The sequence below is a fragment of the Mixophyes fleayi genome, chromosome 11 (genome assembly GCF_038048845.1).
Source record: "Mixophyes fleayi isolate aMixFle1 chromosome 11, aMixFle1.hap1, whole genome shotgun sequence".
NCBI classification, from domain to species: Eukaryota; Metazoa; Chordata; class Amphibia; order Anura; family Limnodynastidae; genus Mixophyes; species Mixophyes fleayi.
In genome coordinates, this window is record NC_134412.1 from 28,257,522 (window position 1) to 28,526,077 (window position 268,556).

Here is a 268,556-nt window from a genome sequence, read left to right on the forward strand (position 1 = left end):
ATAGGCTGTTGAGTTGAGTCTTGCCCCCCCAGCTGTAATTTACCAGCCCTCCCCTGCTCATATTGCCCTGATGACGCCTATTTTCCCAAGAACAGAATTCGTCCCATCTCAACATTTAGCCTTTGTTTGTTCTAGATTGTTTAAACAGTAACACTAGATGGCAGCAAATACATTTATTTCATATCCATCTACTACTTTCCAAACTCTTGATGACCTTAAATTATTTTGTCCCAAATGTTGAGGAAAAACTCAAACATATATATAATAATCATGGCCATTTCTGTTCCTTATGGCACACATTCCAAATATTGAAAATTCACGACAAAAGTGTTACTGTCATATACAGTAGATCCCTATGCAAACAGACAGGATAGCACCTGGGATGGGTACTAAATTGTGACACTGAGATGTCAGCAGATAACCTGTCGACATGAAAATGTCGTCAGACTAAATGCCGACACTCCAATTCCGGGGACAGCTTGAACATGTCAAAAGTGTGATTGTCGACATTCACAATGTTGACAATCACAATGCTGACATTAAAAGGCCAATGCCGGTAGGCATTAAAACCACTGGATGAGTGACATTTTTCTTGGAAGCGGACAAGCTGTGGGAGGATAGCTTGGTCTCCCAGACAGTCCAAGAGAGTGAGCAAGTATGAGTTAATGACTTTTTGTGCATACTTACAACTACAAGCCACGATGTGGGTTGTCTGTGCAGTGCAAAGCCATCGCCAGTGGAAGTCACAGACACTCTGCATGACACTACATCACCAGACCCCAGTTTGGGTAGGGACCTGGCAATGGAGTACTAATCCCCCGTTCCCTCAACTCTGCTCTCAGTAAAGGACAGCGGGGGCCTCTTCTGAGCAAGCACTATCCGGGCGTACACCCAGGTTTCATGCGCTGATCAGGTCAGAAGAGGTAGGAGCTGCTTTGAAGTCTAGTGGCATTCTCCACCAGACACTGCAACGGGTAGGAGACGCACAAGTGGCAATGGTGAGAAAGGAGCTTATGTGACATGGGAGAGTGCCAATGCCACATGTACCCCCCCTCCCCCCATGTCATATATGTTCCCCAACATTCTCTCTTAGTCACATATAAGGGAGGCCTCTAGCGCTACTCTTATACACTGGCTCACTAACCTTATAAAATTACCTGGGTTTGAAGCTTTGTTTTCCATTGCATAACAAGTGCCTAGTGTGTAAGTAGGCCCCAATAGACAGGCCTTGGGAATTTCTTAAGTGGGATGATAACATTGCTATTTCTGCTAGAGCATTTTAGAATACAAACCCCTTCAGACCTTGACTCATATGGACGTCCCCGAACCTCTCCCCAGGACAGAAAAGCAGAAGTTTTCACATCAAATAGGCACCTTTTTCTGCACCTGTTCAGGGACTGCTGTAAACCTTTGGAGGATGTTGTCTTATGGCTTCTTTCAGTTTCATGGAAACAAACATGCTCATTTGCATATTATAGTGAAACCTCTTGATTCAGTAGCATCAGGTTTTCTGTCTTAGGGATGTTGGTGCGGCTGAACATTGTTGTGGAATCCTCAGCATCTCTTCTTCTGGATCCACCACGTACAGTCATGGCCAGAAGTTTTGAGAATGGCACAAATTTTGGTTTTCACAAAGTTTGCTGCTTCAGTGGTTTTAGACCCTTTTGTCAGATGTTGCTATGGTATACTGAAGTAAAATTACAAGCATTTCATAAGTGTCAAAGGCTTTTATTGATAATAACAGTAAGTTTATGCAAAGAGTCAATATTTGCAGTGTTGACCCTTCTTTTTGAAGACCTCTGCAATTCGCCCTGGCATGCTGTCAATCAACTTCTGGGCCACATACCGACTGATGCCCATCCATTCTTACTTAATGAATGCTTGGAGTTTGTCAGAATTTGTGGGTATTTGTTTGTCCACCTGCCTCTTGAGAATTGACCAAGTTCTCAATGGGATTAAGGTCTGGGGAGTTTCCTGGCCATGGACCCAAAATTTCAATGTTTTGATCCCCAAGCCACTTAGTTATCACTTTTGCCTTATGGCAAGGTGCTCCATCATGCTGGAAAAGGCATTGTACGTCAACAAACTGTTCTTGGATGGTTGGGAGAAGTTGCTGTTGGAGAATGTTTGGTACCATTCTTTATTCATCGCTGTGTTCTTAGGCAAAATTGTGTGAGTGTTGGAGGAAACTGGAGCACCTGGAAGAAACCCACACAGTTAGGACTCTGGCGGTTGGAATAGAACCCATGAAGCAAAAAAATTTGTACGTTTTCTCCTGGGCAAAACCATATTGCAATGCAAGGGGTGCAAATTAGTTTATCATTTTGCACATAAGTTAAATACTGGTTGTTTTTTCATTTAGCACACAAATACTTCATAGCTTCATTTTTACACTGACATTTGAAGTTGATCTAGGACATGCCTACCCCAATTATAAATCTTTAAATGTCCCTCCCCCTCCAATGCAACATGGTTTTGCCAAAGTGAAAAGTTACTCATTTTTTTTGCTTTCATTTCCTTAATGAATCAGGCCCCTTATCTCCCCGTCACGCCTCTTCAAACATAAGGAGTTGTAAATGCTAAAACTTTGCAGGCCTGAACAGCCACAGTTGCGTACATTCACTTTCTGAACATGCACATTGCAAGAAAAGCAAACACATGCTACACAGACGGGCATACATTATACGTTTCACTCTGAAACAGGCCCTATGCATTTAACTTGGGCATCCCGTCTGTTTTGAAAAAAATAAGTTTGCACAGTAGCATAAAAATGCCGGGAGTTCTTCACCCTTAGGACCTCAATTTTCTTTTTAAGAACACATGCAAATATTGTATGTTAATGAACAGGAATCAAAGGGAAGACAGGGTGCATTTTACATGGGCGTCTCCCCCAAACATCTTCATTTTTCAGAGCCTTAATAAGAAACGTTAGCGCCTCAGGCAAGAAGGAAATGTGATGGCTTCCAAACCCTCAATTGTAACCACATTAAAAAAAATATATTAATTCCCAGCTCACCCCTTCATATTTGTGCCTCTTTCGCACAGCGCTGGTTAATGTTTATATTTCCTCGGATGTGACCAATAAGCCTTGAGTATACTATCAATAGGGCACCGTTTGTAACTTGCAGATGCACATTATATGGGAAAGCTCATTCATAGGTGCATTTCTACCAATGTAACAAAAACCTTTATATGTTCAGTGGTAACGTATATAGCAAAGGCAGACCCAGTGTCCCATCACTTACATGATTTATTTGAAACATAAATGAAGCTTGACTAAGTAGTAGTTTAAGAGTAAAGTTGAATAGTTATGGGCAGCACGGTGGCTTAGTAGTTAGCACTTCTGCCGCACAGCACTGGAGTCATGAGTTTCATTTCTGACCATGGCCTTATCTGTGTGGAGTTTGTATGTTCTCCCCGTGTTTCCGTGGATTTCCTGAGGGTGCTCCAGTTTCCTCCCACACTCCAAAAACATACTAGTAGGTTAATTGGCTGCTATTAAATTGACCTTAGTCTCTCTCGGTCTGTGTGTGTGTGAATATTAGGGAATTTAGACTGTAAGCTCCAATAGGTCAGGGACTGATGTGAGTGAGTTCTCTGTACAGTGCTAATGGCGCTATATAAATAGCTGCTGCTGCTGAAAGATCAGGAAAGGATAGATAGATTTGTGTATCATCCGCATAGAGATGATACTGAAATCCAAAGGAGCTTATTAGTTTTCCAAGAGAAGTGGTGTAGATAGAGAATAGCAGAGGACCTAGGACTGAGCCTTGTGGTAGACAACTGATAAAGGAAGCGGAGCAGAGGTGGATCCAGAGAAATTAACACTGAAAGAGTGATTAGATAGGTAGGTTGAGAACCAGGATAGGACAGTGCCTTCAAGATCTAAGGATTATAGCGTTTGTATGAGAAGAGAGTGGTCAACAGTGTGAAATGCAGCAGAGAGGTCTAGGAGAATTAGAAGAGAGTAATGGCCTTCAGTTTTTGCTGTGATCAAATCATTGACAACCTTGGTCAGCGCAGTCTCTGTGGAGTGTTGAGAGCAAAAGCCTGACTGAAGGGAATCCAGTAGGTTGTTGTAACAAAGTGTGTGAGCCGAGTGTAGGCTATTCTCTCGAGAAACTTGAAGGGACACGGGAGCTGACAGATGAGGCGGTATTTTGAGAGAGAGTTTGGGTCAGAATTTAGTTTTTTCAAAATAGGGGTAATCACTGCATGCTTGAATAGTGATGGAAAAATACCAGTAGTGAGAGAGATTACAGATTTTAGTTAGAGGTATAATGAGCACAGGAGACAGGGACCTACCAATTTGTGAAGGTAAAGGATCAGGATGACAGGAGGTAAAGTAGGAAGATGAGAAGAGAGTAAAAACTTCATTTGTGGGATCAAATGAAGAGAGAGTGTCAGAGGGTGCTACAAAGGAATTGAGCTGATTGCTTGTCGAGGGAGATGATACCATTTCAAGTTGGATCTCATCGATCTTGTCCATGAAATAGGAAGCAAGATCCTGGGCATTGATTGTAGTGGGAGGGTTTGGGGTGGGAGGGTTTAGAAGAGATTTAAATTTGTTAAAAAAGACATTTGGGGTTAGAAGCCTGAGCATAGATGAGAGACTGAAAGTAGGTTTGTTTTGCAGTGTCCAGAGCATTTCTATAGGAGTGATAGATACCAGTATATGCACTGAAATCATTAGCGGTACAAGATTTACGCCAGTGACGTTCTGCTTTATGAGAAAGTTTTTGTAGAGTTTGTGTTACTTTAGTGTGCCACGGTTGGGAACGAAGTCTACGCGAAGTATGTAGAGTCGCTGGAGCCACTTGAACAAGGGCAGTTGCTAGGGTTTGGTGAAAATGAGGTATTGCCCTATCAGGGGAAGAGAATGTAGAAATTGGGGAGAGAAGGTGTAGAATAGAGGTGGAAAACTGTTGAGAATCAATAGAGTTAATATTCCTGTGGGTGTGAGGAGGCTGGGAAGAGTTTGACAATGGGGAGGGTAAAGAACTGGGGGCGAGCAAGTAGCTGATAAGGTGATGATCCGAGAGGGGGAAAGGAGTGTTAAGGAAATGAGAAACTGAGCATAGTCTAGAGAAAACAAGATAAAGACAGTGGCCATCCTACTGAGTAGCAGATTCAATCCACTTGGAGAGGTCAAGTGAGGATGTTACCATCATACATTAACATGTGGATCCACAATCCTGCAAAAGTCGGTGCAAACCCCATTTTCCATGGGCAGTTCCAGAAAACCAGATTGTGTGCATACATCTGTGTTTGCCAGTGGAAATTGAAATACACAGCAGGAGCACGCTTTTTCCAGTGGGTAAGTGGTCTCCACTCTGTTGTATCCTATTCCCTATTCATGCTGCATAAAAAATAATAACAGCAAAATATACATCAGTCTTTGTGCTAATTTATCTTTCAGAATTAGAGGTGACAGATGCACTTTTCCACATTTTATTTTTTTTATGTAAAACCTAAAATGCAGAATGTTCTTAACTCAGGCCTCGCTCCTCAGCAGGTAATCGTTGCCACACATGGAACCACGCAGAGCGTTCACTTGACGCCTGCTGAGAACAAACACATCAAAGCAATCCTTTGGCTTCAGAGCTCTTGTTCAGAAGGAAATATGATGTGACATTGTGAGCACAAGAAAATCACAAAACGTGTTTCCGGATGTTTCCCTTCTAGTAGGGCTGGATCAAAGCTTTATTGTTCAATACATAAACACCACTTTGAAACAGAAGGAACAAAAACAATTACATGTTTGAAAATCTAAGGTCAAAAAGTATCTTGTTAACAAAGTATCTTGTTCTGTAAAGACACAGAAAACTAGGATGAGAAAAATGCCTTTATTGAATTAAGTTACTGTAAAGAGTAGGGAGTACCCTAAATAAGGAGATCCTACCAGGCGCTGGCTGTGCTGGGGGTATCTGCCCCTCCCCCTGCAGGGGCGCACGCAGGATTTTTAAGGCGGGGTTTCCCCCCCCAAAAGAACTATAGAGAGCTGCTGCGCATGCGGCCGCGTCATTGGGCTACCTGCATTATATTTTCTTTAAAATGTTCCTAAATAGACTGCTGAGCCGAGTCTCACCCCCAGGCTAAAATTTGCCAGTCGTCCCCTGCATCCTACAAAGAAATAGAATATGTTTTTTCTTTAACTATTAGCCACAGACTACAGGGGAATTGTGGGACTGTTCTCATTTGGGACCTGCTCTGCAACACCCTGGCCCACATCTTCTTAGATAAAATAATACAGGGGTCTGTCTCCTTCCACTTCCAATGTGAAGCCTTGGTGCTCTACATAGGTGGGTATTATGATGCACAATGCTTCAGATGGGGGCTTCTTTGGGTGCAGTAATCAACCACAGCAACATAATAATCAGCTAATCATTGCTTCATTGCTATAATTGACATCCTGTACAAGCAATTTATTTGTATTGTTTGTGAACAGCAACATATACATGTGTTATAGTGCATACAATATACAAACAGCAATATGCTGATCCATTTAAAATATTTAAGAATTTAATGGATTAAAAAAGTCACCTGTCACGATAGATAGATATGAGTCCCCATTGACTGCTGCACATCTGGGCACATTTCATAAAATATATATAATAAAGACACTTGAAAGCAGCCATTTTGTTTGACTGCAAATTTCCACCATTAAAAACAAATTATTTTAAAACAGAAGTGTAGAAGTTTAATAATTGTGTGAAAGTGGTAATCAATATTTTCTGTACGCTAATATTTGTTGCGATGCGATTAATATGCAATTGAATAATTATTTTAACAAATAACAACATGCAAATAAGTTTAATTTATTTATTTTAGTTAATATAAAATATAATGTGGTGAAAAAGTTAATTAATGTTTCCAACATATTAATTGCATAACTTTTTTCATACACCAAATAATCATTTCACAGGGATGATAAAAGCCAATTTATACAGGTCTAGAGGAGGGAATCTTGATAATTTTGTCACCTGTCAGTCCCAATTCTTCTCCACTGACCTCTCCTTCCTCACCCTGTTTGACAATAACATAACAATTAAAATTCCCACCAACTTTGCTGCCTCCTAACTTCTCTTCCTCATTTTGTCTCCAACAATGGACTTCTCCCTCCCACTCCCTTAGTCTTGCCTTTTCCACCTTTATGCTATCTCTTTACCAACTCTCCCTTCCCTCTCTGGTCATCATCCCCTCTCATTTATCCTCATCACCTCCATGCTCACCCAAAGCTACCCTCACTAAGCATAACCTTGATGCCCTTGACCCTACCATCTTACCTCCCTTACAGACTAGCTTCTCTCTCCCATCACCAACCTTTCCTGCTCCGATCAAGCCATCTCCCTCTACAACTACACGTTTACCTCTGGCTTGGATTCTGCTGCCCCAGTTGTCAAGTTTAGCCTTCAAAGGGCCACAACTGACTCGCTACCTGCAATGATGTTTGTTTATAATGTCATTTGTAGATGTTCTGCCCTACTTGTAGCTGTTTGTTCATTGTGTAATTTGTGTACCCCCATTGTACAGCACTACAGACCATTTGCTAATATATCTGACAGCCTCCATATGCTTCTATTTGTATCGCAACACAGTGATACCTCAGATATATCACAGACGCCATATAAGTATATCATACACATCCATATGCAGCCATGTGTTCCCCAATGCAGCCATATCTACCATATGTACCCACATGCAGCAATATGTATCCCTAGTATTAGCCATAATTGTTCCAGACATTTTGCTGTTCAATAGAATGCTCACATAGTCTCCAATAATGGAAATGTACTTGATGTTCCTTGTGTTCTACGCAGGGCTGCCAAGAGAAATTCAGGCCCCCCCCCCCCCCCACCTTATAGTTGAGTATGCCCCAAAAAATATTTCAGGGGTGTGGTCACACGATTGGGGGCGTAGCAATGCGCCATTGGGGGCGTGGCCAGCACATCAACATTACTAGGTCCTGAATTCACTGTAGCGTGACATTTGTCCAAGCACTCCTGACTTTCAGGACACCTAGCACCCTTGTGTAGTATAGGAAGAATGCGGTGTGTACAGAAAGAGTTCAGTCTTGGCTTGCGCCCACTGGGCTCACCAAACACTCACCAAACATTGGCATTGTCCCTACTAGAATCACAACATTTCACACACTATGCTGCCCTGTCCTACCTGTTCTTCTCACTTTTACCACATGTGGCTGCTGGTTTCTTTAGTTGCGGCTTCTCCGGATCCTGGATTGTTGGAGGACCCATTTGGAAAAAAAATGGCTACATTTAGAAAATTACAGCCAGCCCCACCTTTAAATCAATAGCATCCATGATTAATATTTAGGCCTTCCTCCAGCACCAACATTAAAATAGTATTCCCATTACCCCGCAAACAAAATAGCAACCATTAGCCACCATCTACCTCACACACACTACATTGCCAAAAGCTCCGTGCCATCACACACACATTACTGTGCCCCTTTATCATCACCAGGCTATGCTCCCTTTTGATCACACTGCACCCTTGTCACTCACCGGACTGTGAGTGCTTCTTCCCGGACATTTAGGAACCGTGGCCGTCCTCCATCCTGAGGGACTGCGCATGCGCAGCCCTTTCTATACCTCCAGTGTATGTTCCTTTAACTTAATTGGCAGATCAGGCAACCTCCCTATATTAAGCACCTGTGGTCATCACCACATGGCCTGATCTTGGAGTCTCATTCCCCATGAGTCTCTGAAGGTGTTCCTGTGTTTCCTCGTTTATTCAGCCCAGCTGATTCCTGTGGTTTCCTAACCACTTCTACCTCTGTGGTTTCCAAACCACTTCTGCTACTGTGGTTCCCATACCACTTCTACCATCTACTGTATCATCGTGACTGTGAGCTGATTCCTATCCGCTGCCTCCGTGCACTACAGTCTTCTAACCACTTCAACTCTACCATGTATTATTGGGACTGTTAGCTGATGCCTATCCGCTGCCTCCGTGCACTACAGTCTTTCATTCACTTCCACTCACCTGTTCATGATTGTGACTGCCAGCTGATTCCTATCCGCTGCCTCCGTGCACTACAGTCTTCAACCTGCAACTCGTCTGTGTTTCATCATCGTGACTGCTAGCTGATTCCTATCCGCTGCCTCCGTGCACTACAGTCTTCAACCTGCAACTCGTCTGTGTTTCATCATCGTGACTGCTAGCTGATTCCTATCCGCTGCCTCCGTGCACTACAGTCTTCAACCTGCAACTCGTCTGTGTTTCATCATCGTGACTGTTAGCTGATTCCTATCCGCTGCCTCCGTGCACTACAGTCTTCAACCTGCAACCCGTCTGTGTTTCATCGTGACTGTTTGGCTGATTCCTATCCGCTGCCTCTGTGCGCTTCAGTCTTCAGTCCTTGTCAGCTCTCCCGTGTTTCCTTGAGTCTGCTGCCACTATTGCTACCCGCTACTCTCCGTGATCAACTGTTCCAGTTCAACTCTGCTCTGGTGTCCTATCGTTACTGCACCTGCTGGTTGCTATTGGCTACCTCCGTGTTCCCGCAGAGACCCGCTGCTGTTACTTCTCAGCGCTACGCATCCATCTACTGCTGATCCGCTCTCCACGCCTTCCTGGATTCCCTGCTGGTCTACCTACCTGTGCGCTGCACCTGCTAGACCACCGCTTCACCCATCCAGGGACTTTGCATCCTGCCGGCCTCCTGCCGTTCAGGTATCTCTGCACTTCTGTCTGACTGCCTTCTCCTGAACCACGGTATGCATACTTCCCATTGACTGTGCTGTGTATTGCATACCTTGCTGGACTGTGTTGGTTCTCCTCTGGAGTGTACTATCCGCTGAGTCTATTGCCATCATTGACTGTGTTATCTCATGCTGGATTACTTCAAGAGACTTTCTATATTGGCAGTGTTGTTCAGTCATTTATACATTTATATTGTGCATATTACTGTGGATCAAAGTCAAGGTGCCCGTGTATATATTGTGTTGCAGTCTCTCCCCGTGCACCTCCTCACATATATATTCAGTGGTACAACTTGCTAGTGGCAGACCACTGACCCCTGTTTCCAGTTTCACCTGCTCCAGTATCCTCTCACATAGCAGTGGTACAACTTGCTAACGCAGACCACTGACTCTCCGGATACCTCCACTTGGATTCCATTCCTTCACTCAGACAGCGGTACAACTTGCTATCCGCAGACCGCTGACTCTCATCACCTCCTCGTTTCTGTTGGACATTCCTCCTCACTATAGCAGTGGTACAACTTGCTACCGCAGACCACTGACTACCTTCACGTGTCCTTTGTCCATACAGTTCCTCGTGTATTACTACCTCCATATTGCCAGTGCTGCTAGTCATAGACTTTCCTGAGCATCTCATCATCTGCTATTTCCTGTTCCGTGATCACCCTGCTACCAGAGTACCATATTACCACCTATACTGCTCTGGTAAGCCTATCACCTGGTGATCCCTGGGTAAAGACTCCTAGTGCCCGTGACAGTAAGATCAGGCCATGACAGACCCAGATTCGGAACCAACAGCTATAGAGATGCTGCGGTATCTGGTTACCCGTATGGAACAACAAGATGTTCGTCAACAACAGTTGCTGCAATGTTATCAGACGTTAGTCGCCCAAGTAACTTCTGTGCCAAAGGTAGCAGCCACTGTTGATCCTTCTGTGTCGTCATCTTCTTCCCCTGTGCCATCCCAGGTGTCTACTGCTTCCACGCTACACCTGCCTACTCCGTCAAAATATGATGGAGACCCCAAAACCTGTAGGGGTTTTCTTACTCAATGCTCAGTTCATTTTGAGCTCCAACCTCAAAATTTTTCTACCCATCGTTCCAGAGTGGCCTATCTTATTTCATTGTTTTCTGGACAAGCTCTCGCATGGGCTTCCCCTCTGTGGGAAAGAAACGATCCATTGTTACAGGATAGTGCCGAGTTTATTTCCACGTTCCGAAGTGTATTCGATGAACCAGGTCGTGTCATTTCCGCTGCATCCAGCATTCTCCGTCTTCGCCAAGGATCTCGCACTGTGGCTCAGTACGTCATTCGATTTAGGATCTTAGCCTCTGAACTTCAGTGGAACACTGAAGCACTAGTTGCCGCCTTCTGGCAGGGGCTTTCCGATAAAATTAAAAACGCACTGACTTCACAAGAACTACCCTCCTCTTTAGAAGATTTGATCTCTCTTTGCCATCGGGTAGACCTGAGGTTTCGTGAAAGAGAACCTGAGAAAACAACTTCGGTTAAAACACCTCCTCTCTCAAATCCTCAATTTCACCCAGCTTCATCTCCGGTGATACCCATGGAGATAGGTCGCTCCAAATTAACTTTAGAGGAGAGGGACCGAAGAATAAAGAATAGACTTTGTATCTATTGTGCCGATTCTACGCATATGCTCAATTCTTGTCCCAGGAGATGCCGGGCTCTAACCAATACTGGGGAGATAAGGTTAGGGTTCCTGCAGTCCTCTCCATCGTCTATGAAATCTAAAGTCTGCGCTTTTGATGTGACTATTTCCTTTGCTACCAAAACCTTTGAGTCACAGGCATTGATTGATTCCGGAGCAGCAGGAAATTTTATTTCCAAATCATTAGTAAATCAATGGTCTCTACCAGTGATTACCTTAAAAACACCCATTACTGTGACGGCTATAGATGGATCACGTCTCATCAACGGTCTCATCACCCAGAGTACGTCTCCAGTAACCCTTCAGATTGGTGCCCTGCATCATGAAGAAATATCGTTTTTGATCCTTCCTGTTACGACAAGTCCGATTGTCTTAGGCCTTCCATGGCTTCAGTGTCACTCTCCCCAGATTGACTGGCGCACTCCTCGAGTTACATCTTGGGGAACTGAATGTCATCATCGTTGTCTCTCCCAAGTGGTTTCATTCAAAAGACAGCATTCGTCTATTCCACCAGGTCCTCCTCCACAAGATCCTTCATCTACGGATCTGTGTGATAAAGGTCAGTCTGAACGCCTTCCTCCTCATCGGGCGTTCATGACGTCATCGGACGTTGAAGATGGATCTCAGGAGTCATCTTCAAAAAGTCAAGTGCTGGTGGTTCACGGTCACCATCCGTCTTTTCCGGAATTTCCTGCCCTCCCGCCCACCCAAGTTCCTGCGGTGGAAACTGTTTGTCAGACCTTTAAAAATATCTGGTCTCAGGTCAGAACCTGTTTAAAGAAGACATCTGTCAAATATAAATCTTTCGCTGATAAGAAGAGGAGGGCTATTCCACCACTAAAAATTGGAGATCGTGTCTGGTTATCCACAAAAAATATTCGTTTGAAGGTTCCATCCATGAAATTCGCCCCTCGTTTTATTGGTCCATATAGGATCATTCAAGTTATCAATCCAGTATGTGTTAAACTTCTTCTTCCTAAGAATCTTCGGATCTCCAATGCCTTCCATGTGTCCTTGCTCAAACCTCTCATCATCAACCGTTTCTCGACTCCTTCCTCAGCACCGCAGCCAGTTCAAGTTCATCAGGAGGAGGATTTCGAGATTACTGAGGTATTGGATGCAAAAATTTCGCGAGGAGTCCTCCGTTTCCTCGTTCATTGGAAGGGCTTTGGTCCTGAGGAGCGTTCATGGATCAAAGCTGAAGATCTTAATGCTCCTGCCCTTCTGAAGAAGTTTTATTCCAAAAATCCGGACAAGCCCGGTTCCAGGCGTTCTGTGCCCACCTTTAAAAGGGGGGGTACTGTCACTCACCGGACTGTGAGTGCTTCTTCCCGGACATTTAGGAACCGTGGCCGTCCTCCATCCTGAGGGACTGCGCATGCGCAGCCCTTTCTATACCTCCAGTGTATGTTCCTTTAACTTAATTGGCAGATCAGGCAACCTCCCTATATTAAGCACCTGTGGTCATCACCACATGGCCTGATCTTGGAGTCTCATTCCCCATGAGTCTCTGAAGGTGTTCCTGTGTTTCCTCGTTTATTCAGCCCAGCTGATTCCTGTGGTTTCCTAACCACTTCTACCTCTGTGGTTTCCAAACCACTTCTGCTACTGTGGTTCCCATACCACTTCTACCATCTACTGTATCATCGTGACTGTGAGCTGATTCCTATCCGCTGCCTCCGTGCACTACAGTCTTCTAACCACTTCAACTCTACCATGTATTATTGGGACTGTTAGCTGATGCCTATCCGCTGCCTCCGTGCACTACAGTCTTTCATTCACTTCCACTCACCTGTTCATGATTGTGACTGCCAGCTGATTCCTATCCGCTGCCTCCGTGCACTACAGTCTTCAACCTGCAACTCGTCTGTGTTTCATCATCGTGACTGCTAGCTGATTCCTATCCGCTGCCTCCGTGCACTACAGTCTTCAACCTGCAACTCGTCTGTGTTTCATCATCGTGACTGCTAGCTGATTCCTATCCGCTGCCTCCGTGCACTACAGTCTTCAACCTGCAACTCGTCTGTGTTTCATCATCGTGACTGTTAGCTGATTCCTATCCGCTGCCTCCGTGCACTACAGTCTTCAACCTGCAACCCGTCTGTGTTTCATCGTGACTGTTTGGCTGATTCCTATCCGCTGCCTCTGTGCGCTTCAGTCTTCAGTCCTTGTCAGCTCTCCCGTGTTTCCTTGAGTCTGCTGCCACTATTGCTACCCGCTACTCTCCGTGATCAACTGTTCCAGTTCAACTCTGCTCTGGTGTCCTATCGTTACTGCACCTGCTGGTTGCTATTGGCTACCTCCGTGTTCCCGCAGAGACCCGCTGCTGTTACTTCTCAGCGCTACGCATCCATCTACTGCTGATCCGCTCTCCACGCCTTCCTGGATTCCCTGCTGGTCTACCTACCTGTGCGCTGCACCTGCTAGACCACCGCTTCACCCATCCAGGGACTTTGCATCCTGCCGGCCTCCTGCCGTTCAGGTATCTCTGCACTTCTGTCTGACTGCCTTCTCCTGAACCACGGTATGCATACTTCCCATTGACTGTGCTGTGTATTGCATACCTTGCTGGACTGTGTTGGTTCTCCTCTGGAGTGTACTATCCGCTGAGTCTATTGCCATCATTGACTGTGTTATCTCATGCTGGATTACTTCAAGAGACTTTCTATATTGGCAGTGTTGTTCAGTCATTTATACATTTATATTGTGCATATTACTGTGGATCAAAGTCAAGGTGCCCGTGTATATATTGTGTTGCAGTCTCTCCCCGTGCACCTCCTCACATATATATTCAGTGGTACAACTTGCTAGTGGCAGACCACTGACCCCTGTTTCCAGTTTCACCTGCTCCAGTATCCTCTCACATAGCAGTGGTACAACTTGCTAACGCAGACCACTGACTCTCCGGATACCTCCACTTGGATTCCATTCCTTCACTCAGACAGCGGTACAACTTGCTATCCGCAGACCGCTGACTCTCATCACCTCCTCGTTTCTGTTGGACATTCCTCCTCACTATAGCAGTGGTACAACTTGCTACCGCAGACCACTGACTACCTTCACGTGTCCTTTGTCCATACAGTTCCTCGTGTATTACTACCTCCATATTGCCAGTGCTGCTAGTCATAGACTTTCCTGAGCATCTCATCATCTGCTATTTCCTGTTCCGTGATCACCCTGCTACCAGAGTACCATATTACCACCTATACTGCTCTGGTAAGCCTATCACCTGGTGATCCCTGGGTAAAGACTCCTAGTGCCCGTGACAACCCTCCATGCTGCCTTTGCCCCTTTCTTCATCCCCCTGTGCCATGCTGCCTTTGCCCCCTCCTTTCTTCATCCCCCTGTGCCATGCTGCCTTTGTCCCTCTTTTCGTTATCCCCCTGTGCCATTCTGCCTTTGTCCCTCTTTTCTTTATCCCCCTGTCCCATGCTGCCTTTGTCCCTCTTCTCTTTATCCCCCTGTTTTTTAACCCCTTTGTGCAAAGCCCCCCCCTCGTTTTATAACCCCTTTGTGCAAAGCCCCCCTCATTTTTTAACCCTTTTGTGCAAAGCACCCCCCCTCGTTTTTTCACCCCTTCGTGCAAAGCCCCCCCTCATTTTTTAACCCCTTCGTGCAAAGCCCCCCCATTTTTTAACCCCTTTCTGCAAAGCCCTCCCTCATTTTTTAACCCCTTTGTGCAAAGCCTAACCCCCCGCCCCCCCCCCCCCCCCCCCCCGTTTTCCTCCCTTTACTTACCTTTTCCTTTTCTTCTCTCTTGGTCTTCTCTGCTGCTCTGTGCTCCATTGCTCCAGACTGACTGAATGCTGGGTGTGACATGATGATGTCACGCCCGGCATTCAGTCTGTGTGGAGCAGAGAGGAGGGAGGCCGGCGCTGCGATCACGTGAGTATGTTTTGTTTTGTTTATTTAACTACCCTGCTCCCCCCACCAACGATCGAGCCCCCCCCGCCAAAAAAAAAAAAGCAAAGCAACAAAAAAAAAAATGAAAAAAATCGTCGGCGCGAGGGCCTGACCCGGGCCCCCTGGCAGGCCCGGGCCTGGGTAATTGGTACCCGCCTTCCCCCCCTCTCGGCAGCCCTGGTTCTACGAGGATAAGAGAGCATGCAGCACCAGGCCCGGCTTAATAAAGCCTGGCATTCCCATGATCCTCTGCACCCATGTGTGCATGTGGACATAAATATAGTTGTTTTCTTTTCTTGCAGGTACCACTATCAATCTACTTTGCAAATACTGGAAAGAGAAGAAGAAGACAGAATCGTAGGCTGGTTAGGAGTGGCTTTAGAGGCACTGAGCACCGTGATTCAGGATTATGATCTGGAGCGGTTGCTATAACGGTTGTTCCCAGAGGTAAGGAATCAAGCTGACAAGCTGTCCTTTCTTGGCCTCTTCCATTGTCCTCTGGTGACAGTGGAAGAGTCCCTTTGAGTGGCCAGGATGAGGTCACCCCAAGCAAGGAGATTGATATCGAGAGAGATTTCAGACCTTAGATGATGAAAAGGGGTGGAGGGTTCAGAGCCGATCCTCATCAAATAAAAGGCCAAGAGCAAGCAAGGAGCATTACAAGAGAATCAAGGCAACTGCTACTCTGGTCTGGGGTGCAATTTTATCATAAAAAGTTGGCAACTGAGAGTGTCTTTCTATTTATGGGTGAAGTAGACTCAAGTTAAACAGCAGTTCTTGATTCAACTCACAAAGGGAACATGTTGAGAGAAGGACAAATTAAGAGTAGGACAATGGTGGGTTCAAATAAATGCTGGTTTATGGTCCTTTCAGTAAGGTCATCAGATGGCACACAGCAGGGTCATGCACCACACCCCACACATTCAAAGAGGCAATCTTTGCATTGTTGGCACTGCAGGAGGTGGTAGGCGAATGTGGTCCTCTATCTGTAGCACATTCATTTCCAGAAAGTGGACCTGGAGCTGGGAAAGGAAATGCAGCAGACATTTATGGGGAAACAAGTATAATCCAGACGCAATTATTCAAGGTGCCTCCTGAGAGTCCCATTGAATGCGCTGTGTTGAATACACAGAAGGCATAGCTATAGGAAACATCTCAACTTTTTCAAACTCGCAGTTTGGTAAGTAAAACCCCTAAGTCCTATAATAATGACAGAAATGCAGAAGCAGCAGGAGGGAGTAATTCCAAACTATGCTCACCAAGCCAGGCAGGGGCTGGATGGTTATGATCTGGTTTAGTTGTACCGGTGGCAGAGCCATAACTAAGGCTGCGAGAGAAGGGCAGCCGCCCAGGCAGCAGATTTAAGAGAGCCGCAGGGCATTAATATTTTGTTAGTTTGGTTACAAATAAAGGTTTGGGGGGGGGGGGGGGGAGGGCATCGCATTTCCTTCTTGCCCTAGGTACTAACATTTCTAGCTCTGGTCTTGGGTAGAGAGCACAGAGCACAAGTGTCAGGTGATAACTATAGGGGGGCATATATGTGTGCTTAGCTCCACCACTGGGATTGCATTTAACAACAGTAATGAAAGAAACGATATGGAGGGGATAGTATATAGATATTGGCATATTATCACATTACACCTAACCTTTAAAGACTTTTAAAATTGTACAAAAGGATTGAATAATAAAGGAGAGGAATGAGCCAGGAATCAGGTGCCAAAGACGTTTGCAATAATAGCCAGTATTATCCTGGAAACTCCCCCACAATATTTAAATATCTATAATATAAATGTCTAGTGGCGTGTGTTAGTCTGTGTGTGTGTGTGTGTGTGTGTGTAAAAAATAAAACCAAGCTGCAGCGCCACCTGCTGGGCGGAGTTATACACTGACCTTCTAAATTCTTAGTGTGTGTGGAGAAAAAAATTCAGAAAGGGCTGAAATTTGGTATACTAAGATGTTTTTAATTTGTTAATTTAATTTGTTAATTGTTAAAAGTGTTTATAAAGATTTTAAAAATATATATATATATTTCTTGAAGGAGAAGTGACAGTTGGGAGTGGTTGGTGGTTGCCGGGGGTGACAGTGGGGAGTGGTTGCCAGGGGTGACAGAGTGAGAGGAGTGTGATACTCAGGACCGCTGAGAGAGATCCCTGTGTCTGGATAGACATCTGGATAGATGTGGCGATGAAAATGAAGGATGAGGTGATGGAGAAGAATGATGAGGTGGTGACATGTGGACAAAACCACGTTAAAAAAGGACGCTTACGTCGGGAAGTAACGCTCTTCCCCTGAGGAGGCCTGGGCTAGGCCCAAATGCATGACAAGAACCTTTTTAACACCTTAAGTAGCTTGATTTGACTAGAATGCATGAGTATCATGCACGGGTTAACTTGTACAGTATATGCATTATTCCCGAGGCATACAAGGATTACAGAGGGTTAGCTGGGTGGTATAATGATGAAGCATTTCGGCATGAATATGGATTTCAGAAGCACAATAAATAAAATTTACTGTCATCTCTACTTAGAAAGATTTACTTACTAACTTTGTGCAAATGAGCAAATTTCCACTAAAGCTATGGCAACTATTTGCTTTAAATTGTTGATAGCTTGCTGTGGTTTCAGAACAAATTTGCATCTCTAAGCAATGTAAGTGAGTGACGGTCATCTGTCTGAACTTCCATCCACATGATACCGACCACTAAAGCTGTGGGATGGAAGAAGAAACAGCGGGTGATGTATTCGGTTTAGATTTTTCTGGGAGCAGACAGTTCAGTTATAGACATTGTGTAACCCAAGTCACTGATTGTGCAGTTTCTGACATCTTTGACCACTCAGCCAGTGGGAGAAGTGTAGAAATTACTTGCCGCATATATGTCACATGTTCCATTCAGACGCTTTGGCCCTGAGACAGAGGAAAGTCACAACTTTTTGCTACCACTAGTGAAAAATAATATATAGAAAGTAAAGGTTCATCTAGCTGTGTGGAAATGTTTCTTTACACCATTTCCAGTCATCTTAGATGACTCAACGAGTTGTGCAATTTACCGAGCTTTGTGAGGGCGATAGAATCTAAACTACCCTTACTGATTTTGCCCAAAGGAGACCTCTGAGCTATTTTTAGACTTTACACAACACACATAAATCTTTTTTTCTTTTTATTATTATGAGAAATAATGTTACTTATGCATCCTTTTTTTTTTAGTTTGATTTTGATTGACTTTTAATAAACCACTATCAACTCAAATATGAGCGGTGTATCCTTAATATGTTACATATAAACTGCACAAAAGCCTGCACGTAATGTAACTGATCAAGTTTCTACTTCAGTCTTTTCTGTACAGCCACCTAAACCACTTTTCTCTCTACTCACTCCCTCCTCTACCTTCTGCCATTGCTTTTTTTTTATATCCAATGACCTAGTCACAGACAAAGGGTCACGTCTCCATACTCATTGAACTTTTGACCCCTCTGCAGCTTTCAACCTCTCAGCCTCCATTATCATCTCCATGCAGATGACACCCAAATATACTTCTCCTCCACTGACCTCTCCCCTATTTTTAAGGCTCAGCCTGTCCAAAGCTGAGCTCATCGCCTTCCCTCCTTCCAGTATCACTATACCTTCAAGTCTGCCTCACCATTGACTAATCATGCTGTTCTCCATGCCCTCTATCGAAACATCGGCAGAATATGCCCCTTTCTCATTCAGGACATTACCAAAGCCCTTATACATTCTCTTATTATTAGAGATGCTCACTGACCCCCGTGTTTTGGTTTTGCTTTTGGTTTTGGATCTGGATTACCGTGGGGTTTTGGTTTTGGTTTTGCCAAACCGCCATTGCGTGATTTGGTTTTGGTTTTGTTTGGTTTTGTTTTGCATTTTGTTAAAAAAAAATATTTTTTTTGGCCTAAAGAAACATAATTTAGGTATTATTTTGTACCTACATTATTATTACCCTCACTAACCCTAATTTCCATCATCATCACAATTTATTTATATAGCGCCACTAATTCCGCAGCGCTGTACAGAGAACTCATTCACATCAGTCCCTGCACCATTGGGGCGTACAGTCTAAAATCCCTAACACACAGACAGAGAGAGACACACACACAGATAGACACAGACTAGGGTCAATTTGTTAGCAGCCAATTAACCTACAAGTATGTTTTTTGGAGTGTGGGAGGAAACTGGAGCACCCGGAGGTAACCCACACAAACATGGGGAGAACATACAAACTCCTTAAGGCCATGGTTGGGAATTGAACTCATGACCCCAGTGCTGCAAGGCAGATGTGCTAACCACTATGCCACCGTGCTGCCCCAGTCATTTCCATTCAATTTTGACCACCTCCTAGCTCACAATATGATTTTTATATACTTTCAAATAAAAATTGCTGCAGTTCTTGCCAGTGAAAAGAAAAAGGCCATTGTCATGCCTGGGCATAAGACCAAAAATCCACGTCTTAAGTGTGGAATTATTTTTACAGAAATCTTGACAACAGTTGTCTAGCCATTTGTAGCGTTTTTAAAGGCACACTCAGTAGAGGTAGGGACCTTAACCATCTGGGATCCTCATCCATGTTACGTCATTTTTCAGCGAGTTCTTGGAAAGCTGTTGGGAAAATTAGAAACTTAGGTAAAAAAAAATAACAACAAGCAGTCCAGCATAATCTACCTCCCTTCTCTCATCTACATCCCAGCACCTGCAATCTACCCCCCCAAGACCTTCATCATCAATATCCCCAGAACCAATAATTTACAGTTAAACAATCCTTTGCAAGAGGAAGCAAGTATGAAATCTGTCACCCAGACGCAAAGCGGATCACAGACGCCATAAGGACTATGCTAGTATTAGACCAGCGTCCAATGTCCATTTTTAATGCAGCTAGTTTTAGACAGTTACTTGAGGTCTTCTGTCCCTTTTACCAAATTCCAACACGACACCATTTTACTAGAAAAGGTATTACTCACCTCTACCAGAAAGTTCTTAAAAATGTACTTATTGGGCTACAAAATGCCATTCTACCCACTGTACACTTAACCACAGATATGTGAACAAGCGGAACTGGACAAAGTAAAGATTATATGATTGTGAAAGCCCACTGGGTTGTTCATTGCCTTCACCACCAGGGACAGCAGCAGCATGTACCCAAGTACGTCACATTTTCAGAAGTAGGCTGTGTATCAGCAGCTTCACTAAGAGGCATACAGCTGACAATCTGTTCCAAAAACTAAGGGATGTCATTGAAAGATGGCTAATCCTGCTTGGACTCTCCTGAGGATATGTCATTTCTGATTACGACCCCAATATTGGTCAAGCATTACAGCGGGGTTGAATTCCATCACATTTCCTGTTTTGCACACACAATCAACTTGGTGTTACAGAACTTTTAAAAAATTACATGCAGGAGATGCTGTTTGTATGCGGAAAAATTTAGGGTCAATTTCTGTTTTCTACAACAGCATGTAGGAGAATGCAGCAGCTGCAAGAAGACTAGCATTTGAGGGGAATGTACTTTAGTCCAGCGAAGTAGTCACCTGTGAAGAGAGTGCAGACACGGTTAGCTTGAGTCAAGTGATTGCCTTAATAATACATTTTGTCAAGGAGCTACAAAAATTTAACGTGTGAAATAAAACAAAGTAAATATGCTAACTATATTTTAATTGTAGATTTAATACTTAATTTGCTTCGCAAGGATCCAGCTATCAATACTTAATTTGCTTCGCAAGGATCCAGCTATCAACATCTTGTTTTGACGTCTTCTCCTTCAGTTTCTCTGGCAACTGCTTGTTGTACCAAAATTGCTTTCCCAAGACACCCGATGGTGATGCAGATGATTCCGCACAATATTTTGATATTTGCTCTGCTGTAAAAAATCGTGACAGCTCTGCCCTAAAATGAACTACTAATTCCATTTGGAAGGCCATTATCGGCAATTACATCATAGTACACAGACTTCTATGATGGTGGGATGAATTAGTATTGTTTGAGGAAGATTAGCACTAGAGATGGGCGGGCTCAGTTCCCCGAGAACCGAACCCGCCCGAACTTTGCCTATCCGAGTACCGAGCCGAGCTCTCCCGCCCGCTCGGATTCCAAATCGAGGCAAAACGTCATTGTGACGTCATCGGATCTCGGGGCTCGGTTCTCGCGATAATTGAAATTATAAATACCTGCCTCCAGAGCAATCCATCGCTATTTGACAGAGGGAGAGAGTCACAGGCTGATTAGAGCAGGGACAGGGAATATACCTTATTCTTCATCCAATTCTGATAACAATTCTGATTACAATTCTGATAACAATTCTGATAACAATTCTGATTACAATTCTGATAACAATTGATAGAGAAGAGAAGAGGATAGAGGAGTCTTTTTTTTTCAATATTTGGCACTACAAGTGCTTTGGGGTGTCCCCCATTCTTTTGCATTAATATTTCTGGCTGTCAAAAGTCCTATTTGTCAGCAGTCTCCCAAAATAATTTTTAGCACTCCCATTTGTTTTTGGGGTGTCCCCCATTCTTTTGCAGAAATTTATCTTGCTGTGCAAAAAGTCCTATTTTGCAGGAGTGTCAAAATAATATATTTAGCACTCCCAATTGCTGTTGGGGTGTCCCCCATTCTTTTGTAGAAATTTATCTGGCTGTGCAAAAAGTCCTAAAAAATATTGCCAACATGCCATTCTACACACGCAGTGGCAAAGAGAGAATGAGGCCTTCGCCTTTCTCTATTAGTGGCAGATCCAAAAAGGTTACCCAGCCTACAAGTGCTGCACAACTACTGTTACGCGTCAAAGCCGAGCTGCAAGATAACAGTAAGGCATTAGAGGATAATGTTTGCTCTGAATCAGAAATGACACCAATCCCTGTGGAGAGTCCATCCAACAGTGGGATGTCTAATTGTGAGCATTCTGTTAGTGTACCCATAAAGAGGGGCCCTTTTAGCAGTTCTGCTGATGTGTGCCTGAACAGCCCGAGTGTAGCCGGTGATACACAAATTGAGGATGCCACTTTGGAATTAGAAGAGGATGAGGGGGAGATTTGTGTAGGCGACAAGGGCGCTAATGATAATGTTGATGATTATGATGCAGACAGATACCAAATTGCCTTTCTCAATTTCTATTTATATTCTAGATTATATAACGGCTGAATAGTTTTCTATTTTACTACAAGTGGATGGGGGGGGGGGGGGGGCTGATGCAGACAGATACCAAACTGCCTTTGTCCATTTATTTTTATATTCTAGTTCTACAGTCTATGCAGGCAGCTTTTTTTCTATTTTACTACAAGTGGATGGGGGGGGGGGGGGGGAGGGGGGGCTGATGCAGACAGATACCAAACTGCCTTTGTCCATTTCTTTAGATATTTAACTAGAAGTGGAGGGTTTACCCAAAGGCGATGGCTGCATTGCCAATAGGCTAAGATGGAGAGGAAGACAATCAGGTTCGTGTGCAGAATTAAGGACGGCCTACCAGGGATTAAACTGTTTTCTTCCTAATTTATTAGCTTTAGAATTGCCTTACGTATCCAAGAAACAGGTGGAGCACTAAATTTGGTTAGTTTATGCCCAAAAACATTGATTTTCCAACAAAATAGCAAAACAAAACCAAAAACAAAACACGCAATGGCGGTTTTGCAAAACCAAAACACGAAGGTAATCCAGATCCAAAACCAAAACACGGGGGTCAGTGACCATCTCTAGTTACAGCATACATCTCCTTTCTCCCGGAGCACAGATCATAAGCATTTCTCAGAATACAACTAAGACAGTTCACATCTCCTCTCTCTCCTGCACCTCTCTTAGACTGCTGGTATAGTTACAGTCACAGAATAAACAGTTCAATTGCACAACATCAATGTTACATTACATACCAGATTCTTCTGATCATAGTAGTTCCACAGCTACCACCAGTTTAGCCACTCTCCGTTCTCTTTCTGCAGGTATATTTCAGGCTGTCTCTTCTGCCTCCTACACACGCAGGCTTCTTACACTCCAGCCGTCAGCTGGATTTCACCCTCTCATTTTTTCAGAGCACTCGCTTAGATGCTGACATGCAGGGGCGGGGTGGGGGGGGGGTACAAATTACCCGGGCCCAGACCTGCCTGGGGGGCCCGGGGGCCCACTGGAGCTCTATAGTTAAAAAAAATAATTAAAAATTATTATTTTTTTTTTGCTTGCGGGAGTACCAGGGTGGCCAGGTACCAGCGGAGAGAATGAACAGATCTAGACCTGTGCTGTGCAGTGGAGAAAAGGTAAGAAGATGTGACCACAATCTATAGTGTGCCTCATACTTTGGAGAAAAATTTATTTTATTCCGGAAACCTAGGAGTTGCTTCACTAAATAGGCCAATAACGGCAGAAACTGAGCTGCAGAAGCCCCGTTTCACCCTTCATCGGCTGCTTTATTGTAGCAGCTGCGGAGCGCCGGCTTCCCAGACAAAAGTGGTCTGCGTGCCATTTCCAGCATGCGTGCTGGGAGTTGCCGACCCTTGCTCTAGGATATGATTGGCCAAATTAGAATTCTCTCCCTCTCTTCCTCTTGATGCAGGGTTCTGCTTTTCAGGCTTGTGGATTGGTGGCAGATTTGGCACACTGATGTTGTAAATCTGTATGTAAATTAATTTGTAATAATTTTAAGTAACTTAATTTCTTACTGGTCATAATTACATTTTAATTAATGGATTAAAGGTTTTCTTATATTAACTGAAGCCAGTCCTTCCATTTTGTTAAGTTGAAATGTGACCCCCATATTGTTTTTATCTTTTTGTTCTGTAAATGTGTTGTTCCAACTTAAGGGACGGTTGGGACATATTTCCCTCTCTTCATTTTCCTTGAGTGCTTCATGTTAGGGAAGATGGGAGGAGTATGTAGGTGGTTGGAGGGAGGAGCTAGCTATGTACTCCATGGCCACACCCCTTCTGTTGGGACTGAGCTTCTCACAATAGGCCCTTCAGAATTTCCAACTCCAGACCCATGTGGCCCTTCAGTTGGCCCTGAGTGTGTTGTTTTTGTGTGCCTGTGATAGAGAAATTGTGCACTTTAGTGGTGTAGAGTAGCGGTGGCCAACCTGTGGCTCTAGAGCTACATGTGGCTCTTTGAGTCTTGAAATGTGGCTCCTGTCTAGGAGCATCAACAAGTGAAGTTGTCCAGGCGCCGACAGGGGTAGATTGGAAAATATACAGCTGCTCGACTGACCGAGAGCAGCCACGTCTTGGTACTTCCTCTGGAAAATGCAGAGAGGCCCCAGTGTCACAGACAATCCAATCAGGGAAGGAGGAGGAAAGAGTGTAGTGTGCTCTTCCTCCTTCCTCTGTGCAGGCAAGTAAGGGCACGTGAGATCTGGTGGCATGTGAAGAGGCTGAGGGGCATGTAAGGAGATGTGATGGCATATGTGTAGTTCTGTAGACAAGGGGGGGGGGGGGTTGATTGGCATCTATGGAGTATATGAGAAGGACTGATGTCATGTATGGGTATTTAAGGGGCATGTGGTGAGATCTAGTGGCACATGGGAAGGATTTTATGATTATTCTGAGCATTTTGGCAATGTGTTGGATATTTTGTTTTTTTGCAACATACTGTAAACTATGTTATATTTTCGATGTATTTGTTTACGGTATGTATGCGCATGTTTATACTGGGTAGATGTATATGCACAGACATAGAAAAGGTAAAGTTGGCTCTTTGCAGTACCTATAGATATTGTTTGGCTCTTGGCCCAGTGTCGGACTGGCCCACAGGACTACCGGAAAAATCACCGGTAGGCCCCTCTGCCTTACGGCCACACCCCCTTCTAGAAGTGGGCGGAGCCCATTCAGCTCACATGTTCGGTATCCCTGCTGCCCTCCCCGGCGTCCCTGCTGCTGTGTGTACAGAGTTCATATCGTCTGCTTATTATAAACCTTTGTAATCATTCTCGCTGCCGGCCTGGTGTGGAGAGTTCCCCAATCACCATCCTGATATCACCCGTGTTACACGCAGTACGTGTGCCCAGATCCTGCCAGCGTGTTAGACAGAGGAGCGTGTGCCTGCTGGGAGACCAGGTCCAGGGATTCTTGTCAGATATTTCCAGATAAGGTTTGACCACAGGGAACAGTTCCCCCTACGCACATCAGACTTCTTGTCAGTAAGTGTGTTACACACAAACTGTCTGAGCGTGAGCGGAATAATAAAGGGAATACTCGTAGAATATGGTGATCGGCGTCCCTGCTGCTACAGATGACTGGCCGCAGTCATCTTTCAAATGCGATCGCAGCTGCGATCATGTGACCTGCCCCCTCCCCCCCTCCTGTCAGCTGACTGTCTTATGCTCCCGCCACCGCTGAAGGACTAAGTAGCAGAGGCTGCATCAATCAAAACATGGGTAAGTAGATTTTCTTATTTTTATTTAATATTATTGGATATGTCTTTCAATTTCCTCCAAATTCCAGGACTTTCACTTGACACAGAATTATCTTATATATATATATATATATATATATATATATATATATATGTGTGCGCGGATTGAGAGAGCACTATTCCATGGCATATGTGAATTGGGGGGCACTATTGAGGGTATAATTTGAATTGGGGACACTATTGTGGGCATAATATGAATTGGGGACAGTATTACGTGGCATATGTGAATTTCGGGTACTACTGTGTGGCATAACATTGTTTGGGGGCACTACTGTGTGGAGTAACATTGTTTGGGGCACTACTGTGTGGCATAATATTGTTTTGGGGGCACCACTATGTGGCATAGGGGGGCTGCCTATCTATACTAAACTATAGTGAGGGGGGGGGGGCTGCCTTTGCTAAACTATGGGGAGGGGGGCTGTACAGAGAACACTATAGGGAGGGGGTGATGGGACCTTTAATTTAATGCTGGGGTGGTTTGTGTCTATAATTGAATGTAGGGCTGAGTGTGGGGAGGAGGGCTATCTATTAAATGTGAATATTAATATTTAATGTGGGAAATGGATGTATTAAACGTAAATGCTATTAATTTCTTGCTGGGGCTGTTTGGAGGGAGGGTAATAGGTTTATTTATTAAATGGGAATAGTATGAATTTAATGTTGGGGTCGTTTGGAGGGAAATAGATCTATTTATCAAATGTGAGTACTATTACTTTAATGTTGGAGCTGGAGAGAGGCCTATTTATTAAATGTGGGTGCTGTTGATTTAATAGCGGGGATGGTTGGTGTTTTCTAAATGTATCCATTATTTTTTCCAAATAGGACCCTCAACATTCCAGGATACACACAAGCCGCAACTAAAGAAACCAGCAGCCACAGGTGGTAAAAGTGACAACAACAGGTAGGACAGTCTGTCAAATGTTCTGAGTCTAGTGCAAGCTTAGCTAACCTGTGGCACTCCAAGTGTTGTGAAACTACAAGTTCCAGCATACCCTTCCAGCAATAAGCTGCTATATATTGGCAAATCATGCTGGGGCTTGTAGTTTCACAACACCTGGAGTGCCACAGGTTAGCCAAACCTGATTTACTGGAACAATCCCAATTTTTGGTGACTGTTCTACCCAATCTAAGGGGCAGGTCAAGAATGTGTACTCTATATACACACTGCATTCTTTATATACTACACTATGGTACTAGCTGTCCTTTATGAGCTGACCACTCCCCCTCTAGTGTCTGGTCCCGCCTCTATGATGGCCGGCCACACCCCCACTGGTGGGCCCCTAGCGTTGCAGTCCCCCGGTGGGCCCTTCATGCCCCAGTCCGACACTGTCTTGGCCTATGACTGGTTGGTCACCCCTGGTGTCGAGACTGTGGAGAGTGTGTCAAAATTCTCTGTACAGTTGATGTGTAAAATGTTTGTGCTATATAAATAAAGAGAAATAATAATAAAATGAGAGAAAATTCCTCATGGCACATGTGAATTTACACTTATTTGCATAAGTTGCCATGTATGTTGTCATGCTTGATTCTACTAATGTGTACTATTAATGGAGATGGCTGAGTTAAATGCCTGAATTGTATATATTTGCAACATTTCCCAGATAATAAATGCTATTCTTAAAATCCAGTTACATCGTTGCTGTAAAGTCCATGCTAGTCAAACTGGAGTTTGGTCAAGCGTTTGCTGGGTTGATGCTTTTAAGGTCCTATACCCACTGGAGTTTGATTTGCCTTAAAAAATGCCAATAAAACTAAATGTCAAACTAACGCATTTGATCTGCAGTTGTAATTGCTGTTTTACTCTCGTTGAGGAGGTTATTGCAGGATGATTAGGCTTCCTCAATGCATTGATTTGTGGTAAAAACAATTGAATTGTGCAGGAAGCTTTTGGAAAAACGAAACAATGCTGTATGCTAACAGATGAGAGTAATGGTGGTTTCTAGGTTCAAACCCTATACCATGTGTTCCACTAGAATTAGAAATTCTAGTACAATGCACAAATTGACACCAGTAGATATGAGCTCGAGTTTAACTGCTTCCCATCCCACTCAATGGTCAGCATTGCTGCTGGGGTCATGCGTTTAATGCTGTGTAGACTTTGTACATTCTCCCTTTGTGTGTGTGGGTTTCCTTCCTTAATACAAAAACATAATGATAGGTTAATTGGCTGCTGACTACAATGTAAACTCCAATGGGGACTGATGTGAATGATAAATATTCTCTGTACACTGCTGTGTAATATGGTGGTACTGTAAACATAAACAATGATGATAATAATAAGAACAACTCAATATTTTACCAGATTTCATACACATAGGGGCATATTCAATTGACGGAGGGATCGCCGAAAACCCCGTGCTCGAAAAATATTACCGTTAATACGGTAATCCTGCGTGTAAATACCATTAATACGGTAATTTACTCGCTGAAATCCAGCGAGATATTACCGTATTAACGGTAATATTTTTGGAGCGCGGGATTTTTGGCGATCCCGCCGTCAATTGAATATGCCCCATAGAGCAAATGTACTTATTGTATTATACTTTATATAACGCCAACAGTAGAGGGTATTTCTGAGTAAACTAAAGGGTTAAGATAAATGATATAACCTTTACAGTTTTCACAGACACTGAAAACATGCCAGATAAAACCTTAATATAATGTATGCATTTCAATTTCAACTGGTATTAGTAGCCTGTTATTTTACTCTCAACTAATATTTATAAAATGTAATCTAAGTACTCATAAAACACAATAAAGGGACCACATCTATTTGACATTGGAAGTGACCCCACCCCTATGACTAAATTGGGCACGCCCAAATGAAAAGTTAAAAAGACCACACCCATTTAACCAGACCACACCCAAACCCTGCCCATATGACTTCATAAACCTGTCAATCACATGACACAGTAGTCTCAGGATATAAAAAAAGGGACTGGGAGCCCACAAGTCATTTGCCTACAGCCAGGGGCAGAGGGGCCTGAGGGCAGAGGGGCCTGAGGGCAGGGGGGGGGTGAGTGAATTGCCTTCAGCCAGGAGCAGAGGGGACGGGGAATGCACAAAAAAAATTGCCTTCAGCCAGGAGCAGAGGGGACGGGGAATGCACAAAAAAAATTGCCTTCAGCCAGGAGCAGAGGGGACGGGGAATGCACAAAAAAAATTGCCTTCAGCCAGGAGCAGAGGGGACGGGGAATACACAAAAAAAATTGCCTTCAGCCAGGGGCAGAGGGGACGAGGAGCTCAATACTCTTTTGCCTTCAGCCAGGAGCAGAGGGGACGGGGAATGCACAAAAAAAATTGCCTTCAGCCAGGAGCAGAGGGGACAGGGAATGCACAAAAAAAATTGCCTTCAGCCAGGAGCAGAGGGGACGGGGAATACACAAAAAAAATTGCCTTCAGCCAGGGGCAGAGGGGACGAGGAGCTCAATACTCTTTTGCCTTCAGCCAGGAGCAGAGGGGACGGGGAGCACAAAAAAGAATTGCCTTCAGCCGGGAACAGAGGGGATTGGGGGTCAACACCTCAATTGCCGTCAGCCAGGAGCCGAGGGTACTGGGCGCCCACAAGAAAATTGCACAGGCACAATGAGAGGTAAATATACATGTTCCAGCTACTTTTTGTACACTATAGTCTTGACCAATGATGCACAAGACTTACATGTGGCTATAGACAATATAGATGCAATCTAATAACCTCTTATTTTTCATTGCTGCAGGTTACAGACGCAGACGTGACCTCCCATGGCTACTAGTGGACCTGCCCATAGAAAAATAGGATAAGCTGATAAGTTAGGATAACATAGATCATTAAGATAAGTCAACAAAATAAATAGAAGAAACAGAATTTCGTCTCCTGTGATCTTTTATTAGTTAAGGGGGTCATTTAATGTACATGAAAAATGCACGTGTAGTGGTTAGGAAACAGCAAGCAAAATCACCTTAAAATGATTTGGTGAATGAGCCCACCCCTTAAGTTTTATTCTTGTTTGGTGTCGTCATACCACATTTTGTTATTGGTGAAGCATAATTAAAACCACTGGCTGTTTGTGGAGGGGTCGGTTGGTGTGTGTCTCTGTGTGTCTGTGTCTGTGTCTGTGTGTGTGTCTGTGTCTGTGTGTGTGTCTGTGTGTCTGTGTTTATAGCAGATTGGACAACCTTTGCGTGTGTGTGTCTGTGTGTGTGTGCCTGTGTGTGTGTGTGTCTGTGTGTGTGTCTGTGTCTGTGTGTATAGCAGATTGTTCTGGACAACCTTCGTGTCTGTGTCTGTGTGTATAGCAGATTGTTCTGGACAACCTTTGTGTGTGTGTATGTGTGTGTGTATTATTATCATGAATTTCAATTTAATTGTGTGTGTGTATGTGTGCTGTAATTGTACAATTGACTAACCTAAATATAGCAACAAGGATCAGTAATATAGAATATCATAATCATAATACTAAAGACGCTTGATACGCTCTTTAAGATGTCAATTAAATTCAGAGATGATAATTGGCTGAAAGTACTATAAAAAGGTATCATTACCTACAATCAGGTTACCCCTTTGACCAAGCCTTCTTGGCGAAATGTACGTTGGGTATGACGGCTGTTTGCCGCCTATCGCTTGTATATTTAGAATGTTTGTTCCACTAAAACAGCTTTTATATTAGCATTTGGGCGGGATAAGAACTGAATCTATTTTACCTGTAGAGAGAGTCTAGTGAGTGTATTGAGAGACAGACACAAAATATTAGAGCCTGATTATCCAATTGGCTGCCTAGGCTGCCTCCTAGTGCATGAAACTTGTTTGGGGGGCGCAACATTTTTTGGGGTGCAAAATTGTGAATGGAAGAGGTCTAAATTGAAAATAATTTTAAAGTAAAAGAGAATTGTTCTTCTCCAGAGTGAAAAGAAAACATGAAAGAAAAATGCAGTAAGGTTTTAATCTTGACATATTCCCATGGTAAAGACTGAAGACAATGAGCGCTGAGGATAATCAAGTAGGAGAGACAAGGACATCTTCACCCTCAGTAGCGCTCGTTCATGCCACTATCCTGTTATACAGTTCTGGTTTTGATGAAAATAAAACAAGTGACAAAGATTGCAGAGGATGAGTTCGTTTTTACTAGAGATGGGCGGGCTCGCTTCCCCGAGATCCGAATTCAACCGAATTCAGGGTATCCGAGTACCGAGCCGAGTACGCTCGGTACTCTCCTGCCCATTCGATTTGGAAATCGAGGCAAAATGTCATCGTGACGTATTCATTTTTCTGAGCTCGAATCTCGCGAGATTTAAAAAGCATAAATACCGCCTCCACAGCAATCCATCGCCATTTGACAGGGAGAGAGCAGGGTTAGGTCACACTGGCTATATCAGCGCAGGGACAGTGATTGATTGCATTAAACAGCATTGAAAGCTTAATACCAGATTGTTACAGAGGAGAAGAGAGGAGGGTTTTTTGTTCAGTTTCTGGCACTCCAAGTGCTATTGGGGTGTCCCCCATTCTTTTGTTGAAATTTATCTGGCTGTGAAAAAAGAACTATATTGCAGCACTTTAATAATAAATATATTTATATATTTAGCACTTTCATTTGCTTTTGTGGTGTCCCCATTCTTTTGCTGAAATTTATCTGGCTGTGAAAAAAGAACTATATTGCAGCAGTGTCAAAAACAATTTGTAGCACTACAAGTGCTTTGGGCTCAGAATGGATTCAAAGCAATCCACATATGAGCAAAATGAGCAACCAGGTTCTGTCACCAGTCCTGATGGTAGTGTTCCCAGTACGTCATCTGGGAAAGGCAATGTCAAACTACACCGTCTTTTGAAATCATCCAAAAAAACACATCCTAAAAAAAAAATTACGGTGTTGAAGCGAAAACAAAGTCTAACTGAGGAAAAGTTAAGTGACGATAAAAAAAAATTGCCAACATGCCATTCTACACACGCAGTGGCAAAGAGAGAATGAGGCCTTCGCCTTTCTCTATTAGTGGCAGATCCAAAAATGTTACCGAGCCTACAAGTGGTGCACAACTACTGTTACTCTTCAAAGCCGAGCTGCAAGATTACAGTAAGGCATTAGAAGATAATGTTTGCTCTGAATCAGAAATGACACCAATCGCTGTGGAGAGTCCATAAAACAGTGGGATGTCTAATCGTGAGCATTCTGTTAGTGTACCCATAAAGAGGGGCCCTTTCAGCAGTTCTGCTGATGTGTGCCTGAACAGCCCGAGTGTAGCCGGTAATACACCAATTGAGGATGCCACTTTGGAATTAGAGGAGGATGAGGGGGAGATTTGTGTAGGCAACGAGGGCGCTTATGAGGATGTTGATGAGGATGAGGTTGTTTGTGTAAGTCCTGCACCAGTGGCAGCAGTTCTGGTACGTGACAAGAAAAAGGCCAATGTCATGCCTGGCCATAAAACCAAAAAATCCACCTCTTATGTGTGGAATTATTTCTACCCCAAACCAGACAACAATTGTATAGCCATTTGTAGTGTATGTCAAGCCACAGCGAGTCGAGGGAGGGACCTTAACCATCTTCGAACCTCGTCTATGTTACGCCATTTGACGAGAGTTCATGGCAAAGTGTTGGGAAAAGCTGAAAGTTTTTCCAAAAAAAATACCAGCACTCCATCAGCAGCTAAGACCCTCCGCTCACCGACATCCCGACGGCTACAAAATACACCCACCACACCATCCTCATCAATATCCTCAGTTGCGCTCGGAGTTAGCCCGGACTGGCCATCTGGCACTTCTGGCAAATGCCAGAAGGGCTGATGGGCAGATGGGCCGGTCTGATCTGTCAGTGCACTGCACAATGTGTGCACTGACACTTCCTGGTCACATGTGCCGCGCGCTGTCAGCCCTATTATTTCTATTTCAGCAATTACAATTAGCAATGGAGCAATGGAGCTCTTCTCTTTGGGTGTTACCTATATAACGCAGTAGAATTTGCCTGCAAATTCTATAGACAAGCCTGCTTGTCTTCCTCTTCATCAATGACTCTTAGCAATTGAGCTCTCGTCTTTGGGTGTATATTACACCCAAACCTTATTAGTGCAAATTAGGAAAAATACAGTTTAATCCCTGATAGACCCTCCACCATCCTTTGCATGTTAATAGTAGGATTGGTTGGAGTTATGGTCAAGGTCCAGATGTCATACTGTTGTGGTCTGCCACATGCGTCATCCCTGATTGTGTTTGGAAAGTGCAAATTGGTGCCAGAACCTCACGTGCCAGAACTGCTGCCACTGGTGCCACACTGCTTCCTCTGGTGCAGGACTTACACAATCAACCGCATCATCATCAGCGCCCTCGTCGGCTACCCAAATCTCACCCTTATCCTCTTCTAATTCCAAAGTGTCATCCTCACTTGGTGTATCACCGGCTACACTCGGGCTGTTCAGGCACACATCAGCAGAACTGCTGAAAGGGCCCTTCTTTATGGGTACATTATCAGAATGCTGACGATTAGACATACCACTGGTGGATGGACTCTCCACAGGGATTGGTGTCATTTCTGATTCAGAGCATACATTATCCTCTAATGCCTTACTGCTTTCTTGCAGCTTGGCTTTCCCGCGTAACAGTAGTTGTGCACCACTTTTAGACTGCAAATTACTTGGTCTTGCTTGCTCACGAGTGACCTTACAAGAAGAAGGCTCAGTAATATTTTTAGATCTGTCAGTAATAGAGAAAAGCGAAGGCCTCATTCTTTCTTTGCCACTGCGTGTGTAGAATGGCATGTTGGCAATTATTTTTTTTCGGCACTTAACTTTTCCTCAGTTACACTTCTTTTTCGCTTCAACACGGTAAATTTTTTTTTGGTGTGTGTTTTTTTCCCAGATTTAAAAAGACTATTTACTTTGACATCACCTTTCCCAGATGACGTACTGGGAACACTACCATCAGGACTGGTGACAGAACCTGGTTGCTGATTCTGCTCATATGTGGACTGCTTTGAATCCATTTTAATTAGCCTAGAGCACTTGTAGTGCCAAAAATTGTATAATATAGATACTGCTGACAAATATGATTTTTTTTGACAGCCAGAAAAATTAGTGTAAAACACTGGGGAGTATTGGACACCCCAAATCACTTGTAGTGCAAAATATTGTATAAGATAGTTATTGCTGACAAACATGACTTTTTTTGACAGCCACAAAAGTTAGTGTAAAACACTGGGGAATATTGCACACCCCAAATCACTTGTAGTGCAAAATATTGTATTAGATAGATATTGCTGCCAAAGATGATCTTTTTTTTGACAGCCAGAAAAATTTAGTGAGAAACACTGAGGAATATGAGACACCCCAAAAGCACTTGGAGTGCCTAAAAAAGAAAAAAAAAAACTACTCTATCCTCCTCTATTACTGCTCTAATAATTGAAAATGGTATTAATATTATAATTGAAGAGATTAGTATAGACCCACTTATGTGTACACTACTTGTTCTGTCCCTGCGTTAATATGGCCTGTGACCTAACTCTGCTCTCTCCCTCTGTCAAATGGCGATGGATTGCTGTGGAGGCGGGTATTTATGCTTTTCAAATCTCGCGAGAACCGAGCTCCGAAATACGAATACGTCACGATGACGTTTTGCCTCGATTTCGATTCCGAATGGGCGGGAGAGTACCGAGCCGAGTAGGTAGGCTCGGATAGGCGATATTCGGATGGATTCGGATCTCAGGGAACCGAGCCCGCCCATCTCTACTTATTATATTCAGCCTTGACTACTGCTGATGTAGCCTATCTGGCCTTCCCCTCATCTCTATCATCTCTATCAACTAGAGATGTTTAGGGTAGGTTTTTCTGAAAACCGAGCCCATCCGAACTTATTGGATCCGAGTAGGGTCACGAGCCGGCTCGTTACTTTCGCGCATCCTCAGATCTGAATCGAGGCAAAACGTCATTGTTACGTTGATGGATCTTGCGTGTTTTGGATTCCATAAGTACCTCTCTCCCCAGGAGATCCAGCGCCATTGCTCACACAGAAACAGGGGTACCAGTGTTCTTGTCACTCTCCAGTCTCCAGTGCCATTGCTCAGTGCCATTGCACATACAGAAACATGAGGGGTAGCAGTGTTCTTGTCACTTGACAAAAAGTGACTGGCAATGACTGGAAATGAATGTTATTGAGGTTAATAATAATGTAGGGATTAAAAGAAGCCTAGAAAAAAAAAAATCGGGATCCAAAAGCAAAACACACGAGGGCAGTTTTGCCAAAACCAAAACCAAAACACAGAGGTCAGTGAACATCTCTAGTAACAACTCTCCGTAGTACATTTCTGACTTTGTCAAGAGATAGTCACCCTCCCTCCCTTTTAGACCTCACCTCTCTGATTATTACCACCTCTCCTTCTTGCTTCCTAGACTTCTTCCATGATGCTCTCAACTTGTGGAACTTCCTATCCAGCTTGACCAGACTATCCTCCAATCTCTGGAAACCCAACTCTTCTCCTACCTCACCCGATACTACTCACTCAGGGTATACTACCAGCTGCCCTCCCGATCTCTACTCAGAGTCCCACCAGTAACTATTCCCTCAGTATCGACCTCTCACCTCTACAATGTAAGCTCTCTCCAGCCTCTGTTTCACATCAACACCTTCTTCATCAACACCTACTTCTGTTGTATGTATGATTTGCTTTCATGTATAATTTGTTATTTGTGTTGTAGCGCTCTACAACTAAACAATGATGATGACCATAGCGTAGCACAACTTCATTGAGATGTAGCACAGGCATCCTGCCATGTCTGGAAATGATGGATCAAGCAGAACAGTAAAACGTTTTAGTTTTAAAACAATGACAGCTAGGCTACTATGTGAGAATAATATGTACCAAGAGGAGTACATGACAAGAATGTGACAAGAATATGTGATGGATGGTACCACTAGATTGAGTGTATCTCCAGCAGACACCCCTTAGAAAGGCATTGAATGTGGGGCCATATGAGGGATCAACAAGTCTTTAAACGTCACCTAATAGGTATATGGGATGCTATAGGAGTCTTTACCTAGCAGCATGTCTTTCAAGGTGTCTACTACTGTCACGAATCAATATAGAAATACAGCTAAGGAGCCATGGATAAGGTGAAAAAACAAACAATGTTTATTGCTGGAGAGTATGAACAGATGATGAAATAATGAGCTTGCAGAAATTACCAGATATACAGCAGTTGCAGGTAAATGGTAGGTGAGGAAAGATTCCTGGCAGCATGTACAGGGAAATGCACAGGTAAGTCCCAGGTTCACATAAGAAACAGGTCAGCAGAATGTATGTTGAAAAAGATCTCCAGCAGCATAAATCCAGGAGCACACAAGGAGGAAGTGACCACAGAGTATAACACCAGGATGTGACAAAAATAACCAGCAGTGTATGCTGGGAATGACAGGTTTAAGAAGGGACACACCCAGGTGCAAGGAATAATTACAGGGCAGGTCATAACCCCCTGATACAAACAAGTAAGGCACAATAGCAGCACCTCTGGTGAATAGAGGTACTGCTGCAACACATAAAAGAACCACAAATAATAAAGTCCAAAAGTCCAGAAGGCAGGTCGTTACAACTACCTCATATAAGTCCTCCATGTTCAATATCTCCAAATCAGGCCGCTTTCCAACCCTTTTCTATCCTCGTCAAATGCTGTGTGCACTATTATTTGGTGCACGCAGCTCCCCCTTCATGAGCAGAGCAGTGTGAAGCGGGACTTACCTCCCAACTGTTGCCGTTGGGACAAAGTCCTGACTGAGCAGGACAGTCACTCAATATTGAGACTCCCCCAGGACAGTTTACAGACAATCCTGCTCTCTCCTACCTCTTAAAGCTTTTACTACCTACTGCTGCTCATGTCTTAAGCTCAGTTGCTGCTTATCTGTATCCTGGAATGTTAGGCCCTCTTTGGAAAAATCATAGGTACGTGAAATATGAAAAGCCTAGCAACGAGTGAACACTCTAGGCCTTCCTCCCCCAAAACCAGCTCTGATGTTAAATTAATAGCACCCACATGCAGGGCCACCTTAACTACTTTATGGGCCCCCGGGCAATGCAGTGTACCGGGCCCCTAAAAAAAAAAAAAAATATATATATATATATATATATATATATAAATAGTGTGTGTGTGTGTGTAAAAAAAAAATATATGTATGTAAAAAAAAATGTGGTTATATACATAATCACTTTTTTTTTACATATATATATATATAGGGGCCCCCTTAACTTACCTTAAGTCCGATCCTCTTCTTTTTTCCACGCCGCTGAGTCTCTTCTGCCCTCTTCTGTGCTGTGGTTACAGTGAATGCTGGATGTGACATCACGCCCAGCAGTCACTGCGAGCACAGCACGGAAGAGGGGACCAGGGAGGGAGCCGGATCACCGCTGATGTGACCGCAAGGTAAGTATTTGAAAAAAATTTTTTTTTTTATTTTTTTTTAGGATTTGGACGGTACCCCCTTGCCTGCAGGGCCCCCGGGCACCTGCCCATCATGCCCAATGGAAGAGACGGCCCTGCCCACATGTAGTAATTAGGTCTTCCACCCTGCAACTAGCCCCAACATTAAATTAGTAACAATTGACATTTCATTAATAAACATGTTTCCCTCCAACCAGCCCTGACATTAAATGAATAGTATTCACAATTAATAAATAAAAAATATGGAAAAATATTACAGCACTAAAGGTCAAAATTGAATTGTATAAACACCACAATAAAAATTAATTTGTCTGGGAATAACTATAGCGAACACAAATTTATTAACAATACAAAATATATAAATATAAAACTTAACTGTTCTCTATGCACCAAATATGGGAAAATTAAAATGGGTGTCAGGAAAGACCTACAACATTATTACCAAGGTCAAATCCCAAATGGTGATTGTATTTATTTATCTGATCTATGAACAAGTATTCATAGAGATCGATGAAATTTGTAAATATTCTGGTCGGTTAGATGAGATTGTTTAATGCTATATGGTACTTCCACACATAAAAACATCTATTACATTTTATTTAGACTGACCAAGTTGGATAATGAAATCAGTATGTGGTTGGGTACGATGAACAATTGTTGAAAAAAAAGACATGTTGTTTCAAATATAAAAACAATTTGCAGGAATTTGTTAAAGCTGCACTACCACCAAGGTACATAGAAACCTACTTTTCAAAATGACTGAGGGCGCTCAAGTTAAAACGGGTGTATATATAGTCATACCAATGCATGTGTTACATTGGAGGCACTGCTGAGATTCGATTGACCAGCTCAGGGTTGCTTACAAGAAGACAAGCGCAATGGCAAGGTTGTCACAAGAGGAGATATACAGCTGGTGTGAACAGCTCTCTAGAGATGCAGAAAGTTGCTTTGCACTCAGCTGAGAGTTGTCTGAAATTAGAGATGCAGAGATCACTAAAATAACTGCAGAAAGGGCATGGATGCTTTGATGATTATTTATTATTGTTATTTGCCCTTAACAATCAGGTATGACAATGTATATTGTATGTAACCTTGTAATGTAATCTCAACGTGTGCTTTGCTAAATTACATGAGTCTGAACCTATGCAAATGTCAATAATCTTTTGAACTTAACCAGAAAGAGATAGATAAGCATCTCTGAGTTTTTTTGGTACGCAGAGGGTGTGGACCTGACTAGCCAAGCCGAATGAGCAGAGGTGGGAACTTAGGCCCTGTGAACATTCCAGATCTCAGGACATCCCTAGCTCACTTCTCAAGCCCTGTGACATATGGGAGATCAATCTCTCCTTATTGACAGCTAAACTCCAAAAGTGGGGGTGAGAGCTATGTGAAAAAAGGTTTAAAATCTTCTGCCTTAGACAATAATATGAGCATTTTCATGACGGGGTCTATCAAGACCGAAATGTCCCATATTTCTCAATTGCGTTCCCTCAGACACCAAATCTTAACTATTAAGTAGTGACTGGTTTTATTTCCTCTTTTATCTCTGAAACTTATCTGTGCAATTGATTGTATGTCATTAACTTTTTTGTTACTATGCCTTGGAAACATTTTTCGGATTAAAATACATTCTTTGTGAATTTACGAAGCCCAGGGAGGCTCATGTTACATGTGTATGTGATTTAAGTGTGAAACCTTAACACATACTGTGCTACTGGAGGGTCAATAAAGGTTAGATAAAGAGTTACTCCCTGGCTCTATTTCAGATGGGGAAGGACGTCATTGGAGAGTGGGGTGGGGTACATATTGGCGATGACTACAATAATGACAAGAAGTACACTGACATAAAAATCACAATGAGCATTAAGTCGACAGTCAATAAATATCTACACATCATTATTTAGATGAACTGTCTCTCCGGCACCCGTTATACCAGTCAGCTGTAAATTGCGAATAGAGAAAATCTGGCCACTGCTAACCTCGTCATTTACAATGGTCACAGTGCGATTGGCGGTTTTAAGGCGGCGATGGGTGGACCCGGCGCTAGAATACATTTTAGAGGCGTCATGAAAATCCAGGCCTGCAAATGAAAACAGAAGCTGGCAAATATATGGAGAAAACATCTTTACGAAGTGGTGTCAAAGGTGTCTGGGTCACCTGTATATAGAATAAAGTCATAAGGACAGACAGGATCAATAAAAACCCACCAAAGGCAACACCTAAGGCGCATTGGTAAAGATGTAAGATCCAGAGGTGACCAAGAGGTTGAAAGTGTTCCACTGCCCAGTGGAAACAACCAGGTAGACTGAGAGCTTAGCAAAAAGGAAGGAGTTGTCGAGCCGATGAGGAGGAGGAATGCAAAAAGGGTGATTGGCATTTTTGATCAGGGATCTGTTCGGCACCCCAAGTCTACTGAGAGGGCTTTGGGAAAGCCAACAAAGGAGACGCGAAGATTGGAGAGCTCGGGTCCAGAAGCTGAAATGCCAAGTGGGTAATTACCACTGGAAGAAAGCAATGTTGGGGGGAAAACAATCAAACATCCAGGAGGGGTGTCAGGGGGAGATCAGGAACACCTCTGAGTTCCTAATCAACCCAGGCGAAACACCAGGGCAACCATGATGCTAACGTATGACCAATAAGGAAGAGCCACTGAAGTGCCCCATGTAGTACACCCATATTGGGCTTACCCATAGTCATACTTTGGGCCTCCTACTGTTAACATTGTCCCAGGTCAGAAGCAGTGTTGATGTGTTAATTGACAGGATGTATTAACTTGTATTCCTTTTCAGAGTGTGGAACACACTCATCAACTGGTCAGTGGAGTGAAAATCCCACAGGGTGAGAGTGTAGCAATGGCAACCCCAGGAGGTCACACAAGCACTTTGAATACCTCTCCTGCAGACAGAGAACAGCATCTCCCAGAATGCAGTGGGGTAAAGGTGCTTGTAAAGAAGCAGTTGAAAAACGGCAGTTAGAGAGCTTAGGGGGAGAGCAGTTAGAGAGCTTAGGGGGAGAGCAGTTAGAGAGGCTAGGGGGAGAGCAGTTAGAGAGGCTAGGGGGAGAGCAGTTAGAGAGCTTAGGGGGAGAGCAGTTAGAGAGGCAAGGGGGAGAGTAGTTAGAGAGCTTAGGGGGAGAGCAGTTAGAGAGGCTAGGGGGAGAGTAGTTAGAGAGCTTAGGGGGAGAGCAGTTAGAGAGGCTAGGGGGAGAGCAGTTAGAGAGGCTAGGGGGAGAGCAGTTAGAGAAGCTAGGGGGAGAGCAGTTAGAGAGCTTAGGGGGATAGCAGTTAGAGAGCTTAGGGGGAGAGCAGTTAGAGAGGCTAGGTAGAGAGCAGTTAGAGAGGCTAGGGGAAGAGCAGTTAGAGAGCTTAGGGGGAGAGCAGTTAGAGAGGCTAGGTAGAGAGCAGTTAGAGAGCTTAGGGGGAGAGCAGTTAGAGAGGCTAGGGGGAGAGCAGTTAGAGAGCTTAGGGGGAGAGCAGTTAGAGAGGCTAGGGGGAGAGCAGTTAGAGAGGCTAGGGGGAGAACAGTTAGAGAGCTGAGGGAGAGAGCAGTTAGAGAGGCTAGGGGGAGAGCAGTTAGAGAGGCTAAGGGGAGAGCAGTTAGAGAGGCTAGGGGGAGAGCAGTTAGAGAGCTTAGGGGGAGAGCAGTTAGAGAGGCTAGGGGGAGAGCAGTTAGAGAGCTTAGGGGGAGAGCAGTTAGAGAGGCTAGGGGGAGAGCAGTTAGAGAGGCTAGGGGGAGAGCAGTTAGAGAGCTTAGGGGGAGAGCAGTTAGAGAGGCTAGGGGGAGAGCAGTTAGAGAGCTTAGGGGGAGAGCAGTTAGAGAGCTTAGGGGGAGAGCAGTTAGAGAGGCTAGGGGGAGAGCAGTTAGAGAGGCTAGGGGGAGAGCAGTTAGAGAGCTTAGGGGGAGAGCAGTTAGAGAGCTTAGGGGGAGAGCAGTTAGAGAGGCTAGGGGGAGAGCAGTTAGAGAGGCTAGGGGGAGAGCAGTTAGAGAGGCTAGGGGGAGAGCAGTTAGAGAGCTTAGGGGGAGAGCAGTTAGAGAGGCTATGGGGAGAGCAGTTAGAGAGCTTAGGGGGAGAGCAGTTAGAGAGGCTAGGGGGAGAGCAGTTAGAGAGGCTAGGGGGAGAGCAGTTGGAAGAGGAGTAGAAGGATGGAGAGGCGAGTGTGTGATGGTAGGCCAGGGCTGCTGGTGTAGCTATTCTTTATTAGTAAGTTAGGGAACTTTTGGGAAGACATGAAGAATACTGTGTTCTGCCCTTTTGCTGGACTGAGATATAATAAGAAGGGTGAAGTGAAGGGACATTAACTGGGGAAAGAGACTGAGTTATATTGGTGAGGAGCTGCATACATTGTATGTGAAAGGCCCATGTGTCTGCATGGTGAGGAACCTGTGTTACCAAAGGGACTACATGATCGTGTACAGGGGAGAGAGGATGTAACAAAAGTGTAAAGTATTGGCCACCTTTACTATGGAGTAACGACAGTCTGCAGGAACCAAGGGGTATATAATTACTAAACTGCGGGTTTGAAAAAGTGGAGATGTTGCCTATAGCAACCAATCAGATTCTAGCTGTCATTTTGTAGAATGCACTAAATAAATAAAAGCTAGAATCTGATTGGTTGCTATAGGCAACATCTCCACTTTTCCAAACCCGCAGTTTAGTAAATCTAGCCCTTAGTGTTGTTTGAGGAGGGTGATATAACGCAGAGCCTAGGGGACCAAGACAGTGCTTTGTTCTAACTGGTTGCTAAATGCCTGCTCAAATTAAGAAAGTGAAGGAGAGAATTGTGTTGAAACTACCTAATGGCAGAAACTGCATAGTTACCTGTATTTGCCTGATTTACAAATGTATTTCTGTGTTATGTGTTTATAAAGTTAAAGTATCTGTGACAGAACTGTGTATGTAGCACTGGCATTAGTTATTCTTGCTAGATAGATATTGTGAAACAGTGCATAGGCAAACCGAGGGGGGGGGGATCCTAGTGCCTGGAAACCCCCTCCAAGCCGGGGGGCACTGTGTAATTGAGGTGGATGGATCCTGCCCCCACTTCTCATGGCTCTGCTTGAAAAGGGAGAGCTGCGTGCACCTAACAGTAGGGCATGCAGCATTGCCCATGTATATTACGGGGATAGGAGGAGTTGGAGAGCAGCCAAGCACTGTCTAAATTTATAGCCACACCCCCATGCATGTTGGTCACGCCTATTGGCGGCGTGGTGTGGAAACCCCCCCTCTACAAATCCTGCCTTTGCCCCTGCAGTGTTAGAGGGTAAAGAGGTACCTCTTAGTTACTGTAAACCTGCGGACCATATATATAGAATATTAGTTTGAGCATGTGTTTATATAACTGGTTCGATTTCATGATATCATATGCTATTTATAGTTTGTTTTTTTTACTCTTAATATAGTTGTATTGAATGAGAAAATACTCTGAGAAACTACTATGCTTTGCATCTGTTTTCTTTTTTGTGCATTTAATATTGCAGAGCCCTCTGGCAGAAGCTGAGCTGTTCATCTTTACTTGTTATATTATACATTTATGTAGCACCAAACAGGTTTTTCCTGTGTATCTGACCAAATTACCCTATTTGTGCACAACATTATAATGTAGTAGAAGGTGTTTTCATTACATAGTTTTTGTTGTGAACAAACAGAAAATACTATCATTTGAATCTGAAAACTGATATGTAGCAGTTCTCAAACCGCATACTAAACTGGCCCTTAGTAAATTTCGGCACTCAAGCTCCTTCTAGATGAGAGGGTCACCTCATTTCTGAGTTAGATTCCTCCCTCCATACATGATACAAGGTAGTATTGGGAATTGAGCAGTGTACAAGCATGCTGAAGTGAAAACACGGGTGTCCCAAAGCGGGAGATTAGGGAGGTTAATGCGTGGCTGAAAGATTGGTGTAGGAAGGAGGGTTTTGGATTCTTAGAGCACTGGGCTGATTTCTCGGTCAGTTGCCATCTTTATTGTCGTGATGGATTGCACCTGAATGAGGAGGGGGCTGCAGTGCTAGGGGAGAGGATGGTTAGAAGGTTGGAGGATATTTTAAACTAGGCTCCGGGGGGGAGGGGCAAGCAAGTATTTATGGGATAGACATTGAGAGTAGTAAGGAGGAATTTAACAAGAGTAAAGGGGGTGGAGAGGGGGGAAAGGGAAGCATAGCCGATAAGGAGCGGCCCTTTTTAAAGCAAAAAGAAATACCTAAGGGAGCCAATAGACTTAAGTGTATGCTTGCAAATGCAAGAAGCCTGACAGGTAAAATGGGGGAGTTAGAACTAGTAGCAATGAATGAGCAGTATGATATTATAGATATTACTGAGACCTGGTGGGATGATACACATGACTGGGCAGTCAACTTGGAAGGCTATTCTCTCTTCAGGAGGGATAGGGTAAATAAAAGGGGAGGAGGAGTATGTCTTTATATTAAGCCAGAATTAAAACCAAGTATTCAGGAAGTTATATACGAGAATATTGGTGATAATATAGAGGCATTGTGGGTGGAAATATCCAGCGGAGGAAAAAGTTCAGAGAAGTTTCTGATAGGGATATGCTATAAACCGCCAGATATTAGTACGATTGAGGAAGCCCAACTTCTACAGCAAATTGAAAAGGCTACACAACTAGGTCAAATTTTAATTATGGGGGATTTTAATTATCCGGACATTGATTGGAGTACTGAGACCTGCGGTACAGCTAGGGGAAATAGGTTTCTGAGCACGCTAAAAGACCATTACATGTCCCAATTAGTTGAGGAACCAACTAGGAACCGGACTATACTGGACCTAGTAATAACAAACAATGTAGACGTAATATTCAAGTAAAGGAGCACTTGGGAAACAGTGATCATAATATGGTCTCATTTGAAATTAGTTTCCAGAAACAACAGTATAAGGGATCAACTAGGACTTTAAACTTTAAAAAGGCAAATTTTAATATGCTAAAGGAGTCTATAAAGAGCATAGACTGGGACAAAGCCTTTGAAGGAAAAAATACGGAAGAAATGTGGGCTGTCTTTAAAATGTTGTTGGAAACATACACGTATAAGTTCATTCCTATGGGAAATAAATGTAAAAGAATTAAGTCTAAACCAATGTGGCTAAATAAAAAGGTAAGAGAAGAAATGCAAAGGAAGAAGCGTGCATTTAAATTGTTTAAGTCTGAAGGGTCAGAGGAGTCCTTCCATAGGTACAAGGAATGTAATAAAACATGCAAAAAGGAAATTAGATTGGCTAAATTAGAAAATGAAAGGCACGTTGCAAAAGAAAGTAAGACAAACCCCAAAAAGTTTTTTAAGTATATAAATGGCAAAAGGATTAAAAAAGATAATATAGGACCACTAAGAAGTGAGATGGGTGAATTGATAAATGATACTAAGGAAAAAGCAGAGATATTAAACACGTTCTTTTCTTCAGTATTTACCAGAGAGGAACAAATGGCAGGAGTAATACATAAAAATGGAAATGAAACCATGCCATTAATTAATACTTGGTTGTCAGAGGAAGAAGTCCAAAGGCGACTGAAGAATATTAAGATAAATAAAGCTCCAGGTCCAGGTGGCATACACCCAAGGGTCCTTATGGAATTAAACTCGGAAATAGCTAGACCGCTATTCTTAATTTTCAGAGATTCAATCTCATCAGGCTCAGTACCAAGGGATTGGCGAATAGCAGATGTGGTGCCGTTGTTTAAAAAGGGGACGAGATCACAACCAGAGAATTATAGACCTGTAAGCCTGACATCAATAGTGGGGAAACTACTGGAAGGTATTTTAAGGGACAGTATTCAGGATTACTTGGTACGCAATAAAATTATTAGTGGGAATCAACATGGATTTGTGAGGGATAGGTCATGTCAAACTAATCTAATTAGTTTCTACGAGGAAGTTAGTGGGAACTTAGACCAGGGCAGGACAGTAGATGTGGTCTACTTAGATTTTGCAAAGGCCTTTGATACAGTGCCACACAAGAGGTTGGTTTACAAAATAAGGGAACTGGGTCTAGAAATCAAAATTTGTACTTGGATCGAAAACTGGTTAGAGAATAGGGAACAGAGAGTTGTGATAAATGGAACATTTTCTAATTGGTCAAAGGTCTTAAGTGGAGTTCCTCAAGGTTCCGTGCTGGGACCACTCCTTTTTAATATATTTATTAATGACCTTGGTGATGGTTTAGAGAGTAAAGTTTCTATTTTTGCAGATGACACTAAACTCTGTAAGGTAATAAAATCAGAGCAAGATGTAGCTTCTCTACAGAGGGACTTAAATAAACTGGAGGATTGGGTGGCTAAATGGAATATGAGGTTTAACACAGATAAATGTAAGGTTATGCATTCAGGGATCAAAAACAAGAACGCAATCTATAAATTAAATGGAATTAATTTGGGAGAATCTATAATGGAAAAGGATTTGGGAGTGCTCGTAGACAGTAGACTTAGCAATAGTGCTCAATGTCAAGCAGCAGCTGCAAGGGCAAACAAAGTATTGGCATGCATAAAAAGGGGCATAGATGCAAGGGAAGACAGTGTAATTTTGCCACTGTATAAATCATTGGTAAGACCTCATCTTGAATATGCAGTACAGTTCTGGGCACCACTCTAGAAAAAAGATAATTTGGAACTAGAAAGGGTTCAGAGAAGGGCGACAAAATTGATAAAGGGTATGGAGTCATTAAGTTATGAGGAAAGGTTAGCCAGTTTAGGCATGTTTACTTTAGAAAAGAGGCGCCTAAGGGGAGATATGATTACTATGTACAAATACATTAGGGGTCAATACAGAGAGCTTTCATGGGAACTTTTTACCCCAAGGACCATACACAGGACATGTGGTCATCCCCTAAGGTTAGAGGAGAGGAAATTTCACAACCAGCAAAGGAAGGGGTTCTTTACAGTAAGGGCAGTCAAGATATGGAATTCATTGCCAGGGAAGGTTGTGATGGCAGATTCAATAGATATGTTTAAGAAAGGGTTAGACAAATTTTTAGCGGAAAGGTGTATCCAGGGATACGACCGTTAATTTGAAATAAAGGATACTAGTGGATATAGGGTAAAAATTGGATTGCAATATTGAGTCTGGGGGGATTTTCAAAATTGAAACTGATGGGCGGTTGCCTACTCTGGATGAATTTCAAATATAAGTGCAGGATCGCAGGAGATCCAAAATAGGTTGAACTTGATGGACTGGTGTCTTTTTTCAACCACATCAACTATGTTACTATGTAAAGCTTCTCTTATCACTACATGTTATGTCATGTGACAGTGGCTGTCATGGTGATGGCATAACACTTGCAGAAAACTGTAAATCATTAACAGCAGTTTGAAAGATAGTTAGGCAGAGCGATATATGTAAAAAACAAAACAGATCATGTTTTTCCTGGGATTGCAGCTTTAAGTGCAATAACAATCTGCAAATGACCACAAAACATTAAAGAGTCATACTATAGAACAGTAACTTTCTGATTGTATTGTAAAAAATAAAATTGTGCCAATTCCTGAAACTAGGGCAGATATCCACTTTCTGTTCCAACACTTCTGTTTTTCCAATATGTTAATCAGTAACAACAGTAACGAAAGCTCATTTATGGTAATTTGTAATAGTCATAGTTGATGTAACTGATATACTAATTTAATATGTCTGGTGGAATGTACATCCAGACCTACATGTAACCCAGTGGTTCCCAAACTTTTGCAGTTTGCGGCACCCTTAGAGTCTCCATAATTTTTTCAAGGCACCCCTCCAAAATAATTACCGAGCAGTTCCGTTTTATAAGTAGTCAAAAAGACGTAATAAGTATTTAGGTCAGAACAGAAATACTTATTTAGTTGTATACAAAAATAATACACATAAATCCAAGGGAAAAGAATTTATTTATGTATATTTTTTCAATTATATTTCTGTCAAAGAATAATTTACAGCTAACACACTCTGTGTCCCCTGCATCCACACACACCGTGCCCCCTGCATCCACACACTCTGTGCCCCCTGCATCCACACACTCTGTGCCCCCTGCATCCACACACTCTGTGCCCCCTGCATCCACACACTCTGTGCCCCCTGCATCCACACACTCTGTGCCCCCTGCATCCACACACTCTGTGCCCCCTGCATCCACACACTCTGTGCCCCCTGCATCCACACACTCTGTGCCCCCTGCATCCACACACTCTGTGCCCCCTGCATCCACACACTCTGTGCCCCCTGCATCCACACACTCTGTGCCCCCTGCATCCACACACTCAGTGCCCCCTGCATCCACACACTCTGTGCCCCCTGCATCCACACACTCTGTGCCCCCTGCATCCACACACTCTGTGCCCCCTGCATCCACACACTCTGTGCCCCCTGCATCCACACACTCTGTGCCCCCTGCATCCACACACTCTGTGCCCCCTGCATCCACACACACTGTGCCCCCTGCATCCACACACACTGTGCCCCCTGCATCCACACACACTGTGCCCCCTGCATCCACACACTCTGTGCCCCCTGCATCCACACACTCTGTGCCCCCTGCATCCACACACACTGTGCCCCCTGCATCCACACACACTGTGCCCCCTGCATCCACACACACTGTGCCCCCTGCATCCACACACACTGTGCCCCCTGCATCCACACCGGGCATTCAGTGAGAAGCGAGGGAGGAGGAGGATGCTGGGTTCTGGGCGCCGCCGGATTGGTAAGTAGTTTTTTGGGGTTTTTTTTCTTCTTCCTGTCCACGGAGGGGCACACCGAGGGGCAGAGGCTGAGGAAGGAGGAGGATGCTGGGTCCCGGGCGCCGCCGGATTGGTAAGTAGTTTTTTTTGGGTTTTTTTCTTTTTCCTTCCTCTTCTTTTTCCTGTCCACGGCACCCCTGTGACAGCGCCGCGGCACCCAGTTTGGGAACCTAGGATGTAACGTTTCAATAATGATGTATTATATCAACAATGTATTTCAAGATATACAATATTTATCAAAAAAGATAAATGGAATGTAAATATATATATTTCCTCTTGTTTGCCAGGCTCCCCTCGCCTACCATTGTCAATACTTCTCTTTGTCTTAAATTATAACAGGTATTACTTAATACTAGCTCCATTCTTATTCTCTGGAAATTGCAGATTGCTAAATCCCTGATGCGATTGCACAGTGGCTCAGTGGTTAGCACCTCTGCCTCCCAGCACTGGGATCATGAGTTTGATTCCCAACCATGACCTTATCTGTGAAGAGTTTGTATGTTCTCCCCGTGTTTGCGTGGGTTTCCTCCAGGTGCTCCGGTTTCCCCCCACACTCCAAAAACATACTGGTAGGTTAATTGGCTGCTATCAAAATTGACCCTAGTGTGGGACTGATGTGACTTCTCTGTACAGCACTGTGGAATTAGTGGCGCTATATAAATAAATAAATGATGATGATATCTGTACATATCACAATTCAAATTACTTATTTAATGATAACAAATAATTTAAAACCTAATGCATCTATTTCTATAAAACATACATTTCAATTGCAAGCAATAAAGGCCTTCGTGAATTTATAACTTATCCTGAGATGATTAAAGACCTCATTTTAATGTAGAAGCAAATTAACGTAAAGGGTGCAAATATGCTCCTGGACAAACCACATGGCGATGCAATGGGTACAAATGCATTTTTTTTGCTTTCCGGTAAAATAGTGGCTGTTTTTGTATGTAACACGCAAACACTGGGTAGCTTTATTTTTACACTGCAGTTTAGAGTCAACTGAGGTGGTGCTCCCCCCCCCCCCCAACACTAAATCTCTCTGTATATTTTAGATTAGCACACCTGCAGCACAACAATGGTTTTGTCAAAATGCTAAATTGCACCATAGATTTAAGCTGGGTACACACTATGGGCCTCATTCATTAAGGAAAGTAAAGCAAAAAAATGAGTAAGTTTGCTCCTGGACAAAACCATGTTACAATGCAAGGGGTGCAAATGAGTGTTCTGTTTTGCACATAAGTTAAATACTGTTTATTTTTTTCATGTAGCACACAAATACTTGATAGCTTATTGGTATACTGAAATTTAAAGTTGATCTAGGACTCAGAGTTACAGTCTCTTATTTCTAAATTCCGATTTAATCCAATGTCTCCTGTCTAAGTTACTAGTTAGATCAGGGTGTGTGCTGTAGGTTTAATTGTTAGTGTTGCCAACTTTAAGCCCATAGCAAGCCAAGTGATTTGGTCAAAGAGTGTGACGTTTAACATGGTGTTGGTAACAGCCATATTTTTAAAGAACTTAAATAGTTACTGTCTGAGTAATCATCAGTAATTTACAGGGAGTAGGGCATAGGTTTTTCGTGTCAACTATTGGTAGACCTTGCCAAGATTTTCAACCCGAAAGAACAAACATGGCTGGGTGAAAGCACTTTATTTGAGAAATTGAGAATAAGGTTAGATTACCCTAACCATGAGATTTACAGCCCCTCCAGGTACGCTGAGGTATCGGTAGAGAAGGTGATACTCTCTGCCTTGCCCTACACTGGCTCCCCATCCCCTACAGAATCCTTTTCAAACTCCTCACCACCACGTACAAGGCACTCTCCCAGTCTACTGCCCCTTATATCTCTAACCTCCTCTCCATTCACACTCCTGCCCACTCCATGCGCTCGGCCAATGACCGTCGCCTCTCCTCCACTCTGGTCACCTCTTCCCACTCCAGAATCCAAGACTTTTCCTGTGCAGCCCCCCTTCACTGGAATGACCTCCCTCGCTCCATCCATCTCTCTCCCACTCTAAGCTCCTTCAAATGGGCACTAAAAACCCACCTGTTCCTCAAAGCCTACCAACCTTCCACCTAACCCATTCTCCCCTCCCTCCTCCCGGCCCTTTTCTCTCCCTTATACGTCAACTGGCTCCCTTTGTACCTGAGTTTTGTTCACCCTCCCTTAGGATGTAAGCTCATGTGAGCAGGGCCCTCTTCCCTCCTGTGTCCATACCTGTTCTTCTGCATCGTCTTTACTGCATCATCCTGCCTGGAGTCTCTGAAGTTTTGCTATTTTGGTTTACTGTTCAGTAATGTTTTACCCTGTATAGTCTACTGTTTGTACTGTGTACGGCGCTGCGGAACTCTTGTGGTGCCTAACAAATAAAGGATAATAATATTAATAATAATACAGTGGGGGCACTGCTAACATGAAAGCAGCCTCTCAGGAATTCGCATCTGTTATTAAGGTGGTCAAATTGCTGGTGAGGAGTCCCAGGACTGGTGTGAGGCCAGATCCATTGCTATCAAACATAGTGTCATGATACATCTAAGACTAGGGACATGTCAGATGATCGTAATATACAGATGCTTCAGAAGCTGTCACCACGGGGGGATGCGGAGTTACCAGCGCTGGATCGGAGTTCTGGTGAGTTGATGTCTCTTCTATTCTTCACCCTCTTCACGGACACCGATACAGGGGAACACACTTCTTACCCAGTAAAGGTAAGCCACCCCCCCCCTACAAACACACAAGAACATTATTACTCCACGGATTCCCAAAGCACTACATAACAATAGGACCTGGAACTTTGAACAACGACCTGTGCTTGGATGTAGCTCTTCTCCAGATGTTCAGAGGTAATCTGTTTCATATCCAGTGAGCTGATAATTGACTTTGGAGTTGGTAGACCCCTGCATAGAGAAGCATAGACAAGATTCAGACAGTTTTCATGGTAAAGACATTTCCTTAGAGAATATGTATAAACGGGATCACATTTTCTCACAGTTGACCAGTGTAAGGCATATAGAAATATAAGGATGAATGATCCGATCCCAGTTTTAAACACAGAAGTTGGTACATAGAAAAGACATGTGTGTGCTAGATGTTTAATGTGCTACGTGCTACAGTACAGTGGTGTAAGTTGATAATTTGATTGTGGTCACAGTCATCATGTGGTCCAAATAATGTGCAGAGGATGTGGGGAGACTATATCTATCCAATTTCATACAAGTGTTGTCTTATTACAAGTGGTGTGACAGTTTATATGAGATACATTTGCATCTCTAAAATAAATTTTAACACATTACCAAATTAACTTTTTCAGCAATCTCTTCCAAACTTCTCCATCACCTTTTACACCAGAACTAGTTACCCAAAACAACACAGGATAAACAGTTAAATGGCTATGTTTACTAAACTGCGGATTTGAAAAAGTGGAGATATTGCCTATAGCAACCAATCAGATTGTAGTTATGCTTTATTTAGTACATTCCACAAACTGACAGCTAGAATCTGATTGGTTGCTATAGGCAACATCTCCACTTTTTGAAACCCACAGTTTAGTGTATATACCCCAAAGAATCAGTTAAATAATTACAAATAGGTCTGCAAAATGTTTGGTTAACATGGGAGTTGTTGGTAACAAATTGTAGCTGGTTTATTTCTCCCCCCATTCGCTCTATACGCTGCTGATTTCTTCAACATTCCACTTGTGTAACTCATACTTGCCAACTCCCGGAAACTTGCTTCCGGTAGTTGGGGGATGTGACTGGAGGGCGGGAGGGGGTGGGGCAAGGCAAATCGCGTCATTTTGGCCCCGCCCCCCGCAAAACAGCACTGTATGTCGTGGGAGGCGGGGCCAAAATGACGCGATTGACCTCGCCCCACCCCCTCCCGCCCTCCAAAATGGCGTGATTCACCAAGAATCGCGTTAAATGACGCGATTCTCAGTGAAATCTTGGATCCGGGAGAAATGCCAGCTCCCCCGGGAGCCCGGGAGACTGACCCGAATTTCGGGAGTCTCCCGGACTTTCCGGGAGAGTTGGCAAGTATGGTGTAACTTCAATCTTGTTTCGGCCACTTCTTTTTCTCGTCTCACAAATCTGAGACATTCTATGACTTACTCCTGAGACTTTCCTTCCTCACTGATAGAGACATTAGGCCTGAGTCTTTAAGGAGAGCAAAGTAAAAAATAAGGAGTAAGTATGCTCCTGGACAAACCATGTTACAATGTAAGGGGTGTAAGCAGAAATATATACTTGACACTGACAAAGTTTAACTCCTCTTAAATCTTGATGTATGCAGCAGGCACTCTGTTTAAACATTGCTTCATAGCTCATAGCAGGATTTGTCGCTCATATCCATGTGATTTTCCGCTTTCCACTGTTGCTGTGCACGAACAACCCAGTTTTTAGTTGCTGATATCCACATAACATGCACAGACCTTTATATGTAAGCCTTTCTCCGCTATTTCTGTCACTTTAAATTTTCCATGCACATATAGACCTGCATCCTGCAGGTTTCTCAAGGCTGCTGTTGCTCCCAATGGGCCTGAGTCATTAAGGAGCGTATCTGCCGGGAGTAGTACAATTCCCCACAAAGAGGCTCCGCATACACCTGTAGCAACAAGGAACCAATCTCAACATACGTTCCTTGTTGACTACAGATGTATCTTGACTCAACTCAGTTCTACTACATAGGATGCTGCAGGATACGTACCTGTCAGCTTGTGGGTCTGGCGGTTATCCGACGGCTCAATACAGTTGTTTTAATAAATAATAAAAAAAATGTAAAAAACAGTGTGCCCCCCCTACCTCCCAATCAGATTAACCTTTGTGTTGCCAACCTAGTGCTCAGAGTCGCAAAATCGGGGGGGGGGACAAAAAGCGCGGGCTCCACCCGATTTTATGATAACCAGCTCTAGGCTTAGCCAGAGCTGGTGGCACTATAGCAGGGGAACCCAACAGTGGGGTTCCCCAGCCAGGATGCCAACCAGCCCCAGGTTGGTGAGCATGGGGTTAAATTCCCTAGGGAAGGGTAACCAGCCCCGTGCTGAAAAGTACTAGGGCTCTTCCCGCAGCCCTTGGCCGTGGGTCTTGGCCAATAAAAGTGTTATTTTAAATGCAGACACCGTTTTCTTTTGTTGGACTACAGGTCCCAGCAAGCCCAGGCTACCATTAACAGTCTGGACATGCTGGTGCTTGTATTACTACAAGCACCAGCATACCTATGGCAGCCAGGGCATGCTGGCACTTGGGGAACTGCAAGTTCCAGCATGTCCTGGCACCAAGGGCACGATGTGCAAAATAACAAAATTTAAAAACACACATTTCGTTCAAACCACATTATTTTAATACAAAATGCACAAACCCAGTAATACTTACCAACATCTGTGTTCTTCATCTGTGCGATCCAAATCTGGTAAGCTTTTAATCTAATTTGCATGTAAAAAATAAAACCCCAAAATATATTCCAAACTTGTTTAAAAAAAATAATTCTTCTTTTCTTCTTGCTTGAAACCACCAAAATATTCCACAGGAACGAGCTTGGCAAAAAGATAAACCATGTCAGATTCAGCCGCTGCATAATGAAGAAATGTACGGGGGTCTTTTATAACCTAGGGGCTGTCTCACGGGTATCAGAAAGAGGTAGAAATACTCTCCTTTATGTCAGACATCTAAAATAATTTTCTTCTAATTCTAAAATACCTGCTGTAAATTCTTTGTCAATAATCCAAATCTGGAGAAAAATTTAACCATATTCTTCCAAGAAATTTTGCTAATAAAAATTATTCAAAGGCTCCACAATATCAAGTTGGAGACACAGGGGTAAATGTATTATGCCCCGTTTTTTTCATCTCGCGGGAGATCGGCGACTTTGCATGTAAAATTTAAAGCGGCGTTGGCTTGTAAGGGCAACTTGCCCAAAAATACTGGTAGGTTAATTGGCTGCTAACAAATTGACCCTAGTCTGTGTCTGTCTGTCTGTCTGTGTGTGTGTGGGAATTTAGACTGTAAGCCCCAATGGGGCAGGGACTGATGTGAGTGAGTTCTCTGTACAGCGCTGCGGAATTAGTGGCGCTATTATTAATTATTATTATTATTATTAATTTTTATTTATAGGGCGCTACAAGGTGTCCGTGGCCCCGTACAGGGACAAAACAAATTACAATACGAGGTGAGACAGCACAGTACAGTAAACAGTAAGCACAGTAACTCAGTAGGCTCAATGCACAGCTAGAGAGGGCGGGGAAAGGGGGAGGGAGCTATATGAATAAATGGTGATGATGAAGATCCCGAGGAGCATTCTTGGGTGACTGCCAATGACATACACAGCAGCTGCCTAGTCAAGAAACGCCATTCTGTATAAACCAAGTAATTTGTATAAACCAAGTAATTTGGGTCCTAATGCCCTTCCTTGAGTAGTGGTGACGTAGTGTAAGGTCTGAATGTTCTGCATGAATTGATACTTCAGTCTGGATCTATCATCCTCAATGTGTAGAGCACCTGTGCGGCTGCATACAAGTGCTGTGTTGTTGTGACGGTATTGGCAGGCCCGGCGCTCCCATTAGGCAACCTTAGGCAGTTGCCTAGGGCGCCGGGACCTGCAGGGCGCCGCTACCGCTGACTAGATTTAAAAATCTAGTCAGCGGAGAGAAGTGGGAGAGAGGTGCAGCGGCGGCGGGGTGCCGCCGCTGTTTTTTCCAACGTCCGCCGTCAGTGTGTATTTATTCAGATGCGCCCGGGCGCCTGCTGTATTATCACACTGTCTGTCAGTGACAGACAGTGTGAATAAAGTTCTTTCCCCCTCCCCTCCCCTCCCAGCATACATCGCTCCGCCTCCTGTGTGAAGGCAAGGAGCAGCCATAGGACAGAGAAGAGAAGTGAAGAGAAGAGAAGAGAAGTGAAGAAAAGAAAAGAGGTTTGAAGAGCCCCCCTGCATCTACAGACCAGGTAAATAAAATGTAATCATTTATTTATTTATTTATTGGGAGGGGGGGGGGGCGGCGGCGGCGGGGCAGGAAGGGGGGGGGGTGTTGAAATTTTGCCTAGGGCGCCAAAAACCCTAGCACCGGCCCTGGGTATTGGTGTGCCCAGCCGTAATGGTTAGCTCCTGGATGGTGTTTGGCCGATGTCTGTGATAGGTTAGGTTTTTATTACCTGCATTGTTCTTTGTCTGTCTTGGACATTGTTTGCCTTCAGCCTTCCTTGACCTCAGTGTGTATTTGACAACTCATTCGAATTGACTTTTGTTTTCTTGCTGTCTGACCAGTTGCCAATGTATCTTAAATTTTGACCTAGTGCTTTCCTGCTGATTTGGTGCCTTACTACCTAGTGTTGAGCAACTCAGACTCTTATAGCTTTCCATTACCTCTGCCAGTAGAATTGTTTCATGCCTTCCTAAATTATAAATTTCTCTCACTAAGGCACAAGACCAGGGGGCACTGCAGAAGGGGCCCTTTTTAAATGAACAAAAGGCTGTACTTTGGGAAACTTATCTGGAGCACAGTGATTTTCTCTGATGGGCTACTGTGATCAGTCCTTCCACCAATCATCCAGTACAGAAAGCCTCTATGTGCTTATATACTTACATTATATTGTTATGTCTGCTGATTAGCAGTGATTGCCCAGTTTGGGACGTAATCCCTGAGCTTTCCAGGGGTTCCCTCCCCTCAATATGGGGGTCTTTCCAAGGGGGCTATTACAAGGGGTACCTGGTGGAGGGCCCTGCAAGACTCTTACTGCCTTTCTCCCTGTGGTGCCAACCTGTGTCTGCTGCAACAAGTTCTATTGGCTAGGAGCGGTCAATACACTCTCAGCCTATCGGAGTCTTTATTAACAGTCTTCAGCCAATCAGCCGCTAATCCCCTACTTCATTCATGTCACAGCTGTTAGGAGCAGGTTGCAGGAGTGTGTGACTGCGCTCTACACATCCCTAGTGTGAGCGAGGTTGGAGTCAAGGGCCCCAGGTGGTTCACCTATTTGTCTCAATTATAAATTACCACTGCCTGGCCCTCAAGGCAGCATTGGTCACGATAAATTTTACACCTCCCTTCTAAGCACTCCTCACACAAGGGGCCTGATTCATCAAGGCGCGTATCTGCTGATTTTCAGCCTATTGTACGCAAAATCCCTCTGTTCGGAGATAAGTAAACGCAGCCCTGTCTGCTACATATTCTGACGAAATGGACACTTACTACAGCCTACTATTTCGTGGAGTGAACTGAGCGGGAAAGGGCGCTTTGTCGTAATCAATGTACAGTAAGGGCGTGCCAATCTCACACGCACACAGCTACGTCCGAATCCAGCTCTGACCCTCTCAAAGTTACTTGTTTTTCTACCCTATATCCTGCTCCAGCTACAGGGCTAGTCTAAGTCCTGATCAGTAGTGATGACAGTCTTGTATGCATGCGTATGCACCTGGTTACAATCATGAGCAACTGTAAAAATATATTTTACTTTCAGTAGATATTAACAACATCCTAATAAATCTATTTCATGCAAAAAAAAATATTAAACTGTTTTATTAATAATGTCTATATTATTAATATTAATTGAAAAAAAAAAAATCTGTGCGTTCTTTGACAAATTTATGACCCACATAGGTATTGGATGTATCCTGCAGCGTCTTGTGTAGTACAGCACAGCAGAATAGCCCCCGATTTCAACAGCGCTCATATCTTGAGATCCTTGCCATGATGAATTCGGGAGTATGCAAAGCCTAAATACATGCGTTCAATGCTAAATGCAGGTTGCACATAGAATGTATGCCTTCATGATTCAGGGTCAAGGTGTCTAGACACTTTAGTTTAAATAAGTGGAGCTTGTATTGTCATCAACTGAATTAATGCATTATGAATAAAATAACACTGTAATATAAAAGCATACCTGCCAAATTGATTAGTAGTTCCATAACATCTGGAGAACCACAGGCTGTCTATTGCTGGTCTGTGTACTGGATTGTTTACTAGTTTCCATAAATTGAGTGTTATGGCATCTTTCACATATATTCATAATAAATACATAGAACTGTTAAATACGTTGAAACCTACTAAACTGATGTAAGTCTTGTATCTTTAACTGCACAACTCTAATACTACATTTTCCAAGCTTGGGCACCTTCTTGCTTTCTGGTCTTTGCCATTATAGCATAACACTTGTAGCCCTCCATCTATTTGTCTGCTATGTTCCATTAAACTGAGATTATAGGGGGGTAAAATGTATCAATGTGCGGTTTCGATTAACTGCGAATTGCAAAAACCGCAGATTGATACATTAACTCCCTAAAGGAATGGACGCGCGATCTTCCAGTGTAGGAGTCACATTGCGCTTTCTGTAGGCTCAGAACATGTGACAATCATGCTGAACCGCTTGTAAAACAAACCACCTTAAAGGAAACTGATGGAAACTAAGCAGTATTCGGTCACAGCAGACACCCCCCGTTTTGCATATCCCCCTCCCTATTGGGGAGGCAGCCGGAGGCAACCAGTGACATTTGGAAGGGGCAGGTCTGCTCCTGTGAATGAGTGAACACAGAGGGAGAAGTCTCAAAGTTTAACAGAGACCCGAGACAGAGGCAGCTGCTTCATTGTTGAAATTTATCCCTTCTCAATTACCTGTTGTGTTACCAGGAAGGTTATTATACTCTGGTGAGTAAATAATAGTTTACAGTGTGATTCCTGCACAGTAAATGATGCAATATCTTTACTCAAGTCAAAGGACTTTACTACCACTGCCCAAGTGTGTCTTGTGTAATGTGTGTTAACCTCATTCATGGGGGCAATTCTGTAATATTCCGAGCAGTGTATGAATATTATTTATTATTATTATTATTATAATAATAATATTATTATTATTATTATTATTATTATTATTATTATACAGAAATGATGTCAAGTGAAAGTTAAAACATATTGCACAGAAACGACTTCACTAACACAGGTAGAATTACTTTTTGTTTGTATACATTATATATATGTTTTTGTTTGATTTTGAGGTGTCTTTATCACTGTGCCTGGTGGTTTGTAATAATCATGCAAATATCTAGATAGTAAGGCACAGAGAGGAGAGCTATGGGTCTGTCACTTAGGGGGGCTTTTGCAAATCTGCTCCTAAAACCCCCCACAGACCAAGATTTGTGACATGTATTATACACAACCAGTAAGTGAGGATGTGAGTGTGTGTGTGTGTGGACTAGTAAGTGCATGCAGATGTATTCATTATTTAAATGGTTTCCTGAGTTATAGAATGTACTGATAACATATGCCTGGCAGATATTCACAATTTGTGTGGGTTCCTGCGGAGATAACGGTAAATCAGTCAAGAGAGTAACCATGAGCTGTATCAGAACTGAGAACCAACCTCTGTATTATAATATTATATTAAAATCTGCTTTGGTTTGTATGGAGTAACCTCTTGCTAAATAACTGCTTAATGTACAGCTTCCTTCCTGAATTAAGTAGATATGCAGAAACTATAAGTCCATCTGCGCTTCAGGAAGCTGTGCTAGTTGTGAGCGTTTTCACAGAGAGACACATGGTTTTATTGTATGCTAAATAGAAAAAGAAAAACAAAGAGAAAGAGATAATACAACTTTTCACCATTGAAATAATACTACTCGATGTGTGTTGCATAAACAAGGATTTTTTTTTAGCAAATACTTTTTTTTAGCAGTGATATTGAATTGTGTAGGCAACATAGTACAGTGTAGAGGATGGACAACATTGTGAGACTATAAGTGGAACCTAGCAATAGCGGTTTATCAGAGTGAATCAGGGAGACAGGTGGGCTGTATGGAAACATGGGTCTGCAGACCTGTCAAACGCTTTCCATGTAGATTTATTAAATTGGTTGGATAACCCCTGGTCAGACAAACATATTATTATGTTCTATGTACCTTTACATGACATCATCATCATCATTTGATTATATAGCACCACAGTGGCGGATCTGGGGGGTAGGGGGGGCCGATCGGGGAAATCACCCCTCTAGCAGCAGAAAGCCTTCCTTTAAAATGGGTCCTAGACGCCGATCAAAACAGGGAGGGGGTGGGGCAAATCGTGGATGGGGCCAAACAGGGGCCAGCCAATCAGAGTAAAGGAGGGGCATGATTATGCAAAATCGCCTCCCCCCCCAAAAAAAAATAAAAAATAAATAAATAAAATAAATAAATAAAGTTTAGGTCCGCCCCTGTAGTGCCAGCATATTCAGTAGTGCTTCACAATTTCGGAACATACACAGTAATAAAACAATACTGGCTAATACAGACAGAGAGGTAAGAGGGCCCTGCTCGCAAGCTTATAATCTATAGGACAATCGGAGTTTCATACATGAGGTTAAGACCAGGTCTAACACATCTACAACTATACACTCTTTGCTGAATTACCACTTAACGGTATACTATAGGGGTTGTAGGTAAGATCTGTAGGTTTCCTTTACTTTTATATTAAAAGGAGAAGTGTCCATATACCGAGATAAACATCCCTGTGAGATGAAACCAAACCAGTAGGTGTACACACTTCCTCTGTAGTCATCTGTGAGACATACCTGGAAATGACTTGTAAGAGAGCGAATGAGAGGTCTGTCTCCTAAGAGATTCATGCAGAATTTCTACAGAACGCGTTCAATTGCTAAATGTTCATTGTGTCACAGATGTTAAAGTAGTTAGAAGAAAACATGTATAGTCTCTACAGATGACTAATGTGTAGTGGAAAGTAGCCGTTCATATGCCTACCCACAGGTTTCCCAGTGAGACACTCATCTATCTGTAGTAATTAGGGTGAGCCGTTCATTTTTTCATACTTGATTACCATCTATCCATATTGTGCATTCTCCAGGCACTACCCAAAGAATTCAGATTTTGTTTGTTCTTTTTAAATGTACACATCACATTCAATAACGCAGGCTACCAAGGCACGAGAGACTTAACTGAGGCACGAGGCACCCTGAGTTGCTATTTTTCAGATTGCTTAGCAGGAGATTATTTTCTACATTTGTGCCTCTCTCTGTAAGGGGGGAAAGTCTTCAACTTATTAAACAACTAACAGATGTGATATCACTCACTGTCTTTTGAAGAAGATAGTGATTAATATCACATATGTTGTCTGACTGAATTGCTGAAGTTTCAAAGATCAAACATGCCCTTGAGGTGTACCTCTGTCCTATTCACAGTGGAGGAGGCCATTATATTTTCTGAAGCAATACTAAGGTCTCAGTAATACAGAGGGGCAGGCTGGGCTGTTGGGGGGGGGGGGGGGGCATCTGCCCCCCAGGGCCGGTCCCATAGTGGGCTACCTTGGGCTTGGTCACTGGGCCACTAATAGGCCTCTGCGTTGAATCTTGCCCCCCCCCCCAGGCTAAAATTTGCCAGCCCTCCCCTGGTAATACCATTAATTTCTAGTGAATGTATAGAATTAACATAGTCTCAGACCCCAAAATGGCTGCCTCCACGTTGTGTTGGTGATGGATACATTTAAATTTAGGCTTTAGAGACGGCCCCACTTTTTTTGACAATACAGGCCAGTGTATCCCATTTTGGATCTCTGGGACAATTGTTCCGTGATATATTACACCCCTATAGCAGGACAAGAATTAAATTGATTAGAGAAGGACATGGATGCTTATTAGGGGTGTAACTAGATTTTTCACTTCAAACTTAGTCATGTTGAAAAATGTCTGAACTTCAATTATGAGGGATGCTTTTTCTTCTGATCCATTCCGCTTTAGTCATCACGGTACAAGTGGCATCCATTTTAAAGCAGCAATCCTGCATAGAAGACTTTTTTCTTTATATAGAAAGTCAAGTACCCTTTAAGAATGCATCTGATGGTCATTTTTCTTAGCTGTCCTTCTGCAAATCATTATCTCCTTTTTTAAATCCTCTCTGGAGGATACGAAATATATCAGCCACAGTCAATCTGCTACACAGACACAGGCTCACAGCTCTCAGCGTGTCATGTGAAGGCAGAGGGGAAAAAGAAAGGGAAGGATTATACATTACACAGAGCAGACAGAGCTCAGTGGGGTGTTTCAAAGCGCCTCTGCTCACTACATCATGTGGCTGTGGTTGCCATGGAAGTCCATGACACTAAGCTGAATTGTAAATCGTTACTAGCAGCCTGAAGAAACAATGTGATTGCCGCTTTGAATCCAATTATAATATATTAGCAGTGTTATTCATGGGTTAAGCGTTTGTCATCCAAAGTCACCAGCACTGTCTTATAGTTTGAGTTATTCCAACGCATTATTCTACAATTGTGACATTTCTCTAGAGTCAAGGTTGCTAGGAGAACTGATTCAAACCAGATGTTGTGGAAAAGTTTACTTTTAAAAGTAACAGCTATAATTCGTGATTCATGCCCTAATACAAGGAATTTTAGATGATTGTGCATGATGTGAGTCATATGTTTCTGATTTATGTATGAGCACGCATGGTATTGTGGCAGAAGTGGAGTAATTGTAAAGAGGGCGTTTATACATGCTGGATTCCTGTCAGAGTTATGTTTGGAGATTTGTTCTACATATTTTCTGATATTGTCTAATAGTTATTAAAATTGGAAGGGAAAAGAGTGAATTGTGCATCCATATAATCTGTCCAGTTAACACACTAACTTCATATTGCACATAAGTGCCTTGTGTGGGAAGTCAGGTAATGTCATACTGATTAAGTCACTTATGCCTGTTATCTACATACAGTAGAAGCAGCCATTTTGGCAGCAGACTATTGACTAAGAACTAGTAGCATCACTGAGGAAGAAACTGACTGCCTTCACTGGACCTCATCCCAAATTTTTAGGAGTTTTTCCGGACTCCCGGGAGAGCAGGACAACATCCCAGGTCCAGCTCACCTCGTATGTGAAGCGGGTGGGGGCGGGGCTAAACGTGTCATCCTGGCCCGCCCCCACCCACCGACAGGCTGAAATGGGCTAAGATTGACAGGGGGCATGGGCTATCGGCGCGATTCACGTGGCCACGCCCCCAAGATGGAGCCCCCTCCCGGACGGCTGGCTGCAAAAGTTGGCAAGTATGTTATAGCTTAGAAGTGCACCTAGGGTTGATGGAAGGTGCAAAATTCTCAAGCGGCGCACTGTGCAAAAGTATAACTGACACATAAAAAGTCCAGCCTGCAACCACTTCAGATTTTCCTCTAAAATTCTGCTGTGTTTAGTCTCATTAATTGTAAAGCGCAAATTCCGTTGCGCTATATAAATAAATGTTATTGATGATGATTATTATTTATGGCACAAATGAACCATGAATAAGGATTGTACATTGAATTGCGATTCTCCACTGAAGTGAAGATGAAGACATTGGGCTGGATTTACTAAACTGCGGGTTTGAAAAAGTGGAGATGTTGCCTATAGCAACCAATCAGATTCTAGCTGTCATTTATTTAGTACAATCTACAAAATGACAGCTAGAACCTGATTGGTTGCTATAGACAACATCTCCACTTTCTCAAAACCGCAGTTTAGTAAATATACCCCATTGTCTCTTTCTTTTTTTTAGGCTGGTGCAAAAAATAAAAAAGTGCTTTTAAGGAGAAGAAATTACCCTAAAAATGAAATCTCGTGTTTGCACTCCAGAAAACTTACCATGAATAATGTGCCTATTCCATGCTTAGTAATGCGGTTAGTTTGCCCACCTCCACCCACCTCCTCTCCTCTGCTGCTGCAAACGTCTGCACCTCCGCAAATGCCGCAATCTTGTTTTGCAACTCATATTACCACATAGTTCCATGTTTGTTCTTTAAAACAAATTCACTTGTACATTTCTACCTTTAGGGCTAGATTTACTAAGCCGCGGGTTTGAAAAAGTGGGGATGTTGCCTATAGCAACCAATCAGATTCTAGCTTTCATTTATTTAGTACCTTCTACAAAATGACAGCTAGAATCTGATTGGTTGCTACAGGCAACATCCCCACTTTTTCAAACCCGCAGCTTAGTAAATCTAGCCCTTAGACTTTAGAGAGAACCGGTCACTAGGATCTGGATTCCCACTATGTTTATACATTGCACAGTGCATTATGCATTTACAAAATAAATGGTGTTCTGCCCCAGTTTCGCTTGTATAGTAACCTGACTTGGATCCCAATTAACACTGCTTTATGCTCTATGCATAGAGGTGGTGATGCAGGGAACTGTGATCTATGAGCCAGCTGCCCAGGAGAACGCATAGTGCCTTACGCAGCTCAACATAGAAGCCAAGTTGGGCTATTATGTAAGTGTTCTCCTAGGCAAATGGGGCCACAGCAGAACACCATTCCTTGTACCTGCATAGTGCAAAAAGCGTTACGCCGTGAAAAAGTAAAATGGGATTCTAGAACCTGGTGAATGGTTCGTTAAATTTTGTAGGTTTATTAACAACTATTGGTTGGTTGTGTTAGGGCTACCAAGCTTTAATAACGTGCGCCAGTTGTAAGACAGAGCAGGTGGGCCCATAAGATGCTGTGTGTTATATTATTGAGAGACTGATCTTACATGTTCATTACCAATGGTTACATGTGATGAATCGTGGGTCAAAACAATCCATATAACCCCAGCCTCATTTATGTTTTTTGGCTTGATGTTGTCAAATGAACATTGAAACCAATCTTGTATAGAGCAATGCACTCATCTGTGGATATTGACATATATCTAATATACTTCAAAAGTATTTATTTGTCACTAAATATGTATAGAATGTTGTCTCCCTGCTGATTTGTACAACGCAGTGAAGGAGGATTGAGCTGCATTGTTATAGGATCAGGTTGTCCTGGTGATCGTGTCCTTCAATTATGAATCTTGCTACCGCATAACACTTCCGCAATCAACCCTCTATAACAGCAGCTCTCTATGACCTATCAGGCCATGTGCAGTCACTTGCGTTATGATCACACGGTAATATCACAATTACAACCAAACCCTTAAACCCCAAGCCACAGTCAATTAAGTCTAATAGGCATCAGAGTCTTTTAATGAGCCAGGGGAATATGTGGCAACAACAACGACTCCCAGCAGTCATTTTCAGGTCTGAATGTTTGTCTTGCAGTTTAATATCAATAACAGTAACCAAATAATCAACTGAACAATCAATCAAATTGGCTACATGCAAGGTCTATAGGGGTCATCTTCTGATCACACCCCGTTGATAATTTCATCAATTTGAGATTATTATCCAGCATGTTTTGGACCCACATACTCTCATACCTCCCAAGATTTGGGTATACGTAATCGTGACAGGGGGCGTGGCCACATCACAGACCCACCCAGGGGGCGTGCCTAGCGCTTTTGTAGTGCTAGGCTGTCCTGTACTCTCCTCCCTGTGCGCACCCATTCATCGCTTCTCAGAGCAGCAATGAATGAGACTAAGCTGTCCTGATCGGGGTGGCGGTACAGGGTCCTCAAATCGTCACACCTAATTTGGGATGTCTGGGATGGTTTATTCACTTTGCACAATCAGACCAATTGGCTGATATTGCTGCAGAGCGTGTCATGGTACAGAAACCTCAGGAGACGGTTCCGCAAGCTAAATGTTGAGGCACAAAAATATGAAAAAGTATACTATGCAAAAATGTAAACGTGTACATCAAATTCTAACCTCCTATCACCCCTTTCATTAAATAAACCTTTTTCGCTTTTCTCTTAAAACGTTGCTGGGTTTAGTCTTCTTTATGGCTTAAATTAATCTTCAGAGTGAGGAGACATCTGGACTTTTTTTTTATTACGTGTCATTTATCTGTGTATAAAGCTTTTTTTATTGTCTTACTGAAAGGGCGGATCAGATAAAATTCTTCACCAAACATGAAAGTGCAAAGTGGGTCCCATTAAAAGTATAGGACCAGTCTGGAAGACCATATTGTTCCTCTAACATATGCGGTTTAGCAGAAATCTAGGTGCTGTTTTGCAAATCAAGGTGCACGGAACATCCAAAGCCAGTTTTGCGTTGATCCTCCGATGTTTCGCGCTTGGTTAATGAGGCCAAGGGGTAAATTTATCAAGCTCTGGGTTGAAAAAGTGGAGATGTTGCCTGTAGCAACCAATCAGATTCTAGCTGTCATTTTGTAGAATGTACTAAACAGATGACAGCTAGAATCTGATTGGTTGCTATAGGCAACATCTCCACTTTTTCACACCCACAGCTTGATAAATTTACCACCAAGCGAGCAAGTGTATTTTATATATATTCTCAAACCAAATAATGGACTTGAACAACACCAACCAAACATAAAAATATGATGTTACACCCCCAAAACAGATTACAGCACTACAGGTGAGGAGGGGGGGGGGGGATTTGTCTATGGGGCTGGATCAGAGTGGGGGGGGGGGCATTTAAGTCTACTGTGTAGTACTACTATATTAATTACGAATCATGTTTTAATACTACTAATATTTACAAGTTCCCAATTTCCTTATTTATTACATTTTATAAGAATATCTTAAACGTGCAGCTAACAGCATAGCAATTAGCAGAAATTACATGAAAACAATTGAACAATGGGTTGCGACAGGCCAAGAAAATGGCCGAAACTTTCATATGAAATGGTATTTAATCATATAATCTAGAAAAGTTAATATAATAATACAGTCTTGGAAAGTTATATACTGTATGTATTAATAAGTCGTGATAACACATTTTAATATTAGGATCAGATTACTTACTTGCATTTCCTTTAGGCAGTATAACCATACTTGCCAACATTTTTTTTTTTTCTTCCGGGAGATGCCGGCTGGGACGTGGGCGTGCAGGGGGCGGGGCTGCGAAATCGCGTCATTTTGGCCCCGCCCCCGTGACGGAATGACGCAAATCGCGTCATTTTACAGTGGGGGCGGGGCTAAACGCCGCGATTCCGGGTGAATCGCGGCGTTTAAACTAAATTTTTCCCCCTTCCTATCAGGGAGATTGCCACACTCGTCCGGGAGACTCTCGCAAAATGCGGGAGTCTCCCGGACAATGCGGGAGAGTTGGCAAGTATGAGTATAACATTTTTGAGGTCTTTCTGTATGATTATTAATGCAGAGCCAAAATGGTCTATGCAGCATTTCTGCTGTAGAACAGACAACTAGAAACAGAACACCATAAGTAGGAACATATACTGCAATAGGATGAGGAAGTACACTGCACTAACATACAGACATCAGACTAAAGCCTCGTTGTGAAAGCTCGTTTTTATTTACTATTTTTACATACACAGATTTCATGCACAGTTACAGATCATGAATCGGCTTTATTCAACTAAGTATGACGTCTCTTTTCCATTTTTCTTTCTGGAATATTGAGAATAACTGGTGCAACTTCCTGTTCCTTTTTTTGAAGATGCCATAATCCATCCCAGACCTGTATTGATGAACTAGGAGCGATGCAGTAGTCAGAATAATGATGTCTACAGTAGAACGCAGATGCAGTTAGTGGTTGTGGTGCTTCCTTTATTTACACTGCCCAACACATGTCTTGTATGGTAGATTTCTGGCCTCCACCTTTTGTGCACATGGGCATTCTTCTGTGCAACTACTAATGGCTTTATATCTCTGGCTGTAACCAAGCTAGAAAGCCAGCGGTTTTGGATGTATGGATGGCCGACAATGACAAGTAAGGAGCGATTATCTCTACCTGGAACTCCTAGGATGCTACTGAATCCTTCTCTGTATAAATATTGTTATATGAGGGTGATTTACCCGTAGAAAGAGACTGTGGGGTATATTTACTAAACTGCGGGTTTGAAAAAGTGGAGATGTTGCCTATAGCAACCAATCAAATTCCAGCTGTCATTTTGTAGAATGCTTTAAATAAATGACAGCTAGGGGGTGTATTCAATTGTTCCTCCGGCCGCCGGAAAAACGAGCGCTCTAAAACTATTACCGTTTATACGGTAATATTGCGCGCGAAAACCGTTAATACGGTAGTTTACTCGCTGCGAGATGAAATTCAGCAAGTAATTACCGTATAAACGGTAATAGTTTTAGAGCGCTCGTTTTTCCGGCGGCCGGAGGAACAATTGATTACGCCCCCTAGAATCTTATTGGTTGCTATAGGCATCAACTCCACTTTTTACACTTGTGGTGTATATTCTCCAAGGGCTAGATTTACTAAGATTCGAGTTTGGTGACGGTTTAGTGGTGCAAACCGCCGCATCTATAATAGGGCGGTTTGAGGCTGCGATGTAAATGACTAGCTATGTGTGGCGGCTTGAAAACAGCTAAACCGCCGGTGGTTTGGTTAAAACCACCATCAAAACCACCATCCAAATGGGTGGTAGTCATATCATACCCACAGACTATGCCGACAATGTTTTCAACGACCAAAAAATAGTGATGAGTGTCACAGCGACAAGGTGAAAATATGGACTTACCATATTACTGGCAGCCACTTTTTCCGGCAGCTTTATTTCTCCCCACAGCCAAAATGCGACTTTTCCAAACCATGTACATTAAGAAATGATGTCACCGGTAATGGCCCTACTGAAAACGCTGCTTTTAAAACGGCAATGGGCCGACCCAACGCCTGTATAATGTAATCCAGGTATTGGCGCAAGGGTGTGGGATGTCACAGGCTTGTTGGACAAGAGCCTAAAGATGACATCCAAACACACAATATCTAACACTATATCCAAATATAGAAAACTGAAGTGTTTATCTTTTTAGTAGTATCAGATTTTGCATCAGGAAAAGGGGATGTTTTTGCAAACATCCTGTCTTAAGCCATTTGTTAAATTTGCAATAGATACCCTGTATGAATAAGGTTTTATTCACTTTATTTTTGTAGAACGGCTTTAAAATAACCCCCTAAAGTAAAATAATTTTAGTTGTAGTTTTGCACACATCTGAAACTGTACTGCTTCCGTCATTAGTACATTTAAATCAGTTTCAAAAATGTTTTTAGGTTACAATATTAAAGTAGTTATCTTAACGTTTGTCTTGTTTTCATTAAGTATCATATATTCACATTATTTTAAAGAAATGTATTTAAATAAAATGCATGTTTCTTTTATATACTGTCTATAAAAGAATTCCAAGAGGGGTGTAAAAAAGTGTTCATCTCTGCATCTGTGAGAGATAGAGAGCAGGGCAATGAGTTGGTTTATTACGATGAGTTAGAAGACAGGTAGCATGGGATAGGCTTACAGTTGTAAACTCATAGTTGCCTACTTTGTGACTCTGTCCTCCGGGAGGACAGGTCATGTGACAGGGGTAGGAAGGGGCGTGACGACATCTTTGTGTCACAATAGCTATGCCCCCACTATAAATTGCTTAAATTCACTGCATTGAATAGTGGGGGCGGGACTTAATGACCCCGGTATTCAATGTTGTGAATTTCGGCGTTTTTTAGAATCCGGGAGGGTTGCCTACTCTTCCGGGAGTCCGGTGAGGACTCCCCGACATTCAGGAGCCTCCTGGAAATTTCAGGGAGAGTAGGCAAGTATGTGTAAACTGTTGGTGACATTCCCCCTCCCCCCAATCAGAAATGACACCCCCACTACCGCTGCTTCTTACCTTGGCAGGTGGGAGTTGGGACGTTATCCATGCTTCTCAGGCTGCAAGTGTGGCGCCTGGCTGTGACATCATAGCCAAGCGCTACACTCATACTTGCCTACTCTCCCAGAGGCTCCTGAATTTCGGGGAGTCCTTCCGGACTCCTAGAAGAGTAGGCATCATCCTGGAATGTTATGGGGGTGGAGCTTAAGGATGTGATTGTGCCATTAAGCCCCGCCCCCGACATTCAATGCAGTGAATTTCGGCAAATCTGGGAGGTTTGCCTACTCTTCCGGGAATCTGGGAGAGTAGGCAAGTATGACATAGAGGAGCAACAACTTCACATTTCAGCGCTCGCATTCCGTGTGGGTGCGCGGCGGGCACTAAAATCACTGGATAAGAGACTTTATGTCACTCATTCAGCGCCCTAACCACTGGCACCTTGAGCAACTGCCTAGGTTGCATAGTGGTGGATTGAAAAGGTATCATGACTATTATAAATGTACAGGAAATGTAGACAAATGTGGATAACTGATGTCTAAAACTTAATATGAAGTATAGCTTTTCTAGGGTACAATCAGCATTCCTTGTGGTAGAATAATTACACCCCTTGGTAAACATTTTCCACAAATTTGGTGCAATGTTGGTAAATTGTATTTAAATCCATCCGAAAGTGTATTGCTGCGACAAGTGTTTTTCTTTGATCACGATGAACATTAAAGGAAGCGGAACTTGTGGGAACTTGTGAAACCACCGCTGAGAAACATGGCTTTTACATTTGTTCATAGCTGAAGATTTATAGCCCTCAAGTGAGTCTTCACTTTAAACATTTGTCTGGAACATTTGTCTGAGTTTGAAAAGGTCTGTTTAATGAACAATGGTTAGAAGATGAGATTGTGCAGAACTTGCTTTACAGGTCCAAAGTAAATGTGCTACAGAACAGCTACTTGGAAGACGAGGAGTTGAGAAAATCCAGAAATACATTGATAAACTGGCTAAATAAATGTACAGACGCCCTTTGTGTTTCTATTCCACATTGTGCTGAAGCTATAGGTATTCAGGATTATATTCATCCTCTAACAGTTAAAAGCTAAAAGGCACAATATTATTATATGTAAGTATTGTGCTTAATAATATTCTCAAATTTTGAATTTAAATCTTTTTCAGTTGTCATTAATGTTTATGCTGTATAAAGGGCACTTGTGTTTATCAAATACATCATACTTGCCAACTTGTCTGGGGGAAGAGGGTGCGTAGGGGCGGGGCTTGGTGGAACGCGTAACTAGGCCTCGCCCCATAATCGATCATCACCATTGCTAGCCTATTACAGATGGAGGCGGGGCCACGATGACACGTGAATCACAGCAGAAGCCCCGCCCCCACCACTTTACTATCATTACTAGCCAGGAACTCCCAGTGATCCGGGAGTCTCCTGGATATTCCGGGAGAGTTGGCATTTATGTTATAATTTTCTAAATGTATACATACATTTTTAAAACACAGTAAATAATGTTTAGAATGCACTTATTTCTCTCCCCAATGCTACGGTAGCAGGGTTTTTGACTACTAATATACCTGCTGAATCTGTCTTCTCACTTTCTTTTGAATAAATTGGCAATATTGAAAGAGGTACAGTAGGTAGGTAGTAGGCCACTGGCGATATAATTGTATCTTTCAAATGTTTAGCATGGGTGAGGACACTTGGGATATGTTAGTGAATTATAACATGTTAAGTCATAGTGACAGGACCACAGATTTATTTAGAGTAAAGTAATACGGGCGCAGGGGCGAAAAATAAATAATTGATTCCTTTTGAAGCACATTGACATGGGTGTATGTTGTTAATATCACTTGTGGCATTGCAGTAGTGTTACCTAACTTTCTAAGATGCAAATAGTGGCCCAGGAGAGTAGTCACTTAGCCTAAAATCATCAACCATGTCTTCCATCAAACTATATAGTGCTTTGGGATGCAGTGTGCCTCTAAACCGAAGGCTGTCCTGAAGGCTTCCTGGTTCCAGTGCTCCTCTCCCTACTGCTAACTCAGATTGTACGTAGTGGAGTTTTCGGTGCCTCAAACATGGGCCTGGAAGTAGCCACAATGCCAGAAAAAAGATCATGTGTCCATTATGTCACTAAATACTGTGGGTTGCATGTCATGTGTGCACTATGAGCCACTGGTTACCATGGGTTACAGCTCATGTTTACACTATGTCAACTCATTTGTACATTATGTCATTAATTGCTGTGGGTTACAGCTCATGTGTGCTCTACTGTTACTGGTTACTATGACTCACCTGTCATCATCACCATCATTATTTATATAGCGCCACTAATTCTGCAGCGCTGTACAGAGAACACATTCACATCAGTCCCTGCCCTATTGGAGCTTACAGTCTAAATTCCCTAACATATACAGACAGAGAGACTAGGGTCAATTTTGATTGTAGCCATTTAACCTACTAGTATGTTTTTGGAGTGTGGGAGGAAACCGAAGCACCCAGAGGAAACCCATGCAAACACAGGGAGAACATACAAACTCCACACAGATAAGGCCATGGTTGAAAATCAAACTCATGGCCCCAGTGCTGTGAGGTAGAAGTGCTAACCACTGAGCCACCGTGCTGCCCCAATATCTATGCACAATATCACTAATTACTACAATGGGTTACAGATCATGTGTGCACTTTGTCATTAAGTAAGCACAGTAGTCCATTAGTTGACAGTGTAGTATTAATAGATCTAACCAAACTCACACGTAATGCTCCCTTAAATTTCGTATTACTCATTCTTATTAATCAACACATTTTTTTACTTCTTTGCTGTACAGATAGTAGACAATGTGGAGCCTGAAGTGCGAGATAAAGAACTTTCTGTCACACTGAACTGGGGTTTGTGAGTAAGCTCCAGTGCTAAGAGCGGTCTTTGTTGCCCAAAGAGGCCTCTTCCAGGCCCGGAGGCGTATAGTGGGGAGGCACATTGTGCCTTAAAATAGCCAAAATTGTTTTAATGATGTGTTCAGCTTTTGGTTTTGCTGTTTGACCATTTTATTGCTGTTCTGCTGGTGTTATGCTTAGGTTTCTGAGGCAACGAAACGTAATGAATTGCTCATATCAGAAAATATATTGCAGCATTCACAAATGGACGATGAAAATGCAATTATTTTTCACTTATGCTACATTACATACAGTGTACTGTCACATATTCAGGACTGTGAGTGCTGCAGCGCACCTTCATAAAGGTGTCATGGTCACGTCACATTAATGCATGCCACCCCCCCTGGGGCGTGTCTAGTGCTTCTGAAGCAATAGATCCCCTCAACCTTCACTCCCCTGAAAACATCCATACATTGCCACACGCTAAAACTAGTATGAGAATGTGCTATCTTCACCGACAAGCTCAAAATGAGTCCTTAGCACGGTGGCTCAGTGGTTAGCACTTCTGCCTTACAGCAATGGGGTCATGAGTTCAATTCCCGACCAATTCCTGTGTGGAGTTTGTATGTTCTCCCCGTGTTTGCGTGGGTTTCCTCCAGGTGCTCCGGTTTCCTCTCACAATCCAAAAACATACTGATATGTTAATTGGCTGCTAACAAATTGACCCTAGTCTGTGTGTCTGTCTGTGTGTGTGTGTGTCAGGGAATTTAGACTATAAGCCCCAATGGGGCAGGGCCTGATGTGAGTGAGTTCTCTGTACAGCGCTGCGGAGTTAGTGGCTCTATATAAATTGATGATGATGATGATATGTGACATCACTACTTGCCAAATTTAAGAATATATTTTACTACATACCGTACATCAAAAGTCATGTTCACTCCTCGTTCCATGATCCTCCTTTACTTTAAATGTGTTTGCTAAAGGGGCAAATAAAGCCCTGCTTTCCAGTTATGGCCAGATTATATGTATCAGCACAAAGGAGAGGTGACATTTTCAAAACTGTATAACTAAAATATTTGCCTCATTCTACATTTGCCGGCAAAAATGTGCATATTTTTCCGGTGAAATTTGGCCTTAAATGCTCCCAAGTCCTCCTCCAATCACACCACTCAGTAGGATGGATTGACGGTCTATTCACAGACTCCACAAAATAAAGAAATTGCACCTCTGCAAAATTGCCTGCTCTGCTGTAACACTTGATACTTATGCAATTGCACTCATTTCTAACTAGCACCGCCCACAGCGGTGTAATAAATTATAATGGCACATCTTATTTTGGTGATAAAAAAAATACTTAACTTTAAATACTTTGGAGGTCCAAGTATTTGGGCAAACATTGAGTAAAGAGTATCCCATTTCCACTCTTTCCTCCATAATTATCTCCTCTTAGTCGCTTTGCGAATCAGTCCACCAGGGGCGTGCCTGAAGGTATAATTGGGGCAGAGCTAGGGCATGCACGCATGGTAATGAGATTAATCCTTGTGCCATGTGTGCCACTCTCACCCTTTTATTTTTGGAGCAGAGCTGAGTTGTATTGAATAACCAAATGTTCTGCTCTGCTCCAAAAACAGTAGTACACAGGGTCCTTGGTATCTGAAAATCTAACTAACATCTATAAAGCTTAAAAAGAGATGTCTGCTTTGGGAGATTGCCTACCCCAAACTTTACATCTCTCCTCTCGTTACTATGGTATTCCCACAAAAACAGAGCAGAGGTGTCCTCTTACTCCTCTGTTGTGGTGAAGGATTTTCCCACAAAGAGGAGGGGAAGGAACAGCGCATACACTACATCGTGATAATAAATTCTACCATAGCACTCCCCCTGGACAAAAGAGTCAGAGGAGAAAAATATGAAGGAAAATGTGGAAATTCGCCTCTCTTTCTTACATATTTCCCTCCGTATATAAGCCTCTTAATGTTTAAAAGCAAAACATTAAACAAGAAATGTTCTTATGTCCTTTAGATAACCGGTAATTTGATTGGCTATGTAGTTTCATCCAATCAAAGGAGCTGCAGGTGGCATAATTTGCTCTGCTTTGTACATTTAGTGAACCATAGACCCAGTGTGGATTTGCTATATTGTAGTATGTATCTTCTTAATTAAGTGTAAACCAGCATTTCACAATACAGTATATTTTGTGCAATTTACATGGACATTTTACAAAGGTTTTGTCTAATTGTTCTTAATTCCATGCACAGGAAATAGCTTACAATAGTAACATTTTAACAATAGCCAACAATTTTGACAGTATTCCTGGATTGATACATAACCTGTGAATTTCCTATGCACTCACTCTTGTTACTGTCAAGATGACGCAGTTTTTCATTAACTAGAAATATAAGTCTTGTATAACAGTTCATCATTTAAGCCCATTAATAATAGATTGTAGATGGATGCTTTTGAATATTTTATAAGCCAAACACAATGGAATGTGTTAGCTAGATACTAATGTCCTTCTACAAAGCACCGCCGCTGTTAAATTGTCAAAACGTCTATCAACAGGAGAGTTTTTCTTCTTTTTGTCTTATAGCCATTTTTATGAAAGTGGTTGCATTGATTTTAATATTTTTGTTTACATATATTAAAATATATCATACAGTCAGATTGAAAAAAAAACCTCTTGGTATGTTGCCCAAATAATGAGTTCAGTGTTTTACTTTTGAGCATGTTAAAATGTATTAGACCCTGTGGCATTGTGTTATCAATTTAAAACTAATGATACAAATGCCGTTATGCTACCTATACACTGTTAAATCATATGTCAAATACAGCATACTTGCCAACTCTCCCGGAATGTCCGGGAGACTCCCGAAATTCGGGTCGGTCTCACGGACTCCTGGGAGAGCAGGCAAGTCTTCTGCATCCCAAACCAGCCTAGCCTAAATGACGCAATTCGCTGTGAATCGCGTCATTTTGACCCCGCCCCTTGACAGAGATGCTGTTTTGTCATGGGGGCGGGGCCAAAATGACGCGTTTGGCCGGCCCCGCCCCATCCTGCCCTCTTGTCACTTCCCTCTTCCGGAATACACTTGCCGAAAGTTGGCAAGTATGAAATATAGGTGTTTTCACATGTTGTTAGGAATGTTGTTCCAAATTCAAGACCTACCTGTTGTGCTCACTAATGGGTTCATGTTAAGTTGATTGCAATTTGCGCTTTTTGGTCCTGAATTATTAAGGAAAGTAAGGGGAAAAAAGGAGTAAATGTTCTCTGGGACAAACCATGTTACAATGCAAGGGGTGCAAATTAGTTTATTATTTTGCACACATGTTAAATACTGGCTGTTTTTTCATGTCGCGAACAAATATTTGAAAGCTTTATTTTTACACTGAAATTTAAAGTTGATCTAGGACATGCCCTACCCCAACTATAAATCTGTCCCCACATTTTAAATTTACATCCCCCTCCAATGCAACATGGTTTTGCCTAGGTGCAAAATTACTCAATTTTTTATGCTTGGCTCTCCATAATGACTCAGGCCCCTTGTGTGTAATACACTTTTTTTTACATCTGAGCACTATTCTGTGAACTAGTGCTTGTGCAGAAGTAAAATAAGCATATTATACACCAGAATGCGTTCAACTTAACATAAGCCCTTAAATATGTCTGTCTGTTCATAAATACTAAATATCAAAACAAATATTTTTTACAAAATATTATAAAATTATAATAATATTTTTGAAAACTTATTTTCGATGGAATGGATTTTGTTAGAAATTTCAAGGATTGTACATTTTAAAATATTGTTGTTCATAGGAAAAAAATATTTAGAGAATTTAGAGGTGTGCCGAATTTTAACAGCGTGATTTTGTACTTGGCACTGTGCATCGATTGTTATTAAGACGTCAGGCTAGGACAAATCCCAGAAATGAGATTGCTAATAGGAATAAACATTAATTCTGGCACCTAATTTTTGGGAGTCATTTCTATTGATGTCAGTGGAGGTACATCTGCTTTGGCTTCATAACAGATCTTACTCGATCCTAGACTTAACCAACTGTCTACTGGATTCTACATTATTGTGGTCACCCATGTGTCATGTTCACCCAAGTTCACCCATGTGTCAAGTTTTGTCACACATAGAAACACTTCCTTTCAATTAATAATATTTTTCTAGACAAGTAAGGATATCTCAGTCTTAGAGCTAGATTTACTAAGCTGCGGGTTTGAAAAAGTGGGGATATTGCCTATAGCAACCAATCAGATTCTAGTTGTCATTTTGTAGAAAGCACTAAATAAATGAAAGCTAGAATCTGATTGGTTGCTATAGGCAACATCCCCACTTTTTCAAACCCGCAGCTTAGTAAATCTAACCCTTAGATCTTTATTAGCACGCTGGCATAGATCTGATGGAATGACATGTTTACAGAATAGTCTTCTGGCTGTAGACATCTTCCAGACCCCTGGCACACTTTAGGAATTAGAGTTTAAGAATGTGATGTCGTTGGATCCTGATACTTACCTAATGGCCACTTGTCAGTAATTTGCTGAAGCAGAGCCAGTTCGGAAAAGGAAAACATTATAGCAATCCCAACAATTGGGCCCCACCATTACCAAAACGGATCTAACTAAACCGATTTTTCCTCTCGCGGTACCCTACAGAGGTTTGCATAACTAGACCAGTGTAGTCAAACTATGACTGCCCGCATGTCATCGGACAGGATAATGATCTGGCTTTAATCAGACCATTCTTGGATATAGTGCCAGGTCAATTTGCCAATATCGCTGGCAAAGGTTGGATTCTGCGTAACCTATCTCTTGCTTAGGTAGCCCCGTCTACTGCTAAATACATGGAAACAGTATTGCACTGGACGAAATATGTTTGTACTTTCCTTTCGGTGTGGAAGGAAGTGACCACGAAGAAAAAGAGAAGATGTGGATTATAATTGGGGACATTAGAGTGCTAGCTCTGTTGCCAGAGTTTTAAGGCAGACTTCCACATTCAAACTCAAGTGTTAGCCAGAGAAGCATAAAGTCAGCCTGGGTTAGGAGCTTGATGAAGATACTCTTACTGTTTACTGTTAAGTACTGAGGAATACATCATTTGCTCCATAAAAAGCACTTGGTATGACAAGCTTGCTGTGCGTTCTAAGGAAAATTCTATCTCAGAATAGTTCCATAGAGACACAAGAATTGTAACTATTTTACCAGATAATTAAGCATGAAAAATGCACGTTGCTTGTAGTACCACTCAGGGTCCCACGTAGTTGTAAATCACCACTGAAAAGGAGAAATAGGTCAGACACAGTCAGATCAGCCATCTGCCATACCTGTTTCTGGTTGGTGTAAAAGTAAGAATGCTCCAGTTATATTATTAGTTGTTGCTGGTTTATAACAGTCATTTCATTCAGTAGGTGACACTCTGCTTTGTGATTTGTGTGTGTGTGTGTGTGTGTGTGTGTGTGTGTGTGTGTGTGTGTCTCAACTTACAGCAACTATAAATATGTCATATAAAGAAAGTTTAAGTTTTAATCTGTGGAGTATCGTACAATATCCCTGGATCCTGGACAGTGTCAACAGTTGAAGAACCTGGGACAGTTCATTTGGAGAAGTTGTAAATTTATGTGAGTTCATCTTAGGTGAATATGTACAGTGGATGGAATACAGTTGAAATTAAGCAGTATCAATAGTCAGAAGACTGTTTAGACAAGGAAAGAAAAAAAACGCTTCAACTAAGCAGTGTGTTCTCTGCGGCCGGAGCAGGGGAATTTTGAACCTTTCTGTTGCCAGTGGATCTGGGAGACATTACACAGCAGATTGCTGCTGACTGTGCACGTTGTGTGACAGACCTTTCATAATATAAGACAAGTCACCCATCCACGTTCGGTAGGAGTCACACAGTGTAATAAGTATTTAGCGTTAGTTGTTTCCTTTTTTCTTTAATTCGATTTAATATTATGTGTTGGTATACTGAAAGAGGCATTTTCTAGACCTGAACTCTCAGGAAGCTAAGACTGGAAAGTTTCTGTTGGGAACGTTGCTTGCCAAGTGGAAATAAAAACCAGAGAGTTGAGAAAACACGTGTCCCCCTCTCTGTGGCCCCCTCCCAACTTTTAACTTCTTTTATTTTCCATTCTTCTGTACAAGGCAAAAAGGTGGAAGGAGGAGGCGGGTGTTTGCAAATAGGACTGCAGGCTGATCACTCGAGGCTCCTCACACCTGTCTGCTTTTAGCTTTTCATCCGCTAACGCCTGAAGATTGCACTGAAATAAGGTGAATGTATTTTTAGGGCATCGTTCCCACCAATGCTTTCTAAAAAAGTTTTGCTGCACTTAAAATTTTAGAAGGCGGTACAACATTTTTGCCATGCGTTAATGCATTCTACAGGTGTGATAGATTGGTAAAAGTGCAAGACTAAAACATGTTTAAAAATGTGTTTTTACCCATTTTCCCATTGCATGTGTATAAACTAGAGATGCTCAGGCTTGGTTTCCCGAGAACTGAACACACCTGAACTTAGCAGATCCAAGTACCGAGCCGAGATGGCTCAGTACTTGAAAACAAGGCAAAGCGTCATCATTATGTCGTCAAATCTCGGATCTCGCGAGCTTTGGATTCTATAAGTATCGTCCTCCACGGCGATCCAGCGCCATTTCACAGAGGGACACAGAAGGGGTAGCACAGTTCTTGGCAGTCTCTAGTGCAGTTGGGCAGCGTCATAGGTAGAATAGAAAGAGGAGGGGTAGCAGTGTTCTTCAAAGTCTACAGTGACATTCAGGAGAGCTCCATTGCTTCATTGTTAATTGTCATTGCTAAAATAGAAATAATAGGTCTGGCAGGCTTGGTCTTCTAAATCTGCAGTCACATTGTACTGTGTTACATAGGTAACATAGAAAGAGGAGAGCTCCATTGCTCCATTGCTAATTGTCATTACTGAAATACAAATAATTGGTCTGTCAGGCTTGATCTCCTAAATCTGCAGTCTTTGTTTGAAAGTGTATGAAAATAATATTGTGACCTGTGAGGTGGTCAAAATTGACTGCAAATGACTTGAAATTAGTGTTATTGAGGTTAATAATAATGTAGGTTTGGGAAAAGCAAAAATATGTGATTTTAGCAACAAAAAAAAAATCGGGATTTTAAGAAAACATCGGGATCCAAAACCAAAACACGTAAGGGTGGTTTTGCCAAAACCAAAACCGAAACACAAGCTTAATCCGAATCCAAAACCAGAACACGCGGGTCAGTGAACATCTCTAGTATAAATGGCTCTCTCAAGGATAGATACAGTTGCAAGTTAAGATAGGTACGTACTACAGAATCTTTCTCCCGACGCAATATCTTTAGCGATTTTACCAAGCACTGAAAGTCCCTACCTGCATGCCGATTCATGCGTATACACTTACATGAGTTTACACGATTTACCTTCAGATCTGTGCTCTTCATCTGTCATAACCATCTGCTGAAAAGATCCTCACTCTGTACACTCTATAGAGATCTGCCTACACTGCTGGCTGTGAGTACATACACACTACAGAATTTTCCCAACATTATTTCATCGTTTATAGAGATTTTTATTCCGTTTATAAAATCAAATGATACGATACAATGTGCTTTGGAACGATAAAACAGGATTGTTGGAGCGTACACACTAGTGCGATATCGGACCTTGTCACCTAACAGTCACTTATTGTGGGATTGGCACGATATTCGGGTGAAAAACCTGTAGTGTGTACAAGAGGCCTGTGGGCCAATCTTGGCCATCTCAGATTACTGTCTTGTGTCCTTGCTCTTCCATAGGCTGTTCTGCAGTTTCTTTTGCATGATGGTATTTTTCAACATTATCATCATCATTTATTTATATAGCGCCACTAATTCCGCAGCGCTGTACAGAGAACTCATTTACATCAGTCCCTGCCCCTTTGGAGCTTACAGTCTAAATTCCCTAATATAGACACACACTCACACACAGACAGACAGAGAGGGAGACACTAGGGTAAATTTTTTTTTATAGCAGCCAATTAACCTACTAGTATATTTTTGGAGTGTGGGAGGAAACCCACGCAAACACAGGGAGAACATACAAACTCCACACAGATAAGGCCATGGTCGGGAATCGAACTCATGACCGCAGTGCTGCGAGGCAGAAGTGCTAACCATTAGGCCATTAGACCATCTCATGAGCTTGGATTTCTAACATACAGTATGTGACCCACACTAGGCAAGTTCATAGGCTTTAGAGTTATTAAATGACTAAAGCATCCCAAAAAGTTTTTAACTCGGGAATGGAAAACCAGCTGTCCACAAATGCTGCAATGTTAGACGATTGCCCAATATTGCAGCTTGTTTGACATCAAAATCAGGCCTCCATTTAAGCTAGAAGTAATGCACCAACTTGGGCTGTTTTGATTAGCCAGATTCTGTCCAATTTAGCTACACGTGTGGTCGAATTAGGCAGTAATCTAAGTGACAACATGATGCCATGTCTAGCCAGCTGTTTGACCATGTGTCACCAACGGGTGGCTAAGCAGACAAAAAAGAATACAACAAGAATACAAAAAAAGGCTGCTTGTATAAAGTGATCCACATTTATAGGTGATTTGCCTTCACTGACAGCTATGTATTTCATTATCATCATCAAAGTTGGCCGTCCGAAAAATGTGGACAGGGCCTGTATCTCAAGTGCAAGTTCATAGGTGTATAAGAGCACAAAATGTGATTGTAACAATGGCATCAAGACATAGATGACCAGATGCCCCACTTTCCTATCTATCCAGTTTATAAAGATAGATGGAACTGTAGTTTCTCAACATTCCAAACCCAAATCCCAAGTTCTCTATTTTATTCTCAGCACATTCTGTAATAATCAGTGCACGAGGCAAACAGGTGGATTCCAGGAGTCTGGCATCCCATTCTTGATGAGAAAAACAAAAGACTTTGCGCTGACCTCTCTATACAGAGCTGTGTGTCCTCTACATAAGGTCGTTCTGTGCAAATATTCACCACCTTCCGCCTTTCTGCATTTCTCCTGTATATTAAAACCAAGAACACATACACTTGCTGGGTGGCTGCCAAGAAGGGAGAAGATCAGGGTAATGGGCGCTGCTTTTGTGGGTGTTATTTTCACAATAGCAAAATTAAATTATGTGAGACACTCAAACACGCATTTAATTTCCTCCTATGTGTGTTTTTAGCTCTGTGGTTATATATGCAGCGTTGTATACTTGTGTCTAAACCGTAGATTTCTAGGTATCTGTTATTGCACATACACTTCCTTTTGTCATTTATCAGTTTCCATCTAAAGACAAAGTTCTGCACGTTGTATAAGGCAGTTACATCTTGTCTCAGAAAAGAAGTGAGAGGGGTTGGAAACAAGTTTTTTTATATCATATTTTAAAGCATCCTTGTGCTCTAATGCAAAATATCACTATGAGATTGTGGTGTGATGATCTACATGGGCACAGATGTCTGAATTATTGGCATTGCCCATCGGGTGCTGCAGTAGGAGACTCTCACAGGAAACAGGAGGTCTCTGGTAACATTTACTGTCAGCACGGTGGCTAAGTGGTTAGCACTTCTGCCTTACAGCACTGGGGTCTTGAGTTTAATTCCCGACCATGTGCTTATCTGTGAGGAGTTTATATGTTCTCCCCGTGTTTGTTTGGGTTTCCTCCGGGTGCTCCGGTTTCCTCCCACACTCCAAAAACATACTGGTAGGTTAATTGGCTGCTATCAAAATTGACCCTAGTCTGTCTGTCTGTGTGTATGTTAGGGAATTTAGACTGTAAGCTCCAATGGGGCAGGGACTCATGTGAATGAGTTCTCTGTACAGCGCTGCGGAATCAGTGGTGCTATATAAATAGATGATGATGATGATGATTTACTATACATAGCTGATTACAGTAACATTTCAGTAGTTGTAGGAATTTTTTATTGTAGCGGGTCAAAATAGTCCAGAGGTGCATTGAAGCAAAGCTCCTCTATAATAATGAGCCATGATTTTGGATGTCAGTGTTCTCAAGTCATCCCCGGAATTAAAATTCTGTCCTCTAATCTTCCCAATCCATAAATTAACCATAAAGTCCACAGCCCATCTCCAGATGAACTCATATCTCCTAAATGTCCACAGTTCACAGCACAGTCACTGCTAGATTTGTACCGTTTTCCAACTCTTCCCAGACTAAAAGTTGGGTACTTTGTGTGCGAACCATTGAATAAATAAACTGAACGCAGTGCTCAAAACACGCTCCTATCTGTAAGAACAGAACAGAACTTACTAAGCAGATAAGATAGATTGTTGAGATTGAAATTTGTGTTCTGTTCCCGTCCAGAGATGAAAGACTTCGTTCTGTGTGTTTTAAAAAAAAAAAAAAATTTTTTATTTGAAATGTGTCCTGCATATGTGGAAATTCCCCTGGCTCCCTGTCATACACTGGAAATCCTAATCTTAGAGGTTAACCTGCTCACTGTTAATCATTATTGGCCTGATTCATTAAGGAACTTAAATTAAGAAGTTTCTTATTTAAGTCTCCTGGACAAAACCATGTTACAATGCAAGGGGTGAAAATTAGTTTTCTGTTTTGCACATAAGTTAAATACTGACTGTTTTTTCATGTAACACAAAAATATCAGCTTTAAATTTCAGTGTACAAATAAGCTATCAAGTATGTGTGTGCTACATGAAAAAACAGTCAGTATTTAACTTATATGCAAAACAGAAAACTAATTTTCACCCCTTGCATTGTAACATGGTTTTGTCCAGGAGACTTAAATAAGAAACTTCTTAATTTAAGTTCCTTAATGAATCAGGCCCTAGATCATATAGAAATCAGGAGGCTTTCATATTTAAGTGTTGCTACTGAATTTCTGCCTAGCTAATACTCTTTGTAAAGTACTTTAATGTGTGCTGCTGTTATATAAAGAAATGCTAATGATATAATGTTATTAATAATAGTAATAATAATAAATATACAATATATACAATCTATAGTACAATATATACACTATACATGTCTGGTGAAGCAGAACACAATTAAGGTTCCCAAAATGTTTAAAGAGAAAACTTGGACATCCTTGTGATATGGTATTTTCTTAGCCAATATTTTCCATTTATCTACAAAATGTAATAAAACAGGTATAGGAACTATTCCCACTAATTCTGTTGAGCCAACTGTGCTGCCGGGAGTCTAAGGTCAAGGAAAACTAGTATTATGCCTAGAAGATTTTGTTTGGAAAAGCTAGAACATATGGAAGTGTTGGTTGCAGGACAAACTGAATTAAGTAATATCCAGAACTGGTTTATGGTGTCCAAAACAATATTGAAAATCCCTTAATTAGCGCTCCTGGTGCCTGAGCTGAGGTATTCCGAACCTACCCTTACCATAGATACTCTGTAAGCAAATACAAGACCAAAACATGTGCAAAATCTTCCAACAATTTTATTATAAAAGACAGGTTAAAAGCCCTGGAAGGATTACAATAGGTCATCGTAAATTAGGCTTATTTGAGCACGTTATTTAGGACGCTTGCTCCCGAGTACAGACTGGAAGTGATGTTGTCCAGGGATTCCCTAAGACTTTCCACCTACACAAGCAAACACAGATTCAAAGAAACACTGTAAGCGAGGCAACCCTACGCGTTTCGTTACAGGAACGTCATCAGTTTTTATCTTAATCTCTTAAAATGTCCAAATCCTATAACAACATCGCTTGTTATATTGAGAAAGTGATCTGATATTGCAGCATTCTTGGCACCAAAAGAAAAATAAAGCACCATGTTAACAATCCTAACTCACTGCTTCATCATCGGCCATGCCTGTACGTGTGGTCAGAAGATGACTCTGTGGACGTCATCTTACGAATGTTCTAACAAGCCCCAGTGTTTCCTGGACGTGAGCCAGGAGTATGACCAAACTGAATAGTGATTCTGTTGCTCAGTGTGTGGCCAACTTAAGGCAACTTGTAGCTGGTGGTGCTGCTAAGACCTTCAGTTCTACAACAGCTAGAAGTCCACAGGTTATCTACCTCTGCTCTAGGTCATTGTGCCCGCTGTCCCCTCTTACTGAGACCCAGCGATGTGCTGTGTGATATTCTGAGCCATTCTCAGTACATGAGATGCTTACAGCCTCAGTGGGAGGCAGTGGGAGCTATTCACAAGGATAGGTGCAGACTGTCATAGTGCAGTATGCATTTATATATTAGATAAACTGCCCATGCATGTTCGTGCATTTACAAGTGGGTCTATACAGATAATTTCACAGCTATTCACTATAGATACCTATTTCTCTCAACATTTCGAATATTCAAAGTAAACTTAACATTTTGATAACAAAAATATGCATTTTTCCATTCTTTAATGGATGGAAACATATCAGGAAATATAATTGCGATACACAATTGCAAACAATGAAATCTCTTAAACATGTAGTGTAATTAGGTCCCAAGTGGGCGTTTTTGTGAGCAAGTGGATGATTGTTTCTATACAGACTTACACTGTACATCAGAGCCAAGAGATGGACAGTTTGTAATAAGAGAGGGGCATTAGGATTTGTGTCCAAAAGAGGGACAGATAAGAAGAATATAATAAAATTCTACTTAATTCCCCCCATGGGAAGGAAAAGTAGTAAAAGGGGGTGTAAAGGGAGACAGCAGATGTGAGTCAGGGGGAGACAGAGTTCGGGCACCTTTGGTCTACAGTGTTGATTGGAGGTGTGAGCATACATTATTATTATTATTACCAATTATTTATATTGCGCCAGTAATTCCGCAGCACTGTACAGAGAACTCACTCACATCAGTCCCTGCCCCATTGGGGCTTACAGTCTATATTCCCTAACACACACACACACACACACACACACTCACACTCATACAGAGACTAGGGTCAATTTGTTAGCAGCCAATTAGCCTACCAGTATGTTTTTTGGAGTGTGGGAGGAAACCGGAGCACCCGGAGGAAACCCACGCAAACACGGGGAGAACATACAAACCCCTCACAGATAAGGCCATGGTCGGGAATTGAACTCATGACCCCAGTGCTGTGAGACAGAAGTGCTAACCACTGAGCCACCGTGCTGTCCATATGGTGTGTACTAAGTACTACCGGAAAGTTTTCCTTTTTGACTACACTAATTGAGTTGTTGCTGTACGCTCGCAATGTTATCACCTATCTCCTCTTGCCATGTATATTTACCAAGTCAATCCACGGATTTCTAAAGCTGGTATTTCTGGGGCCAGGACTGTGTAGTAAAGAAATTGTGCCAACCTAAATTGAGGTTAGAGTTGTATGTACATGTGTGTGTTTAATTGGGGAAAGTCTTCTTATTTGGGTTTTTTTGTGAATGAAGTGAACAAGGTAGCCTGGCACGTATGCTACAGGTGGCAAACTGGACGGATCTTGTGATGCGTACTAGAGATTTTTTGATTACACCCAACATGCGTCCAACTCAGCATCAAGCCTATAGTATTAATGGTCATGTGACACAATGGTGTGCATGAAGGTGCTTAATAAATGAAAGTATATTAATCCTTCTACAAATTTGATTTAGTTTATCGTATGTTTGCATATGTTGTCAGTTATGTGGGGATGTCCAACAATAATAAAGGAAAATAAATATTGAATAGTTGCCAAGCTAAATAGCTAAGACCACAGGAAAGTTCTTCTGAGTCCAAGCTAATCTTATGTACATATTATTGCAAACATACATCCAATAAAGTTATTGTAAGTTTTTTTTGCCAGTCCTTTGGCAATACATTTATACTATAACAGCTCAAGTTTAGTTGCTCAGTATATGCAAAGGTTGATATTGCTCTTAAAAGGCAATTAAACCTCAAATGATCTATATGAAGTAAAGAAGGTGAATTGCATTGTTGAATATTACTCCTAATGTTGACTATAGGTTTGTTCAAAAATATTGTGTGATTGAGTATTTTCTCCCCGCCACATCCCATATAAAATCTGCAGGGTAAAGTCAGTGTACATTAGGCAGTTATCTCCTATAGACCCCAGTAGAGGTCTCTTATATGATGTTTAAATATAAAATATATAATTTGTATATAAATACAATTTTAAACATAAATTTAGTTTCAGTCATTTGAAATTTTGGGAGAAATGCAACATCACCGTCCAAACTTGTATCCAATTATTCGGGCAAGGGATTGCAGCCTGCATCTTACAGTTAATGGGATTGGTGAGTAATGGAGGCTGCCTCAATGTTCTATTACCCAAGGGTTGTCCTAAAAGTCACCCAGTGCATTAACTGCGGGGGAGGTAATAATTAACCTCTTAGTTAAATATGTTAGTGCTTTCCTTTAAAATCACTTGGTCATATTGTACATGAAGTGAGAGTATTGTTTAAGTTGTCCTAAATTATTCTGAAAACTGTTTTACCTCCTGTTTCCTGAATGCCTGCTCCCCAGGGTTATAAAACATGCAGAATATAGTAATGTGGTCTCAATATAAGGTAATCACAGTGAAAGGGAGATTACTGTTCTGTTGTGAAAGTTTAATGACCTCTAGGTTCAGAGCACTAAATGGACTGTGTTGTTATCAGATGTTGTTTGCAACAAGACTGGGTAAGCACATATTAACAAAAACAATGTACTTTATAACACACTTGACGTACGGCATTCTCATATTATAGATGCAGAGACCAGATGCAGATAGATGCATATCATGGTGTTCATTGTAGCTGTTGCTATGAAATAATATTTTATGACACAATACTCAAACGCTACATTCTCGTAACTGCCAGGATACGACCCTGAGATTGTGGGGTTTTAGGTATATGAGAAGCTTGGAGCTTATATCAACAATCTAAGGATCATTAGTATTAAATCACGTCATTATCTCTCAAAAGTCCCAAAATTGGGACACAATTGGCCAAACCCCAGGACTTTTTCAAAGGCCATACACTCTTACTTGTGGGTCACTGCAATTTCAGTGGGGGTAAGCTTGTCCTCGTTTAGTCATAATGCCACATTTTTTAGTTATCTATACCTGTAGGCAGTATAGAAAATCTATGAACACATGAATCTATGAGCACCTAATTGTATTCAGCCTTAATCTTCTGTTTCCCTAGGATGTCCCCAGATTTTTAGTGGTTGGGGATAGAACATCCTGTAGCCAACCAGGAGTGGTCTCAGTAGTAGGAGATGAGTATGCTGATTGTGGGAGGCAGTGACTTGTCTACTTGCTGGTGACAGTGTCATGATGTGAGAAGGATAATTGAGGCAAGCAGGAAACCACAGACTAAGGGGCATATTCAATTGACGGCGAGATCGCCGAAATACCCGCGCTCGAAAAATATTACCGTTAATACGGTAATATCTCGCTGGATTTCAGCTCGCAGCTCCCTGAGCTGAAATCCAGCGAGTAAATTACCGTATTAACGGTATTTACGCGCAGGATTACCGTATTAACGGTAATACTTTTTGAGCGCGGGGTTTTCGGCGATCCCGCCATCATTTCAATACCCCCCTAAGAGTTAGATAATGAAATGAGCATAGTCATCAACTTCACAGAATAGTTATTTGAGGCCCCTGTCAAAATGATGCAAAAAAAAATTTCAAACACACCTCTGTATAAAATGATGGTAGAATACATTCATTTATTTTACACAGAAGTTACATTGAGGAGTTAATGGATCTCAGTGACAGATAAAGAGTGGTATAGGGAGAGAGGAAGCTGCATAGGAGGCCTAGTGTGCCGAAAAAGTTAAGTCTAAGTCTGCATGCTCTCAATCCGCCTTGACCTCACCGTGATCTACCAGTCCCCAATCCGGCTAAATCTCTTTGTTATGTTATTTAAAAAAGGAACTGATTGTGATCTTGTATTGTTAGCACAATTACTGATAACAATTAGATCTAACATGGTGGTAGATGTCGTAGTTATGCAAACAGAAAGTATCTGTCCAATTCAATTGAGTGACATATATTTTACCTTTAATTAGGCTTACTTTGAATTCTGATTTTAAGGTCACTGGTTCAATACGTATCTTTCTGTTAAGATACATGTGATATTGCTATTACTTCATATTCTACTGTAGCTCTAGTATCTTGGATTAGGTTCTTTGTTGTTTACCATACTTGTCAGCACCGATTGGGTAGTCTTGGATGTACAGCCGTGGCCAAAAGTTTTGAGAATGACACAAGTATTAGTTTTCACAAAGTTTGCTGGTTCAGTGTTTTTAGACCTTTTTGTCAGATGTTGCTATGTTATACTGAAGTAAAATTACAAGCATTTCATAAGTGTCAAAGGCTTTTATTGACAATTACATTAAGTTTATGCAAAGAGTCAATATTTGCAGTGTTAACCCTTCATTTTTGGAGACCTCTGCAATGTGCCCTGGCATGCTGTCAATCAACTTCTGGGCCACATACTGACTGATGGCCGCCCATTCTTGCCTAATCAATGCTTGGAGTTTATCAGAACTTGTGGGTTTTGTTTGTCCATCCGTCTCTTGAGAATTGACCACATTGTTCTCAATGGGATTAAGATCTGTGAAGTTTCCTGGCCATGGACCCAAAATTTCAATGTTTTAATCCTGAGCCACTTAGTCATCTCTTTTGCCTTATGGCAAGGTGCTTCATCATGCTGGAAAAGGCATTGTTCATCACCAAACTGTTCTTGGATGGTTGGGAGACGTTGCTGTTGGAGGATGTTTTGGTACCACTCTTTATTCATGGCTGTGTTATTAGGCAAAATTGTGAGTGAGCCCACTCCCTTGGCTGAGAAGCAACCTCACACATGAATGGTCTCAGGATGCTTTACTGTTGGCATGACACAGAACTGATGGTAGCGCTCACCTTTCCTTCTACGGACAAGCATTTTTCCAGATACCCCAAACCATCTGAAAGGGGATTCATCAGTGAAAATGACTTTACCCCCGTCCTCAGCTGTCCAATCCTTGTACCTTTTGCAGAATATTAGTCTGTCCCTGATGTTTTTCCTGGAGAGAAGTGTCTTTTTCGCTGGCCTTCTTGACATCAGGCCATCCTCCAAAAGTCTTCACCTCACTATGCGTGTAGATGCACTGACACCTGCCTGCTGCCATTCCCGAGCAAGCTCTGCACTGGTGGTGCCCTGCAACTGAATCAACTTTAAGAGACGGTTCTGGCGCTTGCTGGACGTTTTTTGTGTGCCCTGAAGCCTTTTTCACATCTATTGAACGTCTCTCCTTGAAGCTCTTGATAATCCGGTAAATGATTGATTTAGGTGCAATCTTAGTAGCAATATCCTTGCCTGTGAAACCCTTTTGTGCAAAGCAGTGATGACTGCATGTTGTTCCTTAGGCTTCCTAGCATTGTTACCACTAGTAAAAGCTCATGGGCATGGTTTCAGTGATCCCATACCACATGTGTTTACAGCATGCCTGGCAACTTGTAGCTTCAGGTGGAGAGTGTGTTAGAGGACCTAGTGTTGCCCTTTGTCGTGACTTGCGGTGTTGCCCTGCAGGGGCAGGGCTTAATGAGACAATTCCTGTCATTAAGCTCCTCCTCCACCTCCTCCAGGGATCCGGGGGGGTTTCTGCTCTTCAGGGGTCTGGGAGAACTCCCCGAAATTCGTGTCCCTCTCGGACATTCCGGAAGAGAAGGCAGGTATGGCTTACACCTGTGGTTGGGAGCATCGGTGGCGCAGCAGCATCTTTTGGACACTGCATGCTTCATTTACTCATTTAAATGTCCTCCTCTTTCTTACCGCAAGCAGTTAGTTAGGCCACGGTGATTGACAGGCAATGTCAGTGGCGTTTTCCTAACCAACCTTTTAAGGCTCCTTTTTGGGGGGCAATTGTATCAGCTCTGTAGCACGTAGAAGGATGAAAAATTATATTTTCATTATTGAGCTGACAAAATGTTATGATAAAAGAGTGTGTGTATGCTTTATGCTTTTAAGTGTAGGGTTGTTTCCTTCAATCATGGTTACAAAAATAAAATGTCATGTAAATATTTTCCAATAATTTATTATGTACTTTAGCAGTTAGGCCTCATACCCACTGTCATTAATTACTAGCATTTTTAATGCTGTAAAATGCTGGTAAATGGATAAGACGTTAAAAACCATTGTGTCACCATAGCCACTAACGCTGTTATTACATAGTTGCCTACTCTCCCGGAATGTCCGGGAGACTCCCGAATTTTTGTGAATGCTCCCGGACTCCCGAGAGAGCAGACAAAAATCCCGGATCCAGCTGTCTCCGTTGTTGAAATGGGTGGGGCGGGGCTAAATGCGGCATTGTGGCCCCACCCCCTGCTGCGATTGGCCGACATTACATAGGATTGACAGGGACGGTGCCTAACGGCACACCACGCGTGGCCACGACCCTTCGACAGACCCCCTTCCGGACAGCTACCTTCAAAAGTAGGTAAGTATGTGTTATCAGCGTTGCAGGAGTGTTCCATTTGTGCTCTGGTTTTCAGAACACATTAGGCCTGAGTCATTAAGGACAGCAAAGCATGAAAAAGGAGTAAGTTTGCACCTTGGCAAAACCATGTTGCATTGGAGGGGGATGTAAATTTCAAATGTGGGGACAGATTTATAATTGGGGTAGGGCATGTCCTAGATCAGTGTAAAATAAAGCTATCAAATATTTGTGTACTGCATGAAAAAGCAGACAGTATTTTCCTTATGTGCAAAATAATAAATTAATTTGCACCCCATGCATTGTAACGTAGTTGGTCCAGGAGCAAACTTACCTCTTATTTTTTGCTTTGCTCTCCTTAATGACCCATCTTGTTCTATCCACATGCATTTACAGGGCATTGTGAAAGCCTTCAGTGAGCTCCAAGTGCAAATAACAAACTCTAGAGAACATAAATACATTGTATTTATAAGGGTAATTTTGTATTGGTGGTTGTATTATTACAGGTATATCCACATAGCTATATGTATGTTGGGTGAAGAAGCAACTAATTTGTCATCTATTTGTCTACATAACCACTAAAATTCTCTGAAATGACAAACATGACCTTTTGCTGACTTTTCTGGTTTGTAGAAAGCAGCACAAATACTATTTAAAGTGTAACTAAAGAAATAATTCCATGAAACACTGAGGGCCTGATTCATTAAGGAAAGTTAAGCAACAAATTGAGTAAGTTTTCTTACTCAAGTTTTCTGGACAAAACCATGTTGCAATGCAATGAGTGCAAATGAGTTTATTACTTTACACATAAGGAAAATACTGTCTGCTTTTTCATGTAGGACACAATTACTTGATAGCTTATTTGTACACTGAAATTTAAAGCTGATTTAGGACATGCTCTACCCCAACTATAAATCTATACCCACATTTTCAATTTACGGCCCCCTCCAATGCAACATGGTTTTGCCTTATTCGCTTACTTGCTTTCCTTTCCTTAATGAATCAGGCCCACAGTAACTAGAGACATACGGAATTTGCTTGTAACATTATAACATGAATTTCAGCTCAGTAAAATATGTATGCAATGTTTACGTTATACAAAGACTACTTGTCCTAGCGCTTTGAGAAGTGGGTTATATGTAAGGGGAAAACAAGAAAAATGTAACTAAAGCCTGGTTCTTGCCTAGAGCTACCCTGACTTCTCCAGCTTCCAAGGTGACCTAATATCACCCAGAACTGCAAAGCTACCCCACTAAACATTGGTTCTAGTGTTCCATCTGTTATTACATAGTTTTATATAAAAAACTATTTTATTAACTTTATGCCGAGATACATAGACAGTGACAAGTCAAAGGACATACAGTACTTTATTATTGAATCCATAAATGTAGACGTTGACAGAGACCATAGTTATATTTTAATCTGTATACAGTTTTGGTTCAGCTTTGTATGCTGCTTGAACAACACTTGTTTCTGGGTGCAATAAAATATTCATGAGAGTGCTGCCTATTAATTCACTAAAACCAGCGGCCATGGATTTTAGTCATACTTCTGGAGTATCAAGAAGTGCTGTCACTGGTTCCTAATGAAATTCGGTCCACAGAATAACTTCCTTTTACTGTGAGAGTGCCAGGACTGGGCAAATCCTATTAGCCAGGTTGCCAGTGCCCCTAAAACATTATGCTGGCAGTACAGCTTTCTTGATTCTTTTTTGTTTGTCCGCCCCTGAGTAAATATCTTCTTACATTCAAGGGATAAACCTTGGAGACATAGGGGAAAAGTAATTGCATGGATCTTTGTAGTTGATGGCTTAGATCCTATAGATCCAATGGCTTATACCAGTGGTATACCATAGCAGGCAAGTGGACTATTCCTCAGTTTTAGGACTGATTCCAGAATACATCATATTAAGATCCCAATAGTTTGGAGGTAGTGTTTATTTCCAACTGGTGTAAGTAAAACTGTTGAATGTATGAACTTCATTTGAGGTAGTGGTGCATTTTATACCGCAATCTTCTCACATCACTACTTGGTGCTACTGTGGTACCCCATTACTTCCACTGTCTGCGGCTTCCTGCTTGTCTCCATTCCCCTCCTCACATAGTGACACTGCCTCAGTTAGTTACAGTCCTGATTTTGCTAACATAATTACACAAGTGGACAGATCACTGCCTCCCACAAGATCAGTCAATTAGAGCAGATTCATGTTAGGGCGTATGGCAACAGTACGTGTAGGAGGGGGTTAAGGCGGATCTGGTCATGACTTGGACGGCTCAGATGGATGGCCCATTTTGTCCCAGGTTTTGGCCCTTGAATGTTGGATGGTATGCGCTTGTTGCATACTTCAGGGATAGACAAATAATGAAGAATTTAGAAGCCAGTCAGTCAAATCTAGTGTCATATAGTAATGTAAGTGATCCGTGAGGGCTCTGCTCATGTCATTACATCACTTATAGCCACGGACAGAACATAGCGAGTCTGGAGGTAGAAAAATATAGATTGCATCTTGCCAATACCAAGCAATACTTTTTGGGAAAAAGCATCTCCAAGACATGGGAGAACAGCTGTAAAAATATAATGCTTTTTTAAATGTCCCTTTAAGGATTTTTCTTCTTGCAGAAAAATTAGAATTTATGTATTCTACCTATCTATGTAACCACACAGAATTGTACGGAAGTACCTGCATGACGCAAACCAAAGTTGGTCACTTCCTTTATTTAGTAAGTTACAGTTCCCCACAGTGAATTTCCATCAACTCTTTGCATTCTTACATAGTTATTTAGGTAGAAAAAAACAGATGTCCATCAAGTTTCACACTTTATCATCATAATCCCTGGTTAGTCGTATTTGCTCTAAAAGGGGAAAAAATTCCTTCCTAAATCCAATCTGGCAAACTGGCTCTCGTTGGATCAACACAGTATCATATAGGTTCAGTAACCCTTTGGTTTAGTTTCTGTTTTCACAGAAACTAATCCTAATCCTTTCTTGAATTTACAGTGTCTGCCAATACCTGTTACTGAATTCCATAGTTTTACTAGTCTTCTGATGTCAAGTGGGTACTATGGAATATAATCATTTTTCTAACCAGAAGCACATGGCTTTCAGAAGCAATCAATGGGAAATTCTGAATAAAATAGATCTCACAGGCTTCACCCCTAAGACCACTCGCAGAGCCCACCCACACTAAACACCTGCATATGCCATTTAAAGCCCCATTTACCAAAACGCCTCCCACTTTTCCTAAAATACCCCTCCACCCCATAACTTACTTATTTAATTACAGTTCAGGCTGATGGGGCATAACCCAGAGGCATGGAGCCACAGAGAAAAACTTGGATGGATGCATATGGTCCCCATTGCTATACTCCTTGATGATATCTCCCCATCAATGTCCCTTCTCCAAGCTTCTATCATGACTGAGCTTTTTAGCTACAGCTTGTTCTTCCATATTAATAATGCTGCCTTCTCCTTGGTCCTGTGACTATTGTTCATTTTTTGGAACCAGCTTGTTTGGTTCCTTCTTTTTCTTTTAACATTAATTGATATTTTTATTCCTGCTCTCTTTAGTACCTTTTTTCTTATTTTCTATTCTAGTACTTTTGTGTCACTCTCTGTAACTCCTTTGCACAGATTAATATGTCCCCTCTAAAACTCTTTAAAAAGCATACTTTTAGTGTCTGAAAGGTGATGATTTCAAAATAATGTTAAAGCTGAAGAATCTAACAATTTGCCTTAGAATTTGAGAGGTACTGAAATGTCATTGAACATCTTCCGCCTTTCCAATAATCCAAAACCCTCATTGAGGTTGTAGCATACTTACCTAGTTTAGGAGATTCCGTATGGAAGGTTGAAGTGGCAAGTGCGGGGGGTGTGACAATAAGGTTTGCATCATCACTGCTACCCCTGCGGGGCAATTACCTGATTCGCAAAATCGCACAGCTTGGTCAACGCCACAATTCACAATAAATCGCAAAGTCAAGCCCATGTCCACCACAGAAAAAGTGAAGCTGGATATGGGATGGTGGCTTACTATGCTGGGAGTTCAGAAGGGCTACATGAAATTAGCGAGTTTCTGGACATTCCGAGAGAGTAACTAAGTATGGGTTATAGACACACCATTTCAATATCAAACAGTTAAATTAATGTAGAAACAAGTTTGACTAAGTCATTGTTGCTTTGTAAATTATTTTTACCAGTAGGTTATTTTAACATGACTTTGACTCTGTAAGATGCATGGTGACCTTTGGTTGAGAAAATCCCTCCTGTTGTTCACCTGCTGACACAAATGTCTTTCCATTTTCCTGTTCTACGCTCTGCTACTGTTTCCTACTCTCATTACTCAAACAGTTCAATAACCACACAGAAAACCAAAAGCAAAAAAAACAAACAAAAAACAAGCTCATCTTCTGGGTCAACATTAGTTCATGTTGGAAAGTAATACTTTGATTTCAGCATTACCAGTTTTTCTATCTGCAGTTTTTTCCATTTGGTTGGCGTGTGAGCCAACAGTATAACTTGAATTGGCTGCTATCAAAATTGACCATAGTCTGTGTGTCTGTGTGTTAGAGAATTTAGACTGTAAGCCCCAATGGGGCAGGGACTGATGTGAGTGAGTTCTCTGTACAGCGCTGCGGCACTATATAAATAGATGGTGATGATGATGATGAGGGAGCCCCAACAGTGCCAGATATTTAGGTCACAAGTGAAATAATTAGTATCATCTGTGGATCTTTTACGAGGTGTCAGTCTGTAATGATTATACCTGTGCTCCAGGATGGATCTATGGAAAACAAGTACTATTAGGGCTCCCCGAGGACTGGGTTTGGGAAACCCTGTACTAGTCGAAGACACCTCTTTTTACCTCCCTTCTATCGTACTCCACTACCTCTACCCTTTACCTCTCTTGTTATTATCTTCTTTTCTTCTTTCCCACAAAATGTATACTTTTTTCTTTTCTCTTTCTTTTCTGCCGTTCCTTTTTATTTACACAGATATAATTTACTTATACACATTTTTTCCCACTTTCCTAACCACCTAATAACATCCACCTCCCACCAGCTAACCCCATCCACCTTCACAATCCCACTTCTCTTCCTCGCCAACAATCCTACTCCTTTTTCTCACAATAGCTGCTTTTCAATCTTTCCTTTACTAAGTTTTATGTCTGAAAACGTTCACCAAATACCCCTTTATGTCTGTAAAGTTTACCAAATATACCTTTGTATGTTTGTCAAACTCTCCCTTGTGTTTGTAAATGTTTGCGAAATACCCCATTGATACTTTTAAATGTTTAGCAAATACTCCATTGCTACACGACTGTAAATGTTTGCCGAATGCCTGTCATCATTATATCAGTGTTTAAAAAGGATCTCCACCCAAAACTTTACGTTTAACAGTTTTTAACATTTTTCCCACCTACCAAAACTATCAATATGAAAAAAAATGTCCATTACAAAATATATATTTCGTCTACGGAATTCTACTAAGTCTTTTTTAATTCAGATTATCAACAATTAAAGTCCCTTCAAAGTCCATTCTTCAAAGACCTCTACAAATCCTCCACCAAAATCATGTAAGATATAAATACTATCCAGCTAATAGTAAATTTTAGGCTTAGGGCGGAGTCCATTAATAATAATTATCCTCTTGTGCTTTTTATGTAGTAGCACAAGTGATGTAGTCTGACCGGAAAGTTTACATGCTATTTATTTTTTCTATTATTTTGTGCAACATAAAAATAAGATCTTCATTTAACGCCCCAGCTGCTGCCAGTATTAAACAACCCCTATTGTAGCAGTGTGGGTGCCTGTATTGTCTGTGGCAGCTGTGTATTGTAGGTGGTAGCTTAAAGTTGGTATAAGTACTGTGTAGTGTCTCTGTGTAGTGTGGTTTTGCAGCGTCATGTATCAGTATTGTGTGGGGTGCCATCATGTATGGGTTATAGCATTGTGTAGGCGTCGTCGTTGTATGAATATAAATATAGCTGACATAATTAATCATCATAACAGGGTTACCAAAGAAAAATTAGGAAATTTCTGTCTACGTGTATAATAGTTTGTACAAGAGAAGCAAATGGAATATGTTTGCTCACTATTAGTGACTGGGCTTTAGAACTCTGGAGTGAACCCTAATATCTCTCCTTTAGCTATAGTAGGAACATGTTACGCTGTACATGAGCTGCTATTACTTCTAGTTCAACAATTTCATTTACTGTATGTTATGAGAGTTAATAATAGTACCTTGTGGTACAGGAACATACCGAGATGACTATAGAAGTACATGAAAGGAACATGCAAGCAGCACTCCATGACAGTGCTATGTAGAACATACTTGCCAAATCTCCCGGAATGTCCGGGAGACAACCGAAATTCGGATCGGTCTCACGGACTCCCAGGAGAGCTGGCAAATCTCCCGCATCCCACTACTGGCACCCTAAAATGCAGCGATTTGTGGTAAATTGTGTCATTTTAGCCACCCCCCGCGACAAAACAGCATTTCCGTTGCGGGACGGGGCCAAAATGATGCGTTTGGTCGTGCCCCGCCCCCTCCTCCCGCTAGTCACGCCCCTGTCCCAGAAAGGGCTATGAGAAAGTAGGCAAGTATGATGTAGAATGCTCATGAAGAAATATTAATGACAGGACTTATACATGTAATATATACATGTTAGTTACAAAAGCATATCTGTCAATATTTTAAATTAAAAAATTGTGACATGTATAAGTCCTGTCATCATAATACGCCTAATCCATGCCTGGTCTATCCTAAACTCCAATCAACCAAACCCACAGTGATGCAAAACATTCACATTAGGATATGTCACACAGGGTCCGTGAATTTATTAAACTGTAGGTTTGAAAAAGTGGAGATGTTGCCTATAGCAACCAATCAGATTCTAGTTATCATTTCTTTAGTACATTCTGCAAAATGACAGCTAGAATCTGATTGGTCGCTATAGGCAACATCTCCACTTTTTCAAACCCGAAGCTTGAAAAATTTACTACTGAGAATCTGAACCTTTCTTTTGTGCAATGAGATTAGGATATAATGCAGGGGTGGAGTGAGAGCACTTTTAGGGGTGTTCAGCAGCACTGATGGAAAACCAAGGCGTTTTGTGGTGCCCATCAAGTGCGCTTCGTAAATGACCACCACTAAATAGTATATTTCATTATATCGTATTGCTCCCAACTGCATTCATGCTCATGTCCATGTTGCTCACACCTCCCATATTAACCCCCTCAAAGATAGGGACACGCCACTGAAATATTATTATTATTATTAATATTATTATTATCGTAGATTTGTAAGGCACCACAGTGCTCCGCAGTGCCATACAGTTGGGAAAACAGGACATACATAAAACAAGGACATACATTAAACAAGGACATACAAAGCAGACAAAATAAATACAAACATGAAAACAAAGGGTTTGGAGGATCCCGCCCATTAGAGAGCTTACATACAAGTGGAAGAGGGCACAGCTGAAATAAAAGGAACGAGTGTGACTTAGAGTGGAGATTGGTACAGCTATGAGGTTGCGTTAATGTGAATAGTATCATCAGGGATAAGGTAAGCTTTAAAAAAGAGATGTTTTTTTAGAGACCGTCTAAAGATTTGAAGGCTGTGGGAAAGTTTGATTGAGCGTTGTAGGGAATTCCATAAGTGGGAAGAAGCACAGGAGAAGTCTTGTAGGCGAGAGTGAGAGGTGGTTACCAGAGACGAGACAATGCGCAGGTCAGAGGTAGATCTAAGAGAGCGGAAGGGAGACTTATTCAGGCCCCATGTGCTTCGGTCCAATAATTGGTCTGTTTTATTTTCCTTGTGGAATGTGCCCAGACGATTATCTTCTGATTGTGAGTGCACTATAACTGTCTCTATAGTTTAGATATTTTTGTTTAATACTTTTATGTAAAACAAAGTAATGCCTTTATAAACCAAGTTTATCTATGTCTGATACATTGAGCATATAGAAATTCTTTTTGATGAGACGTTGGTTGTGATTGGCTATAATCACAAGTTCATAAATATTCTTCCTCATTGTTTTAACCACAAACAGCCCTTTCGTGCCAGTTCTGAAATAAGAAAAATATGTGTAATTAAGAATAAAGATCTGTTCAAAGATATTGTCTGCTTAAGTTGGCACTCTATTGAGTGCCAGCTTAAGCAGACAATATCTTTGAACAAATCTTTATTCTTAATTACCCATATTTTTCTAATAGTCCATCCCACCGTTTCCCTGCCAAAATTTTACACAAATATGTCTTGTTTTACAGAACTAAAACACACAGTTTTCATATAATTGTTGACTTTTTTAATTTCGGATCTTTGGAACATATATATGCAAATTACATCATGAGTTTCCAAGAATTAATAAATATAAGATAAGTCTGTGACAATAGGAACTACGCATTCCGCAAATTTTTATATGGTTTCACATTTCATCTGTCTGATGCAAACTGGAAATGCGATAGCATGAAGACCACGATCTGACAAGGAGTAGGATCCAACTGTTTGACCTGAAAGCCAAATGTCTGGATCTTTCCCATTTGGCCACACATTTGTTTGTCTAAACTAGACTTAGATCCAGCACCTTTGTGCCTTGATTCTCAACAGACTTCCCGTTTTAAGCTTAGCCACGCACATGCAGATCTTGATGGCCAAATTTGTCATCTTTATGCTGATTTATTATGAAGAGCCAGCATGTTGGTCAAAGCAAACTCAAGGAGGGCTAAGGCTAGGTACACATTACAGTGTTATCAGCCGAGTATTGGGTCAATCAAACGATAAACAATCATTTGGCCCAATATTGCATTAGTCTGTACGCTCCAGCCATGAACGAGGATTCTTCCAAAGCACAGATCATCGTTTGATTTGATTTTTCAGCAGAACTATAAATTTATTTCAGCTATGGAACGCTGTCCTTCCAATCCTGCAGTGTGTATGCACTCACGGTCAGGATCTCCATAGTGTTTACTGAGTCATTATCTTTTTAGCCGATGGTTATAATAGTTGAAGAGCACAGATCTGGGGGTAAATGTATTAATGTCCGGATTCTTCAAAGTTTCCCTTTACAATGCAGCGCCGCTTTAAATTTAATCGCCGAAGACGCTGAACACGCCGGAGTTGAAGAATCCGGACATTAATACATTTACCCCCTGATGGTAAATCTTTTAAAACATGTATAGTGTGTACGCACGAATCGGCATGCTGATTGGGACTTTTTCTTTTTTCAGTCGTTAGTTCAGTCGTTATAGATAAGGATAGGCACACACTGGAGCGTTTTCGTCCAATAATCGGGCAAATCATCTGACATACGACCATTCGGTCGGAAGTCGGGTGAGTGTATATAGTGACACGATGGAAAAAAGTCGTTCCAAAGTGTTAATTGTCTGCTCATTTGATTGGTCGTACTGTTTAATATTTTCTGACCAATCACCTAACGGTCATGTAAATTGTGTAGTGTGTACCAAGCCTAATTACTAAGGCAAATATTTAGGAAAGAGTGGGGCATTCTCCTCAATGTTTGCCTCCTCCCTCTTGCTATGAACAATTTTTTAAGGCCATTCTTAATGGATGTGCTAGAGGGACACTTTTTAAAGCTTCCCTAAATGTATGTAACTGTTGGTACAGAAAAGCTTTCTGGACATTCTGTGAAAGTGGCAGCTACAGATTGCAGTTAAATAGCCCATTTGAAGAAAGTCGTTGTCCTTGATTTTTCCAGATAAGACCTTCTCATATATGTTTGTGTTAATAATACCCCATTCATACTGCACCAAAAACCCGGGTTTTTGCAGAGGCACGCTGAAAAACCCGGGTCTTGGTGCAGTATGAATAGTCCAACCACAAAATCCCGGGTCTAAAATCCCGGGACTTAGACCCGGGATTTTGCGAGGGGTAATTCCCGGGTTGGACCCCGCTCGCCTGCAGTATGAATGGTGCAACCCATGTAATTCCCGGGTCTCACCATTCATACTGTAAAAAAAAAAAATTGTTAAGTAAAAAAAAAAGATTTTAATTAATAAAAAATACATAAGAAATGTTTACTTAACTTATTTTCAGCCAGCGGTGTCTCCGGTGCGTTGCCGGCTGTCAGGGGGACCTCTGGGTACTAAAATGACGTCATTTCTAATGGACTAGAAATGACGTCATTTTAGTACCCAGAGGTCCTCCTGACAGCCGGCAACTCACCGGAGACACCGCTGGCTGAAAATAAGTTAAGTAAACATTTCTTATGTATTTTTTTTTAATTAAAATCTTTTTTAACACTTTTTTTTTTTCTAAAACCCGGGTCGGGCAGGTGCAGTATGAACCCGCCTGACCCGGGAATCTTGTTATCTTTACTGCCCTGTGCCCCGGCAATATCCCGGGTTAACTACCCGGGATATTGCCGGGGCGGCAGTATGAAAGTGGTATAACTCCTGCCACTCGCCTTCTGAGCTGTAGGTAGATACACTTTACTTATCTATCAGAGATTTGTTTGAAGAGAGGAGGACAGGAGAGAGAATGGGAGAGAGCAGAAGATATTACCAAGGACTGCTTGCTGTTGCCTGCCTTGTCCTGCTGAAAGTTCTTTATCCAAAGATAGAAGATAAAACAGACAGTATTTCACCTTTACTTTGCTACACAAAAAACAAATAAAAGTTTGAGGTTATAGTCGATCTAAAGCCTGAGGAATTCTTGTATATACAATACATATATGTATCTTACAGGCCTTTGTGGCTGCTGATTGACACTGTGCACTCTGGCTAAGCCTTCTGTTAACAAACACACCCAGTTTCTACTCATCAACATATCAGTCTGCTCTTTATTAAAACAACATATTCACCATACCTCTTAGAAATTGTACTTTCTCTGAACTTTCAACCCTATCCTCACCTTCTCAAGAAAGCACGCGTTTCAAACAATATCTAATTGTATAATGCATTGCATGTGTTTTTTTCCTATACAATATGCAGTTATATATCGCCACTGGGGTCTTTTACTCAATTAAACAAGTTCTTCGTTCTTAAGATACATTCCATCAATGTTTTAATTGTATGTTTACATTACATACTAGCTTAATTGTTCTTCTATGTAATCCTGCATGGACATGATCGGTTCATGTGAAAATGTGTCTATTATTTAGTGCATGGAGGCGTGGGATACTTTGCAGAGTGCTTTCAACTGAAGATGAGGCTGATTAAAAGTTAACTAGTTCTGAGTAGCTATTAAAGTCCATTATGTCTCAGCACAGGAAAATTGCTGGGTGTGCGTATTTCCCCCCCACAGAGTAATAACGCATAATAAGCCGGTGATTTTAAGGTAATTCCACTTCATAGAGCCCTTGTAATCAATTCTCCAGATGTGTTTTGTCTTCTCTTTGTATTACATTCACACTGACAGCATTAATAACTTAATAATTAAAAACTTTCTTAAAAGGTATATCATGTTAAAAAATAAATGGTTATAAAATAACTACAGGTCTATGCTGATCTGTTATGTTAAAGCAATATTTCAGGAGATGCGGGAAATGATTCCCAGAAGAAATGAAATAACACTCTTTGATACGCTGGTGAAACTTCTACTCATTAAAGTCACTACTTCACTAGTCACTATATTGGGGCTGACCTTTCAATGAAGATAGTAATTTATAGTAATAGTAGTAACTCTTGAACCAAACAGAATGCAAATATTTAGTCCATATCTGCTTTTTGGTACGTGGAATCATATACCTATTTTTGAGCACATGTTTAGCGCAACAAGTGGTTGTCAAATACAAGGAGAGAGAACTCCTTACAAGGGGAGGATCCGGCTTACATGGTCGGAGCGGACATTGTGTGGAGAATCCGATATAGCCACAGTAATTTACCCACTTAAGAGGTGGAGAATGTTCTTTTTTGGGGTAGTTTCTATTGTAGCAGTTGCAGGTTTTCCCACCATCTCAGTGGTGGCGCTAATCAGACCTCCGCTCATACTTGGCAACTTTACATTTCTCCTGTGTCATTTTGGCCCCATCCCGGTGGCGAATCGCGTCATGAAGTGGGCAGGATATAGGAGAACAGCCTGCTCTCCCGGGAGACCTACCCTGAATTGGGGAGTATTCCAGACAATCTGACAGAGTGGGCAAGTATGCCTCCGTCACTGCTGTCCATGGGATTCTACTTTAAACGCATTTCAAAGAAAAAGCACAATATGCACACATAATAAATGAGGCTCTGTTTTAGGTGAATAAAGTAGAGGTTGTAATTCATTAAATGGTCAACAGGCAGTACAGTATCGGGATGTTTTTTGTTTTATTTTTTGCTGATATCACCATTTCTAAAATAGACCACACGTTTGAAAGATAAACAGGCCATTTGTGCACATAAAAAATGTTGCATTGTGTGTGTACTGTCCCAATCCCATACCCCACTTCAGTGGCGGAACTACCATTGGTGCAGCAGGAGCGGTGCAGCAGGGCCCCTGGAGATATTGGGACCCGCTGCATGGGGAACTAACGAGCTGTGGGCCCCGGTTCCTCCCCGCTTCCCTGCAGCGGTGCCCACAGCTCACTAGTTCTGCCTCTGTCCCAATGTAAGGAATATTATTTGCACCTGATTAAACTTAAGTTGTATTAATGTAGATTTGAAAGGCAAATGTCATCATGACCATTGTATATGCTGACTGTTGCTTTTAAAGGATACTCCTACCCAAGAAATCATAAGTAAAAGCCGGTCCCAAAATGTATATTACCTGAGGTCCAATGACACATGATGCTGCAAATTCGTTCAGCTGTAACTGTATCCTCAGAAGATGGACAACATTGAGGAGAGTGTGATAGACTTTATAGGAGTCTTCCTACTCTTCCCAGATGGCAGCATGTAGTCGTTGGCCAACGGAAGTAAGCAGAGAATGTGCGAGATGACCAGGTATGGTGAGAACGCTGGACCCAGGTAAATACATTTATAGAACAGGCTTTTACTTTTCAGTTGTTGCTGGAAGTATATTTTAATTATAGTATATATTTTATAGAGTTTGTTAGGATCTGCAGACACTAAAAAGAAATAAAATAATGTTTCTACTTTGTGGTGACTCTTTGTGGTGAGTATAAAATACATGCACGGCAGTAGCACATCCTCCTGCTTCTTATATCAGACTTATCTTACATAACCAGTAGAACTGTGGAGGTTTCTTCAGCAGGAAAGACTGTAACAATCTTATACTGTTTAAAAAGCAAGTAAAGGAACTTTTAGACAAAGGTATTTAGGGGTCATTTATGTAAGTGCGGAAGTGTGGGCCAGAGAGCATATGTAATTTTATGATATCTATGTTTGTGCAAATTCAGCCACTTTTACAGGTGAATTTTACATGGATTTGCGGGCCCTGATGGCAGCCTATGCAGGGTGCTAAATTTTGCATCTTCAGATACGAGGAGCTGGGCGGATCAGACATCACATGCCTAGTGTGGACTGGGGAGCTGGGCAGATCATGCATTCTATGCCTAGTGTGGGCTGGGGAGCTGGGCAGATCATGCAATCTATGCCTAGTGTGGGCTGGGGAGCTGGGCGGATCAGGCATTCCATGCTTACTGTGGACTGGGGAGCTGGGCAGATCAGGCATTCCATGCCTAGTGTGGACTAGGGAGCTGGGCGGATCAGGCATTCCATGCGTAATGTGGACTGGGGAGCTGGGCGGATCAGGCATTCTATGCCTAGTGTGGACTGGGGAGCTGGGCGGATCAGGCATTCTATGTTTAGTGTGGACTGGGGAGCTGGGCGGATCAGGCATTCTATGCCTTGTGTGGACTGGGGAGCTGGGCGGATCAGGCATTCCATGCCTAGTGTAGACTAGGGAGCTAGGCGGATCAGGGATTCCATGCCTAGTGCGGACTGGGGAGCTGGGCGGATCAGGCATTCCATGCTTAGTGTGGACTTTTTATTATCTTTATTACTGAGCTAATTAATATGTGAAATAATTCTTTGACTTTAACAAGCTTCTAAAGAATGGAGATCTTCTGTATTTGGCATTACTCTTGATATCGTTACAAATATAAGTGACATTCTATGCTTTAGTATTTGAGCTTTTTGACCCACATGACCAATCATTTAGCCGTTATTGGCAAGCTGCGCAACATAAAAACAAAGTAAGCAGAAAACACCAAGTATCTCATAAATAATCCAGTAACCAAAGAAATAACTTCCGCTACCAGTGGATAAGCGCTACATGTCTCAAAAATACTCAAATAAATAATTAAATAATTGTCAGTTATAGCCCACACACTTGAGCTGCTGGTGGGTAGAGAATAGAGCCTAATACAAATATAGACTTGTATCACAGTGCTAGAAGTGAATAATACCAATTCATTAAATTAACTAAACATAAATGTATCACCAAACAGGCATCATACAAATTGACTATTACCTTAAAGCTAGACCACAGTTATCATGCTAACATGATATAAATCAATATTCCAAATGTAATTATACTACATTGACCAAATGATCCTTTAGAGAAAGTAAAGCCACTATCTTACATTAATATATAGGAGAGACTGAGAATTACTGGTTTAATAATGTACATTCTTAATTGAATATATCCACTTCGCTCTAACTCTCTAACTCTGCAGCAGCTTGCCATGTTTGGAGTGAGATAATGGGTGATATTGTACAGAGGGACAGGGCCAGTTGTCACTAACCAAAATAACTGCACTCTCCCATTTACCTTCCTTGGTTCATATTTGGGTTTAGTGGTCTTTTAAATACTATATCAATTTATTTTAACATAAAATAAAAAGTGAGTTTTAGAGTTATAACATTATTAGTCAATACTAAGAATGAAAGTAAATTAATATAGCAAGGGGGCCTGGCCTAAAGGCCATATTATATGATGTAAAGAAAGATATGTGAGTTGGGGAATCATAAAACTGGTCCAAAAATGTTTTGGGTAAGAGAATAGGAAATATTCCTGTTAATTTTGACATATGGTCTAATGAGGTTTTAATTGAGGCTATTATATTGGGAGTTTATTGATAATTTTAAAAAATATGATCCTATGGAGATTGAAAGATACTCTAATTTGTTAAATTATTTATATGTTATTTTAATGCGATCCAAGCCCTGCAGTAGATAGCATGGGCAATGATTAACTGGAAAAACAAATTTGGTGGACAATTTTCCATCATTACTTGGAAACAGTTCTGCATGTCTGACAATTTCGGTCCTAGCAATGTATTAAAAAGAGCTTTCATATAAACTCATGAATATTGCAGGGAATAACGTAGCAGCATGGTGGCTCAGTGGTTAGCACTTCAGCCTCACACCACTAGGGTCATGAGTTCAATTCCCAACCATGGCCTTATCTGTGTGGAGTTTGTATGTTCTCCCCGTGTTTGCGTGGGTTTCCTCCGGGTGCTCCAGTTTCCTCCCACACTCCAAAAACACACAAGTAGCTTAATTGGCTGCTATCAAATTGACCCTAGTCTGTGTCTGTCTGTCTCTGTGTGTGTGTTAGGGAATTTAGAGTGTAAGCTCCAATGGGGCAGGGACTGATGTGAGTGAGTTCTCTGTACAACGTTGCGGAATAAGTGGCGCTATATAAATTGATGATGATGATGATCTACTGTTTAAAGGCTGCCTGTGACCTAATCAGTGCATGGGAATTGTGACCTCCTCGCTATTCTTGTTCCCTTGCCAGTTCCCTACCATGAATTGAAGTGCTATGCTCATCCGTTTGTAAGGGTGAGCTGTGAATGTTACCTGCCATGTATAGTCAGTCACATGAATTAAGGGATGTGTTGGGGATGCATCTGTAAACTATAGGTGGTATCATAGGTGATGTAAATCCTACTGATGGCCCACCTATCACATCTTGACTTCACCCTTTTCCTCCAATGACGATGAACATAAGATATGAAGATATTTAAACTTATTGTATTTATAGATGGTCATGTTGGTTCCTAATGACATCTCACTACACCTCAATGGTCCATGATCATGAGGATCCTCACCCATATAAACATGATGGCAACTAATAATGAAACAATGGTGCAAATACATTTTCCACTGTGGTTGGTACAGCTGTCTGTAGACATTGGGATGCACCACTCTTGTAATTGTGTCATAATGAAATTTATACAACTGCTCTGTACCTGTCTTACACCTGATCCCAACAATTACTATGTATATGCCTGTTTTTTTTTATACTAAACTGTATATTTCTGCATCAATTTATTGGTCACATTGATAAGCTCCACCCACATTCCACTGCAACCTATCGAAAGACACCGACAGTTGCAAAAGTTTGAGAACAATGGCACAGATAGTATTATCAATATTTTGCACGTAGTTTATACGCTTTTTTTGTTCTAACCAACCACATTGCACCAGTGTATTTTTAAAATCAACTAAAGAAGTTTAGGGGCCTATACTATACATTACTTATATTAATATAACTTGTATTATGAGTTGCTGCACAGTTACACCTTTGGACCAAGGGCCTGATTCATAAAGGATCTTAACTTGAGAAACTTCTTATTTCAGTCTCCAGGACAAAACCATGTTACAATGCAAGGGGTGCAAATTAGTATTCTGTTTTGCACATAAGTTAAATACTGACTGTTTTTACATGTAGCACACAAATATAAACTTTAAATTTCAGTGTACAAATAAGCTATCAAGAATTTATGTGCTACATGAAAAAACAGTCAGTATTTAACTTATGTGCAAAACAGAATACTAATTTGCACCCCTTGCATTGTAACATGGTTTTGTCCAGGAGACTGAAATAAGAAGTTTCTCAAGTTAAGATCCTTAATGAATCAGGCCCCAAGTGAGTAAATGACTGCACTGCTGACGTGCATTTTTTAGTGAAACAAGACATTATGGGGGCAATTCAATTGCCGGTGATGTGGCCCACGAACATCGCGCCGCGCATATTGCAATTACGGCTGAAATAATGTTTGGTGCAAGGAAAAATAAGCAGAGATATCTGTCAAATCTCCACCGTGAAGTGTCTCACGGACATTCCTGGAGACACTTCGCGGCTAATTGAATTCCTCCCTATGTCATTGTATAATTTAATTGCAATAGTCTCTATCCTAGAGGCATTGTTATAATATAGCCAGCAACCAATGGGGGTGTAGATGTTACTGACCTATAACATCAACACAGCTAATAACAGTTACTGGTTACCCAGACCAGCCTTGTAACTTATCTAACTTATCTATTGTCCCCAGACAGACTGACAAGCGTTTGATATTGTGGAACATTATACATGTAATTAACTGTATACATCTTCTGTTTTTGTGTCACCGCTGTGCAGGAAGAGAGACAAGATGGCTATGAAAGGCTGCCTGAGCATAACAAAATATTTCCTGTTTGTCTTCAACCTTTTCTTCTTTGTAAGTACAGTGTGGATTTTTGTTTTTTGTTTTTTTTTTATTTTCTCTATAACGTTTTTATTTCTGTGGTTATGCCAGTGTTGTGGCTTGTGGTGACCGCTACAGCATTACAATTTGTTGTGTGTTATGTCATTGTAATTTTATACGTACGTCTATCAAGAAACAGTAGTTAAGATAATAATTATTATTGTAGAAAATCATGCAAGTGGATGGGATAGTGTCCTAAAACCCCCTGTGGGTGGGTTTTAGGACACTCTTGTTTTTTACCATCAGAAAACTATAAGCATTTTTTTCCACACAATGGGCTGCTGTTAAAATATTATAAATCGAGAACAAACTGTATTCAACTAAAATGCTCCTGCATGTTTCCTTTCAATCGTTCCTCCGCGATTGTTTGCCAACATTTTCAGAACATGTTTTATAAATGAATAAAGTCCACAAAATTACAAATTTCTCAGAAACTATATTAACTGCTTGAAGAAACTTGGATAGTTTTCTGAATGTGCTACACCGATATCGAAACCTCTGTGTCTGGGTAACCTGACGGTCTTGCAGTATACTAAGCATGACCTCCTTTGACTAAAATATAAACCATATTAATGCTTCATTTTATTGAACTTTATAACACTCGACTTACATTTGACCTATTTTAGAGATTTATTTTTCTTTCACTTCTAAAAACGATGTCCTTTTTTTGTTATAGCACCACAGTGATAACATAATGTGCTGTAATTGTTGATGGGGTACGTGTAATGTCGACTTTACAGCATTGGTATTTTTAAAGGGAAATTTTTTCCAATAATTGTTTGTTTTTTTTTTCTATTCTTTTAAGCAGTTAACATTATTACACTTTCTTACTTTTTATAGTGTGTTGCATTGCTTCTTATGCTGTAGGTCCTGACCCAAAAAATTGGTTATATGCTGTTTTGGATGGGTCCTGATTTATTTTTATTTTTTTTTTATTTGAATCAGTTTTGTACCAATAAAATGAGATAATGTATTGTTAATTTGTACTGCCTTATTTCCTAACAGTTATAGTTTAATCAAAGCAAAATGTTAACCGACTATATAAAAAAAATGTGTTTGTTTAACAAGAGTACATGGTATTGGCAATTGTTTGTGAAATGTATTGTGTAATCAGGCTGGAGTCTACAAGTAAAGCAGAACGTTGTCCTCTGACCCAGTAACATCTGGTCCACATTGCAGTAATCCTCAATTTGGGACATTGATCGGTATATATATTAGATGGAGAGAAGCCCTATCAAAATACACGGATTGTGGCAATACATATACCGTCACTATCGCCAACATGGCGAGAACAGAAGATATTAGAAGAAAATACTGTTTAAATAAAACAATTTTTCGAGTCAAAATCCCTGCAAAATAGTTATTTTTTAAAAAATATATATATTTTCTTAACATTTTGATTGTTGAACCGGCAGACATGTGCGGATGCCCCAAGGCTCCACTGACCCACTGACATTTTCTTTCATGTTGATATAAAACCAGTCTTATCACCACTTTTTAGTTAATAGTCTGCGTAAGAGACCCTAGGCCAGGCCTGTCCAACCTGCGGCCCTCCAGGTGTTGTGAAACTACAAGCCCCAGCATGCTTTGCCAGTAGACAACCAGTTGATAGCTGGAAGGGCATGCTGGGACTTGTAGTTTCACAACACCTGTAGGGCCGCAGGTTGGACAGGCCTGTCCTAGGCCATCTCGCACACTGGGCTACACTATCAGCAAACAGTTGAACTCGTATGTATTTAATCAAAATATGGTTTTACATTTTCATTGAAAACTCATTTGTGGTTCTCCAACTTGACACCCAAGCTGGAAAATCTTAGCAATATTTTATGTGTTGAGTATTGATATTTATGTCACCTAGAAATATGTGGTTGTTCTTTGCTATATTTGTCTACTCCGTTGCCAACTGATATTTCATCATTGTTTCTTTTGTTTCAGTCTGTTACATATATTGCAATAGTCACTGACTATTGCACTGTGTATAAGCTTTGTTAACTATTTATCACCTTGCTGTGTTCCTGGCAGATTCTGGGAGGTTTGTTGCTGTGTTTTGGACTATGGATCCTATTTGACAGGAGCAGTTTTGCCGCTATGATCGGTGAGTGATGTAATTTCTGGGGAGACACTGTTGCTTGTCTGCCACAACGTTTCATTCATATCCACTAACAGTAAGGGTAGGTACACACTGGAGAATTTACAGACCAATCTGTTATCTACAACGATTGTACTTACGGTTGAAGGTCCGACTGATTGGACGATTCATGCATACACACTGACAAGATTTACCTTCAGATCTGTGCTCTTCATCTGGTCCTGTAGTCTTTTAGAGAATGACAGCACAATATTCATTCATTCATTCATTCACTCATTCCTGTCACATTGATTAAATCTGCCTTGTTATAGCTATCCACGTGTCCTTACGAATTTCATTAGCTTCTGTGACTCTGAAACAAAATATTCAAATTGAACAAACAAAGTATTCCATATATAGCACTCTCTACATTTAGTCACCAGGACATGTCCATTGCCGGCATTAGCTGAAAAGACCATAGGGGTATATTTACTAAACTGCGGGTTTGAAAAAGTGGGGATGTTGATTATAGCAACCAATCAGATTCTAGCTTTCATTTATTTAATACTTTCTATAAAATGACAGCTAGAATCTGATTGGTTGCTATAGGCAACATCCCCACTTTTTCAAACCCGCAGCTTAGTAAATCTAGCCCTATGTCTGTAAACTCCATGGAGATCGTGGTCGTGAGTGCACTACATGATCGGAAGTTGATTGGAACGTGATTATTAATCAGTATGACCAACCAAATGAAACAACAATCAGCGCTTTGGAACTATAGTTGTTCTTCGTGTAAGTATATACACTAACGCCATATATGGCCGAGCGGTCGTTTATCGGGTGATTGGCCCAATAATCAGCTGAAAAACCTCCAGTGTGTACCCAGCCTAAGTGAGCTTTTGGCTTCACAGTGCTATCATTAGAACACAGAATGTTAGACCTTGAAAAATACAGTTATTTCACATTATCTTATCAACCGAGAGTTTTTATCCTGGGTCATCGGCTATGTAGACGTCTTATCATCCAAAGATAACATAAGCGCCTATCTTTATATGATCGGCATATGTTCTAAGAATGCTCAGGGGATATCATGCGAAAAGCCAGTGCCTTTATTCATTCAAAATACAAATTATACCGCTTTCATACTGCCGCCCCGGCAATATCCCGGTTTTTGCCGGGGCTCGGAGCGTCCCAGCTCAGAAACACCATTCATACTGCACCTCGGACCCGGGAATTTCCCGGGTTGACCCCATTCATACTGCACAAGTCTGTGCCCTGGCAATTTGTGGGAGTCATCACCAGAGCAGTTTTCATTGGCTGAAAAATGGTGATGTCATTGAAAGGTAGACAATTGGATTAATAGAATAGACAATAGAATTGGCAGACAGCCAATCAGCTTGTTTTCTGTGCAACCCGGGTTGAATGGGGTATTATTCACTAATATCAATCAGTTATTTTTTTTAGACTTGCACATATTAATGCAAAACCAATCTAAAGCGCAAAGACTTATGTCATATATTTAAAATATGTTAGACAAAGTGTAAAATAAAATAGAAGATATTATCTCTTAAGCTGTTATGAATATATGCAATGTAACATAGGCATTGTTAACTCCATGATGAGGCAGTTAATAACACCTATGCTATATATAATAATGTAAAAATGGTGCAGTCAAAAAAAGCCACGTCAGGACATGACCACATAATTACATTAAAAGAAGTCCAATGTCACATTTTTTTCGCTAATCAATTTAAAGAACGGGGGAAGACTAGGGGTCAGTGTGGGAAAGGATAGGGGTACATATTAGGCATTTTGCCACAAATTTTGGAAAAAAAATCATTAGTCCCAAGCATTCAAGAACATAGACCTCACACATGCAAGACAAAAGTGAGATTCAAGCGTCTTTCATTGGTTCTGTTTTTGCTTCTAATATATGTAAAAGTTCCTTTAAATAATATCTGCGTAAATGTAATTGTCATTGCTTCAGTAGATAGTAGGAAAACCTGTGTGTTATAACGAAATAACACACCTACTACTGTCAATTATTGATGATATTAGAAATCATGTTGAATTACCTGTATAAAAAAGCACTGAGTTGTACTTTTCTATGGTTGTGGAAATACTCTGTGGACCTGAGTCATTAAGGAGAGCAAAGCATAAAAAAAGGAGTAACTTTGCCCCTGGGCAAAACCATGTTGCATTGGAGGGGGAGGTAAATTTAAAATGTGGGGACAGATTTATAGTTGGGGTAGGACATGTCCTAGATCTACTTTAAATTTCAGTGTACAAATAAATTTACCAAGTATTTGTGTGCTACATGACAAAAAAGCCATACTTTTTTATGTGCAAAATAATAAACTAATTTGCATTGTAACATGGTTTGTCCGGGATCAAACCTACTCTGTTTTTTGCCTTACTTTCCTTAATGTCTCAGGCCCTGTGACTTCTAATATCCTCGTACAGTAGGGGGTGTATTATCCCATACAGTATATGTCGTATAGTAAGTAGCATTATGTTCCAGCCTGATTACAGTATACGCAGGGTACATTTAGCTGCCCCATTTTCCAGTGATGAAGTGTAAAGTTTCTTGTCCAACCATGGTGAATCTGTTTAATAAGACCAGGGGCGCACGCAGGGGGGTTTCTGGTTCTCCAGAAACCCCTCCCCTCTGCGAAGAACAGTGCCCCTACATTGCGGCACTGTACTATACAGCAGCCACAGCGCTGTCAAAGAAGCGTCCGCGGCGGTGCTGTAAGTACAATACAGCACCGCCGCAGATGCTTCTTTGACAGCGCCGCGGCTGCTGTTCAGTGCAGTGCCGCCGAAATGGAGCTGCTGCGCAGCTCTTTATGTTTTATTAACATTAAAAATCCTGCGTGTGCCCCTGAAGACAGATTCAAAATGCGTTGGGGGACATTTTTGGGAACAGTGGGGATTCACAGGACGACCTTTACTATTATACTAGACTCCGGAAGGTGAGTAAAACATAAAAAAAATATGTAATCGCTCCCCTTTAAAGTGCATGGCTTAGCCCTAGCAAAATAAGTTTAGAATTAATTATATTCATGTACGTTCAATCTAGCAAGCAACTTCATCATTATAACACCTGGCAGCTACAATATTTCCATACAGTAATGTACATTACACACACTGTTAAAAATTAGGTCATGTAAGGGAAGCGACTCAGACTGCAAAATACAACTCAATTAAAAATTTAGCCTTTCAAAAGTAGAGCTGTAGAGAACGACGAGAGGGAGTTATAGACCCTGCTGCAACTTGCAGAAGTGTGATGGTCCCTTCGGGCTAGGGCTGACATATTCAGAAAGCAGAATGATTCAGCACTTGATATTTATGTAACCTGTTCCATATCCCTCACACCCCTTCGTTTCTTCCCTTAGGGTCGTCTACGCCCACCTTGAAGGTTTGGTCCTATGTCTTCTCAGGAGTTGGGATCCTTACAATGTTATTGGGGTTTCTAGGCTGCCTCGGATCGCTAAAAGAAGTCAAATGTCTCCTGGGATTTGTAAGCACATTTCTGTTGTTTTCCCTAATCAGTACTGATAATTCCTGTGTTTTATGCCATAATAATTAAATATTTCTATGAAGAGTGTACCTAAAAACCTAACCCCCCTGGATTAGTGTGCTGGACAAAAAGTAGCCACAAACCCCCCAATGTAGGTCAGTATACAGTAAAAATCTTACACAAATGAAACATAGTTTTATCCAGTGGGCAAACGTATTAAAGGGGATTTAGAAATGATTGCCCTGAGTGTAGTCCTGGTGCTCCCATTTCTGGTCGGGTTTGCAGGAATTGGTTATGGGCAGCTCGGTGTCTTAGTGGTTAGCACATCTGCCTCACAGGACTGGGGTCATGAGTTCGATTCCCGACCATGGCCTTATCTGTGTGGAGTTTGTATGTTCTCCCCGTGTTTGCGTGGGTTTCCTCCTACACTCCAAAAACATACTAGTAAGATAATTGCCTGTTATTAAATTGACCTTAGTTTCTCTCAGTCTGTGTGTGTATGTTAGGGAATTTAGACTGTAAGCTAAGTTGTGTCATAATGCATGTTATTCCTTTATCCTATTGTTTAAATTTGCACTTGATCTGTTGTTGGTTTTTCCTTCCTCCAGTGCTCTCCATACCACTCAGGAGAATATAATGTGATATGGTGCAGTGCTCCTTGTAGCTTCCTGTAGTGGAAACCAGACATTATAGCGCTCCACTGATGTACCCAAACATTTGTGTTGGATTTACACTCCAGGCCGCTCTTAATCCTATTCCACTGGAGTTCATACCGGCCTCCCAAGCAACAAACCAAAAATTTCCGAGTTCCATATTGCTCAGCATACTGCTGTGGTTTTCTAAACCACAGTGCTATGTTCTGACAATTAGATCACCATTAGCCCATCCCAACTGCAAACACATGGATTACTACTGTATTAAAGCTCCCTGTCTGCTGGCAATTGATGACCCTACCTCAGTAGAGTTCACGTTCAGCCTCTCAAGAAACCAAACCATATTTTTAAGCAACTGAAGTTCAAATTTCAGGATATAATTTATTCAATAGCTATTTTTCTTAGCAAGATAAGTGCTATGTTTTTTTCCAAACAATTTACATATGTCAATAACTATTAGCACTACTATTTATGTAACTTATTGCGGTAAGTTGGTTATTTACTATACACGGTAGAGACCAAGAGATATATTTACTAAACTGCGGGTTTGAAAAGGTGAGATGTTGCTTATAGCAACCAATCAGATGCTAGCTGTCATTTTGTAGAATGTACTAAACAAATGAAAGCTAGAATCTGATTGGTTGCTATAGGCAACATCTCCACTTTTTCAATCCCGCAGTTTAGTAAATATACCCCCAAAACTAATTCCACAAGGTAGTATCTGCATGACATGGAAATTGGAATAAGGGGCTCAAAGCCACCATACAGATCAAATAAGTACTACTGTTCAGTGGGTTGAAATATAAAAGTTTCAGGGACTAAATCTACCAGGGGCAGACAGAACTTTAAATATTGTACTAATAAAACCAGGGACAATTGGCAGCAGTGCATAAAATGCATTTAGTGACGTTCTTTAGCATCTGCTCTCAATCCAGTTCTAGGTATGGTGTTCATTTGACTGCCACAGTAAGATATGGAGGCCATCTGGGTAGGTCAGTCTCTAAGTCATATTGGATGTAAGCTCCAAAACTCTGCAGTTTCTTCAGAGGAAAAGTGTCGGAGCCAGAGAACTTGTGTTAGGTCATCTGGAATTGGTTAAGAATTGTAAACTGAGATCCATTGTGTCTTGGGATTAGCTTTGTAACCACTTAAATCAAACCTGAACCATGTAAAATGAAATCTGTAGACCTATAATTTTTGAATAGTAGGAGAATTTCAAGCGGTTTAATGCAAAATTCATGGGAATATTTTATATTTCGGAAAGAAATTGAAGAGATGTCTCCTACCTTTTTCCTCCCCCTGGCTTAAGACTTCTGGGGGTAAATGTATTAAACTGCGGTTTTTGTAAGTCGCCGATATTCTGCGACTTTGTAGGGCAAATTTAAAACGGCAATGTCTTTATAGGCAAAACTTGTATTATAGTTGCCATTGGTTTACACTTGGCAGAGTTGCAATCCATCAAGACATTTCACAGTCATTTAAAATTGAATTGTTAATCTGTCAGTGAGAAAATAATTTAGAGGACGGTAAGGGCTTATTATCATTCATACATATCTATAACAGTCAGTAAATGGTTTTGTGACACTGTAGGCTTGTGAGCAAGATATCTGTGAATAGTGATTTTCTCTGAACCAGTTTGATATTCGACGGCCACAGACATGTTCGCGGTATCTGATCCGAATTTGTGATTCAGAAATAGCGGCTCACCTTCCAAGTTCACGTTTGCGTTCACTGTACAATTAATGTTAGTTATTTTTAAACACATATTTAATATTAATTAAAAAACAAATTAAAACTGTTCAAAGTTTTCCATTCACAGTTAAATAACGGCAAAATATATAAAATTTAGCTTGAATGTGTTGGAGACGGTTTGCATGGCTCAAATATGTTTGAACCTGTTCTAATTTTTAATCAACCTAAAATTTGAGCAATTCACACAAACGTTTGAATTTTAGAACCGATTTGTCAAAGTAGTTTGAGACTGAGTATGTGGCTGCTTCGCGCATCTCTGTGATGACTCCCCTCTTAGCGTTACTACTTTGCTGTGATTCATTTCAGTATACCATAATAACATGTTACTTTCAAATGCTATTTTGCAATACATTTTTTAGAAAACTATCAGAAAACAAACAGTGTTTGGGAGCACACGGGATGCGTATGTCTGTTTGTATACCAGTTGCAGTTGACTGATTAACGGATGCATCAGTAATGAAATAGAGAAGTGAAAAAGTTCTTTTCTGTCCCAGTAACACTATTCAGATGTGGCAGACGAGGAAAACCCTAGTGGTTTATAAGGAAACTCCAGAAGCTGGGGGAATCTTTACTACATCACTTGTCTTCTTTAGCCAAAGTATTCTTTAATGGAAAATGGCTCTTTTTCGATTGGACGAGTCCCAGCACTTCTAAAGGTGTTTTAAAGTAGTTATACAAACTTTCTCTCTTAGGGCCTGACCCAGGTCCGGACACAAGTTGCGTTTTATGAAAGACCACGGAACTTGTGCGCAGTTATGACCGCATTCAAATGTATTTTAAGATACGTTTTGATTTGAACGAAGTATGTTCTGCCTAAACGTTACTTACTGTATGAGATACACACAACAGACTGTAGACTATGCACAAGCATCTGTGCAGTATAAGGCCATATAAGAATGCATTACAAATTGATATTCTATAGTTGGGGTAGGACATGTCCTAGTACAACTTTTAAATTCAGTGTACAAATAAAGCTATCAAGTATTTGTGTGCTAGATGAAAAAACAGCCAGTATTTATCTTGTGTACAAAATAATAAACCAGTTTGCACCCCTTGCATTGTAACATGGTTTCATCCAGGAGAAAACTTACTCCTTTTTTTGCCTTACTTTCCTTAATGAATCAGCTCCCCAATGTCTATCTTTTACTTGCAGTTTGTGCACGGAAAGAAATCATACCTTTCATTGTTAGTTTCAAGAAGTCTGAGGGGCTATGGAGTGGCTCAATGGTTAAGTGGTCTGACTGCAAAGCAGCTATATGTCTGTTTACACAAGGTCTCTCTTCACAGATATACACCCGTTCTTATATTCTGTAATACTTCAATTCTGCTCCTTAATACAATCAACCTTAGGCATGGTCACCATATGCAAATGAAACTCCCCACTGGCCCACTGTTCCCAAAAAAAAATAAAAATAAAGAAATGTTGTTTTGTTTTTTTTATTAATGTTGCACAACAAGCGTCTACCAACAGACCATTCTTAACAACCCATAAAATTGTAGGATAAATGTTAAATGATGTGATAGATCCATGAACTGTTTTTTATTTTAAGTCATCGTTTACAGGAAAATAAAAAAATATATTCATATATAACTTTTCAAACATTGCAGGTCCCCCACATATGATATCTATCATGAGGACGAATGTTCCTGGCAGTGATGCTGAAATATAGGGATATATTTAGCAACCAATCAGATTCTAGCTGTCATTTTGTAGAATGCACTAAATAAATGATAACTAGAATCTGATTGGTTGCTATAGGCAACATCTCCCCTGTTTCAAACCCGTAGTTTTATAAATATACCCCATGGAGTGTATACCTATGTGTCATTGTGTGTCGGTATTGGTTTTTTTTGTTCAGAAAAGCTATGTTCCAGTTGTAATGTTAATTACTACTTTTTTTTTATCTACCTTTTTAGTATTTTGCATTCCTTCTTCTGTTGTTTGCAACTCAGATTACTGTGGGAGTGCTGGCATATACACAGAGAAATACTGTAAGTGCTGACATATGTATATATGATATGCTATATGAGATATCTTCTACACACTTTGCATTGTTACAAACTGGATGCACCCAGTTTGGTGACACTAACCGTGTTGTGCTGTGTTATATATAATATGCTATATAACTCATTAAAATTCAGGTCCCAATACGTACATGCATTAGTTTAAGGTAGCATTAAGCTTGTAGCTCAGGCTTGGCTAACCTGGGGCACTCCAGGTGTTTGTGAAACTACAAGTCCCAGCATGCTTTGCCAATATATAGCAGCTTATTGCTGGAAGGGTATGCTGGGACTTGTAGTTTCACAACACCTGTTCTAGCTGCTTCTAGTAGACAATGTTTTCTTAAAAATACAGATAAAAAAATGCACAATTTATTTCATATATGTTTTTCAGCTCAGTAATAGATAGCATTTATTATATAATTTCTGTCATATTCTGGCTTTGATTGTTATTTAATGGTCACAGTTAATTTGGTTGTTTCTCTCCAGTTGAAAAACACAATGGGGGAATTTGTGAAAGACATCATAAAGAACTATGGAATCCATAAAAACCAAACAGATATGGAAGAAAATTGGGATTTTACACAAGAACAGGTACTGAATGGAAATTATAAGTTACACTTGTGTTTTGCCAAATGCATCAGGTGACTGCTTAACCACCCACCCATCTGTCAGTCTTTTTGCACTTAAATAAACACAAGTCCCTTCCTCTGGTATGACATCACCCATTATTGAAGTTATGTTCCATAGTGGAATGCATCATTCAATCGGTAGTGCAAAAAACATAGAAATGTGCATACACTATATAATACATGACCAAAATTTTGTATTGGGGATAAACACTGTTTAGGCTCTAAAATATAGTAATTTTGTCCTTTATATCTTTTCCTGAATTAGTGTAGAATAAACGTTCTTACCCACTGAAGTGACGCTCCTATGCAGTGGCACAATGGGGTTACAAACAATTTTGTCTACCCACCAGAAACATTTACTATGGTTAAGCTGCCACAAAGAGCACCTGTTGTCTACAGTGGAGTTAGCCATTTTGTGTGCTAAACCAATATGCGTGAGAATGCAGTACCAGTTCACTTGCAACCGGTGCCATGCATGGGCAGCACGGTGGCTCGGTGGTTAGCACTTCTGTCTGACAGCGCTGGGGTCATGAGTTCAATTCCCGACCATGGCCTTATCTGTGTGGAGTTTGTATGTTCTCCCTGTGTTTGCGTGGGTTTCCTCCGGGTGCTCCGGTTCCCTCCCACACTACAAAAACATACTACTAGGTTAATTGGCTGCTATCAAAATTGACCCTAGTCTCTATCTCTCTCTGTGTATGTTAGGGAATTTAGACTGTAAGCTCCAATGGGGCAGGGACTGATGTGAATGAGTTCTCTGTACAGCGCTGCGGAATCAGTGGCGCTATATAAACGAATGGTGATGATGATGTTGGGCATGAAGTGCTTCTGTAATGTCATCTTTACTAGTGAATGTATAAGTGGCATTCCCATGAATATTGGTCAAGCCCACAAAATGGCGTCTGCAACCACTGTGTATAAAAAAAAGTGTAAACAATTATTTATTTATTTTTCCAATGGCTCATTTCAAAGTGTCCCTGCTTCAAAATGTACCTCCCGTGTTGTACTTTATAGATCGGGTGCTGTGGCTGGTACGCCCCGGAAGATTGGTTGAAGAATCAAATGATCTATGAAAACTCATCGGTCAAGCTGTACCCCTGCTCCTGCAGGAATCTGTCTGCCTTCTTTCACTATACAAACATCAACGACACCGATAATGTTACAGAAAGTTTCGAGGCCCACGGGGGATTCTGCACGGCTAAAGACGGGGAGAAGTGGCCTGTGTACCAAATAGTAAGTAGCCTTAGTTGGAGACTGCAGAGAGCTGCATAACTTTAATCTTAGGTATACAACATGGGAGAATCACAATAAAGCTTTAGAGTTAAATAAACCCACTATGAAAAGTAACGGAGGTCTCTTGTAGCCATAATATTAAACAATCACTTTATTGCACATTATTTTTATACATAATTTTAAAATGATTTTTACCTCAGATTTTTTTTCTTTATTGGCGTTGTGTGTAGGAAAAACACATTCCAAAATAGTGTCTGTTATTAAGTTGTATCGTTGGGTAGAACCCTGCTCTTATAAACAGTGAATTCTTGCACACAGATGGCAGCCATGACTGGTTCTTGGTGTTGCAATTGGCTCCTCCCACTTTCTTCTCTCTCCCATTATCCTCCACTGATAACAGGCATCCGTTAACAACATAAAGTTATCCTACCTGTAGTGTCAAAGAGAAGTGGTGAAAATATTGGTAGGGATAGGAGCAATTTGCACACACAGGGCCTTATGTAGAGTTGTATACGTCCAAAACAAAGACATTGTACATAGTATGCTGAGGGCGCATCTCAGCCGCTTGCATCTGTAAGTGTAAGAAGTCGTATACACAGGACAGGATGCCTACAGACACAAACGCAAAACTCTTTTGAGGACATGCACAGTAATGTATCATCATTTACGCTACACAGGTTGACTTCTGTTCAACTCTAAATGGGGCCTTCATTTGAAAAGACAAGAACAATGGTGGTGCTTCAGATTTCTATTGGTTCTCCTGCTCATACACCTCTCCAATGCCAAAATAGAGAACGAGAAAGTCTTGCAGGGGCTACACCACAGAAACAGAGGTGGCCCCAGTAAAGTTTTGCAGGGGCTACACCACAGAAACATAGGTGGCCCCAGTAAAGTTTTGCAGGGGCTACACCACAGAAACAGAGGTGGCCCTAGTACAACTCTATCATCATGCAGTTCCCATGGCTTCACTAAGGGGAAGTAGAAGGTCGGGGAAAATTGACCAAATTACTGGGAATGCTGTTTTGAAAAAAATGGAGGGCCTTTAATTGTGTAGGATGTAGTTGGTTTAACAGCCCATGTCATTATGTTTGTAAATAGACAGTAAAATACAATATTGTCTCACTTCTTTGAGCACTATTCGTTCTTAACTGTTTATTTTACATTTATTCTCTTTTTAGGGCTGCATGAACAGCATTCAGAGCTTTATTATAAATAACATCATCTGCATTGTCGGAGTGTGCATAGGTATTGCCTTGTTGGAGGTAGGTACCACATCATTTTGACTGACCAATCAGAATAATACATACTTACCAACTTTACAATGTTGGTATCCGGGAGCCTGCGGGGGAGGTGGGCGTCATGGGGGGGCGGGCCTCCAAAATCCGTGTCATTTTGGACCCGCCCCCATGACGTCATGACGCAAAATGCGTCATTTGACAGAGGGGGCGGGGCCAAACGCCGCGATTCACCAGGAATCGCGGCGTTTGTGACCTAATTCTGCCCACTTCACTAGGAAGTGGGCAGATCCGGGATTTTGCCACACTCGCCCGGGAGTCCGGGAGACTCTCTCAAAATGCGGGAGTCTCCCGGACATTCCGGGAGAGTTGGCAAGTATGGAATAATATGCTAGTAGACATGTAAGTGCACTTATAACATTCACTAGACCAGATATTGGAATGGAGTCTGCTGTCTTCTTGTGATAAAAGACTAATGGCCTCTGAATACTGCAGGAAAGGCAATGGCAAGCCTAAGTGGCTGATTATTCCCTGTCTCAGTATTAACAATGGGTTTAAGTTCCAAAACAGATGGCATCTGCCATTATTGCTCTCCAACCTTATCTCTTGAAAATAGTTTTATTTCTTATTATTGACCAAAAATAAGATTGTAGTTTGGCCGTTTATTAAGGAATTACTGGGCACCTATTTGGTGTCCTTTTCTCTTACACAGTATTGGTAATACTGTAATAATGTACCTCAATTGTTTCTCTTCCATACTATATAGAAGTTTTGCCATGTCCTCCTGAACCTCTTCATTCGTTGCAGAACTACAAAGCCCAACATTCTCTGGTTCTATGGCAGTGGGAGATCCATGGGTTATATCTGGTGGCTGTACTCCTTTTGGACTTACAATGTCCTTACTGTGATTGTACACTTTTTAAAAGAGGATATGTATAAATTGATCTCTATACAGTGCCAGCTGCATAATTATTTGGCCTTAAGCCTCCCTATTCATTTATCATTAATGTAGGCTTTAACCAACATACACTATGGGCCTGATTCATTAAGGAAAGTAAGGCAAAGGAGTAAGTTTTCTCCTGGACAAAACCATGTTACAACGCAAGGGGTGCAAATTATTTATTATCTTGCACATACGATAAATACTGGCTGCTTTTTCATGTAACACACAAATACTCAATAGCTTTATTTGTACACTGAAATTTAAAGTTGATCTAGGACAAACCCTACCCCGACTATAAATCTGCCATCACATTTTAAATCCCCCCCCCCCCCTCCAATGCAATATGGTTTTGTCAAGGTGCAAAGTTACTCTTTTTTTTGCTATCCTTAATAAATCAGGCCCTATATGTTAACATTCACCTTCCTGGTTCGTTGAGGAAGTTGCATGCTGTGTTAGAGATATTTACTGTACAGGGAGGAAGCTTTACTGCTTAATGGCTGCATGACCTGCTGGCATATTTTTTTTTTGCACATTATTTTTACGCATTGTACAGGAAATCAGCACACATCTGCTGTTGTGGGTATTCATTTCCTAGCAGACGTTTCTTGTGTAGCATATTTACATTATCCTGTGAGGCTCTCCCCACCTTCCTTCTCCCACAGCGGCAACGGACGAGAACGAACACTACTAACCGACTTTGTAACTTGCTTCTCAGTTCCTGCAGTTCATGGGCCACATGCTGGCTTTGACGCTAGAGAAAAGACTAATGAGAAGTTCCTCAGATGATATTCTTTTCTTCCCCGTCAGGTTATGTCTTGTGTGATGTTTTTTTGCTGTGTGTGTTCTATGTGTGAAGAAAGTTCTGAGTTCAGCAATAAAATTGCTGCATAGGCATATACAAAGTATATATAGTCTTTTTACCTCTACTTTTCTAAGGGTTGTGTTTTATTTGTCTAAATAGTTTGACTCCAGCTGGAAAGTTAGCATGCTCAATGAAACATTTCATATATTGACCTTTTCTCCCTCTGTTTACTGCTGGTATATCAGCAGGGCCATCTTAACGCATGGGCATGCTGGGCAGTTGCCCGGGGGCCCCACGAGCATAGGGGCCCCATATTCTTGCCAACTTTTCAGTATATTATGCCGGGATAGTTATTCAGAACCTTCAAACCCTCCTTAGTAAATTGTTTAGGTGGATTAATCACCTCAGTATCAACTTTTATCTGTACACGCCATCTTGCTGTTGCTAATTCATATCTTGACGAAAGCCAAGTACACGTAGTAATTGTACTGTATAGTTAGTATGTGTAGAGCCCCAGTGAACTGCTTTGCCCGGAGGCCTATAATGCTGTTAAGACAGTATATCAGTCATGTCAAACATGAGGGTGGATTAGTTCTTTTACATATAGGACCTCATTTAGAGTCGGACGCAAAGTCCGTTTTAGGCGCATCCAATAAAAAAACACTATCACACATGTGCAGCAAGCACCAAATCCGCCTGCATCTTGGACGCAGTTAACATTTACGACAGCTTGCGACTCACTATGAGAGAATGGGAGGAACGCGGAATTTTGAAGGCGTGACCATGTAAATACATCCTAGTCGCAGTGAGGCGCAGACGCAACACACGTCAAAACAGGGCTAAAGCTGTGCGGCAGGAATTAGGTGGCGCAAGCGGTTAGCTAGCTGCAGGAACTGCTCGCAGCTCGATAGGGTATTACGAGTGGGACACGACTGGGGTTGCTTGCCACTCATAATACCCTACCAAGCTGCGGCACACTCCCACTATTACACTTCTTACACAGAGTTTGCGTCCGACTCTAAATGAGGTCCATAGTGTATGTCCATTATAGCTGGAACTCTCCCCTATAAAGGCCCTTTAAACCTACATTGCAAGTTGATTCAATGGGCCTCCCCGGAAAATGACCCCTAACGGTTTCCTCCCACACTCCAAAAAACATACTTGTAGGTTATTTAGGTGCTATTAAAATTGACCCTAGTCTCTCCCTCTCTGTCTGTCTGTGTGTGAGTGTGTGTCTATATTAGGGAATTTAGACTGTAAGCTCCAATGGGGCAGGGACTGATGTGACTGAGTTCTCTGTACAGTGCTGCGGAATCAGTGGCGCTATATAAATAAATGATGATGATGATTGTAATGATCGTTAACTAACGGCACACAATGCAGATGTACGAGTTGTACAGACCGTCCACACATAAAGGCTCAACGGATGAACCCCTTTAATTAAGCGTTAATGACATTGTTTACGGTTAGCACAACCAGCGTGCTCGTTTTTTTAGCAAACGAAACCACTTCAGCGTGAAGTTACAGATTCATTCTATACTTTTTTCTTTTTTCTCCAAAACAATGCCCTGCGCCTCTTGTGTAAACACACCTGCTCTCTAATGTTCCTCTCTCTTTCAGGACTACACAGCCTGTTTTGTGTTCCTCTTTCTGGTTTCCTAGTGGCGCTGACCCCTTATCTCCGCACTGCATGCTGTGAACCTCAGCTGCACATGACGGCGGGTGGGACAGATATTCAGAAATGTTCTCTCTTCCACTTCTCTGTTCTGTGACCTATGCACACGCTGCCATTTCTGGGCAAATCCTAGAACACAGATGGTAAAAAGAATGTATTACGTATCTCCAGGGTCTAAACTGATAGTCATCCAATGGCAGAAACATTGGTTTGGCCCTTAAAATCTAAAATCTATTGGCTGCAACCCAATACAAGACTAAACAAAGCGAGAAATCCTTGAATAAATAGCAATGTGTGAATCATAAATCTTTGTTCCAGTTTAAACTCTTCATGACCCCCAAAATGGAAGACCATGGGCAATTGTGTTCCCTAAGCCGTGACTGTGTTATAGCAACAGTATAAATAGTATACTAATAAAATAAAGCATTGTAATGATAGTTTAAGTCAATAGATACAAAGGATAGTGTTTTCACACTATAGAAATCTTAATCTCACAGTCTCTTGCTGCAATTTAGATTATTGGGTCACCAGAGTTGGTGACCTGGAGAGAGACACTTTGTGTGACCCATTATTAGTATGTTTATCATCACCATCATCTATTTATATAGCACCACTAATTCTGTATCGCTGTACAGAGAACTCACATCAGTCCCTGCCCCATTGGGGCTTACAGTTTAAATTCCTTAACATACATACAGACCGACAGAGATTAAGGTCAATTTAATAGCAGCCTGGAAACTAGAGAAAACCCCCACAAACACGGGGAGAACACACAAACTCAACCCAGAGAAGACCATGGTCATCATCATCATCATTTATTTATATAGCGCCACTAATTCCACAGCGCTGTACAGAGAACTCATCCACATCAGTCCCTGACCCATTGGAGCTTACAGTCTAAATTTCCTAACACACACAGACAGACAGAAACACAGACTATGGTCAATTTTGATAGCAGCCAATTAACCTACCAGTATGTTTTTGAAGTGTGGGAGGAAACCCACACAAACATGGGGAGAACATACAAACTCCACACAGAAAAGGCCACGGTCAGGAATCAAACTCATGACTCCAGTGCTGTGAGGCAGAAGTGCTAACCACTAAGCCACCATGCTGTCTTACACTTGAACTGTATCTACTTTAATCCACAAGCAGTCAAGAAAATGCCTGGTAATGTCCATAAGGCACCGGAGTTATGAGATAAGTTATATGCCCCCAAAAATGACTAATGTTAACATTATTTTCTTTAAATTTGTTTTTATATCTACTATACATTATCTCTCATGTTTGATTGGCGGACTTCTGTATGTCAAATATTCCTTCCACTCTCACATGAGATCTTCTCATGAGACCTCAATTCTGAGTTGCAGTGATTACTAATAATGTTTTTATAATAACATACGATACTTTTCAAACTAACAACACATGGATTTTCTTGATTATAAATAAAACATCAAATCAGAACAGCTAAACAATCACTGAAATGCTTGCACAGCTTTATAATTGTTCACATACCCAAACTAAATGGAGACTGTCACAATCGTGTTGTATAGATGTTTGAATTGTTTGTGGTGCTCATTTTGTTTGTTTTACATGTGCCTGGAAAAAATATTTGTAGCTGACTTTTGGAATATATACAACAATTGTCGATAGTTCTTCTTTGTGTGTGTGTGTAGAGAGTTTGCCTTTACAGAAATACTTTTGAAAAATATTTTGCAATAATATTTGTAAATACAATATCCTAAGGTATTTAATATAGTGACAATCCAATGACCTGAAACTCAGAATCGAGGAAAGTAACCCACTATTAAGTATTGTTTATTATTTCCTGTGATATTTACTTGTGATATGTCCTTGTCCTACAGAGACTTTTATACGGAATATTGGCAAGGTAAAAGCAATTGTGTAAAAAATTCAATACAGTTCCTTAGCTGGTTTTAAGGGTGGTGGGACAGGCTTTGTTGAACATAACTTTGAACAAGTGCTGCAGCCAATCACGTCAAGTTTAGAGGCCGGCGGTACAGCCACCATCTAGGACCAAAATTTTGGTGTAGGTAGACTCTCGAGTGTCAGTAGGTGTGTGCAAGCACAGAGGAAGGCACATAGGTGCTTAGTCTGGTTAGTCTTTTATCTTTTATATCGCTTTTAAAATTTTAATACAGTGACACTTTAATATATCCTATATACAGCACTGAGTGGAAAGAGACATTAGCGGCATAAGCTACATGACAGTAAATTCATGTTTGTGACTACATTGCATGACAACCCTGCTTGTTACGCCAATTGTGTAACACTTGACAGGTTTTACATGTTTCAATATTTCAAATGAGGCCGCTAATAAAGAACAAGGACACAGGATTCCCTCATACCAGCTGCACACACATAAAACATACTTTATGTTCTAGTCGGACTCCCAACTCTGAAAGGTTCAGTCTCCCAATTCCCAGCCACATAATGTCATGTACAGAAGAGAGTGCACACTTTTCTTATTACATCAGCCCCGTGAACGAGGATTTCTGCCAAATGGTTTTAATAGTTAACTGATGTTGACAAAACCCGAGATGAGATGAACACAGAGCTGGGCCAGAATGGAAAAATAGCATCACATTTAAAACAAAAGTGTGTTCCTAAACAACAATGGGCCCCATTAGGGGACATGCTGCCTGCTAGGTCTGATCAAATAAACTGATGAAGTAATTGCAAACATTCAAAACAATGGAAAGTTCTCTGATATATATATATATATATATATATATATATATATATATATATATATACAAGTTAACCCGTGCATGATACTCATGCATTCTAGTCAAATCAAGCTACTTAAGGTGTTAAAAAGGTTCTTGTCATGTATTTGGGCCATAGCCCAGGCCTCAACCACCAACCACTCCCCACTGTCACTTCTCCTTCAAGAAATATATATATATTTTTTTTAAATCTTTATAAACACTTTTAACAATTAACAAATTAAATTAACAAATTTAAAACATCTTAGTATACCAAATTTCAGCCCTTTCTGAATTTTTTTTCCACACTAAGAATTTAGTAGGTCAGTGTATAACTCCGCCCAGCAGGTGGCGCTGCAGCTTGGTTTTTTTTTTTTTTCACATACACACACACACACACACAGACAGACTAACACACGCCACTAAGCATTTATATTATAGATATATAAACTTTTCACAAGGGCAAAACCATGTTTCATTGAAGGGGGAGGTAAAGTTAATATGTGGGGGACAGAATTATAGTTGGGGTAGGGCATTCCGTAGATCAGCTATCAATTTCACTGCAAAAATAAAGCTTGATAGCTTTGTGTGCTACATAAAAAAGGAGCCAGTACTTTCCTTTCGTGCAAAATAATAAACTAATTGTTACATTGTAACATGGTTTGAACCGGAGCAAATTTAATCCTCTTTTTTGGTTTGCATATGTTTACTTGTCTTATAATGTTAGAAGTGCTTCCTCCTTCCCACTGTGCATTTTGTGATGGAAATCAGTATAAATCATGTCATCCTGAGTGTGCTGATCATTTATCCTGCTTAACCCTCTCTTTTTTATTTTTCTTGTATTTGTCTTGTATACCTCCTCCCTTTTATTACTTAGGTACTTCTTCCTATGTGTGTCAGGTTATTTAATCTTTTGCACAAAACTAAGTAAGGAATATGTATACAAATAACATTTGGCAGCAGCATAACTAAAGTATATAGGGCCTTGGTGCAAGACTGCCATAATTTGAATTATCATGTTCATTCGCTCCTTTGCATCTGTTTCCATTGTTTTTGTATACTTAAGGTTTTTATTAATATATATATAGAGTATGATCTATTACTAGATGTTTCCTATGATCCCTTTCTGCTGCCTTCTTGGCTTGCTGTCTCCTGAAATGTCATTTTTTGCATAATCAGAGCTGAGTTTTCATGAATTACCAAGACTGCTAGTAGAGGCCAGTTCCACAAGGTTATCGTCCTGTCCTGCAGGGAAGCCTTAAGTTAGTGTTGTTTAAACACAGGCTACATTATAACATCACTGAGGAGGGCTGAAGGGCAAATGAGAAGTAAATGACATACTTAGTTTGGTAGTTTTAGGGCTAGATTTACTAAACTGCGGGTTTGAAAAAGTGGAGATGTTGCCTATAGCAACCAATTAGATTCTAGCTGTCGTCTACTTTAACTTTCCGTAGACATTGCCACCAGCAATAATTGATGCTCTTCAGTGAGGGCCTGCCCTTGGTTTGTTTTGTAGTGATGACTTTGTTAGTGGTACCTACAACAGGCTCGGGCAAACCGTGGCTTTTCCGGTACCCTGGGTTTTGTCGTTACACATGACCAGGAGAACCACATGGTGCCTACCTCTGTATTACAGTATACAGTACGCTTTCTCTGCAAATGTAGGTGTGAGCTCTGACTGTTGCAAAATGACGGCAGTCCTAAGGGCTTGCAGAGATATTCCTTCAGCAATCTCTAACTTGTTGACCTCTTGTCTCTTTCCCAGCTCTTTGTCATGACGTTGTCGATGTGTCTGTGTAGAAATCTGGATCAAAATTACAACAAACTTGCACGCTATTCCTAGAAGACTGTTGAATTGCCTGGCGCAGTATGAGAAAGGAGGAGGACAGTAAATGAGGATCAAACCACAGCCAAGAAACTGCATGTTCCTTTTCTGCTTGTTCACAGCACCATAACCACTTCACTGTAACCTTCTCCCTACCAACGACAGCCTGCCTTTCAAATATTTGGAGTTACTGGAATTGAGACAGATCACTTGTTATCAAAACATTGTCAGCAAACTCTGCTCTCCATTTAATTACGACTTCTCCAATCAGACTAATTTTTATTTCTGGAATATTTAAACAAAGCCTTACCGTTTGCAGTATTTAGCCCCCTAGTGGTGAACTGTTAGGCAGTGTTTTTTTATTTGTACTTATCTCTATTGTCAGCTCTCCAAAACAATGGGGACACCTAGTGGTCATTATGTATATTACAGAAACTTTTAGTTTCTCTTTTTTTTTTTCCTTTCAAGGTTAAGTTCTAAGTTACTGATGACAAATGCCTACATGTTACTTCATGGAGTGTATTATTCTTGTACATAGATTTACACAAGATAAAGGCCACGTTGATTAACATAATTTCATTTTTTTCTGTGATTGGTGGCTCAGTGGGTACTGCATATGGATTTTCTTGTGAGCTAAACAAATTATGGTGGTAAAATCAAAATAAGGATTCGACATGTAAAAACCACACCAAACTCCTATCTTTTCTTTTAAGAGTAATTGTTGTGTGTTTTATATCACACTTCTATACACACAAGTCATGTGTAGGAAATGGTTTACTTGTCAAACTTGTTAGATTAACCCCTTAAGAAAATATTTAAAATATATCTTAAATTATGTATTATAGCTGTGGTCAGCAGATCAATTAAAATTGAAAAATATCAGATATATATGATATATTCCTGCATCTGGACAAATTTCCCTGTCATTAAGCATGTATTTCATGCGTGTTCTCTTCACCTGGCACACAGTGGTGGCAGCCATTTTGTGTGAACCAATGTTTGCAATTCATGCAAAGCCTGGAACGCCTTGGTTTTGAAGTGGTGCGTCTGTATGGTCCGTCCTGGACATGAAGGTTTGGGAGACTGGAACTGTGCCTAGGTGTAGAGGTCACTACTTTAAAACCACCCCTTTCATTCATATTCTCTAATGGCTTTAATGAATCATGACATTGAGGGAACATTGTCTTTATTACATGGGACACTTTTGTGTGTTTGAAGCTTTGTTTTTACATTGGTCTAAGTGCGCCTATAATTGTGCCACTCCACCGAAATGCAATTGAAAGGAGCTACACATATAGGATCAGATCTGACCTCCTCCAGCTCAGAGCTAGCGCAAAGACAATCAAATCCTTTTGTGGAGTGGATATGGCTGTGTGCCGCTTGAAGGAACACCCCGACAATGTCCCCTCTTCAGCCATTTATCTCATTTCCACAACTTCCCTTCTCTAATCCGCCAAACAAGGACCGCCGGTCTGCCTATTCCGTACCCTCACCTTGGTCAGCTCCTCACATTGGCCAGTGCAAGCCTCATCTTGCTTTCTAAATTTATGCGCTTTGTGCTTAAAAATAAAATCTCTAGCTATATAGTGTCCTGACATTAAGATAGGATAAATACTTTTTTTTTCTTTATCGATGTATGACAGTAGGTTTTCCGCCATTCCAGGTAAGTGTGTGTGTGTGAGTACATAACCGGTCGTGTAATGGTTGGTAGCCTGGAATAAAAATGTTTTTTTTTTTTACAGGTTAAGCTTCCATTGTTTATGGAAAATTTAGACCATGTTGTCACATGCTTTGGTTGTATTGTGTATGTAATTCTTACAGTATATGAAATTTCACAGATTTTGAGCTCACAATCAGATTTATTTACCACACTCTCATAAATGATATCTCTGGCTCTGACCGCTATGGGTTAGTGAGACTGAGAATATACCATTGCCTGTACAGTGAGACATTTGATTGAGTTTTCATCCAGCACTGAACTCTAAATATCTACATTTATACTGTACCATTCATTGTCCGCTGGCTTTAAAACTATACTCTGCTAACCACATTCCTACCAGGCACTTTATGAATAAGGTGATATTCATAATAATTTATGTTTTGTCTCCACTTAAGTTTCCAGAAACATCCTGGCGGGGGTTACACTTGTATTTTAAGTTTGTGTTGTGCTAAATGCCGAGACAATATGGCCTTATACAAGCCCATTTCCTAGAACAAGTAGCCAGAAACGGCCACTTCGCCGATGGCGGAGAATTATTAAAATCTGGAGGTAAGTTTACTAAACTGCGGGTTTGAAAAAGTGGGGATGTTGCCTATAGCAACCAATTGGATTCTAGTTTTCATTTATTTAGTACATTCTACAAAATGACAGCTACAATCTGATTGGTTGCTATAGGCAACATCTCCACTTTTTCAAACCCGCAGCTTGTCAAAATTACCCCCTGGAATTTGTTCAGATTTAATATTTTCCTAGCTGCAAATACAGCTGGTGACCATGATTGTTAAGTGTGCAGTTATCAACCAAACACACTAATGCCTTGGGTCTGGGGGGGTTCACCGAACAGCCAAGGGATGCTAACGAACTTCAGCTGCCAGAGTGACCTATCGTACAGTGAGTTTTAGTGCAACAGTTGTCATTCCAGTATGAAACACCCAGTTGAACCCTATAGTTATGTCTATCCTTTGGTGTCAGATCATTACAATGTGACACCAGCCTCCCGTTGTGCTGTCAAGGTGATCAGAAGGCTATTTCAGCCTTGCATTGCAGTAAACCGTACAGTTCACCAACTAAATCAACTACAGAAGTTGCACAGTTCATAAAGTTTATCTGTGTTATATTTTGATATGTCATTTTTGTATGTTTTCATTTATTAACAGTATTAGCATGGGATTTAATAAATAATTTTCCAAGTAAATGCCATTGTAACATGTATTGATTATTTATCCAGTACTTGATTCTTTTGAATTATGTTACTGTTGCCTAAAATACAATTATAAAGTTTTTATCAAAATGTAAATCACACAAATTAACATTAAAATTCAGTAAATCATTAATGTATTAATTGGTAGTGCTCAATAGTTTAGCAAGATTGCAAAATTAAAACAAGAACGTCCAGAAGGCCTTATTTTTGAGTGGTAACTCTGTAAGGTTTGTGGCTTGAACCATTGCCAAATGCCTTCTGCACAAAATGCAGGTTTCCAAACTGTTGTGGCTGCTTCTCCAAGAAGTGTTCTCCAAGAAGCTGGCCCAGACACTGGGCCAGCTTATAACGCCTACCAGAATCAGTACAAGCTTGTCTACTAAGAAGAGGGAATGTAGTCTGCCAGCTTACTCTGTGACCCTGTGTCAGGCTAAGTACTGATTACATTATACCTGACCTGCTTCACTCCTGTGTTATCTGGTCCTGCACATTTGCTTAGTAAAGCCATATTTGAAAAATGCTCCTGTCTCAGGAGTCCTGACCTGACACCTGCCCTTCACAGTTGTAAAGATGGCTATGCACGTGCAGATTATGCAGCCAATCTGGTCATTTTGTCAAACATTGCCATGTGTAGCACCCTAACTGTTCGATCTCAATGAGTAAAATCAGATTTTATTTTAGTGGGCAGCCAATAATCCCATTGTTGTGTGTGCAAAGTAACATAGTCGATGAGGTTGAAAAAAGACACCAGTCCATCAAGTTCAACCTATTTTGGATCTCCTGCGATCCCTCACTGAAATTGGTCCAGAGTAAGCAACCGCCAATCTGTTTCAATTGTGAAAATCCCCCAAGGCCTAATATTGCAGTCCTATTTTTACCCTATATCCACATCTATCCTTTATTTTAATTAACGGTCGTATCCCTGGATACACTTTTCCGCAAAAAAAATTGTCTAACCCTTTCTTAAACATATGTATTGAATCTGCCATCACAACCTTCCCTGGCAGTGAATTCCATATCTTGACTGCCCTTACTGTAAAGAATCCCTTCCTTTACTGGTGATTAGCCAACCTCTCATTTGGAAGCAGGACCTTCATCTTTTTGGTGCTGCCATTTTTAATAACAAGTGAAACACTACATCAGTCCAATTTCGCCCAACAAATCTGGTTGAACTGCACAAACAACCAGATTGCATTGTGTGTGGGGCCACTGTAGGCACTAACTGTTCACATATTTAATGTGCATAAAGGCTGATTTGAAATCCTGAAAAGATCAAATTAACTGTACTTAACTAACTATTGCCAGTGAGCTATCTGGACATTGAGAACGCTAACAATATAGATACATGTATTGTCTACAATTGTAACATTTTCTTATGTTATATAACAGTGATAAACTTCAGGGACCACATGGGAGGCTCTCAGGAGGGCCGTACATTATCCTTGATCTCAGTAATAAGTTAAAATGATTAATTTAATCAAAGAAAGAGACACCTATCTGTAATAACATGTCGGCAGGTATTTTAAACTAGTGCAACAAGCTATAACAGCCAAATCTGACAATAAAGCAGGAAGTGTTGGTGGCCGCAGGTGAAGTATCGGAGGGCCGCCTGTTGCCATCGCTGTTGTATAATATAAGCCCTGGACAGTTATAGAGTGGAAAAATAAATGTGTCAAAAGAATTACACATATGTATATTTACAAAGAGCACCCTGCTGCTTCTATAGGGCCTAGGGTAGGTGTACGGCTCACGTATACAGAATATATCTAAAGGGCACATACAAATGCAATAACCAAAGCCAAGAAGAGGTGGTCCTGTGACCAGCTAGAACCTGGAGGAGAGAAACAAGATTTTTATAAGTGTTAAAGGACATGTCCTATAAAAAAAAGAAGAGATCCCATTATCTCTAAGAAGTTTCCTCCTTTCCAAATTCCGAATTTTGGGTCCTTATCACACGGATCTGAGAATTGCCTGCTCCCAGTTTTCTTGCAGCACGCCATGTGCAATTCCTGAGGAAAGACCCATAGTTAGAAGATTTGAATGAAGCCTTTTAAACTAAATGATGCCAGTGATGGGCGTTCGGGCAATACGTTGCATGACGGCTGGGACCATGCAGTTCTCAGGCCAGAGAGGGACAACAAATGGTGTCAGATAAAGATCGCAAAAAGAGGGAAAACAGGGTTCCCACAAGATTACCTCCATCCTTGGGGCAGCAGTGCTTTTTTTTGTAGGGTATGTTCAAAGGTGGAAGTGTCCTTTAACCCAGTGGCGGAAGTACCATCTCTGCAGGGAGCGTGGTGGCTTTGAGATCAGGAGGTGAGGGGGGCCAACAATGCTGGACCATCAGCTGCTGAGACCCCCTTACTCCGGGGGTTGGAGCATGAGCAGTGAAGCGCTGTTTGGTCTGTCCATTCCAGAACAAAAATTCCAAATGGGTCTTCCCTGGTTATGTGCTCACAAGGGCAAGGCGTGGGCCCCTGGAGGAAGGAGCAGCTTTACAGATCTCTCCCACCCTCCAAACATTGCTGGGGAGCCCAGCAACTTAAACAAACACTTAATCAAGACATTATGAGCCATCTTGGGGTAAAGAAAAATATTCAATGAAAACTATAACCTTACACCTCATTTTGTTAAGGCCATGTATGCACCAGTATTTTTATATCAATCTCCGTTTTTTTGACAGGAGAACACATAAGAAATGGCTACTCACATAGGGATCACTTATCTGTATGGAGAGATGGATAAATGGAGCTCACAGGCTCTTTACAGAAACAGAAGTGGGGGAAATATCTTTCTGCCTGATATAAAGGATGAATAAATTAAAATGATCTTCTGGTGGGAAAAAACTTTAACTAATAACCGCTTTAAATTAGAGATGCTCACTGACCCCCGTGAAGTGGTTTTGGTTTTGTATCTGGATTAGCTTCGTGTTTTGGTTTTGGTTTTGGCAAAACCGCCCTCGTGCGTTTTGGTTTTGGTTTTGTATTTTTTAGAAAAAATCCTAAAATATGCTAAAATCACATAATTTTGCTCTTTTTTTGTTCTTACATTCTCATTAACCTCAATAACACTAATTGCAAGTCATTTGCAGTCAATTTTGACCACCTCACAGGTCACATTATTATTTTCATACACTTTCGGACAAATACTGCAGCGACCTGGCTGGATGGTAAGCGACAGAGCAATGACACAAACACACGGTAGTTCCTAGCACATCTAGGACACATTGGCACACAGCAGTGGCAGAAATGAAAAATGGGGGTCTGCCCTCCCTCCCACCCCCCGTGATGTTGGATTTTAAAAAGGAATCCAAAACTTGCGAGATCTGACAACGCAGCGATGACGTTTTGCCTCGTTTTCGATTCTGAGGGTGCGCAACAGTACCGAGCCGGCTTGCGAGCCCACTCGGATCCCGTAAGTTCAGGTGTGTTCGGTTCTCGAGGAACCGAGCCTGAGCATCTCTACTTTAAATCATCGTTATTCCTTTTATCTTATGTATGATAAAGACGATGATGGGACATATAAATGATTGAAAAAAGGATCAATAATGTTCCTCACTCAGCAGTATAGGCAATGAACTAGGGACGGCTAGCGGGCTTCTACAATTAATATCTTGGACTGAGCCAACTGGCTAGCACTAACACACACTTAAGAAGCAAGATTGGAAATTATGGTAAATAAACTCTGGAATCTTGCCGACATCTTGCCAGGGCGCCATACCATATATGGACTTCATGTGGCTTTGCTCCAATGCACCGGAATATGCTGCAATTAGACATTTTTATGAAAAAATGCAAATTGTTTTAATCGTGCAATATATTTTGCTGCAGTACAGAGTAGACATTAGAGCTTAGCGATCTGCGATCTATATTATATTTGCATTTCTCCCTTAAGGTAACTTAGCTTATGGACTTAAGAGACCAATGACTTTTGAGCTTTAAATTTTATTATTTATATTTTGCAATTTCTTGCTAATTGTTTGGAAGCACAATATAACAGTACATATGCATGTATAAACAGCGTCACGTTAAGATACTGTAAGACAGTAAATAAATACATTCTGAAGCTTTGTTACCCGTTACTGCTTTGATTGTTTTTATTCTCACTTACGTTTAATACATAAGTACAGATTAGTCAATGGGAAAATTGGAGAACTATGTTGTAAGTCCCAGAGGACAGGCTTACAGCTCATATCTCATTTCAATTAAGATTTCTTCCTTGATCATTGTGTCTACAAGCTCTACTTGCAGAGGAGATATTATTAAGCAAGATTCCTTTATACTCACGTTACGACCTAGATGAAGCTTTATGACACATGAAACAAACATTTAAGCCATAACGATCCATTTGAAAAATCTCTTATTTCAGGCTGAAATTGCATTTTTTTATGACGGTAAGGTGTTTTTCTTTTTTTTTTTTTTTAAGCAGTAAAACAGAGAGATAAACTAAAAACTGACTTATCACTTTTTTATAACGTAGTGTGATATCAATCTGCCTACCCTGCATTGTCTACAGCACAGCCCAAAAGAGCATGTTAAGCTGGGTGCACTCTACACGGTTTTCGTCCAATAATCGGCTAAATCAGCCGACATACGACCGCTCGTTCACAAGTCAGGTCAGTGTGTGCAGTGACACGATGGTCGAAAGTCTGCCCAAATGGACGATTGTCGCCTCATTTGGTTGGTCGTACCGTTTAATATTTTCGTTCCAATCTCGTTTCCGCTGTGTAGTGTGTATAAACTTCTGACCGATCCACAACAGTGAGTACGAAATTACAGTCATTGCTCACGACAACATGGCTGTAAAAAGTCGCTAAAGGGAGGTTCGCTCTTCCCTTTATCGTCCTAAACAAGGCTAGTGTGTATGCAGTCCATGGACCGAGCGATCGGAACATCGATCGCATGTAAAATCGCTCAGCATAAAAAGTTGGTGGAAAATTCTGTAGTGTGTACCCAGCTTTAGAACTTCTGCTACAATACGATGGTAAATACAGAATACTGAGATACAAGTGGCCAGATAATTATTGCACATGGTTAATTAGGCATGACTACATGAGTCATTTTATATTGCATAGAATGTTAACTCCTATAAACATATAGAAAGTAAAAGTACCCATTGACAACTCCACATAGCGATGACATTAAATGCTTTTTTTTTTTAATACAGAAATATATAGCCCTTTAATTTAAATGTTTAGATATTTAAATAGACATCATTAAATACAAATGAAAATAAAAGAAGGAATACAAGAGCTGTAAGAGATTCTGACCCATTACCTTTAGAATAGGTTGCTGTTCATTGCTTTCCCAGTCTATGGCACAAAATGCAGTGTAACTCTATTGCAGCCAGTATGAACTTTGGAAAGGCTATTTTGCTTGTTATTATAATTTCTTAGTCCATACATATTGCTTTCTGACTAACGCAAAGGTATAATGGATTTGCTCTCGGTCACCCACATATAAAATACAGAGATCCGTAAGTATGGCACGAAAATAACAATAGCTCAAAAAAAGAAATATCCCATTTGCCCAGTGCCTCAAACGTAGATTTAAACGATTGGTATCTTCAAGAAACGTTCATCGTAGCTTTCAACCCAAGTGAAGATTGATAACCAGAAGGAATAAAATAGAACACTGTATTCCAACCGAACCCAACTCAGGCCGCTGGAAAGTGCCGGAAGGAAGGAACGAGGGTAGAGGTGGTCAGAATTGTCCTGTGCTTAGTAAAAATTCTTCATTCATTAGAATGTGGAAATAAGGCATAGTTCAGTTGCGTAACTTCCCATCCTGTCGTTAACAAGCCATATATCATTTTAAGCAATCGGATTTCGAGATATATTGAAGCACTTCTTTCAGCTCCATACAATCAGCGCCTCCAGCAGTAGTGATTGGAACTGTCTTTGGTATATTTATGTACTTAAAGTTTTTTTTTCTATATATATATATTTATATATTCTTTGGTGCAAGTTAAATAGAGTCTGTTTAAAGTCCAAGTTGATAGATGATCGTTTTTTAAAAGCTGCCTCTCTCAAGGTCATTGTCCACTTTTTTCTTTTGTCTCTCCATCACAGCTTCCAGCTCGGAAATCTTCTTTGAGTCCTAAAAACATCACAAGTTAATACGTTAGCATCAGAACCATATATAGCATAGGCCATAAACATGAAGTACGGTGGCTTAGTGGTTAGCACTTCTGCCTCACAGCCCTGGGCTCATGAGTTCAATTTACAACCATGGCCTTATCTGTGAGGAGTTTGTATGTTCTCCCCGTGTTTGCGTGGGTTTCCTCCGGGTGCTCCGGTTTCCTCCCACACTCAAAAACATACTAGCAAGTTAATTGGCTTCTATCAAAATTGACCTTAGTCTGTTTGTCTGTGTGTGTATGTTAGGGAATTTAGACTGTAAGCTCCAATGGAGCAGGGACTGATGTGAATGAGTTCTCTGTACAGCGCTGAGGAATCAGTGGCGCTATATAAATAAATGGTGATGATGATGAAGTACCAAAAAAAAAAGAATTAGAAAGTGCAATCTTCTATTTAGTTCAAGATTTGTCCTGCAAAATATTTATAACCCCAGTGATGCTAATTAACTTACAGAACACAAGAGTAGGAGAACACCCACGCTTTGTCAGATTAGTAGTAGCTGCCACCTACTCACAGAGAAAGCAGCCATTTTGTAGGATTGCAGTCTATGACTGATGTTCATGAGGTACTGGTTCCACAAAATGGCTGCCTCTGATTTCTGTAAGCCACGTGCGCTCTTGTGCTGCTAACGAGACCTGGGGACCAGTTATTGGAAAAAGAGCTTAAGAAGATCTAGATACAGATACTCAGACTGACACGTCTATGTGGTGATGGTTACAAACATACCTCAAAAAGAGCTTTCTGGACCATGACCTGGCTGTATACTCTGGCTCCTTCTTCAGGGCTGACAGCTTTAAACTCATCTTTTCTAAGTGAAAACAGCTGAGCTCCATTTAACACCCCAAGGGATTTTGCTGTCCTAGAATAACAAAAGAAACAATTGCATTTTACATGAGTTTATTAAATATATTATCTTTTTTGTTTAGTTTTTTTGTCAAACTGAATTTATGGATGGGGCCTGCGTGACCCAGGCTACGTACACACTGGCCTGTGCAATGCATTTTTTACCGCATGTTGAAACACGAGTAAAACTGTATATAAACTGCACTGTGATACGGTTTCCTATATGTGTTTTACGATTTGTGTTTACAAGTGTGTTCACCCTGTGCTTTTTAATATTAATGATATTTATTTAAGTTTGTAAGAATGAAAGAGGACAGAAAGCAAAAGGGATAGGGAAGGGAACGGTTACATATGGGGGTAGGGTAGGAAAGGTTATATAGTGAGCAATGGATACATTTTAACAATAGCAAATAACAATATTTTTTTCTTCTGTCGTTGGTAAAATCGTTAAAGATACCACATCAGGAGAAATTTTATGCAGTGTGTACCCAACCTAAGGCACTTCCATCCTCTCTGTCTCAAAGTTGTATAGGCACCTGGCCCCTTCCCAAATTTTGATGTTCGCTTTTTATTTATTTATTCTTATTATTAAATGGCTATTTTGATCATTGACTTCATGATGATGATGACTGTACTATCCTTACTCGGGCCATATCATTTTGAATTCGTAATTTTACTTATATAACGTTCAGGCCATAAAATTGTGGCCTACTCTAACAGAGGCCCTTTGTGTTCAATGACAATGAACACCAATAATTCACTCCTTGCAGGTGGAAGTAAATAAAACGAGTGCTCAACAGAACTCAACAGAGCAACGGAAAGCTAGTAACAGAGCAGCAGGAGGCTGGTAACAGAGCAGCAGGAAGCTGGTAACTGAGCAGCAGGAGGCTAGAAAAAGAGCAGCAGGAGGCTGGTAACAGAGCAGCAGGAAGCTGGTAACAGAGCAGCAGGAGGCTGGTAACAGAGCAGCAGGAGGCTGGTAACAGAGCAGCAGGAAGCTGGTAACTGAGCAGCAGGAAGCTGGTAACTGAGCAGCAGGAGGCTAGAAACAGAGCAGCAGGAAGCCGGTAACAGAGCAACGGAAAGCTAATAACAGAGCAGTGGAAAGCTAGTAACAGAGCAGCAGGAGGCTAGTAACAGAGCAACATGAGGCTAGTAACAGAGCAACAGGAGGCTAGTAACAGAGCAACAGAAGGCTGGTAACAGAGCAACAGGAGGCTGGTAACAGAGCAGCAGGAAGCTGGTAACTGAGCAGCAGGAGGCTAGAAAAAGAGCAGCAGGAGGCTGGTAACAGAGCAGCAGGAAGCTGGTAACAGAGCAGCAGGAGGCTGGTAACAGAGCAGCAGGAGGCTGGTAACAGAGCAGCAGGAAGCTGGTAACTGAGCAGCAGGAGGCTAGAAACAGAGCAGCAGGAAGTGGTAACAGAGCAACGGAAAGCTAGTAACAGAGCAGTGGAAAGCTAGTAACAGAGCAGCAGGAGGCTAGTAACAGAGCAACAGGAGGCTAGTAACAGAGCAACAGGAGGCTAGTAACAGAGCAACAGGAGGCTAGTAACAGAGCAGCAGGAGGTTAGTAACAGAGCAGCAGGAGGCTGGTAACAAAGAAGCAGGGAGCTGGTAACAGAGCAGCAAGAAGCTGGTAACAGAACAGCAGGAAGCTGGTAACTGAGCAGCAGGAGGCTAGAAACAGAGCAGCAGGAGGCTAGAAACAGAGCAGCTGGAAGCTGGTAACAGAGCAGCAGGAGGCTGGTAACAGAGCAGCAGGAGGCTGGTAACAGAGCAGCAGGAGGCTGGTAACAGAGCAGCAGGAAGCTGGTAACAGAGCAGCAGGAAGCTGGTAACTGAGCAGCAGGAGGCTAGAAACAGAGCAGCAGGAAGCTGGTAACAGAGCAGCAGGAAGCCGGTAACAGAGCAACGGAAAGCTAGTAACAGAGCAGTGGAAAGCTAGTAGCAGAGCAGCAGGAGGCTAGTAACAGAGCAACAGGAGGCTAGTAACAGAGCAACAGGAGGCTAGTAACATAGCAGCAGGAAGCTGGTAACAGAGCAGCAGGAGGTTAGTAACAGAGCAGCGGTAAGCTAGTAACAGAGCAGCAGGAGGCTGGTAACAGAGCAGCAGGAAGCTAGTAACAGAGCAGCAGGAAGCTGGTAACAGAGCAGCAGGAAGCTGGTAACAGAGCAGCAGGAAGCTAGTAAAAGAGCAGCAGAAAGCTATTAACTGAGCAACAGGAGGCTGGTAACAGAGCAGCAGAAGACTAGTAACAGAGCAGCAGGAGGCTGGTAACAGAGCAGCAGAAAGCTATTAACTGAGCAGCAGGAGCCTGGTAACAGAGCAGCAGGAAGCTGTTAACAGAGCAGCAGAAAGCTAGTAATAGAGCAGCAGGAGGCTGTTAACAGAGCAGCAGAAAGCTAGTAATAGAGCAGCAGGAGGCTGGTAACAGAGCAGCAGGAAGCTGGTAACAGAGCAGTAGAAGGCTATTAACTGAGCAGCAGGAGGCTAGTAACAGAGCAGCAGGAGGCTAGTAACAGAGCAGCAGGAAGCTGGTAACAGAGCAGCAGGAAGCTGGTAACAGAGCAGCAGGAAGCTGGTAACAGAGCAGCAGAAGGCTGGTAACAGAGCAGCAGGAAGCTAGTAACAGAGCAGCAGGAGGCTGGTAACAGAGCAGCAGAAAGCTATTAACTGAGCAGCAGGAGGCTGGTAACAGAGCAGCAGGAAGCTGTTAACAGAGCAGCAGAAAGCTAGTAATAGAGCAGCAGGAGGCTGATAACAGAGCAGCAGGAAGCTGGTAACAGAGCAGCAGAAGGCTGGTAACAGAGCAGCAGGAAGCTGGTAACAGAGCAGCAGGAAGCTATTAACTGAGCAGCAGGAGGCTAGTAACAGAGCAGCAGGAGGCTAGTAACAGAGCAGCAGGAAGCTGTTAACAGAGCAGCAGAAAGCTAGTAACAGAGCAGCAGGAGGCTGATAACAGAGCAGCAGGAAGCTGGTAACAGAGCAGCAGAATGCTGGTAACAGAGCAGCAGGAAGCTGGTAACAGAGCAGCAAGAAGCTGGTAACAGAGCAGCAGGAAGCTATTAACTGAGCAGCAGGAGGCTAGTAACAGAGCAGCAGGAGGCTAGTAACAGAGCAGCAGGAGGCTGGTAACAGAGCAGCAGAAAGCTATTAACTGAGCAGCAGGAGGCTGGTAACAGAGCAGCAGGAAGCTGTTAACAGAGCAGCAGAAAGCTAGTAATAGAGCAGCAGGAGGCTGTTAACAGAGCAGCAGAAAGCTAGTAATAGAGCAGCAGGAGGCTGGTAACAGAGCAGCAGGAAGCTGGTAACAGAGCAGTAGAAGGCTATTAACTGAGCAGCAGGAGGCTAGTAACAGAGCAGCAGGAGGCTAGTAACAGAGCAGCAGGAAGCTGGTAACAGAGCAGCAGGAAGCTGGTAACAGAGCAGCAGGAAGCTGGTAACAGAGCAGCAGAAGGCTGGTAACAGAGCAGCAGGAAGCTAGTAACAGAGCAGCAGGAGGCTGGTAACAGAGCAGCAGAAAGCTATTAACTGAGCAGCAGGAGGCTGGTAACAGAGCAGCAGGAAGCTGTTAACAGAGCAGCAGAAAGCTAGTAATAGAGCAGCAGGAGGCTGATAACAGAGCAGCAGGAAGCTGGTAACAGAGCAGCAGAAGGCTGGTAACAGAGCAGCAGGAAGCTGGTAACAGAGCAGCAGGAAGCTATTAACTGAGCAGCAGGAGGCTAGTAACAGAGCAGCAGGAGGCTAGTAACAGAGCAGCAGGAAGCTGTTAACAGAGCAGCAGAAAGCTAGTAACAGAGCAGCAGGAGGCTGATAACAGAGCAGCAGGAAGCTGGTAACAGAGCAGCAGAATGCTGGTAACAGAGCAGCAGGAAGCTGGTAACAGAGCAGCAGGAAGCTGGTAACAGAGCAGCAAGAAGCTGGTAACAGAGCAGCAGGAAGCTATTAACTGAGCAGCAGGAGGCTAGTAACAGAGCAGCAGGAGGCTAGTAACAGAGCAGCAGGAGGCTGGTAACAGAGCAGCAGAAAGCTATTAACTGAGCAGCAGGAGGCTGGTAACAGAGCAGCAGGAAGCTGTTAACAGAGCAGCAGAAAGCTAGTAATAGAGCAGCAGGAGGCTGTTAACAGAGCAGCAGAAAGCTAGTAATAGAGCAGCAGGAGGCTGGTAACAGAGCAGCAGGAAGCTGGTAACAGAGCAGTAGAAGGCTATTAACTGAGCAGCAGGAGGCTAGTAACAGAGCAGCAGGAAGCTAGTAACAGAGCAGCAGGAAGCTGGTAACAGAGCAGCAGGAAGCTGGTAACAGAGCAGCAGAAAGCTATTAACTGAGCAGCAGGAGGCTGGTAACAGAGCAGCAGGAAGCTAGTAACAGAGCAGCAGGAGGCTGGTAACAGAGCAGCAGAAAGCTATTAACTGAGCAGCAGGAGGCTGGTAACAGAGCAGCAGAAAGCTAGTAATAGAGCAGCAGGAGGCTGGTAACAGAGCAGCAGGAAGATGGTAACAGAGCAGTAGAAGGCTATTAACTGAGCAGCAGGAGGCTAGTAACAGAGCAGCAGGAGGCTAGTAACAGAGCAGCAGGAAGCTGTTAACAGAGCAGCAGAAAGCTAGTAATAGAGCAGCAGGAGGCTGTTAACAGAGCAGCAGAAAGCTAGTAATAGAGCAGCAGGAGGCTGGTAACAGAGCAGCAGGAAGCTGGTAACAGAGCAGCAGGAGGTTAGTAACAGAGCAGCAGGAGGCTGGTAACAGAGCAGCAGGAAGCTAGTAACAGAGCAGCAGGAAGCTGGTAACAGAGCAGCAGGAAGCTGGTAACAGAGCAGCAGGAAGCTGGTAACAGAGCAGCAGGAAGCTAGTAAAAGAGCAGCAGAAAGCTATTAACTGAGCAGCAGGAGGCTGGTAACAGAGCAGCAGGAGGCTGGTAACAGAGCAGCAGAAAGCTATTAACTGAGCAGCAGGAGGCTGGTAACAGAGCAGCAGGAAGCTGTTAACAGAGCAGCAGAAAGCTAGTAATAGAGCAGCAGGAGGCTGTTAACAGAGCAGCAGAAAGCTAGTAATAGAGCAGCAGGAGGCTGGTAACAGAGCAGCAGGAAGATGGTAACAGAGCAGTAGAAGGCTATTAACTGAGCAGCAGGAGGCTAGTAACAGAGCAGCAGGAGGCTAGTAACAGAGCAGCAGGAAGCTGGTAACAGAGCAGCAGGAAGCTGGTAACAGAGCAGCAGGAAGCTGGTAACAGAGCAGCAGGAAGCTGGTAACAGAGCAGCAGAAGGCTGGTAACAGAGCAGCAGGAAGCTAGTAACAGAGCAGCAGGAGGCTGGTAACAGAGCAGCAGAAAGCTATTAACTGAGCAGCAGGAGGCTGGTAACAGAGCAGCAGGAAGCTGTTAACAGAGCAGCAGAAAGCTAGTAATAGAGCAGCAGGAGGCTGATAACAGAGCAGCAGGAAGCTGGTAACAGAGCAGCAGAAGGCTGGTAACAGAGCAGCAGGAAGCTGGTAACAGAGCAGCAGGAAGCTATTAACTGAGCAGCAGGAGGCTAGTAACAGAGCAGCAGGAGGCTAGTAACAGAGCAGCAGGAGGCTAGTAACAGAGCAGCAGGAAGCTGTTAACAGAGCAGCAGAAAGCTAGTAACAGAGCAGCAGGAGGCTGATAACAGAGCAGCAGGAAGCTGGTAACAGAGCAGCAGAAGGCTGGTAACAGAGCAGCAGGAAGCTGGTAACAGAGCAGCAAGAAGCTGGTAACAGAGCAGCAGGAAGCTATTAACTGAGCAGCAGGAGGCTAGTAACAGAGCAGCAGGAAGCTGTTAACAGAGCAGCAGAAAGCTAGTAACAGAGCAGCAGGAGGCTAGTAATAGAGCAGCAGAAAACTGGTAACAGAGCAGCAGGAAGCTAGTAACAGAGCAGCAGGAAGCTAGTAACAGAGCAGCAGGGGGCTAGAAACAGAGCAGCAGGAGACTGGTAACAGAGCAACAGGAAGCTGTTAACAGAGCAGCAGAAAGCTAGTAACAGAGTAGCAGAAAGCTGGTAACAGAGCAGCAGAAAGCTGTTAACAGAGCAGCAGAAAGCTATTAACTGAGCAGCAGGAGGCTAGTAACAGAGCAGCAGGAAGCTGGTAGCAGAGCAGCAGGAGGCTAGTAACAGAGGAGCAGGAAACTGGTAACAGAGCAGCAGGAGGCTAGTAACAGAGCAGCAGGAGGCTAGTAACAGAGCAGCAGGAGGCTAGTAACAGAGCAGCAGGAAGCTAGTAACAGAGCAGCAGGAAACTGGTAACAGAGCAGCAGGAAGCTGGTAACAGAGCAGCAGGAAGCTGTTAACAGAGCAGCAGGAAGCTGGTAACAGAGCAGCAGGAAGCTGTTAACAGAGCAGTAGGAAGCTGGTAAGAGAGCAGCAGGAAGCTGGTAAGAGAGCAGCAGGAGGCTGGTAACAGAGCAGCAGGAAGCTGGTAACAGAGCAGCAGGAAGCTGGTAAGAGAGCAGCAGGAAGCTGGTAACAGAGCAGCAGGAAGCTAGTAACATAGCAGACAGAAGAGGTGCCATAGCTGACACTCACATGGTGTTAAACCCCTTGGCCTGCAGCCAGGCGCTGACATCTGAGGGACTGGACTCATCAGTCAGGGCAATGGATGTATCTGACATCCTCTGTATGGCCAGGTTCTTCTGTGGTGCTGTGCGACCATTTGCCAGCCTCAGCAGCAACTCTTCGTTCATACTGTTTATTCTGTCAAATTTGTCTGAGGAAACAAAAATATAATGAATAGATGAACAAAGTGAGCTTTACTTTGATGAGGATCTTCCTAAACTCAGTATTTGGTAAACTCACAATATTGCCTAATGATGATCCCATTACATATTGTTTCAATAGAAGGCTTTATATATATATATATATATATATATATATATATATATATATATATATATATATTTATTTATCTAGTCTCTCCGGATTTAACATCAATCACCATAATGTTGGAATTTTTAAAAAATGTCTAAAGGCTTTGAGATACTTAAAACACAAAATGGTTTATTCCAGAACAGTTTAATACAGTGATGGGCAACCTGATACACTTCAGGGGCAGCATCATGTGGCCCTCTAACCTTCACAAGGGCCACATATCACCCTTAGTCTCAGTAATAATTCATACTTGCCAACTCTCCCGGAATGTCCGAAATCCGGGTCTGTTTCCCGGTCTCCCGGGAGAGCAGGCAAGTCTCCTGCATCCGACAAATACCTGGGCAAAATAATGCGATTCGCGTTGAATCACGTCATTTTGGCCACGCCCCCCCGCATCAAAACATAATTTCCGTCTCGGGGGACGTGGCAAAATGACGCGATTGACCGCGCTCCGCCCCCTGTCCGGGGTCTCCCGGACTTCAGTGCCTAAATGTAGGCAAGTATGTAATAAATTAAAAAAATACATTTAATCAAAGAAAGAGACACCTATCTATAATAACATATCAGCGGACATTTAGCTCATGGTCAACCACACTTTATCTAATTTAACCCAGTTCTTACCATGCTGCTCATGGTTCTGTTCTGGATGCTGGTTGTCCACTGTGTCCATCTCCACTTGATACGATTTTGATGGTTTTTTGGGAGGAGTCGGTGGCTGTGATTTCTGAGAAAGGCAAAGTGAAAGTGTTAAATCATTTATATGTAAATAAATATATAAATACTGTAGTGTAATGTACATTATGTGTAAATAAATAAACGTGGGTTCTATTTTTAAATAAAACACAGTAGTACAGGAATTCTGTCAGAGTTTGTGACTTGTGAAGGTTAATTGGTTTATTTAGCAATGTAAATATTAGACTTTCACAATTTAAAGTGGGCCCACATGTAGACACAGTGGAGGCAGCCATGTTTTGTGCATCTTTAACTGCAAACTAGTGACATGAATGAAGCAGGATGCACTCACTACCTGATGTCTCGGTAAAAACAGACAAAATGGCTGCCACCACGGCATGAAGGTGACAGGTCCACTCGCCATACCTTAGCTGGACTTCCGGGTGGGAATCCATTTTGTTTTGCTTTGTTAGGTTCTGCTACTGTGACTGGAGCAAGTATATTGTAGGGTACATAACCAATCTGTCCAAAGCGATTCTGCACCTTCCACCATTTTTTGGTATCATCCAAAACCTTTAGGGAATGGAGAAAGAACAATACATGTTGGCTGCCGGTAAGAGTCAAATGTATAAAGCATGGGAAAGCTAGGAGCAAACAGTACTCAGGTACACCTTACATACCTCCAACTCTTCTCCATGTAATACTGATAGTTCGCTGCTATTTCTGGCAACAAAATCATAGGTGCAGCTGACACGTTGGCTGTTTGTCTCTTGGTGGCTGTAAAATAAAGAACAATATGTTTTGAATTGCATACAATTCACCCTTATCGTGATCTGTGCACTATGCCAATCTATGCCGGTAACAATATCTTTTTTACTGGTGCAGGTGAGATACACATCCCCAGATTGATGTAATAATGGGACCCCATATTATGTAATCCCTGTGCAGGCTATGAACAGATTCAGGTGTTAATATGTAAACACAATATAAACAATCATATAAGGGTATTGTTAGTGAAATGACATACCCATTCAGAACAGGAGGAGGTGGTGGCTGATGGATTTGAGGACCCGATTGCTACAAACAGACAAATGGAATACAAAGCACATTTAAAATTAACAACTGAACAGAGTATTTACAAAAAACAATTATTGAAAAATATCTGTCAAACTTTATTAAAAGTGGGTTTGTAAAGGTATATTGAAATAGAAAATAAAGGATCATAATCTAGTCTTAGACATAATCTACCCCAATTGTCTAATGGATAGCTGGGAGGGACCTTGTACCGACTGCAGGGATTGTTGGGAGGCGTGTCCTACTCATACGAATGAGTCTTGCACCAGCTATTGGTGCATATGGCAATGTAGGGGTCTTTTTAGGTAAAATATAGGGGTTTGGGCAGCCTAGGGCTACAGAAGAGCTAGGAACCAACCAGAGGACGTTGCAATCCTCCAACGTGATGCCATTATGCCCCTTTTTGTGGGTGCACAGCTGCAGCGACCATTTGCTGTCCCCCCGTTCCCCAATTTCAAATATTGGGAGGCCTGGATTTATAGATTCAGAGTAGTAGCATAAAACATAGCTTACTATACAATGCCACAAACACAGCAAAAAAACCAGTAATAAATAAACCAACTATCCCCCAAAAATCACACAGTATGATTTATTTATTAACAACGCGTTTCATTGCAAAATTTGCACTAAGCCACAACAACCAATCAGATGCTTGCCTTCATTGTCTAACTTGCCTTAGGCAAATAAAACCTATTTAGCAAATAGGTATTACTATGGTCTAATACAAATTTTGCATTTACATGGTGTATTGGTAAATAACGTCATAGTGAGCATGGTGGGCCTGAGTCATTAAGGAGCGTATCCCACTAATGCGTGCGTGTCGTCAGCACAAAATACACTGTGCATGGTCAGAACCGGACGGTATGCAATAGATCACAGCCACATCCAAGTCACCTCCGAGCAAAACGACACTACAGCCAACGATTTTGGGGAGTGAACAGTTTGGGGAATGGGCAAATTCACATAGGCAATATACAGTGAGAGCGCTCCCATGCAGCCTCGTACAAGTGGCTGTAAGGCGCACACAGAAGTATGCTGGTTTTCTGCCATGTCTCTTGCTTCAAGACGTGGCTAGTTTAAGTTCCGAAAAGTGCAAAAACCTGTGCTTGGAATCAGGAGCAACTGTGAAAATGTATTTTATGAACAGCAGACTTTAGGGACAGCCTAATAAATGTTCTTCCAAGGGAAAGAAATAATATTATATATATATATATATATATATATATATATATATATATATATATATATATATGTATATAAAGTCCATTTTCCATGTATAATCATAGATGACTATATTATTGATTATTGACAGGTAATATTAGTTGCTTAATTTTTTTCATGTGCATACTTTTGAGACTTTATATTCAACATAGGTCTTGCACGTATCTTTAGATCCGTTCCTTGTTAACGTTGGAAGTACGCAAAGCTGATTTACGCGCAGCTTAAAATAATCGCATGTTGCGCTCAGTATGCGTGCCCGGTATGTTTAAATTGAGAAGTCAGACAGGCACTTAAGGGTGGTATCGGAAGGGCTGTTCTCCAGCTAGAATAGCACGAATGTTTGAAGTGCTCAACGACGTAGTGAGGGGGCAGGTGTGTGATTACGTGAATCGCACCACTGCTCAGTTTGGGGGCCAGGGTTATGATGACTCTGATCTCTTCATCACGCCCCCGTACTTGATTTTGGACCACCGCATTGGGATCTCCTCAAGGGGAGGTGCAAAAAGTAAATAAGTATGGACTACACTTGATTACATGCATCATCTTCATAGCTTAATTACTTCAATGTGAAATGGGAGAAGCATTCCCTCTTTAATTCAATATGGCTGCACTGAAGTGACTGAGCTAGAAAACCGCTAGTGGTCAAATCACCATTCCATCATTGAAAAAAATAATGAATGAGTGTGCCAATTATAATATAAATAACTCTTACAAGTGATATTAAAAAGGAAGGATAAAGGTCCTAGGAAAAGAACCTAGATCCCATTGTAAGAAAGGAATAGAAGTGTAAAGGTTTCAGAGAGTAAAGTCATGTCAAGTATTATGATGTCACTGAATGATTGACATAATATAACATCTACCCACCTGTGACCTTAATTCTTCATGGCGATGCTGAAGCTCAATGGGATCCTCCCAGGGTCGTCCATCGCTGTTAGTGGGTACCCATCCGTTCTTAAAAGTGGGATTATATGACTGGCTATAGTCCCGGGGGAATTCCAGTCTTTTGGAAACAATGTATATTAAATATCATTAGATAAAAGAGACTTATTTAGTTAAAAGAAACTTATTTCCATCATCACAAATATTGCCTAGGAGAGGGATGCCTATATTGCTGTCATAACAAGTTAAAAACTATTTATCACTCAGAGGTATAGCTTAAAGCTTCAGGTTTCTGTAGCAGGATAGTCCTTCTATATTTGACAAATTATAAAGTTTGCATAAAACTTAACTTATGCCCAGCACTGGATTGGAGGCATCTGTTCAGGTGTCACCATTTAGTTTACAGTCTCCTTCTGCCAGGGTTGGGCTGGAGAAACTTTCCACCAATCAAAAACTGCTAATATGACTGACGCAAAGGGTGTAGTATCAGTTAACGGTACTGACTACCCCGACAGAGGAGTGAACGACACGAGGAGGCCAATTGAGTACTACACCGACCTGTAAAAAAAACTACTAACCAGAATCAAGATTACTTCACGTCACGATTCGCTCTCTTGCCAACTGGAGAAAATGACGTAATCAGACATAGCGGCTTAAAGCGGCACTGGACGGACCTCCCTGCCATTTAAGTCCTCTAAGTATTATTTTAGGGGTTAAGGTTAGGGTTAGGATTATGGTCAGGGTTAACCCTAATACCCCTAACACCCCTAACACCTAAAATAATACTTACAGGACATAGATGACAGGCGGGTCCATTCTGCGCCATTTTCTCCAGTCGGCAAGAGAGCGAATCATGATGTGAAGAAATCTTGATTCCGGTAAGTATTTTTTTTTACAGGTCGGTGTAGTACTCAATCGGCCTCCTCATGTCGTTCTCTCCTCTGTCGGGGTAGTCAGTAAAACTGTCTACCACCGGACGCAAACAGTGTCTCTCAGCATTATCCCTGTCTATAAGACCTGCTGACACTCAAAATTACACAGGTGCTACAACCTATTCCAAGAGAATACAGTGATATGAGGGGCTGTTGGGGTGAGGAACCCATAAAGCCATAAAGGGAAAGATCTGTATAGTTTAACTGGTTGGTGGGGGGAAGGCTTTGTACCAAAATATTTATGTATTTCCTTTAAGTAATTGCTGTCAGTAGATTGGCCACACATTACATAATGGGCAAGGAAAATATATTTCAAGAAACACCAGTTACACCATTACATGCAATGCAGCAGGATCAGGCAACTGCTACCGTTGTCTATTGAGATTTACTAATAACCAAAAAGACACCAAAACATTTCATTTATGATAGTCATACCACACTCCATCTTCCTTGAAAAATAAAAACTATATAGAAAAATATCAATCAATACAATGTATGTGAAAAAATCTTACTCAGATTGATAATGTTCTAAATCAGACTCTTGATAGACCTGAATTATGGAATTATTGGCGATATGAAAGGAAACCTCAGAAGCAAATATAGAGCAAACTTCTAATTAAATGGGTGTCTGAGTTCTGTGATCTAACATTACGGGAGTCCTAATTCTACAAACACTTCCTACCTTGGCTTTGTCCAGTTTGGTCCCAGAGAATTCCATAATTCTGTTTCATTGTCATCTAAACATTCTTTCAGCAGAATAACAGCTTCTTTGGTGAGCATGGGGCTTGTGATTTCAGAGGCCATTTCCACGCCTCCAGAACTGTCCACCAGCTGATCCCAGGAACAGACAAGTAGATATTATGACATTGTTATTGTCTTTCTTCTCATCTATCATGTTAGACAACAGGAAGCTCCTACTGAGTGCTCTAGTAATCAGTAATAATATCATCCAACAGTCCTGCTTTGTGTGGGACAGGAACAATTGTTTTCCTGGGAAAGTGGGCTTATCCTGTAGATTTGGGAAAGGATATGGGCAGATTAGTAGCTCCACCTGGGTGGATTGGGGCTATAGCCAAATTTGTTCTGATTTTTTATTTAGGAATTTTGGGATGTATGGATACTCTTATTTGGACCTTCAGTTATTTTTTCAATAGATTTTCTCTCTTCTCTAAGTCTAAATCAGTAGTGCCCTTTGCCAATTGTATTAGGTCGGAATCACGTCCCAGTTTTGTACAATTCCTTGTTACCCAGCATGGGGGATGTACTCGTCAACACACGCAGGAGGCAGACAGATAAGTCTGCCCCCTTCCCACCTCACAGCACAGTAATGTACTGGGGGCTGCTATTGTAATATGAGTAGTATAAGTGTAGGGGCTTTCCATGTAATATAACAAGTGTTGGGGGCTAGTAATTTAATATGGGGGTAACTTTTTATTTGATTTCTTTTAAATGTGGTGATATTAATGTAATGTGGGGTGGATGTGGCGCATTATATTGTAATGCGATAATGTAACGTAGTGGGGGTATTAATGTAATGTGAAGAGATATTAATGTAATGTAGTGAATGGGATAATTCGCTAAACATAGAGCATTCATTTCCAATTCCAATAAATAAATTAATCATAAAACAAAATGTGCAATTGTAATGAAAATAAATATATTTTGTCATTTAAACTGTCTGAGGTATAGTATGAGAATACTAGTTCAATAAACAAAAGTTAACACGTTCGTCCTAGTCTTACCATTTTAAGTGGTCCAAATAAGAAGTGTACAAGCTCAGTTGAGCTGGGATTCATAATGTTAGTTTTAAGCCTTGCCTACAAGAGAAAGAAAGGGATGGATATGTAAACAATTACACAATTAAATATATTGTTACTATTACTATAGTTCAATTCATCGTCTATTGCTGTACCAGAAGACAGAAGCAGTATTTGAATTTCTGTGCAGTGTCTTCATAGTCTTCTAGCCTAGGGGGTTTTGCTCGGAGCGTTAGCAGTCCCTCTGTAAAAACATGTAACAAAATTATATTAACAGTGTATATGTGAATAGGTCTTATATATCAGTATTGCATTTTTTGAGAATACATGCCTTATAGGGAAAATGGATATTTTGTCTTCAAAATACTGATTAAAGTTTTTAAATTGGCTATTGCAATAATCTTTTTGTCTTTCTTTATGTAATACTATACTTTGTGTTTGCTTAGATACCACCATGCGGGGCACTCCGCCAATCACATATGGAACTACATCATACTTGCTTGCTGTCGGCAAGTGTAGTCCGGGAGAGGGGCGCGGCTAGAGGGCGGGAGGGGCGTGGCCACATGCGTCAAACCCCCCCACGCGAAGGAAATGCAGCTTTGTCATGGGGGACAGGGCCAAAATTACATAATTCACCGCGAATCGCGTCATTTAGGCTAGGCAGTTACGGGATGTGGGAGACTTGCCTGCTCTCCCTGGAGTCCGTGAGACCAACCCGAATTTTGGGAGTCTCCCGGACATTCCAGGAGAGTTAGCAAGTATGAGCTACATCTTGTTCTCTTAGTGATCAATGTTACCTCCAGCTTCTAGTTTTTTGCTCCTCCTCGACTTTTTTCTTTGGTTCAGGACTTTAAATGCTTCCGCTGATTTCTGAAGGTTCCCCATGAAGAACTCAATGTCATCAAAGCAGTGATTCAGCAGATCCTGTATAACACACAACCACATTCTGTCATGTATTATAAAGTCACAGAGGTATAACATTGTGCATTCAACACAAACGTGCCGTGTCAACCAATCAGATACTGCCTTAGATCTTTAGTGGAAGTTATGCTTATGAAAATGAATATGCGATTGACTATTACGGGTTACAGAACATTGAACATTTGTTCCATGTTACAAAATAAGCTTTTTAATGTGAACCAATAGAGCCATCATGATATATCGTGGTGCAAACAGCAGAAGATGTCACAGTTCTGTGCATTTCTTAGATTGTCTTTGTCTTGTGTGGCTACCTTAGGGCTTACAGTAGTCATACACATAGTTGTTATAGATATATGATATCTAAAGTGATTCAATCCCATATACTTCATAAAACCATTTACAAGACTTACAATAAAACAGCTATGAGCACAAAACATCAACAGAAACCAAAACAATTATGCAACACCGTTGTGTGCGACCGAGCCAGAAATGTACTCAGGAAAATCATGTTTAGGACAGTACACTCCAGATCAGACCTGGCAAATTTCACCTCAGTCCCAGTCTCTTGGCAAATGGCATGTTGTGTTTGGAGCTACTATCAAGGACATTACGTACATAAACCGCCAAAATCTGCCTGTACAATCTGTACCAATATATGTCAGAATATAAAACAGAACACAAGAGGCACTGAGAGGTGTGCAGAAAGGGGGGTGAAGTGAAGTGTAGCCATGTGTCTTTGAATTCTAAGTACAAATGAAACCTATTGTTTTTTTTGTTGCAGATGACAAATTTTGCGCGTCAGCATCACAGCACAGAATGCTGGGGGCTTGTTTGTGCACCAGTCATCTACACACAGGGATGGCAGCCATTTTGTGGGCTGAACAGATTCTTATAAGTAATTTACTAGAAACTAGTGATATCATCAAGCTATGAGGTATTGTGTGTCTCATGCCTCAGTCATGTCATTAGTTCATACTTTCCGACTCTCCCTGAATGCCAGGGAGACTCCCTGCAATAGGGGTGATCTCCCTCACTCCCTGAAGAGTCTGGCATTCTCCCTGGTGCTGAGCCAGTACAAGACGTGGTTGGCTTCCCCATCTTTGGCATGATGACACAGTTCAGAAATTGTGTCCTATGTCCATGTATTGATGCCTATGGAGGTGGCCATTTTCATAGAGACCAAGATTTAATCAAAGACTGACAGGTAAGACAACATGACTTCAGTAATGGAGACAGAAATGTAAAAGACACTTCAGTCTCTAGAGATTCATTATTTGCTTTTCTTTAGCGCATAGTTGCCTACTCTCCTGGAATGTCTGGGAGACTCCTGCATTTCTGGGAGAGCTCCCGGGAGAGCAGGGCAACCTCCCGGTTCTCGCCCCCGACAATAGATAAGTGGTGGGGGCGGGGCTTAATGGCGCAAATATTGCATCATCTTAGCTCCACCCCTGCTGTAATTGGCCAAAATTGTGACAATCGTGTAGGTGGCGGGGCCAAATGATGCTTCGTCAAGCCCCGTCCCCGCACACCCACCTCCCCCAGGATCTCCCTGAAGCCAACGAGGAAAAGTTGGCAAGTATGTATTAGTTCTTAATGAATGGATAAGTTGAATATTGGTTTAGCTGACAAAATGTCTGCCTCCACTATACACAGGTGACAGGTGCACTTAATGAATAGATCTTGATTTGACTATACAAATTGTTTGTCATTTACACAGAGGATCCAATTCCTGACAACTACCAGGAACTGATTTGTCAGAAACAGGGATGGACTGGCAAGGGGAACATTTGCCCCACAGACTGGTTGCCCCACTTCACACTTTTCACTGATTTCAACCAGCTGACAGTGGTGCCCCAGTGGAGATGTCGTGTAATTTACTATATCACCCTAAGCCTAAACCTTGTTTCTAATGTCACCATACCTACGGCTGCTGCTAGTAGTGTTTGGTAGCACTGCAATAAAAATGCTAACACAATAGTGTTATTTATCTGCATTGCTCACATATGAAACAGTAACAGTGACATCTACGGGCTATACAGAGTTACTACACTCTGTTACATAATATGTTAAAAATGTAGTATACTGTTTGAACCACAGTTCTCCCGCCATTGTGTGTTACATGGTTTTAATCAGCAGGAGACCGTTTAACTTGTCAGGTTCTCGTAACAATTGAAAGATTGATATGGTTTTGATTATGTTATGCTACATTAACTTGAATTCAAAGTAAAATATTATACGAATAACAATTAATTTTGTGCTACAGTGCACATTTTAGTACAGCACAAGTCTTTAGTCTTCTTCAAGAAAACTGTATATATTGTGCCCAACAAAAACAAGCAAATGTGGTTTTAATGCACATTTTATAGATTGATTTAATAGCAAATCAATAGTTAAATACATATACATGGGTAGATACATTTATATTCATTTATATAATAAAATTATAGTACTTTGTTGGGATGAAAATGTTTTCTTTGTATATGTTCTGTACCTCTTTTAAAAAAATAGTTTTTACATTTTTGATACTCACCACTTCCCGTCCAGCCCGGTTGGTCATTGGGTCCTGTGTGTCTCCATCAACTGAAAGAAACATTATTGAATCAGTTATATTTCCAGAGATTACTGAAAGAGAGAGCCTAGAGTATATATGTGACTGTGAGATTACACAATCTGCTGTTAGGTAATATGTGTTATATAAATACAGTCCATCAGTATTATAGCTCCACCAACACAAGTGTGAAGAGCTTGTTATGCGGAGGGGATTACTAAACATCATGGGTTATGGAGAAAGAAGATTGGGGACCTATTGTATCACCATTAGCAGGTACCTATGTTCAGTGACTGATTCATTTCTAGTTGTCCTTAAGCACATAGGCAAACCGAGGGGGGAGGGGGGTTCCTAGTACCTGGAGACCCCCCTCTAAACCTGGGGCACTGTATAATTGAGATGGCTGGACCCTGCTCCTGCTTCACATAACTCTGCTTGAAAAACAAGAGCTGCGTGCACCTAACAGTAGTCCACGCAGCATTGCCCATGTATATTATGGGGATAGGAATAGTTGGAGAGCAGCCAAGCACTGTCTAAAATTACAGCCACGCCCCCCTGCATTCTGGTCACGCCCATGTGGCAGCGTGGTGTGGAAAACCCCCTCTACAAATCCTGCGTTTGCCCCTGCAGCACAATAGTTTATTGCTAGACTCCAGATATCCTATCCCTACAGAGGCACAATAGGCTCTCAGAATAGTCCCAGTTTTTTGGCACTGGAGATCTGTCATTTGGAATGGTTATTTCCTGAAATTCAGAGTTCTGATGCCTAAACATTATAAGTAGTAGAAATGGGACCCAATATTGCACTTGACACCAAATGAAAAGCAATCTGTGATTCTGATGGACTAAGGAAACCCTTTGTGAAATGGATCTCATGTGGTTCAGATACATCATAGATACAAATTGATGCAAACTTTTGGTCTGTACTGTATGTACTTATCAATGATGTTTCTATATCATTCACAGATGGAAATCCAGGGTCAGCCAGACAGGTTTCTGGGATTAATTGTATTTTGTCCGGGCTGGACCAATAATTGCATTGGATTGGAGATCACAGTGCCTTTTGTGACCTGGTAGGTCAGCCCACACACAAACAACCAAATTTGCACACTTTGGCCCTCCGCCAGCATAGCTGAACTGGCTCCATATGCGACCAGCTTTAATGTAAGATTCAGCAGACGCACCTCATCCAATCGCTTACCTGTGATGTCTCCACCATGTAACCAATCAGCATGCAGATTTCATATAGGCCTTTCTTACTAATTCCTTTCATATATAGACATATATATATATATATATATATATATATATATATATTGACTGAGTAGTATTCACAATGACTTACCAACAGTCTGCTCGGGTTGGCTCTTTTTCTGCTGCATCTGTGGACTCCCAGAATTCCTGCCATTTCTTACCACTTGGCTGTATATAGCATCCTATTGTCACATTAAAGAAAAAAATCTCACTTAGTGCATCACTAATGATAGGCGCTGACTGCGATTATGTCGGAGCTTAATTTACTACAACTATTCAAATTGTAATCATTTTTCTCAAGTGTGGAACTTCAAAATGTCAATTTTCTACCGCACAATAAAGAAAGCCATCACAAACAGCAAATCACAGCCAGGCATTTAAACTATAGGCAACGGCATCACTATAGCTATAGCAATCTGGACAACTGTTTAAAGATCCAGCAATACTGAGGTTCCAGGGCTCTAAGGAGAATACGTCGACTGCACTCAGGAGATGAAGGGTAAAAGTAATATATATATAATACACAAGTGATGCTAATATTTGTATAAAAGGCAAGTCTACTGTCATCACTTCAGTGTTCATTAGGTAAACGTGGATTATAAGTTTTATAAGTAATAACATCCTCTTTTTACTCATTCAATAAAAGCTATTATCTAGTTTTGCAAAACCCAGGTCTCAGTCTCTTATTTCAAGGAGATACGGTGGGCAAAGCCCTAGGGAAGCGGGACATCAGCAGCTTGGACCACTTAGCAACTTATATATAAAAATCATTGGTCTATTTGTCTGTCCGGTTATGCATTTGGACACTCCTGCATCTATTGGGATGAAAGCAACGTGAGGTGGTCCAGATGGATCCTGGCCAACTTTTAAGGGGCTTAGGGTCCCGGTTGGACCTCCCGTTAGTGTACGCTGGGCAGAACTTGGACCCGGGGAGCCTGTTCTGAGCCATCCACTAGATGGATTTGGAGGAAAACTTCACAGACTGGTAACATTGGATCCCAGAAGACATACTAGGCGGTTGAGGTCCCATTTGGACCTCCCGTTGGTGTACGCTGGGCAGAACTTTGACCCGGGGAGCCTGATCTGGGCCTTCCACTGGATGGATTTGGATGACATTTAATATAAAAACAAAGACGACACTGGTCAGACACCTCATGGGTGTGTGGAAAGAGCTGCTGGGATGCTAATTATTTTTAAAAGGATGACAGTTATATCCACCTCACTGATAACTTAATAACCTGAAGATTTAAACCCACGCAACACCGGGTACTTCAGCTAGTAAACTATAAATTATTCTTTATTCCTACCTGTATTGAACTATGGTGCTGTTCTCTTTTTCACTTATGTGTTTTCTTAATATTTCACACATTAATTAATTATGGAATAAACGTGTTAAGGTGCCAGAGTTTAGCAATTTTTACTTTTATTTGAGAATAACTCAGTTACCTGACAGTAAGGCTCGTTTTCTAACCGCAAAAAATGTGGACACTTTGTACATTTCAAGGTGTGTATAGAGGGAAGACCTGGGGTTAAATATAACAAAGCTTCTAAAATGAATTTGATTGGTTGCTTTGGGCAACACCTCCAACGTTCCAAGTTATTATTTTCTAGAATGCTCTAGGTAAATGAAAGCTAGAATCTGATTGGTTGCTATGGACAACACCTCCACTGTTCCTTTTTATTTAGGATTAATACATTTACCCCCTGATCTTCACTTGGAAAATCATTAACTGCAAAATCCTGCCATGTTAGCCCGCCAATCTATGCACTTACCCATGAAAATAGGTGCATTTGCGCAAAAGCAGGCTGGTGATGTCACAAAACACCATTTGCCCTGTGCTTTTGCATAAATGAGTCCTAGGTCTATGCCTGTCTTTGTCTGTGCATTTCAATTCAAGCTGACTACACTGATTAAAGTATATTACATGCTAACACCGCTTTAATGAGACAGGAAGAAATCTGGATCATTGTACTGCCTAAAAAAACATACATGAAACAGTTTCAATCTCAGAAGCAATCATTGTACATCATCGAAGCACTACCCCAAATACCTGGGAGGAGTTCCTTGAGTGCTGCATCTGGGGAACAGGATTGATAATGATTTGAGGGTTCAGTGGTGTTATTGTGGATCTTGGAGATCTTCGCTGTGACTCTCTCTCCAGGATCTGTGCTGGGGTCACGTATTGTGTCTGTGGCTGTTTCCACTGTCTCTGTGGCATGAATGAATTAGAGCTGCTTGAGCTTTGTTGGCTTATCTTCGCCTTGTTGTTCCTTAAAACATGTCAGAGACAAACAACAGCTTTAGATAACATTCCGGAGACTCCCGAAACAGTGGGTGATCTCCTGGGCTCCAGAGAAAGTCTGTCTATCTCCCTGATTATGGGCCACAATGAGTAGTGGTAAATAGACAGTACTACTTCTTATCATTTTATTTTATTTATACACTTATTTACTTAACTAGTACTTTTTACTCATTTAAGTCTCATATCAAAATACTCTCCCACCCATTTACAGCTACCTCTGACCTGCGCCTTTTCTCGTCTCGGGTAACCACTTCTCACTCCCGCCTACAAGACTTCTCCCGTGCTGCTCCCCACTTATGGAATTCCCTACCACGCTCAATCAGACTTTCCCACAGCCTTCAAATCTTTAGATGCTCTTTGAAAACCCATCTCTTTTTTAGAGGTGACCTTATCCCTAATAACACTATTCACACTAATGCACCCTCACAACTATCCCAATCTCCACTCTGAACCACACTCGCTCCTCTTGTTTCAGCTGTGCCCTCTTCCATTTAGAATGTAAGCTCTCTAATGAGCAGGGTCTTTCATATCCTTTGTTTTAATGTCTGCGTTTAATTTGTCTGCCTTGTATGTCCCTATTTTATGTATGTACTGCTTCCCTAATGTACGGCACTGCGGAGCACTGTGGCGCCTTACAAATCTACGATAATAATAATAATAATATTTTATTCATATGCAATATAGAAGGGGATAAATACCATAACATATTACTATAAGGCAAAAAATGCAGGATGGACAGAGAACTGATGCGTTCACTTTCAGCCACCATTTATGGCATCCACAGCTTATTCTAGTGCCAATATTGACAGTTAGAGATAGGTACACCGGACAAAAATAATCCTTTACTAAAGTTTGCACAAAACTGTAGCAACCAATCAGATATTTGCTTTAAGTGTCTAAGTCAGACTAGACATATAAAAGCAAATATCTGATTGGTTGCTGTGGTTCAGTGCAAGTTTTTTTTTCACCATTTTAACAAATATATGTATATGTCCAATGTCAAATAAAGTTAATTCCTTGACGAGCCACTTTTGTGTATGGTGGAAGATATTTATAAGTCACAAATATGAGATAATTAGTTGCTACAGCAATAGTCAGGACATATTACCAAGCTGAATACTTTGATATTACCGAAGCATTAGTCTTAAAATTAACTAAAAAAGATCCACTTTAAGTTATGTAGATTAACTATAATACGTTACAGTTTGGAAACTCACCGTAGTGCTTCAGTTCTCTTTGAGTTATCACCAGTTTTGAAATCAGACAAAGCACTATTAATATCTTCACGTATCAACTCCGCCTAGAAAAAGATAAAAGTAAAAATAAATTATTGAGAGACTGGTGACTTTACAGTGAGTTGTTCCTTCCTCGCAGTCCTGAATCTAGATGTCTTACCCCAACATCATCGCACTGGAAGAAATGAACATCAGCTTTGGGTTGGTATCTGTCCTGGCATACTAACACCAGCAGAGACTGAGTCCTTCTTTCTGGGAGAATGGTGTCACAACGCTGGATAACAGAGACGGGATATACCTCCAAATCCTCCTGCGCACAAACAGAAGACAAAATGTTCATAAGGGGCCTGATTCATTAAGGATCTTAACTTAAGAAACGTCTTATTTAAGTCTCCTGGACAAAACCATGTTACTTACAACGCAAGGGGTGCAAATTAGTTTTCTGTTTTGCACATAAGTTAAATACTGTTTTTTCATGTAGCACACAAATACTTGATAGCTTATTTGTACACTGAAATTTAAAGTTGATATTTGTGTGCTACATGAAAAAACAGTATTTAACTTATGTTTAAAACAGAATACTAATTTGCACCCCTTGCATTGTAACATGGTTTTGTCCAGGAGACTGAAATAAGAAGTTTCTTAAGTTAAGATTCTTAATGAATCAGGCCCAAGCAGCGTATGTACATGTGACTGGGTTTCAGTTTGTCTGTTATACATTGCACTATGGAAAACTTTCACAAAGCTGTCAGATGACACAAGTGGATGGGATGGTTTTTTGAGTACATGTAGACAGACAGATGGATTGGGCACGAGGCTATAGATGGCTGATGCCTTTTGCAAAACACGCCTAAAAACATCAAAACTTATAAAAAGAAAAGCAAATGAAAGTATTGTGGAAGTTACAGACTTTGATATTGATTAATCCAAGAAAAATACATTTAAAATTTGAAGGGGAAAGAAATGAAAACCTTCACTTTCTCATGGATGGAAATTGGTATATTTCATCATATTTCCCCTTCGGCTAGAAATTATTATCGGGTAGATTCAGCAAAAGTTCTAAAGAGGAAAAGTGGAGGTGTTGCCCATAGCAACCACTCAGATTCTATCTATAATTTATCTAGTGTGTTCTATAACATGAGGAAGGGGGTGTGTCTAATTTAAATTAGGTTGGTTGGAACTCAGTGAGGGGGCGCCTAGAAAAGTAAAAACAGTTAGTTAAATGATGTCACTCGTTAAGTATTTTAGGTACCCCTGTTGGAGCTCTAGTCGACCACGTCAGATCCTCTGACGGTAGCACTGGGCCAGCGCATAACATATATATTTTTAGATGTGATTTGCATTAACCCAATCCTGATTGTGAAAACAAAATACATTAAATATGCTTTAGAGTTCCAACCAGGTAAAAGACAGGAAACAAAAGAGCAAAATCTATAAATGTAAAACCGAAACATTCTAATTTGGGAGCAATTATCTGCCTACTATAATTAGCCATACGTTACAAAATGTACTTTGGTTTGATTTGGAAGGAGACACACCTTGCTCTCCACATCTAGAAGTTTAACGGTGGAGCTGTTAACTTGCAGAATCATCTCCTGAATCCAGATTTTGCCCTTGGCGTCCATGGCATTGAGTTTGCGGATGGCGTCCTCCACTGTGTGGACGTCGTCATCCTCATCAATTGTGAACGTCACCAAATGCTGGGAAGAAATAGACATCGCATAGAATAAAACATGTATCTTTGCCTAAAATATGAATCTTTCTTCTCTGTAATAAAACTGATAATGATGTTACCAATGTCTCCGCTACAGACAGAAAAAGGTCATTTCTGAACGTGTACAAATGTGTCGCTCAATACATTTCTACTTGTGTACATGTGTCTATTTATCTATCACTGGCTTGTTTGAAAGCTTATCAAATACCTGGATGGTATAAAAGATTTCCCACTGAAACTATAGGATGACTCCTGGGTACGAGCATCTCATGACCAGTGATAGAGACATGACAAATAGAACCATCACAAATCAGTGTATGTGCCAGTGCTGGACCTGGGAGGTGGGGAGGGGTGATTGGAGCAATTGCCCTCCCTAATATGCACTCAGCAACAGGTTTGTTGCCCCAAATCCCTTTAAATGATAGTTCCAGAGCAGCTGGAGAGTCTAGATCATATAACTGACCAGGACGGGAGGCCAGAGCCGTGTCATGCAATTGACCGTGGTGGGAGGGGTTGGGATCATCATCATCAGCTATTTATATAGCGCCACTAACTCTGCAGCGCTGTACAGAGGACTCACTCACATCAGTCCCTGCTCCATTGGAGCTTACAGGCTAAATCCCTAACATACACACACACACACACACACACAGAGAGAGTAGGGTCAATTTACATAGCAGCCAATTAACCTACAATACCCCCCCTTACTTGGTGGGAGGGGTGGCAGTGGCGGATCCAGGGGGGGGGGATCAGGGCGGTGCCTAAAAGGGGCGGGGCCTAAATCCCCCCCCCCTCCCCTAAATCGCCCCCGGTACACCAATTATCTAGATCTGCCCCTGTGCTGTGGAGACAACAAATGTTGTAGTTTAAAATGGTCTATGCAGCTTCGTGAATAATGACACAGCTATTATAAAAATTATGTTCTATGTACAACATAAATATAGACAGAAACACAAAAAAACTATTTTATATATATAACTCATACTTGCCTACTCTCCCGGAATTTCTGGGAGGCTCCCGAACTTCAGGGAGTCCTCTCGGACTCCCGGAAGAGTAGGCCCAACTCCCGAATCCTAAAATAAATGCCAAAATTAACGGCATTGAATATGGGGGGCGTGGCTTAATTATGGCTATTAAGCCCCACCCCCGCTATTCAATGGATTTAATTTCGGAATTTTACAGTGGTGGCGGGGCCAAAATTACGCGTTTTTTCAAGTTCCAACCCCAAACGCCCACCTCCCCCCCCCCCCCCCAGCTCCCGGAAGCCAGCTTCAAAAGGTTGGCATGTATGATATATATATATATATATCCATTCACTGTGGGTTTATACCAAAATTACATTTTGTTTCTTATCGAGAAGTTATTTTTAGTACGCCTCAGACTGGCTATTAGAAATATGTGGATTGCAGTAATGTTTGTACAGAGCATGATATGGGATTATGCACAAGGGCACGGTGAATCTTAATTGGTGTGTCAGACATTACACAATGACAGATACTCAGCAATCCGTGTTCCTTCTTATGCTGTGTTGAATTACTCATTTCATATCTGCATTTCTGATGTAAACAAAATATTGCTTGGGTGGGGCAGAGAAAGAGAAAAAAAAAAGGGGTTTGGTTCGTTAACAGACGTGAGGGCTGTAACCGCTGACGTAATGCTGAACTGAGCGATCACATGTAAACAAATAAATCTCACACCCCTGACACACAGATACGTCTTCAAATAGAAGCCAGTGTTTATGTAATGTTCTAAATGGGGAAAGTTATTCACAGTTTAGAGCTATGTAAAAATACGTAGGTTGGAGTTGTTACCTAGAAATGACATTTAGGGGTATATTTACTAAACTGCGGGTTTGAAAAAGTGGAGGTGTTGCCTATAGCAACCAATCAGATTCTAGTTGTCATTTATTTAGTACATTCTACAAAATGACAGCTAGAATCTGATTGGTTGCTATAGGCAACATCTCCACTTTTTTCAAATCCGCAGTTTAGTAAATATACCCCTTAGTATATTTTACACTTCTGCACCATTAAAAGGTTTCTTTATCAACTTCTCAGTCTACAGACTCGCCAATGATTCTTTCCATGTGCAAGCACATCTTCCTGTCTTCTGTAATAGCAAAACTGCACTTAGCATTGCAAGTTGGCGGCTGGTCCGGAAAATGCACAGGGTGGTAAAAACATTACTTCAAAGTCCACTTTGTTGATTTTTACGTTTCCATTATTTCTCCTAAAGTACTGTCTGGTTTACCCTCATGTGTGTCCTAAACTGATCAGGAGAGTGAGGAGGTGCCCCTAACAATGTGCTCTCACAACATGCATTACATTACAAGTACAGTGACCAGGGGAGGGCTGGCAAATATTAGCCCGGGGGCAAGACCCGACTCAGCAGGGGCGCACACAGGGGGGGGGTTTCTGGTTCTCCAGAAACATTTTTTTTTACGGACATTCCCCTCCTTATTAAGTAATTCAGCAGTGCTCCTCACAGTGTAGAGAAAATCATGCGTGATTACATTGTTTTGTATGAGACAATCACCCAGGCAGCAGCAGTTATTAACTTTTTTTATATTTCTGGTTTTCAGAGCATTCTGGAAAACTGGTTTTCAGATAATAGATTCCGTAACAGTATACTAAACATTAAACCTTTTATTATGTTTCTGTCACACTAGTTTGATTATACAATAGCACTCACATACACAGTTACATGTATTTACTTACTGTCCCTAGAACAGACAATCTACATTCTGTTCTCACTGACTCACTATAAACTGAATACTGTATGTAAAATAAATCCCAGTGGCTATAGGGTACAATCAATCCGCTTACACTGGAAATGTAAAGTGGTATCAAAAGGTGGTATTTAATACGCGTAGTTGTAACTTTTTTTGTGCTGTGTAGAAACTTTTATAGCCTGAATGATTGTTCCTTGGGTATCTATACTAATAAGAACAGTCCTGACCTACACTGATGAGCCCCAATGAGTATGAAACAGTCAGCCTGTAGGTTGAAGTCAGTTCTAACATTTGTCTGTATTGTGGAACAATAATGTTTTCAATCTATGAACAACAACACTGAGGTCTTAGTGCTGTTTTGGGGATTTTTATTTACTTTTTCTCTTACGCTGATTTATTTTTCATTCACACTCTCTAAGACAGTGTTTTATATCATTCTTGTTTTTGTCTGTTCAAAAATCTGAACAATCTATAAACGTTTTCATTAATGCAATGCAGGACCCTCTCACATCCTGTAGGTGTCACTAAGAAATATCGCCAAACCTATTGCCAAAGACAAAACATTGCACAAGCAAAACACACCCTCAAACAAAGTGGTTTGCAGACTAATTGATAACTTTACAGTGATATAAAGCAGCGTGAATGTCAACATTTTAATAAGCAGAAGCTAACTAATAACAAACTTGGGGCTAGATTTACTAAGTTGTGGGTTTGAAAATATGGGGATGTTGCCTATAGCAACCAATCAGATTCTAGCTGTCATTTTGTAGAAAGTACTAAATAAATGAAAGCTAGAATCTGATTGGTTGCTATAGGCAAATCTAGACCTTGGTCTGTTTTACATCCTGAATTAAGAGGAAAAAAAACTTGAATACCTGGAATTTTTTCAAACCTGCACATTAGAGAGACTGTATATTGAAATAATAAGTGGTTTAATGCCATAGATATTTGATGATCGTGTCAGAGCTCACATTCAGCAGACATAGCCTTTAATAACAGGGTAGCCTGCTACTCTTTGTGACAAGATCATACACCGCAGGAGACAGACAGACATGCATGTGACTCTATTGACAGTAACAATAGGTGGCTTTGCAATAAATGGAAGTATGTCATTGTATACATTCTTCCTGAGTGATTTAGTGAAGACAAAATAAAAACTTACATTCACTTGGTATTGTGACACATCTGCCATGATGACATTTGAATATTTCTTCCTTTGTTCTGTGGAGCAAAAAAAAAATAAAATATTGTTAAGCACAAAAGTAATTTTTGCACCTTAAGCTAAGGTGTATTCACTGACTAAGCTGAAGGCAGCAGCCATTTTGAGAGCGGGACTAATGTTCATGAGATTACCGCCTGGTAACCATCTACCAGTAGCTACTGACATCACTAAGACAAGGGACGCTGTGTGAGCGTGTTTGTGCATTAAATATTCTCTACAAAGCGTTACATAATATTTGGATGCTATATCAATAACAGTTAATAAATAAATAACAAAGAAGCTAACTGTCCATAGTGTACATGAAACAGTCCCATATCTGAAATATTTGTCCCTTGAAAAGTCCTTGGTTTTCAATATTGATTCCTGTTGTATTGTATATTGAACCCCCATGTAATACAACCCCAAAGTTAGAAGTGAGAGAATCAATATCCCTAAACCCCCCATCTACTCAGTCACATCTAGTCCAATTATGTATTTGTGACAGTTTCCTAACTAAGGGTATATAATTTTGATTTCTCCAGTGTTAACCCTTTGCTGAATTGGGCGGTGAGCAGCAAAAAAAACAAACCATGAGCCGCTGGTAGCTTTTGAGGACTAGGTTTGAACACCTCTGCCATAGGGTATATTGTGTGGATTCAATGAATCGTGTAAACGTTGCTCAGTTATGATGGATGCTCAAACTGGGTGTTAATTGCTTCCCTGCCCTCTCGCCAGTCCGTTCCTGGCAGAACCAGTGAAAGAGAACTCGATAGAAAGATTTACTTAAAAAATAGCAGATTTGAAGAAAGTGTCAGAAAGACATACAGAGGCAGGTTTTACAAGTACTCTGCGAAGCTTCAGACCTTTGGCAATGCAGGAGCAAACACAGGATTTGTAGAGGGGGGTTTCCACACCACGCCGCCAGTGGGCGTGACCAGCATGCATGGGGGCGTGGCTATAATATTAGTGCTTGGCTGCTCTCCAACTCTCCCTATCCCTATAATATACATGGGCAATGCTGCGTGCACTGCTGTTAGGTGCACACAGCTCTCCCTTTTCAAGCAGAGCCGTGTGAAGCGGGGGCAGGGTCCAACCACCTCAATTATACAGTGCCCCAAGCTTGGAGGGGGTTTCCAGGCACTATAAACCCCCCCCCCCCTCTCGGTTTGCCTATGCTATGGGAATCCGTTGCTACACTTGGACTGACCAAGGTAAGCACGTCAGGTGATAAGGTATCTGATTAATACCATGTCACACTATCCAGATCATTAACTTTTGCCAAGTGCATCCCACCAACTTAGTAACAATACCCACCCACAAGAAATGGCCAGTGTATGGGATAGTTTAGCTACGCCATAGTCCGCCTGTTCGAAGTACAGTGACTCACGGGCAATGGCATGGTATCTGGGCTTGGGTGTATCAGGGGTGTGCCATAATTTGTCCTGATTTTCTCAACAACAATGTTGGGAGGTATGTTATTGTAGTGAGTGATCGCTATCTGTTAGTACCAGTAATCTGGCTGAACCGTCAGAGTTTCTTCTTTAAAAAAACAAACAAGAAATAGCGAGAATATAAAGATATTTCCTTGGTTCTCTCACTCCTATAGGGAAAGAAAATCTTTGCTCATATGTTTGTGAGGACAGATGGTAGACACAGATGTTAACTATGATCAATCGGATATGAGAGCAAACGATTGGATCTTTCATATTTGACCATACACATATATGTAGACATATACAACCCAGATCTAGACAAGGGGCCTGATTCATTAATGATCTTAACTTAAGAAGTTTCTTATTTCAGTCTCCTGGACAAAACCATGTTACAATGCAAGGGGTGCAAATTAGTATTCTGTTTTGCACATAAGTTAAATACTGACTGTTTTTTCATGTAGCACACAAATATCAACTTTAAATTTCAGTGTACAAATAAGCTATCAAGTATTTGTGTGCTACATGAAAAAACAGTCAGTATTTAACTTATGTGCAAAACAGAATACTAATTTGCACCCCTTGCATTGTAATATGGTTTTGTCCAGGAGACTGAAATAAGAAGTTTCTCAAGTTAAGATCCTTAATGAATCAGGCCCAAGATCTCTGTACAATTTCGATCAAAACGTAACAAGCAGTACAATTAGATAGAAACGTTTGGCTATCCCCATGCAGGAAATGGCTGATATCAGAGAACAAAAGCTTGCTCAACAGCTGCACAACTAAAACAAATATGTCAGACATTTCAAGTTCTGTCAAGGAATGGGGACTGTGTAATATATATTGTATCTGTGACTCTATATTATAAGAAGCATCTTGTATGTTAGGATTAGTGGTGCATTATGGTACAGTTCCTTTATATCAGCGAGCTGCCAACTCCTCTCAGAACTACATTGAATTTCTTCTACATAAATTCACGCATGGCAGCAAAACGACCGTAACAACCATTATAGTATAAAGTAGTATCAAGTTTAGCCAAAAAAACCTGTATATACATAGTTGCATACTGTCCCCACCTAGCAAGGACAGTCCAAATTTCTCCCAGGATATTTTATTACCCCTATTTCTCAGCACTGACCAGCTACACAATGATATTCCTCTTTTCCTGCCTATCTGATGCAATTCTCACCATACATTCCTACTACCTAGGCTTGATAACTTTAGTTATTGACGAGGAGTATTTACAAGCAGGGCCGGATTAAGGGAATGGAGGCCCCTGGGCTAAGGGGGCCTCCATTCCCCAATGAGGCCCCCCCCCCGTGATCCGAGCTGCCCGCGCCCCCCCGCCACTTACCTCCTTCTCCGGCGCGCTGTAAGCTCTTTACTGAGGAGATCTCGTGAGAGTGAGACTCACGAGATCTCCTCAGTAAGGAGACTACAGCGCGCCGGAGAAGGACCGCAGTGAAAGTGCTCAACTCACTTTCAAGGGCCCCCTGGATGCCATAGGCCCCTGGGCTGTAGCCCAGTTAGCCCTATGGTTAATCCGGCCCTGTTTACAAGGTAAGTGAGTTATTATAATCACACTTAGTAAACGTGACAATGGAGATTATGTAACATAAATAACTAACTAATGCAAAACATGTATTTACAGCAAGACAGCCACAAGCTGAACATAATTACAAGAGGAGACGCAGTCTATGGGAGAGAGTCTGTTTGCTCACCTAGAAAGCTGAAACTTAATGCTGTAAACAGCCCAAATTGCTGCAGATCCAGAAACAATCAGCTCGCAGAGGAACGGGGATACTTACACCAAGACATTCCAGATGGCACCACTTTCTGTTTTCTTATTCGGTTGTACTGGATCACAAGTAAAACCAGATCCAGCCTTATTGTGGGAAAGCAACAGTGCATAGCGAGGCAGGTTAAATAGAGGTTTCACTGCCAGCATGCTGGGCTCGCACACCTCATCCCTTCAGGCTGAGGATATCTATATTCATCCTTTGGGGCCCAGATATATTAAGGGGAAATATACCTAATCTACACTGAAGGGTTAATTTTACTTTGAACGCTCAGGATGTTGCTGGATTCTCCTGGAGAAATGTCAACCAGCTTTAGTAAGCGCTATATTTAAACCAGAAGGCGGCGGTAATATAATAAAAGTCATCTGCAAATCCTAATATTTGAAAAAGAGTGAATAAATAAAAAGGATGGAGTTCCTTAAAAACAGCAAGCAGTCCCGTGTGACTTTATTATCAAAGACAAATATACACTAAAAGAAAACCTTTTTGAAACGCAATTATTTAATTTCCAAATGATCAAATGAATAGTAAGTGCCTTATTATTATACTTATACTTTGTACACGAAAAACTAACAATGACCTTAAATTCTTATACAAGTCTCCCAACAAAATGCTCCAGAATCTATATATTTCCAGATTTCAAAGATGTCTATGACAGTAGTATATAGATAAAGCGTTGGTTTTATGAAAGGAAGTCATTAGTAAAGGCCAATATTCCCTTTAACAAAGTAAAACTCCTTCAACTGTGGCACCAGTCTTTCTGCTTTATTAACAGATTTCTTTGTTATAGCTTGTAACACTTGTTATTAGATAGTAGAAGATACTAGATTCAGTTTATTATCTTTCAGATAATCCATACTGCCCAACATCTAAAAATCCTTTATCGGGACACTGACACGTCCCCTCCGAAAAGGCAGCGTGACTGCCTGACATTAGGGGCGTGAGCACATTACAGTGGGCGTGGCCATGCCCCTTCTGAGAAGCGCTAGGTCACCCCCATTCCCCTCTCAAAGCACCTGCCTCTGGTGTGTGCAGTGGGGACATATCTCCCAATTTCTGCAAGTTGGGACAAATGTGCCGACCGCGAGAGAGCGGAACAGTGTCATCAAATCGGGACTGTCCCAACGAAATCGGGACAGTTGGGAGGTATGGATGATCTAATGACAATAACATTAGAGAAAGGGACTACAGGAATCACAAGTGTATGGCCAAACTGCATAGATCATCATCATCATCATCATTTATTTATATAGCGCCACTAATTCCGCTGCGCTGTACAGAGAACTCACTCACATCAGTCCCTGTCCCATTGGAGCTTACAGTCTAAACTCCCTAACATACACACACAGACAGAGAGAGAGAGAGAGATAGACAGAGAGACAGAGAGAGAGAGACAGAGAGAGAGAGAGAGAGAGACTGTTAGCAGCCAATTAACCTACTAGTATGTTTTTGGAGTGTGGGAGGAAACCGAAACCCACGCAAACACAGGGAAAACATACAAACTGCACACAGATAAGGTCATGGTCGGGAATCGAACTCATGACCCCAGTGCTGTAAGGCAGAAGTGCTAACCACTAAGTCACAGTGCTGCCCATGGATAGATCTTGTCATTCGAGTGCTGGGCTAAAAGAACAGATTTGTAATATAAATGACAGCTGATAATCTCACACTAAGGCCAGCGCCAGGGTAAGACCAGTGAGACAACTACCTTAAGTGACTGAAAAAGGAAACACTGAGACAACACAGCTACAATTTACTTGTTACTGTCAGCAACGTCCTAGGAAGCTGTACTGTGACTACGGCTCAAGTACTAATGTGCACCAATGCTCCCCCGCAATATATTTTCTTCTATATGTTAAAATATGCAATGTATCTGCCTATATACAAACACACACCCAAATTCTGCTTTTGGGAAGTGCACTGATAACATCACTCTGTGGGGTATATTTACTAAGCTGCGGGTTTAAAAAAGTGGAGATGTTGCCTATGGCAACCAATCAGATTCTAGCTATCATTTTGTAGAATGCACTAAATAAATGACAGCTAGAATCTGATTGGTTGCTATAGGCAACATCTCCACTTTTTCAAACCCGCAGTTTACTAAATCTAGCCCTGTGAGTACTGTGGTAAACCTGTGGGTCTTGCTGGAATGTCGCTCTAAATTACAGCCTGTTACTGTTATAGGATTATTAAGTTATTAAGTTAAATTATTATATTTTTGTCTTAAAAAAATACTAGTTCACATTTGATCAATCATAAAAGTGAGGACATTCATTATGCGTCACTTTTTATGTTGAGTATTTTTATGCCAAGGTTATTTGTGCGCTTATAAATACACTTACCTGCATCATAAGCGCCTAGATGGTAAGTAAACCAGTCTCGCTGAAAAGCACCTCCTGAGCACCCATAAAAACAGTCTTTATTGCAAACAAGAGAGACTCTACAGTCACCCATTAACCAGGGACCACCCCCATAACTGTTCTCTCTGACCCTTAAATGCAGTTTAAATGCCCCAAACTGTCCAACTCCCCCCATCAGAAGATGCAGCGCGATCTTCCACAGATGCTGCCATTGTGACACAAATCCGACAGTTCTATAAAAATGCCCAAATTCTAAAGAGATTTACTAAGTATGGTAATAATAATAATAATAATAATAATAATAATAATAAGTAGTGTCAGATAATAAGAGAACATTGGCATATTTTACCCTCTGACAGGGAGCAGGTTAAGCTCCACTGATAATCTGATAATGTGCTGTTTGCAATGGTTGTACTTAGACAAAATATATTTGCTCTAGCTGCTTACTGTACTGTGATTGCAACTATGATAATTTTCACACTTCTATTGCACACTAGAAATAAACCCTAATAAGTATTTTCTTGTTTCTTGCAGTTATTTAGGTATCTGTTTATGTGTGATTAAACTTTATTAGTATCCCTTTGAATTCTATTAGTGTACCATTAGATATCTTATTCATTGGGCATACTAAAATTATATATCCTTTCTTGCTTATATTTCATGTCTTTCCCTTATTCATCTACCTCTGATGTCTCTTGTCCTTTCTGATTTTTTTTTTGAATGCCATGTGATTAGTTTTGTTAATTGCATTCATGCGTTTATTAGTCTGCTGAAACTGTACCTATGTATCACATTGTTTTCTAGTATGTTATATTTGGCAGGTGCCACGGAATCTATAGAACCATATAAATAAACAAGTTAACCCGTGCATGATACTCATGCATTCTAGTCAAATCAAGCTACTTAAGGTGTTAAAAAGGTTCTTGTCATGCATTTGGGCCTAGCCCAGGCCTCCTCAGGGGAAGAGCGTTACTTCCCGACGCAAGCGCCCTTTTTTAACGTGGTTTTGTCCGCATGTCACCACCTCATAATTTTTCTCCTTCACCTCATCCTTCATCTTCATCGCCACATCCTTCATCAAGCTACTTAAGGTGTTAAAAACTCCCCACTGTCACTCCCAACTGTCACTTCTCCTTCAAGAAATATATAGGTCAGTGTATAACTCTGCCCAGCAGGTGGCGCTGCAACTTGGTTTTTTTTTTTTCACACACGCCACTAGGCATTTATATAGTAGATGATCATGATAATACAACCAATCATAGGGGTCTATTTGTCCTTTCGGGCCATATAGAAGATTTTGTATCATTGCTTATCTTCTTTTTCCCAATTTAAGAAGAATGGTGAAGCTCCATGGTCCTCACCGTCCTGGGGGTTTGTTATATAGGGAGAAGCCCTAAAACTAGGGATTTTCTCTTTATAATACAAGACCCCTTAGTGTCATCAGGAAAATGGTAAGTGGAGACTCCTAATCCTCCAAGGCTGGGTTGTTAGAGATCTTGCACAATGCTCTCAGTACAATGGTACATATCAAATACATGTGATAGTATAACGTAACTCCCTAATTAACATCAAACCATAGTGGCAATCAAAGGGAGGAATAAAGGGAGGAATAAAGGGAGGAATACAATAATTGACAATCTAATTACTAATTAAAGGATTCAATTAACAGATAAATATGTAAAAAAAAAAACAGCACATGAACACTGCTGTCATAGACATGTGCATAGGTGGATTGTATGATAAATTTGGGCATGCTTGGAAAACCAGTCAGTAAGACGGGGTACACACGACAGAAAATTTCTGACAATGCGATATCATTAACGATTTTACAATGACTGAAGAAAAAAAACCCGTTCCGATCAGCATACCGATTCATGTGTACACGCTAAACACATTTTACAAGATTTACCTTCATCTGCCATAACCATGGGCTGAAAAGATCGTGACTCTGGACACTCCATAGAGATCTATGGACACTGCCGGTCGTGAGTTCATACACACTGCAGGATTGGAACGACATTGTTCCATCGTTGAGCGAGATTGTTAATCCGGTTTAAAAATCAAATGAAACGATATGATGTGCTTTGTAATGATAATATTTCATTGTTGGAGCAAACGCACTAATGTGATATCGGGCTGAACAGTCGTTTATTGTGTGATTGACCTGATAATTAGCTGAAAACACTTAGGGCTAGATTTACTAACCTGCGGGTTTGAAAAAGTGGGGATGTTGCTAATAGCAACCAATAAGATTCTAGCTGTCATTTATTTAGTACATTCTACAAAATGACAGCTAGACTCTGATTGGTTGCTATAGGCAACATCCCCACTTTTACAAACCCACAGCTTAGTAAATCTAGCCCTTAGTGTGTACCCAGTCTAAAGCTGGGTACATACTGAAGAATTGTTCAGACCGACGTGCTATCTCAAGCGATTATACCTACGACTGAAGGTCCAATCAGTATGGTGATTCATATGTACACACTGACATGATTTACCTTCAGATCTGTGCTCTTCATCTGGTCCTTTATCTGGTCCTCTAGTCCGGAGAATGACAGCACAATATTCATTCATTCACTACTGTCACATTGTCACACTGATTAAAACCACCTTATTATAGCTAAAACCACCTTATTATAGCTATCCACATGTCCTAACGAATTTCATTAGCTTCTGTGACTCTGAAACAAAATATTCTGTCTCAGAACGAAAAAATTAATTATTCCTTCTACAGCACTCTCTACATTTATTCACTCTGACATTCAGTGCTAACATTGGCTGAAAAGAGCCTGACTCTGTAAACTCTATGGAGATCATCAGCATGAGTGCCTACACACTACATGATCGTTAGGTGATTGATCAGAAAATATTGAACGGTACGACCAACCAAATGAGGCGATAATTGTCTATTTAGGCAGACTTTTGACCATCGTGTCACTGCACACACTGACCCGACTTTCGAACGAGCGGTCGTATGTCGGCTGGTTGAGCCGATTATTGGACAAAAACCCTGTAGTGTGTACCCAGCTTAAGTGACGGCTATCTGCCTCTGTATGCTGTTAGCGCCCAAGATTAACACATGACCCTATGTGGTCTGGTCCAGCCATGGCCATGTCAGTTAAATATGATCCCCCATGTGTATGGTAACCTTTGAAATAGATCTTGAGGCCCCGTGTATCCGGTTAATTAACAGCAAAATTTTGAGATACTTGCAGATAAAACCTGAAACCCAGGGGCAGGCTGGGCTGGGGCCCAGGGGGCATTTGCCCCACAGGTCGATCCCATAGTGGACTACCTTGGGCTGGGTCACTGGTCCATCTGCATCTTTTTCCCTTTAAAAAGTTCCTAATAGGCTGCTGAATCTTGTCCCACGGACTAAAATTTGTCAGCCCTCCCCTGCTGGAACTTATTCATTAAAGAAGCGCAAACTGGACATGTGTATATAACCCATAAAAAAAGAGAATTTCCTCTAACCGGAGAAAAATGAATTCTATCAATACATTGTTTATAGGAGTGTATTGATTATATATATATGAATGTTATTTATGTACTAAGGGTTGCTAAGCAGTCTGCTCCTATGTATTACTGGACGCCTGTGTTTTGCATATATGATTGGTTGTTTGAAGTAATTAGAGGTTTCCTTGCTAGTGCAGATCTGCATGATCCCCTGTTGATCTGTTTGAAGGCAGTTGTATGTTTAAGGTGTTCTGTGAACCAGTTTACAAACAGAGCTTCAGGGATGTTGTGGTGCCTCTCGAACTGGTCGAATATATTTCCAAGAATACCGTACCTGCATGTGCCATCACCCAAAATGGGCGTGATTTGAGCAGGCTGGGGCGTGTTTTTGGCTGATGGGCATGTGGCCTAAAGCTGGGTACACACTACACGGTTTTTGTCCAATAATCGGCTCAGTCAGCCGACATACGACCGCTCGTTCAAAAGTCGGGTCAGTGTGTGCAGTGACACGATGGTCAAAAGTCTGCCCAAGTGGACGATTGTCGCTTCATTTGGTTGGTCGTACCGTTAAATATTTTCATTCCAATCTCGTTTCCGCTGTGTAGTGTGTATAAGTTTCCGACCGATCCACAACAGTGAGTACGAAATAACAGTGATTGCTCACAACAACATGGCTGTAAAAAGTCGCTAAAGGGACTTCCGCTCTTCCCTTTATCGTCCTAAACAAGGCTAGTGTGTATGCAGTCCATGGACCGAGCGATCGGACCATCAATCGCATGTAAAATAAATCGGCATAAAAAGTTGGTGGAAAATTCTGTAGTGTGTACCCAGCTTAAGGAGTCATGATTTTCCACTTGAAAATGTTGATAGCTATGGAATATTGGCTCAGCCTCCACTCTGTCTAGGTAATAGGAGCACTTTAACATACAGTAGACATTGCAAGACCCTTATTTTGGCCATTACTCATAAAAGAAAAGTGACTGTTAAACCACAGGAAAGAGGCTTCCTTTGTGATAATAATTTAGCGGGAGGGAGGGGGGGGGGGGGTGAGGAATGTACACTGGAATCTACCACCTACAGTGCTATGCAAACATCCAATTTATCCTAACAGGTACACACCTAAATCTGCAGCAGGAGACTTATGAATTTTACAAAAGAAAATAATAATACTATTTTTATGTTTATGGATAATTTGCATAAGCTCTTTATAGACACCTGCTAACCTGTCTCCTTTGCATATTCCACTAGTCCGTTTCTGCATTTCCAATTTACTTTCTCATAACTTGGGCAAAATTAGCTAACTGGTGTTAACAATACAATCAGTTGATAATCTTTGCACTAGGAAAATAAGTGCAAAAAAGCAGAACTAAAAGTATAATCACAATTATACCACGGTGGTACTTAAGGGAAAAAAACACCTTTCATTTTATGCTATTACTGTATGCGCCGCTGGTTTTTCCAGGCTAAACCTCAAGCCTAATTAACTTTGTCCACCCAGCCATCTCACTTTAATATCCATTAGCCCCTGCTGTACTGCCACTAACAATCAGCAATTTCCATGCAGGTAAAGTTCTGAACAAAACAACTGCAGAGGCTGAAGCCCTGTGGCAACGCCTTTCAGACTTAAGGTGTGCTACATGTACACAGCTTAGCTGCTGGATTGTTTGAGTTTCTATTTTATGTGCTGCCAACACCCAGAATACACTACTTTCAAGTGTGCAGGAGAGAATGTAAGTGATATAACCCCCCTCTCAACTCACACACCTACACCGATCAGCCACAACTTTAAAACCACCTGACTAATATTGTGTAGGTCCTCCTTGTGCCGCCAAAACAGCTCTGACCCGTCGAGGCATGGACTCCGCAAGACTTTTGAAGGTGTCCTGTGGCATCTGGCACCAAGACATTAGCAGCAAATCCTTTAAGTCCTGTGAGGTGGAGCCTCCATGGCTCTGGCTTTTTCTTCCAGCACATCCCACAGATGATCGATCAGGTTGAGATCTGGGGGATTTGGAGGCCCTTGAACTATTTGTAATGTTCCTCAAATCATTCCTGAACAATTTGTGCAGTGTGGCAGGGCGCATTATCCTGCTGAAAGAGGCCACTGCCATCAGGGAATACCGTTGGTCTGCAGCAATGTTTAGGTAGGTGGTATGTGTCAAAGTAACATCCACATGAATGCCAGGACCCAAGGTTTCCCAGCAGAACATTGCTCAGAGCATCACACCGCCTCCGTCGGCTTGCCTTCTTCACATAGTACATCCTGGGGTCATCTCTTCCCTAGGTAAACGAAGCAAACGCACTCGGCCGTCCACATGATGTAAAAGAAAACGTGACTCATCAGACCAGGCCACTTTCTTCTATTGCTCCATGGTCCAGTTCGGGTGCTCACGTGCCCATTGTAGACGTTTTCATTGGTGGACAGGGCTCAACATGGGTACTCTGACTGGTCTGCAGAAACGCAGCAAGCTGCTATGCACTGTGAGTTCTGACACCTTTCTATCCTACCCAGCATTAACTTTTTTAGTAATTTATGCCACAGTAGCTCTTTTCTACTATTGGACAAGAGGGGCTAGCCTTCGCTCCTCACACGCATCAATGAGCCTTGGGCGCCCATGATCCTTACACTTGTCCATTTTACCTGCTTCCAAAACATCAGCTTCAAGAACTGACTGTTCACTTGCTGCCTAATACATCCCACCCCTTGACAGGTGCCATTGTAACAAGACAATCAATGCTATTCACTTCACTTGATCAGTTGATAGTGGTATCACAAAGTATAACAGTGAAACTTAGTTACGGTGAACTTTGTATCACATTGATTCTTTTCTAATTGATCTAAAATGCTTGACTTGGCCTAACATGTTTAAAGGAAAATCTTATTTTTTACAGTCGGACAAGTAAAATGGTGTATAATAAATAACATATATATTTTTAAATTAAAATATTAATACATATTATACATATATTACAAAATGTACATTTATAACCCTTGGGTGGCAGATTGGACACTTAATGGGTTAAATGGTGTATATAGAATGAGATGCGTCGCATTCCCTGTATTCTCTCTATACAGCAGCCCTAAGCTAACCTTTCAGTTTGCGAAATGACTTCACTTATAGGAAGTTTGGAAACAAAACAGACCTCGTTATATATGGTTTTCAATTTTAAATAGAACATCCATGCTTAATTATCCTGCACAAAACCGTCACCTTCATTGAGAGTTATTTACCTGGGAAAGTTGAGTGTAGTGTAGTGTCGAATCCCACAAGAATAACACCGGTTTATTTTTCTTCCTTCACTCTAGTGTCTAGAGTCTCGTCAGACAGTTGTATAAGGCAGAGCTGACTCTCGCCCTGCAGAACCAGTTTGCCTGGTGACAGAAGAGGCTTGGATTTGCCACCCTTCTCTTACATGATTCATACATACATGATCAAGTTGCACTATATTACTCTTTATATAGGATGTTTTACATACATGGGTTTGTTAATTTAAAAGTTTTTATATAGCGCCACCATTTCCGCAGCGCTGTACAGAGAATATCTGTCATTCACATTAGTCCCTGCCTCACTGGAGCTTCTATCTGAGTATTACTGGATACAGTGTAATTGACTAAACGTTTTAAAAAATAAAATGATAATTAGCTTTAGTTGTGGGCAAGAGTTTATGGTGTCCCCTGCAGACCTGGGGGGTAAACGAATCAAGCTTCGGTTTTGAATTGCCAGCGATTTTCTCGGGCGAGCTTAAAATCGCCAGTTTATTAACCCGCGATATGATGTAAAATCGCCAGAAATGTGTTTCTTTCAAAATCGCCATTCTCAAAATTGCTACAAATCGCGGTCCCGATTTTTTGCCACTCTATCTATACAAATTGCCAATGAAGCTGCGATTTTGTAAACTTGTCCGGTTTGAAATTAAAAATCCACTGTAAGCCACTGTAAAATTAAAACAAACAACAAAAACAACACTTACATTTAATCTATAATTACATTCGGCCCCCCTTTTGTTCCTAAAATAAATTGTCCACCATAAGAAAATTCATAATCATTTTTGCCCCTCTACAACGAAAAACTTGGTTTATTTAAACTTCCATTAACATTGACCAGATAGCTTACACTACGTGGTTTAATTTCTGTTCAATCTCAGGCAAGTGTCAGTTTCTGTTGAAACTTGGGCGAGATTGACTATAACAAAGGCGAGATAGGTGTTTGAAAATCGACACAAATCACCAGAGACTGGATTTTGGATAGTCAAAATCGCTGGTGGATAGATATGGCGACTTTGCACTTCAAATCGCCAGTTATCTCTCGCGATTTGCGGTGATTTTAAATCGACGGGAAAAAAATCGCTGCTTCATACATTTACCCCCTGGGTTGTTGTGATTTAGACTACATATGACATTCATTGTGCCTAGAATGAACATTGCTTCCTGGCTTTGAAATTTTCAATGAATAATTGAGGTTGTGAAAGTGACTGTATTTTCCATAATATATCATTTCTTTATTCCTCTGTGTCAGCTTTATTTAGGCGTGTAGGGTGTCTCTGGTGATCATAGTTTTGGAAAAGAACACTAGGGGGTAAATGTATGAATCTCCGGATTCTTCATCTCCGGCGTGTTCAGCCTCTTAAGCGCTTAAATTTAAAGCGGCGCTGCATTGTAAAGGGAAACTTCCCTTTACAATGCAGCGCCGCTTTAAATTTAAGCGCTGAAGAGGCTGAACACGCCGGAGATGAAGAATCCGGAGATTCATACATTTACCCCTAGGACATCCTATTGCATAAAGATTACTCAAGTAGTACAGGTTATACCATACTTGTAAATACACATGCTGGTACATTAAAAAAAAAAAACGCATGCTACAAGCTGACTGTAGTAATATAGGAAAGTCTGCAGTACAAAAGTATCATACAGTATTTGTATTTCATAAGGGTCCAGTATAAATGAATGTCCAGGCAACCAAACTTGTATTAAGTTTGGTTGCCAGGACTTGATCAGCTGACCTATGAACTGGTTGGTGCCAGGACTTGATCAGCTGACCTATGAACTGGTTGGTGCCAGGACTTGATCAGCTGACCTTTGAACAGCTGAAGACCTTCCTGCAGTACTGCAAAATGACTACTGGTAATTCAAGTGCAAATGAAATGTTGGCTCTTTTCAGGAGGTAACAGGTCTACATGAATCTCAGTTGTGGTTGCCACATGTACATACAAATACATATAGGGCTGCTCCTGCCATGAGGTGTGGTAAGATGACCTCCTAAATACACTACCCAACTGTCATCCCCCCCCGCTGTCAGACACTGGCTGCAGGAAGCAGGTTGTGATTGGTCAGTAAATTAGGTGATCTGGTACCTATCAGTACATGAGGAAAGCACAGGTGAGAGTGGAGATAGAGAAGCTCGTCAATCATCGCTCTCATCATTGCCTTTGCCATACTCTGATAGGAGGAAGTGATTGGCGATTGGGTCATTCACTGACCCATCATCACCCCAAAGTCCTCAAGTCGGTGTTTGAGGATACCAAGCTGTCTGGGCGATACCACCCCGGAGCAGAAAGAGCGACCCCTGATGTAGTGGGCCCACATTTTTGCAGGAGATACACAAACACAACCATCAGATGACTGAAATGACAGTTCATCTCTAAATTAGGGAGCATTGAAGTATTGTCAATGTTATACATATATTATTTACTAGCATCTGTGCATATATAAAAGTGGTCTTTTCACACCCACTGGTATTCTTAAAACATCCAATATATAGATTTTTGTGCTCTTCCTGAAGTCCAGTTAATCAGGTCAGCTTTCGTTTACTGTAAAGAATGCTATTACCTCCTCTCAATCATTTATATATTGAGCCACACAGCCTATCCACATGCCACTAAGATCCCCCTAAATGCTCATACATGCCACTAAGATCCCCCTAAATGCTCATACATGCCACTAAGATCCCCCTAAATGCTCATACATGCCACTCAGATCCTCATGCATGTCCCTACAAAGCAGAGTACATACAACTGAAATCATCTCAGCCTTTACCATGATATGGGTAAGTTTGTGAGGACTGGAATAGGTTTTTTTTTATAGGGTTAGTGAGCGCAGCCTGCTGATTAGCATGTATACTAGTGTTAATAATTGTACAACCTGTGCTCGTCAATTAATCATTCTAGAGTACAGTCATTTAATGCTAAAAATGTAAGCTTCGAACTGAATCCAGGGTCAGCTATAGTCTAGTTACAGACACACGCATACATCACAATTATTCCTGTTACATTTTGAAGATAACATATTGTAGCTGCAAGTCATATTACACACTAACAGTAATTGATTGGTTTAATTACTTGCACTGTATGCCTATGTAATGTATCTGAAGTTCCAGATAGAACATAATGTTGTTCTTTTGCAAAAGAACTTCCCTTCAGTAGACATTGTAATTAGACCTCGATAATTATTCATCAACAGCCTTGCATGTGCATAACCACAGTGAACCTGGCCTGACCCTCTTAGTAGTCATGTGTCTGAATGCTTTTATTACCTACCACTATATAATGACCTGCAGGCTAACAGGTACACATCTTTCCAGGTTGCTATGGGAACACATTTGCAAGGCTTTGATCAGTCACAGCCATTGCAAGAGTTGGAAAGATACCAATATTGATAGAACTTCTTAATTTGTTGGTGAAACACTTTCCAGCCAGCAGAAAAACAAGAGACACAAGATTTTCTTCCCCAGTGTTTGCATAGTGACAAAGAGACACAGCGTTGCTTAACTCATTCAGCACTTTATCCAGTGAGGAAGATCACTAAGGTTGGGTACACACTACAGGTATCTAACCCGATTATCAGGCCAAGCAAACGATACGACCGTTAGGTCCGATATCGCATTAGTGTGTACGGTCATGTTTTATTATTCCAAAGCACATGGTATCGTTTGATTCGATTTTATAAACGGAATAAAAATCTCTATAAACTATGGAACGATGTCGGGCAAATTCTGCAGTGTGTATGCAGATGTCCATAGAGTTTACAGAGCCACGATCTTTTTAACCGATGTTTATGACTGATGAAGAGCACAGATCTGAAGGTGAATATTGTAAACCGTGCATAGTGTGTGCGCATGAAACGGCATACTGAAGTGGACAGTCGTTAGTAAAATCGTTAACAATATCGCATCAGGAGAAATTTTCTGCAGTGTGTACCCGGCTTTACATGTTTCCTTTATGTCTGCCTAGAACACAGAGCCACAGCAGTTCCATAAGTCTATCTGCAGCATTTGGTAATAGGGTAGAAAAATGACAGTGATAAACCTGCTACTGCTACCAACAGTGGTTTGGGGTGTGTTACCACAGCTGGGCTGCACAACTGGGGCAAAGGAAAGGAGTGTGTATATTATAATAGCAGAGGGAAAATGCATTAAGTGAGAATTTATTCAAATTATATGTCAACCTCTTTATAACGCCACCCTCATTACACTGACAATTTTGACCATTGGTCCAGCCTGCCAGCCACCTGCCCGAAAATCTGTGCATGCGCAGTGAAGCCCCGGTAAGAGTGGCGCCCTCCTGCCGTGCTTACCCGGCTTACCGTATTCTTCAAGCCCTGTGTCTAATGTATATGTGAGGTTTAATACTGCTCAGAGGGGGAGGGCACCTTATTCATGGTCCCCGAGCACAGCTTTACCTGGATGAAGTGAAATATTGGCTTGGTAGCAACTATGAGCGACGATTTTTCAAATATGACTTTTGCATTTTAGGTGATGTCACTGTACAGCTCAGAGCGTCTATGCAGAGATGACACCTTTAGCAAATATTTGACAACCTCCTGTGCTTAATTTCAAGCCGTGTTTCTGCAAGCTGGAATTACCTGGACAATAAAATATGTTTAATATTGTTCTACTTTAAAGTAAAAGTACAGCTTAAATAAAAAGCACCTTGGCAGTGACCATTTATGTTTCAGGTTTTGTACATTGCTAGTGCGTGGTAATCATTAATGGAGAAGGCAGCAACAGAGCATCACAATAGTGTATTGGCTAAATGGTGCCCAGTCCATTGTTCTTTAGGCTGAAACTGCCACTGACATGTGAAAGTGAAACCATATTTGGCTCTAGAAACCTCAGAGCAGGATTTGTCTTGTCTGCTCTCCTTACATTGGATTGACAGTTTAATTGGTCATTTTGCTCACCATTAATTCCCTGCTCATATTCCACGGCTTCTCTTTCTTTGGTACGTGCCTTTAATACTTTTGTTTTTTATCGTATTTTTATACATGACAGTTTACACTCTTCAATTACATATTACATGCGTGTCAACCGTGGAGCAACTTGAAGCAGTACAGGGGCGGTGGTCACGCCATGACAGGCGGGGGAAGACTGGCAAATTTAGCCCGGGGGTGCAAGACTCGACTCAGCAGCCTAATTTAAAGGGAAAAAAATGCAGATGGCTCAGTGACCCAGCCCAAGGTAGCCCCATGGCCATCTTTTCCATTGGGCACGATGGGCAGGTGCCTGAGGGCCCCACAGGCAAGGGGGCCCCATAGGCACGGCTCTTAATGAGAATAAAAAAACCTGCAAAAAAAACTTTCAAGGGTCACTGAGCAAGTACAGCTATCTATCTCTCTATATCTATATCTGTATCTGTATACATCTATATATATATATATATATATATATATATATATATATATACATAGGGGCCCCGATGCACTGCTTTGCCCGGGGGCCCATAATGTTGTTGAGATGGCCCTGGGTAGCCCACTATGGAACCGGCCCGGGGGGCAGATGCTCACCTGCCCCTCATCCCAGCCAGCCCCTGTTGATAGGGATGTGCCACACCCACGGACATACCAAGTGCTTTTGAAGCTCTGCATCACAAGGGGGCCTATTAGAGAGTCAGGCAGATAACCACACACATAGACAGATGGTCGTCTGAAAAACAAATTTATGGGTATGAAAGTGATCATATTGATTCTAGTTTGTCTTAATCGATGGTGATATCGCTGCATAGATTGCCAGCATAAAGGACAATATAGGGAATCTTTCAGAGCCTAACATGACTAATAAAAAACAAACAAACCAGCATATGTATGCTGCGGAATTAGTGGCGCTTTATAAATAAATGGTGATGATGATGATGATGATGTATGTACATGCACAATACAATATGAAAAGTCTTGATTTGTTTGCATAGGATCTTTTTCATATTTAGTGGCCCTCTATTCTGTGTGGATGCAGTTATTGGAGGATGTAGTTTTTAAGCCTATTTAGGGAGTTAGCCCTGGAACCAGGAGTGTCGCTAAGTTCTGAAAAGCCCCAAAACCAGGTAAATCTCACATGTTGCTGCTACTCACACAGCACAAGATATGATAATAATATACGGAATATCTCTTTATCATAGGGGTACTGTGCATGAGGCCTGGATCCCTGGTGCCTGCACCTAGCAACCCAAATGTTGCTATATAATCATCATCATCATCATCATTTATTTCTATAGCGCCAACATATTCCGTAGCGATTGGGGACAAACATAGTAAACTAATAAACAAGCGGGTAAAACAGACAAAGAGGTGAGAAGACCCTGCTCGCAAGCTTACAATTTATGGGATAAATATGGCTATGGGTTTGCAGGTTGAGTTTTATTAGTAACAAAACCACAGAAGTCTCAGTTTCCAGTGTGGATGGATTCGGAGTCAGGAGTTATATTTGCTTGGTTTTGGCCAGGGGCGGGGGCTGGCCCGGGGGGCAGGGGGGCAGCGGCCCCCCGGGCCACTCGGTCAGGTTGCTATTAGGGCCGGGGGGTAGGCTGGCCGGCCGCCCCCCGGATGCAAAATACAATACTTTCCACCGCGGCCGCATCTGATGACATCAGATGCGGCCGCGCCAGCGCACAGGCGGCCGCATCACATGACAGGGGATGCGGCCTCGTCATCAATGACGCGGCCGCATCCCTTTTCATGCGATGCGGCCACCTGTGTGCCCCCCGGCCACGCCTCTCCCAGCCCGCGCCTGGTTTTGGCCATAGTAAATGGGGGGGGGGGATAGTGAGTTGGGGGGGGGGGTGGTCTACTGTACACTATACGGTCTAATGGGCATGGTCAATTTTACTCCCAACTTTTTATTGTTGGAATGAAGGAAGGAAGGCATATGATGCCAATACCCATATACTTTACGCCAATGACCTTTTGCACTCTTCTGTTTTTTTGGAATGATTATATCTATACATCGTAAAATGATTTAGGATAATGTATTTAGTGATATTATTGCAAACAGCTGACATTCAGCTGAAAACATGCCATGCATTGGCTTACTGACACCCTGCTGCTAATACAGAAGTTGAACAATAATCTAGAATGCAAGTAAAACATGGAACCTCAAACTGTATTTGCATTTAGCCCAGAATCATCTATCCTAATATCTGACATCATCCAAATCAAGACAGGCAGTAGATTAAACATTAGATCATTTTAAAACAGTCAGGTGACAAGCAACACATTTTGCACGTTTTAGACGTCAGGAAAACAACGTTTAAGCAGATAAGAAAAAAAAACAACATTTACGTTCGCCAGACACATATAGAGAAATATGACAGGAATGGAACAAAATAGGGTGCAGCAGACACTACTAACAAAAGTATATCCGTTTATATAAGATGTGAGAAACCACCTCTTAGGGATGGGCAAATATGTTAAACATATGAATATGGTAAGTCCAAAGAAAAAATCATCTGCATGTTGATAAAAAGATAGATGACTCTTTGAAGATGAATATCTAAAGATCTTTGAAGATCTAAAACTAGCTATGTTTCAGGACTATATATAATCCTCCATCGCATCTCATATTTGCACTTGTTATAGAGCCCTTAGAGGACCTTAATTTAGCCCGAGTATTGGGGGGGATAGACATGGGAATAAGGTTTATAAGCTGCCACTTTTCCAGATGACATTCTCCTTGCTCTTTCCTCTCCATAGACCTCTCTCCCGAATTTATATAAAGTACTAAGCTCATACTCCACTACTTTTTAGATATATTATAAATAACTCCAAATCAGAAGCTCTTATTTATAACTCCCAATCCCTGGTTTTGGGGCACAATCTAGTAAATTAGCTTCTCATATTCTAAATGTAGCTAAAATATCCATAGCCAAATCCATAGCCAAATCCTGCGAGGATCCGTCTCCACCTCCCCTCCGATATGTCAAAAATAATATTTAGTTTATAGCCTTCATTAACAAAAAGTACTATATACTTTACGTCTTCCTACGATAACACCAATAGAGGATCTACTTACATCACATAGACTTTTGGCATTTATAGCACACTTGCCAGCTCTCCCTGAATGTCAGGGAGGCTCCCTAAAATAGGGGTGATCTCCCTCACTCCCTGAAGAGTCTGGCATTCTCCCTTCTCTTACTATTTTATACTCCTAAATAAGTTTAAAAAGTTTGTAAAAATTAACGTGCTGACATTTATTCTGTTTGATATTTTTTTCTTATCATTGAACACTTTTGTGTATTGATTGTAAATGGTAAGTCTGAGTCATTAAGAAGAGCAAGGAAAAAAAAGGAGTAAATGTGATCCTGGACAAACCATATTACAATGCAAAGGGTGCAAATTAATTTATTATTTTAATGCTGGCTGTTTTTTCATGTAGCACACAAATACTTGATAGCTTTACTTGTACACTGAAATTTAAAGTTGATCTAGGACATGTCCTAAACCAAATATAAATCTGCCAGATTTTAAATTTATCTCCCCTCCAATGTAACATGGTTTTGTCCAGAAAACTTGAGTAAGAAAACGTTTGTTCCCAAATGTAAAGCGCTACGGAATTTTCTGGCGCTATATAAATAAATGTTGATGATGATGATGATGATGATCTATGGAATACCATCTCAGTTCAGCTTTTGAACCCAGTGAGTTTATCTGCCACTGCTGTCATTGCTGTTGCCATCTCTATTCCTTCTCTATTCCTTTTTTGCGCCAACAACTGCCACCAAACATGGGGAACAACTGTCCTGACCTTATTTCCAGCACTGAGCATGGAACTAAAGAAAAACAATGGACTACAAGAGCGCTTGGGCAACACAAAAGCAAAAGTCCGCTCTAGAACCAGCAGTGGAAGAACACTCAGTTACAATAAAGGGTGTCTCTGCCTTCTGCTGTCTTTCCTTGTTCCAACCATATCACACCGCCGGGGGCTGCACACAAATGCCAGTTGCCAATGACTGTTTTATTATTGGAGGCTGATAATGCAGCTGCCTTACAATCGCCACACACACACTTTGCCCACCAGCAAATACAATTGTTATTCCACTACCGTATGCATCATGTGTTCCCAACACTTCTTAGATTGTAAACCCATTTGGGCATGGTCATCATTAACTTCTGTTTCTGCATAATATGTCAGCGCTTTATAAATAAAAGATAATAAGGGGAAAATTCAATTGGCAAGTACAGTAGCAATACCCTCTTTGGGGTGTGAGGAAAAATGAGTGGAGATTTTACAGATATCTCCGCTGTGAAGCGTCTCACGGACGTTCTGGAGACACTTTGGAGTTACTTGAATTCCCCCCATATAATACAGTAACAACTTTTTTTGCCTTTAAGGAGGAACCAATCACCTACACTCAGTATAGGCAATCATTTTGTGGTTGAACCAATATTCATGGCAATGCAGCCTATTAATCCGGTAGGTACTAGTGACAGGACACACAACGATTTGGAGGTGGGGGCTGCACCCCCTCTTTTTCAGGTGAAGTCACTCCAAGCAGACAGGAAACAGGTGGATAAAAGCAGCAGCTGTATATGACATTGGTGTATCTTTCACTTACACACAGATCTGTTTACCTCTTTTTTTTTACCACATATCTCTTAAATGTATCATTATTTCTTACGAATAAATGTAATTTAAATCACTGGATAACCTTTATCTTCTCTATACCTGTGGTTTACTTTTAATAAGCAGAGTTTTCATTCTTTCAGCTACCCCAGGACTGCCCTCCATTACCATCTCTGCCCCCAGTCATTATCTCATACACCACTTCTCTGCCCATTTCAGGAGCATTTATTAAGAAAACAAAAGGAAAAGCATGCAAAGTATAGTTAAAAATATATTTATTAAGGTTTTTCTAAAAAATTAGAATGTACATTTATTATTCTGCATGATAAAATATGAAAATATGGTTAAAGATAAAGGCCTATGGCTCTTACAAACTTGTTCTATAAGAGAACAAAGATACCCCTGGACTCACGAGGAGTCATCCTTCAGCGCTCAGGAGAGGAAAAACCCCCTGTGGAGGAAACCTCTGGGGAACCATGGCTGCGAGAACTGCCCTTCCCTCTGGGCATTAAGGGGCTATGCAGAATTACATTATTGAGTCTTCATCAAAAATGTTCATGTGAAGGAGAAATGTCTGTTGATCCTGTGAAGGTGAACTGCTTGTTGCTCCTGTGGTGAAATGCTTGTTGATCCAGTGATGGTGAACTGCTTGTTGCTCCTTTGAAGGTGAACTGCTTGTTGCTCCTTTGAAGGTAAAATGCTTGTTGCTCCTGTGATGGTGAAATGCTTGTTGCTCCTGTGATGGTGAAATGCGTGTTGCTCCTGTGAAAGTGAATTCTCGTTGCTCCTGTGAAGGTGAAATGTGTGTTGTTCGTGTGAAGGTGAAATGTGTGTTGTTCATGTGAAGGTGAAATGTGTGTTGTTCGTGTGAAGGTGAAATGTGTGTCGTTCGTGTGCAGGTGAAATGTGTGTTGTTCGTGTGAAGGTGAAATGTGTGTTGTTCGTGTGAAGGTGAAATGTGTGTCGTTCGTGTGAAGGTGAAATGTGTGTTGTTCATGTGAAGGTGAAATGTGTGTTGTTCGTGTGAAGGTGAAATGTGTGGCGTTCGTGTGAAGGTGAAATGTGTGTTGATAACGTGAAGGTGAATGATCAACACATTTTCACCGTCACATGATCAACACATATTTCACCTTCACATGATCAGCACACATTTCACCCTCACATGATCAACACACATTTCACCCTCACATGATCAACACACATTTCACCCTCACATGATCAACACACATTTTACTTCACATGATCATGTGAAGGTGAAATTTTAGGGTATCTAAGTGACGAGTCCGCAGGCACATCCACAGTTTTATGACGGCATACTTATCTAAGCTGGCTTCTTTTGGCGAGATGGTTACTGTTGTAAATGTCGGAGGATGGCGAGGTGCAGAGGATGTAGTCTGTATGTGCTGGAGAGCTGGTGATGTCTGCTGGTGCTGGGTCAGTGTCCTGGCTGTGAGTGACAGAGGGTGGAGTCTTGAAGCAGTGATATCAGCACTAACCATTATGATGTCACATCATGACCTCACTCAGCTCAACATTCCATAAAGAGGCAAAGTCCACAGGCTATTTATCACACATCTGTCCATATAGTCCAAGATTTTACCGTTGGGATCCTTAAATAATTTTTGCTATGGAGACCACAACTGTCTAGTTACTTGCCTGGCTGCCCCTGCTGTGTGTTGTGACAATTCTGCTTTAAATCACTGAACATCTTGAATAGCTGCAATGTCAGAAAATGTTTGTTAAGGCAACAAGTGAATTTTGTTCCAAGTGACTGCTAGTGCTGAAAGGAGAGTTGTTCTAGAAACAGGAACGCTCTGGTTACTGTGGGGTGTACCTGAGGTATAGCTGTCTGCTCTTGCTTTCCTTCTAACACCATTCATATCAGTAATTCATGTGATTCTTGTACACACAAATGGAAGATGCAGCGTTAGATAATAAATGTAATTGTGTTAACAGAAGCACAGAGACTTTGGTTTACTAAAGGTACCCATACATCTTGAGAATTTGAAGGTCTAATTGGTTGTTTTTTGGCTGAACCCACGTCCACATATCACAGCATGTATGTGCCCAAAGAGCTTGCCGACCCTAATCAAATTATGATTAGGATCTCTCAGATGCCGGCCAGGACTCATGGTATATGCATACCTCACAACTGTTCCAATTCCGGTGTGACAATCCCGACTTGAGGGACTATCCTGCCATCCCATCACTTTCGTCCCATCTCACATAAGTTGGGAGGCATGGGAGGGCTCATGACGGTGATAGGGTACTGCCCACACCAAAGGCTGGTGCCTCTGGTGTGCGTAGCAATTCAAGAGTGTTTTGCCTGGCGCATCTCAGAAGCGCTAGACACGAACCCAGAGACATAGCAACACCCACATTTACATGGTCATACTCCATAACATACCGCAGCCACACACACTGCTCAGATTTTGAATCGGTTGGACGATGAGCGAATCTGACCATGTATGCTTCATGTTACATATTAAAGTGCCCATAAACAGTTCAAACAAGTGACTTGGACCAAAGTACTGAAAGGCTGGATCTATTGGATTTGGCAGCACAAATGTATGTATGTATATATATATATATATATATATATACACAAGTTAACCTGTGCATGATACTCATGCATTCTAGTCAAATCAAGCTACTTAAGGTGTTAAAAAGGTTCTTGTCATGCATTTGGGCCATAGCCCAGGCCTCAACCACCAACCACTCCCCACTGTCACCCCCGGCAACCACCAACCACTCCCAACTGTCACTTCTCCTTCAAGAAATATATATATATATATATTTTTAAATCTTTATAAACACTTTTAACAATTAACAAATTAAATTAACAAATTAAAAACATCTTAGTATACCAAATTTCAGCCCTTTCTGAATTTTTTTTTCCACACACAAACTAAGAATTTAGTAGGTCAGTGTATAACTCTGCCCAGCAGGTGGCGCTGCAGCTTGGTTTTATTTTTTCCACACACACACAGACAGACAGACTAACACACGCCACTAGACATTTATATATTAGATATATATATATATATATATATATATATATATATATATATATATATATATATATATATATTTATATATATATATTGTGGCAAGAGCCCGCTACTGCTGAAGCACACACGAATAACTTCTTTTTATGCAGCTTTATTGTCAGGATGGTTAAAATGTATTTGACACCGTATGACTTTCACAGCAATTATGGAGACCCTAAACGCTAGCTAGACATAGACCAGCTCTCTCAAGCCCAGCCAGCTTCCCCAGCGTTGGTCTCACTGAACAAATAACACAATCAAGCTTTTATAGATGATACTCCTCCCCCAGCCTTAGGTTGATGGGCAGATGACACACCCACCTTCTCTTTTAGAGGAAACGTCTATCACTGGCTCTGTTTGCACTAACAGATACACCCTGTCTGTTTGCTGAGAGGAAATCATGTAAGTTAACAAAACTTTAAACTACACATAAGTTTTTACCTGGTTTAACCTCAACCTAGGTGCATAACTGCGCCAATGTTTTATTCTGCTTGTATGCTTTCTCTGCATCTTGTCAGATAAATGCCTCCCTTTGTTATATATATATATATATATATATATATATATATATATGTGTGTGTATGTATAACTAAATCTGACAGGAATTCAGCATTTAATGGTCAGGCTGAGTGGCCAGACCAAGCTTTGCATTAGCACTATAGTATATAACATGAGATGTCCTGCTAAGTCTGTCACGAAATGCATTTCAATTTTATAACTATTATCCAAGATTTAGAACACCTGCACACAGCCTTTTTGCCTACTGAACCAGTATTTCTGAAAATGCACCCTATCAATTCACTTCATAACTAATATTCATGAGGTTTTAAGATATTAAAGGGCCACTGTTTTGCAATTAATTCATTACATTCATTGTGACTCAATATTATTGGTTCAGTCCATGAATGGATATCTCCACTGAGATTAGGCCACAAAGTTGTTTTTTTAAATTATTTTTTTCAAATACAATGTAATTTAGAATATCACAAACACCTAAATCAAACAATAATATTGATAATTTCAGTATGAGATAATGGGAGACCCAGCTACAGATAAAGAGCAAACTATATGTAAATATTCAGGCCACTAAGTGTGATACCACTGACATCTTGTCCCTAAAAGCTTTGTCAAAAATTTATGCTTAGGCCTATATACACTGCTTTAGGGTAAGCTGGACAGGTCCAAAGGTATGTGTAGACAATATTGCATCTTATTATATCAAAATTATTACAGTGGATCATTTCCTTCTCCTATATCTCTCTCCATTCTCCAATTCTATGCCAAGTTGTCTGAATTAAACAGACCACAAGTGCTCTTTGTCAATGTATTATAAAGTATTATACAATCAGGCATACTGCAACATAAACAAATCTCAAACAATAACCAGAAAATAAGGTTAATTAGCAAGAAGGTTCCAAGCTCGAAAAAACTAGCAGTGTGAGGTCTAATGGGACTTTATTGCATATATATGCATATTCCCATAAATCTCTGAACATGTTGAAATATCAGTTTCAGAGAAGGACAAGATAACTTTGGTCTGTAAAATTATTTTGCCAAAAATAATGAACTATTGGGAGTTACGACGCTGAGTTTTAGTCTGTGTTCCCTTATATCTCTCCATGTTGTGCTAGACCAATGTTGGGAAGCAAGATATTTTTCACAATGCTCACATTATTACATAGAAAATATTGGACCTACTTATAGTATCCTAGATTAAGATAACATTATGGTATTATTAACTGGCCACTGGGTGAGAAGATCTTATCATCTGGCTCGTTATCATAGAGCTACATGAAGGCTCAATGCCTCTCAACACTATTATCATTAAGATGTCTTCTGAAACAGTGATGAAACCATGTTCAGTAAGGATGCAAGCGAAACTCTAAGGAGCTGCAAAGGGCCAATCATTGTCCACCTCAGCTCTAGGCTCCGAAAGACCATTCATTATACCAGTGGATTCCAAACTTTTTCAGTTAAAGGCACCCTTTGGGCCTCCATAATTTTTTTCAAGGCACCCCTAAGCCACAATAATTACCAAGTAGTCCCCCGCTTTGCTTACCACTGGCTCTGGCCGAGGCACCCTTGCGAGATTGCCGAGGCACCCCAGGGAGCCTAGGCGCACAGTTTGGGAACCACTGCATTATACTGTAGAACACGAGATGACCACAGGACATGATCATAATCATTTTGTTTAAAAAGCTTTTAGAACAAAACTTATTAAAATGTACAGGAAAAATGAATTTGTAGTGTATGCATTTAGAAACAACACTAGAGAAAGTTTACTAAATAAATAAGGTAAAAACAAAAAAAAAAATTCCTTCCCATATTGAAATTATAACTCCTATTTCTTCTATCTAGAGCATTAAGTCTATTACTATATAATGCTGTGCACATTGAAACTAATGGCATATAATGGCACCTAGGTCACCCTTATTTCCCAAGTCTAGTTTATTCCCAGGGATGATCATGGTATGCCGTTTCCTTAATTACATGAGACAAGACCAGATGGACTCGATTTTCCAGTTATTGACCCTCTAGTGATCAAGAGATCACTGTTTGCCCTATGGATGTGGGCAAATCTTAGTGCACTGTAATCAGTGTTAGGCAACTGTATGATACAAGCATTATAATTTTGTTGCCAATGTTATTAGCTTGTACACAAACCACAGTAACCATAGTCCCACCAGTTGGTAGCACAAGAACTGTGTTACACACTCTCCCGCTCTATAAATTTCAATTCCCTCTTCGGGGATTGGTGTTAGAACACTGAAAAGGAGATGGAATGTTCAGTACCTAAAGTTGGGTACACACTACACAGTTTTCATCCAATAATCGGCTCAAACAGACGACATACGACCGCTCGTTCAAAAGTCGGGTCAGTGTGTGCAGTGACACGATGGTCGAAAGTCTGCCCAAATGGACGATTGTCGCCTCATTTGGTTGGTCGTACCGTTTAATATTTTCGTTCCAATCTCGTTTCTGCTGTGCAGTGTGTATAAACTTCCGACCGATCCACAACAGTGAGTACGAAATTATAGTCATTGCTCATGACAACATGGCTGTAAAAAGTCGCTAAAGGGACGTCCGCTCTTCCCTTTATCGTCCTAAACAAGGCTAGTGTGTATGCAGTCCATGGACCGAGCGATCGGATCATCGATCACATGTAAAATCGCTCGGCATAAAAAGTTGGTTGAAATTTCTGTAGTGTGTACCCAGCTTTAGAGAGCGACATATAATTAGGCGTGAGCTGCATACAACCAGTCATAAGCCGCCATACACATCTCTTAATGCTTTACTTGATAAATTGTGATGACTTTCTTCAAAGATTAATCCCCCCCCTCCTAGGTCTTGTCAGGGTTCTCCCAGAGAGAGCCTCAGTTTTCTCCCCCTACCCTTCCCTTACTCATTAACTCTATCTATCACACACAGGCATACGATACCTAAGCCACAAATGCACATTGATACTACCTAAACGCAACTCTCACGCAATCTGTGAGATAGAATTGGTCTAAGGTTCTAAGTTCACTTACGGTTTTGTTTTTTCTTTGCCAGTTATTATGCTTATTGATGTATTCAAAATTTGAAAATCAAAATAAAGTCTTGAACAAAAAAAAAAATTAGAACTGCATTTAGCGAGATGGGAAGCGTATAATATAATACTGTTAGAAGTTATTACAACGTATGGTCTACATTTTTCTGTCTGTTTCAAGTTTAGGCATGGAATAGCTGTTCCATCTTCTCAGTGGTAATATTAGACTTACCGTAGATGGATTTGGCGTTGGGTTTTGATATCCCGTTTGCACTAAAAGATAATTAAAAAAAAAGTAAAACATTAGAATACAAAAACCACACATATAGAAAGTAGTATAAAGCAGTATAAAGTAATACATTATGGTGACCACCTACACACATGCAAACTATGAGCACAGATTTATATTTATGTCTAGACATTTAAAACTAGTGAGTATAGATTTCTACTGAATTATGTAACATTTATTGCTGCCATTTATTACTAAATGTAGATCATGAAATGTCTTGCTCACAATGGGGCTGACTTAGAGTTGGACCTAGATAATATACACGTACGCATACATCCGTATATATATTTTTGTGCATCTTCATAAGCCTTCGGAAGTGTAACTGGGATGGGCAAGCGTAGACAAGTGAGTACACATATTTGTTAAACAATAAAGCGTGGCCTGATCTGCATCCTTTTCGGACCTGTGTACCTCTTGCGGGTCACTAAGGCCTGGTGCAACGATATACAATGATGACAATGACTATGTGACTAATTCTGATTGGCTGCTTGTGTCCCGACCCCTCCAGTGCTTAAATCATGGTGGCTATACTATATCATGCCGCAGCCATCTATTTGCATTATTTAATAGACATTTCCATTTCTACTACTGCAGTAAAGAAGATTCCCATTATATTTTTAAAAGGGAAAAAAGATTTTTGTATTTAATTTATATTGTATGTAATTCCATTTTCGAGTTTAATAAAAAGGGTCATTATTCTCTCTTGTATATATGACACTCAATTACATTATTATATTTTGTACAATCAGGGTAATGTGAATTTAGTATTTACTGCTAACACTGCATCTCTACATTACTTCTATGTTATTGTGGGGCATAGCATAGGCAAACTGAGGCTGGAAAACCCCCCTCCAAGCCTGGGGCACTGTATAATTGAGGTGGCTGGACCCTGCCCCACTTCACACGGCTCTGCTTGAAAAGGGAGAGCTGCGTGCACCTAACAGTAGTGCATGCAGCATTGCCCATGTATATTATGGGGATAGGAAGAGTTGGAGAGCAGCCAAGCACTGTCTAAAATTATAGCTACGCCCCCATGCATGCTGGCCACGCCCACTGGTGGCGTGGTGTGGAAACCCCCCTCTACAAAGCCTGCGTTTGCCCTGCATAGGGCTGCCCAGATGTTCAGCTGGGCACATCTTAAGGTGCATCCAACTCAACATATAAGCATAAATACATATTTTTTATGCTTGTCTTTTCCTACGTATGTCCCCACCTCTAACTGAGCTACAATATTTCTATTTATTGAAATAATTTATAATAAAGACATTAACATGAAACATACAGGACACAAAGGTTTCCAGACAGGTCAAATGTGCTATAAACGGGTCTGTCTTGCGTAAACTATGACCATTCCTTCCAACATATTAAAAATACAAATTCCATTTTACATATTATACAAAATAGTTGTCAGCATATTCAATCACTATTGAGCTATTTTAATAACATTGCACTTTGGTGTAAAATTTGCACAATACCATAGCAACCAGAGACATGCTTTATAAGTTGCTTTTTGTCTAACATGTCGAAAAAAATCGAATTGCCGATTGGTTGATGTGATTCAGTGCAAATTTCTTACCTAAAGCCAATGATAGTAATTGAGCCTTTTATGTGTTGTGTTTGTCTAACACCTACAGTAGTTTCACCCTTTGAGAACACGTTAGAAAAGCCTACATTATTGAACAAACGGATGTGTTGTCTTAAGTGAACCAAAAAGAATCCCGCTGGAGTGGTTTGGCCTCAGTGCAAGTACCACTCCCCATTCCTCAGATATATTACCCTTTCAGTATTACACCTGCTGTGCAGCTTTAGATCAGATTAAAGGGAAGATAAGAACCAGATTGACTTTTAAAACTGCTGCCAATTTGGAGATAATTGTATCACGTTAACATTCAAGGCGTGTTGTCAAAACAAACAATAATATCAGCTGATAGAAATATAACAATATTATGGGGGGTATTCAATTGTCCGAGAGTTGTTGTTTTTTCCCGCAGCGTTAAAAAAAACAAAATCACATGCGGGTTTTTAACTGCAACAGCGACCGTTTTTAGTTAACGCAGCGCGAAAACTCGTGCAATTCAATTGAAAAAGAGGGAACGCTGCCCCCCGTGCGTTAATAATTGTGTTTGCGAGTTTTTAGGGGAGTGAAGGGGAGTTTTAACGCGGTCATGTATAACACAAAAAAAAGTCTTTGCATAAATTACAGTACTTTCTTTAGCATATTTTTGAATTGAACTATTTTTTAACATAAGAAGCATCTAAACATGTCAAAACACATTAGTACATACATATTTGTACCAAAAACATACCTAAATAATATTATTTAGTGATTTTAATTTTTATATTTTTTTCGTTTTTTTTTTATTTAATTATTTTTTCACAAGAAAATCAACTGTTACCTGTTAGGCATTAGTGATAAACAATAGTTTAACTTTTTTTTTCACATTATTACATGATTTCAAATAGTTTTCGGAGGTTTTTTATTTTTAACACACCCCAAAGAGGTGCGAGATAAAACAGATTATTTGCCTGTTTAACGCGCCGCCTTAAAAAACAATTGAATAGCTTTTAACACGGCTGCCTCTCGCACACCCTATACTTTCAATAGACCTTCTACTGGAGCGCGAGAGGACCGTTTCATGAAAAAAAAGTAGCGTTAAAAATGGAATTGAATCGCGGGTAAAGTTAACCCGCTCGAAAATGATTAAAAAAACAGTGTTAAAATGACTTAACGCGGTCTAAAAAAAAACAACTCACGGACAATTGCATACCCCCTTATTTGTGGCTATGGTTATACCACATAAGGGAGGACGTAATAAGAAAATAAAAATGGTAGAAATATAAACTAGTAGGTCATCAATGGTCGCCACACACGAATAAACCTTGGTGGCCCTTTAAAGGTACATTGTTACATGAATCTACAGAGAATGCCCTTAAGTGAAAATGAAATGGGAAATCCTTTCCGCTCCATAAGAAAACAAGTAGATGTAATATAGATCATGGTACATACCGAGGTGAGTCACTCATCTTGTTTTTCTGGTTTGATCTTCTTCCTATATGTGGAGAAAATAGATCGTTAACATAGTGTTAAATTAGCGCCTAATCAGCCATCTGCAGAATCACTAGATACCTGTCACAGCTATGCGATATGTGAGAGGAACTTGTGCCGTTAAGATGCACATCTGCTGAAACAATATTGCTGTAATGAGTAAAGCTATGTTTGCACCATTGCAGGTAATGTTTTTCCTTTGTAGACCCCATTCCAACCACTTATACAATGTGGCCTATAACATCAGGAAGCTAACAGCACCAAACTATTACATTTTAATGAAAGCCATTAAGACATTCTCTTTAATCCTATGGACATCTTGGTAGATCATCATCATCATTTTATGTATAACGTGTAGATAGGTGCGCTGTTGTGTGCAGGTGTATCTATTGTATTATTATTATTATTATTATTATTATTAATTTTTATTTATAGGGCGCCACTAGGTGTCTGTAGCGCCGTACAGGGACAAACGATTACAATACGAGGTGAGACGGCACAGTAAAATTAACAATAAGCACAGTAACTCGGAAAGCTCAAAGCACAGCTAGAGAGGGGGGGGGGAGAGAGGGAGGATCCCCATACGACGGAGCCCGAGAGGGAGGGCGCGGATGACAGGGAGACCCCCAGAGGGGAGAGGAGGGAGCGAGAGGGGACGGAGGGCAGAGGGTCCTCAAGGAGGAGGGCTAGGTAGCTGGAGAGCAGAGTTAGAAGTGGTGGAAGCAGGAGGAGAGATGGCTCAGCTCAAAGGAGCAGGGTATACAGACAGAGAGACACAGGGGTTAGAGGGAGAGAAGGAGGAACGGAGGCAGATTAAGGCAAGGGGAATAAAGGGGGAGAGGCAAAAGATAAGGTGGGAAGTTAAGTGGGAGACTGGAGGGCTTTAAGAAAAAGGTGGGTTTTTAAAGCCCGTTTGAAACTGGACAGATTAGAAGTTCTGATGGAGGGAGGGAGCTTGTTCCAGTGGAGGGGGGGGTTAAGTTTGAGGAATCTAGAGGACATCCAGGAGGAGATAGCAGAGAGGCAGGCGGACACCCTAGAGAGGAGGTAGGGAGAGAGATCAGGAGAGGTATAGTTGAGTGTCGTAAGCATAAAGGTGGTACTTGAGGCCGTAGGAGCTGATGAGTTCACCCAGAGAAGAGGTGTATAGAGAAAAGAGAAAGGGTCCCAGAACAGAGCCCTGAGGGACCCCGACTGGAAGGGATGATGGGTGGAGAGAGACCCAAATGTGGTGACAGAGAAAGATCGGTCTGCAAGGTAAGAGGTGAACCAGGACAGGGCCGGAGAGGCCAAAGGACTGAAGGGTGTGGAGGAGGAGGGGGTGGTCAACAGTGTTGAAGGCTGCTGAAAGATCAAGGAGGATGAGAAGGGAGAAGTGGCCCCTGGCTTTAGCAGAGAGGAGGTCATTGGTAACTTTAACCAGGGCAGTTTCAGTGGAGTGAAGGGGACGGGAACCAGACTGGAGAGGATCAAGGAGGGAGTGTTCAGAAAGATAGGAGGTGAGATGGTTGCAGACGAGCCTCGCAAGAATTTTGGAGGCAAAGGGGAGAAGAGATATGGGGCGATAGTTAGAGAGAGAAGTGGGGTCAAGATTAGGTTTCTTTAGAATGGGGGACACGAGAGCATGTTTGAAGGAAGAGGAGAAGATGCCGGTGGAGAGGGAAAGATTAAAGAGGTGAGTGAGGTGGGAGCACTTGATGGGGGAAAGGGAGCAAAGAAGGTGGGAGGGGATAGGATCCAGGGGACAGGTGGAGGGGGGGGATGAAATGAGAGAGTGGACTTCATCACCTGTGGCGGGGCGGAAGGAGTGGAGGGGAAGGTGGCTAGGGGGGAGGACGAGAGACTGGAGGAGATTTCAAGTCGAATGGCCTCGATTGTAGAGGAGAAGAAGGAGGCAAAGTTGGTGGCAGTCAGGGAGGAGGGAGGGGGGGGAGGGGGCCAGGAGAATGCTGAAGATGATGAAAAGGCGGCGGGGGTTAGAGGACTGGGAAAAGATGAAGGATTGTACCAGTTTTATGTATAACGTGTAGATAGGTGTGCTGCTGTGTGCAGGTGTATCTACTGCATTTGTTATGTTTTATTAGGAAGAAATATATTGAAACATACCTATATGTTTAACAGTAATATGTTTTTATGCTAAGATACAAAGTAGGCGTAAAGGCTAAAGATTCCTTTTTGGTAACCTAGATGGCAAATTAGTCAGTTTTCCATCTATAACTGGTCACATTTTGAGACTTTGAGGTAAATTTATCAACGGGTGGTTAAAATGCTTATTGTTGGCAATAGGGCTTCTTTTCACTTTGTACACACTGCAAAGGTTGGGTCACATCAGGCAGGGGTAAGACAACCAGATCAGCAGAAAGCTCACAATATACCAGAATATTTTAGAAGATGAGCCTAAGTGAGTGAGAATGTAAGTGTGAGTGAGAATAGAGCTTCATTTCATGGTACAAATGCAGCTTTATATACATTATATGGACAAAAGTATTTGGACGCTTGACCATTACACCAACAGGGGCTGTAATGACATTGTATTCAAATACATATACTTTAATATGGAGTTGGTTCCCCTTGTGCAGTGATAACAGCTTCCACTCTTCTTGGAAGACTTTCCACAAGATGTTGGAGTGTTTCTGTGGGAATTTATGCCCATTCATTCTATAGAGCATTTATGAGGTCAGGCAGTGATGGTGGACTAGAAGGTCTGGCTCGCAATCTCTGTTCCAGTTCATCCCAAAGGTGTTCGATGGGGTTGAGGTCAGGGCTCTGTGCGAGCCAGTCAAGTTCTTCCACACTGAACTCATCAAACCATGTATTTGTAGTCCTTGCTTTGTGCACTGGGGCACAGTCATATTGGAATAGAAAAGGGCCTTCCCCAAACTGTTGCCACAAAGTTGGAAGCATAGCATTGTCCAAAATGACTTGGTATGCTGAGGCATGAAGATTTCCCTTCACTGGAGATAAGAGGCCTAGCCCAAACCCGTAAAAACAGCCCTATACCATTATATACCTCCTCCACCAAACTTCACAGTTGGCATAATGCAGTCAGGCAGGTAATGTTCTTCGGTCATCCGCCAAACCCAGACTCCCCCATCTGACTGCCAAACAGAGAAAAGTGATTTGTCACTCCACAGAACACGTTTCCACTGCTACACAGTCCTGTGTCGGTGTGCTATACACCACTCCGTCCAACACTTGATGTGAGGCTTGCATGCAGCTGCCGGCGCACAGTTTTTGTGCTTACATTAATATCAGTGGAAGTTTGGATCTCTTCAGCTATGGAATTAGCAGAGTGTTGGCGACTTTAACGCACCATGTGCCTTAGCAGTCGTTGACCCATTTCTGTGATTTTACGTGGTCTTCTGCTTCGTGGCTGAGTTGTTGTTCCTAAACGTTTCCACTTTCTAATAATATCACTTACAGTAAGGATGATATTTCACGAACCGTCTTATTGCAAAGGTGGCATCCTATCACAGTACAACGCTTGAAGTCACTGAGCTCTTCAGAACGACCCATATTGTATCACAAATGTTTGCAGATGGAGACTGCATGGCTAGGTGCTTGATTTTATACACCTCTGGCAACGGGTCTGATTGAAACATCTCAATTCAATAGTAAACAGGTGGGGCCAAATACTTTTGTCCATATAGCGTGTATACATATCTTCCTCTGTTTATCTCTATCTATCTATCTATCTATCTATCTATCTATATATGTCATACATATATATGATTTAGTGGTGAAGAACTAAAACAACTTACTATCCGGTAGATTTTATACCGCCTTTGAAATAATTCGGTTCCGCCAAGCTCAGTGTTCAATGCCCACAAAATAACATAAAACCATTTGGTTTTGCACACGTTACAAATAGAAATGCTGATGCTTTATTTCTCAGTTTTCATGCACCCCTCTGCACATTCCAGCAATACGCCCCAATTCCTTCTAGTATTCTTGTATCATCTCCATCATACACACCAAACATGATTGATTAAAACTTTTCAGCATTCAATATAGGATCAATAAATTTTTTGCAGCAATAAAAAAGAGGGAAGACATTGTCAACATTATCCATCCCAGTGGTCAAAGTGGGCTGGAATACGGTGCTATGCCACACCACCACTTTTATTTCATTTACTTCAATTTCCATTCATTTTCCATATCGCCACATTTAAGTTTACACTTTGACCACTGAGCCACCCTAGAAGTGCCTTTATATAAACAATTAACCCTTCTCAGTCTTCCAGATTCCGACACATTCTACTAACAACAATACATACATTGTTTTACATAGATCCACAAAACAATGTAAATTAAGTAAATTAAAACTCTACCAGGGTGGATCGGATTATGTTAAATGAAGGAGCCAGGCAGATGCTATTGAGTGCCAGAATAAATACTAGTGCTGGAAGCATTATGCTTGTGAGTAAATTAAATCATCTGTTACTGCATTAAGCTGCAGAAGTAGTTTTAAAGTTGTTTATTCCTCCCAATATGTGTAATGATGACCAAACACAATTTGCACAACACAACAAACAAAAAACAAATTCTTGGTAATAATTCTACAGAAATCAATAGGATTATTATGGGCATATGTGGTCAGAAGACGTTGGCAGATGGCTTCGTTGGCCTGTGGACGCGGACTTCGTCCGACTCTACCAATAGGTGGCAATAATGTTAGAAGTAGTCCACCTTCACCAGCAGGGGCGCACGGAGGATTGTTAGGGGGGGTTTCCCCCCTCCCCCAAAAAAACAACAAAAAACCCAACCCGCGCGAGAGCTACTGCGCATGCGCAGCAGCTCCGTTTAGGCAACGCTGTCCTATACAGCAGCCATAGCGCTGTCAAAGAAGCGTCCGCGGCGGTGCTGTATACACTACAGCACCGCCGCGGACTCTTCTTTGACAGCGCCGCTGCTGCTGTATAGGACAGTGCCGATATAGTGGCCATTTAGTTAGCGCAGGGGGGGGTTTCTGGAGACTCAGAAACCCCCCCTGTGTGCGCCACTGACCAGGGCAATATGACCAGAGTTGTCTGATTTTTCCACCCTCTTGTGTGTGGTTGGTTCAACAATCCAAGTGATTGGTAAGGCTAGATCAGGGGTCAGGGAACTTTTTTTTACCTTTTGCCCCCAAATATATTAAGATACGCTGACGTTACCCCCTTGATTTGAAAGGAAGGAAATAATATATTATTAATTTATGGAATTCAAAATTGTATTGAATCTATTCTAAATTTCTAGGAAAGCTTCAACTTCAAAATTTCAGGTTTTGGAGAAATGATGTTGCTTCATTTTTGATACGAGAGCATCAATATTGGGGCATTTTGATGTCAGAGCAATTTGGATACAGTCTTCAGCGTCCAATCGATTTCTCTGCTTTGTTTTTATGTTCGTTAGAGTGGAAAATCCTTGTTCGCAAAGGTAGATTGTTGCAAAAGGCAGCAACTTTTTGATTGCCTCTTCATGTGCAATTTTGAATGCCTTTGCAGCTGTTGACATCCAAAAATATGACAGATCTGCTTTGTTTTCAAATGCAATACGTGCTTCATTGTTGCATTGAAGCTCAAGAAGTGCCTCTGCCAACCCATGAGGCTCTTCTGGTACAACAGCAATTTCACATTTAAAGGGGTCTACAATCCAACTGACAGCATGTGAATCAATAGCATTACCCCCAGGAATTTCATTTTTACCCCATTTGGGGTAATTACCCCTGTTCCCTGACCACTGGGCTAGACAGACAGATAAACAACAGCTACACAGCTTTGTAAATAACCCCAGGCAATGTTTATTGTGATCCTAAACAATCAGTAAATATTTCTTCATAGCTTGACACTGTTTTGGGTTTCAACAGAAACAATGATACATTGTTTTAGCCACAATTATCACTGATCACTGCCATGAAAAGAAGTTGTAGATAAGAGGGTGAAAAGTTGATACGCTGAATAAGTATACAGTATATTGTTTGAAAGAAGAGCCAAGACTGTCTTTGCAGAAAAAGCACATTATCAATAGATTTTCCTGAGAACATAATCTAAAGCCATACTCTAAACGTGGGACCACAAGCTGTGGGTCGAAACCCCAAGTGAAGTCGGAGAATTTATATGGGCTGTCAGATTTTCAATTTGCTTGACCTCTATTCACCAGGGAACTGAAAACTGAAAAATTGTGGTTTATTATATGTGATATTGTACACCACATTTGTTTCAGGTCCCTGGTGAAAAGAGGTCAAGCTTGGCCTTCTATATTCATACAAGTATCTCTTAGAAAAATTTTTTAATTGATTCACACCTTTAAATCTATATAATTAGTGCATAATTTTGTGATGACAGTAAAATTAGTATTAGGCAATGCCAGGGTGTAGTATTGAATTGTGAATCGATGAATCTCAGGGCATGTACTGTCGGGGATGTTAATTGTTCTTTATCCATTGAACTATTAGAGATAATGATGTCATATTAAAAGTAAGACCAAGTCCATTTGAGTTCAGCCATCTCCATATATCACAAACACCTATGTCATACTTGGCAACACTCCCGGAATATCCGGGAGACTCCCGAAATTCGGGTCAGTCTCACGGACTCTCGGGAGAGCTGTCAAATCTTCCACATCCCGCTACTGGCACCACTAAACGATGCAATTTGCGGTGAATCGCGTCATTTTGGCCCCGGCCCCTCCCGCCCTACAGTCACGCCCCTCTCCCGGAAACAGATTCGAGAAAGTAGATAAGTATGACCTATGTCGTGCATACTTATGTAATGGCACAGAATACAGATCTAAAAATATGCCCATTTGCGCCTAGACATGCTATATTTTTATTCCCCTTTGCGTTTGTCTATATTAGTGATTTTTTTGGTGACTATCAGATAACATTATTTCATGGATTGAACATGCTCTTCTGCAACTACTTTCTTTTTCTCTTTAAATCCATTAAATTATTGTCCAGATAGGTATCTGGACAATAATTACTATTAAACACTATTTTGAAGACTCCCAATGTTATAAATGCCTTAATACAGTTTTATATCAGGTGGATGGGATAATTGCAAGGAAGAAATACATATATATATATAATATGTCATTTATGTTTGTTACACTTAAATGAGCAATAACATCCACAATGTTTATTGATACGTAAAAAAAAAAATCACCTATGTATATAGGAAAGACATATTAAGCACTTTACATGGATTTTCTCCAGTATTTCTGACATTCTCTCTATATGATCGATAACATAAAATAATCTGCTGCTATTTTAAAAATGCTACCAAAAGAAGGGTGCACAATAGGTAAAAAAATGTGATTTGTTATTAATTGTGCCGTTGCACGTTCTTAAATTTTCCTGCTTTCACTGTTACTATTGCTAGCCATAAAACGCTTTAGCCATTTACTAAAAGTTCTCAGCAAAGACTAAGGGGTATATTTCCTAAACTGCGGGTTTGAAAAAGTGGAGATGTTGCCTATAGCAACCAATCAGATTCTAGCTGTCATTTTGTAGAATGTTCTAAATAAATGATAACAAGAGGCCTGATTCATTAAGGATCTTAACTTAAGAAACTTCTTATTTCAGTCTCCTGGACAAAACCGTGTTACAGTGCAAGGGGTGCAAATTAGTATTCTGTTTTGCACATAAGTTAAATACTGACTGTTTTTTCATGTAGCACACAAATACTTGAAAGCTTATTTGTACACTGAAATTTAATGTTGATATTTGTGTGCTACGTGAAAAAACAGTCAGTATTTAAACAGAATACTAATAAAGAAATTTCTTAAGTTAAGATCCTTAATTAATCAGGCCCTAGAATCTGATTGGTTGCTATAGGCAACATCTCCACTTTTTTAAAACCGCAGTTTAGTAAATATACCCCTAAGATACAAAACAGTGGTAGTACCACAATAAAACAATACATATGAATAAAATATGTAAAAAAAAATGTAAAAAAAATGCAAAGTTGACATACATTACATATTGTAACTATATTACACTTTACATATAAACTGCAACAATGAGTCTTTTGCAGATTGGCAACAGATTCTACAGGGGTATTGTTATTCTGTATATCGAAACACCTATGTAGTGAGTCAAACAAAGATGATCTCATAAAAACTGATTAAAGATAAATATGGGATATTTTTTAAAGATTTATGTCTCGTGAAGGTAATACTTTAAATTCCAGCCCAATACTGAAGCTATTTTGGCATCAGGTGTTAGCTAATAATACGATCTGAGCTCTGACGCAGAGTAGGAGGGGCTGACTGACAGACACACACAGCTCCTTTCATAGCTAACATATCTCAGAATGGAAACATTTCTATCAGAATGACTCTGAATACTTAGGGCTAGATTTACTAAGCTGCTGGTTTGAAAAAGTGGGGATGTTGCCTATAGCAACCAATCAAATTCTAGCTTTTATTTATTTAGTACCTTCTACAAAATGACAGCTAGAATCTGATTGGTTGCTATAGGCAACATCCCCACTTTTTGAAACCTGCAGCTTAGTAAATCTAGCCCTTATCTAGGACCATGGCGGACTTGCTAGGGAAAGATACATGTCAATACAGACATACAATATAGGCTATTTGTACTCACATCTCTGCTGTTAGTCAGACAATAAACTAACAGATAGACCCAGACACACATAGATCCAGACACACTTTAACTAGGAATGTAAGGGTAAGAAAACCCTGCAGGTAAGACCAGAAGATATGATTTTGGGATGGAAGATATCTATATTTATGTCTGCTTTATTTTATGTTTTTATAAATCTAAGATAATGTTATATAGCTCCATGTTACAGATCACATAAGCACAGACATGCACATTTTGTAGAATGTATTTATATAGTGCAGGCCCACACACAGCTGACCACACCCACACACATATGGACACGCCCACAACCATATAGCCACACCCACACATCACTGGCCACACCTCCGGTGGGACAGGTACTTCTCACAATAGGCCCTTTATCATTTTCAGCCCCAGGCCCATGTGGCCCCTAATCTGGCCCTGATATAGTGTGAACATATTCCAAGGTGTTATACAATAACAGGAAAAAAAATTGAAAATACCATGACAACCTGTCTTTTTGGATCAATTTATGGTGTATTTGACTAGGGTCAGAGCACCTTTCACAGTGGCGGGCTGGCCCGGGGGGCAGGGGGGCATTGCCCCCCTCGGGCCGCTCGGTCAGGCCGCTATTAGGGCCGGGGGTAGGCCGACAGGCCGCCCCCGGCTGCAAAATACAATGCTTTCCCTGCAGCCGCATCTGACGACATCAGATGCGGCCGCGTCAGCGCACAGGCGGCCTCATCACATGACAGGGGATGCGGCCGCGTCATCAATGACGCGGCCGCATCCCTTTTCATGAAATGCGGCCGCCTGTGTGCCCCCGGCCACGCCTCTCCCAGCCCGCGTCTGACCTTTCATGATCTATTTCCCAATCATACGTGTATGCCTAGCTTTAAGTCATGTAGGGATAAGACAACCAGTAGCCAATCAGATGATCAGAATCCTCCCAGGACCACAGAATATTTGGCAGATGAAACTACTCAGATTATTAATAACAACAGGATTACATGTTCCAGGTGCAGTTTTATGATGTAGATAGCGTAAGGAGCATTGTCCCCCAGCAGCACATATGAGAGATGTGAGACTCCTGTCAAACTAAAGCTTGTTCTATCGCAATGCTACATGAAACAAAGGGCATACATCCAACTTGTTTTGGGCTGTTAACCTTACATTACCTGCTTATAACTTAAATTAGGCCCACCAGCACACTGGGACTGCCGACTCTTGGACCGACACGCTATTTTTGAAATGCAGCCCATCAATTCTCTATGAACTCGTGACATAAACATTGCTTCAGCTCACAAAATGGCTGCCTGCACCATGGCTGAGTGATGTCACTGAGGTGCGAACACATTTACAATAGCCAAAAAATACGCATATGTGAAAATCAAGAAACAAGACACTGAAAAGTATTTATTTCTAAACTTATTAGTTCATTCGTAAGTAAATTATGTAAAGTATGAAACGTAGATAATAGCGGGTAAATACATGTGGTATAAATAGAGCATATTTATTACTTCCATTGTAAATCATACATTAAAATAGAAAATAGTATGAGTCAGTAAATATTTGGAATATTTCTTTGGCACACCTCATTAAACAAAACAAATACAATGGTTTAACGTCAATTATAAAAGGAATCTTATGACTTCGATCTGAGTTTCTACATTCCAATGCTTGTGCTCTTATCAGCAAGATCTAAGAATCTGATTCACTAATCAACTTCATTCCGCACTGACCCCTTATCTTATGGATCACAAGTGGTTTGACAGTTGCTCGTACTGTGTTGCCCTGTGCTGCATTTAGTGGAAAGTGAACAAAGATTAAAGGGTGTGGTTACCTTTGGGCAAATACATACAAGAATGCCGTCTCTCTGCCTATGGGTCCCCACCGGTTCCACTTTTACTTGCGGTGCTTAGCTCTTTCTGGTAGACCAGCACAAAGTTCCACCCAACTTTATCAACACATACACAGGACATAGCAGCACATGCAGGATACTGGCTCTATAAAGTACTTTTGCATTCAGATTGAATTCCTAATTAATTGCACAGTGGAGAGAATATGGGCACAGTCTTTTATTTAAATAATTGCATTTTAAATTTTAATGGGAGGGTCATACCAGGCAACAAATTGCCCCTAAGAGGCCACGTATACTGTGCCAGATAATCCAGAATCCAAGGGTCACATTGCCCAATCGACTGGCCATACGAATCTCATCCTGGTGACAATCCAAAAAAGCTATATGATAATACAGGGTGGGGTATACAGATCTCCCATATTTCCAGGGGGCACTGCGTGAACTGTAGTGGGGGTGAAGAGGTGGGTTAGATTTAATTCGGTAGGTTAGGCTCTGCCATTTTAAGTACCCATCATGAATTGGACTTCGGGGCTTTGTTGTTCAAGCGTATTATGAGAACAACCGTTCTGTGATAACGACGCAGAGAGCGTTTCCTAAACGCTTTGCGCTAGGTCAAAACGAATCTGTACCAGATCGGAAAATTATTTTGCTATGGATTTCTAATCTTTTGGCCCTAAACTGGACAATATGACTACAGAACATGTGTGGTTTCAACAGGGCGGGGCCTCAGCCCACACAGCTCGATGTTCGCTCAGAGTGTTGAGGGAAATATTTCCTGGGCGTTTGATCTCTTTAAGGACAGGAGTGGGGTGGCCGGCACGGTCCCCAGATTTAAGCCCATGTGACTTTTTCCTTTGGGGATACCTGAAGGAAAAGGTTTTCAAACAACGTCCTCGATCTCTTGAGGATTTGACGGAAGGTATCAGACAGGAAATCAAAGCCATTCCACTTGATATGACCCGGAGAGTGATGGAGAAATTCCGGGAATGCCTTCAGAAATGTATTGCCAACGACTGTCGTCATTCGTCTGATATGATTTCTAAAACCCATTAAAACAAAACTGTTTTTTATGTTCTTTTCAGATTTAAATACAGTGTTTTCCTAAATAGTTCTGTTCATTTTTTACACCCTTTTAGAATGCGGGAGATCTTTATGTCCCACCATGTACTGAAACTGTGGGGCAAAAACCCCTTCACCACCTAACAATAGAATGACCCATAGCAGGCTCCCTGCTGCAGTCCTGACCCATCGCTTGATTTTAAATGGGGGCTTTCCATAATATCATAGTGACCATTTCATTGGATATTTCATTTCAGCCAATCACAGATTCCAATAATCTCCATGTGTCAATAATTCAAATGTAACGCTTTCTATGGTGGCATAAATGAGCAAAGTCATGCAAGCGTCACCCCTTGGCTGTTATTTGTGGCCGCTTGTGCTGATAATTAAGGCTAAGACCATTTGCACATGGTAGTTTTATCTACCTTGTGTTCCCATTTTTGACAGAGGCGAGACTGGTACTTTTATGGAGTAATGGACTGACAGTACTTTACAGAGGTAGAGGACAGTGGAACAGGAATGGGGAAAATAGATCAACAGGATCAGAGACCAACTTGGACACATTCATAAGTGGCCAGTTTGGATGAGATTTGGCCGTCTGGTATTACAGAAGCCTGTTACTTCTCCAGGAGATCCTCATATACTGGGACCTGTGCATTAACAAAACGGGTTTATTTCCAGAGCAGTAAAAGAAAAACATAAAAAAAAATTAAGAGAAAACCCCCCCAGCAACAGTGCTGTGAACCAGTAAAAAAAGCTATTTCTACTTCTACATAATAATGCAGAGTTCTCAGACACACACATTTGCAAATGTATGATAACTTGCTCGTCCCTTCAAAGCACTTGCTAATAGCAGGGGCAAACACAGGATTTGTAGAGGGGGGTTTCCATACCATGCCACCAGTGGGCGTGACCAGCATGCATGGGGGCGTGGCTATAATTTTAGACAGTGCTTGGCTGCTCTCCAATTCTACCCATCCCTATAATATACATGGGCAATGCTGCGTGCACTACTGTTAGGTGCATGCAGCTCTACCTTTTCAAGCAGAACTGTGTGAAGCAGGGGCAGGGTCCAGCCACCTCAATTATACAGTGCCTCAGGCTTAGAGGGGGTTTCCAGGCACTAGGAACCCCCCAGCCCTCGGTTTGGATGGCCCTAACTCTAACAACAATGCAGAAATGAAAGTGGCTTGGAGAGTTCTCTCTGTATCTTGTCCTTTCTGGATAACCCCATCCTTTCAAGCACCTGATGTGAGTCTATAAATTGGTTGAGCAACTTTGATTTCTGTATTGTTGTTTGGTAAGGGTAGCTGGTGGGGAGTGCTGGTCCTCTATTGCCATTTAGAAGCTCCTGGGGTACCTCTTGGTTAGTTAGCTCTCAATTTAAAACACATGAATGTATGACCCAATATAGGGACTCTCATTGTTTAGAGTTAGGACCACCCTGATAGCAGAAGCGCCTTGATGGGACAGGTGGCTTATCCTACATTTGTAAATGTAACTGAGAATTCTACATTTTTATGTAGAAGGAGAATAGCAGCTCTTTTACTAGTTCACAGCAGTGTTCTCTGTATTTTCTACTTTCTGGATAACCCCCATCCTTTCAAGCACTGCTGTGAACCTACCAATTGTTTGAACAAGTTTCACAAACTATTTATAATACAGAAACTGCTCTGTATACAAAGGTGTAACACCCATAGCAGCAAGGAGTGCAGCTTCATATTGGGAGCGCAGCTGTAGAGTGCCGCCTATGAGTCTATGTTTTGTTTTCCTTGGGTGGTACATGGGGCACTTAGAAAAGTTAGTTACACTCCTGCGGGTAAATGTATTAAACTGTGGATTTTGTCTTTAAAGATATTGCAGTTTTAAATTTCCCCTGCAAAGTCGCCAAATGTATATTTCAGGGTTATGAAATAAACTGAGCAAGACAATAATTTACTTGAACCACAGCGCCAACAAGTAACTTGAACTACTTTGGCTACTTCTTGCACTCATCACTTAGGTCTTCAGAGTAGCTTTAAATTTACAGTATACAAAATTATGCTTAATAAGGTGTCCTGTAATCAACCGTAAAGATAATGTATTTCTCTATGTTGGTAATATCTCTTGCACCATTCACTCAAATATCCTGGCTCAGGATCAGCTAATTAGTGATAATCAGAGTTGAGTGACATCACAGAAATATTTCATGCAAATTGAGATTCCCAGCAGAACAGGTCGTTTCAGAGATGATGATGGTGATGATGATGATGATGATACACAGTTCTGGCAATACAATCAAGTTCCGTTTTTGCTTCGCTCTATCACGGAATGCAATTCTGATCTGTATTTGTAACTTAGCATTTTCTTGAATTTATAGTCTAATGAATGGATCTGGGTTGGTGATGGTCATTCCATTCTGCTGTGCAGTGTCCTTGGGGTAGGACCAAGAATACTTTCAGCCAGCAAAACTTCACAGTGAATTAAATTCCTGACCATGGCCCTTATCTGTGAGGAGTTTGTATGTTCTCCCCATGTTTGCGTGGGTTTCCTCTGGGTGCTCTGTTTTCTCCCACACTCCAAAAACATACCGGTAGGTTAATTGGCTGCTAACAAATTGACCCTAGTCTGTCTGTCTTTCTTTGTGTTAGAGAATTTAGACTGTAAGCCCCAATGGGGCAGGGACTGATGAGAGTGAGTTCTCCGTACAGCGCTGCAGAATTAGCGGCGCTATATAAATAAATGCTTATAATAATAATAATAATAAAAAAAAATGCAGGACGAGGGGAATATTCTGCTGAACACTTCTGAATAATACTCTCATCTGTTAACACTGCTGCTTATTCATCAGCAGCACAGTGAAGAGTTACAAGCAATTAAGATTAAAGGATTATTTCAATTTAAAATAAGTGCTTCCGTTAAACATATTAGTCCCAAAAATTCATACGTGTAAATTCAACATGGTACCGGTGAGTTTTAGTTTAGTAGAACCAGCAATAACTGACCTCACACAGAGTGATATTGTTTTATTGTGAGATACAGTTAGTATTTAGTGCTGCCATTGGATGCATGTTTGACTTAAATTATGTGAGTTATAATTTACTGACATAATCATTGCTCCATGTCATGTGATATCACAGCAACCTGCATATTGAAAAGATACAAAGCCAGAAAACTGCTACTGGGATTGAAAGAGATTGTATTTCTTGGGAAAATATTAACTTTTTTTACAGATAATTTTTAAAGATTGAATTATCTTTTAAGGAAGAAAAACTTCCGAGATAGCAACTTAGTTCTACTATATAGGGATTTATTGCACCAATAAAAAGAAACGTGAGACTTTTGTATAAATAGGAAATACATATGTAAACAGCGTGCTCTCCCTAAATCTCTTTAAACATAGATGTACTGTAGATTATGCAGCATTTCCAGACACCAGATATATAATATAGGTATATAACATAGATATACAATATTTATATATTAGGTGCATCTAAGATGGTAAAATACCTGTTATATTAACTGGAAATTGTTTAGCCCTGGGTATTTTCCTTCTCCTGGTGTTTGGCTTTGCATAATATTGCCCATATAAACTAATTAGTCTGCATTCTATTCAAATGTCTTCACCGATTTAGTTGCAAGAACAATAAAAACTCAATAAATGCTAAAAGTTTTGGTAAAGTTAGGAACTAACATTGGGAACGCTGTGAAAGATGCACTTTAGTTGTGTGGAAAGAAGCACAAGTCAGTAGCACTGCACAGGCATTGTTGGATGCCCTGGAACATGAACTAAAGGACAGTGTGCCCAGGACTTGCCTTTCATACCATTCGGTATTTTATGGATTATTTCCTGGGACCCACACCGTTGGGGCAATCCAGGAGGCCTGGCGCCTTATGAACTGTTTTAAGGACGCTATGTGGCTTGCCAGGAATCGCCTCATCTTGAAGCGGGAGAAAATCTCCATCCAGGACTGTCACAGGCTGATCCACAGCCTGCTAAGAGACTATAACACCCTTGACAGTCCTAAGGAAGAAGAAGACCACGATTGATTGTTGTCTCCCTCTTCTCCTTCTCCCCATTGTGTCTATTTTATCAATAAAATCTTTGGTTTGTGCTCCCCCCCCTCCCTAACCCCCTCCAACCCACTCCCCTTTCACAGCTTGAAGTATTATTGAATGTAATGTCTATTTATGCACCCTTCCCTTTTGTGTCTGTCCTCAATAAAAACTTTTTGCTCGTGACTCCCCCACCCTACCCCTCTCACTTACCTCCCCCTCACATCCAATGTTATTTTATTGTACTGTGATATGTATTAAAGTTTGAATGGTTAGTGCAGTACTTGATGTATATAGTGTAGGATGTTACGTCTTGTACTTTATGCCCTGTATTGTACTAAAATGTATGCATGATTATGTCTTATGGTGTACTGTGTACACTTGAATGAAACGTATGACCGGTGTTTTTTGTACTTTATACAAATAAAGTTACTTTTTCAATCAAAAATAAGCAACAAATTAGTACACAATAAGGCTTATGTAGAAAATGCACCAACTTCTATGTAAAGGCCTCCTGATTTATGGGGGAGAGCATGGACTGCTGGTCACTATGGCAGTGTCTGCGGTGGGCAGAAGTCACTTTTAAATGGGAGGAGGATGGACTGGGGCATGTCTCCATAAGTGATGATGAGGCACACTGACACACTGACGCACCTTGTTTTACACTGAAGTGCAAAATGTATACTTTTTTTTAATGGACAGGGTTATTTAAATGATCTGGCAGGCGTGGGGAAGGTGTATTTAGGGGGGCATTCCCCATTTTTATGGTTGGCACAGCAAGATTCTCCCTGCAGAAATGCTTGGCTTCTCCAGGTGGGCCAGAAGTCCAAACCTCTTCCTTTACTTCTAAGGGATGCATTAGGCATTTTCCTGTTGCACTTCTGCGGTAAAGTACTATGTACTAATGTAATTAAAATGTTGAAACACACAAGTGGCCCATGTAATATAAATAGTCCCGACGTCCCCTCACTTTGATGATTAATTCAAGGCAGCAATGAGGCTAAAATGAGCAATATTTTAGGAAAAAAAATGTAAAAGTTGAAACGAGAGGGGCGTCCTAAAGTAGTATGAGGGTGGACTTTGCAGTGATGTTTATAGCAGAAATTGGCCATACACGTGACTCCTGAATGAAGCAGCAAGGAAACGACTGTACTTATCATAACCATGGTACGACATTTATTTGTAACAATCCAATAATAAATGTGACCTTTTTACATTTAAATAGTTTCGGTCTGTGTCACATAAAATCACAGTTTTACTCACAGGAGACCTGTGAAAAACAAACAAAGAGCAATTTCAGATTGAACCTATGAAGCCACCTAACTGATTACAAGCTTCTCAACACGTTTGTTATCACATAAAAGTTTAACGGCCACTTATACAATGCATCCAGCTCTTTTGATGGCTGGACTAATACTCAGGATGCCGCCTATCAATACAATAAGTACCAGTGACAGTCGCACAGACCCATGGTACCTTCCAGTCCCGTCAGGTCTAACCTTCTGAAGAACCACTTGAGAAGCAGAATGGTGAAAACCAGCAGCATCTGATTTTAGGTGGCCACATTTTTGTCATGGTAAAGGGGCATTTACTCAGGACTCCAGCACTAGAGCGCATCCATAAACCATGATTTGTCCTGTTTTTTGTTTTAATCAGAAATTAGCAATGTTCAGACATCTTGTTGTAGTCAGCTGTTAGTTGAGTAAGTGTAGACCATCCTCTACTCAGGCCGTATTATCCACCCTTTGCCACTTTCATCACTGGTCTCCGCTCATACAAGAATCATTGGCTGGATGTTATTTGCGTAATGGCCCATTCTCAACACATCTGTGACATGGAAACCTCAGGAATGTTGCAGATCATGGAACACTCATGACAGTCTACAGTGATCTACATGGAAAGGTTCGGTGTATCTAATAAACGGGCAACTGTTCATGTACGTCCCAAACTACTACAGTACGTAGACAAGTCCAGTGCACCTCTCTAACAATTTTCATCACTCAGGGCTGGTGATACCATTAGATGGTCACCTAGGGCTCCATGGTTTAGGGAGCACCTAAAACACTGAATGAGTGCTAGCCGCTGACATGAAGAGGCATCACCCAGCAACTTTTTACCTTTGAAGCTGCCGACTGCCTGCCCTCAATGTCAGAGACCGGCTGGAGTGGGGCGCTATGATGTCACGGCCTAGCGCAACAGTCCCAGTCTGACGGGAACAGAGGATACCGTCACCCCTCCTTCCCCTTCTCACTGCTAAAATAAAAACTCCAGGATGGGTGGTGGGGGTATGGGGGGGGGGGTTTGTAGAGAATGTTGAAAGCATTAGAACAGCACTTTTGGTAAAGAAAACATGCACAAGGGATGCGGAAGTGGCCCTCATCGAGAGAGGAAGGGCCCTAGTCCCCGACCCCCAGAACCAAAAGGTCCCTTAGAGTGCAAGGGTCTTCAGACCCCCTTCGCCGCAAGGCTAGGGCAGCCCCTTTAGCCCAAGGGATCGGACAAAGCGTCACAAAGGGCTCGGTGAGTGCCGAGTGGGTACGGCCCCAGCCTGGTGGCTAGAGAATGTTGTGCCCAAGAGAAGTGGCACATCGGACGATCACACTGCACCACTGATCAGAAGTAGACAGCAATGTGAGATCATCTAAAAATAAATACATTTCGTGCAACTAAAAAAAGCTACAATTCTCCAGTGGAGATTACAGTACGTCCTTCTATCTCTTTGTTCCTTCCACAACTGTAGCTGAATTATTTTTATTTGTGAAAGTCATGGTCATGGAACGTAGATCACAGTTAAACACTGACAATCCTGACCTTTTTGTTGACATTGTTCAAAATGATCCAAACCCCACCACAAGCCTCTGGCTTAAACTGACAGCAATATTTGAGAGTCTTGTATTTTTAAAAGTGCAGCAAAGTCTTACACTTGACCTATACCCAGTGTAACTCTTCCAATGCCTGCAAGGCTATTGCTTGTCATGGTAGATGAAGGTAATAACAAAAATAGCTAAAAAATAGATTAAACTAAAGCTTTAGTGCAACATCTATGTTTTCACATGTAAAAATAAACATAACTAAGGATTAGTAATAGCAATATCTAATTTGGGGATCAAATACAAATAATTTGGGTGTAGACCAAAAACAAATCGGTTTATACATGCTGTGAACATTAGACCAAAGAGTAAATGCAGTAACTTATCGACAATCTACTTTGGGGTATTGCTGTCACTGTGAGAAAACTAACGCTACCCCATATATAACATAGAAAATAAACTACCACCAGATTTTACAAATGCAGTTACATATTTCTTAGACAGACTCACCCTACATACATTTGTTGACAGAACCTTTCGCATACACAAAAGGGAGGATGAACGCGCAGGAATACATGTCCTGTACAGAATGATTTGAAGGAAAAGAGTTTGCTTAAGGGCTGTTAATGTTAAGGACATAAAGGGTACACAAATTAAAAACCACTTCATGTGGAGTTTTTTTCCGGAACTGTTGACTCGAAGTCTCCTTCAATTATATTTTTCTGGAGAACTAATAGCGGCAAATGAATCGTAAAGTGCAGAAATTTACTGCCTTGTAGGTTTATATAAGTATACATCTACGTGATCTATATATATGACATTATTCAGACCTTATTTCAGTTTCTTTATGACAAAATTTATAATGTGCTAAATATTTATTTTGTTTTCCTTATATCCAGAATAGAGAGGAGCGAAGTTGCAGCAATATTTTAGTTTTGCAGCGGTATAGACTGTTTTACAGAGGTGCGAAAAGTCCAGCAGAATCAGAATCATTGAGTTCTGCTGTTCCTGTGCTGTTCTGTATTTTTAGATTTGTATTTCATCATGCTGCAGTATGTACTAATGTATGAGTGGATGTCCCTACAGCAATGCAATGCATTTACCTTGCACTGCTGGATCATGCCTGTCTCTGTTATGCAATCTTGCTACATCTGTATCAACGGTGCTCTCAGATCTTACAGAGAGATTGGTAAACTAATAATCTACTGGTCATCATACATCATATACTAAAGCATAGTAACATAGTTGCCTACTCTTCCGAAATGTCCGGGAGACTCACGAATTTCTGGGAGCAGGAAATTCTCCCGTATCCCGGCCAGCTCTGTGTATTAATCGGAGGGGGTAGGGCTTAGTTATGCTGTGCACGCGTCATTGTGGCCCGCGTCATTGGGGGCGGGGTCAATGACACAATTCTTTGCCCCACACACACACACACCTGCCTCCCGGGAAACAACTTGCCTATGTTGGCAAGTATGATAGTAGTAGTCCCAAACATACCCGGTAGTGTATAGAAAAGAGGCTGTACATGCACCTCCCCTTGCAAACACAACCATAAACACAAATAAACCACAAAAACAGGACTGGTGCTACTATTAGGTAGCTAGACTGTGCCTAACACACTGATTGAGTGATATAATGTCACACTTTCAGTGTGTTTAATGTTCTTGTGGGAGCCCAGGGAGTATATTTACTAAACTGCAGGTTTAAAAAAGTGGAGACGTTGCCTATAGCAACCAATCAAATTCTAGCTGTCATTTTTTAGAGTGTACTAAATAAATGATAACTAGAATCTGATTGGTTGCTATAGGCAACATTTCCACTTTATCAAAACCTGCTGTCAGGTGCAGGCTGGCGAGTTTAAGCCCGGGGGGAGCACAGGCGGCCACATCACGGGACACGCGCTGTGGCCGCGTACTTGATTACTTGGCCGCATCGTGTGTCATGTGATGCGGCCGCCTGTGCGCTGACACGGCCGCATCACATGTCATGTGAAGCTGTCAGCTGCTCCTTCTCAATGTTAGTTATGCCCTGGGAGAGTGGCGCTGGGCTATGATGTCACTGCCCGGCGCCACACTCCCAGAATAAAGAGAGCAGGAGATGCCAGTCCCCTCCGTCCCATTTTTTCCACAGAATGAATTGAGTTTACCACATAGAAACTGTACAAATTGCATTACAATGCAGTCAATAACTGCCTGTGTGTCAGTGCATTACGCAATCAAAAGTCAAATCACAATGATAAGACACAGATACCGCCCTTCACACTCATTAAAATAATTAAACTTGGTACTAGTAGTTCCGATCTATCCTTTTTGCTTCACAATGTGTCATTGGCATAAATAAACATAATTAAAAATGCTCTATTTTAAGGTAGCATTTGCATTTGCAATACAGTGTATATTCTATTCTGTGTTGTGCCTGGAAACATATCTGGTATCGCAAGATAATAATTACCTAATCACCTGGGTGTGCTAGGTTATTTATAGTATTTTTTTTTATCAGCCATCTGCAATACTCCTTTGGCCCGTTGTCTCGATAATAAAGTATGAGGCGACTATATGTTTTAGGTCAATTTTATTGAGGGCAACATTTCGATTGAACTACAAGTCCCAGCATATCCATTTTCAATACAGCAGGCGAGCCCAGGAGTGTAGGAACGAAAATTTTCACAGGGAAGCAAAAGTCCAAGAACTACTATAGGGCTTGGAGCCCCTTTCTATTGCGTTCTCGTTTTACGGCATTTGTAACAGTGACTGAAGATATATAAAGACTCCTAATCCTATGTTAATTTTTGTCAGTGTTTTCAGGGGTTGGCAAAAAATGTATTTATACATTATGAAATAATTATTATTATTAGTAACTACCAATTCGTACAATAGCTATTAGAAATTCAATTGTTCATCTTAAAAATTTTCATTTTTCCATAGTCGGTAACCTAGTTTTTATTCAGATTCCGTTGACAGCCGAATCTCATTTGATTAGAAGTTTTTTTTAAATCTATAGTCACTGCCTCACTGGTTATGATATGTGCTATAAATTTAAATTGCTTTATCTCATGTCTGTTACTGGACGCACCGCACGAAATTCAGGGTAAAAGTAAAGTGAATAGTTGTTCATCATCAATACAGGATATTTATTAAATGTTTATGAACGCAACACTTAGGGCTAGATTTACTAAACTGCAGGTTTGAAAAAGTGGGGATGTTGCCTATAGCAACCAATCAGATTCTAGCTATCATTTTGTAGAAGGTACTAAATAAACGACAGCTAGAATCTAATTGGTTGCTATAGGCAACATCCCCACTTTTTCAAACCCGCAGTTTAGTAAATCTAGCCCTTAGAGTTTTTTTTAAATAAAGCAACAAATCAATCAATCTGTATTAAATCTATACTAAAGCAATCTAGATTAAAGAACATTTGGTAGTTATACTAAGACAATCTATCATTTAAAAAAGTTTCATGAAAGTAGCATGAACGCTTTTGTGTAGACGTTCATGGGGGGGGGGGGCAAAACACAGTCTCTGCCCACCCAACAGAAATAATGGGAAAGGCTGCCCCCTCTGCCCTCCCCCCCGGTTCCTACACCCCTGGGTGAGCCAGTTGTTTGTCACATCTAACTTAGGTGTAAGGGCTCATTTAGATAAGTGGTTAGTCAGGGTTTGCTAGTTATGTGTTCCAAATAGTACGTGATGTGAATAAGGTTTGAGTGCTTAGAGGCCAGTGCTCATTAACAGTTGCAGCTTAATTATGTTGCTTTTTGTTTTGAACACAGCAAATTCTGACTAAAAATTTGCCTAAAAGAGCCCTAAATGTCAACTGAATCTAAAATATAAAGTGACTAAGGGGCCTGTTTAATATGGAGAGTTCCATAGCGGCAACAGGTCACATTGTTTTTTTTTATCAATGTTTATTGTGGCAATAATAAAATCAGTTAATTTCCGGCATTTGTGAAAAAAGTCTCAATGAGGGAGTTGAGTATCACTGGCAATATTGTCACAGAGAAAAAAGTCTAAAACTAGATAGAATTTACTTAAAAGTTATATCCAAAAAATAAAAAAATGTTATTCTGAGGATAAAACATTTATTTTAAAGATTGTGATCTGTTGTCGTCGATCTGAGATGGCAATAACAGAACAGGTATCACAAAGAAACTTGCAAAATAGACTTTCCCAACGCATGGGATGTAAGCAGATTATATATTATGTTTTTTTATTATGTTTTATAAATACACCTGAGTATATGTATGTATGCTTTATAGGATTATGTTTTAACTTTGAAATAAAAACACTGCATGAGACTAAGTTAAAAGAAAGGTAGAGTCCAGGGGGAATATTTACTAAACTGCTGGTTTGAAATGTGGAGATGTTGCCTATAGCAACCAATCAGATTCTAGCTCAGTTTGTAGAATGTACTAAATAAATCATAACTAGAATCTGATTGGTTGCTATAGGCAACATCTCCACTTTTTCAAACCCGCAGTTTAGCAAATATACCCCCAATGCTTTTTTCTGTTAATAAAGGAATTATGTATTTTTTTTACTTTTGATTATTGATTTATTTTTTGGTAATGAAACACTGGAACACAAAATACGTCTGAAGGACAAATGTTTAATGCCCCATATAAAAAAATAACAACACTGAAAATTGCATTTATTAGAGAAGCGTTGGCAGTGCTTTTTAAATCACCTGGCTTCATTTTTTAATAATTAACAGATTAAACATAGTAATTTCTTGAAATACAGGTCGCACTGTGATATATTTTTTTTAATTTTGCATTTTGTTCTATGTCCCATTGGACTCGAGAAAGTGATTCAGAACAAGATAGGGGGTGAAGAAAATATTTTGCACATTCACGTTTTAACCATGTTGGAATTACTTTCTCACGAAGGACGTGAGAAAGTTGAGACTTTTTAGTTGTTGTTTTTTTTTTCTTTTTTTATGTATTTAATCATTCTTGCACATTATATATTAATTGTCATGTGCTTTTCACGTATTATACTTTATATCTCATTAGCGCCGGCTCCACCCCATTTCTGTATTGGGGTTCTCGTTGGATGAAATCCCGGGTGTGGAGTGTTTGTGCCACCAATCCTAGATTTTTTGTGTGTTAGTTATATAGGAACGGCAATCCAGATGTTCGCTCAGTCTCGTAATAGATTATGCCACAAATCGGGCTAAACTGACCAGTATTTTAGTAGAAAAACTGAAAATGTTTATTTACACTATTTCTCTGTCCACCACATCCACTCTTGTCCGATTTGCACTTACTGCCTCTCATTCCCCCCTCCCTCTAGAATGTAAGCTCTCATGGGCAGGGTCCTCTCTACCCTATGTCTCATGTCAGTCTACGTACATTCCTGATGTCATTGTTGTTCGTTTACTCACACACATGGAATTCGTACCTGTCGTCGTGCTAGCTGTAATTGTTAGCTCATAACTATCCCGGTGCTTGTTAATATGCATGCTTGTGTTTATATATCTGTTATTGTATACATGTATGCCATATCTATAGGATGATTGTGCCGTGATACTGAATATGTTTAGTGCTATAAATAAACATTGATGTTGGTGATGTTGGTCCTGCTTCAAGCGCAGAGAGTAGAAATGCAATGGATGGACCATCTAGCCGTTTCAGTGCAAAAAACAAGGCGTTTTGCGGTGCACATCCAGTGCAGTTTGTAAATGTGGTCTTTACATTAACCAGTTCGGCTACAGAAATACTTTTGCTAATGTAAACAATGTAAACAATTTCTAAGGAAATCCAGAAGCGGTATAATTCACAGCAATACCAGGTATACACAATAATACCAGGAACGTCAGGAATAGGCAACCACTAACCAGCGTTTGTTGAGCATGCTGGGATTTGTAGTATAGCAATAGCAGGGAGTCACAGGTTACATAAACCTGCTATATGATATAATAGTATTATAAAACACTGATAACATTAAACTGAAACAACCTTGTGATATTCTTACAAACTTGCTTGGAGTTTGTTATTTTGTATTTATTACAGGTATGATAAAGTCGCTGCTCAATAACTAAAACAAATATACTTACGTAGACATAATTACAGTGTCAGTGTTACTCATTATATTGCTAGCTATTAAGCTCTCAGTTTTGAAATATAGAACTACTACAGTATTCCTTTTATGATTCAGCTGGAAATTGCAATTGCACAACGACCGCACGATGGATATGACGGAATCAGAACTGCTGTTTCACTGACCAATACGACTACAAAACCATAAAATTACGTTGGTTAATATCTGTTCCTGTTTTAATGGATTAAACTACTCAACAGAACTGAACATTTTGTCAGCAACAAAAATCTCAACTGTTCAGAAACCATGAAATTATTTGTACTTCACTGATCCTTGCTCGTGGGTAACAGGTGGATAAATAGAATGGGGTGGAAATTAACTAAAGTAACAAAGTAAGAATTGGACAAGGGCCATAGCATATTATGGTACCCATAGATACTCTGAAAACACTTTATAATTACAACGCACACATTGCCTTGACCAGAGTTAGGCAACTTGTTGCTATCTATCTGCTGTGGTACTACAAGTCCCAGAATGTCCTTCCCTGTGGCTTGTAGTTACACAGGAGCTGAAGAGCCGTAGGTTGCCTAAATCTGGCTAAAATAGTAGACAACCTATATATAGTTGTAAACAGGTCTGTATGTGATATCAGGAATATCTGATTTACAATAGTAAATTAAATCCCTACCAAAATAGTAAAAGCACTATCAAAAATGGAATATTACAAGTAAAGAAATCAGGACAGGACACTCTTCGCCATCAGATAATGAAAAAATGCTATTTCAATTAAACCTGTATTCCTGTATCTCCCCAGATCTTGATAGAGTTATATATTGCACTGTGCTATACCTAATATTACACAGCACAGTAGCTTAAACCTGTTTGAGATAATATGAGCGATAAAACACAAATGAACCAGGCTGCTCACCTTAAAACAGAAGCAGCGATGCAAATCCCAGCTGGTTAATCCACAATCCCACAGCAATAAATACACATTCCTTCTGTAAAGGTCCCAAGGACAGGTCCCCGTGTGTGTGCCTCTCTCAGGTCCACAGCTAGCAGTATGACAGGTGCGGTGCCCTCATCCAGTATGTCTCAGGTGAGAACACACCCACATTCCTTACAGTACACTTGGAAACTAGGTGTAGTTTGGCAACGTACTCAAACAGAGCAGAGGCACATACTTCATAGAATGAGTCGTAGGTGGCTTTTCAAGAAGTCTGAGGTAACACTTTAAAAGTATTCAGCTATTTTATGTTAAACAGGTGTAATGACTTAAGAGAGATTGGCGGAAAGATCTGCCACACAATGTGGTTCTTCCAGTAGCCATACAATTAAATCTTATACAAGATCTACAGTATAAATGCCGTCCAACCAACCTATATAGGATTATTTGGGTCTGGCTACAAAAATCAAACTTTCTGTCACGTTTTAGCCTCTTAAGTAGCAGGTGAGTGTTTTACACTGCATTTCTATAATGTTAGAAGCATAGATGTGAGTGAAGGGACTCCTGAGAAATGAGATCAGATTCTAGCTGTCATTTTGTAGAATGTACTAAATAAATGATAAATCGAATCTGATTGGTTGCCATAGGCAACATCTCCACTTTTTCAAACCCACAGTTTAGTATATATACCCCTAAATGTTTTGATCAAACTATTGACCAATACCACATGTTTGTATTGTGCTAGATATACTAACATTTCTACTGCTAAAGGTTCATCATTATCATCATCACCATTTATTTATATAGCGCCACTAGTTCTGCAGTGCTGTACAGAGAACTCACTCACATCAGTCCCTGCCCCATTGTAGCTTACAGTCTAAATTCCCTAACACACACACACACACACACAGACAGAGAGAGACTAGGGTAAATTTGTTAGCAGCCAATTAACCTACTAGTATGTTTTTGGAATGTGGGAGGAAAACGGAGCACCCGGAGGAAACCCACACAAACACGTGGAGAACATACAAACTCCACACAGATAAGGCCATGGTCGGGAATTGACTCATGACCTCAGTGCTGTGAGGCAGAAGTGCTAACCACTAAGCCACCATGGTAATGGCTTTTATTCATACATAAAATATATATATATATATATATATATATATATATATATATATATATATAGTCCCTTAAAATGCAGGTGAAGATGACATTTTTCTCTATTTTGCTTACTAATAATGCCTAATGTTGTGCTGGCCACTGCCTGACCAGACTATAAAGGGTGTAAAACCAATCTGATATCACTTTTAGCTTTCTAACTAGTGAGATGAGTGCACGCATTTCAATGATGTTTGAAGCATAGAAGTAAGTGTAGGTACTCGCAAAATATGTGGATACTTGACATTGGGCTGCAAGCTTAAATGTTTTGATAAAAAAATGGACCAATACTTCATATTTATATTATCCTGGATATATTCATATTTGTACTGGCAGGGATACGTGCATTTGTATTCATAGGGCAGCTGCTCTCCTAAAAAGTTCAGATGAGACAGAGGGCAGGCATTTATATTATAGTTAAATGTGCTTACCTTAGATAAAGAATCAGTGATGCTGTCAGTGGAGTTTCTGTGGTGGGCAACAGGTGCAAACACAGGTTTTATAGAGTGGGGCTTAATACTATTCATATTTATTAAATAGACTTATATACCCCCCAATACAGCCCCAACATTAAATTAATAGAATTCAAATTTGATGGACCTATTCACCCCCCCAATCATCCCCACATTACATTAATAGTAATCACATTTATTAAATAGATTTATTTCACCCCATCCAGCCAAAACTTGCAATTAACTAATAGTATTGACATTTAATAAATGGTCCTCCTTCTCCTCAAACGCAGCCCCAAATTAAATTAATAGTCCCTAAACCACCCACCTTAAATTAATAGGCCCCACCATGAATCCTCAAATAAATAACCCTACCAATAAATGAATAGCCCCACCTTCACTCTCCCCAAATAAACAAATAGCCCAAACAGTCATTCCCATTACATTAAAAGCCCACCACAACTTACTTACGTTCATCTTTCATATGTTGCAGTTGCAGACTCTGCTGTCTGACTTTCTTGCTGCCTGCAGATGCAGGCAACGCAGTGTGCATAAAAAACAGGGATACTCTGCACTCTCCAAACACATAATTAATGCTGTACTGAATAATGTTCTATATTAAAAACAGGGAATGTTAGTTCCTCATATTGCAATATATGTTAAGCTGATCAACTCACGCCAAAGTCTTCCCAATCTGGTCAGTCCTAACATGATCAATGCTATGCTTTTTATCTGGGCTTAAGGCTTACCTGCACACAGTTTTTAAAGGCAAGTCTTTCCCAAGCACTAGCAGCCATGGGAGACCTGGGATTCACCTGACACAAGTTGGAATTAATTAATGTAAAGAATGGGGTGCAAGAGTGATGGGACCAGGGCCGGACTGGCCATCTGGCACTTCTGGCAAATGCCAGAAGGGCCGATGGCAGTGTGGGCCGGTCCGGCTCCCGTGCTTCTGTAACGCCCCCTGCGGGGAAGGACAGGGACAGACGCAACACAAAAGAACTTACTTTGTAAACGATGGTCACCTCCAGTCCGCCTCCAATATCCCAGCTGCGATCCAATCCCAGCAGATCCGCAGCCGCAACCCGCCACCTCCAATCACGTCCCTCTACGGAAGAGACAGAGATTACGGCCGTGCCTACCAGGTAAGGGCTGTCCGAGACTTACGGCAAAGAACAAGGACACGGTCAGTCCAAGCTCACTTGCCGCCTCCTCACTTTGTTCTGGCCAAGACGCGGGGGACTACAGGCACTGAAGGCCAAGACTAGTCCGAGGACTAATCCCGCCTGAAGTACCTCACACACCTGCCGGTGAGGGCCTAACCGAAAGGAGGAATCGAGCGTGATACTCACCGGGACACTCCCACTTCCAGTCCGGTTCTCCTGCACCTTCCCGACTCCTGCGGATGACAAGAACACACAGCCTTCCCTCTACGCTCTCAGTGAGACTAAAATGGCACCCACAAATGCTAAACTGACTACAACAGCGACCCGACCCTAACAACGTTCTAATGGTCAGCAACGCAACTAAATCAAACCACTATGACTAACTAGGTGTGGTGCACTGACGGAACTGCTCACTTACACACTACGGGGAACACCAGCCGGTGTTCACGGACTAAACCGGAGGGCGGTTCCTAACCCCCTCACCCAGGTCGTACCAAGAAGCTGCCTTCTTGCTATGGAGTCACACACAGGCCCTAAGGACCGGTTCTTTAAGCCCGGCTGAGGCTCAGTAGAACAGCACACTAACCCGCGGGCCGACTGCCGCACGGAACAGCCGATCGAACTGAACCGCCCGACTGCTTGTACTCGGGTATCTCACACGTGTCCCTACGTCCGGAACCACAGGTCCACCTGCACGGAACCGGCCTTGAGGACCCTTGATCAGAACCACGGCCGCCCCTGGAACTGCCTCAAGGTGTGCTGCACTGCCACCGACTCACTCAGCCACCCCCTCTGGGTACCAGTGTGACCCCGGGGACCTAAGGGACAGGGAAACTACGTGTGTTCTCCCCTGACTATGTGTATGCTGGTAACTACACTTGTCCCCACAACACGGGTTAACACAGGAAACCACAGGAACAAGAGCCTACCTTTAATGGGGGCCTGACGTCTTGCCCCTGGACACAGTTATGTAGCACACCCCAAAATACCGTAATGTAAACTATACTCGCCGCACAGACAGAATAAATACAGTATACAGTACTTTGCACGCTACTTACCAGAGCACACCGCTGTTAGCCAACCAGCAGGTTGCTGCAGCACCACAGGAGCCTCCGCTCTACTGTACCTCCTAACTACGTGTGCTCACCTCACACAGGACCGCGCCTACACTCACGAGGCCCTCACGCCTCTACCACACACCACTAGGACCTTATGCCCTACTACCTAGGGGTCCTAGCCCCTGCCTGAGGCCTGTGACCTCCCTAACTGACTGAGGGCCTTGTGCCCTTAATAGCCTACGGGCTGCTAGCCCCTAACCAGGCCCTCTGGCCTTCCTATGGCCTCTAGGCCACTAACTACCTAAGGGCCTTGTGCCCTTGTACCTGGGGCTCCCACGCCCCCTGTCTAACTAATAGGGGCTTGTCCCCTTTATCATCAATACTATGGCCTACTGGCCCACTAACTTTATCAGGGCCTAGTGCCCAGGTCCCTGGGCCTTGTGCCCCTAATTTACCGTGCCAACGGGCCTTGTGCCCGACTGTGCCCACGGGCCTAGTGCCCGAATTAACGCTGAGTATACTTACCTGCTCTGCGCAGGATACTCAACTTGCCACGCCGTCTTCCGCTTCTTTCTCCAGGTCTTCCAGACCCTCCAGCCGGCGGCGCCTCTTCTCCGCTGGATCTCCTGTTGCTGCTGGGGCGGGGGCGCTCTCAGCCCTGACAAGGGCTCCCCGCCGGCGATCACTGCTTGATTGTAGTCTTCGGGCGGCAGGGTAGCTCACGGCCCTTACAAGGGCCCCCTGCCGCCGCTGCCGCTGGTCCTGTTGCTGGACGTCTTGCAGAGACGTCCTCCCTCTTCTCCGCCGACGGACTTCTGGCAAAATGGCGCCACCCGGCGACTTATATAGTCGCCGGCGTGACGTCATCAGCCGGCGCGAGCGCTGATTGGCTCGCGTCGGCGCCAATCTTTTGAATGGCCGGGCGCGAGCCGCGATTGGCTCGCGCATCCGGCCGCTGATTGGCCATCCTTCCCCCGCGCACGGGACCTGCAGGAAGAAAGTCATACTCACCGCCGCTGGATCGATGGACGGGTAAGTTCTTCTCCTCTTCTTTCTTCACCCACTTGCAGGGCTCAGCTACCAGGGGACTCTTCATCCCCTTCCCGGGCACCAGGCACATCTTCAGCCCCTCCAGGGGCATAGCGATGGCGGGCACCTTCGCCCGCTTCTCGGGCACCATCTCCACACTTCAAGTTAGCGGCCGCGCGATGTGACGTTTTTACGTCCCGTGCGGCCGCGTAGGACTAGCTGCAGTGGATTCCCGGAGGCTGCTGTCAGTGCTGAGGTAAGTGTATGGGGCGGGGGGAGAGAAACAGAATATGTGTCCATGGAGGGGGGGAGAGAAACGGAATATGTGTGCAGGGAGGGGGGGTGAGAGAAGCGGAATATGTGTGCAGGGGGGGAGAGAAACGAAATATGTGTGCAGGGAGGGGGGGGGAGAGAAACGGAATATGTGTGCAGGGAGGGGGGGGAGAGAAGCGGAATATGTGTGCAGGGGGGGAGAGAAACGGAATATGTGTGCAGGGGGGGAGAGAAATGGAATATGTGTGCAGGGAGGGGGGGAGAGAAACGGAATATGTGTGCAGGGAGGGGGGGAGAGAGAAACGGAATATGTGTGCAGGGAGGGGGGGAGAGAAACGGAATATGTGTGCAGGGAGGGGGGGGAGAAACGGAATATGTGTGCAGGGAGGGGGGAAGAGAAACGGAATATGTGTGCAGGGAAGGAGGGGGAGAGAAACGGAATACGTGTGCAGGGAGGGGGGGAGAGAAACGGAATATGTGTGCAGGGAGGGGGGGGAGAGAAACGGAATATGTGTGCAGGGAGGGGGGGGGGGGAGAGAAACGGAATATGTGTGCAGGGAAGGGGGGGGAGAGAAACGGAATACATGTGCAGGGAGGGGGGGGAGAGAAACGGAATATGTGTGCAGGGAGGGGGGGGAGAGAAACGGAATATGTGTGCAGGGAGGATCAGATCTTTTTTCCTCTTTCTCTCTCTATGATGACATGGGTTCTGACCTGAAGAGCGAAGAAGAACACAGCCGTTGGTGATAATAACATTCAGCAATGTGTATGTGAAACTGACTCCAAATTGTTGGAGAATAATTGCATCTTCTTAGTGGTTGGTGACCAAAATCAATCCTGAACAGCTCCATCTTAAAAGTAGGAGAGGGCAAAAGAAGATCACTTTATCTTTATCTCTGTTGAATAATTAACACATTGGGTGTATAAACTTTCAAGGACTAATACACTATAGAATTTTATTATTTTTTATACTTCCTTTCATAAATATTTTAGAGACACCAGGATTGTGACAACAACTTGGATTTTAAGAAGGAGAGGAAAAAAAATGGACCTTGCAAGTTAAACCATGTTAATAAATATTATATATTATTTAAAATTTAATATTATATTATTTAAAATAATATTTTGAATTAGTAAGTTATGGGTATTGTGAATAAGCTTACTTGCCTACTCTGCCTACTCTCCCAGAATTCCCCGGAGGTTCCCGAATTTCGGGCAGTCCTCCCAGACTCCCGGAAGAGTAGGCAAACCTCCCGGATTCGCCGAAATTCACGGCATTGAATGGCTGGGCTTACTCGCGTCATTAAGACCCACCCCCGCTATTCAATGCTGTGAATTTCGGCATTTTATAGTGGGGACGGGGCTATGGTGATGCGACAGCGTCACCACGCCCCCTCCTACCCCCTGTCTCTTGACTTCTTTTTTGTTTTGAAAGTTGTATGAAATATTACATGACAGCGCCAAGGTTTCACATTTTCTAATTAAAAATAAATGATTAAAGCGCAATAATCTGGATACACTCAGCAATAGCTACGTGAGGTGAGGAGGGTTCCGTCGTACATATATGGTGCCAACGTCTGAAAGTCTTTAGAGTTTGTAGACAAATGGAAGATAAGCTGTAAAAGGTTTAACAAGCAGACCTCCTGCCTGTAAGAATGTTTGATGAAAACAAATGCATGTCAACTCTTTTGCGAGATATGTTTGCATAGCAGTTTGGAAACATATATTAAAGTGCTGGCGTCAGCAAGTTTATCATTCTGGAAGGTGACATGTCATATTGAGGACATTTATAATGGTGAAAAACTAGTTCAAAATTGAATACCTAGTATGGGGCACGCTGTGAGAGTACTCATATTCCAAGACTGAGACGAAATGGAAATTTTGGAATGCGTTTATTTGGTCTTTATAATATACTGATGATAGATATATACAGGGGAGGGCTGGCAAATTTTAGCCCCGGGGGGACAAGATCCGGTTCAGCAGCCTATTAGGAACATTTTAAAGGGAAAAAATGCAGGTCGCCTAGTGACCCAGCCCAAGGTAGCCCACTATGGGACCGTCCCAGGGGGCAGATGCCCCCCTGTGCCCCCAGCCCAGCCTGCAACTGGATTTAAAATAGAGCCGGTCACATGGAACCATATAAACACCTGTGCAAAATAATATATAGTTTTATTAATCAAAATTTGTTTTAATCAGCAGATAGAGCCCTACATAAATAAAAAAGTAAAAATATTATCCCTTTTTATATTATTTGAAAGGACTTTAAATAAGGAGGTTCAAATACACATGATAGATGTGGTACACTATAGATCAGACCTGGCCAACCTGTGTCGCTCCAGGTGTTGTGAAACTACAAGTCCCAGCATACCTTGCCAGCTATCAGCTGGCTATCTACTGGCAAAGCATGCTGGGGCTTGTAGTTTCCCACCATATGGAGAAGCGCAGGTTGACCAGGCCTGCTATAGATGAACATATAGACAATGAACCATATACAGGATAGTTAGGAAGCCATGCCCACCTTTCTGGAAAAGCCACACAGGCCCAGCTTAAAGAATGACTAATCTTTTGTGTTTTGTTTTTCATGTGGAAGTTAATATTTTTTTTTGCACATATGACCCGTATGCTGTATTTAAAAATTTTCTATGTAGCCCTGAAGATCTGTCCATCTACAAGGGCAGGTTATAGTGAGTCCTGTCTATGGCCGAGTCCCTCCATTATATCACATATCTGACACCATCGGGTTTCAACAGAGTATTGCAAATAGATTTCTGCACCACTCTGTTAAAATCGGATGATGTTGGTAAGATGACTAGATGAAGAGAGCTAGCTGAAAGGACTCACTACGCCCACTTCCCTGAAGATGGGGCGAGCTTTAGGATGTTTCCTGCCCGTTCCATTGATTTGGGGAGCTCTGCACAGTTGAACAGCTGCACATTTTATGAGACAGGGCTTGGTCACAGTGCAGAAACATCTCTTCTACTCCTAACACGCTATATGCTTGGCTCCCTTTATTAATTGTTTTGTCCTTCACAGTCCACTTTTAGCAATCTGTCAGTAGCTATTGCTATGCATTTACAGCCCCTCGTAAAAGCAGCAGAATTGAAGGAGCATCGGGATAATCCTTGTTTTCTTAACTTCCTCTACATTTTTTCATATCATCATCCTCACCATTTATTTATATAGCGCCACTAATTCCGCAGCACTGTACAGAGAACTCACTCACATCAGTCCCTGCCCCATTGGGGCTTACAGTCTAAATTCCCTAACATACAGACAGACACATACACAGACTAGGGTCAATTTGTTAGCAGCCAAATTACCTAGCAGTATGTTTTTGGAGTGTGGGAGGAAACCGGAGCACCCGGAGGAAACCCACGCAAACACAGGGAGAACATACAAACTCCTCACAGATAAGGTCATGGTCGGGAATTGAATTCATGACCCCAGTGCTGTAAGGCAGAAGTGCTAACCACTAAGCCACCGTGCTGCCCCATCTTCCTAAGTAGTGGCAAAAGTTTATTACTTGTTTGGCTACATATTTGGAAACTGGTGCACAGAGAAAACTATAATGTTACCCATAGCAACTAGACACCGGCTTCCAGTTCTAAGCACATCTGCCATTTCTCAGAATGTGATGGGTTGCTGTTTGGTTGCCTATTTTCTGAGCACTCTTAATAAGGCTAAAAAGCTTCTAGAAATATATGGTAGTCGAACACTGGTGCAGTATATGCAATCATCTTTAAAAAAATTGATATGCTAGTTTTAAGGTTATTGTAAAACAATTTCACAATCGCACTTCAATCAATATCTGCCAGTAAAAGTTGAATGGAACTGGCAGTTCTGAAAATAGTTTCTGAATTAGTCAAAAGGGAGCAGTTGAAGGTAATTGGCATAAGATGTTTACACACTCAATCTACTTATTATAACGTAATATAAACATAAATTACTCTAATTTAAAAAAGAATATAACTACAATTTGAGAGCAGACTTACGTATCTATTAGGCTCCAGCTACTTTCCAACCACAATTTCAAAAATATTCTTTCCTCTGCCTGGTGCAGATTTCTTACAAATTGACCAGCATAGCCCCATCCACAGTAGCTAACTAGGTGACAAAACAGCAATGGGGCATTGGTTTCTAATGTTGATTACAGGAGACCAGTGGTGAGAAATGGGTTTTTTTCTCGGAACCCAAGGCAATCATCATATGCAAGACCTATTTACCATTTACACTATTTCCCTTATTATACCCATTAGTGCCAACTCATTAACCCCTTCCTGACAGCCCAGCACCCACTTAAATGAGGCATAAAATGTGCCATTTCTAAGCATCTATAGATGGTGGCGAATTGGCGGCATCTCTTTTTTAGCATTGGAACCAACATGTCAATGACATCTATTTCAGTACTGTGTCTGGGAACTGCTTGATATGACTATGTAGCCCAATGAGGAGAAATATGATCTTCCACATTGGAGGTGTTATGTTTTACTGCAGAGTAATAAGAGGGGCGAATGTACTGAAGGAGTATAGAATTGGAACCAGGCAAACATTTATATATTCCCCAAAAAAACAGGTGTTTTTTTAGAGGCATAATGTTAAAAAAGCAATAAATTATATTATAAATAGAGATAAGTGCAGAACCCCTGTGTTTTTGTTTTAGTTCTAAAGATATTTGTTGTGTTTCGGTTTTGGATCTGGATTTAATGAAAAATTTAGAACATTACGTAAAATCAGGTGATTTTGAGATTTTTTTTATTCCTACATTACTATTTATAGCATTCCTGGTCATTTACAGTCTATTCTCTAATGATCTCTTCACAGCTGTCAGCATTTTTTCCAATTTTGTCCAAAGGCTGCAGCGAGCCGGCTGCTAAAACCATTGATAGAGGAGCGGCACAAATACATGACAGTTTAATAAAAGATACAACATAGTGTCACACAAGTGGGCATAATGTGTGGAATTCCACCATGTTACTACCTCTTGCTTCAGTTGGTGGCACGGCAGGTATTTTTTTTGGAAGCTGCTTCAATGATCTACATGAGGTTGGGGAATTCCAAAAATGTCCAAAATTGTATGGGCCACGAACATCATTTCCTGCCTTGAGCTCTCATTTTTTTTAAGAACTTCTGCACCGCCAAGTTTATTGTGTGCAAAGCATGGTATGTGTTGAAATTCACTTAGTTGTAATGCACACACAATGTTCACTCCGTTATCAGCATTGAGGAATCCTGAGGAGTGTCTTAGCGGGGTGAGTCATTTTGCTATGACATTTCTGAGTTTTTTTCAACAGATTGACACAGGTATGTTTCTTTGTGAAACCAGCGTTACAAAGATTAGCTTGCCTGTGAATGGCCTGGCATTGTGTGCTAGCACTACTATGCTGAAATGAAGATGAGGAGGAGGATGATGATGAACAACCAAGTTTTGTATGCAAACCATGCTACAATCCCTATGAAACATAGTGGCAGAGCACTGGCTGATAGGATGGTCATTTTAAACAACTAAACAGAGGAAGGTGGCCTGCACCCAGAAGAAAAATGATGAGAGAAAGACCAGGCACACTATATTTAGTGTATATTTAGCGAGCGTAGGCAAAGCCACAATTAAGGCCACTGAAGGTCATCATTAATCTAAATTCATACAGCTTGCCAACAAACTGAAACAGTGGGATGATTTGGTCCTTGTAGATCTCTTAGGACAGATTGCCAACTGAAACCTCAGAACCATGGGTGGGTTATTTCCCCAAACCAGCTGGAGGGGGCCCACCATATTTCCTCTGTCCATTGACTTGCACAAAGTTGATATTGTAATTTTTCAACCACAACATAAGTGCAACTTTATTGTTCTTATTTACGGAATTGAGCCAAACCTTGTAGTTTCCGTTCATGGAGTTCTCTATGTTTTCTTTATCTTCCAATCACAGTTAACTGTCCTCATTGAACATTCCATGCTATATTTTTAATGTTAGACAGCACGCAGCATGGAAAGTGAAGAGGCAGTAATCAGAACTCTTTAGACAGACAGCAGCAGCATCAGTAGACATTTTACACAAGATGATAGACCAAGGTCATAATGTAAAATAGTGCAAGATGGAATTGTTCTTGGGTCCACCCAAAAAAGACACCCATAGCTTAACAAACCAGGCACATCAACAACAGGGACTGCTACTTTGTGGCTGAAGTGCTTAATTAGTTTGCTCCCCCACAAAAGCGAACGTTGTGGTTGTTGGTTGATGAACTGGAGAATAGATAGGGATTTTAACAATTTACTTATGGGCAATTGGCTAACAGTGGTCATCTTCCTCAATGGTGACAATGTTCATCACACAAGATTAATTCATCTCCACTAGAATCTAGCATAACAGAATCTGTTTGTAACTGGCAACAAGAACAGTATTTTTCATACAATGTGTCATTTTGATGAACACCAGTTTATCTACATTTTTGGGAAATAGTCTCCTCAAACAATCACTCACATTGTTTGCAGCTGTTATAAACACGCTTTCTGATTACAGCCTGGAAGGTGGGCAGCTTAAGTGCACCATAGCTAGTTTGTACAAGGGGCTTTAAATTGACTATTATTCTTCTCAGAATTCTAAGGGACTGTCTGAGATGCTAATTTGTACATTATCATTAAAGTAATACTCCACCATTCTGCTAATACAATGTGTATCAGATTGAGACATGGTAGAGGTGTCATTATATTTGGCCATTTCTTTTAAGCCTGACCAGATGTCATAATAACCTCTTTACAGAAGTTTAATGTCAAAAAATGCAAAATCATGCACTTGGGTATCAAAAACCCAAAGGCTAAATATGGTATTAATGGCAATTTAATGGAAACTACTGAAGATGAAAGAGTCACTATTTCAGGTGACTTAAAGACAGGTAAGCAAAGTAACAAAGCAATGAGGAAGGTAAGTCAGATGCTTGGTTGCATAGGGAGAGGAATCAGAAGCAGAAATAAAGAAGTAATAATGCCTCTGTATAGGTCATTGTTATGGCTTCATCTAGAATACTGTGTTCTGTTCTCGAGGACATATTAACCGAAGTATATAAATACATTATAGACTGTACAAAGAATGGCAGCTAAAATGGTGCATGGCCTACAGCACAAACCTTACCCGGAAAGACTAAAAGATCTTAATATGAATAGTTTGGAGCAGAGAAGGGAAAGGGGGTTGGGGGGGGGGGCATGATAGAAACTTTCAAATATATCACTGGTTTTAACAAGGTACAAGAGGGAAACATTCTTCAAAGGAAGATAAGTACTAGAACACTAGGACATGCACTGACACTGGGGGGAGGTAGGTTCAGAGGAAAGATGAGAAAAAAATACTTCACAGAAAGGGTAGAGGGTAAGTGGAGTAGCCTCCCATCAGAGGTGGTAGAGGCTAATACAGTAGAGCAATTTAAACATGCTTGGGACAGACATAAGGATATCATTAAAAAGAAATAAGGATTAAATATGGTTGGAGGTTACCATAGGTTAAAAAAATGGGCAGACTAGATGGGCCAAGTGGTCTTATCTGCTGTCAAATTCTGTTTCTTTGCTTCAATTGATCAGCACACAATTCTAGCAGACTGATATCTAAACAATATGCAGTAAAATCACAGCTATTGTAATTAACTAGCCTTTTTCGCCCTATTTAACCCTCTAAAATTGATTTACTTACCATAAAATTGCAACCAACCTCCTACCCAACTGCTATCACTTCTAAAATGGCGGATGAGAACAGGGGGAGGGCTTTATATAAAAAATATTGATCCAAAACTCGCTATATCCGAAAATTTTATCGGAAACTACATTTTGTCTTCTTTTCAGATCTGAATTTGGCACAAGAAATCGAGTTTTGACTCGATACCCCAAAATTCGGATCTGTCAGATATCTCAGAATCCATACCGCTCATCTCTAATTATAAATGTTACATTTGGCAAAGACAATGCAATGCCATGCTACACAGATGCTATAGTAGCTCATTAAAAGTGAAGGAAAGACTTGAGGATAGGATGTGGGCTATGAGCTCCTGTTTTCCATCACAAAACTGTCCTGCAAGGAAACTCCATGTTGGACCTTCAGCACCACCAATAGCAAAAAAACAATAGTAGTGGCTATTGCTATCCCCAAGCCTTTGACATCTTTGTTCTTTCACTCATTATTTACTAACCCTCCAGGTAATATAAAAATGGTTGCTCATTTTCTAAGGACTGCAATATAATAAAGTTCAGGTGACATTGATTAAACTGATGCTGTATTATTATTATTATTATTATTATAAATTTTTATTTATAGGGTGCCACTAGGTGTCCGTAGCTCCGTACAGGGACAAACGAAATTACAATATGAGGTGAGACAGCACAGTACAGTAAACAATAATCACAGTAACTCAGTGAGCTCAAAGCACAGCTAGAGGGGCGGAGGAGGGGAGAGGGGAAGGTCCGCCAACGACGGAGTCCAAGAGGGAAGGCACGGATGACAGGGAGATCCCCAAGGGGAGAGGAGGGAGCGAGAGGGGACGCAGGAAAGAGGGTCCTCAAGGAGGAGGGCTAAGTAGCTGGAGAGCAGAGTTAACAGTGGTGAAGACAGGAGGAGAGAATACCCTGCTCAAAGGAGCGTACAATCTAAGGGGTGGGGTAGACAGACAGAGAGACACAGGGGAGAGATGGAGGAACGGAGGATAAGGATAAGGGGGGAGGAAGAGGCAGAAGAATAGGTAGGAAGTTAAGTGGGAGACTAGAAGGCTTTAAGAAAAAGGTGGGTTTTTAAAGCCCGTTTGAAACTGGACAGATTAGGGGAAGTTCTGATGGAGGGAGGGAGCTTGTTCCAGTGGAGGGGGGCAGCACGGGCGAAGTCTTGGATACGCGCGTGGGAGGAGGTGATCAGGGGGGAAGAGAGGCGACGGTCATTGGCAGAACGGAGAGGGCGGGATGGAGTATGAATAGAGAGGAGGGTGGAGATGTAGGGTGCAGTGGAGTTGGCGAGGGCCTTGTATGTAAGAGTGAGGAGCTTGAACAGGATTCTGTAGGGGAAGGGGAGCCAGTGAAGGGATTGGTAGAGGGGGGAGACAGAAGAGGAGCGGCGAGAAAGGAAGATGAGCCTAGCGGCTGCGTTAAGTACAAATCGAAGGGGAGCGAGATGAGAGTGGGGGAGGCCAGTAAGGAGGAGGTTGCTGTAGGCATCCAGCTGGGCTCTATAATTAGGAGTACACTATTGCGCTTCGCTGATGCGGGGGATGTTATGTGTGCGCGATCTACATGGATTTCTCCACCCAGTAAACCAAGTAATAGTTCTACTTATTTGTCCATAGTCATGGAGTGCTGTTTGTAGTGGGTTGACCTGGTGATATACAGGATCTGTGGTCCGTATGGTGTTGGGATACAAGTGGACCGTGCGGTTGGATAGGTCTGTGGTTGCCAGTTTCTCTAGCGGTGATGGAGGTGATTCCAAGTGTACAAATGGAATGGATTATGGTATTAGTTAAGATTAGGGTAGGGAAGGCTGTAATTTTATGAGATAGTAGCCTAATAGGTGGATAGAGAGAGCCATTAAACAGTGAGAAGGGGGTCCCGAGGATATCATGGAAGTAGATAGATAAATTAGAGAAACATTCAATTTGTATATGTGTGTGCAATAAATAGATCTCTAGATAGATAGATAGATAGATAGATAGATAGATAGATAGATAGATAGATAAGTAGAATACAATAGTATTCTATTCAAAATCAGTTGAATAAAAATACTTTGGGGGAAAATAGTAATAAATGAAGAGATGGAGAAATAAAGTCTAAAACAGAAATCAATGAAGTCATAGAAAGTAACACATATGGAATGGAGAAAAAGTTTAAATGAATGTATTAATGAATCTGCCCGATTTTGTATGGGGCCTACCCCCTAATGGCTTGATACACAAACACAAAAACTATGGGAAACCATCATCAACATCATCATCAACATTTATTTATATAGCGCCAGCAAATTCCGTAGCGCTTTACAATTGGGAACAAACATTAATAAGACAATACTGGGTAATACATACAGACAGAGAGGTAAGAGAATCCTGCTCGAAAGCTTACAATCTATAGGACAATGGGAGTTAGAAACAATAGGGCACGTGCTACATCATATTGCACAATGGACCAGCCAGACTGCAAAGGTAAAAGTACTGAGTGGGCTGTGTGTGTTGCAATGTTGGTCAGAAGGTTGTTGTTTTGCGTTAGCAGTGTAGAGGATGGTAATAGGGTAATCTAGGGAGATTAAGATGATGGTTGAGGAATATCATAACCTTGTCTGAAGAGGTGGGTTTTCAATGAACGCTTGAAGGTTTGAAGACTAGAGGAAAGTCTTACTGTGCGAGGGAGGGAATTCCACAAAGTAGGTGCAGCCCGGAAAAAATCCTGTAACCGAGAATGGGAGGATGTGATGAGAGTGGAGGAGAGACATAGATCTTGTGCAGAACGGAGGTGTCGAGTAGGGATATATTTCGAGACAAGTGAGGAAATGTATGTCGGTGCAATTTTGTTGATGGCCTTGTATGTTAGTAGAAGAATTTTATATTGGATTTGTTGAAATACAGGCAGCCAATGTAGAGACTGACAGAGTGGCTCAGCAGAGGAATAACGGTTTGTAAGGAAAATCAGTCTAGCCGCTGCGTGCAAAATAGATTGTAGGGGTTCAAGTCTGACTTTGGGAAGACCAGTAAGGAGGGAATTGCAATAGTCGATGAGGGAGATGATGAGTGCATGAATTAATGTTTTTGCGGTGTCTTGTGTCAGATATGTGCGTATTCTGGAAATGTTCTTTAGGTGTATGTAACATGATTTAGATATAGAGTTGATGTGGGGAATAAACGACAGTTGTGAATCAAGGATTACACCTAGGGAACGAGCTTGCGGGGTGGGATTTATGGTCATGTTATCGACAGAAATAGAAAAGTCAGGCAGGAAGCTTCTGTTCTTGGGTGGGAATATTATTAATTCAGTTTTTGAAAGATTGAGTTTGAGTTGGCGAGAAGACATCCAAGATGAAATGGCAGAAAGACAGTCAGTAACGTGAGACAACACAGATGGTGAAAGATCAGGAGAGGATAGATAAATTTGTGCATCATCCGCATAGAGATGATACTGAAATCCAAAGGAGCTTATTAGTTTTCCAAGAGAAGTGGTGTAGATAGAGAATAGCAGAGGACCTAGGACTGAGCTTTGTGGAACTCCAACTGATAAAGGAAGCGGAGCAGAGGTGGATCCAGAGAAATTAACACTGAAAGAGCGATTAGATAGGTAGGATGAGAACCAGGATAGGACAGTGCTTTCAAGACCTAGGGATTGCAGCGCTTGTATGAGGAGAGAGTGGTCAACAGTGTCAAATGCAGCAGAGAGATCCAGGAGAATTAGAAGAGAGTATTGGTTATTATTTTTTGCTGTGATCAAATCATTGACAACTTTGGTCAGCGCAGTCTCTGTGGAGTGTTGAGAGCGAAAGCCTGACTGAAGAGGATCCAATAAGTTGTTTGCTGTAAGAAAGTGTGTGAGGCGTGTGTAGGCAATTCTCTTGAGAAGCTTGGAGGGGCATGGGAGCTGGGAGATGGGGCAGTAATTTATGAGAGAGTTAGGGTCAGAATTCTGTTTTTTTTAAAATGGGAGTAATCACTGCATGCTTGAATATAGATGGAAAAATACCAGTAGAAAGAGATAGATTACAGATTTTAGTTAGAGGGGGAATGAGCACAGGAGACAGGGACATACCCATTTGTGAGGGAATGGGATCAAGAGGACAGGAGGTAGAGTAGGAAGATGAGAAGAGAGTAGAAACTTCCTCTTCATTTGTGGGATCAAATGATCCCACAACTCCCCTGCCTAGGTGTCATCCTCGACTCCTCCCTCTCCTTTGCCCCTCACATTCACTCTCTCGCCAAATCCTGCCGTTTCCAGCTTCGCAACATTGCCCGCATTCGGCCATTCCTCTCCCAGGATGCAACCAAATCTCTCATCCACTCTCTGATTATCTCCCGCTTGGACTACTGCAACCTTCTCCTTATCGGCCTCCCCCTCTCTCATCTCGCTCCCCTTAGATCTGTACTTAACGCCGCTGCTAGGCTTATTTTCCTCTCTCGCCGTTCCACCTCTGTATCCCCACTCTACCAAGCCCTTCACTGGCTCCCCTTCCCCTACAGAATCCTTTTCAAGCTCCTCACTCTGACTTACAAGGCCCTCGCCAACTCCACTGCTCCCTACATCTCTAACCTTATCCCTATTCACACTCCCTCCCGCTCACTGCGATCATCCAACGATCGTCGCCTCTCTTCCCCTCTGATTACCTCCTCTCACGCACGTATCCAAGACTTCTCCCGTGCCGCTCCCCTCCATTGGAACAAGCTCCCCCGCTCCATTAGAACTTCCCCTAATCTGTCCTCATTCAAACGAACATTAAAAACCCACCTTTTCCTTAAAGCCTTCCAGTCTCATGCCTAAACTCCCACCGGTCAGCTACCTCTCTTTCTCATCCCTTCTTCCCTTCTCCCCCTTCCTCCCGTCTCTCCGTCTCATCCATGTGTCTGTCTGTCTTCCCCTCCCTTTAGATTGTTCGCTCCTTTGAGCAGGGCTCTTCTACCTTCTGTTTCCATCACTTTTAACTGCGCTCTCCAGCTACTCAGCTCACCTCCTCTCAGTCCCTCTGCCCTCTGTCTCCTCTCGCTTCTCTCCGCTCCCCTCAGTGACTCTCAACCTGTCATCCGTGCCCACCCTCTTGGGCCATAGTTACATGCCTGTACTCACTTTTCCCCTCCCTCCCTCTCTTTCATGCTGTGCCTGAGCCCCCAGAGTTATAGTGCTTACTGTTACTTGTACTGTGCTGTTTCACCTTGTACTGTGCCATTGTTTGTCCTTGTACGGCGCTACGGATACTTTGTGGCGCCCTATAAATAAAGATTAATAATAATAATAATAATAATGAAGAGAGAGTGTCAGAGGGTGCTACAAAGGAATTGAACAGATTGCTTGTCAAGGGAGATACCATTTCAAGCCTGATCTTATCTATTTTGTCCTTGAAATAGGAAGCAAGATCCTGTGCACTGATGTTAGTTGGAGGATTTGGGGCGGGAGGATTCAGAAGAGAGTTAAATGTGTTAAAGAGGCATTTGGGGTTAGAAGCCTGAGCATAGATGAGAGATCGGTAGTATGCTTGTTTAGCAGTGTCCAGAGCATTTCTGTAGGAGTGGTAGATATCAGTATATGTGATGAAATCATTAGAGGCACAAGATTTACGCCAGTGACGTTCTGCTTTACGAGAAAGTTTTTGTAGAGTTCGTGTTACTGTAGTGTGCCACGGTTGGTAACGAATTCTACGCGAAGTATGTAGTGTCGCTGGAGCCACTTGATCCAGGGCAGTTGCTAGGGTTTCATGAAAATGGGGTACTGCCCGATCAGGGGAGGAGAATGTGGAAATTGGGGAGAGAAGGTGTTGGAGAGAGGTGGAAAACTGTTGAAAACTGTTGAAAATAAATTGTTTTATCTTTCATCATAACAAAGTCACTGTTGATATATGGCTTCCTATGTAAATATCATTTTTGCCGATTTCCATGTAACCCAAAAGTTTGTGAACAATTCTAAAATAAAGAGCACTATAAAAATGACAGTCAAACGGTTCTTAATGCAGAAGACGGCTGCAAAACGTCAGAATTTATTTTGATTTGTTTTGTTTCCAGAATAACCTCGCCTTGAGCTATTTATAGCTTATTTTTAGGCGTGCACGGATTTGTTAATCTGCACCGAACAGGACAATATCTACAGTAAGTAACAAAGTACATTCATGTGTGTTAGGTCACACAGTCACACGCACTGACACATTCAGCTCACTTCAGGTGTGTTGCTCATGTTGTTCTTCTTGCACAATACAAGGTTATAAGAACAATGACATCTCACACTGAATACAATCAGCCAGGGTATCATAGTTTTCTCACTTGTCACAAAGTATTAATTCAAAACAAACAGCTATACATGTGATAAGGAGAACACACAGACAAAAGAAACATCAGCACATACAGTATATTGTACAAATGAATAAACAATATTAAATGGTTAGTTTCAGATTTCTTTTTCAAATTAGGTTTAGCCGGATCTCTGCCTGCTGTCTGGAAGTGGCAAACTTGGATTAAAGGGCATATGCTGTACTTGTCAACTCTCCAGGGATGTTCGGGAGATTCCCAAATTCTGGGTAGGTCTCCCAGACTCTCAGCAGAGTAGGTCAACCTCCCACTTCACTAGGAAGTGGGCAGAATTCGAGCGGCCAAGCTGCAATTCTTAGGGAATCGCATCGTTTTGGCCCCGACCCACTGTAAAATGTCATTTCATCACAGGGTGGAGACAAAATGAAGTGATTCACTAAGCCACGCCCCCTCCACCCATACCCCTTTCAGGAACTCCCAGAGGGGCCCTTAGAAAAGTAGGCAACTATGGCATATGCATGTTTATAGATATTTTTTTTTTCTTTAGGATTGAACGTAATAGACCCATAGGCTCTACTGTGCAAATACATGTCTCTACCTAACTTCCATCGTCATTGGTTAGATACCCTCAGATTGGATGCATACGTATCTTACCCACATACCATTAGCCCAATGTCAGTGGTTGTGAAAACTCCCGGGACAAACTTTCACTTTTGCTGACAATTTAAAATCTCTAATGATACCTGATGACCAGGGCCATCTTTTCCATTGGGCACGATGGGCAGCTGCCCGGGGGCCCCACGGGCAAGGGGGCCCCATAGGCACGGCTCTTAATGAGAATAAATAATCCTGCAAAAGAAAAAAACCTGCAAAAAAAACCTACAAGGGTCACTGAGCAAGTACATCTATCTATCTATCTATCTATATATCTATATTTATATCTGTATACATCTATATATCTATATCTATATCTAGGGGCCCCGGTGCACTGCTTTGCTCAGGGGCCCATAATGTTGTTAAGATGGCCCTGCTGATGACATGTCTGCATTTAATGCCTGCCTTCTAGAGAAAAGGCTATAGCCTTTCCCTTTCTTAAATGTCTGAACAGACTGCGTTAGTGAGGAAATGATCAGAGTGTCTGGATGGACGTTTCAGAGTTCATTCCCCATATCATTCATTGACTCGAATCAATGACTAAACACCTTTGGATGCAAGATTGTCCAATGCAGAATACATCTTTTAAATTCCTTAATCTATTTACAGATTACACTTATAGTAATGAAATAATCACCACAAAGCATTTCCATTATTACTATTATTATACAAGAATAGAAGATCTCTAATGGTTATTATAGCTGTGGGGAAAATAATTAAACTGTAAAATAAAAAGTTCTGGTAGACATTTACTTTGCTGAAAAAGATACCAATCCCTATTTGTAGTAATCTCAATTAATACGTGTGTGTGTGTTTGGGAATTTAGACTGTAAGCCCCAATGGGGCAGGGACTGATGTGACAGAGCTGCGGAATTAGTGGCGCTATACTGTATAAATAAATGGTAATAATAAGAATAATACTAAAATGTTACTGATATTGCTAAATCACTAGAATTGCAAGTACAAAGATACATACCACAAATGCATTTAAAAGTCTGGGACTTCCATTTAACAACCCATCATTTACCTAGTAGGATACCAAGTCCAAGAACATATAGCAAGTTAGGCAGGCAGGCAGGAGACAATTCTTTTCAAGGATCATCATCATCATCAACATTTATTTATATAGTGTCAGCAAATTCCATAGCGCTTTACATTTGGGGACAACCAAACAATACTGGGTATTGTTTGCTAGATGAGAGTATATATTACCCCTCCTACTATCTCCAGTGTCCTGACCATCAACTAGAAACACTTTAGCCACTATATAATGCACTTAGTTGTCTCTTTATCAACAAGTAAAAAGTGCTCACATTTTGTTCCTGGGGGAGAGAAACATTACTTATACTTTGATCCCACCAATCTGATGCTTCAGGAAGGAGTTACCCAATCATTGGACCCCCAGCGGGGTAAACATGACTACAAGTAGGATAGCATGCTACTGAAAAACTAAGACCAAAATTGAAAGTATTCTTCTCTCTATTCAGACCTGGTTTATGACCGAGGTTGAAAGATAAAAAAATTACTTACTATACTTTTTAACATAATGTTAACATGCCGTGGAGTGGTAGAAGAGAATACTTTTGGGGGACAGATTAAATTCCCCGCGTTGTTCTTTAGAACAACGAGGGCAGCGCACTATTACTGTAATAATGCGCATTATTATCATTACTACGGTAATTTCAACAATGATTTTCCAGGTTAATATTACCGTAGTAACGGTAATAATGCTCGCCCGGCATTGTTCTAAAGAACAATGTTGGGAATTGAATCTGCCCCTAGAAGACTTGGCTATATATGGTTGGATCCATGGCAATTTTTCTGTAGATTTGAAGTGAACGGCCCTACAGCACCTCTCACCCTCAGGTGTCTCTTGTACATAGAATTTAACACGCAACAATAATTATAGTCCTACAGGGGAATGGGGAGGATAGCCTGTTCTCTTTATAGCAGTACTGGGTATTTACTAATGATACAGAAGAATACAATGCAAACAAACCAGAGAGCCGCTTCTGCAATCAAGGAGGCTCAGAGCCAAGAAAATAATTAAGGCTGCAGTAAGGCCGTACTGGGCCTGGGTGGAGTTGCTACAATTGCTACACCTATTGCTAAGCTACCGCCGTGAAGGGGTAACTGGAAAAAGGAAATGTTCGAAATCTTTAGAGCTTAGTAAACTAATAAAACAAGCATGTCCTTAAATGCAACGTAACTTTGCAAGAAGCCTCCGGTGGGACTGTCGTGTCTATAATGAATTTCCCAAGTGCACAGTTTCCAACATGCCGATGAGACACCATTCCCTATCCGCAATAACATGGGCCGTATGATTTAGAAGCCAAAGTTAATCCAGTTGGAAAAGGGACCATACTGTAAAATTGTTTGTGAAAGTCAACTTTATTTCACTTATATAACGTCATACTGAGCTGTTTAGATGCAAACATTTGTGTTTAGTACAAAACTGGCTTAATGTTTAGTTTAGCAGTGATCCAAAAACACAAACGCCAGCAGTTTTTTTTTTTTCCAAGACCAAACCAGACCAATATTTTGCATCTGGTTGAACCAGTCTGACAAGGATGAGGAAGAGGACACTGAGTTACTCAGGTACTGCTGTAATCAACATGTTAACTCTTTACAGACTTAGCAATGCAACATACTTAACATTCCTGTCAGGCCCTGCCCTATGAGACAGGCGCTATGTAAGATATATCTTCCATGACATTTTAGAAGGCACCTAGAGTTGTCAGGACAAAGACGTGAGGGGAACAAGAAAACACATAAAAATTTCTCCGGTGGGTGTGTGGGAGCATTAGGAATGTTTAACAAACCAAATATGCAAGAAAATTTATTTGCCTGGGTCCCTATGAAGACTTGCGCTCAGAGAGGCGGAACAGGGGAGGGAACAGGCGGGTAAGCTTAGGGTAATTACAATAAGGGCATCTTCATGTAATTGTGTCACAATCAGAGGTGGATATCCTTTATCAGGAGGGGAATCTGTTATGGGTGATCGACCCTTGGAACAAGACCGCAAAGGGGTTCTGCAAGGAGCAGGCCTGCATCGTACATGTGCTTTTTGTTCACTCATGTGGAATAAAATGTGGAAGACATTTTTTACAGTTTTATTCTGTGTGGTCACTGCAGGTCCCAGCGGGCTCGGGATGCCTGGGCATGCTGGTACTTGTAGTTCTACCACTGCCAGCATGCCCTGGCAGCCATAGTAAGTTGCCACTTGGAGTTCTACAAGCAGCAACATACACAAGCAGTGTATGGCTAGCAGGCTGCGACCAGCAGTGCTCCATATAAAAATGTGGATTTTATTTAGGCTTGACACTTTATTATCCCAAACACCCATCGCATACGGGTTTTGGGAGGAACTCCAATGTTTTCAGCACAGGTTGTTTGGTTACTGGTGCTATATTGTTTTTTTTTTGCAGGCCTGACGCTCCTAGGAAATTCAGCTCCATTCTATAAAGACTGGGGCTGCGTCACATTATAATGGGGGACCCCACTCTCCGGAGTGACCAGGTACACCAGACACAGCCTGGCGCTGGTTGGGGAGGGGACCCAACACTATTCAACTCCCTGCAATTGCCACTACCAGCCCAGGCTAAGAGAGCTGGTTCTTGGATACATTTTTGGAGGGGGGTGCGATTATTTTTTTATTTATTTACATTAAAGTACAAGTCATCATTATCACCTTACTGATGGTGTCTCTACCGCATCATGATACAAGCGCATCATATGCTTTCAATGTAACATCGTGCAGCAGACGCATTTAACACAATATGCTGATTCGCATGTATCTTAAGATATATGAATAAGTATGAAATTGTGTAATCTTTTTAACGCTTTTTACAAATGGGTTTTGAATGTAAAATGTATTCAACTCTGTATGAGTGTTGACATATTATATACAAATTTAGGAAATATATTTTTACAAAAATTCAATTTAGTAGTAGAGTCAGTCATTGGTTTCCAGTAGGCTCTTTTCCTATGTTAGTAAACCCTTCTGGATTACATTGGTCTGGTGGGCAGCAAGGAGATATTTTAGTCTATGGTATACACTGTGTTTCTTAATAGTTAACATATATATATATATATATATATATATATATATATATATATATATATCTATCTAATATATAAATGCCTAGTGGCGTGTGTGGAAAAAAAAAAACCAAGCTGCAGCGCCACCTGCTGGGCAGAGTTATACACTGACCTATATATTTCTTGAAGGAGAAGTGACAGTTGGGAGTGGTTGGTGGTTGCCGGGGGTGACAGTGGGGAGTTTTTAACACCTTAAGTAGCTTCATGAAGGATGTGGCGATGAAGATGAAGAATGAGGTGAAGGAGAAAAATGATGAGGTGGTGACATGTGGACAAAACCACGTTAAAAAAGGGCGCTTGCGTCGGGAAGTAACGCTCTTCCCCTGAGGAGGCCTGGGCTAGGCCCAAATGCATGACAAGAACCTTTTTAACACCTTAAGCAGCTTGATTTGACTAGAATGCATGAGTATCATGCACGGGTTAACTTGTGTGTGTGTATATATATATATATATATATATATATATATATATATATATATAATTAGTTTGGCTTGTTGTATTTTGCTGATCAACAATTGACCCAGTTAAAATCTTGCAGGAGTAACAGGGCAGTACAGCATTAGAAATCAAAGAGGTCTTCATTTACAGTAGCAAAGTGTACAGATTTTTGGGAAATTTGGGCCCCTTGTCAAGTACCAAAACAAATCATATTTCCAGCCCATTAGATTGATTCACCAATAAACATAAAATACAAATTGGTCTCTATAAAAGGACTGCTAAGCTATTATTAACCTTCCTAGATATAACTAAATATGTAGAAATTCCTATAACAGGACAATGATGAATGAGGAACTTGAGATGATTAACACTACTTATATTTGCAATATGCACACTATTATTTCCTGTTATAAATGTTATATTTAAATGTTGATGATGACACTGATGGTGCTTTCATCTGTCAGTCAATTAAGTGCAGCAGATCTGATAAGAGACCTGCAATTATCAATTGCACAATATTTCTGATGCAATAGTGCTGGTTAGGATATTAACCAGCTATCCCTTTAATTACTGACATGTGTCATGATTACAGGTTCTGTAGCTCTATGGAGGCAGTTTGTATCTTACTGGATTTAGCTTTACTGTGAGTCTTCTCACTTTCGCAATCTGGCTTGACCTTCGCAGTTCAGTTTCCTCTGATTTCTGGCAGTTGAAGTGTGTTTTGTATTCACAACCACAAAGTTAACAGGTTGATCTGTTTCATTGAGTTGTTTTGCTCTACTTCTCATATATATATATATATATATATATATATATATATATATATATATATATATAAATTAGTGTCAGTCACATTGCACAGCACTGTACAGAGAGTATGTAATCATTTACACAAGTCCCCGCTCCACTGGAGCTTCCAATCTAAATTCCCTACACTCAGGTCAACTTTGTTAGAAGCCAGTTAACCTACCAGTATGTTTTTGGTGTGTGGGAGTAAAACCCAGGACCCAACGCTCTGGATGCTAACCTCTGTGTCACCAAGCTACATTTTCTCTCTCTCCCAAGTTGGAGTGTTTCTAATTGGGATGTGCACATAGGTCCTAGAGCCAAATACCCTCAATTTGTAAGTTGGTCTATTAGTAAATCCTTTATCATCATCAGATAATTATTCCACAGCGCTGTACAGAGAACTCACTCACATCAGTCCCTGCCCCATTGGAGCTTACAGTCTAAATTCCTTAACACACACACAGACACAGGCTAGGGTCAATTTTGATAGCAGCCAATTAACCTGCCAGTATGTTTTTTGGAGTGGGGGAGGAAACCGGAGCACCGGGGGGAAACCCACGCAAACACAGGGAGAACATACAAACTGCACACAGATAAGGCGATGGTCAGGAATCAAACTCATGACCCCAGTGCTGTGAGGCAAGAGTGCTAACCACTAGGCCATTGTGCTGTCCAGAATTATTAAGTTTCTCACACATTGGCATACTTCTTCCATCTCCAAGACAATGCTGTTATTTCAATCTATTTTTTCTCTGGAGCTTAAGGTGCAGTTGTTTGGAATAATACTGTATTCCCTAAAATAAGCTTGAGCTTCTCCGCTCATATGCTCTCTTCCATTATCAGTTCACTGTATTAGAGACGTATGCTGGCAGTTGTTAGGCAATGCTACTATATACACCCTGGGCCTGATTTATTAAGGAAAGTAAAGCAAAACCATGTTGCATTGGAGGGGGAGGTGAATTTAAAATGTGGGGACAGATTTATAGTTTGGGTAAAGCATGTCCTAGATTAACTTTAAATTTAAGCGTAAAAATAAATTTATCAAATATTTGTGTGCTACATGAATAAAATGGCCAATATTTAACCTATGTGCAAAATATTAAACTAATTTGCACCCCTTGAATCGTAACATGGTTTGTCCCGGAGAACATTTTTTTGCCTTACTTTCCTTAATGACTCAGGCCCCCTGTGTTTTTCTAGTATCTCATTTTTGAGCTTCAGTAGATATGTCATCTATGAAAGTCACAAAATACCTGTGTCTCATTGGCTTGTACACGTTACTATGGATCATCTAAAGATTGACTTGCTCTTCTTTGACTTGCATCAGTTTGTGGCACCCTTGTAGCTTCTGCTGTAAGCAGATGTATTTCATAAGTTCACTGCACTGTAAAATAGCTAAATCAGAAATTAGTTAGCAGTTTTTCAGAAGTTGATTTATTGCATTTGGATATCTATGGCCCAGGTGTCTATACCATGCGGAAGGCACTTCTGCTTAGGGGACTTCAGCGTTATTGTCTTCGCTAATGAGCTGTTACAGTGATGATCTAATGTTCTCTCTCAGCTAGGATTTGGAACAACTTTGAATTGTGCATACTCCGACTATAAAGTGAACAGAGTCCTGCATTGGTAAGGCATTGCACGGAGTCTGGAACATAAAGTAAATTTTGCTCAAAAATTCTCATTTACTTTATATGCAGATCTTGTGACACAGCTCAGGTAGCCCTAAACACTTCCATGATTTCTCCAGCTTTAAACGCTGTTTCTGTGTTTATTATTATTATTATTAATATTATTATTATTATCGTAGATTTGTGAGGTTTATTTTTGTTTATGTAGGTTGGTGAGTGTGGTGGGCGTAGGAGACAAAACAGTTCATGTGTACAGACTACCGAGGAGGGAAGTAGTGAAGGGGAAATCATATTCGGGGAGGGAGGAATAGGATGATCGGGAAAGAAGAAGAGTTTGGAGAGAAGTATGGTGACAGTAATAGGAGAGACTGTAATTTGAGTAGGTACACGGTGGAGAGATGTGAATGAATGTGTATTAGCTAGGGTAGGTAATGAGAGAGTAAAAAGGAATAATTGATCCAAATTGTGTGGGGCAATGGAAGAGGGCAATGGAAGAGGTCTAGGATACTTTACCACCCCCTGGCTGGGGTAAATGGAGTAGACAGTTTATGCAGCTTTGACACGATGAGGTCCAGGAGGATCCGTACAGTTGGGTGCGGAGCATCCAGCAGCCAAACAGAGATGGTAACAGCAATCACAACTGAGCTCAGCGAGTAGCTGAACAGATGTTAAAACAACAATGACAGATGAGCTCTGTGGCTCCCACAGCTGGACAGAGATGGTAGTTCTGTAGATCCTAAAACAGCCATGTTTTTCGGTATGAAGTCGATCCTCAGCGCTGCTGTGAACTTTCCAACAATATTTAGAAATATCCAAAGCGTTATAATGCTTATTGTTTAATTTCCTTCCTATGGTTGTATTTCTTCACTAACTTCAGTAAGTTATGATTCGGGTCTAGCTTCAATAGCATTAAAGTTCCACATGATTCAGGACTATATGAGTAAAGTTGCTAGATGCCCATCTAAAGTGGCTTCTACAATTCCTCTCAGATGCTTCAAAATTTCTAAAATTGCATTTACATGCTCTTGCGTTTCCTGATACTTTTGGAGTCTTATGCTGCATAATTTTGCATATTATTAGCATTTTTATCTTTCATTTACAAGGCGCCACAAAAGGTCTGCAGCACCGTACATGACATACACTGACAGCAATGATTCACATTACATAATACATGAGGAACAAAATTCAGAGACCTGACATACAGAATAAACTAAAAATACACAGATAACATGGTAATGCAGATCAAATTATTTACAGGACAGTGAGAGAGAGTGATAGAGTGATGATAATTTCCAGTGTGACATAGACCTTAGCTCAAGAAAACAGGTCTAGGGAAGTAGGCCTAGAAGTATAGAGGGTGAAGGAACAGTAGAAGGAGAACACAAGGAAAGAGGGTGCTGCTCGTGTGAGCTAACATCCTAAAGGGAAGGAAAAGACACAAATAGAGTGGTACCAAGTGGGGTGAGTGGAGGTGACAGTTGAGACAAGGGAATTAGGAAGAGAGCTGATAGGCTTGAGTCTTAAGGGCATCACTCCACATCTGTGGAGCAGTCCAGGCAAAGTAATGAGGAGGCGGTACCTGGCAGAATGAAGGGGGCAGCATGGAATGTGGGTTGATATGAGGTTGGATATGTAGGGGTGGAGGATTGATTGAGATCTATGTAGATGAGAGTGAGGATTTTAAATTTAATTACAGGGAGCCAATGTAGTGACTGGCAGACAGGGACGGAAGAGATAGAGCGGCGGGAGAGAAAAATGAGACGGGCAGCAGCAATGAAAATAGACTTGAGAGGGAAAATGTGTGAGACGGGTAGGCCAGAGAGGAGGAGGTTAGAGAAATCAAAGTGAGAGATTACAAGGCGGTGAAAAAGAGTTTTGGTAGCTTCCACAGTGTGAAATGGCAAGATCCTGGATATATTCTGGAAGTGGAAATAACAAAATGTGAGGATTGAAGGAAAAGGAGGAGTCGAGGATGACCCCTAGGCAGCAGACTTAAAGTATAGTAAGGAGGGTAGTGTTGTTAAAAGAAAGAGAGAGTGGGGAGAGCTGGAGGGGAAGAGGGACAATTTATTCAGTCTTGGAAATACTGAATGAAAGAAAACACAGGGACAGCCAAGATGAGATGGCCGAGAGACAGCAGCGGACACGAGACATAAGGGAAGGGGAGAGGTCAGGGGATGAAAGATAGATTTGGGTGTCAGTAGCACACAGGTGGTACTGGGGCCAAAGGAGCAGATTAGTTCATCAAGAAAGGAGGTGTAGAGGGAGAAAAGCAGGGGGCCAAGAGCGGATCCTTGGGGAACTCTGACAGGCAAGGGAAGAGGAGGGGATGTGAACCTAGGTGTAGAGACTCAGAAGGAGCGGTTGGTAAGCAAAGTGGAAAACCAAGAGAGGACAGTGTTACAGAGGCCTATAGATTTGAGAGTTTGCAAAAGGAGAGAATGGTCAATGGTATCATTTAGATTGTACGCTCCTTTGAGCAGGGTATTCTCTCCTCCTGTCTTCACCACTGTTAACTCTGCTCTCCAGCTACTTAGCCCTCCTCCTTGAGGACCCTCTTTCCCGCGTCTTCTCTCGCTCCCTCCTCTCCCCTCTAGGGGTCTCCCTGTCATCCGTGCCTTCCCTCTTGGACTCGTTGGCGGACCTTCCCCTCCCCCCTTCTCCGCCCCTCTAGCGGTGCTTTGAGCTCACTGAGTTACTGTGATTATTGTTTACTGTACTGTGCTGTCTCACCTCATATTGTAATCTCGTTTGTCCCTGTACAGCGCTACGGAGACCTAGTGGCGCCCTATAAATAAAAAGTAATAATAATAATAATAATATCAAGGCAGCAGAGAGGTCAAGAAGGACAACAAGGAAAAGTGTCCCTTAGATTTAGCAAAGCGAATGACGTTAGTGACCTTAGTAAGGGCAGTTTCAGTGGAGTGGAGGGAGCAAAAACCAGATTGAAGTCGGTCAAGGAGGGAGTGAGATGAGAGAATGGAGCTAAGGTGGTTGTAGACAACCCATTCAGAAGTTTGGAGGTAAAAGGATGAAGGGCGATAAGGTGGTAATTAGAGAGAGAAGCAGGGTCAAGAGATGGTTTTTTGAGTATGGGGGAGATGAGAGCATGTTTAAAGGAAGGAGGGAAGGTACCAGAAGAGAGGGAAAGGTTGAGAAGGTGGGCAAGGTGGGAGCAGGCCTCAACAGAGAGGGAGCAGAAGAGGTGAGAGGGGATGGGATTAATTGGGCACTGGAGGGGGGTGAGGAGGATAGGAGGGTGCAGACTTCATCTGTAGATACCAGAGTGAAGGAGGAGAAGGAGGGTGGGCTAGTGAGTGTGGGTGACAGAGGGGAACAGGAGATAGAGGTAGGGTAGGGCAGGAAGGAGGACAATGTGGGTAGGGAGTGTGGGAAAGGGTGGGTTGGGATGGGGTTAGATGTCATGACGTATTGACTCAATTTTGGAGGTGAAGTAGGAAGCAAAGTCGATAGCGGAGAGTAAGGAGGGTAGAGGACAAAGTTGAAGTTAGAAAAAAGGCAATGGGAGTTGGAGGATTAGAAGGAAATGAGAGCCTTGTAGTAGGACTGTTTAGAGAGTGATAGAGCAGAACTGTAAGAAATGAGTATGACCTTATTAGTGAAGGAAGTGAAGGAAGTCTGTATGAGTGTGTGACCCTCCAGAGACACTCCACGCTACGGGAGCATAATTGGAAGATAGACTGCAGAGACAAACAAAGCTTAATAGTGACAGCCAGGGAGACAGAGTCAAGTGAAGATGTAGTTGTGTGGTTATAGAAAGATACAGCCTGATCTGGCAAGAAATTGAGGTGATGGGGGGAAAATGAGAATTCGGTAATATCAATGGTGTCCAGGTTATACCTGGCAAGATAACCTTTAAGGGATGGGGAAGATGGGAGGGGTGGGGAGATGCTTAAAAAGAGAATATGATGGTCAGAGTGAGGGAAAGGTAATTTGCGATCCCTGCATAGGCTGTCAAGTCGCACACTATGCACTGTGACAGTCTATGCAGGGAACGCACAAGCTGCATTCATCTCCATTAGGCAGTAGCTAGATCCGGTCACTGTGACATCAGCAGGTCATGTGACTGCTGAAATCACATGACACAAGGTGCAGGCAGGCTGCTGGATATCTTCATGTTCCTGTGTGCTGTGCAGTGGAGAAAAGGGTAAGAGAAAGTGGTGATGTGATGGGGAGGGGGAGATGTGTGATTAAAGCTGCTGGGCATAGAGGGGGCATGTGTAACTAAAGCTGCTGGGCAGAAGGGGACATGTGTGAGTAAAGCTGCTGGCCATTTCTACAATGACAGTGCTACAGGGCTCCGTCCCTAGACCAAAGACCCTGTAGCGCCAAATGATTGTATCCTCTAATGAGGATATATAAAATTATTCCTTGCCTTGTGCTTTTCACCTCCTAGGCACGTCCCCAATGACATACAGCCACACCTCCAATGGTATGGACACACCCCTTTGGCGGTGCACCACCGCTGCGCGGTGGCACGTGGGTTTTCCCTTCCAGTCGACTATAGGGGAGCCCCATGAAGTTGCTCTACCAGGACCCAAAATGTCTCTTGGCGGCCCTGCATGGGAATAAATAACTCAGCTGTATTCAGTGTACAGAGGATAACAGAACACTACATCTATGTTAAAATACCTCAGTTTATTGTGTAATCAAATACATTTTCAGTAGATTGGCCCACAGTCATCAGGATATAAATATATATATTGGGCCTGATTTATCAAGGCACGAACACTGAGCGCAACCTGCGTTTGGTATTGAACACACGTATTTCAGCTTTGCACCCTCCTGAATTCATCAAGGCACACATCTCAAGATACGTGCGCTGTTTGGGTGTAGGTCTGCTGTGCTCCATAACACAAAACACTGCAAGATATGTCCAATGATTATGTAGAATATAAATTTGCCAAGAAACGCACAGAAAAAAATAATAATAATAATATATATATATATATATATATATATATATAAAATTATTACCACCTATTAATAATGAAGCCTTTAATGATCAAACAGCAAAATAAAATAATTAATTTTTTTACAGTTGCTCCTGATTGCAAACACATGTTATAGCATGCATACGAGACTGTCATCACTACTGATCAGGACTTAGACTAGCCCTGTAGCTGGAGCAAGAGATACGGCAGAAAAACAAGTAACTTTGAGATGTTCAGAGCCGGATTCAGACATGGCCGCGGGCGCTTGAGTTTGGCACCCCCTTACTGTATATTGATTGCGGCAAAACGTCACTTCCCTACCCCATCCACCCCACAAAATCGTAGGCCGATTAAGCGTCCTTTGTGTTTGAAGATGAGCGAACAGGGCTGCGTTCATGGACCCATCTCCCAGTTCTGGGCATGTGCAGAGTTATTTTGTATGCGATACGTTCAAAATTGGTGGATACGTGCATTGGTGAATCAGGCCCTGTGACTCTCAAGACAGTATATAAACTTACTTTCACTTGGGCATCAATATGATTACACCCTGATAATGAATTTGATATGCTGTGGGCATAGCCCTTTCCTTGATATTGACGTTATCTTGGACATCACAATCTGTCCTTTGTAGCTGTTTTATCAAATGTGACCGGGTTTTATAATATTAGCCAATTAAAGGGCTAAAGACTCCATAGCTAAATTCAGTTTACATTTAGTTAATGTTTTATGTTTAACCCACTGAAGTCACCATAGTCCCAACTATTGTGGATATCGTTGCAATGTCATTAAATTGGTATATGATTTAATTGCAGGGCAAAAAGTTATCCTCTCTATCAATGCCGTCTCCTTTTAACACCCGATGGATAATTGAGGGGAAGTTTTTAATGCTACAAACTGGAGTCTGGTTTATCATAATCAGAAAAATGATGATCTATGATGAACAACCTGACAATGCCATTTAAGGGCCTTTCCACTGTTTGAAGAAACTACTTATGACCCCACTGATATACTAAACAATCCCGCCACCCCCCCCTAAAAAAAAAAACAATGTCTACACTATAAGTGGGGTATTAACAGCTTATAGTAGGTGTTTAATGGACAGTGCTTGGCTTTTTATTATCTCCCTATTGCAGGGGAGGACTGGCAAATTTTAGCCCAGGAAGCGATAGGTGGCCCAGTAAACAAGCCCAAGGTAGCCCACTATGGGACCAACCCAGGGGGCAGATGCCCTCCAGCCCAGCCTGCCCCTATTGTATGTTTTGCACTCCAAATTTAATTTTACTGCTAAGGAGATGGGGCACCTGAAGAAATGCAATTATTTTTCTTCTTTAACAAAACACATAAAAACAAGAGACACCATTTATACCCATCATCCCCACCCACATTGGGCGCTAGGAGACTACATTCATCAACCAGTCAGAGCTATCTTAGTAAATTCCATTACTATAAATTGTTAGCTTTTGCTGCCAATCATGTGACCCTATGACATGACATTTTTTTCTTTTAATAACAATTTAAATATCATTAAACCATGCATGTGAAAGGCAGTTTTCTTGGCTGTCCAGCTATAAATCATTATCTCCTTTCCAAAATCTCTCTGGAGGGCACAAAGTGTGGCTGCCAGTCATACACAGGCTCACATCTTTCAGTATATCATGTGAAGGCAGAGAGTCAAAAAGGAAGGGGAAGATTTTACAGGATAGTGCAGCCTGAGCAGAAAGGGGCATTCCAAAGCCTCCCTGTTCACTAGATCATGTGCCATGTGACTGTGGTTGCCATGGTAGTCTATAATACTGCACAGAAATATAAATCATAAAGAGCAGCCTGAAGAAACAAAACCAGGAAATATTGTAAATCCCAAGATTTTTCTCATGGGATATCAGCTTTAAGTACTACACAGCCACTCCAAATTACTTTGTTTTACTTTTAATTGAAGAAAATCATTTTACAGTGCCTATAGTTATATGAGTAATCCCAAACCCCTCTGGGTACATTAATCAGTTATTGTGCCACAAAAGCTCATGTCTAAACATTTCTCTACAAAATAAAACAAATAACTTTGTTTTTTTTAACTATCCAATGTTTCTTTAAAATTGCTCCAAGGACTTGTCTCCCTCCTTATAATGGGTGATCAGACCTTTGGAGTCCAGAGGCAAATATGCTCGGCCAGATGATATAACTATCTTACAAAGTTTATATGTTCACAGAACTGTTGTCTTAGTCTAAAGGTAAATCTACAAACTGTGCAATCAATTATGCAATGTACGATTATGTTGAATATTATTTTCCAGTTATTCAGCCATGAATGTAGCTTATCTACTTAAAACTACGAAATGAGTTTAATAATGTAGGTTTTCCATTTCTGTCATTTATGTTGGTCATTCAAGCGCTAAACCACAAAGCAGATTCAAAGTTATGCAACACTTTATAAACCTTATCCACAGATTCCATTATTCCACTATCTAAAACAGAATTTTTGCATTTAACATTTGTGGCAGTGAAGAATTATTTCCTATTTAAATTTAGGGAGTCCATGGTGCATGAGGAATGCTGGCACCATAAAAAAGACTAAGGGCTAGATTTACTAAGCTGAGGGTTTGGAAAAGTGGAGATGTTGCCTATAGCAACCAATCAGATTCTAGCTTTCATTTATTTAGTGCATTCTACAAAGTGTCAGCTTGAATCTGATTGGTTGCTATAGGCAACATCTCCACTTTTTCCAACCCGCAGTTTAGTAAATATACCCCTAAGTCCAGATTGGACTGTCACATTATTGATGACCAAATTTTTATTTTAGTAACCCTTTACACTCACAGGGGTATAGGGTATATTTACTAAACTGCAGGATTGAAAAAGTGGAGATGTTGCATATAGCAACCAATCAGATTCTAGCTGTCATTTTGTAGAATGTACTAAGTACAATGTACAATGTAGTTTACAAAGCCTTCTACATTGTACATGGGTGCCTACTTACATTTCCAATAAAATAATAAAGAGTGCAGCGCTACAGACCAAGCTGTCTAAAGTGTATCATATCAATTATATAAAAACAACAAAACAAAAATCATGAATGGACTATTAAATAAATTTATTGCATAAAAAGCAAAACCACATATATAAATAGCCTATTGATGCTGTATCAACACTGATTAAGGAAGACAATGAGTATAACTGAGTCACCGTGCACTGTGACTCAAAAAAAGTAATAAAAAATAAAAAATGTATATAGAAAAGTATGTATAAAACGTAGCTCATGAGATTTGGCAGACCACAACGCTACTAGATGGTGTAGTATAAACAGCTGTTCTGGTGTAGCTGAAATTGTGATATGCACAATAAAACGGAATAATCCAGGAGCTGTTCTAATGGCTTCCTCATTGATGCAGTGCCGAAAATCATATAGATTGATGATAAACACTGGAGAAATGACCCACTGCAATAGAGAGTGACGTCTTGATGGCAGTATATAGCTCTATCTGAGCATAGATGTATATAAACAAAGAGCTCCAATAGCTGTCATATTTAGTGTGTCCAAAAATAACACTCCATACCCCCAGTATATAACAATCCAACCGGTGATAAAATAGAGTTATATCTACTCACTGACTCCGTCTGTGTAGTGATGAGCCGCTCCGATCTCACCTCCAAATGGAGCTCCGGCAGAGAGATATCTGTCTGGACCGCAGACAATGTCACTAACGGTGAAGTGCCTACCTAAGCGGGTCCGTGGCTGACACACCACTTCAAGCACACTGATGTCTGTGGAGTCAGAAACTCAGGTGAGTGCGGGTGGTAAACTGTATATCCAGCCTCACGTATTCGTGCTTCTCAGCTGATGCTGTTTGACACCGCACACAATGTATGGCAATTAGGATCCAGCTGTACACCGGGGGTAGGAGGAAGAAAAAAACTCAAAAACTAACACTCTTGCAGTAACCCCGATCAAAATGGGGAATATATCTCCATGTGTAAACATATAAAACCAGCAGAAGAAATCTGCAATTGGCAACGATAATAAGCAAAAATAGGACAATAAAAAGAGAACATCTAAAACATAAGCTCAGTACTTCTAACGCGTTTCATTACAGCATGTAACTTCCTCAGAGGGAATATCCAGCTACTTACATTTCCCCCTTAACAACAACGATAATACCGTCGCCATGGTGAATGACATCATCAAGGGGAGCTGGCTTCTTACTTGATCGTGATTGGGTGAAGTCGCATGCAAGAGGAGTCGTCAGCGCTGATAGTCGGGAAGGAGCCGTTCGGAGTCCTCATGTCGGGGTAAGTCTTGTCGGGGTAGTCAGCATCTACCACCGGAATGAATACTCATGTTTTCTGTTGTATTTCTCTATAAATGTACAATGTGTGTTAACACCTTGAAATATCTGATGTCCTGAAAAAAGCCCATAAGAAAATATTTAGCATTTTGGGATAAATAGTAAAATAAATAGGATTTCTAAAACTCTTTATCCAACCCTGTTTAATCCAATAGTGACGCTATTTTACGATATTACAACCTGTACAATTGTTATAATGCAGAGAATAAGACAGAAGATGAGCAGCCGACTTCAGCATCACGTGACTTCCCCTGTACAACACAGTTGGTCCCACAGCGTACCAGAAGAGGGCAGGATGGGGGGGGTTCAGTACATGTGGTATTTAATGGCCTATTTGGATCTGAGCGCATGTTGGTGAATTTTGCGGTGGGATTCTGAGGACACGGGGGGGCTATTTTGGAACAAGTGGGAGGTCTGAGTTTCAAGTGGTTGTTTCTGGTGTTTTCTTTTCGTTCATGAAATTATGGTTAATACACGGACCATTTGAAGGTTGGAGGGCCACACTGGTAGCCATCGAAGTGTAGATTCTGCTTCTTCCAGAAGCAGAGTCTACAAGTCTATGGGACACACATTTGCTCTTGTTATTTTCTTTGAAAGCCAAGGTGGTGTTAAAGAAAGGTTGAGTCTCGTGTCTTCTAAAATAGAAAAATGGCCACTTGGAGGAATAGGAATGGTAGATATAGCTGACAAATCTTGGGCCAGATAGCTGCCCCTCCAACCCAATTGACAACCTCCTTTATCTAGAAATGGGCATACCATAAGCTCCCTCCAAGCTAAGCAAATCTAAAAATGATAGTGTTAAAAACTGAACATTAGGAGAAACAAATCCACTGTGCAGGGTTGCACTGAACAGCAATTTCTCAATGCATCCCTGCAGGATGAAGTTATCTTTTAGATGAAACTACATTTTTATCTCTTGCTTCCAGATGGTATAGCTTAGAAAGATCATGGGTCAATTGGTCAGTGTTGTATTACCTCTCCACATGTTCAACAAGATGATTAGTGACTAAGTGATAGTTCAGACCTACGTGACTTTCAGTCTTTTTGCACTTTAAGCTGCCCTTTGTACATTGGCCCCTTTCCATTTATACATGAACAAACACCTATGTTTTCAATCAGTTTACAGGTCTCTCTATGACTTGTTCAACTAATGCAATAGAGGTACATAGCACAATAAAGAAATAGGATGTGTGCAAAAAATGGTAATTTGAACAAGCCTTAAGGCATGTATGTATAAGTGTAAATATAGATGACACATCACATACATTTACTACCTAGTTAAATGTAAACACAGACACTAGCAGCTACAGGAACTCACAGCCTTGAAAAACATAAAAAGTCATGCCTCACGAACGGGTAATTGGTACTTATTTTACTAAGACAGACACACATATTTTTACTCAACCATCATTAATGAACCACAACAATGCATTGCTTAAGAAACAAAAAATGAAATTCACGAGTCATCTGATGACTGATACATTCTGCGATGCCACTAGCATTAGCTTGCAATAATTATCTCTCACCATAAAATGGCAATTAGTGATGTCATTGCCCATGAATGTTTTATGGTGGATAGTTATACAAACCAGTGCAACGAGCGTAGGCATTGGTCCACCAAGGAGTGGAAAACAGTCGCGTGACTCATCAAGAGGAAGAAGGTGGTGCATGACCTCTATTACCTAATGTAACAATATCGAATATGAAGTTGGTCATGAAGGAAATGCCATTACATTTGATGGTGGATGCAATACTTAAGGCTTTATAGGTCATGGAATGTCACTGTTCCTGACATTCCATCCGGTAGTTTAGAAAGATCTTTGCTCTGTAGATTGACACATTTTTGTAAGTACCATTTATACTTCATCGGTTTTTGTTCTGGGCCACTCCTGTTTGGGCATTTCATTGTCTGTGACCAACCCTGCTACTGGAAGCCCTGTCCTTAGCATTAGTTGTGAGGTTCCTATTTGTCTCTGTATTTAATAGATCCCAGTACACTGTGCTGTAGTGCACTGTATCAACCAGATTTTCTCTTCCTTCAGTGTTTCTGACACATGCTTTATGTTGTTATTTCTCAGTTGCTTACAGTTCAAAGGGCTTGTTTAGTTTGACTGACTACAGTCCTTGGTGGTATTCTATCAAAAGGAAATTTGTTGCTCATCTGCCTGGAGTATTGTTGCTTTTTTCTTTCTTTACCTAATCATGTATCAGTCTCAGTCATGGTCCCTAATATGGAAGAAAGCTCACAAGTCCCATAAAAGATTGGGCTTTTTTCTTTGTAGTAGAACCTTGTCTCAATATCATTCTGTGGTACCTTCTTCTCTGAACACACCCACATCATCCCAAAAAAAGTTCTCTCAGGGGATAGGCTTTGACTTTGTCCATCCTTGGCTCTGCATGTGGTCAATCCAAAAAGAGAACTTCCGAGAGACTTTCTTTGAATCCAATGGTCATCAGGACATCCACGTATCAGAGAAATGTAAATCCCAGTTCCTTCAGGCATCAGTTTTAAGTCTTTACCAACTAAACCATGACACAGCATGGGATTGTGGATATACTCATGTGACAAAACCTGAACTGTGTACTGTCTGCAAAAAAAATAATGGTTTTGACACATTGGTGCTACAGAACTGCTGAAGGCAGCAGTGGAAAAATCTATTACTGCATAGCCTCAATGATGGTCACTATGTCAGCAAATAGGGAAGGTGTCACCTTGTTTAGGTCTCTGAAGTCCACTCTCAGTGTCCAGCTTTTGTAGGCCATACAGAGCATTAAACAGATTTACATAGGTCTGACACACTATACCCACAGTAATTCCTTAATGGCATCCTCAAACTATGTCCCCCAGGCAACCTGTATTGTTTGGAATTCCTTGATGTAAGTGGTAGTATGTGCAGTAGGTTCCACTTAGTTTGTCTTCTCACTAAGGATTATCAGATCACTACAGTTCTGACTTCAAATGAGAATATACCAGTTACCTCTGTATCAGGGTTCACGAAGGCTAAAACTCTGAGTGTGTGTTCCATTACCTCAATTGATTGTCAGTGGGACATCTTGGCATTCCCTGTTACTTCTCTCACACTCACAGGACCCCAACCTTTCCTTGTGCAGGCCTTGGTGCTTTCCCTTGTCCTCAGTTAGTGGTGCACTAGGTCATTTATTTTATTATTGTGGGCAGCACGGTGGCTTAGTGGTTAGCACTTCTGCCTCACAACACTGGGGTCATGAGTTTGATTCCCGACCATGGCCTTATCTGTGTGGAGTTTGTATGTTCTCCCCGTGTTTGCGTAGGTTTCCTCCAGGGGCTCTGGTTTCCTCCATCAATCCAAAAAAATACTGGTAGGTTAATTGGCTGCTCTCAAATTGATCCTAGTCTGTGTTTGTGTTAAGGAATTTAGACTGTCAGCTCTATTGGGGCAGGGACTGATGTGAGTGTGTTCTCTGTACAGCGCTGCGGAATTAGTGGCGCTAAATGATGATTATTAATATCTACTATTTCAAAATCACCGTAGTATATTGTTTATCACACTATTTTGAGCAGGTAATTTGTTTTCGGCTTCACTTCTCCATGGCAGACATTAGTTACCTAATAGCCTTAGATAGAGACAGGAATACATCCCCATATAGTATAGAGGGCAGCTCCTCCTCTACCCCGTATGTATTTTTCCTATCTCTAGCTGAGATAGAGAGGATAGATAGTAGGTTATATTCTATGTGTAGGGGCGCAACACCGATGGTGTAAGGCGAGGATGAGGACTGGCTACCCAGGGACCACAAGTCGATTCCTTTGGTAGCAAGTTCAGAGCAAATGAATGGAATTTTTAATTCAAATTTAAAAATGGCACACACCAAAGTAGGTGCTTTTGCATCCAAAGTTAAAGGAAGCTAACACGGAGGACCAAGTTGAAGGGACCTCGAAACCGATAGCATCAGTTGGCCCTGTTCCCTAGATAGCACCACTAGCCACTGCCGTGGGAAATGGAGCAAATCTATGAACATCAATAGTGGTTTATGCTTCTAGTCCAGATGTGTGGTCATGACTGTACTAAGTGGAAACAAAAATATAAAGGTGAGTTTTTGCCATCTCCGAGACTTCTAGAAAGTGTCCGTACTCCTCATCCCTTTTCCACGGATTCACATTCTAGCAGAAACTGTGGCTTGAACCCTGTTAACTTCTTCCCCACTATACACAACAATAAACTATACATTGACTAAGGCTGATAGGTTTGTTTTCTATGGTGAAGGGCTCTGTGAGCTCTTCTGTGGTCTAGGATGTAGTTACTTAGCCCTTATCGCCTCAGATGATAAGTTAAATGGCCAGCAACGGGACAATCTGTTTTTGGCACCCAAAATGGAAGTGGTAAAAGATGTCTCCCCAGCACAAGGGGGTGGGAAGTGATACAGTGCTGGCAGCGGTCACTAACATGAGACCCTACATTTATACTGAGCAGAACTGGTGACCAGAAAAATGAATTTGTGTGGCCATATCCCTTTAAGACGTTTTGGATATCAGCTCCACATCAAGTTGTCTGTTCCAACTTTGCAAAGGGGTATCCATCTATACTACTAGGAAAGCTCAATATTCCTTGTAGTTTAGATTAGACCTAATGACACAAGGCTTCATCTTCATCATCCTCATCATCATCAACATTTATTTATATAGCGCCAGCAAATTCCGTAGCACTTTGCAATTGGGAACAAACATTAATAAGACAATACTGGGTAATACATACAGACAGAGAGGTAAAAGAGCCCTGCTCGCAAGCTTACAATCTATAGGATAATAGGAGTTTGAAACACAAGGGCACGTGCTACATCATATTGCACAATGGACCAGCTAGAATGCAAAGGTAAAAGTATTGAGTGGGCTGTGTGTGTGGCAATGCTGGTCAGAGGGTTGTTGTCTTGTGTTAGCTGTCTAGAGAGTGGTAATAGTATAACCTAGGGAGATTAAGATGGTGGTTGAGGAATATCATAAGCTTGTCTGAAGGGGTTTCAGAGACCGCTTGAAGGTTTGAAGACTAGAGGAAAGTCTTACTGTGCGAGGGAGCGAGTTCCACAAAGTGGGTGCAGCCCGGAAAAAGTCCTGTAACCGAGAATGGGAGGATGTGATGAGAGTGGAAGAGAGACGAAGGCATCACTATTTTCACCAGACCTGATAATTAGATCCTACCTAAATTCCAAATCTAATCTCCAAGTCAATAAATGCACTCCTTTCCGATTATGCTCAGACCTTGTCACTTACAGAATCGTGGAAGCAGACTATCAAAAACTTTGTGTCACTATTTCATGTCAGACTCTATCCAGAATTGTCCTATCAATTAACTCCGCAGATCATCTTTCTAAGGGTGCAGGTGTTGGATATCTTAAGAGGAGCATGTTGGACCATTGACCTTAATCAGGCATTATTAAGACTTTGTGCTCTTTTATTATTCCGGACATCCAGAACAAGTTCCCAGAAAAAAACCAAATGGTATGGGAAAACTAATATAGGACCTATTATGCATGTTACTTATTTGGAGGTGACTGCTCTCTTGAGACACTGTAGATCAATAATTGAAATGCACCTTTAAGCTCCAGAGAGTCAAAGCTGCAGCTCCAGGAAATTCTCCCGACGACGATGTTAACTGGAATTGCAGTTTGAATACACAATGTTCTCCTCAATAACGCCAAAAGAATTACTTTATAGACAGCAGCATCTGCAGTCTGACAGCAGTGAGCACACGTTTGCCCTGTTGCTTAAACCTCCCAATGTTAAAAAACCGGCTCTGTATTTCAAAGGATTGAATGCCTAAAATCTCTTGGGAAAAGTGATTAAGATCAGAGAATGCTTATGCAAGGTGAGTAGATTGCATTTTTGAGCAATTTGAGAGAATTACACCGCACAACTATTTTAAAAAAAAAATCTTGTTTACACAGCTCATTGAAAACCGTTAAAAAAGGAAACTATTACGGTGATGAGATTAATCTCTTAACATAGCAAAATTTAAAACCACCAGTGGAGCCTAACCCTTCACTAGTAGTTGCCTAGATTACGGTGATGTCTGAGAGACCTTCTGGAGTCTTGAGAGAGCAAGCAATGTTCCTGCAAGGGCTCTGACCGGTCTGTAAGGTTGGCTGATACTTGATGATGCGTCATCAAACCTCACTAACCCCAGTGAACACAGGTTCACTATATGCATTGCACTACACTACATACTCGGGCAGCACGGTGGCTAAGTGGTTAGCACTTCTGCCTTACAGTAGTGGGTTCATGAGTTCAATTCTCAACCATGGCCTTATCTGTGAGGAGTTTGTATGTACTCCCGTGTTTGCGTGGGTTGCCTCTGGGTGCTCCGGTTTCCTCCCACACTCCAAAAACCTACTGGTAAGTTAATTGGCTGCTAACAAATTGACCCTAGTCTGTGTGTGTGTAAGTTAAGGAATTTAGACTTTAAGCTGCAATGGGGCAGGGAGTGATGTGAACGAGTTCTCTGTACAGCACTGCGGAATTAGTGGCGCTATATAAATAAATGGTGATGATAATAAATGTGGGACATCATGCTAACCTCTTCTTTACATACCCCACCTCATCTCCCAGAAAGGGCGCATAAGTTAAGAAATTAAAAATCAGCATTGATATTCTTCTAAAACAAAAACAGTTTCTAGCCATTACAAATAAAAAAAGTTCCATAACCTCCTATTCTTTATAATATCTTGCCTGAAACCTTCCCATGTAAACATAACAAGCATGGCACATGCCTGCCAACATTCCCAATTTTGGGACATATTAGTCCATAGCCTGTCCACAAACACTTAAACAGGATCACATATACCTGACCAGTAAGTTTCCAATGTTTGTATTTTAAATCAGCTGAACATGAAACATCATCTTCATCTTTTATTTATATAGCGCCAGCATATTCCATAGTGCTTTACTATTGGGAAGAAACACAGTAATAAAACAATACCCTGCTTACAACATATAGGACATTGGGAGTTTGACACATAAGGTTAAGGGCTACATATTGCATATTGGTCCAGCAATAGTGCAAAGGTATAAAGTGAATTGTAAATAACGATACATAAAAATAACAGACACCCTTATAAATAAGTTGTATTATTGTATATTTTAGATTAATCTCATTAGGTGAACTTCCACTCTCATCACATCCTCCCATTCTCGGTTACAAGACTTTTTCAGGCTGCACCAACTTTGTGGAATTCCCTCCCTCGCACAGTAAGACTTTCCTCTAGTCTTCAAACCTTCAAGCATTCTCTGAAAACCCACCTCTTCAGACAAGCTTATAATATTCCTCAACCATCTTAATCCCCTATTACCACCCTCTACACAGCTAACACATGACAACAACCCTCTGACCAACATTGCCACACACACAGCCCACTCAATACTTTTACCTTTGCATTCTAGCTGGTCCATTGTGCAATATGATGTAGCACATATCCTTGTGTTTCTAACTCCCATTGTCCTATAGATTGTAAGCTTGCGAGCAGGGTTCTCTTACCTCTCTGTCTGTATGTAGTACCCAGCATTGTCTTATTAATGTTTGTTCCCAATTGTAAAGCGCTACAGAATTTGCTGGCGCTATATAAATAAATGTTGATGATGATGATTGATACAATGTAAACATATTATTGTTTATTTCCACAAAAGAGATCAAATACATGCCAATGAAAGACTGGAGGAGGCCAATACCAAAAGACCTCCATATAAGCAACTGGCTGAGACCTAATAAGGTAAAAAGAAGGGAGTGATTTGTAGCGAGTGATATGATTGGGCATTAAGTAAGCTCATCAAAGAGGTGTGCTCAGATAAAGTATTTAAAGCCCAGAAATTGGAAACATACGGCTTGAACTGAAAAAAGCTAAAAACTTTAGCGATATTCGCATTGACATATGCCGAAGATGTCCCCCCCTTTAACAAATTTACGGTTTAATGCAATCCACTCGCACCATCTATTATTATTACCATTTATTTATATAGCACCACTAATTCCACAGCGCTGTACAGAGAACTCACTCACATCAGTCCCTGCCCCATTAGGGCTTACAGTCTAAATTCCCTAACACACATACACACACACACACAGACTAGGGTCAATTTTTTAGCAGCCAATTAACGTACCAGTATGTTTTTGGAGTGTGGGAGGAAACCGGAGCACCCAGAGGAAACCCACGCAAACACGGGGAGAACATACAAACGCCATACAGATAAGGACATGGTCGGGAATTGAACTCATGACCCCAGTGCTGTAAGGCAGAAGTGCTAACCACTAAGCCACCGGGCTGCCCTATGATGGTTTATAGAACCTTTCCTAGTGTGCAGGAGGGATAGACCAGTTCAATAGTGTATGCGTGTAATTGAGTGGGTGACACCCAAAAATAAAATAAATGTCTGAAACCCACACACCAACCTATTAATTTGTAAGACTTGTAAATGGCTCTGACACATAAGGAGACAATTAATATGATGTAAAGCCTCAATGTAAAAGGTCATAAAGGTATAACCATACAGACACTGGACAGCGTCATGGATCATCATCAATGGAAATGATAATATTATTGTACTCAAATATAAAGAGCAATAATTGTGAATAAGATACATTATATAGTAAATGTATATAATAATAAAATAAAGAAACACAGCATAGCAGTGTAGCTGCATATTGTAATTCACAGATAACACAATTTCACATCCTTGTATTTTTGCACATATTTTGTTTTCAATATTTTCGCTGGTGGTAATGGATAGGGATCCAGATACATAGTGGGTCATTTTGATGAGATAATTACTAAATAATTGAAATTTTAATGATTTGTTTTTCATTTTTACTATCCTAGGAGCATCCCATTGACATTACACTCTTTGTTTGTTTCTATTTCAATTTAATGTTAATGTTAAAAAGTGTAAGGTTTGCGCCCTCCCGTTCATATTTATAGAAAAATAACTCAAAAAACAGTTTTAAGATCAAAGTATAATTGGTACAATATATATGAAAAGTATTATGCTACCTAGTGCGGTTGGTATAGCTTCCCTTTTGATTATGACAGGTAACAAATAAAATAAAAAAATAAGTGCTTAGTGGTCTATATATGACTCACAGCAATGTTGGTCAGGGAGACAGAGGGTTGGACTGTGTAGAGGGTGGTAATAGGGTACCCTGGGGAGATTAAGAGGGTGGTTGAGGAATAATATAAGCTTGCCTGAAGTGGTGGGTTTGCAAAGGCCGCTTGAAGGTTTGAAGACTAGAGGAAAGTCTAACTGTGCCAGGGAGGGAATTCCATAGATTGCATGCAGCTCTGATAAAGTCCTGGAGCCGGGAATGTGAGGATGTAATGAGAGTGGATGAGAGCTGCAGATCTTGTACAGAACATGTGTTGAGTTGTGAGATATTTTGAGACAAGATAGAAGATGGATGTTGGCTCAGTTTTGTTAATGGCCTTGAATGTTAGTAGAAATGTTTTATATTGGATTCAAAAATAATCAGGCAACCAATTTAGAGACTGACAGAGCAGATCTGCAGTGGAAGAACAAATTGCAAGGAAAACCAATCTAGCTGCTGCGTGCAAAATAGATTGTAGGTGTGAAAGGCTGAGTCAGTGAAGACCAGTAAAGATAGTATTGCAAAAATCAATCCAGGAGATGACTGCATGAATTAAAGTTTTTTGCATTGACATATGTGCATGTTCTGGAAATGTTTTATTAGATGTATACAAACAGGATTTAGAGACAGATTGGATGTGGGTAAAAAAAATAGTTCTTACTCAAGGAGTACACTGAGGCAGTGAACTTGTGTGGTAGGATTCAGCATTATGTTACCAACAGAAATAGAGATGTCAGCGAGGTAACTTCTCGTGGCTGGTGGGAATATTATTATCTCTGTTATTGAAAGATTGGAGTTTGAGTTGGCGAGAGGACATCCAAGGTGAAATGTCAGAAAGACAGTTCGTAACGTGGGCCAAGACAGATGGTTAGAGATCCAGAGAGGATAGATAAATTTGGATATTATCTGCATAGAGTTGATACTGAAATTCAGCTGGAACTTATTAGTTTTCCACAAGAAGTATGACAAGACCAGGCCTTAGTTTGAGAATATAGGGCCAACCTGGTCTGTCAATCAGTGAACCTATTAACGGTTATTAAATGCCGCCCGGTGGTCAGATCCAGTATTGTTGTGGTGTCTTACTGTACCGTTCTCCAGCGCTTCAGCTCAGAACTGGAAAAAAATAAAAACCCCAGTGTACTAATCTACTGTTTGGAGAAGTCTGTCCAGAAGTGGTCTTCATGGAAGAATTGTGGCCAAAAAGCCAACCTTTCGACGTGAGAACAAG

General features: G+C 41.4%; 2 protein-coding genes across 3 annotated transcripts; one reads left to right on the plus strand and one right to left on the minus strand.

Annotated features, from left to right (window-relative positions):
• Positions 1-57,308: 57,308 nt before the first annotated feature.
• LOC142107600 (leukocyte antigen CD37-like) lies at positions 57,309-130,828 on the plus strand. The gene is made up of 9 exons (XM_075191120.1): positions 57,309-57,433; positions 106,737-106,815; positions 108,865-108,937; positions 112,309-112,433; positions 116,756-116,830; positions 117,329-117,433; positions 118,486-118,704; positions 119,883-119,966; positions 127,854-130,828. Exons 2-9 carry the CDS (start codon positions 106,750-106,752, stop codon positions 127,929-127,931), a joined length of 825 nt encoding a protein of 274 aa, XP_075047221.1. The 5' UTR covers positions 57,309-57,433; positions 106,737-106,749; the 3' UTR covers positions 127,932-130,828.
• Positions 130,829-134,758: 3,930 nt separating this feature from the next.
• EPS8L1 (EPS8 signaling adaptor L1) lies at positions 134,759-196,927 on the minus strand. Of its 2 annotated transcripts, XM_075191123.1 has the most exons (21): positions 196,889-196,927; positions 193,825-193,865; positions 165,103-165,161; positions 161,034-161,195; positions 159,656-159,805; positions 159,478-159,560; positions 158,009-158,228; positions 156,049-156,139; positions 154,686-154,735; positions 152,032-152,158; positions 151,390-151,478; positions 151,220-151,294; positions 150,160-150,308; positions 148,531-148,666; positions 146,399-146,448; positions 146,052-146,148; positions 145,798-145,944; positions 145,321-145,423; positions 144,358-144,538; positions 137,700-137,832; positions 134,759-136,932 (listed from the first exon to the last, which is right to left on the minus strand). In XM_075191123.1, exons 1-21 carry the CDS (start codon positions 196,903-196,905, stop codon positions 136,846-136,848), a joined length of 2,247 nt encoding a protein of 748 aa, XP_075047224.1. In that variant the 5' UTR covers positions 196,906-196,927; the 3' UTR covers positions 134,759-136,845. The 2 variants fall into 2 exon arrangements, with proteins under 2 accessions (XP_075047224.1, XP_075047225.1); XM_075191124.1 differs by lacking the exons at positions 193,825-193,865; positions 196,889-196,927 and adding an exon at positions 177,419-177,513.
• Between the last annotated feature and the right edge of the window lie 71,629 nt (positions 196,928-268,556).

Bases quoted from the DNA above. Each gene is read 5' to 3' on its own strand.
- LOC142107600 (XM_075191120.1), top strand. From the start codon at position 106,750: ATGGCTATGAAAGGCTGCCTGAGCATAACAAAATATTTCCTGTTTGTC. The intron at 117,434-118,485 runs GTACTGAATGGA...TGTACTTTATAG, and splicing joins GGGATTTTACACAAGAACAG to ATCGGGTGCTGTGGCTGGTA. The intron at 118,705-119,882 runs GTAAGTAGCCTT...TTCTCTTTTTAG, and splicing joins AGTGGCCTGTGTACCAAATA to GGCTGCATGAACAGCATTCA.
- EPS8L1 (XM_075191123.1), bottom strand. The intron at 150,309-151,219 runs GTAAGACTAGGA...TCCTGGGATCAG, and splicing joins TATTTGGACCACTTAAAATG to CTGGTGGACAGTTCTGGAGG. The intron at 146,449-148,530 runs GTGGGTAGATGT...GTCTGTTTGTAG, and splicing joins ATGAAGAATTAAGGTCACAG to CAATCGGGTCCTCAAATCCA.